Source organism: Lepisosteus oculatus, chromosome 21 (genome assembly GCF_040954835.1).
Source record: "Lepisosteus oculatus isolate fLepOcu1 chromosome 21, fLepOcu1.hap2, whole genome shotgun sequence".
Taxonomy (NCBI): Eukaryota; Metazoa; Chordata; class Actinopteri; order Semionotiformes; family Lepisosteidae; genus Lepisosteus; species Lepisosteus oculatus.
In genome coordinates, this window is record NC_090716.1 from 11,794,225 (window position 1) to 12,048,811 (window position 254,587).

The window sequence follows — 254,587 nt, forward strand, 5'->3', positions numbered from 1 at the left end:
AAGCCAATTCATAGATGGGGATTATTAGGAGGCCTTGATTGGTAAGGGCCAACGGGAAATTTGGCCAGGACGCCGGGGTTACATCCCTACTCTTTTCGAGAAACGCCCTCAGATTTTTTATGACCATAGAGAGTCAGGACCTTGGTTTTACATCTCATCCAAAGGATGGTGCCTGTTTACAGTATAGTGTCCCCGTCACTATACTGGCATTAGGACCCACACAGACTGTGGGGTGAGCGCCCCCTGCTGGCCCCCACTAACACCTCTTCCAGCAGAAACCTTAGTTTTTCCCAGGAGGTCTCCCATCCAGGTACTGACCAGGCTCACACGTGCTGAGCTTCAGTGGGTTGTCAGTTGTAAGTTGCAGAATGAAATGGCTCCTGGCATAAAAAATAGTTATTCCTGCACACTTTCCATCCTTTCTTCTAAATCTGAGTAGTTGTGCCTTTTACCATGAACAAGAACAAACAGTAAAATACAATAAATATTCTTTATATCTTGACTTTAATGTGAAATAGAAACTTAAAACCTTAATGAACATGGGAACTAGAATTAAGAACATCAGGATTATCTGTTTTTTTTTCCATCTTGTCTCGTACACCTGCTTCAGAGCTTTTGACCTAGATATCTCCATCATTTTCCTCCTCCTCTGGCCTGTGTTGGACTGCCTGGAGTCATTGTAGCATGAGTCAAGCTGTTTTCAGGAATAGTTTCTTCTGAAATAACCTGATGGGCATTAAGAGCTGTTTTTAAATATTCCCTGTTGTTTAACGGACCCAGTGTGCATCAGACTTGTTGCGTAAAGTTAGTGGCTTTAGTGCTAAATTTCTATTTAATATAATATGAATAGACTTAATATGAAAAAAAAGCTTGTATTTGTTACTAATTCAGCAAGATCTGTAAGGCATTTTGTCTTTGCAAAATAAAACCACCAATTTCAACTGTGATATGTTACCAAATTGATTCTGCTGGGTTCCAATAATGATAACTGTTAAATTCTATTGTTTTTTTAACTTGAACTTTTACCTTGACAGACAATTAGTCTTTACTCATTATTCACTTCAGTTTGCTTTATAGTAAAATACCATATTCTGTTTTTGGTTTTGCAGCTAGCCACTAAGTTAAAATATTTGATTACTTTAAAATTGAGAACACTTACTGCATTTAGTAATCCTGCCTTATCCATTCTGGATGCTGAAATAGATGTTTAAATGAAAGATACTCAAAATCCCAGTTTATCCAGAATGACAGCTCAGAGTGTAGCTGTCAAAGATCACCAAATTTTTTATAAACAAAACTTGCTAGGAAATGAAGGATAAAATGGTCAACCATATTTTGATCTGTGGACATTCTTAAGAGCATTCAAAAACAATAACCATTAAATGATATTATAGATTTCAAGTTACATATAAAGATAGTTTATACTTTATACTATAGCATAGATTTTATAATCAACTATCGTTTGATTATAAGCAGTTTTATCCAACCTAAAAAAAACCCAACAGGCACACTCTATATACAGGAATAGACATCTGTACTCGACAATTGATGTCTTAATGCTTCTGTGGTATACTAAAAAGAGTTCTGGCTGAACCTAAAGCAGTCTTGAGAGTTGTGGGGTTGCTTCTCCTCCCCCCAACACCTGAAGAATGCTTCACTGCCAAAATGGTTTTCCCTTTTGCTTTTCAGTATGAAATCAAATTCTACTTGTTCTTCTGCAGCTGTAGTGATCTCAGGTGTGCCTCTTACATTAAAGCAAATCACTGTCATTCTAAGAAAATGACATTTTTGGAGACCCTTATTAGGAGTAGTCTAAAACGAGCTTGCCTGGCACTGGGTAGACCGGTATTAGTGATAACTAGGATCTGTGAAACCAAATGTTAAACATTCTGATTCATGCTAGGTCAACAGAAACTGGTCAATTTTACGACAGTTTTCAATACTCTTATTAAAATCAATGCTCCATGTTCCAGATCGTAACCCAAGTAAATATATTAGTAGTGTTTACTGTTCTGTCTATAACCTGTACAGTATTAGAGACTGTTACCCCTCCGCTGTACTGCATGCCTCAAGCATGGAGCAGCGTCCAGCCGCTGAAGGTCTGATCTCGTCTCTTTCACATCGGCATTTGCACTTGGTATAACCAATAGTTTGGTTAAATTAGCTGTTCCTATGACCTTAATTAAAATGAAGAAATGGGTTAAAAATAAAAGTTATTATTTAGCACGCAGTTGTGCATCCATGTTAGAAATGACTAAAAACAGAATAATTAAGAAGCATACATAATGTTTTGACTAGTTAGAACAGACAGAACACATGTTCTGAGAAAACTTTATGAAACTGGTTTTAAGACATATGACTGGTGAATTTTTAAAGCTAATTATTCTTGTATAAATCATACTGTGCTGACTTACAAATGGCGATAGATGGTGCTCACATCAAAAACTTCACTGTATATTCTGATCTATACAAGCAATGTTTTAAAACCTATCATTACAGTACCATGATAGATTCTCACATCTGCATTGTAATGATATCTGAAACCTAAAGCCAGTAAAAGGTATTTCAAAAATACTAAGGTATGTTTTTTGTGGGCTTATCGCCAAATAGGAGTTATTTTTGCACAAGAGGATACTGTTAAGAACTGTAATATAACTGAAAAGAACATTGTGTGATGACTGCAATGCTACCAAGACCTAGATACTCTTATTTCCATAGCCTAATCCAGTAAATGTAAGTGTCTACTTCAATCTAACATTTTTTAAAAAAAATGTATACTTAGGGGATCAGACTTAACCATGAACAATTTTCCTCAAGGATGTATTATTGATTCTGGAATCACACAGTATGGTAAAATGAATTGAATATATAAAACCTTATTTACAGAAGTCAACCAGTGCTCCTACATCTTTTTTTCTGTGAGAGAGCCCATGCACTGAAAGAAAATATTACCTGCTGTGTTGTTCTTGAGATGATAGCAGGAGCACTGTATGACTGTTGCGTGTGGCAGTCATCACAGCTTCCATACACTACAATGACATCCTCCATGCTCCCTTCATATACATCAAGCCTGCTGTTCATTTCAACATCTATTATATATGCACGGGCCAGATGAGTGCAGATCATATGGTATGTCCATCCCTGAAATGTTTTTATATTTAAGCAATATATTGATTATAAAAAATTATAATGCTTTGCATGTATGTTTTTATAAAAATACTATATATATATATCTTTTGAGTATTGATTAAATGTTTTTGCTGTCATATTGAGTTGTTGATCATTCATGACTGACTCAGGGGTGGGGCAGAGATGCAGTTCAGCCCCCTTTGCTCATTGTGTAACCTTTGTTACATAATGTAATAGTAATAGCCTAGTCTTTGTTATTAATGAGAAAGAAAGGAATGTTCGTGTCTTGTAATTACCTGATAGATGATATTTTCCATTAAAGCACTAATGCTGATTTTCACTGCCACTGCATGCCAGATTTTATACTCCAGAGAAGGAAACTCGGAAAACAAATCAAAGGCTTCATACAAGGCGTCGATGGAGATGAAGCACATCTGAAGGGAAGGAAGTGAGAGGGTGTAAGAACTCATAGCTAATAAAAAATGGCTTAACTGAACCAGTGCTGATCAAGCCTATTGACAAATGAATTGGTATGGTTACAAAGACCAATTTTAAGACCTGAGTTCATGGTTCTGTAGGCCAAAGATAAGTATCAAAGGGTATTACTAGTGTAATTTTCACCCTTTGTTGTTAAAAGAATATGGTTTTTCAGAATTATTTTTCATATTAAATCTGAGTGAGTTATGATTCACTAGAATTTCTACCAGCAGGTCTAATTTACACCTCTGGAAAACATTAAAGCATATTGTAGTGTAACAGTCTGCCACCAACTGTCATCTGTTATGTTCTCATTAAAATAAACCGTGCAGCTCTTACAGGCTTTTCATGTGTGTAGTTCCTGTGGCTCGCTCAGATGATCGCATTAAGCCCTGAGCACAGTAAAGATACAGAAAATCGTACTGAATTGTATAGGCACGTACCTGTGTTGCTGTTTCACAGGTTACTGTCATTTCCATTACATTCTGTGTTAAGCAGTTGAGTTCTCCCAGAATGGCACCACAGCTTCTATAATCTGTGGTTCTTGTCTTATCCTTTTCAGAGAGGTCTTGAGACTGAATTTTCTGCTTGCTCCCAAGGTCTGGAGAAGTTCCATGAATCTACAAAGCAAAAAAATCCACAAGACAATGCCCAGTATTATTTTATTAATAGGAAACATTGATTTGGTACAGATAATGGTGTCTTTTATCCTGCTGAATCCTGTTAATATAAAGTCTGGTGAAAGTAAAGAAATAAAACTTTATAGTTTGAATTTTAGAGAATTGAGAGCAGAACTTTAGTGTAAACTTTATGAATTGTATTCTCATGGTATCAGGTTAAAAGAGGCACAGGCTGTCCCTTCTTTGAGCATAATTTGCTCTTCTGACATTAAAATCTGGACATTGAACTGGTGCTGTTTCATCAGTCTTTAGTCTTCATTAAAATGTCTGTTCTAGCCAAGAAGTGCAGAAGAAAATTGGGCATTTTCCAAAACTGACAAGGTGCAGGATATCATAACTAAATTACTAAAAACTATACACAACTAAATTGGATATCATACAATTCAGTGATAAAAACAGTTTTTAAGTGAGTTGTAAAGCTATCATATCAGGAAACAAATCCACTGAGTTTCAACACAATTATTGTATTAGCTTGCATTTTATGAGGGAATAATCATATTCAATACATGCTAACAAAGAGTTTTTACAATCAATGCTGAGTTACTTTGAACAAATAAGGATTATGTGGGGAGATGATATTTAAAAAGAAAGCAGTGTGATTTTGAACAGACATGAAACCCAATAATTATCTGAATTTATAATGATGTTAGTTGCAGATGACTAATCACTGCAAATGATGACTGTTGTCAATTAGCCTTATTATTTTAACTTAGCTGAATACCAAATGGTATTATCTTTATTAATATAACCAGGTTCTTTGCAGAATATGTATGCATCATTTTTAGTTATCTGCACATAAATAAAAGCAATAAATAGCGTAAAGCATTTAAAAAGCATTTTGTGTTCTTATATAGATGAGTCTTACTTGTGTTTGTGTGGAGTTGCCATATATTTCCATTCTAGGATGCCATTTTCCTCCTGCCAACTCATAAACCCACTTCCTCTTATTAAATTAACTTTTTATTTTTTTATAATAAACCAGTGTCCTAGAACATATTACTTTTTTCTTCACTCCATGACCAAGGAGCTATGTAATTTGCAACAGCTATACACCGTTCAGCAATTCTTGACTAATTCAATCAACATTAATAGGCAAACACTTCAATTATTCAGCTGGTAGTAAATTGTTGAATCAACCCTATATAATCCAATGTCTACCCTCCCATATGCCTCATTTATTTCCTTTTGAACAATAAAATATTTCAGCACATGGAGCTGATCCTCCATATACTGCCTTCTTCACAGCATTTATTGACAACTTCAATGCCTGTGCAGTGTTTACTGAGAGTACAGTTATAACACATTGAAATAGTTGTTATATTATATTATGTATAACACTTTCTATTTGCCTTAACATGGACTCTTTCATGACTCAAACTAAAATAAAATAATTTTATCTACAGGTATCAGTTACTGAGGTAATGTTATACTTTCAGTTATAATCTGTAAAATAATGTCCTAATGGTCTTCCCCTGTATAAAATATAAAATGGCAACAATATAATTATCTATGAACAACTAGTTTTACTAAAGAAATCTAAATTAAACAGTACAAGGTATTTTTGTAAATGTATTCAATTAAGGATTTATCTAGTTAAATATATGGTTTGGTTAGTGATTTTACTGGCATCCCTTGATCTGATCAAAATAACCACTTCAACATGGATCAGATCTCAGCTTCATGATGTCTGTGTCTTTGATAATACAGTTTTAAATAGGTTAAAACTGCTTCTGAAAAACATTTCCTGCAAATGCCTTGTCTTCCCTTTTGTAGAGGAAATGTAGTACATTTTCTGAAACTACACAGATTGTTTTTTTTTTAAATAATGATTATGTAAAACACCCAGATATTTAGAGTCATGGTTATGACATCAATGAAGTCAGAATACATAGAGGAATAATATAACTCTGACCTTGTCATACTAAAATAGATTCACAAAGAAAAGAACAACTTAATTTTTGATACAACACATTAACATGCATTCTCTCTGTAATTTCTGTACATGACTCAGTGGTCTGTGTGTCAAATGCTCCTGTGATTAATCTCCCTTAAAAGGACTTTTAAAAATATTGCAAGCTCATTTTTAGCATGGGATATGAGTAATTATAAAGGCACACACAGTGTTTCAGCATCCCATAGCCCAGCACAGTAGCCAAGGAGGATACCCCACCAAGGACACACAAATTGGAAGTGGATCACTTTAGAGATACTGACACCAAGGAACGCTGCCAACAAGTCTTTTGGAAAGTGTGAGGAAAACTATGCAAATCCCTGTGATCAAGAGAGAGCCTTCGGATTCCACAATTATTTAAAATTGGGTTGGAAATTGCACATAAGTAGAAGGAGAATTTTGTCAAACGTGATTCCCCTGCCCAAACTGTCCTTCGTACCTAACTCAAGTTACAATACATCACTTAACAAGTGATCTGTTTTCAATAATAAGGCCTTCTTGACTTAATACATCATTATTTGATCAACTGTGTCAACTTTGGTAAACAGAACACAGCAACTTGAATGGAACCTAGCTAAAAATATGTTTGCACCCAGGTTAGGAAACAATTTTTACAAAGTCAATTATTAGTGTATGGAATAGATTACAGAGGTGCATTTTAGAGGAACAGATGCTAGGATGTTTAGGTACTGATATACAGTATGTTTTTACAATCACTCAGTAAACAGGAAAACGACCAGCATTTCAAAGATAACAATTCAGTCAGGAGCTCTTTGCTACATTCCTAGTTTTGGAATGCAGGCGTTTCTATTTTGTTACAATTTTTCTGAAGGGAAAAACCATCCAACCAGAGCTATAGAAAAATCATTTTAAAAGTGCAAATTTGTAAACTCAATATGATTACTTTTAAATCAAATGGGGAAATATATTTCTACCTTAGTTTAGTACTGTCTTTCAATCTTTTCACTTTGTCAATGCAAACAGATCTTTCTAGCTTTATATTAGCAAATTAATTTTCCTATAAAAGGAACCACCAATGTGCTTTTATTCAATTCTTTAAAAAGACTGCCAAATTCAATCTTCAACTCGCTCAATGCTTGAATTGCAAGAGGCTTCTTGTTGTATTGCACTGTGGGGGGTGTTCCTTATTTATTGTAAAGAGGTACAGGTACAGTTGTTTTATTTTGCATTTTTGTTTTCTTTTTATACTTTTATTCTATGATTTAAACAAACAAACAAACAAACAAACAAACATCAGATGCCCAATTCAGAAGAACATGAAGTCCAGTGGTATTCATGTGGAGAGTTTTATATCTATTTAAATCATATCATTGATATAAACCTTTGGCTTCTTCATATTTCTTGGTACTTTACACTAGCAAAAATATTTTAATAATTAGAGCATATATTATTTGGCTTTATATACAGATATGTTACCTGGGGAAAACCAACTGGGAGAAATGCTGAATTAAAATCTACCCGATGGTAAAAAAACCTCAGGATATAATGTTAATACTCCAGATGCATATTATGCTTTGAAAAATTAGAGTATGTTGTGCTTTTACAGTCAAAGCCAAAACCGCACAGGCACCAAACCAAAAGTGAAGAAAATGTCCTAAATTGTTAATGCTGATATTAAAGTGGCAGATCAAAAAGGTAGTAAAAGTGTCACTACAAAGAGGAGGTTATTATCCCTTACATTTCAAAATAACCCATAATTACAGTGTCACGTTGTAATGTACTAAAATTGCTAATACTGTGTTCCAGCATAAATAGCCCTTTTAAAGTTCCATTATAAGGTGCACCGAAGTGGCTAATCAAAAGTAATTTGTACATAATAATAACGGTGACTAAATATTGTATTATCTCGAGGTAGTCTTGGAGTGCAGACAGGAGATATAATTAACTCTGAATCAAGAGTTTAATAGCTACAGGTGTGTACTTGAGTAAAGTTTAAAGAAGAAGCCTTATTTCAATGGTGATGAAGGAAAGTTCTGCTTTAAAAAAATCCTGCATCTAACATAAATTGCTCAATGGACCTTCAGTGCTTTTGTCTATATAAATAACAATAACATCCTTCCTTAATGTAAAATAAAGTTATTGTGCAAAGGAATGCACAATGCATGGATATCATAGTGCCATACACTACAACATAGTTCTATAAAAATGAAAGATTATGGGAAGTTTATTAAAAGTTTGTTAATTAAAAAATTAACCACCTGATTTTCTGGCAAGGTAGCAGGACAAAACCCTTTATGCCTAACCTTTCAAAAATACATTTATAACACGTTTTCTGATTGAGTGTCCTCATTCATTGTGAATTAAAGTTTAGAATCAGAAACATAAACCTGATTGTGTGAAAAATATTGAAACATTTTGGAGGTATAGGAGACATTACAGAAAAGCAAGCTGATTGTAATCTATTGTAAAAACTTTTCTTTTCAGTTAAGTTTCACAAAACAATCATCATGGAGTAATGGTTGGGGTCTATAACCATATCTGGAACCTGTAATTCAGATCCTGGATGTGGTACTGCTGTTGTCACTTGAGCAAGATACTTCACTCAGCTACTGCATATAAATGCGTACAAATGGGTGTTACTTAGGATAAAAGAAATACAGCATTAAATATAGGCACTGAGAGAGCAACACTACAGAATCATTGGATGCCACCAAGAACTAAATCTGAACTAATAACTTTGATTATAAGCAGAGATACATAATGCACATGAACAGCTTTGCAGAACCAAGCCATTTACACTTGGAATAGTGATGGTATGGGAACCAATGGAAGACATTGTGTGCTAAAGGACACAATTAAAACGTATTTGCATGTTAATTAAAAAGGTGAATGCTCAAGTAAGGGAGACATAATTAGTAGAGTACCAGAAGGCACTGTATTAGGACCGCTACTCTTAATTTGTATAAATGATTTACATATAGTATAAAAAGAGCAGTTGTCAAACTACACAGTACTGGAGCACAGTAATATTAACAGACACTATAGAAGGATATTCCAAAATATTCAGACAAAAAACTGGACCTATCAAACACATTGCAGATGATATCTAATGCAGACAAGTGCAGAAGATAGTGTTGCTAATAAACCTAATAAGACCTTAGTGTTTATATTGACTTGCTTTTTTCCATCTTCTAGACCATTTTGGAAAACAATAAAAAGAAAAAGAAAATGCTAGAATATATGGTTAAAAGTTCTGAATTAAAATTAATTATGTACAGTACATTACACTAGTACAATTTGTTTAGATTGTTGGGTACACATCTTATCACCACATTTCAAAAGTAATATTGCTGCTAAAAATGTCCTACTCTGAAATAAATTGATCTTTAAGTCCTAAATTGAGAAGACTAGAGAGGACCTGTTTCATGATTTTAAAACCCTCCTAGGCATTGACAAATTAAACCCAATGGCATTCTTCAGAATCAACAGTGAATCATGTATTTAAGAAAAGAAATGGAAAACTAGTTTCTGTCCCCTATTTTTCATGAAGGAAGTGCCTTTAAAACAGAGAACAGGAGACATTTTTTACACAAAGAACTGGGAAACTACTCATATAAAATAAAAGTCAAGTCGACTACTCAGTCAAAGCTGATACCCCAGCTTCCTTCAATTCACAGATAGATAGGATCTTTAAATCTATTAACTACTAACAATAAAATATGCTAGATGAGTCAAAAGGCTTCCACTCATTTGTAATCTTTCATATGTTCTAAGGTCCTGTCATGAAAGTCTAACCTGAATAACATTACGTAAGGCTTAACTTTTTAAGGGGCTCTGATTTATTAAATGTGAAGTGATGACTAAAGGACTCTGTGTCAAACCATGACCTTTTTACCTGATAAATACTTTATTTAAAGACCAACCACAGACAGCAAAATAAATAAACAAATGTAATATAATTGTCTGTTCAAAGCAATGTTTTTAAGCACTACCCTGACAAAAAACAGATCACTTACTGAAGGTATTCTTACTTCATTAGCTAAGCAGGCATAACTGGATTTACATGTTATTAAATTAGACATACAATGTCAGTACAGGGCAAGTTAGTTTAGAGACCTAAGTTAAGAATTAGTTTATTTAGGCATAATTATATTTTAAAATATATATATAGTGTTTATCATCTAAAAATATCCAATAGTTATCAGATTTGTCAAAATCTAAAACTACTATGCTAGCAAATTTATAGATAGGTTTGACATATCTTTCAGTAATGGGGATTTCTTATGAAGTACAGTAGTATCCGAGTTAAAAAATGTCAGGTGCTGACACAAGTTTCACAACAAATACTGAATGGCTTAATAACGTGTGTAATTTTCTTTCTTTATTGAGGGTGTTATGAGGACAGCTAAATATTTCTGATAAACAATTATTGTATGTTCATTTTTGTGTACTCTACCTTTTAATATATCCATATTGAATACATAGCTAGAATTCCCATAAACATTTCACATGTGTCCTTTAGGAAAATGTTTTAAAATTAATTACTTCTGTAAAAACGAAAACACAAAGTGCAAATTCCCCAGCATTGTTTGATGTTTCTGTAAATAGTCAAATTTACAGTAAGTAGGAACTCTTCTATTTCAGTGTACAGTTTTAGATTACTCTACAGCACTTGTGAAAGTACAGTAGTTAAAAATGCTACAAGATATTGTAACAGTTATAATACTTATTTACAAACTTGATACCAAGAAGCTTCCTTTTCTTATTTTTTTCCACTGTGCAAGAATATACTACTGATATTCTGATTCATACATACTGAGAGTAATTAAAAATGTAACAAAATGACAGTGGAAACAACAGCATTTGTTGCATTTTTAATGCCACTCAGGTACTGAAAGGAGAAGAATTTACCTTAACCATCCCGGAAACAATCAGGTGTATTCCTTGAGGTACCTCTCCCTCATGAATTATAACATCACCATAGTCAAAATAAAGAAGTTTTGCTTTGCTCTGAAATGATAAAAATAAATTATTTACCAAGAGGTTTAGTATGCTAAACAACATTAAGAAATGTAAAATTATAATACTTAAAACATATCTTACCTATCAAATCCTTTTCTGCAAAAATGCACTGCAATCTTAGGCTCACTAAGAATACAGGTCCTTGGTAGTAACTAAATACCAGTTGTAGTTGTTTAAACTATTATAATGCAGAGCTGTGGTCTAAAACTGGGCTCACTTCCTGCAGTGATTAGGTTCTTCTTTGGTTTTGTTCCATTCAAACTCTCAGTTACATAGCTAGTATAATTATTTAATTATCTGCATAACTGAAGTACTTCTTAGCAGGCACCTAATTTAATAGGTAATTTAACTTTTAATGTACTGAAGGTTATGAATAATCAACTACAAATTTTGTCCAAAAACTATAAAAAAACAACCTTAATAACAACTATACACATTAAAAAATTAATTACAACTTTTATATATTAGGTTGGAAAAAAACAGAAAACACCAGGTCCTCCACAAATTGAGTCTAATACTGTACTTCTGATTTAAAAACACAAATATTGGAAACATACTTATTTGCCTGCAACTCTGCAAATCTGACTAAATAACCACTGGGGTTTTCTACATACATTTGCCAATGCTGTCAATAAACACACCAGATAACAACATGAAATAAGAATTCCCAATACCTTGATAAACTGTATCTGGCTCTTCTCTTGGTCTAACCATGACACATTCAATAGAAGCTCTTCTGCTGTTGGTGGTGGTATAGATGGTGGAAATTTAATAAGTTTTTTCATTTTTAATTCAATCATCTGCTCGAAGGAAAAAAAACATGTTTTAATGAATATTTAAACTGAGCCTTTAAATATATTTGTTAAATACATTCTAAAAATAATTTTGTTGAAACACTTTGTAACACTGATTAACAACATTAACACCAACTTATTTGACACAGGATGACGGTATTATTTCGGTGAACTTGAGTGAAAATTTATGGTACTGTAAGAAGTCAGAATCTCTGTAAAATATGCAATGTTGCAAAAGACTATTATAATTTTACATTAGATCATCTCTGATTTTTGTTTTTGCAATTTCGACATTTCGATGAGTTCTATGTTGAAAATGATATGTACTGTATCTGCTTCTGCATAGTATGTGGCCCTTAAAAGCAGTGCAAGAGTGCAAGAATGTACCTTTTCAAGCTTTGATGCTTCAAGATCATCTAGAAGGCCACCAGACATTAGAGCACGAATTGTATCTCTCTCGCTGTTTAGAACAGTTCTGATTGCTTGTCTGGTTTTCACAGAGATAGCAATCTCTGGATGGTCTCGCTGCAGCAAGCCTGAAAAACAGCAGCTCAACATTCTAGCTTATATATAACATACAGGCTTAGTTTTTAGCCATCTTATCGTTTAACTTAGACAAGCTTTAAGTCATATTTCATTGCAGAGCAAGGCATATTATTACTTTGTGTAGTTCTGTTAAAATTCTATTTGCAAGAGAGCAGAACTTCATTCAGAAGGCAGCAGGAATTATTCTGAATGAGTAGACTTTTCTTGGAATGTGTTCACATTTAAGAAAAACACTGCAATGAGGCATTCATAAATTGTCCATCTTTTATAGAATTCTTCACAAATACTTACACTTTCTATCTTTTATTACATGTAGTTCTCCACATTTTTGATGTTTTATCACATTTCAGCTCACAAGTCACCTTCACCCCTTTATTCTGATACCTTTTGTAGGATCCTGCCAGCCATTTTAGTCACTACAATATGGAAATCTGTCTGCCAGAAAATTGTTATGATTGGTATGATTGTATGCTTTGCCAGTGTAGTTACACAAGGCTGGTGCTCCTACTCTTTCTGACAGTGCCAAATAATGTATGAATACACAGCAAAACCAAGCTATTTGCTTTCCTGTCACATAACACTTCAAATGTATCTTAAAAGGGAATACAAATATATTTGTAAAAGCATACCAAATGTATTTACCATTCTCAATAACAGCTTTTATTTTAAACTACAGTACTTTTAAAACACAAATATGCATTTACAAACAAACTCACTCTTGTTGTAAATTTGAACAATTGAAAATAATAAAAAAATCTTATACATGAGATTAAGCAATTCAGCACATCTTTGATAGTTAGCACCTAATTGATCCAAGGATCTCTTCCAGACATCTCTTGAAAGAAATAAGATATGTTCCAGAATCCCACAAACTTTTGTATAAAAAGTGCTTTAGTTTCTCTTTTCTAAAATCACATCTCCTATTGTTTAACCTGTACCCTCTGGGTCATATTCACTGCTGATTCACTTGAAAGGGTTGTTGTTTTACATATTAAATCCAAATCCCAGAACTCATTTCTCTCCCAGCCATGCAAGCCCCGATTGTTTAGTGGGTTTAAATTCCTATCAATGATGGCTGCAAAGTTATTATTGTCTACAACCTATTTAGTTCATTTATGGGGGGATTATTTGCATTCCAAAGTCCTACATAGAAGCCCTTTTATAGATGGCCTATCTCCAGATATTGACAAGATTGTGTTCTTTATACAGTATTTGTTATAAAAAAGAAACAACAGTTGATAGCTTGCAAAATGTCCATATAGAAAGGGCAAGCTGTAATCTTATCTCAGGTCTTTGAGGGTGTATTTTGTAGGTCAGCAAAGAGCTGCCTTTTAAATGTTAATCAGCAGTGTAATATACTTTCAGAAAAAAAGACATCAATTTTATATGGTTCACACAAAGAATAGTGGCACCTACTGGGAGTTAGAGAAATTGGGTACATTCAGTATGATTACCGTACTGTATCCAACTGTTCTGCTCTTGTATTCAGACGGGAAGAAATTTTATCCCACATGTCGAAATGTAAGCTCACTCCTTAGCCATTTTTCTGACTTTTAACAGTTCACAATGGCCTAATACTTCCATTCCCAGTCTTTTCAGACTTATCTTACCTTACTTTCAGACCTAATTGTTAATATTTTGTAATCAGTGCCCTATTTTCTTTGATGGATGCACACATGATGATTACTTTAAAAGCAGTAAAATGCTGGCTCTTTTTCTTAAATGCTTGGTACAAGATTGAAAAAGCAAGAGAAACCCATTAAATAATAAGGACACCCAAGAGGTTATCATTATGCCTAAGATGACATGACATGGCACAACTGAAGAACTACTGATACTCAGTTCAGAAGAAGTACAGTAGATTCTCTTCTTCAGTAATATACTTCGACACTGTTCCTCTTCACTACACAAGCTCCTTTCAGTATGCTAAAGATGTTACCCCAAGTAAAAAAACATACCTTACAGGAATAAACAACTTTACATGACAGATAATTCATGTATCACATTTTAGGTTTGTAAATGTTTAGCTAGCATCACTGATTTGGTTCACGAGATGAAATGAAAAATTGGTAGAAAGAGGGCAGTCATTTTCCATCAAGCACAGCTAAACTGCAGTTTCTGGATTAAAAGACAAAAGCTAAAACAAAACATTTCAAATTGTACAAAATAAACAAGGAGAACAAACACCAGAAATGAAAACATATGGGTATATTTTCTTCCTTAATTGTTATCTTCTTACCAAGCTCCCTGACGGCTTCTTGTCTGTTCTTCTCAAGTATAGTTTTTAATTTCTGAAAGAGACAATGTATTCAATAAAACACTGAAGCAGTTAACACCTTAAAAACCATTGACTAACACTGCTGTACTTAATTGTTATGCTGCCTTCTATCATTAGCTTTGGTAAAGGTTATGGTAAAAACTGAATGTGGTATAATGTGAAATATATATACAGCATATATTAGTATACATCATACCTAATGATGAGTAATGCTAAAATGGTTATTCAATAGCAAAACATTTAACAAGATTAATTTTAGTCGTTTTTTTCTGACTGATCCAGATTTAAATTCTAATTTGTTTATCCAGTACAGGTTTATGGGGGGAGCCAGAGCCTATCCCGGCAAGCAACAGGCACTGCGCAAGATACACTCTGGACAGGATGCCAATCCATCGCAGGGCACACACACGCACCAGGGCCAATCTTCTGAGAAGCCAATTAACCAGTACGTCTTGTGATTGTGGGAAGCAACCACTGAACCCAGAAGAAATCAGTGCAAATACAGGGAGAACTCCACACAAACAGCTCTCCAGGAATTGAACCCAGGGCTAAGAGGCAGCAATGCTAATCACTGCACCAACCTTCAAATGTAATGTTTACAAAATAATAAGTGCTTCGGTATTTTCTAAAAATTTCCCACCTGTGAAATTATTTTTTCCTCAGAAATATGATCGATAATCTTGCTTATGTCCTCCTCTCCTACCACATATCCTTTTCCAATGTCATAACCAAAACTAAGCTGTTTGTGTATTTGTCTGTTGCACACTTCAATAAGTCTTGGTATCATTATCTGGAAGAGCAGGAAAAAATCATTAGCATTTTAAATGTTTTTTGATAATATGCCCTTCGTTATCGTGCAGGTAAATATATACATCATCTGCTTTTTATTCACCATACATCAATTCATATGCCAATAAGCAAAAACTTTAAACAAATATCTAAAAGAGGAATCAATATTTAAGCATATTCAATGGGTGGTGCAGTGGCTCTGTGGCTAAGGATCTGAACCTGTGGCTGGAAGGCTGCCGGTTTGTACCCCGTGGCTGGCAGAGGATCCTACTCTGTTGGGCCCCTGAGCAAGGCCCTTAACCTCAACTGCTCCAGGCGTGCTGCATAAATGGGTGACCCTGTGCTCTGACCCCAAGCTTCTCTCCCTGTCTGTGTGTCTCATGGAGAGAACGTCGGGGTATGTGCAAAAGACAAATTCCTAATGCAAGAGATTGTATATGGCCCATAAAGTGATCTTATCTTAATAATCAACTGCACAACTAATTAAATTATGAGGAGAATTTAAAGTGTTTACTAGGAAGAAACAATACTTTACAATATATCAATATATACTGTAGTATCTTTTTAAGTAAGAGTAAAGCAGATGTTCTTTTATATCAGGTAAGACCTCCAGGACAGGAATAAAACACAGACCCTGGAACTCCTTGGAAAACTGTTACAATATCAAATTGTCTTATCCAACTGCTGGGACAGATTCACAGGGCCTAACTATTGCAATGGCTTTTGGATATCATAGCTCTATATAATATAGTTTTTGATTAAAAGCTGATTTGTGTATTTTAGTTACTTGTATACTGTGACATTTTTAAGATTTGATCTCAGAATGGCACAAGCTATTTGTGCCTTTCAAATTCAATAACATTCTGAACGCAGACTACCAGTCCTTACCATGACCTTACGGTAGTACAACTCCTGTAACCTGTAACGTACCTTTACCAAGCGGAGAGCTCTGGTGAGGCGAAACATCCTAGACACCCGAACAATTTTGATCATGTGTATGTTTAGATCTACAAATCCAAAAACTTGATCAATAATGATGTCAACTGCTGCCATCAAAATGATAAACAAGTCAAACTGGTTCCAGTGGTTGAACAGGTATGCCCGTCTCATGGCTAATGCCTTGATAAAAGCAAAAAAAGCAGTCAGTTATTTAAGTGGTGAGAGATAATACAAAACGAATGTGATTATTGGTTAATATACAGTACCACATTTAAAAAAACTCAAGTCTAGCTTTGCATGTGTATGTGTAAACATATAAATATCCTATAAAGTATGTACATTGATGACTTACATATGAGGACTATGGAAGACTTTAAAAAACAAACTTCAAACATATTCTCATTAAACTATATTTCTATAACCATTTTTTCTAATTTTGCACTTCTTACTTTTAAAAAGCTCTTCCAGTGCATTTGTCAAATCCTAAGTAGTTCATATAACAGAATAAATTGATCTGCCAAAGATATTTAGGTTCTCAAATGTGAAATTAAATTATATGGTAAACAATCCTTTTAATTGTGAGTTTTTTTATTATTCGTCTATTGGGGAAAAAAGTCGTCAGTACCTTAAATACCGCCTCTATTAGATAGCAAGTGAAGAAAATGTAGTTGGTAATCCTGAGCTCTTTATCATATGCTACCATCGCTGCTGGGATATATTCCAGTATAATGGGGAAAAGATTCAGCAGTATCAGGATGTAGATAAAATAATCAAAGGAGTTACTGAACACAATTTGGTAGCACTTCTTTAAGACAGAATATCTGAAATGACACAAATATTATTTTTTAATGCTCTGAGTCAAATTAACATTTTTCAGAAAACAGTTTTATTCTGTTGTAGATGTAGCATAAGTTTAACAGATATTTTAGAATAATATATGTACAGAATTATACAAACTTTATATAAAAATAAATGTACTTTGAAGGCTTCAGTTTGTCGACCTTGACATTGTACATCCAATCCTCCAACCGCCTTCTAAGGCAGACAAAAAACCCCTTCAATTCCCAAAACTTCTTCACATCTTGCATTGTCATGAACCTGAAGAGAATAAATACAAATAAAGAAACAGTTTCTTTCATAACTGCTTCAACATGACCTGAAAATAAATGTTTGAACAAAATAATTAAATTATTTAAATTTGATTATTTGATGGTTGAATTAGATAATTGAAATTGATTATGTCTATACTGATAAAAGTGGATTACTCCACCTAGATGAAAAAGTTAATTTCTTTTCAAGTGTGAAGATGTCTCAACTCATATCTTTTTTCTTTTAATAGCTGATAACATTTTTTTTATTTATTAATACATTTTGCTAATTTATTTTTACTAGATACTACTTTCAGTATTCCATCCAACTGTAGATTTAGTATTTTCATATATAAAGTATATGTACGGTAGATACAGGAAATCTAACTGTATATAAACATGCAAATTTGCTGTGAAAAAGATAATGACAACTTTAGATTTTAAATTATTTTATGAATTCAAGAGTTATTCAAGCTCAACTGAAAATAATTAACTCATGGAGCTATATTCAGGTTGTTATGTTCACAGCACTTTTCCAAAAGCTTCCAAATGTCTGTGGACTCAGGAATCCTAATTCTTCTGTTACTTACTATTTCCTGATTCCACAGATATTTGTAGTCTGTTGAAAAACTCAAAAATGTTGCAAAACCATCAGCAAATTTAGTACTTCTCAAGTTGCAACACAGAATAGATGTTCTGTTAACCTTTAAACCAAAGTTTACTGATTATAACAGTCTATGTAAAAAACTGAACACTGTTCAATAAACTCAAATCAAAAAGCTAAACAAGAAAAATACAGATTTTACTAGTCCTACAGATATGAAGAGAGCAGCACTCACTTTCCTCTGTGATCAGTGATGCTCTCTGTGGTGCTAATTAGTGTACGGGCAGCTTCTCTGTTCAACATCCCAGAGCTGTACTGCCTCCAATAACTAGTCTGAAAAACAAGTTTTTTTTCAGGTTTAATACTGCATGTTATATATTACAGAGGGCTTGTTTTTTTATGAAACACAATGTCCTTAGAATTTCTACCATTTATTATTGTTTAATTACGTACCAAGTGTACCACTTTTTTATTATGAATGATTAGATTTCTATACTTATCTATTATTATTAGAAGGTAATCATATTACCACTTTAACTGTGTAACTGTATATCTACACAATAATTACAGGAAACAAAATGTTTCTCTCAATACAGTGGTAATATATATTGTATTTCTGTACTACAAGGTTAACACATAATTTTATGTAGTAATATATAATTAGTTTGTTCAAATTAGGGGGAAGTTCTAGCAAATAAGCTATTAACCTTCAAGTAGAATTGTAGACCACTGAGATCCCTTGATCAGTATGGCAGGAGCTGCTTACCACAACCTTTTGCATACCCCATCTCCCCACTTCCTATTTTATGTTTCTATTGGCAAGGCTTCAGTGATGGTAGAGATGCGTTAAGAAGTTGTTCTTCACTCACTATTTCCACAATTAAGCAGCTGAAAGACTAGTTGAAATGGTTTCTCTGCTTGTGTATTCAATGATTGAAGCATAGCTTGTTGGTGTGAAAAGCTCACAGAGTTTTGTGATAAGTGTTGACTTAAATGCCCAAATGTCAACTATTCATTGGTTCATCTTGGTCTTGGATTTGTTCTCAAGTGAACAAAGGGGACAAAAGAAGATACTCAATACTCATGGAGTGAAGCTGTATAGTCTGGAACATAAGACAACAAATCTGGAGGATCACACCAGATCCTCCTAAAAATACTAAAATATTATCTGGACATTCCTTCATTGTAACTGTGTAGGTACAGTAAGTAAGATCAGACCATTTTTTTTCTCTGTGTGGCACATTCCATTAATAACTCTGAATTTTAGGGTATTGTGATTTAATGCACTGGGTAGTGCTAAGTGTTTCTGTGTCAATTTGGCTTCAACAGAACGTACTCACCTTCTGAGCCTTGAGAATCCGCATACGAGCCTCCTCCATCATGTCTTCCATCTCACGAGAAGAGGGATCGCAGGGGATGTTCTTCTCACAGTCTGGACACTTGCTTGTTCTGGCTGTTGGGGAGAACTCTTCAATGCTGACCTTGTTAAACAAACCATCCAGAATGGACATTCAATCAATGTTATGTCGGTAACAATATCATAGAACGGCAACTATACACATTAAACATTAATATATACCTTATGCTCTATATACTGTCATTCAACAGTTTGGAAGCACCACGTACAAAGGGGAAGGGGAGAGAGAAGAATAGTTCATTTTTCTTCCAGTGATAAACCAGTAATATTGTACTGGAGGGACCAGTGACCTAATTGATCTAATTATTAGTTTGAAGGGATAGAAAATTCTTTTCAAAGGTCTTCAGAAATCATAGATTTAAATGATCCTAGAATTGGAGATCAGGTACTGTAATCAGTAGACCTGGGATAAGCAGCAGCACTCATTTAATTTCTTATCCAAATATTTTACTCAAGTAGGTAAATAAGATAGGAAGGCAATAAATGTAAGAGGATTCTGCAACACTCAAAGCCTGGAGTTGCCCTTCTCTTTTATAATATATAATAGACATTGATGTAGAAGTTATAAAAGTGTTATAGGAATCCAATATGTTTTTCTTCAAAAAGAAAAAGTGTACAATTGAAATGTGTGCGTTACCAAGAAATGTTCCTACTACTTTTTCCTGTTTCCAAACGTCTTTAGAATTTGACAATATTTAGAATAATAGAATTCTAAATTTAGAATTTTGAATTTGATAATGATATCTTAATATAGATCTGTCCAATTTGGAATTGTACCGGAGCATCAGGAAGAACGTTGTGCAGGTCAGTTCCATAGACGAGAGCGAACAAATCCGAAGGGGCTAGACGAAGTCGAAGTCGGTGAGGCAAGCAGTGTCACCATCCAGAGCAAGAGAAGGGCTTATTTGCTGACGGGCTCAGGAGGAAGAGCTCAGGAAAACAGCAGTGAAGTGCGGGTTGAATAGGGTTTAAATCGAGAGTCGTGCGCGGAACGCTGATTGGTAATTAACGAGGTCCGGCTTTGCCCGTAACAGGAATTGCCAAATGTGTCTTTTTATCTTATCTCACAGCAATGACTCTGACTCAGACTTCAGCAACCTAGAACCCTTTATCTTACTTGACAGGCTAAAGGCTCTGTAGAAACGTACAGAAGATGCAGTGCTGATTGGAGCACTGAATCCCTCACTGATGTCACTGTGAGCCCATTGGCACTTCAGCTCGCTCTTCTGCTGGCGGCTCATATCTTCTTCAAATGGAATTTCAGAAGTGTATGAGGGGAAGAGGTATTTATAGAAAAAAAATTGTGTAGACTATTATATACTTACTTTTTCATCTGTTGTTTTGTATGGGTCATCAATCTGGACTGCGTCTTCTGCCATTTTCCAATTTGCATCAGCAAGGAACTTGTCCATTTTTAGCATTGCAAAGGTGCAATTTGCACTTTCCTGCACACGCTGCACAGCACTGTACATTGCCATACGTTTTGGTGCAGAGACATCACACAGACCTATGAAATACTGAAATTAAAGCCCCCAGAATACTGATAAGCACTGAAAATTAAATACTGTACCCACTTTTCATTAGGGAATCAGATATTTTTTCTGGGAAATGGTACACATACAAGTTTCACAATTTTATACTCTAATAGTTCAGAGCTAATGTGAATATATATACACCTGTCTCACTGGCCAAAGTTGGATATGCCACAATGATGAACAACAGTAAGTGTGAAACAGCGGTCCAAGACTCCTGACTTTGACTTTATATGAAGCAGAATTTTAAGTCTATTAAGATGATAATGGCTTCTAGCATTGAGAAATCATAGTGATTGTTTTCAGAAGATTCCACAAGCTTGAAAGATGTTAACTGAAAGATACTGTGAATGAACGTTCACTGCAATACAATAAAATCCAGATCAAAGTCCTTACCCAAGAGTCTAAGTAACCATGTCATTGTGGTAGCATTGATTAAAAGAGTAAGAACAACCATTCCAGATGTGAGAAGCAGAATCTAAAATGAGAAAAAATGAAAAGCAGTCTTTCAACTCTATGCGGCACTTTTGGGATCCACTGGACCACAGCCATTTCATGGTTTGATATTAAACCAATATATAAATCATTTTTAAGCTGTTGGATGTTTCTTTCGAATCTAAACGTATTATACTTCAGGGGGACAACTAACCATCAGTGAGGTTTTAGTTGTAATGTTGCAATGCACAACCACCCAATTCTTCAGATGACCAAAGGCTGCCATTGCACATTTCAGGTGATGCAGGATTTCTTTGTCAGTGTATGAAAAATAAAGCTCAAGGCATAGGACGTGCTCTGCAGTCTCCAGACATCTTATGCCCACATTGATGGCACCGAGGTTCATTGAAAACTTGCTGATGAAGGACTTGTGTCTTCTGAATATTAAGTATAGTATATATATAAGTTCTCATATGCCTCAGTAATTGTTGAAAATTGACTGGGAATTCATTTCTGTCAAGGCTCACATTGCAGCTGTACTTTAGTTCAACTCATTTCAGAATGGCTTTAGTTTCGGACCGGAGTCATTGGAGGTTAAATAATTTACTGTATACTTGGTAAGTCAGCTACAATGCAGCAGGAAGATGTCTGTTCTCAAATGGATCATGGCACTCACTGTGGGAGCCTCACAATGACTTAATACTGGACCATTGTCGCACAAAATAGAAATTTTCTCATTGCCTAATGCAGACTCAGACCTCAAGCTGCTGATAAAATTGTTTAAAATAGACTACTGATGGAGACCTTACCTTGTTTTGAACAGTGAATTTATCAAACCCATCTGACTGAAATGCCATGAGAGCCAAGTTCAGGCTGAAGGCTCCTTTGGTTCCACTCCATATACTAACTGCTGCCCATCGCCAGTTATACCCATAGCCCATGCGAGACAGTATGGGAGACAATGCTATTATCATAACAAACCTGCAATCATGAAATTCCATCATGGTCAATATATCTTTTTAAGTTATAGGAATTTCAATTAGAAGTTTGTAAAGAAAAGCACAAGGAATTACTTACCTTATGATATAGAGTGCAAAGTACAGCACAAAAATGTAAAACAAATCATTAATTGATAGGTGCTGAAATGACTTTTCAGCTATCACTACCCCAACAATGATGAATATGAGAGTGTTGGCCAGGTATGTCAGCATCTCCCAGAAGCTGTTGAAATAAAACTTACATTAACAAATGTTCTGACTAAAACCGGTCACATCCTGATGTGTGTTCCATCTTATATGATTTTGGTTATGAAGATTGTTTTTGAATATATGAATAGACTACAGAACTATACTTCAAATACCCATCAGAGTCATCTGAAAGCATTTAAATAGGAATGCAATCAGTTTAAAACACACTTTTAAAAGATGTCATACATAAAATGTTTTTTAAAACAATACTGCTATTGCTATTACCAATACTGACCGTAAGAGAAATACTTCAATTTCTGGACTGAAGTTTACAGTTTCCAAAAGTAGTCCCATTATGAGAACTGCAATAACTCCTGACATTCCAAGCCATTCAGCTAAACAGAATAAAAAGCATTATTCCAAATATGCTGGGTGACTATTAGGTTGGGAATACAAAATAAATGGAAAACTATAAGCATAAAAACAATCCTTAACATTCTGCATATTAAATACAGCTTTATAATTTTCTGCACGCCAGTGCCTTATAAGATGATGATTTCATAACATCAAAGTAATATTTCTAAATCCTTTAAGCATCAAAGCCAAGACGATTGTTTGAAGTCAAGACAGTCTAAAAGATGCATTTGTTGGTTTTCTTTTAAATACAGGATATAAATATACTGTAGAAACAATTCTTACCTACATAAAATGTGATGTATGTCATTGCCAGACTGATCGTTATTTCAATCAATCCATCATTGAAGATATATGAGAGCCATAACATTATGATCTTTGAGACAATGAATCCCAACAGGGGACTTCCGAAAATCTTCAAAACCAGTTTTACAGCAAGGTGGGATTCTAGAGGGAGAAATATTTTTAAAAAATTAAAATTGAATAGCTGATCTGTACCCAGTAACTGTTTTAATGCTTGGAAATCAAAGAATTATATCCTACCATATGCTAAATCGAGAGCAAGATCTCTGAACACTTCAAATATAATGATGGAAGTCCCATCGTTAAATAGTGACTCGCCTTCAATTAGAAGAATAAGAGGTTTTGCGGTACCTAAAAAGAGATAGAAAACCCAACAGAATGTGTTACTGCGTTTCTTTATACAATGTACACTCAAGTCACTGCAGAAATCCCTCTGCTTATCTGCTCTTCTTAAAACTTAAAGGATATTTTTGAAAGGAAGGAAAAGCAAATATGATCTCTTTCCTACTAATGCTTTTTCTTAAAAGGTGCTTTCTTTGTGATGCAGATCTGCAGATTGTTTTTTGTTTTGACAGTTTTGTACATTAAGAAATCACTTACCAATGCTTCTTAACAAAGAAATAGATATAATAGGGTCTGTGTTCCCAACAATGGCTCCAAACATCATTCCAATATACCAGTTCCAGTTGTAGGTGTAGATTTTGACAGCAAGCAATGCAGTCAGAGAGCAAGAAATTAAAAAACCTGGGACAGACAGCAGTAGTACCTGCCATATACATAGTAGGAACATCAAATGATTATAAATGAATTTTAAACAAACTCTAAATTCTTCAAAAATGTCAAGAAAAAAAACTTTCTTGCTTGCTGTAAAGAAATTGAAATAATGCTTTCTAGTTTTTACCTTATCAAGATGTTTATGTCTGCAGCATCAAAAATGTAAAATCTCAGATATGCTGAGAAAGACACAACATTAAGATAATCTAATAATGTTTGAAAAGTGCAAAACACATCAAATTCAATAAAACGTTTCGGGTAGGTATTAAGTTTTAATTTCATTTTCATTTCACTTGTTAAAAGGTACTGTCCAATTTCACTTAGAGGATACAAAGCTTCTTACCTGTAACACGGATTTCCAAAACATGTGAGATTCAATTTCAAAGGCTGTGCTAAATATTAACACTGGCATAAAGGTGTGGATTAATAGCACTGGGCTGATGTCGGCTATTTCATGTGTATATTTTTTAACCTGGTAACAAAAAAATATATAAATATACAAATATAACTCACAACACCAATATACAATAATTATATTCCTTTTACATTTTTAAAATATTTAGTTAGCTTTAGGTTAAAATTTATGAAAAGTGGTTTGGGGAGTTTGTAGGCCAACCTAACAGGTTGAGAAGAGGTGAGTTACAGTATGTTAATGAGGACTAGTATTAACTAGTTCCAAACGAACTTCATCTTAGTAGTATTCTATTCGAAGGTAGATATTTTTAATTTAGCAAAGCGCTAACATACAAACCTCTTTATAATGAAGGCTCAGCACTCCCAGAATGATACCACACATGGCTAAAACCACAGTATAGGGCAGCTTCACCTTCTGCACAAGGGTCCTGATAATTGCTAGGAATGAGTGGAAAAAGCCCTTCTTACAGTTAAGCAGTGTGTAACCTGTATTTCATCAATACCATGTGGTACTATTATATGTAATATGGAATAGTCCAGCATTTCAATGATTGGCAAGATTCATTGCAATCAATAACATCTGTACTCTTTTAACCATCCATTTTCTAACACTAGCTGCCTGTTCGGCAGACAACAGACTCAAGGCAGGATACACCCTGGTGGGACACCAGTCCATTGCAGGGCAGACTCAGACACTAACAAACTCATGCCAGGGCCAGTTTACCCAGCTGCCAATTAACCTACTGCTCTGTCTTTGGACTGTGGGGGCAAACAGGAGCACCTGGAGGAAAGCCATGCAAACGCAGGGAGAACATACACTCCACCCAGATTAGCACCCCAGGTCTCAAACTGATTCCAGAGGCCCAGTGCTGCAAGACAGCAATACTAGCCACCGTCGCCACCTTACAGCCCCTATAATGTTTATGCAAATCTTAATTTGATTATGTAAGGAATAGTTTTCAGAAGTATCAGATGCTGACAGCCCGCTTCCTGTTTAAATGATTATGTGTTCAATGATTCAAAAAGAAAAATACCTCCGCAGATACAGGATCCAAATATAACGAGCAGGATGAAGGGCTGGTCGTGGGAGCCGAACATATCCCAGTGGAAATGGTCAGACATGGCTGAACTCGGCGACGCTAAAGTCGTGTTATTGCTGCCCCCACCAGGAGGCGGCAGGCCTCTTCCGCCCTGACTCGCGTTCGTATACCCCATTCCGCCGCTTCAACCTTGAATACAAATACGGTTTAAGAACCTGACCAGATTTTAGAATTTGCTCATGAAAAAGGAGAACGGGCAAAAGCTCCGCTGGGTGAAAAAAAAAAAATGAACAACATCAAATAAAAGTGACCCGCGGGAGACCACCGACGGGACCCGGGCCGACCCGGGCAGTCGCGCGTTAACTCGGCGTCGTCGGCTGACGGGCTACCGTGCACTACCGTCTCTCCTCCATCGTGAGCACACGTTTGGGGAAAACAAAACGCCTCCCGGGGATGGCGGGCACCTGTCAGAGATGTGCACCAGGTGCCCATTCAAGCGCTTTCGGGAAACGTCACCCGAACCCCGGGTTCAAACGGGCTCAACCGCCCCCCCGCGCGGGCGGGGCGTAAAACGTGACGCAGAGGCTGCTCGCCAAACAGCTGATGTTTTTTTCCTCTCAGGACATTTACAGTACGCGTTTTCCTCACTTTAAATCAGTATGGTCATTGTGGACGCTCGGCGTGTGCCCTCTTGTGATGCCGATGTACCTGTAGGCTACATCGATAGGGTTTTGCTTGAAGCTACAGTACACGATTCCCCCCCGTTTCGTTGAACGTGTAATGCAACAGTCTGCTTAATTTACGCACCCAAATCCGCCGAGTTGTGAAAAGGGGCTGCTCTACTGATTTAATTACGTCATGTGGCTGACAGCGACATTCGACATTTTTGTTATCTTGTAATACACATCAAACACTTGGTTGTTTTGTGATGGAGACGGGACTGCTCTACTCTTACCACGTTTTGTGGATGACGTTTGTGCGTAAAATGCATGTTTTGGGGGGGGTATTATTGCACAAGCAAGTGCATCATCCGCGTACAGCCAGTGCGACGCATATGTCCAGCATTTGTCACTTCTGTTCCTGCAAGACAACCTTTCAACTTTGACCTTGCAGCCAGATTGTCAAGGTTTTTAACATCTTTCCAAATGCCATGCGTTCTTACAGGGAGATGGCACCAAGCGGTGAGACTAGAGTAGCACAGCAGTCTGGGGAAGTCTCGGAGAGTCGAAGTAGTTGCGTCGATCGCACAAGGCAAAACCGGTTTGGGGTTGCAAAAAAATTAAGGGTAAGCTGCAACCTTGCCAGATTTTATAACTGATGAGACGGCGCACCAAACCTTTTGCACCCAGGTACTAGCGAAACACATGTTAAAATTACTAGAAGCTTCGTTTACTCATAAAAGTGTCTGTGTGTTTTCAGGAGCTCAGCAAAGTGCTGTCCACTGTCAGCGTGGATATAGGGGGAGTTAACGAAATGATCGATGATGACGTTGACCATTTGTCCAATTACTTGGCGCACTTAAGAGGACGGCGAGTCAGGATCGCTGGGGACCACCGAATTCGGGCTTTGGCCGCGCCTCTGTCGGGAGACGAACCCTGCGCGCACAAGAATGAAGCACATTTAGGGCGCGACTTTGGGGAAGATGCCCTATGGGTTGCACATGGTGGTGAACACACAGTTATTGTATTCAAGGACAAGACTTGTACAACCAGTAAATATGGTAGTCCCCTAGACTCAAGTGTAACTGACGATTATAGAGGGTGCACAAACCAGGGAACAAAAGTAAAGGATTGCCACAGGTAATTACTTTATCATCATTGTAGTCAGCACTGTTGAGTCAGTGCTGTTTTTTTGGGTTGCTGTAACAACATATTTCGATAGTATCCAGATAATTATCTTTATGTTTTTAATGATAATACGGTATTAGTAGTCTACCAGAATATCTGAAAAAAATTCAGGTGGGTAGCTGCGTCAGCACGCGAAGGCTGCAAAGGAACAAGTAATAGGTTTATTCCATGCTGAAAAAAAGAAGAAAGAAAACAACATTTCGGCCGTGGAGCCTTCTTCAGAGGCTCTGGATTATCTGAAAAAATGTCACTGTTGTTTTCCTTATTCTGTACACCTTCAGGACTGTTTTTTTATTTGGTAACTTTAATTCTGAAAGAAGAAGTCAGTTTGATCTAAGTAATTTCACTTCCCTTACACTTACCTTAAAGATATGAAATGTCATTTAGTAGCCATGCCCTGTGTGTGTTGTACCTGGAACTATGGGATAAAGTGTATAAAATATCATGTTAATGGACCTTTCATTGATTTGGCTGATGCTAATGTGCTGCAGTTCTTTCTAGGAGTGCACCGCCCAGTGACTTGCTTGACAGGTCTCACGAATGTGTTCGCATTAGCCTCAACATCCACATGAAAGCAGGCAGCCAAGGCGCAGCACTGAAAGGGCCCTGTGATGGAGTCGACAGTCTGCCACGCAGCTGGGCAGAGGATGTTCAGAATGCTGCAGTGGTGAGCAGGGACGGCTCTGCCCAGGCGCGTGCAGCAGGGATGCAGGGGGCAGAGAAAGTGAGCCCAAACCCAGTGGATTGTGAGAAAGATCAGGAAGAGGACACTGCGCCAGAGAGCACAGCTTTATCACAAAGATCACACAGTGCGCAGAGCTCTCAGAAGAACATACAACGATTTCCTCACATAATATGCTTCACCACTCTATCTTGTATTTTATTGGTGCTTTCTTTCTACTGTATTTGTTACCGGAGTTACATTTGCTTCGCGACACAGTATTTCACCCCTAAGGGAATGAAACCAACATAAGTGTATGTAGAATAAAAATCAGAGCGTTGAAGTGGGCTTTTGTGATACTTGTGAGTCCTTTATCTGAAAAATGGGTTGGTGAGAGCTTTAATAGGCATTCAACTCTGCTTTTAGCCTACTCTAAAACAATGTTCATTGAACACTTTCCCAGGTATGAAGGCCAGCATGAAATGAAATATCTCAGATCTTATAATATGTGTTTTAGCTTAATAATGTGAGGGAAATGAACACCACCACAAACTTTTTTGCTACAAATGTCAATCTTGAACATACTGTACTAATCACCTGGAGTGTAAAACATCTTTGTGCTGCCTTGTAGAGGAATTGAGTGTCTAAACCAGTGCCTGGGGTATCCTGTCTCGCTCTCTGTCACCCATTTAATTCATTCATTTAACTGCTTTATCCAATTCAGGGTCGCGGGGGAGATGAAACCTATCCCAGCAATCAATTGACACAAGGCAGGATACACCCTGGATGGCACGCCAGTCCAGATATAGACACGTTAACACCAGGGTCAATTTTCCAAGAAGCTAATTTACCAGTATGTTTTTAGACAGTGGGAGGAAACCCACACAAACATGGGGAGAGCATACAAACTCCACACACATAGAACACAAGGGTTTGAACCCAGAGCTGCAGGGCAGCAATACGAACCCCTTCAGCATCGTGCTACGCCTCTCGGATTTGTCAGACAAAGAAAAAAATCTTGAGGCTAAAGATTGGGAGGCAGTAGATGGTACATTAGCTGGAACCCAGCTTTGTTCCAAAAGCAAGTAACTGGTATCAGTTCACAGGGGTTGGCGAGGAAAGTATTGTATCATTAAACCAAAAAGGACAGTCTAGGCACCTAAGTATTACCTTGATATAAACAGTGCAAATTATTACTTCTGAAGACTGCACAGCTGCAGTCGCAACAAGGGTGAAAGAGCCTTTGCATTTTCTCAATAAACATAATGAGGTGACTGACAATAATAATAACGTATTTAATACACTTAGTCTTTTTATGCATGAGTCCACAAAATAATGTTTGTTGTGTGAACAGTGGACATATTTACATTGGACAATGGAAGTGTGTGCAGATGGCTCATAGTGCCATCTATTTCAGTATGGGCAGCACTGGTAGCCCAGGTGCAGCAATTTCATCCAGTCTCCCAAAACCAGGCAGGTTAGGTTAGATTAGATTAGTTACCCTGTAATGTTCCTTTCCTTGGGCTGCTTTTTCACCCCAGTTTAACCGGTACTGGCTGAACTACAGAGAAAGGAACCAGCTGAACACAATGAGTGGATCCTCTCAATCCTCTGTGTCTTTTCTGGTGTTCTGAATAGAACCAGTTAGCCTAGTGTTAGTTATCCCTAATTAATGTGACTCATAATTAAGTCTAATGCTGTCATTTACAGCCCATGATATAATTACCGAGCATTGTATAAGTTACAATCGACAACAACCAATCGTCCTTCAGGGAAATAACCCATAGGTAACTTGTAGACATTTATCTTTTTCTATATACATTTCTCCTTAGGTCCCTGTAGCGTTAAATACAGAACTGGGACACAGCTATAGAAACATTTTAAAGATGTTTTTGTATGAGATATGTCGTTTCATTTTATTAAAAATTCATCAAGTCGTATAGTGTCGTCTGGGCAGTTCATACTCGGACTTTAGGGATAGCCCCACTGGACATCAGCTTTGCCCAAAGCAAACGTTAAAAATACCAAATTTCTGTTCAACAAAATGTCAGTTCCCCAGCTACCAGATAGACTTAATAGTCTTCGAGGTAATCATTTTCTCAATTTATTGCATTTGTAAATGGCAGGTTTGAGTCTCATCATATACTTAATTCGTATTACGTATTATATTCTCTTTTAAAAGTTTAATAATGTATTTAATCGGAGCAGGATCATTTAATAATCAAATGATTAATTAAGTTGTTAGCATTATAGACAGTAAATTGTTCTGCTGTACAGATCAACTTCTTAGATCTTGTGAGCGTCTGTAACTGTGCTCAGCACCATTGAGAAGGGCTTTTCACAAGCATTTTATTGCTGCTTGTTATTCCAGAATACACTATTCTCTAAAAACCGGTTCATGTCTCCATGTCACGATGTTTCATCACGTGGGATTTGATGCACAAACTTTTTAATGAAGCCAGTGACGATCAGAAGACCCCTACGCATCCTGCCATAAGTCCAAATTTAGCCAGAGTAATTAAGGTGAATGTAGACCTTGCTGTTTTCCCGTACTCTTTTGTGTTGCCGTTGAACACGGGGAAAGTTACGTGTTATGTGTCATGCATCCCGCGAGTTACTTTTCCTTCTCTATTGTAATACGTGACGTAATCAGGTACCGTAGCTCGCGTAAGCGTTACCCCCAAGGTAAGCTCTATACAGCCAAATGCTAACCCAATGCAATTATCCGGCTGTTATCCATCTTCGGCTCTTAAATCACTTCCATGAGAACATAATTGCATTGCAGCAATTTTTTCTTATCCACATGTACTGATGGGAGGGGAACGGGAGGAAATTAGGGGTGACGTCTAACCCGAGAAGCTGGGGGGACATCAGTTTATTTTTCTTGGCGGGGGTAGGGGAGAGGTAAATAAAAGCCACCGATAGACCTTACCCATTCCATCCGAAATTCCCGGCACCGAGAGCAGAATGGAAGAAAATATATTGTAATACTCGCATTTCTCTCTCTATTAACTGTCTGCTGAAATTCCACAAACCAACTCTTCACCTGATTTCTGGAAAGAGGCACTTACAAGTAGCAAACTTTTCAAGGTAAGATTTTAAATCTTGTACTGGTTCAGGGAATTAACAATAAATTCGCAGCCAAGCGAGCATCGAGCGAGATTTTGGAGAAACATCTGCCTTTGCCAAATAACATCGTAATGTACTTCGCTACAGTAATATTACTGAGAACAAATATTTATTTTGTTTTTGTACTTAATTCACGATGAAGTGGGCAAAGTCCTGAAAGTGACATTTATATTACAACGAATAATCCTAGCTGCCGCACTGCAGGCTGAAGATACTGTGTAAAATAATTAAATACTGTTTAAAACTACACCAGGCCAGAGAGAAAGTTTTTAGCTTAAAAGCGTATTGATGTGTGAGTCTTAAACTCTTCCACCCCTGTTTCTCTACAGATGCAGAAGTGTTTTGGTGTTCTTTGCGTATCACTTGTACTGTGTGCCACCCTGTCAGAGACGTTTGGATTGGTTCTTTCGGTATTTCTTCCAGATTTTCTTTTGTTATAATTATTTATGCAGTATGCTGTCTAAAATGTGCTCCCGATTTATCGTTTTACCGAGGAGCTTATCCTGTGCAAGTAGAAGGTTTTCTTTTCATTAACTTGACTGATACTGGTTTGTCATCCTGCGTGCTTCCTTGCATCCTGGTTGTCTATGTGACTTGCCGAGGGATATAAACTAAGAGAAATATTCATTTTGTCTATATTATCTAAAATTACACTGTCTTGCAAAAATGTAACTTAAATTCATTAAACCCTTAAAACCATACCTCACAACTTCATTGTTCTAGACCTCGATGAAGCAGTCAAACATTATTTTTATTTTGGCACTATATTTCAATACAGTATTTTAGTTATACTGTAGTAGTATGTGAATAGGGAGCTTTTAAAAAATCCTCTTAAAACGCAATAATTGCCCATGATTGCAACTAATCTGTAGGAAATTTAGACACCTGAGAAATATTATCCTGTTATTGTAATTGTTCTGAAGCGTATGCAGCTCATAATAGCAAGTCCATTAGACTTTTATTAGAACAATTATATCTTACAGAGAAGAAATATTTGAATGCTAATTAACTGCAATGTTACCTGCGTCTTGAAACTTCCTGCAGCAATTATGTAGTTGCTTTGCAATGGACAAAATACAACTGTACGAGATAATAAGATGCTTATTGCCTTTAATTTTAATAGAGAGTGTTAGGACTCGTATATTAAATTTGTTACATGCAGCAGTATATGGCCCAATCTTGATTTTCCACTATATTATTACTCCCTAGAGTGACACAACAGAAACTGTTATGAAATAGTCACGTTAATATGTCAGCGATCTTTTGCTTGAAATGTGCTGGATTATATTTAAATATCAGTGGCTCCGTCAATGCACTCAGAAGTAGGCAAATATCTGGATAACTTAATTATGAGTTCCTGAAGATATGTCATTTCAGTAATAATTTGTCACATAATTAAAGTAATTTTTAAAATGAATGCATTACCTCCAGCAGGTAAAATCATCTTTCTGAGGAGCTAACACTGAGGGATCTGCAATGAACAAGATCAATTAATTTTTTGTCTAGCATTTATAGAGACTTGGCAAGTAATTATAGAGCCAAGTTTAGAAAACAAATTGAATTATATATACTGTAAGTGGGGAACTTTTCCCTGTGCAATACTACGATCTGCTTTTGCATCACAAGGATGAGATCAGCAGTCCAGGTCTTCGAGACTGATGCTTAAATCTGACACAGAATAAGAATGATGAATCAGGATGGTCAGGTTTAATGAAAAGCTTTTGTGTTCAGTTCTCTTATGTCATGTGAATAGCCAGGCTAAAGCCTGGTAACTTTTTGTTGAAGAGGTGGACAGAAACTGTAGGTTACCTTCTTCCACAAAGCATTACACTTCAGCGGATAATAACCATTAATACAACCAGACGCCTGTTGATTTACTCAACCACATTTACATTTCTTACACAGACCACTTGCTGCTGCAAATCCTCATATCAAAGAGCATTTGATCACATTCATTTCCTTGGTGTACAGATTTACTTGACACCAAGGTCATTTCCAGCCAGTCCTTCTCTGGCTGCTCCACAGTTGAGTGGAATTAATTCTTATTCAAAAGGAAAACATTTTGACACAAACAATGTTATCGGATTTATGTGCCAATCTGTCCATTTCTCTTTTAGAAGAACGTGTTTAGTATATTGTTAGATAAGCAGATAAGTAATGTTTAATGTTTAATACAGTCAGTAGAATCATGTGCATGTATGGCAGTATTGTGGTATGGTGTATAGCACTGCTGCATCATGATCCTGGATTTCATTTCTGTGCTTAAATAATATCCAGGCATTCTGTGCTAAAGAGGCGCATTTACACGACATCTGTTAAATTGTCTGCAGACTCTGTAATGTTTTATTACTCTTTTATTGCACTTATGTTTCTGTTCATGATGCTACGCAGCAACTGGCTCTTGCTGCATTATCTCCATTTGTGACAAAAATGACTTTTTGTTTCTCCCTCTTGAAGGCGAAGGAAAAGAGAGGCTGGACTCTGAACAGCGCCGGGTATTTACTGGGGCCTCGTGAGTAAAAGCTATTTTTGTGATCACACTTTGGGTTAGAGGTTGTAAAATTACACTTTATAAATGGATAGTAAGTCAGCTGTTGGTATTATAGATGAAAGAAACTACTTTCTGCAAATAACCATGGGATTAGGTTTTGTGCTGTTAGTCAGGCTTGAATCAGAGTTTAGTTACTGTTATGCAAGTAAGCTACAAAAAAGGTTGGTTATTATTACATTTATATCTCTCTTTTGATACATTATTAATATATTCCATGTCTAAAACATTTATAAATTGCATTTGCAGCCCCTAATCTAATGTGTTTCCATTTTCACAAATCAAACCATCTTCAGATAGAAATTAATTCAAACAGGGATTAGTTGAGTAATAAAAACACTCACTTTGTTTGGCCAGCAATTAAAATGATCTAGATCAGTTAAACTAAACAATCGGCAGATCAAAATTTCCTTTTAATTGTTTCTCCTTTTCAAAGTTGTTGTCTTAGGAAGCCATACCAAATTAAATTATACATACAGACTTTCTGTTTTAATTGTTATGTTTATGTATCACTCATTTGAAATGCAGGGTAAAAATGAAGTGTGAATTTACCCAACAAAAGGATTTCTTTGCTGTATTAAAATAAATAGAAAGCATTACTGAGTTTTTATCTTCAATTCAGTTATTAGCGAGCAAGCAAGTTAATAATGAGTGTGTTTATTAAACTTAGTGTCCAACTCCTCTACCTTATGATTTTAAACTTACAGCTCTCCTATTTCATTATGTTCAAAATGTGACCCAATCATATAATTTGGAAATCATGTAATTTGCTAGTTATAAATATTGTTTAATTTTACCTATATTTTCCAATGAAGCATGTAATGTCCAGTCAAGGTCATCCACAGAGCCAAATAATAATAGTATCCAGTATCCATCAGCCACATTAAAAATCTCACAGTTAAATAAGAATTTAATTCGGCATCATAAAAGTGATGCAGCTAAATTAATTTTGAAAAATTAAATTCAGAAGAAATTTCAGGATTGATGAAGACAATGTTATATCTTATATCTGTATACTGGTTTACTCCCCATCTCTAACCTTTTGTTAAACATGGATAACCAGTCACTGTTTGAAAATCACTTCAGTGAAAACTCCATTATTTGTCACAGACACAAATATTTCAATATAGCATCCTTCCCCCTAGGAGCTGCTACGTAATGAAAAACCTGGAGCCACCTGCGAGCATGGTTTTATTTGTCCTTTTAATAGCTATGATTTTTTTCTTTACCATTTCAGCGGCAAGTATCTTATCCTGAATATAATCCTTCAGATTTCTTTCATTCTTTTCTTTTTTCGATATTCTGGAAATTACACATGAATAAATGACCTATTCTTCCATGCCGCTGTTGAAAAGCTGTCCCTGCCAAAAAAATAGATAACCTCAAGCATGATTACTAAGCCAGACCTGGCCTCCCACATACAGTATAAACGCTGGTCTTCCGCATTTTGAAAAGAAGAATGCAACTAAAATGCCCGTGATTCTTTTTTCCCCATTTAAAGGGTAAACCTATTTTAACAACTTCCATGAAATGAAAGTGTCATCCACATTCCGCTCTGCTTTGAAATGCAACACACATCTGTACTTGTGCATTCCCAGTCTCTGCACAGAGTGAATGTCAGTGTGCTGTAGTTGCATCGAAACCCTTCCTAGGAACCTACATGATGGAAGGTCAGGTTCCAGTTTGTGTAAGACTGGGTAAAATGCCATCATCCCTTTGTTTCAGGTCGTATTGAACACCTTATACAGATAAAGGATTCTCCCAGTGCAAGGGGGAGAGAAGAGCCGCTTGGTGAATGTAAGATAGTTTCTGCAGGTTACTAAAGTCGATTGAGGCATCACGTTTTGAAATGTCGTCTGTCGTGTTTTTTAATGTTACCTGTTAATATTCACAAGGAATAAACACTAAAAAAAGTATTAGGGTGGCATGGTGGCACAGTGGTTAGCCTTGTCGCCTCACAGCGCTGGGGCCCTGGGTTCAGTTCTGGACCTGGGGTGCTGTGTGTGTGTGTGGAGTTTGTGTGTCCCCCCTGTGGGGTTCTCCCCATGTGGGTGTCCGCCGGCTGCTCCCGTTTCCCCCCCACAGTCCAAAAACATACTGGTGGGTTAATTGGTTTCTGGGAAAATTGTCCCTCATCCTGTGTGCGTGTCGGTGTGTCTGGCCTGCAGTGGGCTGGTGTCCCGTCTATAGTGTACCCTGCCTTGTGCCTGTTGCTTGCTGGGATAGGCTCTGGCTCCTGTGTGACGCTGATTTGGATGAAGCGGTTAGAAAATGGATGGGTGAAACAGGTATAACACATTCATGTATAAAGACTAAATAGGAATAGAATTATCTGATATTATACTAAACAAGGCCTTTTTCATAGAAATTCATCAGTCTTTTCTTGGTGTTTATGCATGTGAATAAGACCTCTAATTTTTCAAAGACATCAGGAAATTATTTCAAAATGCTTCATTACAATTTATTTTTATTGGTCATGTTATTTTTTTAAACATGTAAAATATTAGCTCTGGTTTACTTTTTGTTAACCTAAAAGCTAATAGAGTAATGAACATGCCAACAGTCTTTAAGCAGTAGTGCCTATATGTGCTTTAATTCCTTGGTTATAGTTTTTTTCTGTGTTGCCTATTATGTGTTCTGTGTTCTCCTCTGTTGTTATTTTTGTCTATATTTGAAACAACAAATGACCGATTTCAGCACAAAGTGACCTCTGGAAAGACCTCTCACGCCCTAAGGACTAGAAGTATACAGGGTATCCATTTTGAGAGTTCCGTGTTTTACAAAGTAGTTAAGTGGCAGTTGTAAGTGCATTGAATGTCAGCCAGTGAAATACTAGTTGATTTCTCCCCAATCCTTGCTCAAATTGGGCTTTTAACAGAAATTCGGGAGGAGGTCAGATTCTAATCTCTCCTGCGTCTGCTGTCCTCTGTGTATTTATCTCACCTCTCTGGATCCTCTCCCTACAAATCCCTCTCCCATCCCTCCCTTCACCCCATCTTCACCCTTGAGCAGCGTCCAGGCTCATTCTTTATGGAAGTGGGGGTGAGGGCTCGGTCAGCCTCATCCTCAGCGAGGCTGTCATTCCTTCAGCTAGGCGTGGTGAACTGACTGAGCGCCTGCATCAGTCTGTGAGAGATCTTTCCAGTAGCCTTTGCAGGCCATCCTGAGCTGAAAGAAGTCAGTATGTACTGTTGTTGTTAACTCTGTCCTTCTTCATTCTTTAGAAAGACTGACTGTTTCTGGTTTGGCAGGCAAACTAAATAAAACATTGAACTGGATGTAGTGATCACAATGAAAAGCATGATATGCTGGCATTGGATTCAGATAACGGACTGTAACCGGTGGGGAGTTATAAACTGAAGGATAGAATTTAGCTTATGCAAGAACTGATTTATAAAATAACAAACTTTGGCATGCATGCTTGGCCTTTCTGTACATTTCATTCTGCTGTCTAATAAGGCTCACTCAAGGGTCAACGCTGTGTTTCATTTTTACAACTTAAAACAGACCTACCAAGAAAATCTCCTTGACTAACACTAGGTGGCCATGCAGTCAAAAACATGACTAATTGCATAATAACGTGCTTATACTGTAAGTAAACCCTGGTGAGAAGCTTCATTCTTCTTTCAGTTCCCCCTTTCCAAGCCTACGACAATACAAAAGATTTCTTGCATTTTTCATGTCTGTGCTTGTGTTTCCATTTATCACTAGTAAACTAAAATACAAAATGATTATGTAAGGAGCTAGAGCACCAAGAGATCAGAATTTGCTTCTTCATGTATATTACACTACTTAACCTTTTGAGAGCCTTCTCTTTTTTAAAGTGACTGTAATTTTCCATCCTGGTCGTGGATGGCTGGTGTTTCTGTAGGCTTTCAATGTCTCTTTAAAGCAGTAGCGACTAAAGAGTGGAGAGAAATAGTTAAGTTGGTCTAATTACGCCATTAATGAGATGATTAAAGTCATTAAGTGCTGAGCTGGAACATAAACCAGCAGAAGCACACTAGCCCTCCAGGACTGTGATAGGACTGGTTTATAACAACTGTATATACTTGTGAGCATTGCACATAAAATAACACTGACTTACATCCATATGATAAGGAGTGTTAACTTCAAGAACCTTAATTTGGATTGTCTAAACACGTGGAATGAATTAGTCCATTAAACATATTCCTTAAACTAGCACTGGCATGTGCATATAAGGAGGTTTGTTTGGAGCTCTATGGTTTTAAACTCCAAAGTATACACAGTACGTAAATCTTGTGTGTCTTTTCTTCTGTTTTCATAGATGCAGTGGACAATCACCGTTCTCTCAGCGATAAGCATGGCCTTGCCGGCAAACGTGAGCTGCAGCTGGAGGATGACATCAAATCAGGTAAGAGGCAGTTCAGATACGAGAAAATGTCCGAGAGTTAAAAAAGAAATATGTTCGGTAACTATTTGTTCTTGGCCACAGTTTTAACGTGCATGAACTACAAACATATTGTTATAGCTATAGGTGGCTATGGAAGTGTCTCTGAGAATCTCCATACAACGGGTAACATCTGGTGTCAACATTTCCAACTTCAAGGCAAGGGGATGTTTGATTGTGTTTTAAGGGGTCCAGATTCTGTGATCAAAGAAATCGTAAGATTTACCTTAGTTAAGTTCTGGGTAAATCAACAGGGAGACACCATATAGGAGGTTGGTGAAGCAGTGAAAGGCATCAAAAGGAAGAAGAGAGAGGTGGGGGGAGTGTTCTGTGTTCCAGATCAGACCCTTAAAAACCAGATTGGAGCTAAGTGTTCAGAACTTAAGAGAGCTTGCTGAACTCCGATTTCCTGTGTGAGGAATCCGTAGGTTAAAAACAGCCTCTCCTGGTTTGTGGGTGAATTTTAGAATAGAGAAATAGGTTCCCATTCATTTGGTGGCATCTGGGGATTACAGAGTGAGGGTTTAACTGCAGGTTGTATTCCATATAGATGAGAAGGCAGCTTATCTCTTATTTTGTCTTTTGTAGGTGTTACATAAGAGTTTGAATAATTGGTAACAGTCTGGGTGGTTAAGACATTAGGCCTCTGGATACCTTATTTGAAAGTTTGTACATAGTGTGACATAGTGTTGTATGTTTATGTTCTGTGTTGGTTAGAGTGTTTACTGTCATTGCTAATATATATTTAACTAGGTGTGCCTGAATTATTACTCTTTTTACCTAAGCTGTGCCAAAGAACAAAGAATTCTGACCCTAACTATACCAACCACATGGGTATCATCCTGACAAAATAATTTACAAGTGGGGGGTTATGATTATTTAATTTACTTATTGATTAATCCGATCAGTCACTTCGTGAAATTTATTTGGTTTCGTAGCCCCTTATGTGTAACAACATGTTGGTACATTAGGCTGTTTTTTCCAATGCACAATCCAATGTAGTTTTACTAAAAAGCCTGTAATTCCTCTGTTGTGGAACAGGCATATTCGGAATGTGGAGGACTCCATTCAGTTGAAGCATCACCAGTTAGTGTATACCATTGCAGTTAGCGGGAGCAAAACACGATATACTGACAGGGCATTTTCAGTTTTCTGCTCAGCAGTTTTTTTTTCAATTCACACAACAAGTTTATCCAATTTTGCAGGTTCACTAAGAATAAGCGATGAGAATGTAATACGTACTGTGATTGACTTCCTGACTTACCTGAGGCTGAAAGGTAAGCCCATTATTATCACTTGTAATTAGGACTTCACTGTTCTAGACTAGCTGCAACCAGAAGTGAATTATAGTGTTAAGGTCAGCCACATGACCTGTGCAGAGCATATTGAGTGAGTGTGCAAATTTCCCAAAAGCAATGACTTGCATAATTTGGGGCAAAACCGATGAACAATAATAATTAAGCAGCATTAGGACAATTATTATTACATAATTTTATCCAAAGCAGCTTACATTTGTACTCTTTTATAGAGCTGGGTATATAAATGAATAAAACATTCACAACACATTTAACTGGAAAAATGAAATCATAACAACCTGTTTGTTTGTATGAATGTTTCCACATTGTGACAGTTTATAATAGTAAAGGTTATAGCTGTGGGTGAAACACTTGACAAGTTTTGCCATGTTTTTGGTGTTTTGTTGGCATTTCTCGTCCTCATTCTTTCAGAAATGGGAGCTCTTGACAACTTGCACCCTTCGCTCACGTCAGAAGAGGTCGCTCAGCCATAGCCTGCATGTTGCCCTGTGTAAAGCTGCTGTTCTGGGAGTCCAGACCCTTTGAAATGCTTTTGAGTGAACTCAGATACTCTTGGTGGTCCAGCTGATTTTTGTTTACACTACTCTTATAATGCCATCTGGTGGTGACTCTTTCATGGTATCTGCTTACTGCTTTCTGTAAGAATATAAATTAACAAGACAAAGATTTTTTTGTTATAAAACAATGTCTTGTTGAATAAACTAGGTAACTGCATTGGTCCTATTTGTCGACAGTATTTCTTTCTATTTAACATGAACTAAAATGTCTTTTGAACCCTCAAAAGTGTCAGCTGTCACTTTTCTCTCGTTTTAAATGTGGGCAATGTCAGATGATTAAAAACTGCTGGTTGACCCTGAGGCTGTAACTGGGCTTCCACACATCACATGCTTACGCTCAAGGACGATTACAAAATAACACATTTCTTTTTCTGCTTCCTCGAACTTATTTTCAGACGGGGAAACACAGAATCCTGAATTAGCAGTTTTTAAGGTTACAAAAGAGGGAGAGTGACTCAGCATCTGCTCCTTTGGTTGTTAGTAACCTGAGGACCTTGTATCCATCTTATTTCGTGAAATATCCTAGGCAGCCTGCTTGAAGGTGTGGATTGTTACAAACTCCCACAATCCTTTGTCTAAGCCCCTCCCCTTCTTTTAGACCTGATTCCCCTTGTCTGTGTTTCATTGTTGATCCTGAGGAAGTTCCTTGGTTTAATTTTGCCTTTCAGGATTTTGAATACTTTCATTACGTCTTCTCATAATCTTTCCTGTTTCATGGCTGAAGAGTTCCTTAACTTAGATGAATTAGCAGGTCTCAACATAAAACAATGTAGTGCCCAGTATGTATTTCTGCTGAGATACGACTTACGTTCTCTTCATTTTCATACTTTTCTACTAAGAAAAACAAACTACAGAATTGATCAGAATTGATGGACCTGTCACAGAGGTTAAAATGAGCATTTTGGGATAATATCTACAACTTGGGCTAGTACCAGTATCTAAACTTTTATAATTAACAAAGTCAGCACATGAAGTCCTGTGAAGCAAAATCTGAAAAGAATACTGCAGGGTGTAATCTCTCCTCCGCCCTAATGCCCAGATGTTATGCTGTACAGTGAATTACTAAGCATTTGACACTTCAGATCACCACATATCTCAGGAATGCCTTGAAGCAATGAGGTGAGTGACATGTCTCAGGTATGGGACAGCTTGATTTGAAGTAGTGAAATGTGCTGTTGAGGAGGACTTATACTCAACATAGAAGTTAATTGGTGTACATATTATGTGACATCCTTCACTTTTCTCATCTAACATGCACGGCTCTTGTAGAATACAAAAACATGGATTCTTTCCAAACACCCCCTTGCACTTTTATCCGGTTGTATTTTAACATGAATGGACTAACTCGCTTAGAGCAAAAAGAACAAAGTACATTTTCATGTCAAACATTGGCCAGTAGGTTATTTACATTGATATAATAATTAAATGATATACTGTGAGTGCCTGTAACTCTTAATTTGCACAAATGTTTTGAGGCTAGATCATGTGCATTTATGTCAAAGAACACTACAGACCATTTTTTTCACTACAGACCCACAATATGTAATTTAAGTCCATATTTATATATCTACCAATTTTCTAATAAATACCAGACTATTGCAGGGAAAACACAGACACATGCACTCACACCAGGGCCAATTTTCCCAGATGCCAATAAACCTACAGTACCAATATGTTTGACCTGTAGGAGGAAACCAGAACACCTGGCAAAAGCCCAGCAGAACACAGGGAGAACATGCAAGCTCCACACAGACAGCACCCCAGGTCCTGAATTGAATCCAGATCCCAGTGCTGTGAGGCAGCAATGCTGACCCCTGTGTCACTGTGCTGTCCCGTAATCTAAATCATTTTTACCAACAAAATTCGAGGTTAAAACATTTCTAAAACCAAATATTCCTGACATAATAATCCCATTTCCCTTATGAAAATGAAGAAATGTATTTGGATATTTTGCTGGTGTGCTGCTATCGGCTGTGACAAAGGTTAATATTGCATTTCAGCATACTCGCACACAATAGTGCACAACCCAGCAATGGAACAGACAATTAAAAAACAGTTCATCCTTTTCATTTGGATTTGTCTTGCGTTTTTACATTTCTACTCTTTCTGAGAAGGCTGCATGAATAAGTATGAAATTTCTACACAAAAATTGTGGAACCTCAAAACTACAGACTTGCTGAATTTCAGATCGTGAACCAGCTCATCCAAGGTATTAAAAGAACAGACTTCAGAAGCACAGTTTTCCAATACAACCTTTAATCTTGGCAAGATTCAGTTATGATATTTTTACCAAGGAAGGGGCTTTCCATCATAGCTCAAAAATCCACCATTTTCCTTCTCGGATAAGCTGGCAATCACTTTGAGAACTGAAGAAATGCTGTCTTCTTTACTCAAAGGAGCCTGTAAAAACATGCACAAAAACATACTATTTAGTAACCCAGAGTATCATTAATTAACCATAACTTTTACTTTGATTCACTGACACAGCTACAGTATATGTGTACAACGAATTGATTATGATGATTTCTAGATTCTACATTTAAGAATGGATTGTTGTTTTACTTGATTATAAAACAACATACAACAGATGTCATAACTACCAATAAAAGTTTGTCATGAAAAAGTATGGATTGTGAAAGACAAAAGCCAGCATTTTCCCTTTCTGACTTTATATAACATAAGAGGGAAGGTCAAAAGGTACTATTGTTTTGAGAATTGTCCACGAGGCGTGCAGTACAAAGGGAGAAGACATAAGTTCAAACACATCCATACTCTTCTGCCCCCACTTCACAAAGCTATGCAAGCCTTCATCTTGAAGTGATAGTGGATGAACTTTGAGCCTTTCACAGGGTACAGCCCGGACCTCGTTACGATCACTGACGTTCGCAGCTTGCTTCCTCAGCCTGAGCAGATGAAAGAAAGTCTTAAAATGTCTTCACCAATATCTAAAAGGTCCAAATCATTTCCAAGTGTACTGCTCATGGACGGGGGGTGCGGGGTTCGTATGTTCTCCCTGGGTTTCTAGGGGTCTCCTCCAGCTGCTCTGGTTTCCCCTGCCAGTCCAAAGCCATACTGGTAGGCTAACTGGCGTCTGGGGAGATCAGCCCGGGAGCGAGTGCGTGCGTGCGTGTGTGCGTGCGTGCGTGCGTGCGTGCGTGCGTGCGTGCGTGCCTGCCCTGCGATGGGCTGGCCTCCTGTGCAGGGTGCGCTCTGCTGTGTGCCCTTTCGCTTGCTCCTGCTCCTCCACAACCCTGAACTGGAGGAAACGGTTAGAAAACGGGAGGGTGGATGTTCATGGACATGAACGGCTTTTTTGTCACCCACTTTGACGTGGACCAAGGAAACTGGCACGGTAGCCAGTAACTCTCCTGCAAATGCAGCTGAGGCCGCAATCATGCAAGGAGCAGTGTGACTCATGGTGAGGGCAACAGTCCTCTGAGTCCCCCTGCAGTCCAGGCTTTCCAAAAAAATAAAACGTGTCTTCCCCACGTGCAACACAGACCTTCTTTATTTGATTCACTTTCATCATTTATGAAGTAACTGAGATCTGACTGTTGCCTCCAATATTCACTGGCTGTGTTTCCATAGGTCTCTCTTAGGTAATGCATTACAGTTATTTCAGACAAAAACAAAGATTCCAGTTTTAAGATATACAAGTCCAGTCATGCAACAACACTTGCCTCTGCCCCCCCCATATCAGTGCGGACCCAGCCTGGGTGGATGGCTGTGCACAGGATACCGTCTGCCTCTAAATCAACAGCCAGACAGCGAGTCACCATGTTCAGAGCCGCCTGAAGGACGAAAGAAAACTTGCTGAGAAAGTGATGGAAACGGCAAGTAAGTATGGCTGTGCAAAAGAATTAGAGGCAATTTCACTGGGGTTTTGAAACATAAAACTCACACTTTCAGGTTTCTTCAGTTCCTACAGTAAATAATCTGGGAAGCAGAAAAAGCCCAAGAATATATAATGAGAAAATACTTGAGCTATATGTGAGTTTCTCACAAATTAATTTAGAGGTGGAGTATCAAAGTACAATATTCACAGTAACATAAAATATACTATTCTAGGACCATCTAGAAGCACAGACTCCTTCTACCTTTGATGTTCTGTAAGGGCAACACTTCAACCCTGCCACAGGCTGGCAGTGCAGTTCAATTGATCCCAGCATGGAGGAGATGTTGATGATGGCTGCTCTGTGGATGCCCATTCCTGTGCTCTTTGCTGCAGCTTTTCTCAACAGGGGCAAAAATGCCTACAGGAGAAAAGAACAAGGAAACGTAAAAAAATAAAAGGGAATTTCTGACCGCCCGTTTTTCTAATTCATATGTTAAAACCACAACCAAGTGGGTCTGTCTCTCTTTTTGATGTGCAGTTTCCAGTCCTACACTTACAACTGTCGAAACGAGAGTGAAACTGGCCAATTCTAAGATATTACAGTGTGAGAGCTTACTGCAAAACCGTTTAGCTAATTCACTAGAGGTTGAAAGTTAATACACAATTATTCAAGCATCCCTGAAAAATATGACCTCCAATATTTTTTTAAATGGTTGGATATAAATAAGACCTTTATCCTTTAGTCAAACTCTACTTGAATGTATGAGTGCTTTGTAAGACCTAAACAAGCATGCAGCACTTTGAAGCACATTTCTTCACACGCATTTACCTTGGTGATCATGAGAGGAGACACAGTATTAGTTTCGAAGTTTTTCATCATGCCTTCAGCCGTCACCGTCTCAATGTCTCCAGAGATCATAATCCCAGCATTGTTAATCAAGCAGTTCAGCCCTTCGTCTCCAACCAGAGACCCCACCTCTTGCAAGGCTTTCTCTATGCTCCCTTGGCTGACAACATCTGCCACAGAGAAGAAAAGAAAATTTTGCAAATTACTGGAGAGTATTGTAGAACTGGTGGAACTGGTTGCATTCATGAACACCACATTTCCTATTCCTCCTGAGAAAGTTGCTATTATCAACCATGTAGTCACACCCTAAGGGATTGTAGACACGTGGAACTATGTGACTGCACCATTCTAGCTACCAGAGAAGCAGTTCTTGTGATTCTCTCAGGAAATTATGTTTACTTACCAAGAGGTACCACATGTAGACCTTTGTATTTTTCAGACAGTTCCTTTAGCTCCTGTTTCAGACAAGACATAGAATTAGTCAGTTTCACCAGCTGAAAAATTAACTTTAAAAATGTAACTCTACAACGTTAAGTAACTCGACCTGCACTGCAACTTCTGCTAATTAATCTCAGTATTCAGTACACTTGCAGCACAAGTGTTACTCATTTTAAGCTTTTGCCCAGTTATTAATGTTTTATTCGGTTGTGCAGTAGGAGTTCTATTGTTCTTATTTTATGCAGTTTAATGCACGTTTAAGTTACAGTACGGTATATCGACTTCTCTGCTTCAGTTTGTAGACGGGTTTACTTTAATAAATACACATTTCCTTGTGTTCCGATCGGTCATACTGGGTCATGTGAGAAGGAAAGAGAGAGAGAAGGAATGAAGTGAGGTGGAAATGTGACAGTGAAAAATAACATGCGTGGAAATAATATCCGTCTCCATGCAGGTCCCACCCTCACATGCGGAGTGCTCAACCGCCAACACACGGCCTCTACAGGTCTACAATAACCCACACTTACGAAATCCGGACACTTACGAAATACATTACGTTTACGTCTGCTGTACCTTGGCTGCTGCCGGCTCCCGGGCAGTTGCGATTATTTTCAGCGGTCTGTGGTTCCCTGTTACCAGCTGTTTCACCATCTGCAAGCCGAGGCCGCGACCGGCTCCGGTAATGAGCACCGTGCGGCAGCTCTGAAACTCTGCGCCCATGGCTGGACCGTCCGCGGACAACCACTGCTTTCTTCACTACTTCAGATGCAGTCCCGCAGCTCTGTATTTCAGTATTTTGCACCACCCCCCTCCCCCCCCGATGGTACGTCAGACTGAAAGGGGAGTCGCTGTAATTTTAATTTCGTAACACAGCGTCTTCGTTTGCTATGCGCTTAGGCGCTTGTGCCGGTGCGAGTAACACATGCAGACCAGCTTATTCAAATCCAGGGAACTGAAATTTCACCCACCCCCCGTCCATTCAGGACGGAACACACCGATGGACTTAATAAATGAACAGTATGATCATATATTAGTGACCTGCGAAGCTCAAAATTTAAAACTAGAACCGTTTGGTTTTCAAGAATCACAGAAGTTTTTACCACTAGAGAGAAATTAATTTTGCATGAAAGTCTCGAACTGGTAGAAGAGAAACGTCAGTAACGTTTGAGCACTTCTTTTCTTATGAGCGCCTAAAATGAAAAACAGATGGAAATATACATTTCTAATCACAGATTTCCATAGTGAAAAAACTTGGAAGATGTGTTTTTATAAATAGAAATAACTGGTGCTTCAACATATACAGTACATCTCTTACAGTTTCTTAATTAGATCTTTAGATGAAAAGATTTTCTAGCTTTTCAGTGAGTCCACTTAAATCAGACTTCTTGAACTCAGATTCTGAGGCAGACAAAAACTAATAATTTGGTGTGACTGGAACCACAGGGGCACTGTGCAGCCATATGACCTTGGAGTGTTATCTAAAGATGACTAGGCGTCTACATGGGGTGGGTTTTGCCTGAACATCCACAGAAACAAGCAGTTGCTTGTGTGTCTCATACCCGTGTTGAAGTACACAATCCCACAGCTTTGGCCCCATAGTTGGGGTAGACAGCCCGCAGAAACAAGGTCTTTTAAATAGAAGCATGAAACAGAATTCACAGAAGTGCAAATACCGTGTTCCCCTGTCCAGCACAAAGTACGGCACCGGGACTGGCGGTGATTCTAATGGGCTGTAATGTCGTGTAATGGCACAGAATGGCTGCAATTCTTCAAACCTCCCAGCAGGTGGCAGCACCTGAGGTCCGTGTGAGTGATTTCAGCTTGGCTAAGAACTGAATCTATCAATCTTATTGACTGGTTGTATTTTAACATGAACTGAATAACTCACTTAGAGCAAATAGAACAAAAGTACATTTTCATGTCAAACAGTGCCCAGTAGGCATTTACATTGATATAATAATTAAATGATATATTGTGAGTGCCTCTAACTCTTCATTTCCACAAATGTTTTGAGGGTAGATCAAATGCATTTATGTCAAACAACACTTCAAAACCATTTTCTTCCACACAGTATGTAATTTAATTCCATCTATGCATCTATTTTCTAACCGCTTAATCCAGTTCAGAGTTGCAGGGGAGCCAGGGCCTATCCCAGCAAGCAAGAGGCACAAAGTGGGGTATATGTTGGAATGGACACCAAGTCAATCCAGAGCAGACTTCAGAACAGTTTCCCAATACAATCTTTAAAGCTGGGAAGCAACGACTGCAACATTTTACCAAGGCAAGGGTTTTCCATCATAATTCAGAAGATCACCATTTTCCTTCTCAGATAAGTTAGCAATCACTTTGAACAGTGAAGAAATGCTCTCTTCTTTAGTCAAAGGAGCCTGTAAAAACATGCACAGAAACATACTATTTAGTAACCCAGAGTATCTCAAAATAACCACACCTGTTGATTTTATTCACTAACACAAAAACAAAAGCTCTTTGTGAACTATAATTTCGTTATGATGATATTTACAGTCGGATTAAAAAATATTTTTTGTTTTACTTTATTTCTAAATACTGAAAATTCAATTTCCAGCCTACATGAGCAAAATATTTCTTTCAGCAACCAGACTCACTCCTGCTATGAAAGAACTCTCAAACTCTGATGTAGGAATTTGATCCAGATTTTAAAAACCCAACAATTTATACACAATGTTAAACCAGGGGATAAGACTGAGATCAACAATGATAGAAGGTCCTGAGAAAATTAAGACAACAAACATTCAGGATAGAAAGTAGAAGACATTTCTTTAAACTATAGTCATAAAGAGTCCAAAATAAACGTCTTAGCTATATTGTTGAATTTAATTCTGGTGGATCCTTTAATAAACTGTTTGAAATTTAGGCTACAGGCAAAACAAGATGGGTGGAAGAGCCTCCTCTCATTTGTTAACAATGTTCCACGATGAAGTGTTTTTGAAGGAATCTAATGAAAAGAAAAACATCTATATTTACACATTAAAGACACTTCACTTACAATTATTTATGAAAAAGTATGGATCATATAACTATAAACCATTTATCCTTTCCGTCTTCATAAAGGATAAGAGATAACGGGGAAGACATGTTTCAACACTGCTTTGGCTTCTAGCAAAACTGGCCCTGGTGTGAACGTTGGATTGGCATCCCATCCAGGGTGTAGCCTGCCTTATGCCCTTTGCTTACCACAATAAGCTCTGGCAGTTAGAAAATGGATGGATTTAGGTTCCGACCCGGTTCTAGTTTTTATCTTGTCTGTTTTTGGATGGACCTCCCAGTTTTGGATTCCCCCTTTGGATTTCTACTGGATTGTTTGCCCCGGACTCACCCCCCTGAACACCAGCGCACCAAGGGTACACCCCCCCGTTTTGATCCCCGTTTCCTGCATGAGATTTATAAGTTAATTAACGATAACCTGGGGTTTCACGCAGACACAGACACGAACCCTTACATTCACCGTTACAAAGCCCCATGGACAACCCTGTACTGTTGTCCTGAAAAAGGTGGGCAGATCTTATGATGCATAGTAGCGGCAGTTCTTTACAAACTACGTTAATTGCCGAGTGTTTCACCACGAAACAAAGACAGGAATTCAGAAACAAAAAAGTTCTAAAAGCCCTCATTTAAAAAAAAAAAGAAACGTCTTAAATGCTGTTAAGGCACTGCACTTGCTACACCAATGAATAATAAAAATATTAACACAGATGACACTACCCGTTTGTAACTCCATCGACTATTGAACATTCCCACACCTGCAGAAGGCTCCACGGCCGAAACGTTGTGTTTTCTTTCTTCTCTTCTCAGCAGGGAATAATACACCTATTACCTGTTCCTTATTACACGTTATTACGTCCGACACTCCAAAGGGTTGGTAAGAGACTGAATAAACGCGCTTATGGTCCCTTCTCTTGTTATTATCTTTATTATTTCACAAGCGCACGTGTGAACTGCGACAGGAAGTTGGAATCGCGAGATCGCCGTTTGGCGTTTAAAGGGTTTGACTGTGAACAGAAATACCGGTAAGACGTCAAAGTAGAAATGTACAGGTTTGATGGTGTTTGATTGAACTAAAAAAAAAAAATCACAAAAGAGTCCCAACTCACTTTTATTCGATAGATAAGTCATGATAAGTTCTCGATTTTTTTAAAACGAAAAAATAAATCATATCTACGGAAAACGTCGAGGAAGAACCAGCTTCTTATTTCATGTTTAGGTTGTTGTATTTCTCAATCGGCAGCGTAGGATTGTGATCGTTATATGTGCAAAGTGATCCCTTTTTCATGACCGACGTAATGATTGCGAAGTTGAAGTCACTTTTGATTCATTTTATCTACGCTTTAGTGGTGGTGCCACAACATACAGTAGAGGTGAGGTGAGCGTAGATCGTACATTGCTTCTAGGTTTCCAGTTGGAGATTTATTAAATGTTAAGTTGCTAATTATTAGTACATGAAGCAGTTTAACACAATTCGCTGAGGTAATGTGCCGCATTTCCACTACAGTTATATTTACTGTTAATTTTTGTTTTTATTTAAAACCATAGTATACCTGTTGTTGAACTTATTATATTGTAGATTACAGTGCAACCACCGAGCTGTATCGCTGTACGGTAAATACCTGCAGGACTAAACTAATCTAGGTATCTCTTCAGGCAGCCAAACATGGAAGAACAGACTAACTTTGTGCAACTTGTGAGTCAGAATAAATTGACTGCCAACCCAGACGTGGACTGTTCTCAAACAAACCAATGTCAGAAAAATCAGGAAATCGTTTTCAAAGAAGGGACGTACTCCATTGCAAAGCAGGCGTCCTCAGATATCTATGTTGACAGCACATCGTCCAAGCAGTCTGCATCACTGTCATCTTGTGGAGCGGGTGCCAGCGTTTGTGCCAGGCTGGGCAGTGGCCGTGAGACGGAGGCAGTGGGTGTCAGTTATGGGTTTCACAGTGCACGTCAACCTGACTGCCAGCCTGCATCCTCGCTGCTGCGTCTTCCTCCTTACTCTCAGACCACGTCTTCGCAGTGCCATCCCACAGTGGTGTCTCGACTGGGCACCGGCACTAACCCCCGCTCCAGGGGAACATGGTCTGCAGATGAGGCCAGTCAGTTTGGAGCGATGTCGGTAAGTATTACTGAAAGGAACCCAACACTGGACCTTGAGTGTCCCCCAGCTTGCAGCTTTCCTGGGTCCGTTTTTAAATGTATTTAAAACTAGGCCATCAGGAATGGACGTTGGATGAGCAAATGTATTTGAAAGTTTTGAAAATTCAGTTTAAAATAATCCCAGTAATACAATGCCTCTAATAGATGTTCTTAAAGAGAATTTGCTGAAAATTATTTTACTTGTGGAAATGTAAGAGCAGTGCCAGAAGCAAAGGGTAAACGATATGTTCAGGTGTGCTTTGCCGAATGTGTCTTGCGTTTTCACTGTTCCACTGTGTTGTTTAAATCAAGGCAGAAGTGATGGAGGCTGTTGCCAGTATTACATCTGACAGCACAGAGGAGGCTTCTTATGATGTGCAGCTATATGAGAAGTTTTTTCCTCAACAAGAAATGACAGCAGTACAAAGATCCCTAGGTATTGTGGACAATCAACCGGTAGGTCCTATGTTTTAAACAGACTTTAAAGAAATGAAAACAAACAAATATCTCAATATAATGAGTTTATGTGGTGGGATCCTCTTCTAATATATTGCGTTCTGCAGGATAATTTTAAATGGTTTATACAGTAAATGCGGTCAGATAAATTGTAACCATAATGAAACAATCCATTCAGCTCTTGAGAACATGTTACAACATTGTTCTTTACACTTACAGAGTAACCTACTGTATGTTGAGTGGATTGGAGAAAATATTGCAATACGGGGACTAATAAAAACATTCCCTTAACTTTGTAACATAAAGGGTTGTTGCATTTTCATTATTGTTAATATTGTTGTTTAAAACTGCTATACGCATACTGTATTGTAAACATACTGCTTGCTTAACATTACACTGTAATGTAAACAAGTTCTCAGAGAGATTATTTCTGTCATCTGCATTGTGAAGATGCTCACCCAGCCAGTGCCATCTATTCTCAAACCATTTGACCACCCAAGAGAGCAGGGGCACAGTCTGTGCCAGGTGAGTTTCTGACACCTTTAAAGTCAACATGCTTCTCTTACAGAAGTTTATGAAGAGCTGCTTTAGCCAGATCTGGCATAATCTGATTTCTCAGCTGTGCTTTTTTACAATGAATATCACTGAAGTGCTCATATATTCAACTTTAGTCTGTGTTGTTTTAAAAGCCATTAAGAATGTCAAAAAAAAAATATAATTAATAACTGAAAGTGTTGCTAATCGTAAAAATCCTGGAGTGGAGTTGAGTTGTATACAAAATATGGGATTCATTTAGACCCAATAAGGTTCACATCCTTAATTGTTAAATAAGAAAAAATAAAATAAGCACAATATTTAGATATTGCTTAATAATATAGCGTGGCTTTGAATATAAACAGTACTAAGGTAACATACAGGAAGGTCATTTCATTAACTGGTTTTGATCATTAGCAGCAATAGTTGCACTTCAGTGGTAATGTCTTCCGTGAATGAGTGTCAAAATTGATTGTAGGTGTGGCTTTTATTTTTTGGATCAGAAAGGTCTTTGAAATTGTAGGAGACAGTGTAGTGGCTAATGATGTAGAAGTTAATTCTTAAGACCTACAGCTGTGACGTTGCTAGATTTTTAGGCTGGTCACAAAAGATCGCAAGCATTAGATAAACAAGGCTTTACAAAGTATATGAATGGAACAGAATAAATATAAAATCTGCACTTTCATGACATTTATTTATTTATTAAGAATAGAGTAACTTATAATACAGGATGTCATAGCCATTGAATCGCTAAGTTATTTCTTAAAATGGTAGTGCTGTAGTTTTTGTGTAACCCAAAGGGAGGACCGCAGCTGGTGGTTGTAAACAGCTGTAACCAGGGGCAGATGAACTCCTTCCATGGTGTGGAGCACTCTCACACCATACCCTACCCAGAACCTCAGGCGCACACTCCCTTCCTGACCGACACAGCTGGGAAAGGTCATCACCTCTCAACACCCTTTTGTTGTTCCCCAAACTGATACCACTTTCAAAACCCTAATAGGCAAATTATGAATTACGAATGAAACATGATTATATTTATTACCTTCATCTACTTTATCTTTAGCTATATTTTATATGTATTCTGTGTACCTGCATGTGCAGAAATATATGCAGCTTATGTTGACACAAATATATAATGTATAAAAGTACAAATTATTTAAATGCATCATACAAATATTTTACGATTGTGTTAGGAGCTCACCTTTAGTTTTCTAATGTACAGCCCCTAAAGATTCAGGCAACAGCAAGTGCCCACTTCTTCTCTGTGATAGAAAATAAAATCATCCTTTAGCTTTACTTTTGTTCTTTTTTGCTCATCCAGCAGTTTCAGCACCTTTGGGAAGGGTGGCTACCAATGCTGTACAGACGCCATGCCTGAACATACCACAGGTAGGCCCAAAAGCCAACACGCACATTTATCTGAAGACCTGTGTGAAACTGTGTATATAAAACAAATGTATGGATCTGAAGATTTTGTAATGAATTATTGAAGTAATTGACCTCCATAGCAATAGGAGGATCTGGCTTCAAATTACAGGAGAGCTCTGTTGGCAGCAGGCTTGTTTCTCTTTATGTTTCAGAAGCATTCCAGTGATGTTCCTCTTGTGAGGATGGGTCCTCCCTTCACTCAGCCACTCTTGTTTGGGGCTGGGCATCCTGTCCCCAGACCACCGCAAGAATTCCTGCATCCCAGCTGCATGGTGCCTCCACCTGTAAACAGTGGCTTTGGATACAATTTTCTGCCAACCTCCTACTTCCCACAGGTACTGCAAATAAGGTCCACGCAACGGCTCTTGCTTGGGTGCAGTGTGAAGTACTGTAAATAAACAGATGCATCTTGTACAGTATACAGTATGTGGTATTAAATTTTATCTGTCATTTTTAGCAACTTGATTGTGTAATGAATTGGGAAATTTGATTTTCACTGTATCCTAATCATTTTCAGATGTATTTTATATGGTCTGTTCCCCTACAGAAAAAGGTTCAAACGTTGCATCAAATGATTCCAAGTATTTTAACTCCAGATAAAACTGTGATACAGTATATGGACATAGTTTGAATGTCACCCTCTATAAATAAATTCATATATTTGTATTTCAAAGGAATTATACCTGAATTGAAAACACAGCTACTGTAGAATTATATCACTGTCTTCACAGCACATCAGTTATGGTGAATCTTTTAAAAGATCATCTGTATGTAGAGCTTGAGTTGACATTAAAAAAATATGCCAACACTGGAATAGTTTCTAGACAGCATTGACTTCTCACTCTTCACATGCAGTATGGCTCCTACTACTGACACGACTGAGTAATGAAGTACAGGATTTTGATGAAGACAGTCCTTGAAAACACAATCTATGATGGCAGTACACAAAGCCAGAAAAGGTGCAGTGTGTGAGAGAGATCTTTTGGACAGATCTTTGAACAGACTTTAATTAGCAGAGCAGAGACCATTCAAACATTATGTTTATGTTTATGAGTTATGCTGTTAGGCTTAACTAACTTTGTATTGTTTGGATTATTTTACTTTATTGTTATTTTTTTTATACTTGTTGTACATTCTAAAATAAGTTTCAGATCAGGTTGCCAGTGGTTCAGCAAAAGTCTGAGCTAATCCATGGAAATTGATTCTATGATTTCATTACCATGCCACACCTGACTGAGGTGCATTTTCAGAAGGGTCTTTCATCTCCCAGCCATCAGATGAATTTTGTACAGAATTGTGAATTAGTTGGACACATTTCCCAAGCACTTGTTTGGTAGAGACATTATTAATTGTTACTTTTCATCAAAAGGCCTGTCCTTTTTTCTCGAACACTGTTGGCTTCCTGGCGGACACTTGCACACAAGGCCAGTCTGAAAGATCTCTTATTGGGTAAGAATTAGGCTGAATTATTCCAATATTACCAATAACAACAACAATGATAGAATTTTAAATAATATTAATGCTTTTTTTCTGTTTAATCAGGTTTGCAGGGGCTTCCTGGGATTCTAAATCCAAGAAACCCTGTAACTGTACTAAGTCCCAGTGTCTTAAAATGTAAGCAGCTATTTAAGATTTATAATAAATTATTAAGTCAAAACATATTAAAGAATAATTGCCAGAAAGGACATATTGTACATTTTCATCCACATATGGACATTGTAGAATCATAACCCTACCACCGATGGCCAAACGTCTCTTTGGGTCTGAAAAAAAATAAGGTCATATTTAATATACCAAAATTAATCATAAATAATAAATCTCCAGCTTTCCAGATTGCTGTGCTGGACCGAAAAGGGACTTTGTCTCATTTCAAACCCATAGTAATAAATAGAAGGAAGTAAAAATGTCAGAGAACCCAGTAGAGTGCAAGTATACTAAGATGAAGACAACATACAGTGCATTACACACCCCCTCTAGTCGCACAAGCGTCCTAGTAATTGGAGGATGTTACCCTACTATCTCACTAAGATGCTTTCTTCTACAATGCTTGCAACTTCTAATGAAGGAGAAGAATGATGTTAGTAAATCTAGATATTACAGTTAATAATACATATTGGTTCTGTCTTCCACAGCTTCTTTGTATATGATACTTCTAAACCCTTGAATGCTACTGTATATGTATTATCTACAATAGAAAACATCCTATTTCCTTGTTTGTTGCAAGAATACATAGATACATTTTATATAAATGACAGAATTACATTAAAGAATATTCATCATCATTAGTAACTAAATGTTTTGGTGTCGATTTATTACAGGTACTGTGACTGCTTTGCTAATGGAGAAATTTGTAGTAACTGCAACTGCATTAACTGCTACAACAATGTAGAACATGAGTCAGAAAGATACAAGGCCATTAAGGTATTTTGTGTGCAGCAAGGAAATGCAGTTTTAACAGCAATGTGCATCTAATTAAAGAAAATAAGGACAAACTAGGAATAAAGAAATGGCATATAACAGGCAGAATATTTCATTTTTATACCTAAATTGCTGATGTTTCAGTCTTGCCCTGTGATGATGTGGTGTCCCATCCAGGGTGTACCCTGCCTTACACCCATTTCTTGCTCGGTTAGTTCCACCTGCCCTGTAACCCTGAATTGGAAGAAGCAATTAGAAAATGGATGGATGGATGTTTGAATCTGAATAGAATTTCTTTGTGCTATGCTGTTCTCCGATTCTTCCATGGCATAAAGTCATAAATATTTAATACAGAGATCTCCAACCCTTGTCCTGGGAGTTCCAATCCAACAGGTCTCAATTAAATCACAATTTTCCAAAGATATGGAATAATTCCATATCTTTATTCCAATATACAGACAAATTATATTGTGATCAATTGTGATTAAACAGCTAATTTGTTAAATTAAGTAATTTAGAGGTCATTTTGGACTAATATCCTCTTCAGTTTTCAGTAACCAGAGATTCCTTATTTGAACAGACCACTTGGTTCATTCATCAAGCTTACAAGTGTTGCCTATCTTTAAAAACAGGTTGTCTATAAATTGTATTGGGGCTCTGCATGATCTCCTTGCTCATTATTGTTTTCTCAAGACTTGTCTGGACAGAAATCCTGAAGCGTTTAGGCCAAAGATTGGAAATGGAAAACATGGGGAGATCAAAGGCCGACACAACAAAGGCTGTAACTGCAAGCGCTCTGGGTGCCTTAAGAACTACTGTGAGTGCTATGAGGTGAGAGAGAGATGAAGAATTCAGCTGAGGGTTATTTCTTAATTCGTCTGAAAATTACACATGCTTACTAGATCAGAAAAAGGCCATCTTATGTTAAGTTCTGCTCCAGAGGTATACAGCCAGGTTCACTGCAAAGCCAGTGGTACATTTATAACCTCTTTTTTTGTACATCGTTATTCTGGGTCCTCTTGTGTAGGTTTTTCTTTTGCACGCTGTTTTGTCGAAGTGCTCTGGTTTTCACTTCTGGGAGAGGGGTGGCAATGGAGTAGTTTTTGTTTTTTTCGGAGGGATTTCTCACTCTTGAGATTTCCTCTACAGAAGATACATATAATGTCACATGTCTTTTGTAGCCTCGTGACAGAAAAACACAGTGCACCTGAATTCAGGAACTGCACATCTCTGATGGAACAGTTAGCATCTTTCAACACTGTTGACACTGTTAACACTGTTAATGCAGTAAACCTAACAAACCACGGCCAACTGAAGCTCATCCAGCACCTCTGCTTGGGGATTTACAGTTCCAATCGGCTAAGAATTGCCTGGGCATCTTCTACTAGAAGATGTAACCTGTCATCTGTGCCAGCATCTTCTTGAATTTTCTTGTATTTTTACAGCATGTACTGAATTGACAAAGTTCCTGAACAGAGGTTAACCAACATGCATTAATACATCAGCTATTTTCTTGGTACTGTATATGCACACATGCTGTGCCTGTTAACTAGCCTTTCTCTTTATGTGTAAAAAAATATCATTGTCTAATTACTTTTTTGAAAATGACTTCACTGTACATGTCTTTGTTGCAAATCCTTTAGGCCAAGATCATGTGCTCAACTACCTGTAAGTGTGTTGGATGCAAAAACTATAAAGATTGTCCTGAACAAAAGATGATGGGGTCAACAGACTTTGGGGAGAAGATAAATACAAGACCCTACAAAATATCGACAGACATAATAAAGAGGTAGTGTCACCATTCAATAGAATCTTTAAAGGAATTTAAGTCTATAATTTAGTTGTATACATTTATATGGTAATACACTTACTAATCAGAATATTAAAAAGACATACAACATTAAATGTTGGGTCTCCATGAAAAGGAAACACAGTCTGAACATACTGTGTCATGTACAGCACAAGGTTGATCACCTTCATTTGACATTGTGATATGAGGGTAATGGGTTGATTCCAGTAATTTCCAGTGGGGCTGAGATATGGAGAACTCATATAGGGAAGGTGCTGAAAGTCTTTCTTGTTCTCCTCAAGACAGACACATGGTTAACCGAGGGTTCTAAATAACTGCTTTCCAATTCTCTGCTTTTTCAAAAATAATGTTACTGTACATGTCTTTGTTGTAAATCATTTAAGATCAAGATACATTCAAGATAATGAATGTACTGTAACAATAAGATTGAATAAATCATCAAAAGAAATGCTGTTTTTGTAAAACCAGGAATTGCTTTTTTTGGAAAGTGTAAAAATAATACCAAATGTCTTTTTTGGTTACTGCTTATATCTTTGTTAGGTGTCCACTTTCATGTGTCACACTTGATGTTGTCCAAGCAACTTGCCGATGTCTCCTTGTTCGAGCTGAGGAAGCAGAAAAGGCCGTTTATTCTTTGTATCAAGCTGAGAAAATGATTTTAGAAGAGTTTGGTCAGTGTTTAACGCAAATCATTCAGTCAATGCTAAAATCTGGTAACTTCAATCCCTAGGGCTACCATAAAATATCCTTACAACCAAGAACTTTGTTCTTTGTTGTTTGCTCTTAGTTCATCTGATGCAGGAGTATGTATTTTAGATTTATATTATACAACTATTGATGTATTTTATTTTATTGAAAGAACATTCCTTGTTCTTTATTTTAAATATTTTGTTCACAATTGAATTTTTTGCACAAATCTTTTTACCACTTTTAGCACGTCTTTATTAAAAACAAATCAGCACACTTTATCTTACATTACCTTAGGCATATTTTATAATTTACTTTATAGTTCAGTGACCATCTTAGCATAAGATAATGTTGTGATTGTTAAAAACACTGTGGTGTTTTGTAATATGTAATATGTGTGAAACTGCTGTCTAATAAAACATGTGGCGATGGAAAAGTATGACTGTACTGTCAGCTAACTCACATCCAGAGGAAAACTGTACACAGAACCTTTCTCATCATTAGGTATGACAAATAGTTGTAAATATTTGTAAATGTTGTGCTAATTGTTATTGCTTTGGCAATTCTGTAATTCATTGCTCATGTCAAAAAAAGCCCTTTGAATATGAATTTGATCAATGGTTGGTGCAGTAGGAAACTGCATTCTCATTCGAATGCAACTGCAAAGCACTGATAATGCTCATGCATATCTGTTATAAACCAATAAGGTGCTTGATATTCACATAAAAGGTAAGGAAATTGCTTTGTTTTTCTCCCACGTGAGCACATTAGGTTATGTTTAAGGATTCTGAAAGACTTGAGGTTAAGATTAACTCTACCATGTCCGTTTCAAACGGGGCTATTCATTTCACGAGCCTCTTATACTGTAGGTGGCCCGCTTCTCAAGATCAAGGTAAGAATTCAACTTGTCCAAATAGTTCCAGCTACAGTAGGGTGGAAGGAAACCGGAACTTTCTGAAGCCCCAGGACCAGAGTTGTGCACCTCTGATACAAAGCGCGCAACTGCTTTTAAACAAAAAGGTAGAACTGTTAGGTAATCTATTTTCTAGCTCTATTTATTCCAGACGAACCGTTTTTTTAACTATAAATAAAAGTGATTTGTTATGACCACGCCAGGCTCTGTTTTAAAAGGTTCCTGCATCCCACCGCCTCGACAGCGTCGGCTTGATGGTCAGTTTCAGTGCGAATACGACGCTGCGCCTTTTAAAGTTTTCGTGCTTAAATCGAGATAACTACTTGGGTCATTTTGAAAACTTGAAAACCAAACATCTTTAGCCCCCCTTTACGTATAGCGAAAAACCAGTTACGGGTACGGATACTGAGAGAATCCTTATGTCTGTACGATTGATCTCCTTCCATTCCGCTTGTATGCCGAGTTGTATGCAGTCTTGTACAGTATGTGGGGTCTACTGTAACTAGTGCCGTCTCTTTGGCCTCAATTCCTAGTGAATAAATTAAGTCTTGACTGTCCTTTCTTATGTTATGTTGTTATAACCTTAAAAAGACACGAATGCACATATACCCTGTAAAGTGCCAAGTTTTGTTTTCCACTTGTCAAGTCTGAAATAAGTTTAGTTTAGTTTATCTGTACGTTAAATGGCAATTTTATCTTGTACAACTATTTAATCGTTCATTGAACCTCGATTCTACAATTGTAAGTATAATTTAATGAAAATTAACCATAACACAGACTAGAAGAGAAGAAAAGGGCTTGAATTTTTTGATAGGGCGTAGTCATAGAAATATTCTGTCCGGCTTTATAGCTACACGACTACAGTGGAGTGGATGGAAAATGCTGAAATATTTCTTCTTCTATTGCTTTTATGTTGTGTATAACCGTGGACTTCCATAATTATTTTCAAACTTGTTAGTTCGGAGGTGAATCAGACTATTGAAGCATTAATGTCAAAAGTCAGTAGCGAAATAATATTTGTCCAGTTCATTATACAACTCATTTGGGATGCGTGTTAGTAATGTAGCATTATCTGCTTGTAATTAGATTCACCTTCATTTCAGTAGTAATGTATAAAGGACCAGGAGAAAGCAGATAACGCGAATATGAGTAGTCTTTTCTTTGCATACTGAAGCAGTTATTACTATAATTGCTGCTTACTGCACCAACACACATTCTAAATTAATATAATTACTGAGCCTCCTAAAGCTTTTAGTTCCATCCCGGTAGAAAATCACATGTAAAGAAAGTAGCATTGTGTTTCACTGTCTTCAACAATAAACTGTGTGTTAGGCAATTATTTTATTGACAATCTAAAGGATTAATGGAAGTATAGTAATCCAGATGTAAAATATTATCATAATTGAGTGATACTGTGACCATGTCGATTATGAGACTCTCAACGGACCTAGAGATAACTGCCTTCTACACCGAATTAAGATTATTAATATTAAAATTAAATGTAAAAAAATTTTCAGGTTCAGCGATGATCCTTTTTTTACTTCTGCTGTGTGGCAAACATTTCGTTCACACACTAGGCAGTTTTCGTTCAGCGCAAGTATCTGAAATCCATATAGTTGAAGCCTAAATCCAACTCGAGGGTTTCCCCCGCGGAAACACTACTGTAAATCTTTATTTGTGGCTTTATGCACTTCATCCAGTCCTACTGTATAGAAGATAAGCCTTCGAAGTCATTACTCTAACCACGCATCACTAACTGGAAATTATCTCATCAGAATAACTAACTGCTTTTGAGATGTGACGGTTTTCATTGCGTAATTCACATTTCAGCCAATGTTGTGGAAAACCTTGATTAAACAATTAAATAAACGAAAACGAGGAGCAGAAGACTAAGTCCAAAGCACATCACTGGACTGTTTATCTTAATTACAGATGTTGTGTTGTCCGCGCTTGACGTAAGCTTTTATTGTCAAGTTGATATAAATGCCTTGTGCTCCACGGTAGATCGACCTGCTAGATGCGTCTCTCAGGGAGGGAGAATCGAACCTGAGATCCCGGCGTTTCATTTTCGTGGAGGAAAAAAAAAAGCTGTTGAGCACCACAGTCCAGGCGCAGTAGGGACTTGTACATCTGCAGGCAGGTCTCGCTGTTCCGCTGCAATGGTAAGAAAAGTTATTTTTTCCACTGTATAAACCAGAAAAATGTTCATTAAGAACTGGTTATTTGGAACAAACGCGCCAAACTATTCTTTCCGTCTTAGAAACCCAGGGCAACATTTCTGTGGACTTGTACTTTTGCGATTATCTTTATTGTGATGGAATCTCCTTCAGCTTCAAAGACACCGGTATGCATATGACTTCTTCTTCTTTTTCTTTCCTGCTTCACGACTGTAACTTAACAATTAAACTGTTTATGATCTCAACAGAATAAGATGAATTCTAGAAACTGGGGCCCACAGTCCATGATGTACCTTAAAGGAAAATGTAAGTTTTTTTTATTTTATTGTCAAAACCGGAAAAAAATCACGCATCTGGCTTGCTAAGGATATGTTTGTTTTATCAAAGTATTTTCAGCTGAGAAGAGTAACATAGAACAATGTAGGCACTGCAAATGTACAATAGTTTTAATATAATATTCTTTTCTTTCTCAATAATGCAAAAGTAAAATATGTACTGAATATATGCTCATCGGCGTCTAACATCCAGAAGAATTTCTGTCTCCTCAGATTTATAACCAGCTCTTTTTTTGGGAAAAGTATGGAATTGATCCAGTCAAGGTTTCTGACTTATTTATCCTTTTTCCGTAGCTTTAAACTGTTGATAATTTCAAGAGACAAAAATCTGCTTGATTCTGGTCCCTACGGACTGAAGATGGAAACCACAGTTCATGCAGATGCAACACATTGCGTACTGTATGATAGAGGGTTTTCTTAAGGTGTACTCCTCGTACGGTGCAGTCAAATTAGCAGCTACTGTACTTTATAATAGCACACTCTTCACGCAATAACTGAATGTCTTACAGATGGGAGAAGATACGTTTCCGACTATGATGAAGATCAATTTGAGAAATTTGGGTTGAATAACTGGAACGCGCTTCTAAAAGGTATGTTCTGACGCGTTTGTTTCGGCAGAGTTTGGGTAACTGCCGAACTGGCTTTTGTAACTGACGTACATTATACTGTAAATTTCACACTGAAAAGTAAAAAGAAGTTGATGTGTTTACGCCTTATTCCATTGTACTTTTTTTTAAACCTTGTCCCAGTTATGATAACTAGATGTATTTGGTTTGTGTTAAAACCACGTGTTTCAATTAAAATATATGCCTTTGATTTAGTTTTCAAAAGATTTTTTTCATACTCCTGGAACAGGTATCCTTTCTAATTGAGAGGAACTGATAGATTCTGTCTCCAGCTACTAGCATTCATTCCTATGTCCTGCAGTCATTATTAGTGTACTGTATATGAAACAGTTTATAAAAGCCAACTACAATAAAAATAATTTCAGAATTATCATTCGGAAATTATCATTCAAGTAGCTTATTAAAAGATTTTGCTTAAAAGAAAAAAATATTTTCCATGAAATGACAAGGCTTTTGTTTTATATGAACAGATTAGGTATCGTTAACTTGTACAACCAAGATAATAAATGAGTGGTTTGTATTTTTTGCCATTTCTTTGTTGCTTGTATGATTTTTTTCTTGTTTGAATTTAAATTGCCTCTTTTATAATGCTTCTGAAAATGCTTGAATGGGTAGAGGCAATGCAGGGAAGAGTTTTGGTGCTCTTAGTGTTAGTGTGTGCTCAATGACATTTCTGTTCATACAGATGCAATCAGAAATGGCAAAACCTTGCAGCCACAAAACAAAAAATTCAGCGTATGAAACTAGAAAAAATGTATTGTTTGCACAAATGCCATGCCTTTATAAAAGCACTGTTTGTAAAAGATGACAAAGTAGCTTTCTTCAGCAGTACAAATTAAGGTGTCAGAACAAGATGACCTGCTGCTACACCTGCTGAGCCCAATGAAATGACCTGTGCCCTTGGCTTTTACTGCAGGATACCAAAAATTAAGGCCAGTGGAGTATAAAAACATCAGAAGAATGCTGACAGCTGAAAAAGTAGAGATTCGGTACCTCGAGTAGCATAACAACAATAATGACTGATCTTCTGTCTTGTTGCTCGAAGTCAAGGACATCACCAGTGGACCTGCTGCTGCTCAGGATCCTCACTCTGTGGATAAGCCTTGTCTGTCAGTCAGTCTTGATCAGTTATGTGTTCATGTAAATCCATTTGTGGAATACAAACGGAACATATGTACAGTGTAATTTGCAACACTTTCAATTTGCTTTTTGTGTAATACATCATTTCTTCTATTGACACTGAATGTTGCACTTAAACTTTGTGTTCTTGTCTGTTTAAGAGAACATTAACTGTAATGCTATTAAATAACATCCAAAACTGTGTCAAAAGCAAGAATATATAATGATTTATATACCCTGTTATGAAACAACATTTAAGCACATTTGGCTTGTTGGCACATTTAGCTTATTGAATACCTCATTCCTAGGCATGATGTCTCTCAGGTCCTGTTCAGATATATTCCTGCTTTATAAGTTATGCTATTGTCCTATGGAGACTGTCCTGGCAAGAAAATACTTGATCAATATAAACTAATAAAGAATCCAATGTGATTAAATATATGTGTTTATAGCTTTTCTGCTGTGAACAAATATGATGCGGAATAAAAACAACTGTGCCAAACAAAGAAAGAGGACCTGGTTGCACAAGATACTATCCATCCATTTTCTAACTCTTCTGTCTATTCAGTTGTGTGAGGAGCCAGAGCTGATCTCAGCAAGCAACAGGCACAAGGCAGGGAACACCCTAGAAGGACACCTGTCCATTGCAGGGCAGAAACACACTCGCACCAGGGCCAATTTTCCCAGAAGCTACAGAACTAGCATGTTTTTAAACTGTGGGAGGAAACTGGAGCACCCAGAGGAAACCCACATGGACATACAAACCACACAGATTGCACCCCAAGTCTGGAAGTAAACCTTGTAACAGTATCTTATGTGGTCACAATGTATCTTTCACTTTGAGTATAATGGCCATTTACCTCCCACCTTTCTGTGCAAGAGCAGTATTTTGATTTCATTTATGTCTAAACCTTCCTTAATTGTGGAGTTAGAGTGGAAATTAGAAAGCAAGAGTTAAGCCTCCACTATGCTCATCTACGCACTGTAAAAATATGGCTAATCATCTCTTCATTCCCAGCATTCATCATTTTGCATTCCCCCCTCTGCCTTATCAACACCCTGCAGCAGTGGCTCCTCGGATCATTACGCTAAATCAGGCTGGGGGGGAGTTGAAGACGTCATCCTTAATTATGGTCTGGTTGTTGATTCCTGTGCGGAGGCAGCTAAAGCTCTATCTGCACTTTAACACCATCTGATCTCCAACCTCTTCGGCACACTTTCTTTAGAAATTTGGATTAAATTAAATGTATTTATTCAAGCAGATAAAACTTTGACTACATTGTCTTACATTCAGTGGTGACCTGAAAAAGAAGCTTAATGAAATTAGGGTGCATTCAAAATGAAGGTGCACAGTACTCTTAATGTAGGAATTTGGAGATCAGTTGGAAAATATTGTGCTAAACACATGTACTGTATGACACACCTAGATTCCACCTGTATGCAGAATAACATAAGCAAAAGAGGCCAATTCTTTCAATGGGGCAAAGGCATGCAGTAATGTAAATTTTCATGGGCTTCAAAATGTCCAATTAAACACAGAATACATTCAAAGCGCTTTCAGAGCAGGGCTATGTGCTATTAGCCAGCTGCAGTGTCCTAGCGTAGAGGAAGCTACTGCACATTACAACCATCATGACTTGACTTCCCCATTACAATCATTAACCACTGATAAAGAGCAAGAATGGCTGTTAAGACAAACATTAAAGTTCAACACCAGAAAAACACTGTAGAAACACTTTGATTCACTGTATTGTATACAGTAAGATTCAGCTCTATCAGAATACTAGCCACAAGCAAAGGTTTTGTTCAAGGCCATAAAACAAGTGATCCCCCCCCCCCCCCCAGATGATACAAAGCAAGTACAACAAGTACAAAATGATTAAAACCAGAACAATTCTTGTCTTTCCATTTTGCAAATATATATTGCAAATGAGATTCTTCTTCAATGTAATACATTCAGGAATTACACCATTGCAATGAAACCAATTTTAATGTGAACATATCTTTCTAATAGTCTATATAACTTAAATCAATGACAGCTGTAAAAGTGTTTAGAAGAGGTGTAATTGTAGAGTACAAAAGTGCAAGGGATAAAGCAAGGAGATTATGGGTTTAAAAATTGGAATATCTGAAACAATACTTCTTAACCATTTTAAACCTTGTGTACAACACATCACTTCGAGTTTCTAACAAGATTGCATACTAACACTTGTGTCTTTAAAGAATTAAGCCAATGCGATCTGAGTGTTTACTGTAGCAGCAGTTGTAGAAGTGAAACTGTTTCTTGGTTAACGATTTATCACTGCCTAGGCTGAAGGTGTAACTCAGTTGAAGCCAACCAATTGAAAAGCAGCAAGTCCATATTCGCCTTCGTGGGTCTAAATATGCGCCGCTGATATTACATTTGGCAGAAGAGAAAAACAATTCGAGCAGCTGTTGAAGGTCAATCAAAAACTTTCCGGGCAGCAAATAAGCAACGTTCGCACTCCGGCCCGCAAAGTAAAAACTGTTAAGGAAGTTTAATCTGAAGCCCGAAGGATCCAGTCATGTTGGGGTTAAATCATACCTTCAGACTCCTCGGAAGGACCCTGCGCCAGCAGATCACCCCTAAAGCCAGCATTACTTCTAAGCCTCCGAAGGAGGTTATAACTCCGGGGGTAAGTATCCTGCAGCACATTTTCAAATGGAGAGCAGCAACACTTGGCTTATAAAAGTGAAAATGCGGGTTTCTTAAATAACGTTACTGAATATTTGACTGGACAGGTTGTTAGGAGACCGTACAGGTGCAAAATCACCTACGATTCGTCATATGAACGAAATTAGTGTAGGAAGGTATTTTACCTAGACAATAACTCCGTTATACTTTAATTACATTTTAAACTATACATAAAGAATGCTATATACAGTAAGTGTAGCCCTACATAAATTCGCGTAATTTGTCTTTCCATTAGAGAATAAAGCTTCATCCTTTAATTGGTAATTCTAGGTAATACCAAGTGATAAAGTTGTTTTAACTTTATTGGCCTGTTGTATGGGATCTCTTAATATTTCTCACACTGTTAAGAAGGAAAGTTACTGCACACTTCGTTTCATGCTCTCTTTTGCTGCCTTTCTGGAAAGTCATTTTATTTCAGAAATGAGCAGGAGACGTTGAACTCGGCCGCTGGACGCCATTGTTCACGAAACTCCGTTCACGTACAGTAGATCATAAGTAAAAGGCCATCTGACAGTCACCGCAAACAAAGTTCTCTTTCACTTGATTGCGCTTCAGCACACTGGATCCCTCCCTGCGTGCTTCCAAAAACATCCGCAAGTTTGTAATTGAATGGTTGCCTGTTTTTTGCATTTGCTTTCGGTGCTTCCTGATGCCAAGCAACCTAACTCACGGAGAGTGTGTTCTTGCAGTATTTGTCTGCTAGACCTCTGCCAATTAATGATGATTCAAACATTACCATAATCATCTTCAAACATAATTATATGGGATATTTCAAATTTTAATATATATATACTTATGCTTTCTGTATATTGTCTTAAGCATTAAAAGTTATTGAGTTATTAAGTTTTACACTGGGTAATATGAATATAGGATGATAAAGTATAATAAGTATCATTCCATCTTTTTTAACCCTTGGTGGCCATTCTAACAATATCTTAATTTAGAGAATCTTCATTTTGATGATACCTTACACATTATATTTAATCTCTTCTGTGTTAGATTTGCTGTAATAATTTCATGCTCACTTTCATATATTTTGAAAAACTGCTGTGCGTATTCCAGGATATCTGTATTTGATTTGAGGATTTCTAACCAATCATCTGATTAAAAACATTGCTACTATTATTCGTTTCGTCCCTATGGTACTATTGCTGTAGTATGCTGTTGGTGGACCCAAAGCATGAAGATTTCACGTATTCATCAATTGCAGGAACAAGCTGTTGCGCTGGTTGCTATGTTCATCGCCATCTTGGTGCCCTCCGGTTGGATTCTGTCTCACCTGGACGACTATAAGCGCCGGAAGTGATCCAAGAGGAGACTGATGTCCATGTGATGACCAGCAGGCTTTACTGAGATTCATGCATTCCCCTGTCCGACGCTGAGGTGCCAAAGCACTAAAATGCTGAATTCACCGAGCAGCCTTTAAAATTAAAATCTCTTTAAATGATACTTGTGCCTGTCCTTATTCTAGATTATACAGTATTTCCTGAGCTCTTATAATTCTGAAGCATTGTGATAAACGATAAAAGCTAATGGACTATGGATATTGACATTATTGTGGCTACGGTGAGTCTGGCCGATAAGTAATCTTTGTTAAAACCCATTTTGCAATAGAGATGTTACAGTTTAATGATCTAAGAAATTTTCTCATTAGCTTACAGATTTTAGAGAAATATGTAGCAACACATAAAAAAGTTGTAGGAATAGATTTCTTTTGAATACATTTCTGGTGCTGTAAGGATTATCAATATAACAGTTTCTTCATGTAATGCTTTAAAATGCTAGTCATAAAAAGAAGATTTAATGGATCGGACTGGTCTAAATGTTCAGTTTGCTTTAAAATTTTGATTTTGAAGGTTTTTTTCCCCAATTTGATAGTTTTTTAAAGCCAGTGGCCCTTTTGTAAGTCTAATTTATGAGGATAATTCACACTATGGATTCTTATTTTCCCAGAGTAAAATGATTTACATTCATTTATTTACACCAGCCTTTTTGGAAAGAGTAACAACATCTGTAATTGGCTTGCTTTCATGTTAAGAACACAAAATGGCCTGTGATGAGTTAGAAAGACCCCTGTATTACTGAATGAAGTATACAGCTGCATTGCTTGTTGCTGGTTTTATTCAGATTTATTCTTCAATTAAAAGCAGCTAAGATGTCTGCATTCTCACATTTCCATGAAGATGGTGCAGCTGTACTATATTGTACATTACAAATGTACACATTATTGCATTTGGTCTAACTTGTCCTCAAGCCTGATTTAAATCCGTGATCTAACAAGATGTTTATTTACCCAATGTCCAACCACATAAGGTTCAGTATTCTATCAACAAAATCTGGCATTTTCTTTGGAGTGAAATAACAAAAAGGGGCATTTCCAAAGTGTACCATTTGTTTAGATTCGTGTGATATCGATAGGACTGAGGATTAAGTAACTCAACACATTTTTGCTCACTGGGGTGTTCACAGCCAGCAATTTCTAACAAAGACAGATCATACAGCCGAACACAATTCAATTTGTGAACGACAGGTGCATGTTGTCCCTTGAGTGAACTGTCATTTACACCAGCCTGCCACTAGGGGCCACTAGAGCTCTCAAAGACTTCCTGATAAGTCACTTGGGTGTAATAGCTGTATTTATATAACACACATTTTCCTGTGGGTTTTCATTGTGAATATAATGGCTGGTGTAGGGTGACTAGCAAGATGTGTTTGTGATGTTGTTCTGAGAACTTGTGAGATGTCTGAGGAAGATTTTCTGTGGTTCTTTAGCAAATTGCAAACACGAGCCTGGAGCCAAGACAGGGATTTTTCACAAAGGCCACAAACTGGGAGACCATGAGTCATGACACCTCACAACGATTGAAGGAGTGGTCCAGATCTGATGGGCAGGACATGATGGGTTAGTGCTACAGAGCAGGACACATAGTGATTGATGGCAATCTGGCTGTACGATGCTACATTAATCAAGTCCTTCACCCCTTCCTTGGAAATCATTCTGACATTCCCACATTCTAGCAGGACAGCTGACATCATCACTCTCCTTACACACCAGAGAGATGAGACTGCACACCTACCCACAATACCTGCGTTGACAGACACTGTGAGTTTCAGTGTAGAGAACCCATCCACCCAGCCAAGGCTGGGGTCTGTTACAAGATGTTAATCAGGTTAAGGAGCTTATGTTGAAAACGTATGTACTGTAAGTTGTCAATACGACATCAGTGTTACAAAAAAGAGTACAATTTTCCTGAGAAAAACCTCTGTGGAATTTGTTTCATGTACACTGTTAGTATACACTCAGTATTGTTTGCTTAAGGCAGCTGGTTATTCAGGGACTAAAACTGTGGCACCACGTAAAGGAACAGCAGCTTCTCACAGACAGCTGAGCACCAGCAGGTCATGCACAAAACTAGTCTCTTCATTTTTCCCAGGGCCCTTGCAGTTTTTTTTTCAGCTTCTTAATATGGATTAGTATTACTTTTATTAGCTCTCCCCACACTTCATGCCCTGGGAAGACTTGAAAGTCACGCCCATAGAAAAAGCCTACTAACTCTTAATGTGGACATCTGGCCTGGTGGGACTGCAGAATAATGTCAAAAGACATAAGCCCGCAGAGTTAAGGACACAGTTTCTCTCCAAATGAGCCAGATGTTGATTGTGCACCACTAATAAATGTCACTTTCAAGGTGCATACTCTACAAAGCTTTTTTTCTGTGAATGGAAAATAAAAGCTTTGGAGTTGCATTACAAAGGTTTTCATTTTTGCAAAAAATGTGAGCTATTTTTCTATCGAAGGAAGCATTCTTATAATGCAGTACATGAGCATGACTTACTTTACACAAAAACTAAATTTAATCCACAGGGGTTATATTAAAGCTTAAGGTATAAAACCCATGAAGCAATATAGATCTGAAAGCCAAGTGTTTCAAGTATTTAATGATAGCTTTAATCTTTATCATGTGTTTAAAGTTAACTAGGTAAACAAGAATTCAGGTTGATTAGAAGCCATTAAGGGCTGCAACATCTAGTAAACTCATCTGCTTGTGCTTGATCTCTCTTTCTCTTTTGTGAGCAGGGTGATATGTAGAGTTCTTTGGTATTAAACAGCACAGGTAATCCAATGAGGGTATATTTACAGCTGTCTGGACATTTCACATTACAAAATGTTCAATGAAATGAATACACAAAAAAATAGGTTAAATATGTTCACACAGAAAAGACTAATCTATTACCTAATTACAATTTATATGTTCTTTAATACTAAAGCTTTTTGTTTTACAGAAAATAAATAAAGGGGTTTACTACTGCTCTCTAGATTTTAATATAATCCCACTGCACTCACAAAACCTGAAGTCCAGTAGGTTTTACAGACATATTTGAAGGTGTCTGCTAATTCAATTCTATAAAATATTCAGGCCAAGAATATTTTTCCATATAAGGGTATATGCCCTTCAAAAAAAAGAAATCAGTCATCATACATTCTTGAGGAATGGAGTAAACGTTCACGTTATTTGAAAAGTTATTTGGCTATTAGATGTTTTATTGATTTATTGATATAAAATTCTCATAGCTTCGAGCTAAAAAATGTAGCATCTTCAGGCCAACCATAGTAGTAGTAGTAATAATAATAATAATAATAATAATAATAATAATAATAATAATAATAATTGCTCTTATCGCCCTGGGATTTTTAATGACCACAGAGAGCCAGGACCTTGGTTTTACGTCTCATCCGAAGGACGGCGCCTGTTTACAGTATAGTGTCCCCGTCACTACACTGGGGCATTAGGACCCACATGAGCCGCAGGGTGAGCGCCCACTGCTGGCCCCACTAACACCTCTTCCAGCAGCAACCTTAGTTTTTCCCAGGAGGTCTCCCATCCAGGTACTGACCAGGCTCACACCTGCTTACTCATTCACAGATCTGTACACCTTTCATACAGTATAACACAGACTACTACGACTTTGGAAAACATGCATACATTTTATTTGATTTTGAAAATGTGTTCTAAAACTGACAGACTGTTTTCCAGTGAATAAAAAGCCCGGAGCAGAGAGAGATCGGGCGTGTCCCTCTCTGGGCATGGGCAGGACAATGCAGCCCAGCCTGGCAGGAAAAAAAACACTAATGACTTTGCTCAGAAGACCAGCATCTGACTGTAAAGTTTGTGTCTTATGTTTTAAAACCTTTAAAAAAAGATTAAAATTTCTCCTGCGGCACAGAAGAAAGATCTATTTTAAAAATGTATCTTTCGATCAAAGGTCATTCATTTTTAGTGTGTGAAAAAAGTTTAAAAATGGAGTGCACAAACTCTTTCATTTTTTTCTCCTGCCATGTCATCACTGTGCTGGTAGCTTTCTTCTGTGGCCCCTACTGCGTGGAACAGGAGCTGGGATGACAGACTACCATGCAGAGCCTGAATAACCCATGAGAGAACAAGGTGCTCTTCAACACATGAATGGAAGATGACCATGAAAACCCAGCAAATGATGATGAACCAATCTGCTCAGCACAACTGCCGCAGAACATCTTCCATGACGATTCAGATGTGCCACTCATTTTTTTTTAAAAGTCAAAAAAATTATGAAGATAAAATTAATGGCATGGTTGAATGGGCTTATTTTATTGGGTCTAAACACCAGTAATTCTGAGTATTATCAATTCAGTTACTGTATTAGTTTTTGTCTGTGATACTTTGATCATGTACAGTATAAAAAGCAATAATATTACATGATGTGAATTGACAGTTTATGCAGCTTTTGTTTCTTTCCACAAACCCAAATATGAAACAGGGAAGTGATGATTTACATTGTGCAGTTTGCTGGTTTAGGATATGGCTGTCCTTGGTAAAGTACATGACTACATAAATCTATTGTGGAAATCAATTCTCCTTGAGAATGCAAAACAAAAAAAAATGAGTATGGTCCAGAAGATGGTTTTGTAAGGAACACATTAAAAATTAAAAATAACAAAGCCATATTATGGCACCCAAAGTATTATATAAAACAAACCTTGAATAGGTCCTCTTATTTTATCTGGTACTGAGTGCTGCTGTTCTTTATCACTTAAAGTCACTATTCCAAAACATAAAAACTGTATGAGAGAATTCCCACATCGTTTTTTTTAAAAAAAACACCCCAAGATGCCATGATGCAGGTTATTGACAACACACAATATCTTCCCAGGATGCTTAGCTGCCTTATGTCAAGATGTCATGGGCCTGGCTCTCCACCAGCATGGCCATGTCCTTCACATCTCCACACCACAGGTCCAGCCGATCTTTCATCCCTTTAATCTGAAACACCACAACAGCTCATGAGTCCTCAGTCCCTGGACAGTGGGGACAACTTTACCCTTCTGCATTACTAATTATTTTATTATTAATAATGGTAGCTGTAAAAGATTCATGAAGGTTTGCTGTAACAAGTTGACTACTGCTGTGAATATATTCATCATAATTTATTTTTGCAGGTCAAAGCTTTTGCATACTGATCTAGCAGTGCCAATAAAATCAAAGTACTGCTCACAAAACTGATCTTATTCACAATTCTACATTTTTCAATGAAAGCAGGTAATAACTAAAAAGTTTAAAACTACACATACCGTAATCTTATCGTGTGAGAAGTGGAAGTGATCTCATTGATAGACTGATCTCAGCAGGAACATTTTTAATACCAAGCCTGTTGTTCTTGCGCGTTTGAAACATTGATTTAATAAATAATAACAGCTCAATCATTGTTATAGAACTCACTCCTTGATAAAGGTTTTTATCGTCTTTGATTTCTCGCTGCAATAAGAACGTTGTTTATGACCATTCCTGGTGGTTATCATTCTTTGCTGCTACCTAATTTGTCTCGTGCTTTAATCCAGAGCTTCTTACATTTGCACCCATATATACTGCTGGGGATTGCTTACTGGAAGAATCTGGGTGAAGTACCTTGCTCAACGGTACCTGTCTGTTTCCTGGACTCCTCATGAGGGAAGCACCTGTTGTCTCCTGTTCTTCCGCCTTCTGGTGTCTTTTTAAAATCACTCTGTTCAGACCTACAACCTACGTACTCCTTGTGGAGTTGTTTTGCTGCTGAGATTCCCATTCAATGCGCATTGCGTATATTAGTTCTGTATTTCAGCACACTGTCCTGCAAACCTGCATATTGCACTGTGCAAATAAGGTAACCTAGGGAGGACCTGATCTTTGTTCTATTTATTATAGTATTGCATTTTCTTACTGTAACCTTTGTTAGTTGACGGACAAGAATAACAGGGTGCACACACTAAACTCCACAAACTGCTGAGAGAAAATTACAAAGAGTTCAAGCTCACACCCTCAGAGCCACTGGAGAAGTGAGGCTTTTGCCCTTTCTAACCTGTTGCAGGTCCAGGACTCTTGGTTGCACCCAGGTCATGTGAACTCTCCGATCCACCTCATCTATGTTGCCTTTTATCAGCCCTACGGACAGTGCTTTCATCACAAGGAGCTCCACCTGAGGAAGGAAAAAATACCCAGAGCTGTTAATTTAACAAGTTTAATAACTAAAAACTTGACAAGATGATTTGCATTTTTCTAGGAGCTCAGAATCTATTAATTGCAATTACAATTAAAATCCAATCAAACAGATGTTTTTATTATATCCCACACATGTAAAGCTATCAAAAAGAATGGAAGTATTAAAACCACCCAGCTAATTTGGCAGTTTGACCAATTAAGCTGCTGAATTCTTACTTGGAGCAGAAACAGAGTTCCAAGAAAAAGGAAAACCTATTTTTGAAGAATGACATCTTACATCCTAGATTTCCTGAGACAGACAGGTTCTGTAACTTCTTGTCCACAACATGAACTTAATTTAGCAATTATGATTTAACAGAAATCACTGTGCTCTGAAGAACTGGAGTGGTCCATCTCTGCCTTCTAACTAAATAGTTAAAACTTTATAATGAAAAATAGTCACACAACTCCAGCTGTAACTGGATCACTACAGATCAGCAACGTTGAGCTGGAGAAAAAGGTGGACGAATGTGTTTAAAGTCCCACTGCCAAAGAGTTCTCCAGCATTTAAGATCTACTTCTTTGAAAAGGACAGCAAAGCTGCTTCATGTAGAACCAGACTGTGAGGATTAGTCCATATCCAAAACATCTGTAGGATTTTTAATCAGGTCTACCATTGCCTATAAGTACTACTTACAACTATTAAACAGAACAAACTGTCAACTTTCTTCTCCTGCAGAGTTCAAGAAAAAGCACACCTTGACAGTGACTGAACAATTCATGTTAGCTCTCCTACTGCATATACCCTTACAGAGTATAAACTGCAATGACTCTAAAAGACTGCTGAAAAAAAACGTTTTTTTTAGGTGTTTTCTTTTTGTTTCCTGAATTTTCATGACGTTCAAAAATAGTCCAGGGTGTAAAATAGGCAACCTGCCTCATCAAGAGGAATTTGGGCACTCTTGGCAATTTCGTCAAATGTCAGCTGTCTGTGATTGGCTGGACGGGTAAAAGTCATCTAGAAGAAAAACAAACAACAATCATCATTACAACCACTGCTATACTTCACCACGTGGACAGACCAACTTTAAAATCTTAACTTAGGTCTTAAAAACGTCACTCTTCTCATTTGATATATAGAAAAACAGTCTTTGAATGCTTTTTTTAGTATTAGTATTTTGTTTCCACTGCATTTCTTCAGACTGCTTCTCCACACAACTGATTTCAGGGACCCATGTCATGACAATATCAATTTCTCTTTAGAAATACATGCCAATTGCTTCCAGAAAGCAAAACTAAACGTTTAGTACTCAAATGTAGGCAAAGCGTTCTAAGCCTTAACGAGGTGATCAGAGAAGAGCCGACACAGCTGTCACACACTCTTTCAAAGGTACACAACCAGCCCCATCACAACTTACCTCCATTACACACAGCAGCTGGATCTTCTTCATCAGCCTGGACTCCTGGGCGGCAAGATCAGGCTGTGAACAAGCCACAGTTACATTTCCAACGTGTCAGGGAAGTAGCTATTGTACAGCCCACACAGTCCCAGTTTCTTAATAGGAGAAAGAACTCTCTCATCTCAGTTTCTTACTCTTGCAGTTAGAATACAAAATCTTCCTCAATTTCCCCAGTGGCACTGGTTGGGTCCCAGAAAAGCTTTATGACAAATCAGACAAAGGCTTTCAGATGATCAGTCTGGTGGTTTCATTCCATTAGCGTCATACCCAAGGGAAACGTTATTCTGGGTGGTTGCAATATATATATTTAAGTTGTTTGCTGAAAGCATGCCTGGGGGTTATAGTACAAAGACCCTCACCTGCTGTCCCCACGCTGATTTGAAACCCTGAAACTTCTCAACATTCCCACTGTTGAAAGCGTACAGCGTGTCTATCAACCACTGCTTGTCTGTGCTCCTCAGGGACTCCAGTACTGGATGCATCAGCTGGACAAGACAACACGGTTACCAGCAATTTCAGAGTTTCTCCAGCAAAATAATTTCAGTGAAGATATAAATGTTCTTAAAAAGGCCTGATTTTTAAGATTAGACAACTAATTCATTCCAACAACTAATTTAAATAACAGTTTTTGAAGGCTATTTATTAACTGGCCTTGCGAGCTGCCTGTCTTTCCCAAGCCTAAGTTATATGACCATTAGCTACAAATTCTATGCGTTTCAGGCAGGTTCTAACTTACAAGCTCTCCAAAATTGTACACCCCTTCTCCCAAGAGCCCAGCCAGCCCCAGGGTGAAGGCTCTCTCCTGCTGCTCGGCCTCTGGAAGACCAAAGCAAACACGCAGTTATTTTACTGGAACAGTAAGCAAGATGCTGAGGGATGACATTCTAATTGGAAACAACACAGGAACATGGACAATATGCTATATTAGAAGTTTCATAGTTTGTACTCAAGACCACAATGCATTACACAGCAGAATCATGAAGATAAAGACTTGGACACAAATTTACCTCCAATAAGAGTATACAGTATGTTATGACACCCTCTTTTCCTGTCAACTTCACATTTTCTGAAGGATCCACAATTAAATATTTGAACATTTTAAGATGATCTATAAAACATCCTATTTTAATCGGAGAATATAACCAAAATTAAGACCTTTTGTGATGACAGTTCTTTTGTTATGTCCCAAATTAACCATTCATCCAATTTCTAATTGCTTTATCCAACTCAGGGTCCTGGAGACTATTGTGGAAAGCATGTAATTAATGCTCCAAATTACTGTTAAATGTTCTGGTCTACTGTAGTGTTTATTTTTATAAGTGAAGCTTGTTCAAAATATTACTTCACTGCTTTAACAAAAGAGGGTCTAGATTCTACAGCACTCCACCTCTCAAACAAATGTATTATCTTACAGTTCCCTCATTATATTACCTGCAGGTACTTCTGATGACACACACAATATTACATAGCATGACTGCACCTATATGACAGACTTGCTACTGCCATAAGCTCAGTTTTACATTTTCTGTCAAGAGATGCTAAAAAATGTGCATGGTGCTGTACGTTACCTGGCAAGTCCTTGGCATCTACACAGCCCAGGTAGCGCAGAGCATCTTTGTAGTAGGATGCATGATTCCCTATGATGCGGTAGTATTTACTGGAGAGATCATAAAACCGCCCATGGACTGATGTCACCCCAGGCAAGTTATTCAGCATTTCTTCAACCTCTTCGATTAACTTCTGCACACAAAGCATATATGGATGGTTACACACACAAACACACTGACAGAGTTCAATAACTTAGAAAATCACTTGTCAGAATGAATGAGTAATCAATTCATTTAAAGGTATAACCAACAGGACTCATAAATAGTATTTAATTCACTAAACTAAAGAATAATCTCATACAATGTGCCAGTAATTGTACTCCTACAATTATGATTATTTGCAAAAAATTGACACAGTCAAATAAGAACTGAAATATCATAAATACAGAGAGAAAAACACTGAAATGCTCAGGGAAAGGATATTGTACCTCAGGTTATTTTTCAGTAATGGGAGTGTTGTGTTTTTTTTAATGCATTCAGAATTACTAACTGTATGTAACCATTTTTACCTTTGTCGCTGGAAGGTCATTTATTTCCAGCTTCAGACTTCCGATGGCTGTCTTACAGAGAATTACAGCTTCGTCACTGCTTTTGACCTGAAACAAATATAATGGAGCAAACATTACGAGGTTCTGTTTATGAGGTCCTGGTGTCTATGAATTTATGTTGAAAATCCTACTATGTAAAAGCCCCTGTCTTAGCCCAATTTTGTTGGTATCCATACATAAACCTAGCCTCAGAACTCTGGAAGAACAGGCCACTTTAGTACTTAGCCTATCACAGTGTAGCACTTAGAAAACAGCAGTGCTATTGGCCTCTGAATAAGGAGGACATCACAGAAATGGCACACAGGTCTTTAGTCATGCTTTTATTTGGAATGTAACAGATGCAAATTTGTAAATCACAGCTGGTTCAGAGCTTTGATCTTACCTTCTCCTTTGTCTTCTCTAGGAAACTAATGGCAACATTGGGATCTTAATTGAAAAAAAAAAAAAAGAGTTTAGTGGCAGAATCCTTTCATTTAATTTGCAGCTACGACACCAGAACATCTTCTAGCTTTCAAGAGCACAACTGGGATTCAAAAAAAAAAAAAGCCCCCCAAAATATGAACAGAAATTATGCTGTCTTTTCAGTAGTTCAAGGAGAAGAGGTGCTCGTACAGGATGAGTCTTAGATTCCAGATGTCGCTGGCTCAAAGCAGCTAGGGCGTTAGCTAACTCTAAATCAGGATTCCCCACATACTGATCCACAACTGTACAAGCGCTACTAGGGGTTCTTCAGCTTTCCATGCAACACTGAGTCCTGGGACTGGCTGGGCTTTATGAGCTCGTATGACAGCTGGAGATATACTACCTCTTCTGTATGGCAATGTGCAGCTTGCAGATTGTCAAATGATGAATAACTGCAACAGGTAAACAATTTCTCATCCTTACCATGCAGCGTAGTACATGGGGTTCATAGGTACCAGTTGGAAATAAATAAAATTGGTCAGGTATAAAAAGGAAAATAGGGAAGTATAAACAGAACATTAAAACATTAAAGTCCTGGAATGTTAGTGGAATCCTAATGATCTTGCTTATGTTCTTACCCGTCATTTGTCTTGCCACATGGAGAATAATTTCTACAAGGGATAATGGATTGATTCTGAAAGGAAAATAAACAACATTAACAGTCCCAATAGAAAACAAATCCATTGTATTTCTGTACAGTGTACCATCTGATATTTGTTCCTTTCTAAAGGTTTTGCTTTTTGAGATGCTTGCTTTCTACACACTTTATATCAAAGGGGATAAAACTCTGTATTGAAGAGTGCAGAGACAGCCTGACATTTGGTAACTGCTTCGGAATAGATGAAGCAAGACTTACCTGTGTTCAAAGTCACTGATGAAATTCTCGTACAGCTGTAAGGGAAAGAAGACAGGGGTGGATTAGAACCACACTAAGGACTGTCACAGTCAACAGCACAGAGGCAGAAAATCCAACTTGTGGCTTTGTGAATGAAAGAAAAACTGAGTTATACATCACCTTTCATTAAACTGTTTCAATCCTGTTATTCTTAATAAGAAATGAAAAGTTAAATCACTGAAATACGGAGAGCTATCAATGTCCTTTAAGAACCGACTTGTTTTTAGAAATAAAGATTGCTGGTCCTTGACGTAGCATCTCACCTTGAGTAAGCCATCTCCAGCAGCAAAGCAAGGGTTCTGCACAAACACGGTCAGTTTGAGTGTCAGCTGGTGCCACAGCCTAGACATTTCCAAAGAAACAGAACTGATTAGAACCTCACGTACAGTAATCACCTGCAACACAAACACACCTCTATTAAGGAACAGTGATCAATTAAATCCACATGTCCAGCTTGAAGACATGGGAAGGAAAGCAGATTTCTAAAGCAGCTGAAATAAACCTTTGAAGTCTAAAGTTTGCCATCTCCAGCTTCACCGGATCAGGGTGAAAGTGCAAGTATTGTTTGACTGCCTGCTCCCCTAAAAGCACAGAGGTAACCTGGTTTTCTTATCATCTGTGCTCAGTTTATCAGAACTAATTGTTCAACCAATTGTCTTTACAGTGCCCAGTATCAGTGAAAGTTGTTTCAGTTTCCAGATTTGATGCTGTGCCCTGCTTTGGCAACTAAGTTTGAAGCCGTACCCAAACCTGGCCCTGTCTTAACCCCTTACTGGATACACTATGATCAAACCTTTCCATTTCATTTGTTGTAGCCCGCCTCTACAAGACAGTTCTCTGTCTTATGCCATCCTGGAAACCTTTCTAGCAGCTCTTATTTTTTATTTTTAGAAAACGTTAGCATTAAGCAGAACAACAAAGGAAAGAATAAAATAAATAAGATTAATAAAATGTCAATAAGGGTAGCACAACAAAGCCATCCGCCGCACCACAACACAATATTCTAAGCAGTGGAACTGCAAACAAAGAGCACATTTTGGATATACAGAAAGAATACTGTTTGCTTTTTTATGCCTTCTCTGCATCATCTTGGAAAGGACAGACAACTGCTATACTATCTCTTCCAAACAGCTTTTTCTAGGTCAAAATCTCCCATGCGATATGCCGAGTGTGTTTTTGCCTGCACAAATCTCATTGCCGTTGCGCCTCTAAATGTTAAACTTCACCTTCAAGCTGTCACCAGAACACATCACCTTTGTCTATGTAGTATTAGTCTCTCCCTGCAGTTTTGGTGTCATGTCACTTACTATAATTTTTTGTATCTACAGATATAGTTTGCAGGCTACGCCTGAATCTATATTGTTAATTTATTAATACAGATCTCACTTTGGTGGTATCAAGTATCCTTTTTGCTTGTTTAAAGATTTCTTGCACGTTATCCAACGTACATTTAAAAGAGCTACAGTAGGTCTCTATCTTTTAACCCACCATTGTTTTGCAGCAGAAGACTCACAGTCGACAAAACAAAACAGTTGTTTTGTTCACCATTTTCTAATCAGATGTTGCTGTGAAATATCCTGTCTAGGGGGTCTTTAAAAACCGTCCCACATTTCCTTAAATACAAGTTGGAAAATACCACCAGACACCAATTATTTATGAGACGAGCAGAATGAAAATGAATGGACCTTAACAATTTGTCATCTATTTATTAACGGATTCTGAGATCATAGGGGATATCTTCAGTGTTTAGAGTCCCTTTATTGTTGTAGTAATTAAGAGTGTGGCTCTGCTGCAATATCCTTTATTCTCTTTGCTAATGTTTTTAAAACGTGCGAGCACTATTTCAACAGTTTACTTACTAACAAAACTGTGTAGTTTAATTAACAATTTTAATAAAACACTGTACCTACATTTTAAACAGTCGCTAAGTGAAAAGTGTAGCTATAGAAGATTCATTATCATCGTACTAAAGTCTCAAGGTACAGTCCAAGGAAAACCCTTGTGTATCGCTACACTTTCACCGCGATTCAGATTCATTACTGTGGACTAATAAGAGGTAACACATTATTCAGAATGGATTTTTATTCCATTTTCACACTGCACTCTCAAGCGAAGGGCCTGTCCTGATGAGCTCTTTCGACCGGTTTCTGCTACATGACTCAGCGCATGTCTAACGAAAGACTGGATCAATGCATTTGAATTTTTCTTACTTCTTGTTGTGCAGCTCTTCCAGCGTGTGCCACTCTGTGGCCAGTTCAGGAGTGGAGCTCCTGCTCTGCTGCTGTTTGAGGTACCCGATGACATCCTTCATTGCTACAGTCGAATCGTAACAATGTTACAAACTGTGAAAACGTCCAACAAGAAGAGTCCTGACCCCTCCAAACATACACACTGCTTCTGCAAAGCAAGCCGGGAAGTGACCTGACCGCCATTGTTACCGTAGTCCTTCTAATGGACGGGCACCTGTCCACCTCACTGACTTCAGTCGGTTTATTTAGTGAAGTTAGCAACAAACTACCTAAAACAAACACTGAAACACAAATTCGAAATTGTAATCCTGACTTTCTCATGGATATTTTCTCTATTGTCTGATTTATGGTACGGTATGACGATTCTTTCTTCGTTTCTATCTATATGGCCGTTGTAAATAATATTCCTGTTCTACAAAGGGAGAAAATAACATAAATATATGCATAAAACATATTTTTGGTAATAAAAAAACACGTATCTCTTTTACGTACCTAGTAAAGAATCAATATCAAAAGACTCAAATGTAATGCATAATTCTTAGGTCTATCTAATTCTGAGGTCTATCAGTTTTACGGTAAAGGTTATGATTTCGTCAAGAGGTCATGCAAGCAGTTTTTATTTGCGAAAAGACTTGTATTAGGACGTTTTAATTGACACACTATTTAAAAGAGTATCCGGTTAGCACTTAAACAACGAATCTATCAATGTAAAAGCTCTTAATTTATGCCATTAATTTCTGAGGGTCTGCTAATTTGACTAGAAATGACGTCCACACTGAAGGAGCTATTTAGATTCTTAGTCCGTAACAAAATAGCCCATAGTTTAAGAATATTTGGAATAACTTCGTCTGAAGGTAAAAGTTATTTTATTTCTTAACACTGTTGCATTGTCGGGCGTAAACGTCTTGTGTCGTTGTGTTTGTAATGGTTTTAATTTTCCTGTCGTATTGTTTCGTTGGAAAACACAGTTTGCAGGTACGTACAGTAGCTGAACACATATCAAATGTCCCGAATGTCAATCTAAACTATATTCATGCCACGTCCAAAACAAATAAAATTAAATGCGCAATTTCTCAACGGTACGGCTGCCTTCCACACATACGTCAAATAACAGATCACCCCAAAAGTAATGACACAATAAGGAAATAACAAAAATAACTGCTTTGGTTTTAGCTAGAACAAGACGCGCTCTCTGCCCGCTCGATTCGTGCTACAGTATGTATTCATAAAGTCCGCATATACAGGGACATCTAATACAAATTTATTTGGCCGAACTTTGGGTTATCAAATTAAACTAATTGGATTTCTTGCTTAATGAATGCCTTCAGTGCCTGTCTGCCTCTATGGATGAGTGTGTCTCAGTAGGAAATTCAACCAAATACTTAAACGTTTAAAGGCTATGCCGCCTCCTCGCTTTCTGTTTCAGTGCCTCATGGTCCAAAGTCTAAGAGACTGGCTGATGTCACACCAACTAAGACAGGCAGTTTCTGGCACCGAGACTGTGTCGGCTCTCAGCTCCAGGCAGCATGGTGTAGTCGGTGAGTACGGCGGTATTGGTCTCCACTGCTGCTGTCAACTCTGCCAACCTAACTGTCCCGTAGAAGCAGTATGAATACCACCAGCAGCTCAACTCTAATACCAAAACATTTTATAATACGAAAGCAAAAAGTACTGTATGTAGAATGGGACTAGCTAAGGCTAAATGCATTTTTGCAGTACACCTGGGAAAGTGGTGTGTGTGATTATAAGTATTGAGAATTGAGAAATATTTGCATTGCAGGTTATTATAAAATACAGGCTAGGGATGTTTTGCAAAGGAACAGGTGAAGGTTTATTCCATGCTGAAACAAAAAAGACACACCGTGTTCCAGGTGCTTGTTGTGTCTCTTTTCAGCATGGAGTAAACTTCTACCTGTTCCTTTGCAGCCTGCGCATGCTGACGCAGCGGCCTACTGGGAATGTTTTACTGCTGAAATCCAATCTAAGGCGACTCAAGAAATAAGAACCAAACCAAAAGGCTCAATTGTGTGTATCTGTCTTGATCCGTTTCTCGTGATTTGTCTTTAGATATTGGACTTTGTCCACCTACGGTACAAAACATTTCTTTCTTTACGTTACGCGAGTACCCGGAGTCCTCTGCCTCGGTCCGAGCCCCCTGTCTTGGTTCTCAGGAGATGTTATTCCACCCACTGCCTCACAAGAGGCCTGTCTGGAGGAAGGGGAGGCAGCCAGGAGCAGCAGACACTGCAGGACGTTGCGAGGTTCATCCGAGACCAGGAGTACAAGAGGATCGTGGTCATGGCTGGGGCTGGCATAAGCACGCCGAGCGGAATCCCAGATTTCAGGTAGTCTAACTGGAATCTGCACACTGTAGCCAACCCGCATCTGACTGGGTATCTATTGGTCTGATGCCACAGGAGTGGCTTGGTCAAGGTTAAAGAAGGGTCAGACTGTTGCAATATTGTACATGTATAATTATGTAGTGACTGTTGAGGTTCTTGACCCACAGACACCAAGAAACGCAAACTGAATAAAAAAGATGCTTTCTTTTATTTTTGTATCATGAAAAGATCCATTAAGCTGCAGTTTTTTTAACAATGAATAAATGTCTAATTGGATTGTGATTTATGTCACTGTTAATGTTGAGATGAAGTGTAGAATTGAGCACTTCTTGAGCAGTAGGCAGCTTTGGTATTTATACTGCTCTGTGTGCATATCTTGTGTTATTCAGTGTGTTATTACTTTCGTCACAGATCACCTGGAAGTGGCCTGTATGATAACCTTCAGCAGTATGATCTGCCTTACGCTGAAGCCATATTTGAGATCAACTATTTTCGCCACAACCCAAAGCCATTCTTTGCCCTGGCCAAAGAGCTCTATCCAGGCAATTATCTTCCCAATCTGACTCACTTCTTCATCAGGCTCCTGCATGACAAGGGGCTCCTTCACAGAATGTACACCCAGAACATAGATGGATTAGAGAGAAGTGAGTATTTGCTGATCTCTTGGTTTTCAGCCTGATGAGGGCTGATCACTACAAATGGAGTGTTTCAGACAGCTGTGACAAAGAGGGCAGAGGCTAGTGTCAACCAGTAGTGTTTAAAGAAAGAGAAATAATATGGAAATGCTACAATGCAACACTTTTGTGGGCATCTTATAATCTGTCCTGTAAAACAAGAATGCCCATTTCAGTTTTTCCATCGTCGGTCTGTTGACAGATTGTGATGGGGTCTTGCTCTTGTTCTTTTTCTCCAGTGGCAGGTATTCCTTCCAGCAAACTAGTGGAAGCACACGGGACCTTTGCAACTGCCACCTGCACTGTGTGCCGGACGTCGTACCCGGGGGAGGCTCTCAGAGTGGGTGATGTGCCGCGGTGCAGTCCCTCTGGCATGTGGCTGGCCTGGCAGTGGCAGATTAGATTGAAGGGCTAGTCTTGTCCAGGTCGAAAAGGACTGAAGAGAGGCTCTGTCACAGAGTCGGGGTAACAGTACGCTCAAGGCTGAAAGCATGGGTGACTTTCTCTTAAACCCTGTTTATTGGCAAGATGCATATGACAAAAGTTGAGTCGTGATCCTTCCAGCACAGGCATCTTGCTGGTATAGAAATGTTGGGGGAAGATAGAGGTGAGGTGATGATGCACAGTACCGTGTTTACTGCTTGTGGCTTTACAAGTGATTTCACATGGTTCCGCGAATCTATGAACAGTTCAGCCATTTAGCTTTTGTTCACACTATACTGTAAATAAAATCTCTCCCAAAAGAAATGTTGTTGCTAGCAGTAGTAACCTACACGCCACAAACCTGTCATTGTGGTGTGTGCTTTGCTTCGAAAATCAATCATTTTGACATCCTCTTTAGTTTTGTTATTTGTCTTTCTGCTTTTTTTCTTGTCTTCTCTCTGTCAGGCGGAAATATTGGAGAGTAAAATCCCCAAATGCCCCAGCTGTAAGGGAGTTCTGAAGCCTGACATTGTGTTCTTCGGGGAGGAGCTCCCACAGCAGTTCTTTCTGTACCTTACTGACTTCCCTATGGCCGATCTGCTCATCGTCATGGGAACCTCACTGGAGGTGAGGGGCAGACACAGTCGAGGCTCGGGCCTAGATTAGGTACGGGAACTATTTCATATCTAGGTGAGCAAAAGCAATTTAACCATGTAATTTATAAACCGCATCTATTCAAACGCCGTTTATGTATTGGAGGAATATGTTTTTCAGGGGATAATGTAAAATCCACTCCTTTGTATAAAAAGTAAACTACCTGTTAAGATTGGAAGAGTATTTTCTAAGGTAAAAATCTTTTAATATTTCTAAATAAAATTAATGTTTATAATTACATCTCTTATATTGGGCTTCAAGTATTTCTGCCATGCACTCTGCTGATAGACTAACTGGGCAATGTTCTGGTTCAATATCAGAAGTGTATCCGTGTTGAGAAAATTAAGATGAATATTTAGAAACCGTCTGAAAAGGCAGAGACTGACATCTTTTCTGTTTTATAGTAAAAGTCAATGGATTCAATCTGCATGAAATTAACAAGACACCCTTGTCAGAAAGAGATAACACAACTGAGAGGAAGTTTAGAATAATTACAGGCTGAATGACTAGAGTTTGACCTTTTCTGAATGCTGTTCTCACACTTCCAGTAGTGTGTGGAGAGACCAGATACACTGTATGGGTTGCTGAGAACTGGCTGGTAAAACAGTTTCTGTTCCATCAAACAGCAACACTTGTACAGAATTATTGATGTGATACTGAGCTATCTCTCCATGTTGGAGACTTGACCAGTCAGATAAAAACTTAAAATCCCATCCTTTATTTAAGCCATTATAAGGGTTTCCTCTTTCATCTTAAATTAGTGCCAGCATTCAATTTAATTTAGTCATTAATGTGACTTGCCAAGGATACTAAAATGAATACTGTATACTGTTAAGAAAAATGAAGGACGGGGGGAAATATTAGCATATTTAATTTAATAGCATATTAATAGCAGACATTTAATTTCTATTAATATATAAATAAATATTATTTGTTATTAATATTAATATTTTTATATTCATATTAAATTTTGCTAAAAATATGAAGGAAATTGGTATAATAAGCTTTGTAATGATCAGAAATGCTGGAATATTTGTGGGTGGTTAGCATAGCTGCCTCGCAGTGCTGGGGCCCTGGGTTCAGTTTCAGACCTGAGGTGCTCTCTGTATGGAGTTTGTATGTTTTCACTCTGTTATTGTGGGATTCCTCTGGGTGCCCAGATTTAGTTCTACAGTCCAACGATATGCTGGTAGGTTAATTGGCTTCTGTAAAAATTGGCGCTGGTGTGAGTGCGCGCGTGCCTGTGTTTGTGTCTGTTGTGCCCTGCGATGGAACATTTTCCTGTCTAGGGCGTATCCTGCTGTGCTCCTGTTGCTTCCCGGAATAGGCTCGGGCTGCCTGAATTGGATAAAGCAATTAGAAAATGGATGGAACATTGGCGTTCGTGTTACTGGACAATTTGTTTGAAAAAAATCCAGTTTTTCCTGTTCCCAGCGACTGTATACTGACGTCAGCCTTCCTTCGGTGCCCCTTAGTGTGAATTCTTCCTTGCCTGTGCAGGTGGAGCCCTTTGCCAGTTTGGCGGGTGCGGTGCGGAGCTCTGTGCCTCGAGTTCTCATCAACAGAGACTTGGTGGGGCCCTTCGCCTACCCTTCCCCCAGGCCGAACGATGTGGTGGAGCAGGGAGACGTGATTACAGGGGTGCAGAAGTTCGTGGACACCCTGGGCTGGGGAGAAGAACTGAATGAGCTCATTGCCGTGGAAACCGCAAAGGTATGGCTTTAGTGTAATGAGCTCCTGAATGTGAGGGCCACATTTCACAGTTTAAAGGGAAAATGAAACACTGTATTATCATTGGTAAAATCAATTGTGAAGTGTTGCATTTACAGATCAACTTGGTTAAAACATTTACGATTCTTGTCTTTGTTTTGATATCCTCTCCTTTTTAGTCATCCTGTTGTAGAATTGGATGTGATCTTAAGATCATTGTCCTACTGGAATAGCAATTTGCTGCCAAAGTTCAGCTTCTTAACAGAGGGCTTAGTTCTTAGCAAAATTGTTTGCTGAACTGTAGACTCCATTATTCCTTCAGTTCATCTCAGTCAGTCATTAGAGGAAGAAAGTGGTATAGCAGGTTAACCTCACAAGGAGAGAATGATATTCCTGGTGTATGTTTCTCTTATTTGTGGCACATTTCTAATACAAGGGATCTCTGATGACTTAGTAAGATTTTTACCCAGAACTACTACGTTAGTCTGAGACTGGGCCATGTCAATTTCCAAATTTGACTAGCATGTCCGTTTTGTACTTTACATTTTTTCACATTAATTTAAGCAGTCATGCCTGTATTCACAGTGCATTTCACCTGTTCTGTTTTCTCATATTTTTTGTTTTGAATAGCAGTGACGGCAAACAACCAAACTAAAGGCTAGGGACTAATTTCAAGGCAGCTGGGTGTATATATGTTTAAGTATGAGTTCCAAGCCTTTGAATATACTTCATTTAATATGTAGTGCATTTAATTTCACAATTTATCTTTACATCCAAGAACAGTACATACTGTACATTTAAATATGATATATTGTATCTTATGACAACTCATTAAATACGTTGTGGTAACCTGTCCTTTTCTGTAGTGCATTGCCACCTCTTATGACTCTGTGGCTGAATATATAGGTCCTTAAATAGTTTATAATTTTTTTAGTAATTAATTCCTGTGGGTGAAGCCTTGGGTGAGTTTAGTTTAGCAGCAGGATTAGGAGGAGACATGGAAAGTGTTCAGTATCATACTGGGCTCAGAAAAGGTCTTCATGAATAAATTCTGTTGAAATGCAATGAATATATTGCAAGGATTAATTTATACATAACTGGGTATTACATTAACAGAATTATGCATGAGTGAAGATGTTTTGGAAATACAGAACACACTAGAAATCTCTTGATGACTAAAGAAGTCCATGTTAATCTAGTGGCAGTGCATGTTGTATGTCAGCCTCTACAGGAGAAACAATTATTTGTTATTTCTGTTGTGTTCAGTGGAGTTTAAACATCTTCAGCAGTATGGGTTATGAGGCTTATGAGAAATGAATGATGCAAAGATGCAAGATCCACCAGTAGAAAACCATGGCCTTTCAGACTACCAAACTACAGTTTTAGTAGTTTCCTTTGATTAGAGATACCTGGGATGATGTGTGCTTATCGTGATCTTACTGTATGGTTTAGGACAGCTCACATTGCTGAAGTATAGCAACTAGACAAGCTGGAGACTTATTCATACAGCAAAGCAACCACTGGAGAAATCTGAGCACAGTATTTTTCTCAAGGGTACAACAGCAACATCCCAGCCAGGTTTTGAACTCGTGACCCTCAGGTTTGGCGTCCTGAGCCCTTCAGCGCTGCCTTGACTGGGGGGGTGAGAAAGCTCTCTTTGACCAGCTGCAAGGGTCAAGGGTGTTGTACTGTATCTTAGACATCTCAGAAATCCTGGGGGGCAATTTTGATTGAAATATCAGCCTATTGTATCTTGCTGTCTGAGGAATGCCGTTCACAGATGACTTATGACATCCAAAAGTTGGAGTGGTGATATCGGGACCATAGAGTTTAAGTGTTCAACACAGGAGAAATTTTATTGATTGAGGATGGGAGCTCCCAATCTACCTTTTAACTCCAGAATTAATTTGGGAAAGCAGAGACATGATTTTAATGGGGTCTGTAAGCTCCAGAGATCACTGTTCTGTTTTCTTGTTGCTTAACCTCAGCACAAAGCTCATAGCTGACAATAATTACCAGGAGGGGGTTCAGTGGCACCAGCTGAGCCTGCTGTGTGTGTTTTACAGCTGCAGATGGGTAAGAAGAAGGAGAAATGAAGAAGCTCAAGTTCTTCCCCATGAATGCGCCAGCTGTGGAAGAAAGGAGTTGAAACCGGACTCGGCGTGTTTGTACTTGACATTATTTTTACCCCCTCAATCTGTATGATCATTGAGAAATCATTTCTATAAATGGAGAGAACAAAGTGATTCCTTTGGTGCTGGAGCAAGTCCTTCGGGCTGAAACCATTAGTATCAGGTACTTCGGCACAGGGGGAATTTTGCACATAATTATACTGTATTTGCACAATCATAATCTGGTATAGCTACAGTAAATATAGTTGCGGACATTTTCATTTGTATTACAGACCTATTCTGAAGTTACAAATGGGGACATGTTGATTTCATAGAGCTCCTGTATGTTTTATTTTATATATCAAAATAATAGTTTTAATGTCCAATATGTAGTTCTAATCAGATTTGATCCTGGACAAACCTCATTTTAGATGTGTAACGTCTCACAAGATGGTGTTATCACCTTGTTTCAAGTACTACAATGTTTTTAACATACAATATAGTATGTTAATAGTCGTCATTGGTTTATTATAATGTCCTTCCTATTTCTTTTGTTATAGGTAGCATGATTAGATTAAATGGAAAGGCCTGTGGCTGAATTGTTTTCATTTTGATGCTGGTTGAAAAACCTTAGAAACTAGAAAAAAATAGGAACTGAGCAAAACTGAGCTAATAATTTGTCTTTCAGTGAGCTTTGCCAAAAAAATGAAGTACTAATGCCTTTTACTTAATACTTTTGTATTTTCATTTTTGACCTCATGAAACTACCCCAAAAGAATTGGGAAGTATGGCCAAGCTATAACACAGTCATACGTCTAGAATATCCTTCTTCATTAATAATAATTCCAGAATGTTGCCATATGTTATAATGACTTCCAAAACTACACAGTTTTGTTGAACTAACCCCATTCTGTATATTTTGAGCTGTCCCAGCACCTGGATGAAGACAGTAGCAACTGCTGATTTTTATAGAACTGTTTTCAGGAGCCATTTTGTTTTCTTAAGGCCCATGAAACCTGCTCCCACTGTTTTGGTATGCACCCAAAAACATTCAAAAGGAAAATTAACAGAAAATCTATTTTCTATACAAACTGGTACTCAGTTTTATTCTGATACAAGCCATACAGTACATATTATATAACATGTATAAATGTAAGCATAAGTACAGTAGAGTGTTTAAATGAACCCACTGCTCACTTGTTCTGGGCTCTGAAGTACTTATTGGTGATCTGTACAGATTGGATTTATAACCCCTGCATGGGAAGCAACTCATACTAGTGATTAGCTGACTGATATCCTGGATGTTGCCATGGTACCAGGACAGTGAATTCATGTTGAATGAGTGTCGCAGAATTGCTGGCAGACCTGTCAAGATGTCTTTATTCAAGTTTACTGTGGTTAATTTACTGTAGAACGTCTGCACTTTTACTATGGTTTTACAATAGTCTTGATTTGGATTTAATATACTTTCACTGTGCCATACTCGACCTTGCTGAATGGATTATTATGACCAGAAAGGACAACTCTAAGAAGAGGGTTTCAAAAACATTTATTTCAATATTTCACATTGGACTTTGTTTCAAATTAATAAATTAATGAAGATGTCTATTTTTGCTCTAAATGAAGCCACCAATTCCCATAGTAATTTGGGTACATCAGGAGAAGAGTCATGGCTCGTCACAATGTAGACAGGATTCGGCACCTCCGGTTGTACCAACTGCGTGCAGGTATCTTGGAGATGACAATATTGCAGCTTCAGCGTGCCTGCAAGACCCACTGAAGAGAGAGAGTGTCACAGATTGTGCCAAGTCCTTATAGTGAACAGAAAAGGGCAAGAAAACATCAAGACCATTTAAGCATCGGAACTGCAAAAGATTACAAAACTTTGGTGAAAAGGTTTTAGTGCTACAGGTGAACAGAGCCTGCTGAGGAAGGTTCCTTTGTTTCAGAGATGGGGAAAAAAGCATACTTTGTTGTTGTTTTTTTTGCTCTTTACTTTAAACATCTTAAACATAAATGTTAGACACAGTACAACATAATAGAGTGAAGCCAGAGCACAAGGTAGAATTGTGAAAAGAGATTCTAAAACTACAGTTTTGTTTCTTTTTTCTTCAAAATTGGCGAGAGGGAGTGATCGCTACAAAATAGTTAACGGACATGCAGAAAAAACATTTTTGATTTTACATTACTCTTTCAGCCATATCAGGAACAGCCTAATCTTAAGGAAAGAATTAAGCACCTAAAACACAACTTACTAGGCACAACTGAGAAAGGTTTGAGAAACATTTGCTAGTTCATGGTCTTAACAAAGCTGTATTTTGCAACAAGTCAATGACTAGCCAAAGATTCAAAAGTTTGACATAACCAAAACAGGAGTTTTTAGAGTTATAAAGCGTAGAGGAAAGAGCACAGTTCTTGTTACAGAAATGCAAAGTACCACTCGAGCATTTCAGCACTTCTCAGAATTTTTTTCTGGAAACTCCATGCCATTCCTTACACTTTTAAGGAAACATTCGATGTGAGCTGTATTTAATGAACACCTTGTGTTTATCCTCTTGCCGGAATGGGTTCTGCAATGTACAGCAGACATGACACCAGAAAACAAAGGTAAAATCAATGAACTGGAATCAGGAAGTCTTTTTCCCTTCAGGCTCGTGTTACACAGCACCAGTATCGTATGGAGCAAACTCTGATCAAGTGTGGTTCCAGTTAGTTGTCATCGCTGTCCGAGTCAGACGACAGCCTCTGCTCAGCCACTCTGTGCATGTCTTCTTCTAACGTCACCAGCTTGCCATCCGGTCCCACTCTCATAGGCTGTATCACCTGCTCCCTGAAAGGAGAGATAGCAGCTTTTAACCCAAAGCAAATCAACATGAAATCTGTAGGTTTTAAATTTAATTGACAAGCCCACGATGGCACAGAGGTTAGCGCTGGGGCCCTGGGTTCTGTTCCTGGGGTGCTATGTGTGTGTGGAGTTTGTATGTTCACAGGTGTTCACATGAGTTTCCTCCAAGTTCTGCGGTTTCCTCCCGCAGTCCAAAGACATACCGGCAGGTTAACTGGCTTTTGGGAAAACTGGCCTTAATGTGAGTGTGCATCTGCCTGCCTTGTGATGGACCGGGACGATAACCTTGCACCCACTGCTGGCCCGGAGAGACTCTGGCTCCCTTGTGACCCCATATTGGATAAAGCAGTTAGAAAATGGATGGATGACTACACCAATTGTTTATGTTGCCCATATAAAGGAGGATTTACCTATTTAAAAAAAAACGGTTTCTAACCTGCTCGGTATGTTCATCTACAGTATCGGCTTCAGGGGGCTTTTTTTCTCAGCTGAACGCAGGTTGCTATTGAACTGCATAGTGGCCATTAATGATATATCAGCCCCGAGCAGCGGGTGAGCTGTACCCTGCAGAGTGCTTAAAGGACAGCAGCAGTGCCTCCCACCCTGCCTTCTTAACATGCTGTCAGTCATGCTGGAGTGACAGCTGCCCCTCACTCCAGTTGTCCCTCACGCTGTGAGCCTTTTGCATAAGAGGATCACTTGAAAACATCGGTGCCAAATGTCGGGTTGACACAACCCTGTCTGCCTAGGACAGTGCAGCTGGCAGGATTTACAGCTGTGAGAACTATCGGGATTTCGGCATGAATGGCCCCTAAAATGGGACCTGATCTTCATCTAAGTCAAAATAATAAATCATATTTGACAACGTTAGGAAACATCTCGGTGAATGGAAAATCAATATGTGCTCTGCTGCCTGGATTTGAGTCTAAACTGGGATATTCGGCGTCGTTTTCCCATGAGCTGCTACCCCATATATAGGAAGTTAGCGTGTTAGTTGCATAAGCCGTCAGTGCAGAAAGCTTAGGGAGCAGTCGGAGTGACATTATCCAGACCTGATGATAAGCAGATGCACTGAATGAATAAAAATAGAGTTGGTATATTGATTGTCTAGAGCTTCTTAATGGGTACAGTGTAACAACATCACTGCCTGCAGAGAGGGTCCTATACATCTACAGTCTTATTGCATGCAGGCACTTGTTTATTAGCAAAGGCATGGTGTGCGTATGACATTTAAATCTAAGAGGAGACGACATATCAGTGTGTATGACAGCCTGGGATGTGACAGACTCCACATTACATGAGCTGTCAGGCTAATCAAAGACTTGTACTCCAGAGGTGACACATTATAATTTATTTGCATTATGAATGACATACTTCCATGGTATCCTAGAGGATGCTGAAAGTTTTGAAATATGCAGAAATCCACAGGGAGGGGTATTTATTGGTAACTATGTCTGACTGGCAATGTTACCCAGTGCATATCAGATTAAGAGGCAAACACCTGAGATCAGGATAATACCCTGCAGCCCATCCTGTCTCACACAGAGCTTCATTAGCAACTTCAAACACTGTTTGTTTTCCATCAGAAGTCAACAACGTGCTCCTGGATGTTTATTTTCACGTGACAATGTGAAAGTGAAAGAGAGCATGTTGAAGAGCAGGGTGTTCAGACAAAGGCCAGGGTTAGTATGAACAAAAACAATAGTGAGCATGTTTGAGCTTGGAGAGAAATTAGACCGCAAAAACTGTCAGCAGCACCAGTGGCATGTTGTACGCTTCGTGTTAGACAGCATGGCAGTGTAATCTTCTGTTGTTTCCACCCATTGCAGTGTTGCAACAATGAGTGAACATCAATTGCTGATTACAGGTATGGAACTTAAAAGCTGTACAGTTCATGTATAACTTACTGTAGGTACCTGCAATGCATATTTTCTCTTGCTTTCTGTATTTTCCTTCAGCAAAAAAGATGACAATTTATGTCAGATGCAATGTGCTGTAGTTGATATTCATACGGTGCCTTACGTTTTCTCAACGTGGATTTGAAAATACGCCAACATTGGAGACCTTGACAAATGTGGTATGAAACCCCCTGACATTTCTAAAATTATGCTCATCTGTTTTCAGTTTCTCTATGTAAATCCTCTCAATGTAATTGAGAGTCATCACACACAAGGGCACGAGGAAGGCACCATGGGCCACAGAATTCAAAAAGATTGAAAGATTCTTCTGCTTGACAGCTGTGAAATTGAAAAGCATAAATTCTATACTGTCCACAACATTTGCTAATTTTGAAAATGATTCAAAAGACATCTGTTCTACTGTCTGTCAGTAGTGCAATTTCCTACCTCGAGAGTTTGTCGAACATATTGACTAACTTCATTGCTTCATATTCTTTTTGTTCATCTGTCATTCCCTCCATGGGGTTGGGTAGTTTCTCCTCTACACGGCCTGTCACTGGATTAATGCTGAAAAGGAACAACAAAAAATAATAATTTACCTAAAGGCGATTTATAGACTTTGAAGTTAATACATAATGCGCCATGAAATATTCTAGTGATGTGCTTACTAAGTTCTGAGTTAAAGGCGAAGAAGACAAAGTGTGCTGGAAAAAGCTAGCACAACGCTTGCTCGATCTGATTAAAAGAATGCCATTTGCTATTACAACACATCATCCTGAATTCAGTCAATGGTGAGGGTCCAATCTCACAGAAATGAACTGCTTCTTTCTCGAAAGCAGCTTTTTTCAGCACTGGACTAAGGTTCCGTTTTAAACCTGACTGTACATCATCAATCACACAATCAGATACGGAATTTATACTGAAAGCAGCTTTCTCGGTCACCATCACAAGGCACATGTTTGATGTGAAACCACAAATGATGATCATATATTAATGGTGAAAATTGTTAAACAGTAATACTTCACTGCATTAGATGCAATACAGACCATACAAAGTATGTATTTTTTGTGGTCTGTATTTCAAGCTATCATCTGCCAGGTTGTGGGGGTCGAGTCCCTCATGCAGACACTGCTGTCTTGAGCGAGGTGCTGTACCCCAGTTGCTCCAAGTCTGTGGGGAGCATCATTGCGGTGGTCATCCCTGTGATGGACTAGTGGTCCATCCAGGCTCGGGGGGCAGAATATGTGCTCTCTATTCCTCTTAACGCAGTAGAAACCAGGATATGTTCACGCCAGAACAGCTGTCGTGGCTCTGGTCTGGCTTTTCGCTCGACCTTTTCCCCACTCGTAATGGGTAAAAGGTGCCGCTTACTTGGGTTTTGCTTCCTTGTACTCCTCCGTGTCCGTGTCTTCGTCCTCCGAGTACCTGCCTTGGCTCCTTCCGCCCCCCATCAGGCCCCGGGCGGCCAGCAGGCCGGCGGCGTTGCCATAGCCGGTGTACTTGACGAACCTGGAGACTGAGCGCAGGACACAGGGAGGCCCTGAGGAGCAGCCGGGCCAGTTCTCCACAAACAGCCAACCACAGTTTGACCATGCAAGAGCGGATACTCACTGGGACCACACTGTTTTAAAGTCAATATCAAGTGTCCCAGCGCAAACAAGCACTTACTGAGTGTGCTCTCCAAGCCTGTGGTCGTTAAACCCAACCAGACAGTGTTTCCGAACAAATCGGACCTGTGACTGTTCACAAACACACACTTGAAGCAGAACAGTAGGATGGCTTATAATGCACATACATCAAAATGAGCCTAGATCAAATATCTTTCTCAATGATTAAAAATGCATATGGATGTTAACCGAGAGCTGTATTCACTCAGTTCACTGATAAGAGTACAATTTAAGAAGGGATTATACAAAAAGACAAAAGGGTTCCCATTTAAAAAAACGATGAAAAAGGTTAAACTACTGTACGTAACAAGGTAAATACTAATGATCTAAACCAAACCAAGAAAGTGTTCAGGAAACATTAAATATATATTTTTAAATGCACACCTGGCATCAAGGCTGACTCCAGCCCGGTCATAAGGTCATTCTTGCAGAGCACTGTACAATAACTGAATTTCTTTACGTTTCCAAATAAATAACAGTCTGTGCTCCAGCTGTGGAGCTCCACTCACCACTCTCCTTGCAGAGCACGAAGAGTAACTCCGCAGCGCAGTGCTTGACGTCAGTGTCTATGTGTGTCATCAGACGCACCAGCTTGTTCCGCAGGGCGCTGCCCACCTCTGGGCGGTTCTTCACATCGCGCAGTGGAGGGAGAACCTACCAGGACGCACAGCCAAAAAACAGAAGGCCAAACACGATGGCTTTGAGCTGAAGGAGGCAGTGTGAGAGACCTACAGCTATGAAAGTTAACCACACTGAACAGGGAGTCATTTGTGGCTGCTGCCCCCAGAAACACTGCAAGGTAACAGTGCCTCCACTGGTTAACAAAGTACAAGGCGGCGTAGCAGGAAAGCAGGCCTCACCTTCATCCTCAGGAATTTCCTGGTCTCTCTGTGAACGCGAGCACTCTCTGTCAGGAGATTCAGGGAGGGGGTGAGGGTCTCTTTTAGCTTGTGCCCCTGGCATTTAACAAAAAGAAAAGCATTCGATTTAGAAAAAGTAACAGAGAAAAGGAGAAACAGTTATGCACAGTTGTGTACCTGGCAGTGGTCTGAGCCAGTGTTGTCCATAAGAAGATAGGTGACACCACTACAGACAGAGTTGCTGCTGAGTACAGAATTCTTGAAGCCAAATGTTTCACAAGTTTGTTAGTTTAAAAACTCTATACCATGTCATCTTTAAGATATATATATATAGTATATTAAAAATGTTTACAAGTTTTAAAGCAGATTTTAAAATGAGAATCTCCAGTCAGTTTGAGTAAGGCCCCATGACAAGGGCTTCATATTCTAATTCAAATGGACCATATATACCGAGATGCATTAAAAACGAAAATCTGTGTTCCGTAAAAAAAAGTATTAGAACCAGAAACGTGTACAATAGACAATTATTCACTAACCCAGCTAATACTGAAATTGCTTTTAATGAGAATTCCAGCTCCTGTTTGTTTTCCTGAATACCCAGGGCCCATCTGCAATGCGTCTCTGTTGTAATACCTGCCTTAAAAACACTCGCAAGCAATCAAGCAAATAATCAGCGCAGCTCCTTGCAGACGCTCTCGTGCGAAAAACACGATACTCTCCAAGGCAAAAAAATCTCACTGGTGCCTTTTCCTAAATTCAGAGGGATTCAGTAAGCTGGAAGGCAACCTAGGTTTTCAAGCACAGCCTCCTTAGGTTTGAACACCATCATATGTCATATTTACCTCCTTCAGCTTTCCTCATAAGCTTAAAAGACTGAAAAAACTACAGAGACAAACTGTGAATTTAAATTTAAATTGTATTTAGACCCTTTTATGAAACTCCAAGTTTGAGAAGCAACATTTATATTTCATTTTAAAAAAAAGATAAGCATGATGAGGCCATTCGGCTTACTGTATGTTGTTCGAGTTTCACTGAGAGATGCAAGGAGACGGTAAGATAATAACAGAATCCCACGTAAGAATACGCATTGCAGAGAACAGCAAAAACCATGAACAGCTAATTATACATCCATCCATTTTCTAATCTCTTCTTGCAATTCAGGGTTCTGGGTCCCTGTAGGGGAATAATCTCTAACCCCAGAACGGAGGACTCACCCGATCCAGCCTCTTCTCCATGAAGTCCAGCAGCATGTTGACGGCGTCCATATTAACCCCCATGTACTCAATGGAGCCCTGCTGGACCTTGGGCATAAGCAGCACGTCCAGGCACATCAGGGGCAGGTTCCCCAGCAGATTCACTGTGTGACTGAGACACAGACCCTGCACTCAGATGCTGGAAGTGAAATCCTAGACCGTGAAATTCGGTCTTCATAAACAAGCATCGTGTTCGATCATAGCTGAGCCAAGGTGGGTTTCTGTACATCTGAACTGGATTTCTTTAAGCCTAGATGTGCTTCAGATTGTTGTCTAATCAGAAATGTAGTCTAGAGTCGTTTTCTAGCCCTTAAGAGGCAGGACTCTCTTGTCTGTCTCTTTTGATGTGGGATAAATTAGAGCAAATTAAAGCAAAATTCACTGGACATCTGGAAAAAAGTCAATGGCATTCTTCGCACCAAGTCAAAATTTTGCAAACTTTCACTAATGTGGAATATTGTTCTATTAATTACTAATTCACAGCCTTTTACTTCTCTGCCAAAATCCTCAAAAATGTTTTATGCTGTAAGTGATATTTTTGATGATAGGGCACTGTGCCTATTTTGCCTTTTCGTCTTTCTGTTTTAATTTTGTTGTGACCCCCCTCCTTATCTTCGTTTTGATCTATGCTTGTGGTACTATATGGTAACATTATCTAATGATTTAATAAGAACTTTACCATCTGCCTCTTCTTTAGTTACACGGCCTGGATGAGCAATTGGACTGGAAGTCAGGAAAAGAGAGATGTACAGTGTAGGGGCACAATTCTACAATTTCATTAGACTTAACTCTCACTCTCTGACAAACACACACTATTATATGACCCACAACGTCTCATGTAGAATTACATGATGAAATTATCCTTAGTATGGCATCATATGCAGCAATAAAAACATTCATTGATTTTAATTCCCCGAATAAAGTCACTTGGCACAGGGTATCCTCACGAGGTAAATGTGCTTCTTTAATAAAGCTCCCGCTGTGTGTTGAGAATTAAATGATGCCACAAAATAAGCTGAATTCCCAAAGAAACTGACAAGAAACTCTGCTGAGCTACAATATGTAAGGGTCACAACGTTCTTCAGGAGAAAGGGTGCTGCTTTGCCACATAACCCTGCTCACTCATCCATTTTCGAACTGCTTCACGGGTCAGTCCAGGGTCGCAGGGCAGCCGGAGCCTATCCCAGCAAGCAACGGGCGCAAGGCAGGGTGCACCCTGGGTGGGACACCAGACACTAGACTGTCATGATACCCCAATACAATCTTTCCTTATCTAAGAGACAAGGAAATGTAAATTTTCTGCTAATTACTTTTATAACCGTCACAAAAATTCAATTCCCTACACTAACATCTTATTCTAATATGCAACTTGGTCAGCTATTAAATTACATAAAATGAAAACACAGAAATGTACTAAGACTAGTTATGGGCGTAGTTTAAGTACTCCAGTGCAGAAAAATGCACTAGATTTTTTAGGACAAAAAGATGTTTCCTGCACAGAACCAGTCAAATTCTTTTCAAACTGTATTTCAAATTGTATTTGTAAATGGAGAAGATGATTATTTACCATTTGTTTCCCTTTTTTCTTTTTCTACATAGGCCTTCCATGCAGCAGATTTACAGATTTTTTAAATCAGTGAATTAAAAATCAAACCAACAAAGAAATAATTTACTTAAGTGAAGAATGATTTGCAAGCACAAGATAGTTATTAGTCGAATGTGCCGTACCTGCCTTTCTGTGAAAGTCACTCATTTCAGAACAGCAGGTCTTTAAGCCAACAGATGGCTGCTAGGGTTTAGTCTCTTTAGCAGACAAGCGCCTTACTAGCCTCTGGTAAAGAAGCTGGGGCTGTGCTGTTAGCTGCAACTCCCCTGGTGCTGCTGCTGATGGTGTTTATGGAAAAGTGCTTCCAGGCAGCCTAGCCATTTCAAAGCAAACAGAAACTCTCTCTTAACTGTCAGGACCGCCCATCGTCCTGTCTGTCATTTCATTCATTCATGTTTTTTTTTCCCCAAACTGGTTAAACTTCCCAGAATGCAAGAAATTAAAACAGCCAGTAGAACAGGTAAATTAGAACATTCTCAAAGGGAATGCCATGGTTATTTTAGAATGCTGTTAGTTCTGTTCATGGCTGTTCTGTTTAATCTTTGCTGATTGAAACACATTTAAAACAGTTTAAAACAGCCTTCTGTTAACTGAATCATCCAATGCAAGTATTCATCATATAGCCTATTTTGAATTGAAAAAAGCAGCAACAGGTTTGCTTGTAGCTTTGTGAAAGGGAGTCTGTTACCTGTGGAATTCCTCTGTCCTGTCCTCACCATCTGCTTTGCTCATCAAGCAGTGCCTCAGGATAGCTCCCAGACGTCTGTACAGCGCCGCTTCTTCCTGCAGATCGAGAGATCACGCCCAGGGTGTGAAAGTGAACAAAAGTGTCACGAGACAGCTTTAGAAATTTGTCTTAAGGATTATGTGCGGTCTTTTACGTGTTCGCTTAACTTTCTACATGATTTCCCCGATAATTCTTTCCTACTTCCTGATCAGATCTTTCTTTCTTCAAATCAAGGGCGTCTGTCTTCCAACCGATGAGATGGAGAAAGTGTTTCTGAGGAAGTGAAAGCGCTCGGGCGATCGTCTCGGTACTTGTGCGAAATGGGCAATACGCAACCCCCTCTGTCCGGCCTCACCTCATCCACATCGCGGCGGTTGGCGTCAAAGGTGATGTTGAAGAAGATCTTCAGGATCTCCATGGCGCGCTCCGTCTCCTGGCGCGGGAGGGGGACACCGGGATCGCTCCCATCGGCCCGCGCCACCTCAAAGGTGTCCAACCAGCGCAGGCCCAGGGTGCTCTCCAGCGCGTCGGCCAGCAAGCTGACGCCTCTCAGCTCGTGGGCCAGCTGCCCGCGCACGTCCACCCGCAGCGCCGTGAGCAGGAAGGTGAGCCGCAGGTCGAAGAAGCGCACCTCGTGGGTCCACTGCCGGTCGTGGCAGAGCTTGAGGCGCTCGGTCAGGCCCACGATAAGGCGCAGCTCCGCGCCCACTTCCTGCGCGGTGGGGCTGTTGAACACGATGTTGCACAAACATTTCAGGGCCTCCACAATCACGTCCAGGTCCGGGATCTCGGGGGTCACGCCCTCGCTGTGCTCTATACCTGCGTGCCGGCTCAGCGTCTGGACGGCCTTCCGCGTGGTGAAGGGCCCCAGGCAGTTCTTGTCGCGCGACAGAATCCGAATGGTCTCCAGGCACGCCAGCTGGCAGGAGGGCTGCAGGTCCCGTTCCAGGAACCCCAACACCAGCTCCCCCAGCCTCTGGAGGACCCCCCCAAAAAATCCCAACAAAATCCACGTTAAACCAATAAGCGCGATGAGCTGCACAAAGAGGTCACAGGAACGGGATCTGGACCAGCTATGTAATCCTCAAAGCATTTTCGGAAAAGTAATAAGATTAGTTGTAAAGGGAGAAAAAACACTGAACACTAACAAAAGACATCATTATGATTCATCATTCTGCAGTAAAAAAAAACAAAAACATCTTATTCAGCAAGGTTTAGCCAACAGATGCTTGGCCAGAGTAAAATATACTGTCAAATAAGCACAATTCTAAAACACATTGGTCCACATTCTTGCAAAAGACATGGAATTCCTGGGAGAGGCACTGAGATGTCTATTATTGACACGGTAGTGTGGAGATACTAGCACTGTCCAGTGCAGATGGCAACAGCGAGGGGCTCCAGCGTGGCCCGGCGAGGAAAGGTCACGGCTTATAGCTCAGGGTGGAGGGGCAGGACCTGAGCCTTGTCTTTTGTCGACTGCGACTGGGATTCCGCGGGGGACACAAAGGACTTGACTGTCACTGGGTTTGGCTGTGATGAAAATAAATAATAATAATAATAATAATAATAATAATAATAATAAAGGTTTCATTCAAGAGGGGGCTATTCAGTCTTCCATGTCACTACCCTGTTAGTTTCTTAGTGATCCTAAGATTTTGTCCAGCCAGCTCAAACTGGATTTACCAATTCTAATTGTTTTTCAGGGCCTGAAATAATGCTGATTAAAGGATCTATTGAATGTTAACTCACTAATATGTATATTTGTATCAGTCCCAAATGTATTGAGACAGTAATGCCTAAACTCTCATTTTCACTACGAACTCTATTATTTATGGACTTTCTAAGTATTTTGTTTTAGAAAATCAGTTCAGTTCTTTCAGTTCTACCATCCTCGTCGAATTCAATTGATAGTGATGAACCTCTTTATTTTGAAGGAACTAAACTATGGGGACAAATCTCTCTTGACGGTCAGAGACGTTTGCTGTTGGACAATCCCATCAACATAATGCAATTCAACCGGTGTTTTGGAGAAAGTGAAAGACATGAAAAACCTGACCATATTACGGAACCACAGCACATCACCTGCATGGCAAACATTCTGCATAGCAATAACAACAATTTGGAAACTACTGAAGAAGAAAGAAACCACAGGTATAATTATTCAGACAAGAGTGGGCTGACCAGCTGATGACCCAGAAATAAACAGAGCTGCTAAGGAACCCCCTAAAACAACCATCAGTGAAATCACAAACAAGCTCCAGGGTGCAGGGATGAAAATATGAAGATCGTCAGTCTGCAGAACACAGAGACAGCTAAATGATAAATATTACACCACAAGACGTAAACAACGTAAGCAGCAAAAGTATAAAAATCAAAGCAAAATCTGCCTGCAAGTTCAAAGATGAGCCAGGAGGGACCACATTTTGTTCCTGTGCACCATCTGTTCATACTGGAAAACCAGCACCAACATCAGTGACTTACTGTTTCAAGCAAAGATGAGCACTACTCACTGCCTTCTGCTTCCTTTGTATTTTTGGGGTGCACAAGTAGGTGTTTCTCTCAGTTTTCTATTTATTTTCTGACTTGTAAAAAACACATTTTTACTTATTACAATTAAATCATAGCAATAAATACTCTTTATCTCTTTAAATAATTATTTTATGGCAGTTTAGGTCAAAGAAACACACTGGATTCTGACAGAACAATGGCTACAGCAATGAACAGTTCGCAGTGGAGGGAAGAAGTTACACCATCAGGAGCTTTCACATTTGAGTGCAGATGCATTGAGTTGCTAGCCTCAGGGAGAGCTGTGATTATAATCAGTTCTTCTGCTCTTCATGATTAAAAAGGAATTAAAAATCACTGTGTGGCTGGAACAAAAAACACACCAGTGACAATCTTGGTGACAAGATTATAGTATAGCTGGTGACCAGCTACAGTAATCTTAAACTTTTTACTAAAACCCTAAAACCCGAAATGTTAAAGTTTCAATGAATAGTACATATTTATATAAACATAAATGACAATTAATTAAAAATCTAAAGATGCTAACTTCAAAATGCCTCTCAGTTATAAAGTTTGGCATCCAGGGAAGACTTTAAAATGAAGGTTATACAAACATTATTACAGATCCAGATCAAGCATTCATTAAATGTATAATTTCTTAAACACTCTATTTGTATAACATTAGAATCCTACCGCTGCCACTGAGTGCAGTATATCTTTAAGGGCCTAAGATAGACAGCCAAAACCTGTGCCCTTCTAGGTCAAACCACCTTAACAGATCCATTATACTGTACATAGTAAACCCTCTTACATCTTCAGTGTAAAAGCTTATCAGCAACAGGGAAAGCAATCTGGATATCAGTGGCACAGTGCCAGAGGCCCAGAGAGCACCACTTAGCATACCAGTATTATGACTACTGGGGCAGAGGCACTGACAAGTAAAACTAAACCTGCGTTGTCTGCTACTGTACATTTTCCATTGGAGTGAAGTACTGAAGGCTTGACTGCTTTCCAGTTTTGAACCAGACTTCCACAAGAAAAGCTATGGAAAAGTTGAAAGTTTCTCTTACATGCACCCTTTTCAGCGATGGGGAACCAAGAGTCAAAACAGTAGAACATTTGGGAGCTACCGACCTTGCAAATATGTTTCAGACAAAGATTTAATGCTAACAACTAATGCTTGTTGCCAAATGGCTCTTTTCATTAACATGACCACAGATGGAGGCTCTGTGGTCTGATGGTAACTTTGTGAGCAAGACGTACTGTTGAGACTGCAGTAATGCAGAGGCAAGGAGACCCAGACTTCAAACTCTGCTTCATACCCCTTCATACCCAGAAAGATGAGCTTCTCGGATCAAAAAAAACTAAATTATTATCATATTTTGACAACTTCTAATGTAATGATGATCATGTTTGCTTTGTACTGTTTACGCCACTGGAAAAAGAAGTTTCTTTTTCTTCTTCTGTTCCTATTTCAAAACAAATTATTCAGTTAATGCTATTAAAATGCGGCTTTTTATCTAGGTCACATCAAAGTCCCTTACTAAATGTTGCAACTAATAGGTAACCATTTAAGAAACATTTGCAAGAACTTTCAAACAGTGCAGGGACATCACATAGAGCATTAGGGGTTTTAACACAGCAGGCGTCCAAAAAACAAAATAATTTAAGCGGAATGATCCCCTATCTTCACAGAAGAATTGGCTGTAGAATGCATTGGGTACATTTATGACCAACAAATCCTGACTCATTAAGAGTATCAGCTAATTGGAAATGCTTAATGACTTTCACTCTGCTACCAATGATACAGTCAGGTGGGAAGAACATTCATTAGCTGCAGTGTGGCCTCATCGTAAGCTATCTGCCCGAGTGTCCTAATAAGTCAGGCAACGAACCACACCACTTTCCCATCCTCCAGCCTGCTGTAACAGCTGACCCCTGCTGGCCACATAGGGAATAAGAATGAGGACAAAAACTACAAACCCACATTTGAAATATTTTGGCCTTGGTAGAAGGGTGTGGCAAAGCACAAGTTGCTAATGCAAGTTTTGGTTAAAGACCAGAAGTATTCAGCTAAATGAATTCCTTACAATGCTGCTAATATTGCAGATTAACTTAGATCAATATACAGTAGTAATAACATGGAAAAATGGTGTATAATTGCAGGACTGGAACACCTCAAGTGTTGAGTGTGATGCTTTTTAAAATGCTCTATACACTACATTGCCTCTTTGTGCATCAGCTAAACAACCTTACAGTTTCACATCACACAATCTCAAGTTGCTCCAAGAGTTACATCACACAGTGGACAAGAGAACAGATCCTGCAGATCAATTCGATTAGAAGAAAACAAACCCTCCAGCTGAAGAGACGCTTGTCTGGAGACCTCTGTTGACAAGGTGCAGTACAAACCACAGGGTATCTACAGTATATCATGTACAGTATAAACACCAAGGATCCAGTCTGAGAGAAATATTTATTATACTAAAGACCAGATCAAATCAAAACTTCAAACCAGTCACAAACTACAAAAGAGTACTTCCTGGCAGATTTTTGTTTGTCAGTCTTATGCTTTTACTTAAAGTTACTTAGAGTTAGAAATCTGCAATTTAGTAAAAGTGTCCAGTTTACCCTATTTCATAGCCTGGTTTGTAAGACTGACACTGTTAAACAAAACCAGTTAAACCAACATTTATAAAACAAATGTTGAAATAAAACCAGTACGAATGTCGAAAGACATAAATAGCATCCAAAACAATTATTTAAATGGAATAATCCCCTGGAATCATGGGACGTCAGAGGAGCTGTTGTTAATGCGTTCCTTAGCATGTGTCAATGTAGTTCCACCAGTTGTACAAACCTGTGGTGCTTTGTAAAAAGGAAATGTTACAGGCAAATTTCTCGCATATTAAAAAAAACTTTCAGTGCCAGATGGGGAAAATATTTACAGACATTCAATTAGCTTGTTCGATCCGTGTTTGAGTACACATAACAGAGCAAACCTGCTTGAAAACTTTGAAAGCTAAGGTACAGAGACAGTAAACTGACTATTTCGAAATCTTGAAGTGGAGTGTGGAAACCCAGGCCTTATTTTATTATTACCCAATACAAACTAAACTTGCCACCTCACAATGATAGGTGACCATGTATGTTTTTCTTCCCGTTCGGAAGTTGGTGCTTTCGCTTGTTTCTTTACTCGTATGACCACAACCATATCATTCACTATGCCTTTAAATGTGAAGAGTGGCCTGATGCAGCTTATTTGTCCATATCCATTATAAGTTCATATTGATCCATATTCGATAACTACTTTATACAATTCTCCAACAATATTAAATAAAATAAGCCCTGGGTTCTATAAAAGTTTATCTAAAACTGCTATTTATTCTACAGTTATACCTCTTCCAGGTTCTCTTCCTAACAAACAAGCATGCAAGAAAAGGAAGAAAAATTGAAGGTTAGTAAATATGTCTTCTGATATACAGAACAACAATTTGATAGATATTTTCTAAATGAACTCCTTTAATCATCAGGGGCTTTGCTCTAAATTGAAGACAAAAGCTTTCTGGAAGTCTTGTGTTTTGATTTTTATTATTTAATTCATCTGGTAAACAATTAAAATGATTGGTTTTGTTGTTGTTCAGCAGCATTTCTCTATACAGTACCAATGTGGTTAGTTGACAAAAAGACAAAGAAGCAGAGGTCAGAGACACTGCCTTCATACTTTTCAAGAGTCTGAAAAGTGATGACAGAGCATGCTAATCTATTACTTCTCTGAGCCTGTTAAATAATTGCACTGAATAACAAGAGATAGTAACCATACCTGTCTTTCTTCGCACTCATCTGCTTCAAATGTGAAACACTGGCTTTTCTAAAACAGAGACACAAAAAATATATATAATCAATTCTTGGCAACTCATTTTATATCCAGGTAATGTCATCATTTATGAGAGACACCAAGAAGAAAAAAATAACCACTTTTGTTGGCACATACATAAAGGTGCCATGAATAAAGATAGATATTGATTAACAACTTTGTGTACAAACACCACTAATGGGAGAAATATGTCCTGCTGGGAAAAAAAACAGCTTGTTTGTTTTTTGCCTTCATGCATTATTAGGAGCAATCACTCATAACTGACAAAAAGGTTTTTTTGTTAATTATGCAGAATGTTTTACAAATTAATGCTTTGTCTCAGGAAAGAAAAATAATCATTATTTTTGCAACTCTTACTTTGTTATAATGATTAGTTAGGGATCATGACTACATTTGGGATCATGTTTAAATGGGGGTATCACTTTCTACATATGGCCTGTTACAATCCACAACTTTCTATCTTTGCATTGTTCTTCTTCAAATTGTCTAAAACCAAAAACTTTTTTTTCAGTTTTGTATCGTGGAGACTCGCTTAAAAATGTTATTCTTTCTTTTGGTCTGGGGGTATCTCAGTTTTACCTCCTGGAAGGCCTTATTCTAACCTTTCAAGGAAGATAACCTACATGACACCCATCGTGTAGAACAGGAAAGTTGAGTGGAAGCCGGAAGTATTCTGGGGATGAGTTTTTGTCTTCCGTTCATGTAAACTTAACAACTTTTCACATAATGTCAACAAAAGTAAATGCTTGCTCTTTTACTGTATGTAGTCCCACACTATGTACAGCTAATTAGGGTATATCAACATGCAACAGGAAATGACATTTCTAACCCAATTAGGATATGGCTTTAGGATACTGCTGGTGTTAGTCTGAAAGAACAGCTTGTTCTGTCTGTTGCTGTTTGAGATGTGCTAGGGGCAAAAAGCTACAGTACAGCAGCATCACATTCTGCTGAGCGTTCCTTCCAGAAGAAGAGCAACAGAGATACTGTTCAGGGGTATGTAGTCAACGTGACTTCTGTGAGGCACCAGGTGACTTACTGGTCTATAACAGGACAGTTCAGATGAGCTGAGCTGCACATGGCTCAATGATCTAATCCAATTTTCACAACACGCACCGCAGAACAGACCAGAGACTTCCTGGGCAGGATGAAAGGAGTTCCTTGACATTCACGTCAAAGAAAGGCAGCGTATTGAGGAATTACCTCAATGTTCTGTTGCAGAAGTATCTTTAAGTGTGATTTAAATGAAAAGTACATGAAAAGAAAGAACCATTAGTGATATCAGGGGTTTAAAGGAATATCACATATGCTAATATAGATATAAGCATGCACTATTTTTGCATGTACAAAAATACAGATTACAAGGTGGGGAAAAAAACAAAATCAGATTTTATCATATTGATAGTTGACCTGTTTTCACGCTGTGTTTGATCATTTTCAAAGTTGAATGGTCGAACCTTTTTCAGTAGATACATTCATAAACAAATGCCGACATTGGGCATTTTAAATGCTTTGACAAGAGATGGAAAAAGACAAGGACAAAGCCCAACCCCAATCTTAACTATGGATTTCAAGCTCCTTGCTGATTAAAAGTATCTGATGGTATTGATGTACTCTAAGGCTGTTAATATTCTTTAAAACGTTTATCAGATTTAGGCACTAAAAGTATAAGAGGCTCTTACACCCTCATTATAACAGTGATAACTAGTTGCATTAAATGATCTGTAAGTCATACCATGTAAAATGTAGAGAAACAAAAAATACACACAAAGTATCTTCATTTCCACACCAGATTTCACAACTTCAGAGACCGTTATATACAGTACTTGCATCAAAGCAATTGTATGGAGTACCTACTCTGATAAGTAAAAACAGTTCACAAAAAACATTAAGTAAAAATAATAGTAAAAAGTTGCCTGCTGATGTATTATTCAGCTTGCTAGAAGGAACTTGGAGTGAAGCTTGGGTTCCAGAGCTACATATTAAAATAATAATGACTTCAATTAAGATATTTACTACTACACTTGAAATAACAGCTGCACAGAATAAATCAATAGTTTGCTACACTATCAGAATGGCAACTATGGTGAAGGTGCTTTACACACCTACTATTAACACAGAGCTGTATCTTGCACTCTCAGCCCAAGACCATTGCCCCAGTCTTCCTGTATCTCAAAACCAACAAAGATCTAGATAATTTTAAGTATTACATATACGTTTTGTTCTTCAAGGCTGTGATGGTGATTATTGATATAAAAAATAATGTTACATTTCTGCCTGCATTGCACTATCCAAAAGCATTGGTATCAATGACAAAATAGCCTGGGCAAACTGTATTCCAGCGAGTGGATGTACCATTATGTAAAATTATCATCGTTAAATAATGCTGAGAAATAAATGTAAAAGTTACTACCAAGAATATACGCCTGCGTTTTAGGGCGACACTGTTGTTATGGCTAATTATTTTCATTTAAAATTTAAAAATGCAAACTGTACCATTGTGAATGGCAGTTTGATTCAATAAAATTAAATGCATTCAAGCTGACAACCAGGGCTCCCTAATCCAGATCACATCGAAGCTATTAAATATGTTACACTTAGGATGTTCACATCATGTCAGGATGGTAATGACAGAAAACATGCATTTCTGTAAAAATAGAAGGTAGTCGGCTAAACACACTAACAAATCACAGATACTGTATACCCTGCATTTCGAAGCCCACACATGGAAACACGGTTAACGGATACGAATCGTATATATAAATATACAAGATGTTAACCAAATACGTATAAAAATGAAAAATACTAAATTATACCTCCTTATTGTAAGCCTGCAGTGCCTTCAATGCGGCATCTTGGTCTCCTGTTTGCATCGTTTCTATGATGGCATTGAATTCCATTTTCATTGCTGTATTACAGACGCAGTTATTGTTGTTCAAGTCAAACTGACAACCACATACACGCCTTGCTTTGGGTAATATTCTGATGTGTCTCACTGCGTTACCTTACTCTACCAGCTCTTATCCCTGAAACTCGAAAGTCCTGGAACAAGATTAACGCAGGATTGTAAGCGTGCGTAAGGATTTCTGGGAAATGTAGTTTTACGTTTTTGTTTCTACACGATCAGGTGCAAGTCTCTAGGTGTAATACTGCTACAATATGCTGGGGATGTATTGATACAACGCGAGGTGTTAAGATAGACATATTCACATTGTTTTAAAAAAAGGGTACATTTAGGGTTTGCAAAACCGCACTCTTTTTTGCTCTTTTTCTTGTGTATCTCTTCTCTTTCTCCCTGGTGTTATTCTTACAATTAACTGGTGAACATACCGTCCACAAATCGTCTTATATAAAAGAAAAGTGCTTGGAAAAGTGAGCCTGCGATTCACAAGCCTTATTAACAAACATTTGATGAGCTTTTACATTTGAATTCAACAACACGACTCATTTAATTATCCCCCTTGGAATAAGGAATAACACTTCTATTGCAACAAAACAAAGAGTGAAACTAATCACGATACTAAGCTAAAACTATACTAAAGACAAAGTTGCCAGTCACTTAACCTTCTTACGACTTGTACAAAAATATTTCAATATCAATTCTCAGGTGGGAAAAATTCCTAAAGATTTTCTATGTGTATGATAGTTAAGTGTTGAATCAAAGGACTTGTAGAGACTTTTTAAAATACTTTTTTTATTTAAAAAAAACTGATTTTCCAATCAGTACGTGGTACTAAACATATGATACTTAACAGGTCATATTTTACTCCTCTCCTTAACAAAATTAACAATTGGACTAACCCAGAGGTCTGTATATTTTCTCAGTTGTTATGTGTCCTTCTTTCCTTCTTTTTGGTCAATACAGTGTAGAAAATGGAAAGTATATGCGGAAAGTGTGATCCTTTACTGGTAGCATTAAACTTGTGGGTTTATACAATGTGTAGGATTCTGCTTATTTAAATTTAATTTATGTTCTCTGGTTCATGTTTCAATGTTGAATCTGATGAAGTCAATTGGATTGCCTTTAAGGATTTTGCATTCCCCTTGTAGTATTCCCTGCTCAAGACTAAAAATATTTTGCCTATCAGTATATGACACTCACAGATGTATGGGAATTTATCTGGACACCATTCTCTGGAATGATTCAAGAGCAGTAATGATGTTCTTATAACGTGCTGATAAAAAAAAAAATGTTCACAATATTCTACAAAAACAAAAACTAAAGTGTTTTACTGTTTTGCCCAAACATCACTTTATTTACATTCTAGACATTTAATCATAATTTCTAACTCACTCTCTGCCTTCCCCACATATAAATGATGTACACACCTACAGTAAGTATGTATCATAAATGATCTGTATTTAATTCACAGGTCCAAAACTGAGCACAGCGCTCCAGCAGTCCAAGACAACGATGCTAACCAGGGTGTCACCATGCAGTTAGTTAAGCCTGTCTTGCTTGACTTGTTAGAACAGTTTGAACAAATAACAGCAGCTATGGATGTGACATATGACATGATATATTTAGATTTTCAGAAAGGTTTTTAATAATGGTCCTCATAAAAGATTGAGTCTCAGATTCTAGCCTTGAAATGAAAATTGGTCATAAGGATAAAAAAGAGATATAAATAAGGGATGTATACTCAAGGGATGATACTAAGGGATGACATAATTAATCTGGCACTACAGGGTTAATAGTTACATCTTTCCTTTCCTTAAAACCAATTAGTAGGATGTCATTAGGCCCTGGCTGGCCTATCTGTTAATTTTAGGGGCTTCTAATCCCTGCGACTCCACCACCTCTTCTATGCTAATTGTATTCAATACAGATCTTGGCCTTTGCTCAGCCTGAGGAATGTTGTTGATTTCTATCCTGATGACCACCCCTCTAAAATAAGAAATATATCACTCCTTTCTGTTTCATTTCCTAAAAGCTTCTGATATTTAAATCTGTATCTGTTCTTATGCTGTTGTAACACTGAAAAAAAACTTTTATTATATTTGGTTATTATATCTTTTTAAAATAACTCCCTACTCTTATCGAGAAATGCCCAGGGATCTTTAATGAGCGCTGAGAGTCAGGACCTTGGTTTAATGTCTCATCCGAAGGACAGCACCCACTACAGTATTAGGACCCACACAGACCACAGGGTGGGCACCCCCCACTGGTCCCACTAACACCACTTCCAGCAGCAGCCATAGCTTCCCAGGAGGTCTCCCATCCCAGTACTGACCAGGATTAACCCTGCTGAGCTTTAGTGGGCTGCCAGCTGTGAGCTGTGAGCTGCAGGATGATGTGTCTTCTGGCGTTTGTTCTAACTATTAATAGTTACAAATATATCAAAATTATTGTAAATTAGGCAGTTCTGCTTAATTTCAAAATGAATTTAAATTATAATTGATTTTATAATTTTACTCTGTTTTGTTGTCACAGTAATTTGCAAAAAGATATTTCTTTCTTCCTGATTGGCGAAAATAACAAATATGATGTATTTTTTTTAATTTAGAAACGAAACAATCGGATTAGTTGCGTATATTTTAGGATTATTTTATAGTGCACTTATTTTTTTATTGAAAGACAAGGCCAATGTATGTTCCAATCTATTTATTCCAAAGGGCAACTCTAATAAAATCAGCATTATATATGGACGAGACATTAATAACATTTTTACTTTCAAACATTACCCTATTAATGTAACAGGATGTGACGTATCCGTTACTTTACCTTTAACCCTCTTCCCAGAAGAAGGAAGTCAACAAAGATGGCTGACTGGAATAGAGGTAGGAAGTGGACACGTAGTCAATTCTAAATAATATTTTATTGGTTTAATAGTGTTTTTGTGTGGTTGTATAGTCTGAAAGTTTCTCTTGACAAGTGTGTTAAACGTATATAAAGTTGTGGATACTAGGTGTTGTAAATTGGACTAGAACAAGTGAAATAAATATAATTATGATGCTTCATCAAGCTAATAATTGATCAATGTAACGAGTATAATAGTTGTTACAAACGAGACATCGCTGAATCGAAGTAGAGTCATAAAAATAAAGACAGCATTTAAGCTGATGATGTGCATGCTGTAAGCGTCCTAAACATTATTCAGACGGTTTTTTACTTCGTTTAATCTACTTAAAATTACTCAAGGAACGCTGATCACACAGAGTAGTTTGTATCAAACAGGTTTCTGATCATTAAATTGTGGCATCAACCGGAGTAATCAAGGGTGGGCAGAGCTCTGCTTTCTTTAAGGCTTCGTCTGGCACCCACACTTGGTCATAATTAATTCAAATGGTTTTCCTTTTCCGCGTTATATAATTTGTTTCTAGTGTGTCTGATCGTCTTCAAACATGCTTATATTATCACTGTGAACTGTGTTCGTGCTGCCTTGAGACAGGCTTTGAAACGGGTGCTCACTTACTTTGTGATGCTCTTCTCTCTTGCTGTTTTTCCTCGTGGTAAGGACATGGCTCTGGTGCTGTGGATGAGATGCTGGATGTTGAGAATAAGCTCTTGGCAGACAATCTGGCCACTAAAGTCTCCAGACTAAAATCAGTATGTATTTAAACCTCTTACTACACCTTGTGGCATATGTGTGTTTTTAAAATGATTTTAAAGCGTTTTTTTATTTTCCAAAACATTTATCAGTAACTTGGTAATAGATTTATGATCTCATTGTTTTAATTTGCAAAAGTAGATTGTAAACGGCCCGTTACAGAAGACCGATACAGAGACAAGCCTACTATTCTCTAATAGTATTGAATTCCAATACACTGCTCATGTGTTTGTACAAACCTGGGCTTCACTTTGTTTCACAACATTTTTACTATCAGAACTAAGAATGCAGTTTACCAGTCGTATCATACAGAAACAAAAGATTTACTACAGGACTCTGAGATACTGCTGTTGCGCACTCCTTAATAAGTGTTTCTATGCTTTTATTTAACAGCTGGCCTTTGAAATAGATAAAGAAGCTGAGGACCAAAATTCCTATCTTGATGGCATGGTAAGAGCAATTTGCAGGGCCTAAGATAAGATATGAATTTGAAACATTATTATGCTAATGTGACTGGGAATGCAATTTGTTCATTATAAAGTTTGTGATAGTACTGTTGTTCATCTACAACTTCAGGATTCTGTGGCAGCACCTTATTTGGTTGTTCTGGTGACTGGACAGGACTGAAAAAGTAGCTGCGATAGCCTAAAGGGAAACAAAGGAACAGGATTGACTTTAAGGTCAAGAATGACTTGCAGCTGAATGATGCAAAACTCTTAATATACTCCACCAGAAAAAAAAACTGATGACTTTGATGATAAGTAACATTTTTGGGGGGATTTTTACATTACATACATTTTTGGGGGATTGTTAAACATTATGGAAACAGCTATGTGGGCCCACAACTCTATTGATAGTTCTGTTATAATAATAGGAATAATAGGAGCTGGAGTCATGAAAGTTAAGAGTTTTAAAGCCATGCTCTGGTTTGCAACTATTGCAGGTGTCTTAGTAACAGTTATTTTGGTTTGTCTGTCTGAAATATTCCACTTGTGTCGTGTCAATTCTTATGCCTACAAACTCCATGTTCTCTCCCACTTGTGGGTATACAGGGGTGTGTTATATATTGAGGTGTATTTTGTTACACAGAATCATCTTCTTTGCAGACAAGCAATAAAATATTAATTCCACTTGTTCCTAACTACCTAGAACTTTAGAGTTTTGTGAATCACATGACCCTTAACATGTATTCCTACAAAAGCTAAAACCTGTTTTTAATTGGACTTGTGCTGTATTTACACGTTCTTTTTGTTTTCTCAAGGACTCAAACTTTTTGAGCACCACAGGGCTCTTGACAGGAAGTGTGAAGAGGTTTTCTACAATGGTTCGCTCTGGAAGGGACAACCGGAAGATTTTGTGCTATGTCTCAATTGGACTGGTCTTAGTTTTTTTTATACTTTACTACCTAGTCTCTAGGACACAGACGTAAAGTGGACAAAGGGAAAAAGTTTTGTTCCTTAATTGACAAGGGGTTTGCAATGAGTTTCTCAATTATATGAGAAATTGAAAATATTTCCTAATGATACAGGCCTCATTAAGCTCTGATCGTTGTGGTGAAGCACCCCCAAAAGACTGAAAAACCGCCGTTTCTTCCCAGTAAAACTGAAATTCACAGAACGCAATATAATCTGTACATCGAAACAAAGGTTTCTGGTTTTAACCCTGATTATAGCAACATTTCTCTGTGCATTCTTAAATGTGAAATTTCATCCTGTGAAAGAGAATGAGAAGGTTTGCTGGTATCCTGATTGCAGAATGCTTCTTGGTGGTTTGGTTTGTGGGGAGTGGGTGTTCCTCATGTGCGTTTCTGCTTCTCTGGAATATTCTCGTACCTAGGAGTAATTTTAAGATTATAAGAAATGAAAACGAAGGTTAGAGAGCAGCAGAAAACATACTCCTATGACCTATGAAGTTATCCTAGATGATAAACGGATCAGGAATGGGAAGAACTACTAGTTGTTTTTAGAGTGGTGAAAGAGGGAGGCGGATCGGTTTGTCTTTAAAATATTTAAGACAGGGGGAGTACACAATTTAAAGCTGCTGTAATGTGGCAGGTGAATGAAGGTGTGCTGTAGAAAAAAACAGAAGTCTTTAATTTTTCAGTATTTTGCAGCTACACCTAGGACCTTGTAATATTTCAGCATTGGCACAAGGTTATTATTATACTACAGAATACACTTACATGGAAATATTTATTCTTCTAAGTTAAATTTTAAATTCTAAACTGTGATAATGATATTTTTATTTTGGGTAATCAGGAAGTTCTTTTTTCTTTTGTTAGAATAAAGGTGATTATCAGTTTTGGCTGTTGAAAAATTAAACAAGTCCTTATTTAACTGCAGTTGGTTTAGATCTGAACAGCTGCTTTGAACACGCAGATAGTAAGGCAGCTTTGTTGTTTCTACGCAGAAAGTGACTGGAGAAGTTCAGGATACAGATAATCTATTTACCATTATCAAAGGGATTCATTCTAATTAGTAACAGATCAGTAATTAATTTCCAGATAAAAGGTTTTAAAAGGTCAAACTGCAGCTATATTAAAGGTTTAAACAAATAAATATTGTACTTCTGTATACATCTTTGATGCTGCTAGCTGTGCCATCTACAATCCATGGGGGCTTTTATTCAAAAATAAACTAATACAGACCCAGAACAGTAGTCTCAATCATATGACTTCTAACAAATAATCATAACATAAGATAAAAAATGGAACAAGCTTCATAATCAGCTTTGTTATTTGCTCTTGACGGAACATATATCAAGTTTCTACATTGATACCAACTGTTTTGTCAGTTGTTTTTCAGGTACATCTTACATGATACTTTTTATAATATTTTTAAACCTCAAAGAGAAGTGAAGAAAAGTCTAAAAGAAAAGCTTCAAAGCAATGTTGATTTTTGAATGGTGAAACTAGCGTTCATGTTTGTTGTCTGCTGTGTCATTTGTTTTCCTTTAGCATGACAGATTGCTTAAGAAAAATATTGCCATTAGCAGGCAAATGAAGCATATGGTACTGACTATGCATTTAATTGACTGTACTTTCCTTGTGTTATTTCATTGAAATATTGAAAATGCAGACTAACAATTTGTCAGAATGTCAGTCTTGAAAGAATTTTCAGAGTATAATCATGTTAATGATTATATTCCTTTTAATGTATAGAATGTTTGTAATAAACTTCTTAAAAAATAAAATGAGTATTCAGTGAGGGTAAAATGTCAAGCCCTTAATATGTTCTGTGCTTGCTTAATTCATTATCAAATGTTTGTAATACTGTATGTGAGGTGGAAACAAAAATGTGTAATATTCTGGGTTTTTATGGTGGTGAACATTGCTTGCAATACAAATCATAATGTATTGTGTTTTTATTAAACACTCCTTCTAAAGGAAAGTGTAATTTAAATAAAAGTAGTTTTTTAAAATACAAGTATTTTGTGGTAGCAGAATCACAGAAAACTGAAGACTGTTGCTAAAGGTTCTGAAGCACAATTGTCTAGACTGAACATGTCGAATAAATTCAGTTTCAGGTCAAGAACATTAAGGATTGAATAGTTTATGCCACAGGTGAGGTTTTCTTTAGTCAGGCATTCCTGGTTTCTTTCTGTTTTTATTGTTACAGTTATACCATTGTTAGTGCTTTTTGTGTATGCAGCTTAAAATAGAAATTAACATTACTAGCACAGTTGTCTTGCACATGATGTCCACTGCACCAGATATGGCTAGCTATATTAATAAATGGGTAGTACTTAGCTTCTTTTTAAATTATTAGAATGTGGAAGGTTCTTTACATTTATCTGTGATATTTTACCATTTCTGCATTCACAGAGTTCATAATCTTCCATGGTATGGACATTAATTCTGTAGGGAGTCAGAGATTTGAGCTAAAGGAGATAATTAAAATTAAGCTAATCATGAATAGAATGCATAGGGTAGAGTTTAATTGTAATTTATAAGTTGGGGTATGCCAAAGAGATTTACATTGGAGGTACAAATATTTGTCAGATTTTTTTAAAGACATGAACACAACTGAAGGTACAAATACGTGCAGTAATTCAAGTCACAACCAGGAGGAGGCCATTTAAGCTAGGTTCATCTGGCTTGTTTGGTAGTTTGTAGCTAATTGATCAAAAGTGCTCATCCAGCTGTTTCTTGAGAGAAGGTTATCACCTTCAAAAGCGTGGCTGGACAGCTTGTTCCACACGTCTGCAACCGAGACTCTCTGAATAGCATACCTGTTAAACAACCTGCAGTAAGATTTCAAACTTGTAGCCTCTTCTCATCAGATCTTAGAAGCTACTGGCAGCCGCACTGGGGTACAAAACCTAACAGGAAATCCAGGCAACTGCTGAAAATGATGTTGGTGGACTCTTCCATCTGGACCGAATTTCCAGGACGATGTTCCAGTGCAGCGATTGGGGACTCGGGGCTGTAGGAGGTGTCTACCCTTGTACACTCTTGAACAACCTGGAAATCCTAGTTCCCCCTGAATTCAAGCAGTAGGGTTGCTGGTGCTGAATGACTGTCGCCTACACACAGAGCAGAAGGGTGCTGCACCGAAAGGTTGGTGTAGTGCGTCCCCTTCTGTGTGCAAGCACGTTGGACTTCTTTAGCATGAGCAAATCTACATAAAGGAGTTATGATTATTAATTGGTGTAACGCTTCTAATTTTCCTTGGCTTCAGCGCGTTAACGTATCGATGAATAAAACAACACTTCACTGCTGTGTTTCGTATTGGCTGCGCTCGGAAGCCTCTCTTTCGTGCAAACTCGTTTTCTTTCGGTAATTTCCGCTAGGCCTCCTTCCTGTGTTTTGATCCCGCAAAAAGAAAAAAAAAAAGAAGCCATTTCCTATCGGCTTTGTTTATTCTCGACATACTTTAAAAAAAAAAAAACATCCCGTACTATTGCGAACCAACACGTTGTCGATTTGGGGTTTTATCAAGAAAAAGGGATATCATCCGTTACGCTGTTTGGGAGAGTGGACACTTTACCCTCCCGGATTCGCTCGGACATATTCGGCCTAACTCGGTCGTGGCCGGAGAAATGGATGAATCTGAATTGGCTACGAAGGGGCTCGGGTTAGAGGAGGCGCCCGAAAGCGCTGCTGCTGTGCCCGGCGAGGGGGAGGACTCGGATACTGAATCGGAGGCCGAAGTTACAGCGATGACAGTAATGGGTGAACCGGGGCACATCGAGATCGGAGCCGAGTCCTTGCCGAACCCAGACGAGGCCGAAACGGCGTTTGCAGGAAAGTTTTTTTTTTTTAAATCAGACCTCGTCCTGCAGTGCGCTGCCGCGGAGGTCTCGAGTGATTCAAAGCCTCAGATTTCCGATACGGTTTAGAAAATACTTGGGATTTACTGTTGTCCACACAACGTACGTGATTCAAAATTAAATGCACATCATTTGGCTGTTGGTTTGGGAGTGCGGGGTTTGTATTGTTTGCAAAAGTGCATACAGCATAAAACGCCCAAGATGTACAGTTAAATACGCTTAAACCTGAACCTACCGATTGATCAACATCTTTACGGAAAAAAAATAGTAAACGTATATGAAGAAGTTTCGGAGTGCAGGATATAAAATCAGCTCTACTTGCACGACTACATCTAATATAAACACATGTCATGAGCCATTTTTTGTATTTATTTTTCACAGCAAATCTCCAACAACGCCTTTAATCAATGGCTTTCCTGTAACCTACCAACTTCATCTGACTAAAGCAGCCCTTTCGTCATATACAGATAAAAGATGAAAGAAAACATCAGCGTTTGTTGAAACCAAGGATTAAGGGATTTTTCATTTTTGTGACTGGACCTTTGGACAAAAGTCCTTCCTCTGTGTCGAAAGAAGAGTTGCCGTCTAAAACGTCCTGTAACAATTCCTTGTCGTTTGAAAACGTCTCTTCTCTTTGTCACACTTTTTTGCACACTTCAATTCAGCCGCCTCTGAGACGTAGATGATTCTCTCTTACTGATGTATATATTCACCATTAGATGTGCCTATATATTCTTCTTTCAAAGCGCGAATTGTCTTCCAGAAAATGAAGATTTGTATTAATTACGTTTTTGTTTCGTTTCACAGACGTGACCACTGTGACTGTAGCAGATGTGGCAGGTCCAGGAGATAACGTGTTCACGACTTCAGTTGCAAGCGCAGCCTCCATTTCTGAGCATGTTCTGGTAGGTAGTCCCCTTGGTGCTGCAGCTGTACGCTGCCCTAGCAAAAACAACTAGCATACTGCCTCCAGCTTTCTCCACAGAATAAAAAGTCGGCAAAGAAGAAAAGCAAAGGCTTAAGGGGATGAGTTATGGGGATGGATTTAAGGAATGTGATAATTTGCAGTAAGTTTTCTTGTAAATTTAAATTTTAAAGCAAATGCATAAGACTCATGGGTTAATGCCTGTAGTCCAGGCATCGCTGGTCTGAGCTGACCAAGACCAGGAGTTCCTCTGTGGTGGTGCAGTTTCTCTGGGACAGGCTTGAGATAGCCAGCGGTAAAGCCACGTCGATCAATAATCGGTAATTCCAAACTGGAGGGCTAAGAAAAGGGAAAAAAAAGGCGATTCCCTCTTTGAAAAGACGTGAAGAAGATTGTTTTAAAACTATTACACAAAATTGCACAAGATAAGTTACCAATCTGTACTGTGGAAGTGGAGGTTACAATACTATATTTGCAGTTCTGATTGAATCACTGGAAAAAGGAGAACTCTATTGAGCTGAGTGGCTTGTTTTTGTAATAAAGAGTTGTGAATATTTCCATATTTGCAGTGTAGACCTCACAGCTCACAGCCTAGGTTTACCTGGGCATGTACAGTGGTTAATGTAATGTACAGTACACACACACTGTAAATACGACGTTACAGTATGACCGTGTAAAAAGATTCAAATGCCATAGTTCTTGATCTGCGCAGTTAGAAATTGGAGGTGTTAAAAAGTACTTTGTGGTCTGCACAAGCAGGATGACTGTATTGTTAACAGAAGTACAGGAGTTTCTTGTCAGAGGATACCTAGAGAGACGAATGGAAGCAGAGGCCACAGTTTGCGAAAGAGCGCCTGTTTGTCCCTGAACAGAATACAGCACTGTGGGATGAGTGCTCTGTGGTGCCACCTGAGGATATCCTGGTTCGCAGGACCGCATTTAATTCCTCATATGGAATTTGCGTTTGGACACCCTTGGTAAATGGGTGTACTGTAAGGTGGTTCCTGACCCAGAACTGTGCGGACTACGATGGACTCTCCCTCTCGTTTCACTTAGTGTTGTGTGAGTGGTGTGAGCTGGGGTCGTCCTTCAGTAAATCCGCTGTACTCTTTCGGCATCACTGTAGGCACAGACTGACTGAATCTAGTTTCAGACCGAGATTACTGCTGCAGACCTACAGTGACCCAGACCATCGGGACTGCAGATCAACCTACCCCAGCTCTTTGACTGCTCTTCCAGGGGCTGCAAAGAATTAAGACCATTTGTATTTCATTAGTTTCATGGTTCGAGATGTCTGTTCTTTGCAATGCTTAACAAATGTTTACACCTTTTTTGTTTTACAATTCTCTTGTTTAATCATTCAGCTGAATTTTCATCTGAACACTGGCAGTCTGCTGTAGGAGAAATCGTCAGACTGCGATGCAGCTCCTCACTTACTGTATCATCCTGGTCTTCCCTGTGACCAGTTTCTGGTTATATCCTTTGTGGTTAATGTACTGTTCTGGTCCATGGGAAATGTCCCTCGTGGACCATTTTCTATCTGTACTACAGTCTATTTCACTGCACAGGGGTTTCACAATACAATTAGTTCAATAGAGCTCAATTTCAATTTCACAAACCCTAACCACCCCTCTTAAGGATTCAGAGGTGACCTCAGTGTGCATTATCACAATCCAGGGTTTCTAATTTCAATTTCAGCTTGAGGTCTCATTGTTTTGCTTTGGTATTTTAGACTGGAAGGACTACCTTGCAGATAGGAGACCCTCTAAACACCCAGAAGGCCACTCTGATTGTGGTTCACACCGATGGTAGCATTGTAGATACTTCAGGGCTGAAAGGACCTGCTACACCGATTTCCCCAGGTATGAAGTGTTTTTAAGAACTATAAACCTGATTTTGTTTTGTATTGTTTTAGTATCTGCCTACTCAGTTTGAACAGCCAATCATTTCTTTACAGCAGACACCTCTGTATTGCATGGGGGTTGACAGACCCACTCCTGTCTGTCAGGGCCATTCGTGTTTTGACACAGAGCAGGCTTTAGAGTGCCTTACAGGAGAGATACTGTATCTCCTGTTAGAGAAGGCGCACATCTCTCATTGTTGCCACTGCAAGCTTGCATGCAGCCAGCTAATGACCCAGAAAGAGCTGCGGTATCTCTGGAATCTGAGAGGCTCCTGGCAGTCTGTCCACCCTATCCCACTGGCGCTTGGCCACTTGTGCGTCACAGTTTAAGGACATGATATAACCCAGTTTTGAACCAATCAATACCTGGGCCACAGATAAAGCAGTTTGTTCTCTTTACATTTGACATTTACTCCCTAAACATGAACAAATATTTGATGATTATCTGAAATCTTGGTGGCATGGTGGCGCAGAGGTCTGCATTGGTGCTGTGTCTTGCAGTGGCTGGGGCCCTGGGTTTAATTCAGGACCTGGGGTGCTATCAGCGTGGAGCTTGCTCTTTGTCCCTGTGTTTGCATGGGTTTCCTCTGGGTGCTCCAGTTTCCTCCCACAGTCCAGAGACATACAGTACTGGTGGGTTAATTGGCTTCTGGTGTGAGCGCGTGCATGTTTGTCTGTGTGTTTGCCTGGCGATGCACTGGTGTCCCGGTCTTGGGTACGCTGTTACTTGAAGGATACGATGCGATCCAAAATCTCACCAGAGTGACAATCGTGTTCTCTTGTTGTGAAAGATGTTCTAAACCCTGTGTGAAGTTTTTCAACTTTTTGTTTTCTTCTGAAGGTCCGCAGACCCCATCAACTCCAATAACACCAGGTCCTGAGAAAGATGGGACAAAATATAACTGGGACCCCTCTGTGTATGAGAATGAGCTGCCTGTAAGATGCAGAAACACCAGTGGACTGCTGTATAAGAACAGGCTAGGCTCTGGTAAGTTACTTGAGTTCTAGGACCAGAACTAAAGAGAAGTGGTCTTTGGACACTTGCTTTCTTTTCCTGTTAGTTAAATTAAAGCATGCATACTGTCCTTCAATGCTTATGTCTGTGATGACACTTTCCCTTTTAGAAAAGTAAATTTGTTTCTGCTGTACATTCAGGTTTTCAACACTTGTAGCTTTCAGTTGCCTCATTGCAAGAAACCTGTGTCATTTATGTACATTTGCAACTAACAAAATAAATTCATATTTATTTAAGATTGAAATGGCCTCAAAATATGAATAACATCTCTTATGTTCTTGAATTATTTGTAAAGTGTTTTTCTTGCTAAATTTGATTTTTCAGAACTCTACAGCTTTAATTAAAAATCCCCAAGTCTGCTTATTGAAATGATTTGAAGTTTTTTTAGTGGTAACAGGAACCTGCAAGTTCTGACAGAAATGTTCATTTGTAATGTGAAGATATGGTGCAAGAATAAAAATAAAACAATTACGCTTTCAAGTCCTCTGTCTTAGGCTTCCAAAGTACATATTTATCATCAGTGCTATACAATAGCCTGAATGCATTGCATATAGTGTTAGTTTTTGTTCAATAATTATTTATTGATCGTTTTAGCTACTGGTATGAAATTGCATTAATCTTTATAGGCCAAGTGCAATATTTGTGCAGGAAAAAAGAGTTCTCACTGACATCTGGTGGACGCAAGAGAAACCGAGGACTTTGGAGGACTTTTTTTAGCAAGTTACAGAGCATAGGTAAATTAGGACAGAGCTCACAAGGCTGAATTGAGGCATTTTGTTCTTTTTTTCCCCTCACTTTCACAAATGTCAGTATTTAGAAATGTAATCATGTACCGTTTGACAGACATGGCCCAACAGAGAGAAAGAAGTCTTATTGCAGTGAACCGTACAGTGCGTCCGTGCGGAATCTGTTTTTAGTTGTTTGAAAACAAAGGAGTACATTTTCTAAAGTGTCTGTGTTTTTGGAAAATGTTTGCTAATGGGTAATGTTTGTAATTTCCTGAATGAGGAGTGAATGCCGGTGACAAGGCAGTGCTTCCTGCTTCCTTTCCTCATCACAGGGGGGAAAGGGCGCTGCATCAAGCACAACAATAACTGGTACACCCCGACTGAGTTTGAGGGCATGTCTGGCAGAGCCAGCAGTAAAGACTGGAAGAGGAGCATTCGTTACGCAGGCAGACCTTTGCAGTGTCTGATCCAGGTGAGAGGAGCGAGTCTGACAAAGGTAAAACTGATATGTGACATAGCAGCCCCAGACTGAGGCTTTGAGATTCTTGTGGGCTTTTGCAAGACCAAGAGAATCTAACAGGATGTTTGGGGAAGATGCACTGACTAGCATCTTCTTGTTTGTTACTTTTCTTAGTCTTCATTATAACCTTACAAAAAGGTTTTATTTGCCTAATATTTTTTTATATGTATAAACACAGATTATAAGCAGCAATAAAGTTCTGCATAGATACACAAAATGAATATTTTTGTGTAGACAACCATTCTTAAAATCCGTAGCAACTGTAACTAAATCAATTAGCATCTGTACCGTTAATATGAAGAAATCTCTTCTGCGCACTGGATAATATAAGCAGAAACAATCATTTTTAATCAAACTTAAAAATCGTCATGTTATTATTGTGAGATGTGTTAAGGAACAAATGAAGGATTTATAAGATCAGAATTAGTTCTTCAGTGGGAAGAGTTTCTTTTGTCACTGGTCATAAAGCAAGCTGGGAATAAAGTTGGCCGATTCTGTTTTGCTAGGATGGGATCCTGAATCCTCATGCTGCCTCATGTACCTGTGCTGCCTGCTGCGATGATCTGTCCTTGGTGAGCAATCTTAGTCCACTCTCGCTTTAAAACCCTGCAGTAACGCTGGAGTTGGGATTTCTCAAATTTCAACTACCTTCCAAGAAAGCACTCTTTTTTTGTGTCTCTTTTTGAGCATAACTTGTATTTTTCATGTAAAGCCATTTTAAATAGGTGCACTATCCAACTTGAGAAGTAACGATGCTCAGTATTATTGTCACCACAGTCCTTCCTCAGCTCCTGTTGTGACTTTGGGTATTTGTTGATTTTTCCCTTTTAATTTTCGGCTGTTTTAGGCTTATTCCTGTATGCTTCCCCTCATGAAAAAGACTCGCCGAGATTACGATCTGGAAAATATGGCAGCAGACATCAGCTGTGACCAAAGCATCCTGTATATATATATAAAAAATGAAATCACTGCTCTGTTGTGGGGGCTTTTCTCGCAGCTATTACTTGCAGTGATTCTAACCCCACACCTGTGAGCTCTTGAAATATACTGTGATAAATAAAATGATCCATCTGTTCTAAGACACTGTTTATACACACTTAACATGCTAGCTAAACTTCCATTTCTTTTTGCCACATGGACCTGGATTTTCAGAGCTGTTCTATGGCTCTTTTTGTTTGCTTGTGAGTTTCTAAAGTGAAGTTTTTTGCCTAGACCATAGTAGTTCAAGTATGAATACATAACTGTTTGAAGTTAACCTGTTACTCTGTGGCACATTCATATTTATGAAAATGAAAATGTATGACTTATTTTTTTTCAATCCACTAGATGGTACTGTGGCCTCTGTGGTCCACCTTGAGCACAGTGGTTATCATGGATGTGTTGCTTGATATTTTGTGGTGGTTTCAAAGACAGTGCAGTGTAAATGCTGAGAGTAAAACTATCTCAAAGCTCTCATTCATGTGCTAACAGTGTGTAAATCAGAAATCTCATTCAAAACATGTAGCTTTTCATTGTGGTAGTAATGAGTACGTATTAACATACCCACTGTCAAATCAGTTTTGAATTTGACGTTAGCTCTGAATGTGAAGGTATCAAATATCGAGCTCAGTCTCTCCCCTTATGCGCCTTGTCTAATATTTTTTCAGTGCACCAAGAATGGGGATGGGCCATCTTTGAGAGGGGAGAACATAAATATGGTAATTGGATTTCGTGATTATCTACCCACCCTAAAAATGACACAGAGATCAAAGGAAAAGTAGCAGACCCAAAAGGAAAAGTAGCAGACCCACATGAACATTTATACAGTATATTGAGAGAGAAATAGAAGTTTAAAATTTTTCACAGGGGTTGAACCCACTAGTAGAAGTTCGTGCAGTTTTATTTTGAGCTGCATGTTTTTTTACTACTTTTTTATTATTCGGGAGTTATTTTCCAAGTGACTTTTTTATAGAGCATGTGTAAATTAACACAGGGCTCACAGGGCTGAATCGAAGCATTTGTTTTGTTTTCTCACTTTCATGAATGCCAGCATTTAGAAATTTGATAACGTACTGTGTGACAGACATGGCCCAAAGAGAGAGAAAAATAATTCTTATTGCAGTGAAGGCGAAAATTGTTTGAGAACAAAGCAGTACATTTGGTACGTACATATATTTCAGTGTCAAAATAGAAACGGGAACAATCGAAAAGATACTTCTTTTTTGTAATAAGAATTGGAAAATGTTCGCTAGTAGCGGTAATTATTGTCAATGTAGCTTTCTGGCGTGAAGTATCCTTTGAGCCATAGTAACAATGCGGTACATTGAGAAAACTAATTCTGCTCTGGAGAACATGTCATGTGTGAAACACAAAGGTCACAAGTTTTGTATTTTGCTCTTAGTTCAACTGTAAGTCTCTGCTCAGTGTAACCGACCTGCTTGTGGTGGTGGGGTTATTAATAAGGCAGAATAAGGAGAATGTCTATATGTTCTTTTTTGTGACTAGACTGGTCCTGTAAGGCTGTTTGTCCCATACAAAAGACGGAAGAAAGACAATGAGCAGCCATCTATACCGGAGAAGAAGGAGTCCCAGTCCCCCAAGAACATCACCCTCCTCCCCGCAGCAGCTGGGACGACCTGTGAGTGAATTAATGATTTGCTGCTTATTGTCAAGCAGTAACTACTGCTGGCATTCAAATATTCTGCAATTGAAGTGTGAATACAGTTTTGTTACATCGTATGATGTTGAAATTCAATATTTTATTTAATAAGAATTAAGACTGTTAGCTATGCACTAGGAGGAATAACTAGTTATCCTTGGGGTAACCAGCCATAAACCAGCTGCAGGAAGAACACATACTGTCTAATATATTCGATCTTTTGTGTTTTTCTGCTTTTCACTGGTTTAATATTCTGTCATCCTGTATAATTGTGCTCGTCTGGACATATTAAAAAATGAATCAGTTTAATAATCATCACTTTATATTCTAATGTAACCCATCATACCAGAGAGATTACAAAGGTGTGTGTCACTTTCAGTATGATGAAACATAATTATGCATGTCAGCAGTAGTTACTAGGATTCAAACCATTTAAGAAATAAAAAAAAGATGTAGTTACAATTTATTAAATTAGCAGATAATATCCCCACTCCCTGGATAGAGGGTTAATTTAATTAACATATGTCAGGGTCCGCTTCAATAAAAAAATAACTTTGTTTTCTCAAGGATATTTCTGTGAAACATAAATGTTGGAAAGGAGATAGGCATTTACTGGGTGAGTTCTACTATGATGATAATTCACTAGTTAACAGTGAAAATCTGCAAGGAATATTTCTAACTGTAAAGATTGGCTTTTTTGTGTTTTTTTTTGGGGTTGTATTGAGAAACATTTTGACCCAGGAGCTTCTGAAAGCCTGGGGTAGAGGTGTCTTGACTGTGGTTATTATCTTGGAGAAAGAAGAACTTTGTCATCTATTGCTAATGTGTTTCCGATTGCCATTAAATATGGCTTTCACATCAGCTACATTTCTATTAAAAGCGAATCAATATTCTGAGAAGAAGCTCATGTTTCTTTCGAGCCATCCCATTGAATGTGCTAAAGATTTGAAATCGTCTTTTATTTCTTTCCTGTTCTGCCTTTTTTATCCGCTTGATATTACTTCTTGGTTTTTAATATGCGGTCTGGCATTGCGTAGAGTCACTGAACTGAGCTTCCAGTTCAATTTCCTCGATTCTCTACTTCAAACTATCTCTAACAGGGAGTTCTTTCAATTGTGGCTTGTCCGAACAGAGTGAGCAATTCAAATGGAAGGTCTTTTGGCTCCTTGAGAAGTTTGGATTGTGTCTGGCACAGGTCCTATGCTGGGGGCTAAGATTAAAACCCATTAGCTACAAGAGAAATGGAGCAATACTTCTTTATGAGTTGTATTCTGGTTTCCTGAACCAGTTTCCAGTTCAGAACAAGTTCAGGTTAACAGAGTAAGTAAGTGCCAGTCTCCCTTGATGAGTTAATTATTAAACCTTATCTTTTTTTCTTGAACCTGACAGCTAATTTCATTTTGAAATGTGCACGCTGCACCTGGCATCAAAACACAAAATTTAGTTCATTTGGACCGGCTGCACATTGTTTAAAGCTTTTGTCTCATTTTTCTGCATCACAAGTTTTAATTTCAAATTAGGGGCTGGAGATAACACAGCTATATCATGAACAGCAGTTTTTTTCTTCATTAAATTTAAAATGACTTTTTATCGCACGTGTTCCTTGTGTGATTGCCAAACCAAAGACCACTCTCTGAAAAATGTGTGTTGATACAGAAGGTACTTTACGATATAGTATGCAGGATGTGCAGACTAAAGTTGCAGCGATAGTCTTTTTTTGTTTTCTCTTAGTTACAGTTTCACCCTCTGGGCAGATCACGACCTCAGGCACGTTGACCTTTGACAGAGCGTCCACAGGTGACACCACAACCATCATTTCCGAGAGCCCAGCACAAGCAGATGTGTTCACTGGGACAACAGGTGAGGCTGTGGTTTCTCAAGCTGTCAGTCCTTGGACAGCTGTTTGTTGTCTATGATAGAGATTTATATGTTAGATGGAGACGAATGCACAGCTCGATAGTTTTGGTCATGCCACAAGGGAGTCAGTTGCGTTTGTAAGTGTATGTGCCCATCACCTTGTGAATCTACATCGACACAAGATCTCTTCAGCTCATGCCTGAAAAACTTTTCCAAGAGCAACGGAGGAAATATATTATGCATTCTGCTTAAAGCATTTTTTACTGCTAACCCAAGGACACGTGACAGAAAGGATCATTTTTGCCTGTTCACATTTTTAATAGGGATTCCAATGAGCAGACTACCAAAACATCAAGAAATATGGAAAAACAGTGATTTAATTGCGTTGTTTTGTGTCTTAAGGTCATTAATAATGTTTTTAAAGACAGACATATAAAATATAAGAGACATAAACCTTAGCAATTTAACATTCCAAGTCAGAATGTTGTATCAGTCTTTAGGTATGTATTATAACCTCCCATAAATCAGTTATAAACACACAATTAGTGATGTGAGAAACAATTACAGAACATAAAACCCTTAACACTTGGGTTACGGTTAGTGGTGGTGTTTAGCTTATGGTAAGGATTGGGGGTTTCTACTACTGTAATATTCAATTAATTTACAGTGAAGGTTGGTTATAATATTTTTTACTCTGTTAATACTTTGTATATATTGTATAAATCTAAATGTTGTATTTAATTTATAAAAGGGCTGTAAATACCATTTCCAGACCGAATCTAAACGGATATCTTATCTTTTGTTTATCTGTTATGCTTACCTTTTCTGGAAAGGTCAGTAAAAAGACTGACAGACCCTCAGTCCCATAGCTCTTCAACACTGCCATCGTTCAAGTGACGTAGAAGTAGCAGAACCTCCAGCAGCGTCTTCTGATGCGCTGAGCTGGGAACGCGTCATAATAGGAGCACTATTATGACAAAGTTCTTTTACAACTTCCTGTCAACAGCTAGGTACTGTACCCTCCTGCTTCGCCTTTTGTCCCAAAATTTGACTACATCTAACCAGTCCTCCTGGTGTCCGTCTGTGGCCTCAAGGTCGTAGTCCCCATCTGAGGTCCGAGACAGCCAAACCGAACATCCTGGCTCTCGAGACAGTTTTTCTGCTGTCATGTCTGCTCGATGAGTGAGCTACATGTACAGGCGGCCTGGGAATTTCACTTCAGGAATTAATCTATTACTGGGCGAGAATGTGGAGGAGAGATGTGGTTGTGTACTTTATCGCAATCCTGTATAATCTCGTTACATTTCCCCCTGAAGTAATAAAAGAGCCTGTTAAGCAATTTAACAACATTAAGTCATTTCTAATGTGGCTATTATCATAATTTTCCTGAATTTTAATTGCACTGGTCTGACTTAATGGATTGCATTTAGAATTCAATTCAGTTCGTTTTTATATAGCACCTTTCACAAGTTGCCCCAAGGCACTTAACAATGCAATTGACGAAAGATTTTGTCAATAGAACTGCAGAACTGAAGTACTGGACTACCAAAAAGCTGTAAATAGTGTTAGATGTTTGTTCTGGTTCTTCAAATGTTCTGATCGGCTCTAAAATTATGATAACTGTGAACTGTTACTCTGTTCCGTAATGGTGATAGTTATTTTAGTATTTTATGCATATGAGTAATTTATCAGTTTTGTATCCAAAGATAAAATAACTTAAAAACATGTCTGTAACAATTTTTTTTTGTGTGTAATGACTTTTACCACCTCATTAAGAGATTCAGATACTGTAATACTATATTTAAAAATGCAGTGGTAACTGCATTATTTGGAAAACATAGTTAACTTTTTGAACAGTTCCAAAGGCCTTGTATGTAACAACTGACTATAGCCATCAGCCTTGTTTAACATACATAAAGACAATATTTTCCTTCCTTAGTTTCTTCAGACTGTGATTCTGTTATACTATATGACTTTTGTGACACTAGCATTTTTCACAAGATGAAAAGACTGAATATCGGAGTTCTAATAAATTAGCAGGTGTTAAAACTTTGTTCACGGGAGTGAGAATCCTTTGATTGCAAGCCTTTGTTAACATCTGACAGAAAAAAACTTTACCATTTTTACTCTGTCCTACTGTATGTAGCACGAAGCAGTGCTTCTAATTGAAGAATGAAAGATTTGATACTGCTCTCCATTTCTCAGGAGACTGTAATTCAGTGCTCTAGCTAATAATTTTCAGTGAAGTCCAGTTGTATTATCTTGAAGAAGACCCAATTAAATAATCTTAATTGAAGTAATCTGTCCCCCAAAATAAATGTTAAGATAGTTGTCTGGACAGGTTTTAAGTAATGTGTATTGCACTGTCTACTATGAAGAAAACTCTTCACTCAGGTTAGGTGTGTCTTTTATTCATGCACATGGAGAGGATACAATCATACAGATCTGAGAGCAGCCTCTCAATGATGATGGCAAAGGTAAGGGGTTTTATACAGCAAATTCAGGGTCACTTAGCTCATTCCAAATTTCCATAATAGGAGTTGTTTTTCTCTCTACAAACACTTCTTTGTAATTGACCACTTTATGCTTAAGAAGCAATTTTACCTTTTCTATAGACAAAAGGAAGTATCTAAATAGAAGGCGTAAAATTGAGCTAGACATTCTGTGGATATAGCATTAACATCAAAAGGTCAGGTAATGTGCTTGCAATTATTCTTTCATACTGTTGCTAGGTAAAAAAGGCATGTTAGCAAGGACAAATAGTTACTATCTTATACACTTATAATAAAGGTAAATGCTAAAATTCTTCCTCACTACATAAACAGCAGTATACTGGAAGTGTAAAAGGCTGTTGGATGTACTCCATTATTTTGCCTCCCAGCTTCAGGTTTGTTTTGAGGGGTCTGAGGAATTAGGGGCGTGCTGTAGCCCTCAGGAACGGTGGCACTTTGGGTCTAAAATGGATTTTCCACTCACACGTGAGATCTTTGTAGAATTGGCATTTATCTCACAGACTCCTCAAAGTCCTAGCAGTTTGACAAAGGCAATCTGTTCGTGGCAGTACAGTGCAGTTTGCTTGCCTGATCTAATGGCCTCCTGTGAGGCTTCACATATTTCTCTGTCAGAGGTTTAAATGGCATGGGTTTGTAACTGTTCTAGGGGCTTCATACAGTATCTTGAAATAAAAAATGAAGAATACTTATTGTTTTGTCTATAAACCTTTCTCCCACAACAAACGGCAAACAGGTAGTAGGTCAGGGTTAAGCAAGGTCACATGCTGCTAGGTTTCTAAACTACCTGATTTCCCCCATCACTTAAACTCTCTGGAGTTCTGGACTAGAATCTCTTTTCAATGGCTGGTCCTTCTTATGCATTAGATATTAGATAGAATAATGACGTTGTTTAGTTATGTACTTCAACTAAGGAACTAAGTTCACCATTCTTAAGCTATTATTATACAGAGGTACACATGTGTAGCAAATGAGAACTGGAACCAGTAGCATTTGTTGTGTTTTTAATGCCTGTCAGAGTGCTTTTCACCAAAATGAAATCCAGAACAGTAATGCAGCCCAAGACCAGTCACTTTGTTGCTGTTTTTATTGATGTGTTACAGTGGGGTACCTGAGCAATCATGCTCTCAGCTTCATATCTTTAACTTTTAATTTCTTGTGTGCTCACAAGAAGTTGCTTTACACCGTTTTTTCCATAATCATTTTTTTTCTTTAGTGGAAGAAAAGTGTGATGGGGTGGTCATGTATTTGCAGATTTTTTGTGACTCTTCTGTATAACTCCCCGTTCACACACACGCCCAGTTTGGAACGTGCTGTTGTAAATCGCCTGGGCTCACTCTCCAATCCTGGGCTCAATGACTCTTGCACCAGCATGGAAGGGATGAGGACTGTGCATGTGTTGCTCTGAAATGTGCACTGGTGCGCTGTCTGCTATTTGTCACACTGTCAGCCCCACAGAGTCTACAGGAGAGTTGGATTCAGCTGGAAAGAGTGAGGCAGCTCTTATGGGCAACATTACTAGCTCAGAGGCATCTGGTAGATCCCAGGGTTCTGATACTCTGGCCACTCCAAGCCTACCAAACCTCAGTGGTGCTTAGCCCACCTATTGGGAAATCCCAGCCACAGCTGGCTAATGACTGTCCACATCTGAACTTGTAATATCTGTGTGGTGGGGCTCAATCTGTGATCTGAGCTACTCGGGGCCCTTGATGACAGAATTTGTGTCTGTTTTTAATGAGATATCTAGGGAAGTGCATTGAAGAATAGGTTCTGGACATGCTATTAGTTTCATCATCATCTTTAAAGGATAAACTCAGCATGCTATGTAGATAAATTGTTTTTAATATCTCTGTTTGGCAGCGTGGGTCTACAATGAGGCTGATTTAGTTTTTTTTCCAATTATTTGCTTTAAATTTACTCTGTACCATTTATGATTTTTTTTTTCCTCCGGTGTGGAAAAATGTTCAGTTAGAGGTTTGTAAGGATTTTGAACAATGTTGTGCTATCACTGCTACAAATGTGCTATACATCCTGCTACAGAAGTGAGACTAAGCCATGAAGCTGGAGATGTGTACAATAAAAGTGAAAATAAGACCAAATATGAATGTTAAGAAGGACATGGCTGACTAAACAGGGGTATAAGTGGCATTGAATAGATGCGACGATGGTAAAGATTAATGACCAAGCCCTTTTGAGGATATCTGACTTAGACAGGAAGGGACGACAGCAAATCAGGCTGCAGGAGTAAGCGGTAGTTCATTGGGGTCAAATGACCCCATAAATACATCAGGAAGTGGGGGTGCTGTAATTTATCAACAGACAGGAAAAACATAGCAAATAGTTGAAAGCAGGAATGCACATTTTTGATTGTTAAAAACAATTATTTATTACAGTTTTGTACTGCAACTAGGCAGCTTTCTGTAAAACTAGGACAGAATTAACAGTGCTGAGCTTAATGGCACCCCTGACCAGCACTTTTCAGCATTAAGAAATCTGTTTTCAAAGAACCCAGAGTTACAAAAATTCAGCCTGTCTGATATAGACTGGACTCAAATATTAGCACATGATCAACTGAAAATTACTTGGGAATACTTGTTCAGAATGCAAGACAAGCACGTTCCCAAAAGTCATACCGGACACATGATTAAAAAAATCCCCACAGAAAATGAATGTTTCTGTTGGAGAGCAGCTGATCAAAAGAGGTATGTCAGGTTTATAGTTAAGAAAGTTGTTCATCGGGAAACCTGCCAATCATATCTCCTTTGAAAAAAGAAATATCAACTTCCAAGGATGAGCTTCAATTAGAAAAACAGATTCCAGGGACTAAAGGCATTAAGAATTCTAAAGTATAGAAGGTGCATAATGACAAAGAGTGTAGTAGCTTTAAATAATTCACTGAAGTATTCACACGTTAAGAATCCAGTGCTCTGCATGATATCTTGGTAAGATTAGACAGTGCTGAAATATAGGCAATCTTGAATTAAGTGATGACACTTGACATTTACCAATATATGATGGTGTGTATGCTAAATAAGGTTTTAAATAGCATGGAAAGACTCAAGCACAAGGCTTTTGTTCATTTACGGTTGTCCTTTAGATCTCCTTTAGTTAGGGCTTTCCAAGATCATCTTGTGTACAGCCTTCAGCTCAAGATGTGGTCTCTGTCATTGCCACAGCAAATGTTAATCTTCCCCCCTGCGGTGTTAGAATATTGCACTTGAGTTCTGATCACAAGCTTTTCATCTGACAATCCGCAAGGTGCATGCTATCACTTTTTCTACCACTTCTAAACTCGTTACTTCGTTTACAACTCCGCTGTGAAAAACGAGTCTGAACTTTCCCTGTGGTAACAGCAGGGCCCAGCCACGTGTTTCTCTGTAATTTGCAAGTTTTTGAACCTGGTTTAAATGTTCGCACAAGTACAACAGGAGACAGACACTTTATTTTAGGGTGTGTGAGAAGGCTAGTTGATTTGCTGTACATACGACACCAGTATAGTAATGATTTCTAATTATTTAAAGGTCTAAGAAAAGGATTTCTGAACCATCTGAAGCAAAAATGTTAGTTCATTCCAGAGATGTATTCATTCTTTTCTGTTTTAATGTAATTGCACTTAAGGCATAAATTATTTTATTTGTTCATTAGTTTATGTGGTGTGTAATGAATATTTAAGGTATTTTAGAAATATTAACGTCAAGCATTACATATATGCTGATTACTGGTAATTCACCTCAGGATTATTTCAATGCTGGAATTGTAGAATATCAGGAGAAAATCATACTTAAGGAACATGATTTCAATTTCAGTTTTATGCTGCAGTAAATAGCATTCCCCTCACCACCTTTTGTTTCCATTGAGCCGAAGAACATTAAGAATAGGCATCAGTATTAGTATGTTTGTGTCTTATTTTCTATTTGTCTTTCAAGTATTAAATATTAATGGCAGTCTGTCCCAGCCTCATCAGTTGATAATCATCTGTATTTCTTATTTATTTCTTAAGCAGGAACTGGCTCAGAAATGTCAGTGTCTGCTTTAGAAATCCATCACTGGCAGTGCCCTAACAGCTATTAATGTACTTCAGGCAGCGTGTACCCCAAGGGTGCATTGTGTTTGGTTTCAGAGTGTCTAATGAATCATTGTTGCCTGATTCCACATAACAAAGTAATTTGTCCACCCTTTGGTTCTGTCTTGCTGCTTGATGAGGTGATGAATCTTTCCCATGACCTGTTATTTTGGAGCTGAGGAAATACAGGTCGTTTTGGCATTTTACACTTACACTGCAGCACAAATTCAGTTTCTAGCTCTGTCTTAGATTACCTGATATTCAGAGTACAACAGCACTCAAAGCCTTTTGACCATAAGGGCAAAGTAATATCTCACTGGATTTGTACATATGGCTATTCCTGTGGAAAAATGCAAGGTAAATGTTATTTAGTCATTATTATTATTATTGCTGCTAATATCATTAGTACTATTATTATAATACTATTATTATTTAGCTTTTTAAATACAAAATTATTATTATAATATATAATAACTTATTATAAGAACTGACAATCTTTATGCAAGCTGATGTAATCAGAATTACACAGAGCCTGGTATTTTAATAGTAGTTTCTAGTTTTATTGTAAGGCTTTTTAATTAAGTGTAATCTGCATCCATTAAAGTTGAAAAAAAAACAGGAGTTTCTCCTGTATCCTTCTCACTTCACAGTAAGGAGATCTTAAAATAGACATCTTTTCTAAACTTCTTTAGTTAACCTGTGTTTAATAATTAGTATGGTCTTTTTGTCTTTAGGTTGTAATTACTTGAAGGAATCTGAGACTTTAAAACTATAGCATGAGGCATAGGAAAGGCACATTTGATTTGCTACTCTTAAAAACCTAACTTCTGCCTGTTATCATATTTTCTCTAGTTTGTTACCGAGTATCCCTTTGAACTCTGAGAGGAACATCTGCTTGCTTTGATGGTCATTTATTATTTCAGAAAAGGGAATTAACCGGTCTCAAAATAGCTGTTTCAATCACAGGAAGATGACAGGCCCCCGGGTGTCTAACCTGGGTATTGCTGTAAAATGATTCATAGATCAAGATGAGGTTGAGAAGACTTCATGGGTTGTGTCATCTGAATCTGTCTCGTTTCTAAATCACGTCTGATTATGATGGTAACTTCTCTGACATCTCTGCTCGGACTGGGAATTTCCTTCTTTCAAGTACGATTCTTCTCTTTTTTTTAATTAACTTAATTCCCTAAATGAATTAACTTCAAGCCTCAAATCTCCAAAGAATGAAAATGTAGCTCCTACTGTTTTGACTGTGCTCAATGTTTAATTTTATACACTCTTCGTGGAAGAGCTCTGGTTTTTTGGAAACCTGAAATAGGGAAGCTTGATCCAGATTGTGCCACTCATTAACAGCAACTGACTGGTCTAATGTTACACTGAGTCGGTAATGTTAACGTCTCTTAAAGTCTGGTCCTTTGTCTTGCAAGACTAACCTCTTCATCACTGAAGAGCTACATCTAGAGCTACAATGTGTGCACAAGTGGCAGTTTTTTAACCAGAGCCCCACTAGGGTTTTCTATTATTATAACAATGCTGAGTGTTACTAACACTGCTTATTTCTGGTGAGAAGAAGCCAAGCCTGGAACCAAGAATGCCAAGCCAAGAATGAAGTACTAGTTTGACATAAAATGGTTGCAGATCACCACTGAATTGTTTTTGCAGAGTGAAAGCAGTGTGGAAAGAGAAGAATAATGCAAATATATTTGGAACAATTAATCAGTAATGGTGTGTGTGCTAAAGTTAACATTTGCATTGATGCTTTTGCTGAAAATGGGGCTTTCAGTTATTTTTTGTTTTGATTTTACTTTCATCTTTTAGCAAGGCTACATTTTGCTTTGAATATAATACTGCTATTGTTATTTTGCTACTGATCTTATCATCCTGTAGTTCTGAAATAAACTTCATCTGCAAAATCATTATGGACTCTGTTCAACTGCAGATAAAAACACTTTTCACAAAAGCAAGGTGCCATTTTACTTCATCACTGAATTTTTTCCCCTCTTGTCATTTTAGCAAATAAAAGGTTTAAAAATAGAAGAAAAACTACAATTTTTTAAATTCACTTGGATGTAAAAAACTTCAGCTTTTCCAGTAGCTGGTCATATATTTTTGACTGTTTTCGTAAGGAGATGTAGAAACTGCTGATGAACATGGTAGCTGAAAAACCCTCTGAAGTCTAATACAAATTAAAAAAAGTTTTTTACTGTGCAACACTGCAATATAAAACCTGGTTTCTCAGTAGTCGTGGAACTGATATTTGACTTTTCAAATTGAACAAAAGCTAAAGGTGGTGATTTGTAGAATAAATATTGAGTGAAAATGTGACAGAAGACGTCAATTCCATTGTGGTCTTTCTGTAATGAAACTTTACTGTATGTAGTTCGTTTCTACTCCCTACTTTCATCTTACTTGTTAAAGAAGTTAGTGAATCTATCCCAGATACATTGAATATTTCATCAAAAATAGAAGACAGCTTCAAGTACCTAAAATGCAAAAAGGCATTGATGAACCCAAAGTACAGAATCGGCAGGGAGGCACAAACCAGGGGGTGCCAATAGAATCTAAGACGTGTAATGTAAGACATACATTTAAAACTGACAACAGCAGCACTTGGTAGGGGTTTGGGGAGTCTGGAACTAGCTACCACTAGCTACCATGCTGTTGAAACTGATGGCTTCTTCCATGAATTGGCTGGATGTGAACCTTGGATCAGTTACTTGCTAGCAACTTAAATGACCTGAAAAGGACCATATGACCTTCTTTTTTTATAGCCTTTCTTATGTTTTGTATGGTTTTGTCTTACAGAGATTTCTAGCGGTAACAGTGTCAAAGACAAAATATGGTTTAAGCTCAGTCCTTTCAGATCTTGAATTGAATTACACTTTATTTTATATTTATTACCTTAACTATCAAGAACCTCTTTGCAGTATCTGTGATCTTTGAAGCATTTAGTAAGACTGTGATGTTCTTTGATAAATCTCTCATACTGGGTGTGGGGGGGAATTCCTAGAACTTAATTCCAGTTCTTTCTTCTTTTTTATTTTCATTTAAAAGCTCTTTTATCTATAAAGTTTCCATCTTGATGGAACACAGACCCTGCAGTCAAATGTTCTACTTGGTTAATATAAAACAAAGCAGTGACGGTTTAAGGCCGGTGTCTGAAGTCTTTTTTGGTCATGGTCCGCTGGAATATCTTTTGAAGCGCAGGTCTCATCATAACTGCACCGTCTGTCCTGCCGGTGCCGATGTTCCGGGTTGAAGATGGGTTTGAGTAACAGGTGTTCTGGTGCAATTTCAAAATCGACGTGGTCGGTTTTTTTTTCCCCCCTCATCCAGTCCTGACATCCCTTCCTGCTCTGGCCGTGAATCAGTCCATCCCGGCCAAAGCCGTGTCGCCCAGCTTGGTCAACGGCCTGGATGTGAGTGAGCAGAGGAACTGGCTGTACCTGGAGGAGATGGCCAACTCGCTGATCAGCACGGCGCAGCAGCTGAAGGTCCTCATTGAGCAGGCCAAGCAGGCCAGCCTGGCCAGCCGAGAGGTGACCCTCACGCAAGCCAAGGGGCCGCAGGAGAGGAAAGACGTGAGTAAGACCCCCTGGACTCCGGTCTCCAGCGCAGGCTTTTTGTCCTCATGTTAAGCTGGTATCTGGTACCTGCGCGTCATCTGTGCGTCTTGATGGTGACGTACTGTTCAACAAGTGGTCAAAAGTCTTCCATAGACATCTTTTTTATTCTTCGCCTTTATGGGGCAAAGGCGCATGGTTCACAGTGCCCAGACCTTATCAAAATGAGTGCACGTGTATATCGTTAAGGTGTAATTTACCTGGAAAGTCAAATCTTCAGTAAAGATCAACATTGTTTTAAGTCACTAACATTAAAATTTCATCCCAAAATAATACAAAAATGGGAGCTAAAAGGAGACTAATTGAAAGGTTTAATCATCATTCTAAACTAAAAATGATTTTTTTTATCACGTGTACAGTAGAGTATATCCATCCATTTTCTTACCGCTTTATCCAATACAGGGGAGCCAGAGCCTATTCCTACATTCAAAGGACACAAGGCAAGATAGGACGCCAGTCCACCACAGGGCACACACTCACAGAAGGGCCAGTTTTCCCAGAAGCCATTAACATACCAGTATGTCTTTGGACTGTGGGAGGAAATTGGAGCACCTAAAGGAAACCCACCCAAACATGGGGGAGAACATACAAACTCTACACAGAAACCACCCCAGGAATTGAATCCAGGGCCCCAGTATTACGAGGCAGCAATGCTAACCACTGCATTACCATTCCACCCTCATATATATATGTGCGTGTGTGCTTAAAACATTCAAGTGTTCCCATTGGGTACATTTGGGTCCATCCCATTGGTATTCCAAGGCGTACCATGTCACGCCTGTGCAAATATTGTAGAATACACAGCTGGAACATAAGAAAAAAACAACGTTACTACTGAGAAGAGGTCATTCATTCTGGCTCATTTGATTTATTGTAGCTGTAGTCATATCCTAAAGGATCCTCTGCCCCAAATTCTCCTCAGTGTGATTCCTGCTCGTGCCCTCAGGTCCTGCCTTGCTTGGGAAGGCCCGCTGTTGCATGTTCACTGAATAAAATACAGTAAATGGGTGCTGCAGGTTTGCTGGTAGTAACCTCCAAATAGCAATACATCTCCTGGGATCCTGTGGGATTTACAGAACCTCCGAGAGTCACTTGAAATATGGCCATGTATAAAGGTGGCAAAAGTCTGCTGAAAGTGTAAGATTTGCATTAACATTTCACCTTAAACCATCTTCCCTCTGTTTTGCGAGGTTTATTTGTAACTATTTTCCTTTCTCTTAAAAGCTTCTTCTGTGACACTAGTAGACTTGCTGTTAAGGTCTGTCTGTCACAGTAACACTCGTTGAAAATCTTTGTACAGTACAGTAATGTACAGTATGGCCTGGAAATGCATGAGGTGTGAAGAACCATTGTGAATAGCCATATTCTTTCATAACTATGTCCGTCTTATATTGTCACATAATGTACTACAGCATATCTTATGTGTGGTTAAAAGTTATAAATAACACTCCCTTATATGATACTAAAGTACTAATGCATTGGCTTTAAGTTAATTAATATTGTTAAAATACAACAAACAACAGTAATCATATACTGTAGCAGTCAGCTAAAACCATATGAATCCTTCCTAAGAGGATGCCTGCATAGCTACTGCTCTGTCCTGTGGTTAGCACAGCCCACTGTAATGCAAAAGGCAATACAACTGTCAGCGAGCCTGTAAAGTCGTCTCCAGTCTGTCACTCCTCACGCCGCCTGTACAGAACCAGGAGAGTTCATTCCAGTATAAAAACAAGACCCCACTGAGATGTGTGTATGTGGACAGGAAGCAGGGAGAGGCTTGCTAGCTGGATTCCTCTCACGATCCTAGTCTGTTGTGTGGCTAATTTGAAAATTGTACTTGACAGTCTTCGGCTTGGTTTCATCCCGCTCTGCTTTTCTTGCATTCAAGACCCTGTCAGCCAGACCGAATCACGACTAAGCGAATTTGCAGATGTTGAGATCCTAATGTAGTAATCTACAGTTCCTTCTTTTTTTTTGACTGAAATGATTGTCACTGGTTTTGATAAAACACATTTTAGAGTTTTTAGAGTGAATTTCACAGTGGTCTGCTGTGGTCCATTGAGTCTTCAAACCAAAGGAAGATTCATTGACCTAAAATGAGTGAAATTCGTTTGTGGATTGAGCTCCAGTTATAAACAGAAAGTGAAAGCACTAACAGAAAAAAACAAGGATAAATATTGTACATTTCTTAGTAAATATCTAACGTGCAGTTTCTCCATTTTCAATATTCCAAAAAATAGGAGAGAAATGACTGAATATTTACTAGAAGTCACACTGGCAAAAAGTTTTTTAGTGTATTTGTTCATTTTAGTGTTGACATACTGTAGCTCTGTTATAGGTTTCAAAGAAAAAACTACAAAAAAGCTCCACAGTTGATCTTACAGTATGTGTATAGTGGTATTTTTATAGTGGAGTTTTGCTACGTTTACAGGAATTTTTCATAACATTGTCAGCTAACCTAGTATTTAAGCTGCATGCTAGAAAAGTGTCTGGCTTCAGATCAAGATTTAGAAAAAAACTGAGAAGTAAAGTTTACTTTTTTATTTTTGCTTGTATAATCTTGGAAAATCAAGTATAAAAAATCTTGCACATTAAATTGGTGCCTCATCTCCAAAAACGACTTATGAGGCTGATAAATGGATAGTTAAATGCTAGACTCGTATTTCCTGACATGACTATATAAATATTATAGTTAGAAGTAAGGCCTAATAAAACAGCCAGGGCTTGACTCCATAAAAGCTTAGAAACTCTAAATGAGAATGCCACATCATATTTATCAGGATTAGGATATAAATCAGTTTAAATAACAGATCTTCTCCAGCACAGATGAACTGATTATGGAGTACAGAAAATCAAAGAAGTTTTTACCAGAAACCTTGTTTGTGATTTATTTATCACAGATATTTTCACATTTTCTTTTAATGCACATTGTTTTGTAACAGCTTGTCAACATCTATTTGTACATTTACCATAACTAAACATGCTAGCCTTTTCTTCATTTGCTGTCCTCTGTATTTGCTGAGTTTATGCCACTAGCTAAACAGACCTTTTGTTTTGCAGAGAAGTTAAGTGTACATCATGAATATAGATTTATTAGTTCAGAGACTACTGTTAAGTCCATCATTTGTGCTCACAGGGATCTCTCTTCTGAACCAGATGGGTGAGTGAAGTTGTAGGAGGTCAGGTTTTGTACCCTGATTAAAATAGGTCTGTAGTGTATAAAGAGGGTTCAGTGGGGCTGTTATATTTGCCAAGAGTTTGTAGTCTTGTCTTATTGAGCAGGAGGATTACACAACTTAGCTTAGCACCGGGGTCCTGTGAAGGCGTTAAAGCCTTTTAATGCAGTGGGCCTAAAGAGAAAAATAAAGGCATTACTGCTTTTTACTACATAATAATGCCGGGCATTTCAATCACGATTGGGAGCTAGCTGTCTGCCTCAAATTGGATTTTTTTATATTCTTCCAGAGAACAGATAAACCCTCTTCACTTTCTTCAGAAATAGCTACTACTCTCTAATTGGCTTCTCTAGTTGGTTGTGTCCCTCTTCAGATGCTGAAAATAGCTGGATTTATCCCCTTACCCACTCTTTCACCTTGATTTTTTTCCCTTTCTCATTGCAGGCCTTCCAGAATCAAATATCATTTCAGCCTACAGAGGACACAGATGTAAAAACTGAGATCATCATTAAGGCAAGCAGACAACAGGCTAATAATAACCTACTGGCTTTTTATCTCCCATGTGGTGTTTTTTGTAAATCTACCTTTAAATAAGTTACAATGTGGGCTAAAAAATAAAATTCACTATTATTTGTCATTGGTGCATAACGTTTTCACTGTTTTAGCACCTTATTTGAACGTCTTCTTATGTGCAGGAAAAACAGCAGAAAAAATATTTGCCTGGCCTGAACAACTACCAAACCTTTGTGTTTGAATGCTTCTGAATGGTATTTATAACACAGGGATGCAACTAGGTAATCTGATGTATTTGAATAATGAAATTGTTGTGGCAAATAACTAATAACCAGGTGTGCAGAAGAGTACAAAAGCTACAGATTTATTTCCTCAAGAATCCCTCATCCATTTGAATCCAGCATGGGAAGATTGTTCCCTATTATAGGTTACTAAAATTGCTGTAGTGCACAGTGGCTGGGTTTTGGCCTTGTGACTGGGTAAACTTTGAGGAAGCTTTATAATCCTGCTCCACAGCTGACCATTACAACGGTATCTGAGCTGATAACTGCATTATCTAATTGTCTCTTAATAGATTATAAAATTCATAATAAGTACCGATCAGACTGAGCAATTGATGGATAATTGTGCTGTAATTAGGGCAATCATTCAAGAAGAATGGTATGTGAAAACAGATACTTAATCAATAAGCTTATGTGCTAATAAATTTAGTTTTCTAGTATACTGTAAAACTGACTTGTGTCAATGTATTTTAGCTCAAATTAAATGTGTAAATTAGTCCAATTGTGGGGCAATTTTCAGAAACAAGTTCAAACGTGATGGGACATTGCTACACTACAGTGACTTCACAGCTTTAGAGATAGTCTTTTCTCTGTCTGCTGTGGGACAGCCTTCAGTATGCTGCATCTTTTTTTAAAAACACCAAACCAACCGTTTCAGATACATACACATTTTAAGCTGGAGAATAAGAAGTCTATGCTAACCCCATAAGTGTGACACTTAGTTTATCTTGTTGTTTCCTTTTAGGTAAAACCAGTTCATGGTGGAAGATGGTACTTGAATTAATGTCCTTTTTTATAGCTCTACTGACATCAGTATTGCTCGTAATGAGCTGTGTGTGAGTCGTGCAGGACCTTACTTCTTTGGCCAATTGGCGCTTGTTGGATGTCAACAGATTTCCCTGCTCTAGTCACCTTTGGTTTGAGGGGTTGTTCTGTATATAAAGTTTCCAGGCTAGGTAATGCCTTTCACGTGCGTGCAGTGTGCCCTAATCAAATCCAAGAAAGAAAATATCCAGGTGTATCCCGCCTCAATGCCCGTTGCTCTGGCTCCCTGGAAAAAGAGGTTAGAAAGTGGATGGATGGATGGGAAGAAAATGATCAGTATCTGCGGTTCATGAAGTCCTGATCATGTACTGTATGTTTCTCCCACACTACGTTTGTTTTCTTTTCCACAAATGCTGTCCATTTGTAAAGTTATAATATTCTACATTATTTAGGGTTCTGGAAATAGGAAAAAAAATAGAAAGCTAAAATGTAACGTGTTAAGCCAACACGTGTGTGTATGGGGGCTGAGGCGATTCTGAAGTCTGAGCCTTAGTGGGTGAGCTGATGTTCGATTGAAATGTAGGGTATTTAAATTCTCTTTTGTTCTGCTTGTTTCTACAGCAAATGTGTGTGAACTGTGGGCGAGAGGCCATGAATGAATGCACTGGCTGCCACAAGGTCAATTACTGTTCCATTTTCTGCCAAAGAAAGGTAAAGGAAGCTTTTTACTGTGTCTCATTTCCCTCCGTTCCAAGAACCTCTTCACTCCCGTCTAAAAGCTGACAGCAACTCTGTAGAAGAAACTAACTACATAAACGTGCATCTTTGCTCTTTTCTGAAGAAACTTCTTTCCATTATCAAATTGAAGAAAATAAGGGGTGCATGATACTCCTAGAAATTGCAAGTATGTAATTGCGCAAAACTTTGTAATATTGTAGACATTTGTTTGTTTTAAAAAGCATTTAGTGGGATAGAGGATCAGAATAATATTTTAGCATTTCTTTACAAAAATAAGACTCCACAGCTTTGTGCTTTCAGTCCCTGCGGAGCAAGTATGAAGTCTGCTCAGGCGGTGGAGCTCTCTTGCTGTCTGATGATGCCGGATTGTTGACCTTGAGCCTTTCCTTCTTGCTTTCTCCAGGACTGGAAGGAGCATCAGCACATCTGTGGCCAGCATACCACCACAGTATCTGTTCAGGACGAGGATGTTCAGATTACAGACCTGGACATTGAGAAAGTAAAAGTCTAGCAGCTGGTCAATCTACAAGCCTTTGAAGAAGAGAAGTGTTGGTTTTGTGCTCTAGAAAAATGAGCATTATCTGTCATCTTGAGAACATTGAACATTTAGACTGAAGTGTTAGCAGTGAGTCATTCATTGCCTGTTTTTTTTTTACTTCCCCTTACCTCATGGGTTACCTTATTAGGACTGATCTCATGATGCATTTTTTACTGCTTTCATTTAAACTTATGTTTTTTTTATTTAAAAAAAAGTAAAGTTACTAAGCACAGGAGTATTTTTCACTTGAAACGACCAAGTCTTGAAATATCAGTTTGTCACTCTTGAAAGATCCTGTCAGAAGTACATTTTTTTTTGTTTTATTCCCCAATTCCACTTATTATATATACACCTGATCAGGAATTGCCAGTTGTGAGGCAGTTTGACTCACGGCTGCAAAACGTGTCATGCACAAGGAGAAGGAGGACTTGAGTACTGACTCCTCTGATGCATCCTGCAAGCTCTCCAGTGCCTTGAAGTCGAGAGGGCATGGACTGGAGAAGTGTCTGTCACTGGTGCAGTGCAAGCATGCAGGGCTAACGGGGATCTGTCAGGACATTCTGTTGTGTTGCAAATCAAGGGAACTCTGACTGACTCAAACCCAGCCAGCTTTGGTGGTGCTGCTCCCGATGTCTGCCATACTGATTACCCAGATTCAAACCTGCAACTTCTGATCTGTCTGGCTCAACCTGTGATCCAATCATCTTTACTGGCAGAACCACTCAGGATCCCCTCTGTGTTTGAACTATGAACACATGAAGAACCCTTATTCCTGCTTACAGGACCCTGTTCCCTAATGACCTGTGAGGACCTTCACGTTGCCCAGACATGACTTACTGTAAACGTGCTTTGCCTGAAATGTGAAGTTCTTAAGTATTCAGTCATGTGAAATGTTCAGGTGCTGTTTTGTGTTAGGTGCTGAAAGATGTGTGAGAGAGTCACCTCATGAAACATCTAGAATCATCAGTTATTTTAGTATGCTGTGTGCTTTGTATAAAATATTATTTTAAAATTATTTTTATATCAATATTCCATCTATAGCTGTAGTAGGAAAAAAGATTGAATACACAAATTTTGACACATAGCAAGTACAATGTGTGTGCCTTTAATATGCACAAATGCACAAGTTCCTGACTATTCACTTACATAGCTTTTTTTTCCCTAAACTACATGTTTTCCAGTTAAAAAAAAATACTCATTGTTTCAACAGAACTTACTATTACAGAAACAGGGAAAACCTGAACTGGAAAAAGCTTTGAAATAAAAATGGTCTGTTTCATCATTATTTGACAGTGATGCTTTGTAACATTTTTAGTTTGGATTGTACAATTATAAATGAAACATACAGTTATACTATGAAATCACCAGTTGCTAATCAGCCTTGGCTCAGCAGCCTGAGCCTGCTCAAACAGTGGCAGAATGAGAAGTTGTATGCACTGTCCTCCAGCAATGTGCCCTATTAGTCATTTGACAAGATACTGTATCAGCTCCACAGTGCTTTACAGGAGAGTTGGCACTGATTGGTGAAGTGACAAGTCTCTGATGTCATAGCAAGCTCTCATGCACTGTGCAAGTCACAGCATCTGTATCCTGAGTGACAAGTCAAGGATATCCTCCTCAGTGTTTCCTAACCCCATTTTTCACCAGGGACCAGATCATGGGAGCACTGCTTAAGATACAAAGAACTCCATACCAAAAATACAGTTGAATCGGTATGTTACTTAGAGTTACGGCTAGGACCAGTCAGCATTGCTCCCGGGATGGGGTGCAGTCTGTCTCACGAAAGGTAAATGTTCCTGAAGAACAGCTGTTTTTCTCCCTGGGTTACAGCCTGGTCAGTTGTGAACCTTGGAGTGATCTCTGTCTACATAAGCTCAAGAGTGACTGAGACTCCTTCTGCAGTAACAGTAACTGCAAACTGATGTATTCATGAGTTTCATGGCTTATTGTTATATTAATTTTAACATCTCCCCTTTATTACTTTGAGAACAGCACTCAATGCTTTACATTTTACCATCACATGGGCCTCATCTCTTATTTCAGTTCTTCTGAATTATTTTAATTTAGAAAAAACAGCATCTATTCAGATAGACTGCAGGTGAAATAAAGCATAATAAGTAAAACGTTTCCTCAGAAAAAATCCAAACTTTCTTTTCATGTTTAAGGCTTTGTACATTCTGAAGTATTTCTTTAATCTCCTGCCAATCAGTTCTGTAGCAGTGTCTCCAGGGTACACAATGAAATTGGACAAGTAAATTAATCGATGCTAGTTTAAGAATGCAGACCTATATTCATAAAATCAGCTGTCTCCTATGTCGGGCAAGTAATGGTTTTTCAAAGTGACAGTACTCCGTTCAGAAAAGCCATTTACTGTCAAAGAACCTAACTACGCATGATAATACACTGGCAAACTTCACCTGATTCATAAAACTGCCCAGTGCCTCAAGTTTGAATTTAGGACTGCAAGCATTGTAGGTACCATGGGCCTTGGATCAGGCATAAAGTACGAATATAGTACAGAAAATGTCTTTCATTGATTTTCTCTCTGAAATGTATGCATTTGTAAACACTATTTTAATTACCATACCTTGCTGATTCATCTTCAAAGGATGGATTTACTGGGTGACTTCTACTTAGCCTAGTACTTGATCTGCATAGCAGAATTTTGTTTCTAGAGGGCAACATTCAGAGTTAGGGTATCAAAAAAAAGGTGCCATGAATTATGGGAGATTAAATCACTGTTACCATTTCATGTTAGAAATAGAACCACCCAAAAAAAACTTAATTCTGTTTCTCTATGTTTCGTCAAGAAAAACATCGAACAAAATATGAGTTAAAGAAGATGATGGGGATGTGGAAAGTTTGGATGGAAGGAGAACGTAGGAGCTGCAAAAAATAAAACTTTCTGGAAGAACACTTGAAGAACATGGTCAGGGAGTTTTTTTATACTTCGTGTTCTAGAACAAAAGCCCGAAATAAACTCAGCCAAAAATGTTTTATATTGGTTTCTCCAGGGCAGTAATTCAACTTCAATGCAAATATATGTTGTTCTCGCATCAATGAACTGAGCATTATGTCTCAGGGAATTATTTTAGAAAGGAAAGATGAAAGGTCTCTTATGAGAATTTTTGGAGAAAAGACATTCATGAAATAGTTTGTAAGAAAGGGTGACTAAGGAGAGAGAACGGCCTACTGAAAGCAAAGGAGATTAAAGAGAATGGTGTTTAGCTTTGCCAGTCATCAGGGCTTGAGCTATATCAATGTTTTAGTTAAACAAAATCCTTTTTTATAAGTGCACAAATCAATTAATGGGATTAGCGTTTCTGTAAATTTCCCTTAACTGAATTGCGTGTGGATAATCACCGATTTCCACACAGATGCTCTCAGGACTGTTGATTAATCCTGATCTGCTGATATCACTGGTGACCTCACTGGGCTGTCGTGTCTCATGCTTCCCATGGTATCACAGTGTTTTACGGTTTTTCCATGAGGTGGTGGTGCCTGTTCTTAATGTGCAATTTACAGTAATATTTTTCTCAGTGCATTTCTTTTACCAAGTCTGTTGACTTTCCTAATTAAGCAGTTGCATAATACATTTTTAAACCATCTGACAATTTTTCTCCCACTAAACTCCAGCTACTTTCTCAAATTGTATTGAGGTTAAACACCTCTCATTTCTGCACATTCCTTTTTGTTACGAATTATTTTCGGGACCCTATGCAGACAGCAGAACCCGGAAGGGAGGGAGGAAACGAGGATCTGGGCTGGTAGACAATTAGGGGGGCATGGCAAAGGTGCAAAGGTGCTCGGGGGGGGTGTGGTCCAGGCAAACAGTCCAAGGGGGAGTCCAAAAACTCCAGAGAAACTCCAGGGAAATCCAGAGCAGGCAAAAGTCCAGAACTGGGTGATCCAATCCAAGACAGACACAACAAAGTTAAAAACCAGAGTGGGAGCCGGTGAAGGGTCAGGGAGATAAACAGGGTAACGGGACCAGGCGCTCTAAGTCCTGGACTCAGCTGGTCATAACACCGATAGGAGGTCAATGCCCTCAAGCCACAGACATAGGGCAACTTGGTGGTAGGCAGGTGTCCACGTTCCACTACAGAGCCCAGACCAGCGTGAGCGTCTGGCTTTTGTAGGGAGGCTGGAACAGGGAGCAGGTGCACAAAATTAACTAAAATGTGTGAGAGCCTGAGCGCCCTTTAGGGGGAGGGATTATAAACGTGACACTTTTTTAGATTTCCTTTGAAGTTTTGGGACTTTAAACAATCACAGGTAATTTAAAAAAGGAATTTATTTTGCTTTTGAGCATATAAAAACCCTCATGTGAGTCTTTAGTCAATACAGTGATAGAATTGTGGACTTTATATCTCTCATCACTTTTTTTCATGCAGTTAGTATGAAATATAATTGGCAGAGTTTAAGATACTTGAATTAAAAGTGCAATCTAAATCACTAAGAAACTTAATCCTTGTAGTACAATTACTTGTAATTTTGCTTAGCTGTCAAAGTTAACGTTGATACATGCAGCTACAAGTACTTTATTGCACATGAGCCCATTATTGTCCTTTGTTCTAACCTCAGTCCTCCTGTTAACCACCAATACTCTGCTAACCTGACAAGTGGCAATTAGTTGGACTATTTTTCACTTACCATGGTCTCGCCCACTCTGCTCCAACACAGAACATAAGAAAGGTTACAAATGAAAGGAGGTTGTTCAGCTCATTTATCTCATTCCATTGCTAGAAGATAATTGATCTGAGATAATGCATCTGGTTGTTTAATTAGAGAACCCTGGCTCAATAATATGGCTGTGTAACTTCAAAACTCTGACAGCTTTTGTGTGTTCTCTGTTTGAAGAGCATTTCCCCATACTTTTCATTGGTGTTCCTTTTTCTTTCACTGTTGCATCTTAAAAACTTAATTGAGTTGATTTTATCAGTGTGTTTGAGGTCCACTCATAGTCTTCGATTGAGCAAAGGTTTTGGCCTTTCAGACAAAGCCAAGGTGGAAGAAGAGATGTTTCAAGGTAAGGTTACAATTTCTTACTTGATGTTCATTGCATGCTCTTTATTAATCATAAAATGAACAGTAAGTACCATTAAATTGTGTACATGTTGTGGAAATCAAATATTGCTAATATAATTGATAGAGTTGTATGATGTGATTTTGAGTTGTACCAAAATAACTGCCAAGTTGAGTTGAGTATAACTGCCAAGCTGTAGACCTGAGAATTTTGATTGATAATTAATATCCTCTTAAGGGTTTAAGTTGGCATTAATGTGCTGGTATTTGAAGTAAATGATTAGTGTAACCTGGAACACCTGTCTGGTTAAGAGAGATCGATGGTACAGCTGTTTTAAAAGGGTGTGCTCTGTGTTCTCAGCTGGGTGCAATCAACAAGGGGAGTCAAGTTGTTAGCAGGGGCCTAAAGAAATCTGCTGGGATGCTCTGTGATGTGTTTCTGTAAATGAAGTGTTTAATATGTCTACATATTTGGGGAAAAAATGCTTCATTATTCATTGTTACTCTGAATTACTCTCCACCAAGACCCAAACCTAGAAACATTTACCACTTTACCTTGTTTTCTCATTATCGCTCAGGTAGCATCACCCAAGGCATTAGACTGGGCTGATTGTAAAGTTCATGCTGAATTATTTTGCTTTCCATAAAGTTTAATTCGTTCTCCAAAGCAAACATACAGTAACTTTTATACAGGTTTTCAATAAGAAAGGATGTGTAATCTTTCCTGATTTTTCCATCCATCCATTTTGTAATTTTAATTAACTTTTTAAATTATTGAGTATTTCATTAATTCTTTGGTCTGAAACTTGAGGTAAAACAAAATTACTTTTTTGGTGTGTTTAATTTCCTTTGTGAGGAAAACTGCAAAGTGCTGTTGTTGTTGTACTGTGTATACAGGTATCTGTTTTACCTCCAATTCAGGTTGTTCTTTGCTCAAGGCAGCCTTTTATGATCCACTGTATTCCTTTCTTTCCCCAAAGTGTCTGCGCGACTCATAATTCTATCCCACTCCTAAGCAGAGTATATCACTCAGTTAAAGTCTCACCTCAAGCCTGATCTCTTTGATCTGCTAATAAGCATGCTCCCACACCAGACTAGATATTATGCAGCTATTGCAATTGACAAAAAGGCACTCTAATCAGATCACTGAAGACAGGAGAGATCTGATGTCCTATTAATGTCAGCAAAAACTTTAACATTGAAAAGCAATTTCTCACTTTTACAGCAAGATTGAAGAAGGTATGAAAAAAGATTTTCTAACAAAGTATTTTAGCAACCACTGCATCTGTTGAGTGTTTTCAGATTTGTTTCAGTGTTAATAGTGCACAGTATGTTCACACTTTTGTATGGTTCATTGCATTGATTGAGAAGAAATTATGCTGAAACCCATGAAGCCTGAATATAAGCAGAAAGGTGTAATGCTAGCTTACTACCTCTGTAAAACTTCCTTGCAAGCATTTGACACCTCTTGTCAGATTATATTTTTAGCCACACAACTAATGAGCTTGGTTGTTCATAGCTTAGGCAGAAAGCACATTGAAAAACCTTGCAGTACACACAATAGCATTCAAATAAATAACATACAGTAAGACACTAAATGCTTTTTGGGGGTCAATGTTTGGTTTTTCAACCTACAATAAATACAAATAAACAGCATTTACAATGTGGAATTTCAGAAAAGAAGGAATATGGGACTTTTTAAACATTTTAAGATGAAAAGCTTCTCTCCATTTTGTCACAGTTCTTGTGCAGTTGTACTCTCATCCAAGTGTTCTTTTTTCAGAAAGAACAATATGAATTAATATAAGCAGGAGTGAATAGAGGGTACGTAGGTCTCCGTGAAGTCTTACTGAGTAGCAGCCAGACCTGTCAGTAAAAGTTGTCAAGATTGATAGTAACCTGTGAGTCCGTTCGAAGGAGCAGGTGGAGGCCCAATGGAATTATATTATGATTAATTGCTTTAAAGACTAATTTAACTCTTAGTGTCATTTTACGTTTTTTCACAACCATTGGTGAAAAAAATAAAATCAGATTATATTGAAAATGTATTAATGACCAGTAGAGTGTCTTTTGGAGACCTAGTCTTTGCCTTTGGACCCATCTGTCATTTTACTAAGCTTCTTCCCAAACCTTTGGATTCAGTGCCTGCCTGAATATAATACTCTTCCCTCTGTTTCATCACAATCAGCCCTAGGACAAAGCAAATGTTTCATTAAGCCTACTGTGGGTTGACTTGCTCACATACAATTTCAATCAGTGCCATGATAAGCATTTCATGCTCAGTTTGATCCACTGATTTCTACTCTAATCAATCGTCGCCTACTGCTGCTGTCTCTGACCTTGGTTGGAGTCCTTCTTTTAGCTTGTATCTGTCCTCTTTTCTGTTAAACTCTGAAATCAAATATTCCTTTTTTTAAGATGAGTAAATGGGCAACAAAGCTGTGTTAGGTCAATGAGAAATCCCAGTGAAGTTTTTGGTAGTTTTGTGTTAATCTGCAATAGTACAAGAAATTAATTGTGAGTGCAGTATCAGACTAAGCATGCAGTTTGGCCATATCAGTAAGATTATTCAGAATAATGTAGAGATGTCAACGCTTGCTTCTGATGAATTGATTAATAGAGGTGTCATCTTCAGAGTTCACAGCATGCTTAATAACCTGAACAGTTTTGTTTTTTGATGCAGTTCACAACTCTCTCTATCCATACTGGAGTAAAAGATAGTTCAAGTAGGTACTGTAGCATGCGTAGGCAGCAAAGGAACAGGTAGCGGGTTTATTCCATGCTGAAAAGGAGAAGAAAGGAAACGCAACGTTTCGGCTGTGGAGCCTTCTTCAGGTGTGTCATGAGCCCGAACAAGGCTCCACAGTCGAAACGTTGCGTTTTCCTTCTTTTCTTTTCAGCATGGAATAAACCTATTTCTTGTTCTGATGTAAAAGATGTCTTGTAGCGGAAAGACATATTGTCCTTGTATTGTGTGTGAAATAACAGTTGCACTGTATGTGTCTTATTAATTTTGTCTTTTGGGGGGGTATTATTTTATATTTTATATTATTACATCAAAGTGTTATGGTCTGAAAACAAACATTTAAAAAGCCCTGTAAAATATGAGCTGCTTCATGAACCTCTTGCTCAAGGGATTTATAGTTCTAATGCGTGTTCAATATTTTGAATAATTTAGATAATAAATGCAAAAGACAACAACTGTCTTAATGGAATACTTAAAGAACAAGCATAGCAAGATGGAAACCAAACATTTTTTAACGATTTGGAATGATTTAATTGAACTTTCATTAACTGTTATATCAAGCTTTTTGTAACGCCAAGATTTTCCTGGATACTGTTAATTAAAACTCTTGCTTTGGAATTAGCAAAAGGAAAATTCCATTGTGTCTAATCTCTATGTTTGATGTACAAACAGTATTAAAAATGCAACAGTTTATATAGGAGGAGTATTTATATATAATCCCAAGCCCTTGAAAGTAACTGCAAATCTTAGACTTTTTTAAAATAACTTTTCTACTACTCTTTTTATTAATATAGTTGCCCCTAAATACCTTGTATTTAACCAGTTTTACTTCTTGATCAGTTTTTCACACTCATGTCCATCCTCTTTGTGACAATGTCGCCTTCGATTGCTAATTATGCAGTCTCTGGTAGTGATTGCTAATATAAATGACTTACTGACTTCTTGTTTTATCTAGGAGAGACTGTAGTTGGGTATGGTATCAAATTTATATATTTTTTCTATTTAGATTTGATTTTCAATTAGAATCTGGGATGTGTTTTATCATTTCAATGGTACAGCGATAGCATTTAATAAAAGGGGAAAGTTTTGCATTACAGGACTATGCAAAAGCTTTCAAAAAGGATTAATAATTCATGTTGGTTATAGAAGCAATGACAAACTTTCATTTAAAGGTCTCATTAGAAAGGGGGGTCGTTTTCAGGTTCATGAGTGGTTTCTTGCAACAGTCATACACTGTACACAAAATAGTGCACTGTCCTCAAACCTGCCCTCCTGTTTCTCTGAATCAGAATAATTAAAGACCCAACAGGCACTGCTGACTAACTGCTCCTGAATTTCATAGTCACGACCCCTCGGAAGTAAGTCATGTCACCATCATTCCCCTCTTGTCACACAAAATGAATTAAATGGATGCTGCTGATGTAGTTTTCCCATCCCATCAGAACAAAAGCAGGTACAGTGAGTCTGAAATCACAGTGTGGAGACAACACACCTTTTGTCCATTACAGGGAGACTGGTAAGTGCAAATCTGACTTAGGATCTTACTGAAAAATGTTTCTGAGTTGGAAATTACATTCTATACCCAAGACTGGTGTGTGAGAGAGGCTCTTGACACTGCCCGTTTTCTTCCCCTAAAATGTATGATGGCACTTTAGAGTCAGCAGACTGATCTCAAAATGATCCTGTCATCCATCCATTTTCAGAAACTGCTTTATCCTTAGGGAATACATGTTCGATTCACAAAAGTAAAGCACGGATAGATGCTCTGCTCACTCACATATATAAAATTTACACACACATATATATATATATATCTGTAAAATATGCATCCATTTATTACTGACACCTCTTCACTGACCATAAGGTGAAAGAATAAAGCCTTACTGAGCCACCAAATATCTGTCACCTCTGTCATGTGGTCAGCCCCAAATGCATTACTTTTGTCATCTATAGCTGAATAAATCTGCACCCGTCTCTTGTGGTGTAACAGTGTCTTGAAATTGAGGCCTTTTGATGTGAGATCTAGCATTTGCTGCCAGAAGATGTGAAAGCTATGCTTTTTTTAGATATGGAAACCAGACCAATCTGTATTGGAACCTCTATGCACGTCACTGGTAATGCAATATTAGGTTTACATGACTTCATTTATTAGATTGATCCATTTTTGTGTCCTTGCACATGTCTGAGTTTGAATTTGAATTTCCATCGGGAACTTTATCGTGAAATCTTTTTATGTCTAGCCTTTTATTTTTGCATTATGATCTTGGATCATAAATTTAGAATTGAACGCAATCTTTTGTCCATTTGCATGTTAACTCATTTTGTGAAGGAGTTGTACAAGCCATGGCAGTGACAGAATACTGTACGTGCTTTTTAAGAAGCTCTTCTCTGAATTCCTCAGACATGGCTCTCCTAGTGAAGGTGCTCAGTGATGTGGTTGGGGAAAAAAGGCAGGAGACAGCTTGTGCTTTTTTGGCAGGTGGTCAAATCAGACACTTGAGTTTATTTTGATTGTAATGAAAGATGACACTCCCATATCTGGGTAATAGACTTTTGAGAATTGGGGTTGGCAAATTACTTTACAGTTTGAGCTGGCTAAAACTAGGAACAGCAACTAAGCAAACCTAGTGCTTTCAAAAGAGGCTCAGGCAGTGAAAAAGTGTTCAAGAATACAGATTAATCCCATGTCCTGACATCACTAGTGCAAGTCTGCACTACTTCACTCGTCATCTAAGACTGGGATTGCTCAAATGATGGTGCACACTTGAGTTATGCTGTGTATTCTGGTCTCGTTGCGCAACAGCGGCCTCAATGACTTGATGGGTGTCTGTAAATACCAACTATGGCATTGTGCATTGTGGGGAAAAATGGCAAACGTCTCTGTGTAGTACATGTTGCCAGCAATGTACTTGTGTCCTGTCCTCAGTGTACTCCTGCCTTGTGCTCTGTGATTCCAGGATAGGATCTGGGTTACCCTTCAGAGGAATAAGCAGCTTTCTAACAATGGATCAATGGAAATTACTCATTGGTTAGAGGAGTTCACTGTCCTCATTTCCCCTGTGCTCATATGAAGATTATATCTGGTCAAGCCAAATAAGTCTGAATCACTGGTAATCGTACAGCACCTGTGAAATCTGGAGAAAGAGTAGCCGGCAATGTCGTTGGAAACACTCCAGCTGCTATTTATTTCCAATGTACTGTAAATGAACCATTTTTCCATTTTGAAAAATGATCTCAGTTGGTCTGTAGAGGCACATGGTTATGAATGCCACATCTTAGGCCGGTACTAAATGACGTGCTTTAGTTTGCTTCTAATTCACATTTTTCTTGCTTTGTTTTTCCAGGGAGATAACTGGTTTTGTGGAGTCCAAGGCCATTAAAGCTTCAACAACATAAGTGAGTTTAAAGTGGGATCTTATTTAGGACCCTTAGTGTTTTGTAGCGTAGTGCATGTGATTCACAGGCTGAAAACAGGCAATGATTCCCTGTTACTATCTTGCAAATAGTAAACAATTATTTTAGCTTACGATAATAATAATAAAAATAATAATAATTGCTTACACTTATATAGCGCTTTTCTGGACACTCCACTCAAAGCCCTTTACAGGTAATGGGGTCTCCCCTCCACCACCACCAATGTGCAGCAACCACTTGGATGATGCGACGGCAGCCATAGTGCGCCAGAACGCTCACCACACATCAGCTATTAGTGGGGAGAAGAGCAGAGAGTAATGAAGCCAATTCATAGATGGGGATTATTAGGAGGCCATGATTGGTTATGGCCAATGGGAAATTTGGCCAGGACGTCGGGGTTCTGTACATAATTCTGTAATACCAGATTAACCTTGAGAATATTAGCAAAAAAATAATTGGTTTTCCAGGTGACGTTTGCAATTGCCTAGTTGTATCTCATCTTCTTTTGGCTGTTTTGAATGCAGCACCACCATCTAAGTTCTTGTTTTTTATGTCGCTTAGCGACATTGTAACAACTTCCTTTTTGCACTGGGCAATATTCGTAGTTGATATTTATCACCACTTATGGTTTGATATGTTATTTCTTTTCTTTTACTTGGACATAACGATTGACAAGACCTAGCTTAGCTTTTTATTATATCTGATAAGCCCAAATTTGTGTAGAGCTTATATTGTCTTGTGGTTTAAAAAGCCAGGTGTTGCTCAGGAAGCATCTCTCAAGTCATTCACTGACTCATTTGAAGTGAAAACCCATTGAAAATATTACAGAATATAGCAGTACACTTATGAAACACACAAAACACCAACTGAGTCATCTTAGTATTTAATTTCTGAGCGGTTCTTCTTGAATTGGGACACGTTGTCCTAAATTGAATTTAGAAATTGTTTTGTGCCTCGCTTTGCACTGTTATAATGGATAATAATGTGATTTTCAGCTGCCTTGCCTTGCATGTATTCAGAATAGTATTTTTGACTGCCTTGTGTTTGTTTGAGGGTCATGTATTCTAGGATACAGTTCTGCTGTTTTGCTCCTTCCAATTACAATCCTCCATATTGTTAACAACATTTAATCTTTCTTTTTAAGTTTTAACACACAAACACCGACACACACATATCCTTAAAACAACTGCTTACATGGAAGACTTCACTACTCTACACTGCTCCTCTGGGGAAAAGACAAATGAGAGCACTTAAGGGGCACTCCTAAGGACTTCTGCACACATCTAAAGTTGTTGATGACGACACCTTGAATGTGCTTGCAATGGGTCAAGCTCTTGATTTCAAAAGGAAGGTTTTTGAAGGTTACTGTACAGATGGGTTTTCTCACTCTTTGTTTCCTGAAGGAGTTAGAAGGGTGAAATCTTCATCACTAAGGAATGTTCATTGTCCATTATGATTGAGCAGCTGTTAGAAAGTTCTGTGGAACTACGCCTATCAATATAAAATCTTATTTATATAAAAATCTCTTAGTGCCACCAGAATGTACAGCTAGTTGACTCAAACTAATTAGTGTAATATGTTGTAAATAAAGCTTTCTCAGGCAGGTCACTGACTGTAGATATTTTTAGTTTTTCACTTTGTTGTTTTATTATAAATTGGCCCATTTTAAAATTAAAACTGCAAATGTGGAAGAACAGAAGACTGCAAGAAAAAACTCAAGAGACGGTATTATGACAAGAAATATATTTTATTACACTATACAAAAATGTTGTGCTTTTCTGTACAATCATGTTGAGAATGTTTTGTTAACAGCAGCTGTGCAAGAATTTGTGGAAAAAGTTCCTAAACTCTGTGTTGAAGACAGTGTAGATAATGGGATTTAAAGCGCTGTTGACATAGCCTAGCCAAGTGACGATGCTCATTAACTGAGGGGAGATGTCACAAGCGTCGCACAGTGCTCTGGTGATGTGCACCACAAAAAATGGTGTCCAGCAAAAAAGAAATGCACCTGAAACAAAGAGAGAGAACAGAAATGTGAGGGGATTCAGTGCTGGCCAGCATCATAGAACATTAAAGATGACCATCCTGAGAATCAGTTCCTATATGAACCATCTTACCATTTTGGAAACAGCAATTTTTGTCACTTAATAAAAGTTACATTACAGCTTTTTCACTGATGAAACATATAACCTAAAAACTAGACACACAGCCAAGTTCCGATATCTGATTACTTAGGAGTCCAATTCACATTTGGTGTTTTACAAAACCTTGGGATTACGTCAGCTCCTTTATCAAAATTGTAGTACTGTAGTTGTAAACTTATTAAAGCAGCTGAGCAGCCTGTGTTTTACCTGCATGCTGATTGAGGGAGTTTTCTTTTAGCTTTTCCTAGATGCAATCAATTAGCTGACACTGCAAATCCCTTGGGATGTGTCTGTGTCTGTAAGAAGGTTTCTATGACATGACCACAGGTTATATACTCCATAGCTCATCCTCACTGTTGCTTGAATCATCTGTAGGGTCAAAGACTACGGTATGCATGAAAACTGTTGAAGATCTAAAGGCTTGTCTCCTGCTTTGCTTTATTCAGTTGGATTCTAAGAATAATGAACTGTCCTGAAGGTTTGATAACTACAGTACATCACAGTTTTCACTGATTTTACAGCAGTACTGAGGAGGTGTTGTATTTAGCTCCCCAGGTCTGGAATTGAGCAGCAATGCTAGTCAATGCTGCGCATACATCATTATGGAAAGTTCGTTTCAGAGGACAAAATCAAGGAGATCTTCATTTTGAAAAATACAGTCCATATTTTTTCAATTTGAAAAACCGGTCCTGAAGCAGAAAGATAAATGAATCATCAGGGTCATAAATGAAGTTGTAGATTATAAATATAACTTTCTCTTGCTAGGGTTCGCTTTTGCTTAATAATTCAAAGAGTGCCAATGGGTTTTCTATTTATACCTGCAAGAAGAGGTTTAGATGAGATACAGATTAGGAAAAAAAGCCTTTCTTTGTCTAGTGTTGTGAGACCGAAGAAAAATTGTAATCCGAAAGTATAACATCTTAGAATAAAAACAATTTCAGCCCTATCAGATCAATTTATTCAGTCATGCTTCAGTAGTAATAGGCTCATATTTTCCTAATTAATGCAGTGCTAGAAAGATTGTTTAATTCATTCTCAAGGTATCCAAGTATACTGGGGCATAATCATTTCAGCCTTCACGAGAATCAGAGTACATTCTGAAATTGGTGCGAGGCAAAATGTTGGATTATTATTTCCAGCAAAGTAAATAATTCAAATCAGGGAAGCAATTTTGATATTTTTAGTTGAATTAAAATAAAATAAAAATACTTAGGAACTTGCGTACGGAAAAACAACTTTTGCATTTCTTGCTCGTTCAGTAAAAAAGGCATCAGTAGCAATAAAAACACAAACACCGACATTACGGTTGAGCTTTCGTGGTAGGTCTTTCACCAGTGCACAAAGGTAATTTTTGAAAATTATTTTTGTTTTCCAAGTTCCCTACTGTGTTGCTTTATTTATTTTCTGTTATTATCATACATTGAAAACTGCAGGATGTTTATTATATTCAGAATTTAGGAGAAATGAAGGCCCAGAACATCCCAGAATACTTTAGAGCCCTGCAGTCACACAAGGCTCCTCAGGCACAGCTTGCCAAGGCATGACTTCTGATTCTCTGTAGCGGTACAGTAGTTCAGCCTGTGGGTGTCTTCATTAATAAAAAATCTATTTTAGTCTTGATTTTCTAAGACAAGGCTCAACAAAAACCATTTAACCAATCCAATTAATTGAGCTAGCCAGTTTCCAGTAAAACATTAATCACTGTCCTGTTCGATATTTTTCTTTTAGTTACAAACTTTAGAAAAACTTGGCCTTACAAGCTACCAGATTCTTGTTTAAATAGCTTAATCAAGATCTCATATCAAGATGTCATAATCCAAGATTAAAGTAATTAATGTAATTTTTCTCTGCAAAACAAGTGTGATTACACCTCCAAACAATTGAATTGTCTCCATTCTTATAATACATTAATATGCTGTTAATATCATAGAATGGCAATTATTAAAACACTGTTAAATACATATGGATCTTGCCTAATGTTTGATCTTGAGCTACCTGGGATTCCTGTCTAAGAATAAGTCAACAAGGAATTTGTATTGTGTTTCAATAATTTTTGACATAGCATTTATATATCTGTTGAAAAGGGAAATAATCTAACTTTTATTGTGTAGGTGTTTTTGTAGTTGCATATAGTTTTAGCTTCTTTCAGATGACATTACAAGTAGCAAGATTCTAATCTAGCTCTTTGAATCTCTGAAGGTTGTGCTCTGTTTGACTTATCTAGGCCAGCTCTTTAATTTACAATGGTATCTGTCAAAGGGCAGCATGTAATAATTATCTACAATCACTACTTCTCAGGGTTCTCTATTGTTTCTTAGGCACCAGGTAGAGTTTTTAAAAAGACAGAAATTGAACACCCTGATATAACAGAATCAGCAGAACGGGACCTTTGAGAAGTGTGTTAGCACTCTCATAGCACCACGCCCTCGAATTGACTATTGTTTTGTTTTCTGTACTTCAGCCTTTATCTGTAAAATTGCGTTTGTCAGCGACAGAGATCCCAGCTTTTACTTGACAGGGTTATCAAAGGGTTTCTGCCATCTTGCATGTCTGTCCCACTTCCTAACACATGGCTTGCAGGCTGACGGAAGGTTGCTTAACAGGCTTAGCTCAATGGCAATGCTCTTGTACTGGTCTTTTCAAGGTTACCAGTAAGCCCCACTTAGAGGATCTTATTGGATGGAATATTGTGGTTGTACCACACTACAGAACATCTGACACAGATACACCCCAGACCTCTGAGAATATAAATCATACTCTAAGATAGAAGATGACTCATAACATAACTCATAAGATGACTTTTTATATGTTATATAAATATAAAAAAGAAATATCATATTAGTTTGAATACTAGTAAAAAAACGAACCTCGATGTATGAAAATGTTGTTTGGTGCCACAATATTCATATTCAAACATATTGAGATTGACTATGTTCTCCTCCTATAAGTTACAATCTGTGTTTGATTTGGGTCTTGGAACCACTTGAACAAAATATGACATAATGTGTTCTATTACACTGGATAACGCAGTGAAATTGCCTGATACTCTGGCACCTCATGCACTTATTCCTGCCAACATCCACCCATCAGTCTGCTGTGGGTGGCATGGCTTCAGGTTTGATTTTATGGTAGGAACAGCTTGAAAGAGTAGAGTGACCAATCTGTAAGATTGACATGGGGCCCATGTCTTCCTCTTCACACCCTTGCCTCACAAGAATTTGTAACAGATAGCTCCATTTATACATTTAGCTTGACAATTACAGGTTATTTTTAATATAGCTGCTATTGTAACTCATCGATGGGCATGACATTTTCTTCTGAACGTATAAAATGCTTTTGACAGTAGCTGAATAGTTTACCTGTTAGACCACCTGAGACCACACAAGAACAAAACCCACATGGTATTTTAGGTAGTTTTAGGCAGGCTGGAGGTATAACTCAAAAGTGAAAAGGGGCAGGAAATCTCTAGGAACTCTAAGGTTTTTGCTTAAACTAAATTCTGTAAAAAAATATTTTTAAAGTATAATCTTTCTCCAGTACACTTAGGATTGAACTGGGATAGTGTCAGCCAAGAAGAGATGAAATGACAAATGAAATAGAGAAACGGGAGATCGAATGGCCAGTTCTACATACTTGCTTGACCTTTTCTGCCAGGTTTTCTTTCCCCACATTGCTCTGGGAATGTCCAGTGGAATCCTCATCATTTATGCACCTTTTGTTCCATAATGATACTATCCCACTTAAAGAACTACAGTACAGTTCCAGCTTTAATACATAATAAGACTTTCTTGAAAACAACGAACCACACTGTAGACACCGAAGACAACTTGAAATAAACATCGATATTGAATTCCAAATGCCGTTTCCAGTATTTTCAAGAAGGGTTAAAGAAAAGGTGAAGTGCACCATAGTTGTAAGGTGTGAATAATATAAAATAACAGAGACAGCTGATACTTTAAATATCTATTTAATTTATGTCTTCACTACTGAAGGTGATGCAACTGTGCCTTCTATGTTAGTTGAAAAGAATGAACCACTTTGAAATACTGTAGCTTAATGCTCTAATCAAAGACACTAAATGTAAGTCAACAAGTCTGGATGTGTACTGTATGCTTTTCGATTCTTACAGAGATCAATAAGACCATTAATAGCTGCTAACAGTTGTTTTAGATCAATCATTAAGGAGTTGATTACACTTAACTAGAGTTTTGCTTTGATCAAATTATATCATATACAAAACCAGGGTTGTACAAAAGCAGGTTAGATGATATACAGTATATACAGCATATAGATCTGGGATCCTTGATGATTCTAAGGGGATGAAAATTCCTGGGATACAATGCAGCCATGCAAAATATTCATATACGGTGAAATTAAATTGAATGGAAATATATATTTGTGTCTGAAAGAAATAAGGATAAGTACCATAGGTGACAATTAATTGGTGCATGAAGGAAAAAAGATTTAGGTGAGAGTAGAGTTCGTAAACTCATAATTGACAACATACAGGTATTGTTGAGAGTTAATGTTCAAACCTGTGCAATGTGTTGTTAAACTACATCTGAACAATGTGTACAATTATCATCATAAAAAAGATACAGAAAAGTTGGAGAAAGTCCAAAGAAAAGAAAGTTAATCTGAGACATAAGGGGGTGAATTATGAGGACAGATTATTTTTATTTTGGTCACGGTAAAAGTCATTTGATCAAAGTTTTCAGAATTTCAAAGAGAATAAATGTGATAGACCCTAATAAATATTTCAAATTAAACTCAGGAAGAATGTAAGTGGAAAATAACTAAATTTTGCACTGAAAATAGAAAAACCCTTTCCGCACAAGAAAGCAACGTGCTGGAAAATGTTTCCTTTATCTAATATATGTAAGTAAAGACATGACTCCCTTTCTGTATTGCTCTACATTTATACAACAGATATACTTGTGAATATAGATACAAGGAAAACAAGGAACTATTTCTATGAGGGAACTGATTTTTACAGGTTTTCTCTCCTGAGTCGCATGACAACTCAAACCTAAAAAACCAAGATGGGCTACATGGCTTCCACTTGCTTGCAACCTTATGAGTGGCAGCCCTTATGTTCTCATTTCCAAGCCTTCTTTCTTTCAGAGGAACAAGTAAAGGTTTATTCCACGCTGAAAAGACAAGAAAAGAAACGCAACGTTTCGGCTGTGGTGCCTTCTTCGGGTGAAGAAACCTTTACTTGTTCCTTTGCTGCCTACGCATGCTGACCTAATTGAACTCCTTCTTTCTTTCAGTCCTACTTTCATTAAAGCAGTATTCTGAACTTCAGCCATTTGAAGAGAATGGGAAAACCTCCATTCCCAGGTACCGGCATCAAGAAAATGATTAAATCTTCTCAGAGCACTTACCTACGACAATAGGCAACACCTTCATGGCTTTTCTCTCCCGGCCATTAATCTTGGCTCTTTTCTTCTTGGGAGCAGCCTGGCAGTACTTCCCATCTGGGAAAGCCACTGTCTGAATGGAGTCTCTCTTGTACTCCTTGGGGAAGGGGCAGTCAGGGTGAGAGTAACGGCTCAGCTCCTCCAGCTTGACATCCGCCAGGTCACGCTCGATGATGGGCGGGGGGAGGGGTGGCAGGGGAGGCAGGCTGTGCCCGCTGTGGTATTTCCGGCAGGCCTGCATGCTGCTCTTCAGTTTGGCCTTGCGCGCCTCCTCCCACTTTTTCAAGCCCCGGAACATCCCAAAGTACAGAACCACCATGATGGGGCAGGGGATGAAGAAGGAGCAGACGGACGAGTAGATGATGTAATTGTTGTCCTCCAGCTTGCATAGAGTGGGATCTCGGTTGTGGACTTTGTTTATCCCAAAAATCACCGGTGAGGCCACTGCCAAAGCAAAGATCCAAGTGGCGGAGAGCAGGATAATTTGTCTCTGGTCAACATGCCTCCTGTTGTAGTTTAGGGGAATGGAAACAGCTATAAACCTGTGAAGAAGAGGGGGTGTTAGTGTACAATTTAAAGTGAGATTTTGTGTCTTTTGGTTATTACTACTCTGATTTGAGATTTAGAGATTTGATTTGAACTGATTTGAGATTTACCAGTGCAGTGCATTCTTGGGGAAATTCAGGAGGAAATCTCTCTTTTGGGCTGAATTAAAACCAACAAAAAAATAAAAAATAGTGAAAAAAATTATAAAAACACAGTAAGTCTTTATTGTAAGCATCACGTTTTAAATAATCTATTTGTGACATACAATACTAAGAGACAAAGACCATCCTGGTGGCTAGGCATGGTTTAGTTCTATCTTAATAAGCGCAGAATAAAGGTCTAGAGCTGTGGTTCCCAGCTCTGGGCATGAAGGAACACTTGTGGTTCATTGCATCTTCTGGTTTGTGCCCCAAACTTGTTCTTAATCACAGGCTAGTTGATTTCAGTTTTCCATGTGTGGTATTCGTAAATTTCAGTTTTCAGTTTTTATAGATCAAATGGAATTGGTAACTGGTATCAAGAGTTAAAGACCTGCCCCCCTTCAGGAGTGACCCATTAAAAATTCACAGACGGGGGAAAAAAAACACTCAAGTAAAATAAAGGTCTAACATCACATCACATCACTTTATTAGCCCTACACAATTTCTTGCATTAGGAATTTGTCTTTTTGCGTACCCCAGCTTGCTCTCCATGAGACAGACAGGGAGAGAAGCTTGGGGTCAGAGCGCAGGGTCAGCCATTGTACAGCACCCCTGGAGCAGTTGGGGTTAAGGCCCTTCCTCAGGGGCCCAACGGAGTAGGATTCCTCTGCCAGCTGTGGGATTTGAAACGGCAACCTTCCAGCCACAGGGGGAAGATCCTGAGCCACAGAGCCACCGCTCACAAGCTGCACAGCCATGTTGCCATTTTAATAGATCCACTTGCCTCTTTAGATAAGTTATCAATGAATACCAGTGATTTAGAACCCAGCTGGAATAAAAAAACCAACAGACAGCATGTTCTTCCAAGGACCTGGGATGGAAATCTATTATCTCTTTGTATGCCTAGTGGGTTTTTACCCTAACGAAATGCAATAATTTTGAATTATTTAGATTGCCTAGTTTGAGCCTCTTGTGGAAAACTGTAGAACATCTTTAGGTTACCACAAAAGATGTCATCAGCTGAGCTGGGATTGGTACAGGTACACATTTATCTCAAACTTACTGCTGCAGTAAGTCACGATGTCACCTGGAGACAGAGAGTGACGACAAAGCAGGGCAATACAGGCTTAAACGCCAACGACTCCTGCATGATAATGGCTTGCTTTTTATTTTGATGGATTCATCATTTTGTCTGATTTTGTATGCTGTTGTGTATTCCAGTAAGGCTTTCTTAAGGAATTTTGAAAAGGGTCACCTTTGTTTAAAAGCAAAGTCATTTTCCATCATCATTTCAGACTGTGCAATCACAGTGACCTGCCCTGAAAACTAAGTGACAGCTGACATGAATAGTTTCCTATGTGAATATCCTTTGCCAGATCAGACATATCTTTCAGACATAGAGGCTCTGAGAGTGAATTTTTGACTCATGGGATAGGATGAGTACCAATGTGATTGAAAGTATTTTTTCATTACTGAAGACAACAAATGCTCTGTGCATCACAAAGTTTACTTACAGGAGTACATTTTTGGAACTGTGACACTGCCTAAAAGCTTAGGAAACTGGCAGATAAATTATGTTGGAAAAGTATTATAGGTTTAATGAAGTCAAGAGAGATTATCTCTCAAGAGTGCTAAAAACTCTCTAAGACAAAGGACTAGACTTTTGGTTTGAAACTAATAATATTTTGTCAAACAGTGTTTAACTAAAGAACACGACTCAAGAGATTTAAAGACCATAAGACAGGTTACAGTCAAAAGGAAGTCATTTGGCCCAATGAGCCTATTTGGTTGCTACTGTAGTAGCTAACTGATGTATTCCATCCATTTATTGCAAGAGGCCAGGGTTCTGGCAATAACAACATGACAAGGTTGCTTGTTCTAAAACACTACAACATTTAAATAATTAAAATGGCAATATTTATTTGCGAAGGCCAGGCAATATTTAAGTCATAACTTATTTATAATAAGTATGAAGTGATCAAATTATATTTATAGCTTATGACAGATATCCATCTCCTGTTTCTCCTGGCCAAAATAAATGTTTCAATAAAAAGAGTTCTCACAGGGACTCTTTTCTGGCCATTGTTTCTTATGCTTTCACTTTAAAAATAGTTCTTGCAAACAGATAACCATAAAAATTGAACAAATTCATAAAATATAAATGTTAGCAATGTAAAATAAAATGAGGTGATTTTATTTGTATAGGATAAGCATGCTTTTTAAATTCAAAATAACAACTGGCTTGTTAAAGGATGCTGTAGGAGGTGTGTCTGGCCAGAGCTCCACCAGAATGATTTGTGAAAATAATGCAGATGAAGGGAGAACACAAACCTGTCCACGCTGATGGCGCAGAGGTTAAAAATGGAAGCGGTACACAGCATCACATCCAAAGTCATCAGTGCGTCACAGAGCACTGCGTTTAAAGACCACACTCCACCCTGAAACTGGACAGAAAGCAAAGGCATTGCCATTAAAACTGACGTGTAAAAACATTTTTTAAATATAATGCTCTATTGTAAAGTAATGTTTGCTATGTGACGCATTTTAGACGGTAAAATCACACAATAATAGACTGAAGAAAAAGGTGCTGGTCTGATGGACATTTCCCTGTGCATTCCAGCGCACTGGCAAGCCATTGTGCAATTGCTACTCAGCCCATCTCATCAGTATCACCGCTCTGTTCCTACTGGGGACAGGTGAACACATGTGCAGTTCCTCTGGAATACTGCCTATGCCTCATACTCCTGTGTGATTGTGGAAGTCAAGCACAGCGGACTGCTTGTAACTCTGATCATGTTCAGTCCTACAGGTATCATTATTATGTAGTAAATCAAGACAATTAATAATTTTCAGTATCTTCAGAAACTAGATTCAATATAATTAACTTGACTGATGACCACAAGCAATGAAAAGTAATGTGAGGGGAGGCTAAAGGTCCTTTTTTTTTCTCTTTACAGGCCTGCTCAGTCAAGCAGGAGACTGCTTTGTCACATTCAAACATTACATTAGAAGTCATTCTCATGTATTTTCTCATGTTTTTACATTTGGTTTTGCAAGCATATCTTTGAAAGACCCTGCAAAAGGGCATGTCTTAGGCAAATAATAAGAATAATCCACCCATTCACAGAAAGCCACATACCCCTGACAAGGATCATGGCCATCAGAAGTATAAAGCATAAGGTACAGTATCTCTACTTCTTCGACAGAATACCTGTCCAGCACAGGGCACATTAACACAGGCAGGCCTTTAGAGATGTAGGTTAAATGCCACTGGAAGGTGGACAAACACAGGCGAAACCCCACATGAACAGAGGAGAACATGTGATCTCCATGCAAACGGTGTTCCAGTCCAGCACTGAACTCTGGATCTGAGTGCTGTGAGACAGCAGGACTAACTGCCTCAACAAATATGATAGTGATCATCTCCATCTGGAAGCCCTGAAACATATCTACTGTATTAACAACTAGTTTTACAGCTTTTTTTTTTGGACATGTCATTCTGTGTTATTTTCTCTTTCATCAAAATATGTCCCATTTATAGTGCATTATTTTTCAATTAACCAAATTATACATTCCAAAGAAAAAAAAGTGAATTAGACCTTTTAAATAGAACACCTTGTGTTTTGCACTGCAGTGAGTGAAAAAGAAAATCTGATTTTCCAGACATAGCTGGTTTCTGGGACCTAGGTGTGAACTGTAATGCCAATCTGTGCAGCCTGGTGCTTTTCACTTCATATTCAGTAACTAGACCAAATACAAACATTGAGTTAATTAGTGCTGAAATTGCCACCATATGTATCATAAGAAATTGTTCTGGATAATTAGCATTGCATTAGTACATTACAGAATCTAGTATCCAGATATATAGCACCTAAAACATTAGAAAAAAAGAAATGTTATGTACATTTTTATAAGAAACATTATAAAAAAAGACTTAATGGTTACATATTTTATCATCATCACCTCATTGATAGAAGCAGTTATATGTTAATTTGTAACTTGTGTATCATAGTCCTCAATATCAGGCTTGTATCACTACTAAATTTGCAATCAAATTAATGTTGCCATATTGTCAGATGAAAGTGAAGGCACCTGAAATAACTGTTTTACAGTCCAGAATAATCATTTGAAATACCAGTTTTTCTCCATACTGGTTCATTACTAAATGGAAAAAAAATATGTGATGAATGTGGGGCTTTGTTTAATATCGTGGGGTATTTAAAGAACATGGCTAGCATAACCTTCTGTAGCTCTTTCTACATTTGGATTATAGGACTAAAATGATCTTCTGCCTAATGAGATAATGGTGTCTACTGATTAGAACAGCTAATTCCGTGTAGGACATGCAAGTTAAATAAGCAATGTGCTTTTTAAACCTCTGATCTAAGGAACTTTCCAATTGTTCATTAAAATTATGCATCTCCAACCCTGCACAGAAAGCTCATTTCCAATGATCCTTAAAGCAAATCTAACCTTGCAACACATCATCTCTTCTGGCTCAGTTTTGCTTTCAGAAATCACTTGCATTCTTTGAAACCACTAGTGTGTGGTAACTTTTAAGGAAGATTGTAATAAATGAGAATAACTTGATTTTTCATTTATAGTGTTAAAAGAATTGTTTCAGCTTCACAGGTAGAGGTCTATACATTGATATTATTTAGTAAATAACGTTATTTTCTAAAGATATGAACAATGCATTTTCTTCAATATTTTTTGAATACAGACGGTTTATTAATATGCATTACTGGAAGAAAAATACATATGGTCTGTAGATCTAATTTAATTTTAGGTGAATTAAAAATATTTTTTGTTGCAACCAACCAAGTCAGCCAAGTGGTTGACAAGTGAATTGAAAATGAAATGAAATGAAATTGGTATTTTACAACATAAAGCTTTTTTATCTTGAAGTTTGTATCTATTTTATTTTTGTTTCTAGTTTCAATGTATTACTCATGGCCTTGACTGTAAAAAGGGAATTACGAAAATTGAAAAGCGCTGTTTTGTGAAAGGCGGGCGCTTCTTTTTTTTTGGAATCGCCGAACAACCCCCAAGAGTTTAATTAAATTAGTTTAATGGTTGGCAAGTATAGCTAAAACAATGTCACAGTCTACACATACAGTATGTTTAGCCTCCTGTGTTTATTTTTACAGCACAGGAAAATAATCGTCACACTCACAGCAGTGTGCTTAGTCTTAAATGACCCTCACTCTGAACGGAATGTTCTTCTTCGTCTTTTGTGCCATTTCGTTGCTAAGTGCTATTTTTTTTTTTTATCAAAGCGACAGGGATTGGATAGCAGATTCGTCGATAAGCTCGGAGTTTAATTACTTACAGTACTGTACGTGCAATGTCCTTACTGTATTAGCTGGCGATACTTGGTAATTATGTAGATGTATTTTAAAAAATAGTAAAACGTATGCATTATTTACTTGAAACATCTTTATCACAATTTTTTACACGATATTTCCCCCTCTAATGTATATTTTGTAGTTTTTAAAATAAATATATAATATTATAATTTATATAATATAAATAAAAAGATAACAGCGAGAAGATTATTTTAGGAATATATTGCTGCACGTTAACGTATTTTTTCTTGATAAACCACTCTTAAAATGCTCTTGGATTTAGACGAAGCAGCTAAAATAATTGCCGCCTATTAAAACTTAAAGAAACTTAGCGCGTACTCACCTCTGCGTACACAAACAGCGGCAACACCAGTACTGCTAAAAGCAGGTCCGCCACAGCCAAGCTGACTATGAAGTAGTTCGTTGTAGTTTTTAAAGCTTTTTCCGTCCACACACTAAGGCACACCAGCAGATTGCCACAGATTATGATAACTATTAGCAATATTCCGAAGATCAGAGCAGGGAAGTTGTAGTGCGAGTTCGGCGACGGGTCGGTTTCGTTAGAAGCCGTGAGGTTAGGTGGCATGTCTGCAGGCAGCTTCTGTAGCTGTCTTGGAGCGACAGGAGATCCACAGGCTCCTGCGACACCTCCTGCTCTTGAGGAGGGCACCGTCTTTGTGATTGACTCTCATCTAGGCATCGTGTCTTTCCGTTTGGCGGAATGTATTGATTTTTTTTTTTTTTTTTTAGCTTTGGCTCCTGTTGAAAGGTGACCGTGATCACCGTAGTTCCTAGCGCGGTGCTGTCCTTCGCCTGCTTTGTTTTCTTGGTCTTGATCTTCAGCACCACCGCCCGTGGACAGAGCTCAGGCGCATCAAAATACAGCGTGAAAATTTGGGGGATCGCGCTGGGCTTTGGATTCTGATTGCTGCGCTCGCAGATGAAGAACAAAATCAAAGCCTCTCCTTCGGTCACAATGAAGCATCTTTGGCCCAATATATTCAACAATGAAAACAACCATTAGAAGTTTTGAGACTATGTTGTTAGAGTGAATCAACAACGATCCTCTCGATCAACTGCGGAAGACTTGCTCTCTGTGCCGTGGGAAAATGTTTTTAGAAGACAGGTACAGCCCTAAACCCAACAGACGGGAAACGATTCAGTTTGCGGGATTGAGTCGTCTTTCTTTGAGAGCGAAGCGGAGCTGCTGGAGACCGTCCTGTGCGCTGAAGAGTGTCCTGTGTGTCTTGTGTCTTCACCCGGGGCTCTGACAGGGGGTAGGGCTTCCACGTCTGGTTGAAACAGCAAACTTCAGCGCTGCATTTACGCAATGTGTAGGGGATCATCCAGGGCTAAGCGTTAGGCGAAATTCCTTGTGATCGCCTGACGTTAATCTCTTCTATGCTGCCAACCAATGAAAAAAATGACGTCCTTGTCGTTTCCATTGATTATTGCTAAAAACGAGGAGAAGTATAAACTTTAAAAATCTTTAGACAACATTTTCTAAATTTTCGAATTTTTGTTTAGATTTGGCTGTCCTCTGTAACACTTGGCGTGTCGCACACTTCAGCAATACTGACGTTGACAACATTCCTCTGCAGTAGATATCTCATTGCCCGAATGCGACATTTTGATGAAAATAACATTTGGTCTTTTAAGCAGACATACTTAACGCCTAGACAACACTGTGAGTTTTAGTTATTGTCAAATAAAAATAATTATATTAATACAATGCAATCTTTGTTAATAAAATTAAAATAACATTTTGGAGAAAGATGGTTTAATTAAAAGATATACTGTAAATAAGATCGCTTATGGATTCATTGATAGATCTGATTAGTCTCATCCAGTTGTTTGCTGAAGAAAGCCAGGGTATGGACTTCATCAACACGGCTCAATTCAACACCCGAGGTCCTGAATTGAACCCAGGGAACAACTGCTATGAGGCAGCAAGGCTAACTACTGTATGAACATGCCACCCCTCAGTATACAGCACGACTGAATGTGAAACTCATGAAGTTCACTTTTATGGATGCACAAGAATATCTTCACCAATAAATGTTGAAAAGTGATTTGACGGTATTCTCCTTTACTTATTCTGGTCTTATTCTTATTCTTAGCCGAATCCTTCTAGCTCTGTCAAAGGGGGAAATTGAGAGTGCTTCAAAATACAGTTGCACTGATAAATTACTGTATATTGGGTTGTAATTTCTAGGTTAGATTTTACTTCAAGCTACACTTCCCTAAGACATTGGGGACATACAGTATACTTGAGTATAGTTTGACTAGACTCATTTTGAATCAGACATGGCAATGAATATGAATATGAATCATAATGCAAGTCTTCTTTGTCGAAAATGGCATATTGATGGTAATGTTCCCACCCTATATTGTGGTTTATTGATAGTAATGTTACCACACTGTAAAAGTTTTATTTAGAATCAGAAGGACATTAGCAGTAATGAAGCTCTATAAATTTAGCCATCATATCTGTATGGTGGTCTTGTTAAAACACCAAGACAGGCCTTTTCCTTGTGTTTTCTTGTTCTTCTATTGCTTGATGGAACTGAATCTTGCTCCTTTGCTCCAGCTGCTTGTTTTCACTTGGTTAGTCATTTTAATAGCTGAGTGCATCTGGTCAAACAAAGATGTACCCAATCGCCTGCTGGATATTTTGCCAATGAAACAAAAACATGTCTACTAAACCATGTGGCTGTTATCAGTGTGCAATACTTAAACTTGACTTTCTCAGCTAATTTGGCACAGACTAAGTGATGCCTACTGTTAGGATTTCTTAGGCTTTTCTTAATGGGGATGTCTTGAATTATATATGCTTTCTTTTTGTGTACTGTACATATGCAAATGTAGTATTAAGATGTGTTTTTCTGAAATATTACAAATAGGTGACTGTTTAAACTTGCATTGTGTTTTCTTTTCTTTGTGTTTTTCTAGAGTGAATTACTATTTAGATGGAAAATACATTTGAAAATTTAAAAAAAAATAGATTTTATATTTAATGGATTTTCAGTGATTTTTACTCAAATTAATTGGTTCACTTATCTCTATGTATAATACTGTACATTGCTTGTAGTGCTCAGTGATAATGGTATTTAACATAGTCACCATTCGGGGATCTGGAGCAAAGAAGCATGCCTGCCTTTTGATGTTAATTAATTTAGCTCATACCTTTATCCAAACTGACTTGTGTATTTTACTGGAGTGATAGGAGCAAAGTGCAGGGTACATCAGTACTACTTTCTCAAAGGATTTGAACCTAAAATATATCAGTTGTGCATCCATAATGACAATCACTGCTCCACATACTTCCTCCTGACTACAGAAAGTCTCAAAAGCTCTTGGCTGGAGGTCCCAATTTTCAAATATATTTCTCGATACACCAGTCCCCCAAACTAAACGAGCTTTAAACTGACTGTAGTGCATCCTAACAACATTAAACAAGACATGAGTTCATCTCTATTGATGAGTGAAAAACTGATTATGATGTGAGAATTCAATTTCACATGATACTGTAGATGAACGCTGGGCTATCACTCTGGGTTCCACATACTGTATCACTGCACACCATTGTGATAAGTATTGTGTTGGAAAATGAGTAAATTTCTGTGAACCCCTGAAAATATCAAACTTCCTTGCCTGTGACATTTGTAGTGTGAAATAACAGCCTGAATTTCCCTTGCCTGAATTTTAGTGATGCTTGACAATCAGAATTAACGCAGAGGAGCAAAATGCATGTATTCTTTGCAGTGCTGTATTAATATAGAATTACAAAACTCTGTCAGATTTGATGAATGCAAAAAAGTAATTTCTTGCAAATTGTTCAGTTCAGGAAGACATTCAGACACATTTTATTTGCAGTTAAACTATGTGGTGCTTCTTAGAATAACAATACTTATCATGTAAAAGGGTTCTTTTTAAAATGTATTTTCTGTAAAATTTAAATATATTATCTGACAAAAATGCATTGGTCAATCTAGGTCAATGACCTGTGATGTACAGGAATTGTTCTCTTCCAATACTGTCTATGTAAATAGACATAAGCACGATAAAGATATCGGCAATACTAAAACATAAGAACTACAGGTTCCTTTTGAAGTAATAGGATAAGAAAACATTGGAAATATGTTTTTAGCTATTAAATGAGAATGAAAACATAGTCAGTCTGTTACTATGTAATTCTAGTTAGAAAAGTTGTAAAATATGCAATAATTTCTATATAATGTATCATGTTATATAATTGTACCTGATGCATTAAGCATATGATTGCCCAGAAGAGGTTCTTCACTTTCGTTCCTTTTCAAAAAAATATTCTCAGAGCTTGCAAGACGGTCTAAATTCCAAGAATACTTTGGATCTCATACACTACACTCTTTGAATATAAATTGAACATAGTAAAAAAGATCACCACATCCTATATACGTAGGGCCACACAATGTACCTGATAAACTTTAAATATAGAAAAAGTTTAAGATTAATGAATAAGATTTGCAGAATAGCAGGGGCCAAGAGCCAAGGAGAAAATGTTTTGAACTTGGCAAGTTTTTGCTTATCTTCTTGTTTACCTACTCTGAATATATGCTAAGCTTGTTGACTGTGACCTTCAGATACCTCACCCTCTTCTGCTGTAACACTGACAGATGTAGCTGTTGCTGTTGGGGTCTCAACAGATTCATCTGTGCCTTATGTCATGCGGTACTGTCTCAGTATTACACCTTAGGTCACTCCACTGAGCCTGCTTAGACTATTGAGAGAGAACTTTATCTGCTGTGTTCCATCATCCTGCATGTTGAATAATTCCCACTGCACAGCATGTGAATTTTTATATTGGCCAAGTAAAAGAGTCATTGATATTGTGCATGTCCTGGATGAACTGAAACTAATAACCTTTCAGGCTAGAAGAGTGCCAGACTGAATGAAATTAGCATATGACTTCAACTGGATTTTTTACACTTCTTCCTCCATATTTACAGCTTTGACTTCACTTTAGTCACTTAGTCAAATTCCACATGTATGCGTAGCTGAGGACTACTACGTGTGGAAAGCAACAGACCTGTCATCAATATCAAAATAATTTGATAGGTTTGAGCTGTCTTTTGAAATCTAGCATTTTAAAACCCTTCGGGAACAAAGAGGGCAAAGAGGTGGGCATTTTGTTTTGGTTATTGATTTGTTTGTGATGTGGTGCCGTATTTGTTGGTAGTATTTCTCTCCATCTGCTGACTTTGTTCAGGTGATTCTATTTGTTATTCTCGCAGCTAAAATGTTTAAGGTGTCTGGGCTTTGCTGGCTCTTTATAGTTTCATTACTGATAACTGTCAGCCTGCAAAATGTAAAGTAACATGAGCATGACAGGTGCGTAGCAAAAGCTGCTGTTTTCACTTAACAAGACAGCATTCACTGGAAAATAACATTTTCTATCAAACTAGAAATGTCCACTAAATTAGCTATATTTTGCTATATTTATATTTTTAGCATTTTTATATTTGTATTTTATTTGTATTTATTATTTTACGACAAAATAATATTCTGTGGTTATCATGATATCTGTATCCTGCCTGGTGTCAGGAACTCTATAATGTGGAGTTACAATTGTACCAGAAGCCATAGAAAGCACATATTCTTCAACAGCATCAGAATGCCCATGAAATGGCCATAATGTGAAGAAAGTGAGGCTGTGAGTAAATGGTATTGATTGTCAGACTTGGCTTGTCAAATCCTTGGTATTTCAGAAAATAATAATGTCAGAAAATTTTTCGTTGAGGACAGATCATTTAGCCCGTAAGAGCTCACCATTTTTCTGCACTGTAAATGATTTTTCTTTGCTCCTTTGTTGCTAAGGGACATGGATCTAATGCAAGTCCTGCAATGAAGTTTCTGATGTTTTCTTTGCTTCTTTGTAATTCTCTGTTCTGAAAGAAGCAATCTGTCATTTATTTTCTGACTACCTGTTCTGCTCTCTAGTTTTCCGTCCCTTGATCTGGAAATAAGACACGGAGAGAGGGTTGAAGCAAATGTAGAAGAAAAATGAACTATACTTTAAATAAGCAGTCGCAGTGGCTAATTAGTCATGCTTCATCTATCAAGCAGCCATGTGTGTTCTGTGTGGAATTAATTTTTAAAGCGAGCAAAAATGAGTATTACTTGGTACAAATGAGAAACACAGATCTCCTGTCATCCACTGGTCTGCATGACCTGGTCAGCATTCACAAGAGGAAAATGGAAAATCATCGAGAGAACGATTTCATCATTCACATTTTTGCTGTTGGTCATATTTTTCTACAGTAGTGTTAAGAAAGTCAGTTTTAAACTGGACTGACTATGGTCTCTACACTGTAGATATGTATTTATAAAAGCTAGAAAACAGTCTGCCAATAACACATTTAGTTAAATGTTTATCTAGGGGATGGTTAAAATTGTATTATATGTAGTTTAAAAAAGGTAAGAAAAATGTTCTAGGAAAAGGAGTTTTGAAAACAAAAATGGAAAAATAAAGTGCCTTTAGGAAAACAAATAAAAGAAACTTAACAAAAATTATTTTTTCTTCACTCCACCTAATTAGTGAGAGATTAAAAAATTCTTGCCTGAACCTATTTCTTTCAGAGAAATGAAGAAATGATTTCTCTCCCTAGATACAGATACTGACAGATCTAACAGTGTTATGGGTTTAACAAAAGCCACTAATCTTTGAATAGAGACATCATCAGATGACAATGGTGACAGTGTTCTGGAGGAGATGTCACATACTGGTTCCTGTATTTCATGTATAATTGGAATCAATAAAGTTTATTGAAATAATGAATAGGAATACCCAATAACTGTTCTTTGGAAATAAGCTTATTCTATTGAGGTCTTTCCAAAATTGCCGTATGTTTCAGATTACCACACAACATTTAATCAAATATATTAAGCTGAGAACTTTCAGCTTTTAAGTTGTTTTGGGTGAGATCGGCATATTGTGAGCAGTGAGCTGAGTGAGCCTGGATTTCTGCTTTAAATGTTGTCTGTCTTGTTACTCTCTTCATGTTTTTCAATTCAATTCACTTCACATTAATTGTTTAGTATTTTTGAGCATTTTGTTTCTCAGCACTTCCTCCTTAAACATCTGTGCTGATTTTTACTCTGAATTTATCCTCAAGTTCCTTCAGGAACGAACAGATGCTTCCTTCCAACCCTTTTACAGCTGATCCTGCCTATGGGTGTCAAGATGTATGTAGTAGCTGATAATTGGTGCCAATTTTATTTTAATCAGATACGGTATGTGCTTATCTCACATGTGCACAATTGTCTGACTTAATATTGTTATTTTCTGCTTTAACTATTTAAATGATTACACTGATTGAAAACATTGATCTTATGGTATCAAAAGACATGCAATTTATCATAGATACAAAAGCTTTTCAGACATGCAGTAATAACATTGTAAAGGCACTGCTTTTATCTTTCATTTATCTATGCTAATATATAACTCTCCTTTTACACCTGACAGCAATATTGTTCGTCCGATGAAGGAATCGGTTCGGTTCATTAATTAACCAGATGTTCCAGGTGTTCTGCCAGGTTTGTTCACTGCTGGTTCCTCACTAGCATGAACGCAGCACAGTCCCCAGGCAGGCTTTTGTAGAGTAGGATAGTGTGGAAGTATGTTAACTGTGGTAAAATTACCAATACAGATAAGAACAACAGATAGGTTGCAAACTACGAGTCTCTCTGCTCATTTAGCTTGATTGGTTGTGAATAGGTTGTGGATCTAAGGACGTCATCCAGCTGTTTCCTGAAGGAGGCCAGGGTATCTGCTTCAGCAATATGGCTGCGTTGTTTGCTCCAGACTCTCACAATGATCTGTGTGAAAATCTTTCCGTAGTTTTATGTGTACATTTATTGAGTTACCACTTGTGTATTATGGTTCATGTTTCACTGTGGATACGAAAGAAAACCTACAACATGTCTTTGAGAATATTGAATGCTTAAATCTCTTGATATCTAACCTTGTTGCTCCTGATAATTCCTTATCATGATTACCTTTCTACTGTGGTTTACCTGAACAGTGAAGGCATGTTAAGACCATAGCAGACCATTGAGCAATAAGGTAAAAACATGCTAAAAGCACAAAAATATTACAATCGATTAAGCATGAAAAACTGCCACAAGACAATGTTTTCTACAAAGAAAAAGGTTTGGTTTTGCTACTTTACAATGATAAATAAACAAACTTTAATCACGTCAAACCATCCATCCATTTTGTTTATTTTAACTGCTTACTGTTAGTTTGTAATTAATGTTGTTTATTTTAGTTCATCAATGTTTTTTAATTAACTTAAAGCCAATGCATTAGTACTGTAGTCATCATATAAGGGTGGGTTACTTACAGTATGTCTTTTAACAATACATGGTATATACTGTAATTCATTATGTAATGGGATAGGGGTGGATTTAGTTATATGTGAATTTGGCCTTTTGTAATTGTTCTTTGCACTGTATATATAGTTTATCTTTAAAAATATTTTTGTGCAAAGTGATTTAGTAAAATGTTGCTACTGTAAAAAGTCCTGTAACAGTGAAGTTATCTATAAATGTGATACATGCATAGAGGCTATGAGAGGTTGTTAATAGCAGAAAACCTGCTGAGAGATTATTTTCGGTTTAATGTCACAGAGACCTTAAATGCAACCCTTCAAAAAATGTCAGCTCTGGTTAATCACGTGAGGATAGCCCTGACAGAAAAAGCTAGCTTGAATGATTGCTGAAAGAGGAGAAAAGAAACATATTAGTTATTGTCCATCTCCTAACCGCTTTCTCCAGTACAGGGTCTCGGGCAAGCCGGAGCCTGTCCCACAAGGCAAGATACACCCTGGACGGGACTCCAGTCCATTCCAGGGCACACATGCTCAGACACACAGAAACACACCTATATCAGAACCAATTTTCCCAGAAGCCAGTTAACCAGTATGGCTTTGGACTGTAGGAGGAACCCGGAACACCTGGAGGAAACCCATAAGAACTTGCGGAGAACATGCGAAAACCACGCAGATACTGAAGCACCCCATGTCCGGTATTGAATCTGGGGCTCCAGGGCAGTAAGGCAGCAATGCTAAGCACTGTGCAACCATGCTGCCAATTATTAGAATTTATCATGTGTATATATATATTATATTTATTCCTTGCAGTGCCTAATCGGGAATGCATCAAGACTTTCAGTGCAAGTCCTCAAAATCAGATTCTATCTCTGAAAAGGCTAAAGAAACTTTTATGTCCTATAGTCATTTCTGCAAAGAATGGACATATCCGGCTTTGAAACTATAATTTCTTTCTATGAAATGGAATCTGAATGCAATTGCTTGGATTGGGCCATAGTGACATGATAGCATTATGGATAACTAATGAGAAGAGAAGAGAGAAAGCACAATGTTTCGGCTGAGAAGCCTTCTTCAGGTGTGAGGTCTTCTTCACACCTGAAGAGGGCTTCACAGCTGTAGTGTTGTGTTTTCTCTCTTCTCAGCATGGGATAAACCCTATAACTTGTTCCTTTGCAGACTATGCATGTCGACGCAGCTACCCACCTGAACTACTATTTTATCTTGATTAGTGTTCTTATTTTAATTGATAAGAATGTTATTAATAAAAACATTTAATAATCCTGATTCTGAACAGCAATGCTTTCTGAGTGGAGTTTTCTCATTCTCCTCATGCATACAGAGTTTTTTTACCAGGTGTAAACAACTTTCTAAAAGAGGACTGATTAATTTTTAATTGCTAGTATGGAAAATTAGTGTAAATCAAACAGTGATTTATAGTCTGTATTTAATAGGTAGCATTCATGTGCTGTACAATACATGGATAATAGTAAGGAATGCGATTGACATTATCTTATTTGATTAGACTAGTGATTAGAAAGTGCCATGTGTGGTAATGCAGCTTCCCTTGCAATAAATCCATGGCTGTATGTTGTAAACCTGAAGGTGAAACATAGTCAATTACTGTCATTTAAAAAGATGCATTTATTAGTCCTTTCTCCTACTCTAATCTTCAGTTCTAGTCTATTCAGCTTATTTTGTGGAAGGAATTTATAGGAACATGCATTAAGCTTGGAAGGATAATGTATCCCAGATAAAGTTGAGCATTGATCATATACAGTAAACACTGTGTGTTGAATTCATTTTGTTGCAGATCCCCCACAACAATGTAATCATTATAAAATATTGAAGTGTTTGTAATTACGAGAAGTGCACTTGCAGAAAAGTTGCAGTGTTTGCTCAATTACTTTTAAGTACCGCCTGAAATTGTCATCATGTATTGAAGCTGAAGAGGCAGCAAAATCATAAAAATCTGAAACCTGTTGATTTATGTCGGTAAAAGCTCAGAGAAGCTAGATTCCCATGCAGTGGCGAGCTGTGGCGTGTATTTTCAAACTGATTTATACAGCTCCTTTTTTTCTTTTTTTTTCCCCATTTCAGCAGGTCAGAAAAAGCAGAAAATGCCACCAAACGCAAGCATGTTCGTTTCTTTTATGCTGGGTCAGTCACAGTTCATCCCATTTTGCTCTCCTAATTGATTGCTCAAGCTGAGTAAGAGGATTGCACTTGTCAAAAACATTTAAGCATTATGAAAGGGCGGCTTCTGAGGCTGCCAGTACCCCCTTGCACTGTGGGGTGTAAGTTTTGTTAAGGCTTTTCTTTTCCCCATCATAGTAAGCTTGGGATCCTCTATAATAGGATGGTAGGAAAAAGTTTAAACCCAAACAAAATCAAACTGAGCAGATCAAAGCTCTTATAAGGTGTTTTATACACTGAAAAATATGCCCTCCCAGAGCGTTGGCCTCCTCTGCCAAGAAACTATTGTAACTGTGTGCCACTCTTTTTCAGCACAGCATTCTTTCTCTGCTCAAGCATCTGATTATTTCTATTCAAATCTAAGGCTTGGCTATTTTTGACCAATTGGGTACAAAATGCTGTAGTGGACGTCAGGCACACACTTACTCGGTCTAGCCTCATTACCTTAAACCTCTCACTAATTGCATATTTGTTTTAGTCACCTATAAAGTATCAGCTTACTGGGAAAGCTGATGACCTTATTTTTGACTGACCCAGAATCTGATACCGGACTGGAAGCTGTGGGGAAAAATATGGAAGCCGTTGTCTGTCGTCAACAGTGTGAAATACAAATACTGTGCAGTCCTCAAAATAGGAATGAATAGATGAACTGGCTAGCCACTTTTATTTTTAGTTACTCCACTGGGTCAAGTTAATAATTACCATGTTCTAAAATAAGGGGCATTCATAACGGGAATACTTCATAATGTTGCTGGTACCATACTCTATACCTAGTACACTAATGTCCTTAGTGGCCAGGGAAGATGGACGTTTGTCTCATGCTTATCAAACTAACCAGGAACAGTATTTTACTGAATTACTTGTGCTTACCTAGGATCCTGACCAGTGATTATAGTCCAAGCAACGTACTAGGTTTTGCCCAGTTTGTAGCACTTGCTCAAACTACTGTAGCGTTGCAGTGTCTCTATCTGCCACCCGTGTAAACACAATTTATGTAAAACATTGAAGACAAAGAATTGCCCATAGGATTTCCCACAGCTGCCCAGGTGGTTAACTGTTTAACAGCTCAGTGGAAGACATACACAACATTTACACCACTGTGGTGTAAATGGTTTCATTTACAACACAACCATGGTGAAAGTATCAGAGCCTGAGATCATAGAGAAGAATTTCTTCACTGTTCTCATTGCTCCCCTTCCCCGTCTGTCACCTCGCTTTCTGTTCAACACAGTATTTAATTTAATAACACCTGGAGCTGTGATCACAGCCTTGGGCCTGTTTCACACTAGGCACTGGTCTACGAAATCCTCTCAGACTACAGCACATCACTACTGCTTGGTTAAAAGTCTAATTTTGCTGCACTCAATCTTTAAATTTAAAGTGAGGAAAATCATTCATGAAAAATTCAAAAATCCTGGAAGCAGACAGAAATGAAGGGGGTACATTTTAGTTACGTCTGACAAACTCTAATGAGTTTTATCTGCATGAATGAGTATTTTTCCGCAAGTCGTGTCAGTCAGAAGGTAACTCGGGACATTACAAAAGCATTGTGCTCTTTGAAATGGAATTTTTCTCAACTTCATGTCTGAGTTATTTAGAATGTGTTTTCTTTGAAAATTCAAGATAATGCACTGCTTTCATCAAAGTTTAAGAGACTGGGATATTCCACAGGAACGGCTCAATCAGTGAAGGTATTTGCTTAGAACTCAAGCTGGCATGAGTCATGACATGGCTGTGACTTGGGCAACCTCATGTGTCAGAGCAGAACAGGTCAAAAACCACCTATTGGGTCACCTGGACATGATGGGTATCTGCAAGCTTTCAATGTTACCAGTGAGAAAAACCATCGCCCCCTCAGTCCCCACTAACCCTGCCTCTACTGTAAGACATGTGAAGCTTGCAGAGTATCCTGTATTGAAGAGATCCCACAGGTGTGTGTGCCAGAAAACTTCAAACACCAGTACTTGTGGTTGAATTCGGCGGTTGAGAGGATTTACACTTGGAATGTTTTTTATCTGCTATTGTTACTTAAATTACTTTTGTATCAAATTCAGATCCAGAGTCTAATACTTTTGAAGTATACAGTATGTATCACAAATACACTCAAAATATTGGAATTATTTGATATGTAAAAAATACCAGAATAATACATGGCTTCAGTCAATATTTTTGTTCAAGATAAATGAATTCATTAATATATATTTATAATACTGTATTATTGAAAGAATTATTTAAAGTGGTTGGTCAGTAATTTGCATTTTCTGAGTTTCCAAAGCATCTGCAGGTTTGGGAAGTTAATTAGAAAATGAATTTTTACTTTAGTAAATGTTTTTTTTTTTAAACTCAATTCTTGAATTCAGCTTGTGAATGAAATAACTGGCACAGACCTTTTTAAAACAAACAACAAAGCATGCCAAAAAAAGAGCTGGCATTCAGATTAGTCTGATTCAAAATAATTTATTGTTTCTATCCAAACACAAATTAAAAAAGGTTAAATGGTCCTCTAATCTGTTGTGCTCTGAACAGATGATTGTTTCACAGTTGCTCAAATGAGCTAGCAAAACCATTTTTCCTTTCCTGGGAATTAATTGGGCCAGAAGGGTCATCACCAACTGCAGTTAGCCTCCCTCGAATTTAATTTTGCATTAGTGAAGGGATGGGGATTTAAATCACCATATGGAGAAAAGCTATGGATGTCAGCTCTCCTCATTCACATTCCAGAAGTACCAGTATGAAATCCAACCATCCTGCTGCCTCCTCACTGTGTCTGAGGTTATGGTGCTAATGTTTTAGAATACTAATTGATTGTTCCTTAAGATTAAAGAGGTACCTAATTCTGTACTTTTTATAGCTAGTAGTTTAAGTAAGCAGATTGAGTCTAATGACAATTTATTGCAATGGGCACTACAGTAGCAAATGGATCTAGATCAATGTGCAATGTTATGATGTGATGGAATGTGAGTGTGTAATCTCATGCACATCTGTCCTTGGTTTAACTGAATATGACAGCTGTGCGGTCCTGCCAAACAAAGCCACTGATACAGTGACACAAACTCTTATCAGAAAGACTGCCATTGGAACATAGGTAAAGGAAAGGAGTGTAGTATAATGGTGCAAAGGAACAGGTAAAGGTTTATTCCATGCTGAAAAGGAAAGTAAAGAGACATAACATTTTGGCTGTGGAGTCTTATTCTGGTGTGTCAGGTATATTGTCCATGTATAGTATAGTATAGTATAATAGGGTACTTTTGCCAATGGTGTGCAGTTTATCTTGCTGATCAAGCAAGTGCCTTTAAATGTATATCATTTTTACTTACAAAAGCTCCCCTTTAACTGTTGCTAATAAAATGGGACAATATGATAAGAAAGTAATTTCTTTCTCGATATTTGTTTTTATACAAATGTTTCTTTCAGTTGACCATGAATGAGGTTGTGTTTTTTGTGTTCATTCCCATGATAAAAACAAAACACAAAACGTAATTCAATATATTTAACACTGTTTCACTTTTAGCCATCTTGAGCTGATTTCTGTTTTCTGAAGTCCTCAGTGACGTAAGCTTAGAGTTTTCACATGTTAATTTGTGCTGTTGTGTTTTAGCAAATCTTATCTTTAAGAGAGAAAAGTATAAATAGACTTTGAAATAGAATTGTTTTATTAGCTGGATCCTTTGCATGCTTCTGTTTACATTCACTATTTTCTGTTTTACACAATAACACCTTTTTTACTTATGTATCACATATGTCTCTCTCTATACATGTACCTGACCTTCAGTCTCTAAGAGTCTTCTTTAAATATATTTTTCTCTTAACAGTTATCTTGCCTGGTCAAAAAAAATTGAAAAAAAAAGTGGATAATTTAAAATTGCACCGAGTAGAATATGAAACCAAATTCAAATAATAGAAAATACAGATTCTATTATAATTCTATAATTACAGCTCTGCAATTTATAAATGACACATCATTATAACTTCCTTTTATCAGCACACTTTTGACTTAAACATACCATACAATCCAATGTGTGAAAAAAAAAATCAGTTTCAACTAGTCAGTATGATTGCTGGAAAAGGGAGAGTCCTTTACAAGAAAATCCTATTATGCTCTTTTCTGTACCAATTGATATCAAGAGTGAAACTTCAAGTACCAAGATATTCAGTCAGATAGTTTGTCCTGCAAATCCTGCAAAACAGTGCAAGACTCAGAGTAATGAATCTTAGCAGTTAAAAAAGAACAACTACTGGTGATAAGCTTCTTTTGAAAAATTAAGTGACCTCTGTCTGTATTTTTGTTAGTTATAAAAGAAAGTAGTGTTCTGCAAAAGACCTACTGTATACTGCTACTGTAAGCTTTTCTAAGAAGTAATGTAAAGAGTTACATGGCTAAACATTTTAAAGGGCTTGTTACATAATGTTCATTCTAGTTTCATAAATTGATTTTTTTTCCCACTTCAATTATATTTCTAGATTTGAGTTTAAAGAATTTAATGCTCTTTGAAGAGGTCTGAAAATGCAAGGAGTGTAAGGTGACATCTGGGTTAGGATGTTAAGGCATAAAATGGGTATTGTCTCCCACGCAAAATGTAATTTTTGTTTACTGTATGTTCGATTCCGGACTACGGTACCTTCTGTGCTGAGATCCTGTGTTTGTGTTGACTTTCTCCAAATGTTCCAGTTTCATCCACGTTTCCAGTGCGATGCTACTGTAGCTACATGTAGTTTAATTGATGTCTCTAGGCTACATTCAAACCCAGAACCTTTGTTTGACCTGTGAAGCAGAAGGAGTAACTGAGTCTGCCAGTCATACCACCTCTTTATCTTACAGTAAACGAGCATAGAAAAGTCTCTTTAACTTTTGTCTTTAATATTTAAAAAAAACATTGTGATAGTGATATGTTTAATAGTTTACAATCCCACTGTCATCCCATTGTATATTTTTATAATAATGCTCCTACAGGTAATAATAATGCTACAGGTACAGTAATAATCATCACAGAACAGTGCATTAAGAACAAATTCTCATTTGCACTGATGATTTGGCCAAAAGTTTTACACCGTTGTCACACAGAAGAGAAAGCAGTGAAAATAAAGCAGAAGAGTCAACACACTGGAAATAACAGGGCAGCATTAACAAGTGCAAGTATCGGGCAGGAAGAATTAAAATAGATATTTTCAGCATACTCATTAGTCATTAGATCCACAGCTGCTCTTGGGAGTCAATAGTTATTCTTGGGAGTGATGCTACACTCAACAATACAGGTACATCAAGCGACCCATAATTAAACATTTCACATTACAATTGCCTGCTGAATTCTAGTATACTTGCTATTTTATGGAGTTTTCTTTGTGCTGGAAATTCAGAGCATTGTTGACTTTCAGACATCATATAACAAAACCCAATTAAGCAACTGTCTACACTCCAAAGTTCTTGCTAAAATTGCTAACAACCTACAAAATAAAATGAAAATGTCATCAATGGTTTTAATAGACCTTTGGAGAACTGATCTCTATTAAGTTTTATATTTTTTCTCACTTTAAGGACAATTGCTATGCTATGGATTAAAATAGGAAAAACGAGTTCTGTTATCATCTAACTATTCCAGATGTTGGTACGCTTCCCAGTAAGTCTGACATTTAAAAAAAAAAAATATTTGGGGAAAAAAAACACTTGGTAGTAAATGTGTAAAGACTTTTTTCTTCTGAAAAATGTCACTTAAGGTCACGTGAATTCCCAGACCACAAAAGGGTTTATTGTGTAATCTCAGGTGGCACTGCGAGGATTAAAATCAGCTTTTAAGATACTGTAATTAAACTGCTACACCTCTGTTTGAATGTACAGTAGTAATCTACACAAATACCATATGACATGGATTAGGAACAGAAGTACCAGAATGGTCTGTATCAAGACAAAGTTCTTGTTCGGTGAAAAGGGTTCTCTGATGTTTGAAATACAAGATAATGAGGGAAACACATTATGAGCAGAAGTATAATATCGCATGCATTGGGGGTTACTTCCAAGTTTAACTGTGCTTCACCTTATTGTACTGTAGCTTGACACAGTGCAAAGAAATTAGAGGTGGTTGCTTGGCAGAAACTATACGATTAAAGATAATACATTTTATGATTTGGTTATGTATTGTTTTAAAGGAATTATTGAATTATTATGATACCTATAGACTAAAAGGACTGCACTAAAGACGTTGATACAGTACATGAAGTATGAACAGAATATTTGTTGTTTAGCCACCCTTAACATGTATAGTGTTAGGATGGGATGGGTTTTTTCTTTTAGTCCAGGATTGTGTTTTGGAGACTGTTGTTCTAAAAACCTCAATGCAGTATTAACTGATTTAAACAATTAAGGCGACAAATGTGTTATTTAAGAAAATCCCAATGTCTTCAACAGTCTAATCTTCAGTCCAGAGTACTCCAGTTTTTTTCATTATGATGGTTTATCCTCTAAGGTTTGTTTTCTCTGGATCATTGAACATGATCTATGTTGAAGTTCCTCACTTACAGAGGATGTGCTGGCTGTCTATTCTGAATGAAACTCTACTCCATTGCAGTTTTATGATATAATGGAGAAAATGTAATATTCAGTAATGCTCCACTATCAGCTCCTCACACAATAATTTTATTTATTTTTAATTTAGAAGTTTTCATATAGCACTGTAACTCATTGGAACTAATAAGAATTAGAAATTGAGAAGGGCATCGATATGTTTTTTTATATGTAAACTTCTAAAGCAATCATAAATATTCTAAAAGAGGGATAGCGAACAGCAGTATTCTTTTTCAAAACAATTGTATCACTGAAATGTAATAAAGTATTTTTTCTAGTCACCAGATAATTCATAAATGCAAAGTACATCCTTCACTGGTGATTTAGGTGTGGATTATAATTGTTTGTAAAAAATAATGCAAACAAAGAAGTAGTTAACAGCTATTTAGTGCTTTAATTTCGTATGTGTGGCATCTTACTGCGTTATCTCTCCTGATAATTGTCACAGAGATCACACTAATCTGTTAGTATTCTTTCACAGGAATTCAAAAACATCTGTACTAAAAAAGCATCAGAAGCCAGAGTTATTGTTAGACTGGGTTCACACACTGCATCACCATTCAACTACCAACATTCGACCACTTTAACTAGATTTGAGAAGAGGAGCCTATAAGGTAGTGACCTGCTGTTTAATTGAACCTCTGCTTGTTAAAAAACATTGTTTCTAAAATAAACAACCTCACTGATTTGTTTTCAGTACCTCAACGGTTCAGTTGTGCAGGAGAATTAAAAATTCTTCAGAAATAATCGTTTGATTAGGAAATCACCTTCAAAGCTGTGAAAATGTCACGACTACTTTAAAGGAATTAACTGTTCACATAAAAAAAAAAGAAAACAACTTATCCTCTAAAGCAACGACAACAAATAAAGAATGTATTAATGAATAGTAGTGCACACAATGTTAGGTTTTCTTGTTTCTTAATTCAACTTGAGTATTGTAACCCTTCTCAAGCTGCTTAGGGACTTTACCGTGTCCTTCACTGTGCTTGCCCTGAAAGACCCCTTATATAAAATAACTGTTCCTGGCAACATACACCTCATAATAGACTGAAATACTTAACTATTCCTCTTGTACCTTGCTTCATTGGGATCAACTTCAGGGTATCTGAAACGGCAGCAAGAGACATTTAATAACTAACCAAAATCACAGCCTGTCAATCCAGCATGTTATGTTAGGAACAAAATCATTCATGTCACACTCCTGTCACACATACTAACACACATGCTTAGCTAAGGTAACACATTGTCATGGTCTGTAGAAACAAATGTGAATTTAGCATCTTGGGGGGGAAAACAAAAACATCCAGTGTTGTCAGTTTGGTTTATTTTAAAAGTAGTTTTCTCAGTTTGCACGTTTTCTAACTTTAATGTTAAAGTGAGATGACGAAGACGAGATGGGCAGTTCAATAACAACTTTTTGGACCATTACGCCACTGTGCCACCCCTTATATTTTCCTGTTTAAATTCAATTGTATGTTTAAGTAGGATCCATTCACATTTGACATAAAGCCCCCTTTGTTGATTCATTTGTCAGTAATTGTCAGGCTTTTTGCAATATTTATTATGACATCAGGGGCGATGTAGCACACTGAAAACCTCTGTCTCTTAAGTGAAATGTGCGCAAGGTTCGGAATATTGTACATTAATGTTAAAATGTTTAATGCGGATGATTTGAGAGCTCCATTTGAATTACTCCAGACATTATGGTCCTGAGATTTCAAATTTCTGTTAGTTACTGAATATTCAAAACTTTCACTACTCTATATTCCATGCCAAGTAGTATGGAGGATGTGCTCTTATCCGTAAGGTTTATAATGTATTGTATGTCACAACTGAAGAATGCTCCACGGCCGAAACGTTGTGTTTTCTTTCTTCTCTTTTTTTTCAGCATGGAATAAACCTTATTATTTGTTCCATCATAATCTACATTTCTCTTTAAATGCAAAATAAAAGTAATTGACAAGAAGAGTTTGTGTTCTACTACTTGAGTTTTGGCTTTTATTTTTGTTTGAGTTGCAGTTTAAACATTTATTTTATACTTTTGAGCCTATAAAGCTAAATCACTGAAAAAAATCTTATGCCTGTTTAATGCTATTAGGAATGCAATCTGCAGCAACCATAAACAGCAAGCTGATTGTTCTTATTTGCAAGACTGTGACAAGTCAGATAAGGTTAAGGTGATTTCTAAAACGTAATTGTGAGACTTTAAACTGAAAGAATACCTTTTAAGTTGGCACTGAGCGCATTAGAACTTCACAACATTTTCGTGAATGTGAGATTAGGGTCTTTATACAGCAAGGTACCAATGCCATGTAATATGTTTTGACTTCAGCATAAAATGCAGCGAGTGCTACCCAAGCAGTCAGTCTTTCATTTGTCTACACCATTTCATGAAGTACTGTATACTTGTTTCAAACCTCATTTTGCTTGTGGATGATATTTTGGAATACAGCATTAATATTTCAGTACCTGGGTCACTGTTAACTTATTCAGCATTCATACCACATCCAATATAATCCCAACATCATTGCTGTATTTAAAAGAGATAATGGTGATGATTATTGCTATCTCAGATGTCATTATTATGTCAGAGAAAAAGGTCACCCAAAGCTGTATTTTTATTCCAAGTTGCCTCTTCACAGTGTTTTCTACTGAAATGAGTTAAGTTGCTGTGGTTCAAATTGACAACAGTATGCAAAGTAAAAGTACTTTCAAAATGCTGTTATTTCTTATTAAAATAGAAGAATAGATCTACATTTATTTTATCATAATGGATGATGTCTTATGTTGCACCTTTTATTTCTGCAGTAGGTGTCTCTCTCCTGGGTGAGTCATCCTTTTCATGTGCAGTGCAGGGTGACTGACATTTCCAGCTGCAAGTTGTTAATTTCATTTACAATAATAACATTTTTCAGTGGTTAGCAGCTCAAGTTAAAATGAGCATTCTCTAATGCATGTGCTGTGAAGAAACCTCTCTTTCTCAGTTTATCTGCTAGTAATGTGGATGGCCTCATTTCATACAGAGATTCAAAGAGTGCTGGTGTTTTTTTTTATTTTATGATCCAAAATAGTGATCCTAGAACACTCTGACTTTCACATCGACATGTCTGTCTCCAATACATTATGCTTGGCTTGGGTCTCTTGTGACAAATGGATGCATGCTCTTGTCCTCTTGTGTAAGCAAAGCAAACACATAGAATATGGTGTCTTAATTATACAGAAGAAGAATTTAAAATAATAATTACTTACACTTATATAGCGCTTTTCTGGACACTCCACTCAAAGCGCTTTACAGGTAATGGGGATCCCCTCCACCACCACCAATGTGCAGCCCCACCTGGATGATGTGACAGCAGCCATAGTGCGCCAGAACGCTCACCACACACCAGCTCTCAGTGGGGAGGAGAGCAGAGTGATGAAGCCACTTCAGGATTATTAGGAGGCCGTGATTGGTAAAGACCAATGGGAAATTTGGCCAGGACTCTGGGATTACACCCCTACACTTTTAGAGAGACGCCCTGGGATTTTTAATGACCACAGAGAGTCAGGACCTCAGTTTTATGTCTTATCTGAAGGATGGTGACTTTTTTTTTTTTTTACAGTATAGTGTCCCCATCAATATACTGGGGCATTAGGACCCACAAAGGGTGTAGGGTGAGCGCCCCCTTCTGGCCCCACTAACACCTCCGGCAGCAACCTTAGTTTTTCCCAGGAGGTCTCCCATCCAGGTACTGACCAGGCTGACCTGCTGAGCTTCGGTGGGTTGCCAGTTGTGAGTTGCAGGATGTTATTGCTGCTGGCAGAATAAGCTGTCTTACTCCCAGAAGTGAATCTATGGCTCTGAGCAGACTGATGAAACAGTCCTGCGCTGTTTTAGTATGCAAATGAGCTTTTCTTCAATACTATGCCCCAGAAGCAGATTTTGTTCTCAATGGTAGTTCTCTCTGTGTCATATAATATTATTCAGGATATTGCGATCAGGAAGAAGTGAGTAGTAAAGAGTAAGGTTAGTGAGATTGTTTCAGAATAAGGATTTACTGTTAGATCACGGGATGTTCTGGATAAAGGATCTTTTATTTCTGTTGGGTCTCCGCTAGCCGAGAAGCCTGCGTTCCCTGTGTAATGAGACTCAAGCCCAGCTCGTCGGTAGCAGAAGAAATGAAAAAAGGTCGAACTGAAGAGGCACTGAAACACTGGTCTTGTTCTGTTAACTTTTTGTCTCATTTGTTACATGACATATGTATTTTCAAAGCAGGTCATGTTTAAAAAAAAATATATTCAGCTACAGCTTCGGTAGGATTAAACTCTTCACATTTAAAAAATATATATAAATCAGCAACTTTCTTTTATTCTGTAGCTGCATTCATAAGCATCTAACATGGAGAGCACACTCATCAGTTTTTAAGCTCCTACAAAAATAAATTGAATGAAACTGTCTGGACCGAAATGCAGTTGTTCAGGTCTGGAGACAGAAATTGCAAATCTTGTGAAACTCTCAGTGCAGTTCTTTATAAAAATATCACTGAGTTTGGTTGACATTTTAGAACAAGGAACATTTTATAAACTTCAAGGGTTTTGAAAATTGTGTAAGTGATTAATGTTTTCTTTAACTAAATACATCCAGAGATAATTTATATACAGTAAATACCAAATCTGCATTTTTAAGTGGAATATTCTAAAAAACTCTAAACTCTAAAACACATTTTTTCAAATAGCTGTGGTTGCAGTAGTTATCTTTTTGGACTGAAATCCAATGTTTTCCTGATGTCATTATCATTGAAACATTACAGGACAAAGCACTTCTAAATCATTCTGACAAACACTCGGCTCAGAATATGATAATTAGCAATACATTTTCAGACATCAATCTAGATTGAAGATTCCTTTAGCCTGAAAAAGGATGCGATTCTTGTATGGGAGTGCACATTTTCCTTCGCTCCAAATAGGATCTGTAATACTCCAAATGTTTTCATTGAGTGTTTTGGTAGGCTAATAAATGTGGGACCTGTATGTTGACCTTTCCACCCTATTTAGACTACGAGAAATCAAACAGGCAACGAGAAATGTGTTTATAATGGAAGAAGCCACCTGTATACAACAGGCTGTTAAAGGAGAACTGTGACAGCAGCCATTATTATTCATTGTAGAGTCGTGAATTAACAACTTTCACATCCCAAGAGGGGCCGCTCTGTTTTTAATAGCCTGCAAAACTCAATTAAGTTTTCTGCTAGAGGAAGTTTTTTAGATTTGATTCATGCATCACGCCATTGGAATGGTCGCTTTCTTCCAGTGTTATATTCTTCATTTAGAAAAATTCTTCCTCCGGCTACAATATTAATTACATTCTTAGCTGGGCTCTGTGTAAAGGTTGCAGCAAAACAGCTGCTTCAATTTCTTCATGTGTGTCATTATTTAATTTATATATATGCATGACATTTGCCTTATCCTTTTCTTTTTATTGTAGGTTTTATAATTCCCCATTATGACTTTTTTTAATACTATTATTAGCCATTGGTAGCTGTTGCAGAGTTAATTTCAGGTAATATGTAAGGATTCGTTATAGCGAATTGTGTGTTCTTTTACCATTATTATTGGTCATTATTTTTATATACTCCGTGATCTAAGCAGAGCGTTGATTATTGTGTCCTATACTGGACAGTATATGAGTTCTGGGCAAAGTTCTTCTGCAATATTTTGTATATTACAGTTCCAGACAAAAGAATTGTTAACTTTGACAAGTAATATTACTCCTTAAACTATATTAATCAATTTTATCTTTGCGAAGTTTATGCAACATGGGTTTATCCTTGTGAGCAGTACGTAAGAAGGCCATACTGTAGGTTCAGGCAAGATGGGGATTCTTGTCTGGAAGACATCCCCCCAGAGAGCAGTGGGGAATGACCAGCTGTCCTCAGACACCCTCGGTCAAGTCAGATGGCGTTTGAAAACCCAGAAGCAGAAGTGTTCGGGGGTCCGTTGACCTCTGCTGTCCAGAAGGAGGGCAGGGCTTCTGCGGATGCACTGCGTCAGAGGAAAAGGGAGAAAACAAGGGAAATCCTTCCGGCTTTTGTAGCTGGTTAGCAATTTTGTTGCCTGGCTGTTCATAGAACAGGGACACCATGAGAAGCAAAGTCAGAAGGGCATAGGGGAACACGGCTGTATTCATGGCCTCTGGCTGAGCTCAGAATTGAAAAGAACCCAGTAACTGAGTTGCCTCTGGAAAAACGAGGAAAAAAAAGGAAATTCAGGGCAACGAGAGGTCCAACTTGTCCCTCATACTGTGATTCTGGTGATTGTGTAAAGTAAGGTAACTGACTGTGAGTAAAGTGGACATCTTGACTTACGGGTATGTTACCATTTCCATGGTAAATAACGTGTGGAGTCTGATACTGCAGATCGTAATTCTCTGGAATGCTATGTTGATAAAACAACAAACTTCTGATTTAAGGTTTGGTTTTTCTAGTCCCTGAATAAATTCAATTTTCCCCATCCAAAGACTTAGAAAATATATTTTTATGAAAACTGCAACATTATCTGGTAAAAATCTAAAAGTTAGGTCATACAGTATTTTAATAGACTATCAGCAACCGCACTGAGAGACTAGACCATGGTCCTATACTGCTCTCTGTTGTTCACTTTACTTGTTGCAGACCAGTCAAGACTGAATTTATTGAGTTTAAGCTTCAGCTGTGGACTATGAGGACATCGCCTGAATGCTCTGTAAAGTGTATTTTGTTATAAGAAATAATCTAGGCATATGTTTTCAAATAATTAGGTGCTAAATTTTATCAGAGAGTAGGTGTAGAACAAATGACAATATTTTTTCAGTAGACAAAGAAACTGTCCTAGAAAATCCAGCCCTCACAAACTTGAAACATTGAAAGGTATTCTGATAATAAGCCACTACTAGACAAGGACAGGATTGGAGGACGGGCCTGAGGAGCAATAAATTAACTTTAGTGGATTATAATCCTCAGAAACCCTTGAGGGAATTGGATTGAATAAGAACCTACAAATTGGGGTGCTACACTCTCCCCTTTTACTACCTGTAGGCTGATAAATTCAAATGTGCTGGATTGCAGTGCACTGAATTAAATGGGACTCCCTAACTAGTTCAATTACAAAAAAAGCTATAGAACAACATTACTGATTGTACTGATCTGTTTAACATGATTTGTCTTCAATATCGTTTTGCTTTGTAATACACTATTATGTAAGGTGGACAGAAACTAAGATGTCCTACAAAGCCAGATGGAATTGTTATGTCAGTGTCATGTTAGAAACAGTATAAAATGACTCATTCAAATATTTAACGGCTGTGACAGTTGTACAGTAGCTGAAATTGCATTTCTTAATTTGTTTGTTTTATTGTTACTCTGTTGTACTCTTAGCAACCGTGGCCTCCTTCATTTGCCAAGCGCGACCTTTGACACTAGTGTACCAATGTCCTGTATTCAGCTTTTTCTTATACTTGCTGAGGTAATTTACCCATAACAATCTTTTCCTCTATTCATAGATCATAATAAGAGAAGATGTCCGGATGAAATTTAGAAATTATTACCCTTGTGTAACATTTATACAAGGTTAGTATTCGAGAAGAGTCAGTAACTGACGTTGGGTCTAATGTTGATGAAGAATGGCGTAGAAAATAGAGTATAAAGTCTAATAATAATTGAAGAATGTAAATCATGGGGGACGCTTGGGGTATATCTCATTTTTGAATGTTGTGCTCAGTTTTGGCCTCCATGATGCAAAAGTGATATTGTGTTTTTTTTTTAATGAGAGCAATCAGTCAAATTCCTAGTCTGAATGAAACATCAGATGTAAAGATTAAGACTGAGTACTTTTTGACTGTACTTTTTTTCACTACATTTTTGGGGAAAAAAATGCAATTTACGATGTGAGTCTATTGTGAATTAAAATATTGCACAAGGATTCTATCTCCTGAAGACTGTAATGGATAATATGCTATATAGTAAAAATTAAAACAATATTGTGAAATATATACAGTATATATGAATTTACTGGAGCCTGTTATGTCAGATCTGTAACTGCATATTGAAAGCAATTAGCTTGTGTATATGTATGGCATGACATTTTATACACAATAGATATTCCGGTTGTTAAAAACTCCTTATATTTGCAATTTAACAAGAATAACCTTTTAAGCTATATATGATGCTATACTGTATATTTAATTTCTTATATAGTGTATGTGTCTACAACATTATGTTTACTGGACAAGATTTTTACACTGCAGACTTTTTTCATGAAATCCGTATCTTTTTTGCATGCTATTAATGCATGCCATTGCCATGACTTCATAATGAATTTATTGTCATTCATTGCAAATGTCAAACGATATGTCATTTTTGCATTGATTTTTCTTTATTTGACTTGAAGAAATGCGTCCAAAAAAATTAATATTGACAGCAGGTTCTGTGATCTGCAGCAATTAGCATCAGACCGGAAAGTGTGTATTGCTTTGTGATGCAGCTTAATGAGAATATATACATAAAAACTCAATTCTTTTAGCCTGGAAATCAATAGCAAATAACAATAATGACATAGCCAAATATGCTTTGCCATAAAAGTATATTTCTGACAGCTGGAAAGTATTTTATGATTAAAGCTGTCTTGTTTTATTTATATTTTTTTGGGGGGGGGCTCAACATTGTATTTAAGGCACTACCCTCACCAACTCACCCTGTACAGTACTTTAAATAGTCTGCTTGTTCGCTAAGGACTTAAAGACGGTGAGTAGCCTCATTTGTTTTTCAGACTATTACTACTTTGACTGAGTAGAGCAAGAGATTCATCAACTAAATTTAATGTAACTGTATCAATGTTCCACTAGATGTGCTACAATGATTTTCTGACCTATGTGGATCTTACAATTGATTTTTAGACTTAGTTATAGTTAATTATAAGCTTCAGATCAGTCTGGATTTTAGAGCACCAGTAATGACAACTGTACATGCAGTGGGTACATAACTTATTATATCTGATTGCTAAAGGTGTCTGGACCATGACTGTTTTATGACTTTAGATGGGACCTGAGGCCACTTTTATTATGAATCAGACTCCTACATGTAATATTTTTATATGTTTTATATTTTGCAGGAAGACATCATGGCATTTCTAATTAGCTTTGTGCAGGTACTTGTACTGGCAACAGTTCTCTTCCAAGAAATGACATCACTTCCAGTTCCTGAGAGGTAAAACTGCCTGAATCTCATGCTTTTAGCTAAAACTTCATTTAGTTCTGTGAAACTATGAGAACTCTGAGATAAAGAATTTTCTTTGGAATATAGAAATTGGGTTTCAAACCCTTCGTCTTTAGCAGCCGTCATAGACGCTTATGCCCGTCTTTGGTTTTACAGTATCTTAATTCATTAGTTCACAATACTTCTGTTCTTCAGGTATTTTAGCTTATATAAATATTTTATAATTACATCATATTTTTTTAAGGGGCATAAACAGGAAATAGATTGTGTGAGTTCGTTTACATGTAAAACCAGTAATATAAATACTTTTACGTAAACTGCCTTTTGGGAGCCAAGGTAAGTAAGTGCAGAACTGGAGTTTACATACTGACTCTAAGGGAAGTGCTCTTCTCATTAATGATGAGTTATGTTAATCATGTTAATAATGTATCAAAGAACACTCATGAGTAATTGAAAGATATAGCAGCATGGAGCCTATTCCAGAAGCATAGGGAACAAAGCAGGACTACACTCTGGCTAGGATGCTGGTCAGTCACCGGGCACATTCAGACACACAATTAAACCAGATAGCATGGCTTTGGTGGAAGCACACCCAACACAAATCCATGCACCCATATCAGAACTGAATCCAAGACCAGCGCTATTGCAACCACAATGCAACCTCTTTCTGATCATCATCTTGATTTTTTTAGCAGATTCCTCACTAGTGGTGTAGAATGTTCTTATATTTATATGGTATTGCTTTTATGGTTTAGTTGAGTCCATTTCTTGTTTTAGCTGGTTCATCAGATGCTTTTAGCACTGTCATGGGTTGCCCTTTTCTGCGCGGTTCAAAACAATGTGTGCATTTCAGCAAAATTGTTCCACGAAAAGACTGTCAGAAAAGTATTGATCACTTTTTCATTGTATTAATAATGATAAAGAATGCATCAATTTCCCTACGGGATTAATAAAGTATTATCTATCTATCTAATGGAGCTGCTTTAAGCCTTCTCTTCAAGATCCAGATATTAAATGAAATGTGCCTTAATACTTTTGCAGTCTGTCGGTGGTGTCTGGATTAAGCACAAGACAGCTTGGAGACATAGAATTCTCCAATAGATACGCAGAATTCCTGAGATCCAAGGCCAAGATGAGTACAATCTGCTCCTTTCTACGCCGCATGCAGAGTTCTAAAATAAGGTATTTTATTACATGTTACTGTTATTGCTATTGTGTTACGGTCTATTGTCTTATCTTCTGTCCTATTTATATACTGCACCTGAGTGACTAATGAGAAACACTTTTCGTTATACTATGCACCTGTGTAAGTTTAATGACAATAAAGTTGAATTGAATTTAAATGCGCTCTTTCATAGGAATCAAATTTAATTGTTAGAAATGTGGACATTTCTTGCAAACAAAATTACTTGCAGTTTTTCAAGATATTATTATTATTATTATTATTATTATTATTATTATTATTATTATTATTATTATTATTATTACTACAAGACATACAAGGTGAAATCCTTATGCTTGCACATATAAGTATTATTGCATATTGTATATATAGCTTGTTTACTTTTATCAGAAAGTGTGAAAATGAACTGTACTGTGTTAATAGTTGTATATACTGTACATAAATGAATGTATAGACCGTATTTAATATTACTAAAGCTGTAAACATTAGAAGATATGTCTAGGATGTAAATGTGCTCCTTATTTTCTGCAACAATGTTTTCCAACCCTTATCCAGCTGGACTACTGTTGAAGAAGAGAAGGTGAACCAGCTCATGAGGCAGTATATGTGCCCAATAGCGAACCAGTGGGCATCAGATTTGTAAAAAGAAATTTCTTGGTGACCAACCAAGAAGAGAAAGAAAAACACAAAATTGCAAGACTCTCTCAGTTCTGTGCCTTTGCATGTGTTTGTCTGAATTTGTCCATTCATACAAGGCATATGCAATAAAAATGCAGTTTTCACCTAATTATTTTATTGCAAGCCTTGATTATTTGTTCATGCTCTATGTCTGAAAGACAATGTGGAACCAATGCTTACTTTGTGAATTAACAGATTTGTATAGATCTATATATTGTTGCAAACATTATTTTCTCTGTATAATGTAATGGCTTTACGTAAATCAAACCACGGATAGCAAAACTGCCGATGTATCATGGACTTGTATCAGACTATCAGTTAACCATTTAGATTACTCATAAAGATTTAATAAAGGTGATTCCACAAAAAAACGTGAAAGATGTGTGTCTGAGACTGAGGAAAGAGAAACCTGATTTGCTTCTTTTTATATTGGTATCATTCTATCAACAATCAGTGTGAATTCACTTGAATTTTACAGAAAACCTTTTGACTGGTAAAGGATGTGTGTTCTCATAAAAAAATAGTTTAAAAAGCTAATAGCCTGTGAAATGTTAAACATTTTTATATATTCCTAATTATTATGTATTCCACTGATAGTACATCAGTTGCAATCAGCAATTGACATCAACCTCTCTGATATGTGAGCCCATTTTGTGATATTACACATGTAATAGTGACACACAGGCACATGTGAAAACCACAATATCTGGTACACCACATAAAAAACAGAGCAGAAAGAATGTGTTAATAAAAACTAATGCTTGCAACACAGAAAAAAATATTGCTCATTTATAACAAAGAACATTTATTATTTTGCTATTTGCTGACTTCTTTACAGTTATAAAAATTGATGTGAATATTAATTCACATTCACATGTGGTCTCATTTTACAGAGAGTAACTGCATTTTTCCTGAGACCATGCACACACTTTTCAGACCCTTTTCAGTTGTGTAAGACCTCAGCTTTAAAGTGTATTCTCTGTCAGTACATGAGGAAAGATAATTAGCAGAGTCCTACCAAGTAAAGACGTAAGCAAGCAATACAACAACAAAACGTACTTGCTTTACTAAAGAATACAACACAATAGCCTTAAGTCTATTCATTTACCTTAAGTTAATCAGCAAAAACAATTCACAAATTGATAGGGTTCAAGGTTAATTAAATAAACATGTAAACTGTTTACTTCCTTCCAGATAGCTTACATACTTTTTCCTTTATTTCTCAAATAACACGAGTTTTATACAGTAAGTGTGTGTTTTATAAATTATGACTGATTTGATACATTTGTCAGTATATATCCCAGTGACTATTTTCCTGCCTTTTTCATCCAAACAGGAGGCTGGTAAAGCATTAGGTTTCTACCTCCTATTTTCAGAAACACATTCTGAACTTTAATGCTGAAAATGCGGAAGTGAATTTAAGTGTAAAAGACGTTTTCTTATGTGGTAACACTCTTCCTTTTGTCTTATGAACTTGAAATATTCATATAGTCCAATCCCACGCTTTGATCAGGATTGTCTTCATCAGAGGTTGTGATGAGGACGGTGGTGTTTAGCGGGTGGCTTCAGTAGTTTTCGAAGACGGCCCTGGGGGCTGTTTTCCTTCGTGGAAGGAAAGTAAGATGATGGATGCGTCTTGCTCCTCGAGCCACTCCCCCAATACCTTCCATTGTGATGACTCATTCACTTTGCTGGGAATTCATAACATTTTGTCCAGTAAGTGTACAAGTGTTCCAAAACGCTTTTTTAAAATCACACACATACAGTATGTATTGATGAAGAACTCGAATATTTAAGGGAATGACTACCAAATTCATATTTAAATTGTTTTAGATGATTCTAATACACCAATAACTAGTAATTCAGACTTGCTGCATTCTGTATTGCACACATTATGCTATTAATATGAGATACATTTTGTTGCCTTTGCTCTGATGACAGTTTTATACTATAGAGGTTTTTTTTTTATTAGACTCTAGGCTTCTACAACACAACATGGTATTTCTTTTGTACATGGAGCACATAGGAAGAAAAGAGAAATGGTTCCCTAGTGTTTACCATAAAGCAGGCAGTTTTATAGCTCACACACAAGGGAAAAGTCCACAACATGTGAAGTCCTGAAGCCATAAATGCGATAAGTCCAAGTGACGAAGGCTGGAGAGGCTACACCTCATCAGGAAGTTAGGTTTTATCTATCCAGAAGAAACGGCTTGTGCCAGGGGCTCTGTGCTTCTCTTCTCAGAGGATTCAGGATGGATTTAAAATATAAAAGATTTTCCGTCAACGGGATCCTCTTTCTCCTACTCCTGTTCTTCCTCCACAGAGAATGTGACTGTCAAAGTAAGCTTGTTCTTCAGTATATTTATATTTTCTCTTTTTTAAGATCAGTTTTAATTAGAATACTATATTTCCTGGGCTTAAATGTATAGTAACAGTACAACAATATTATTGTAAAACCACTCTTTACTGCTCCTTCCCTGCTGATTTCTGTACTCTTTATGACAGGAATATCATCTGTGTTTTAATATAGTGTTTTTTTTCAGAATTGGATGTGTTTTTCCCTCCTAATTTGTGTTATAAATCTTAATTGTCCGGGGAAGAAGTTTTATGGTCTTTTCCATTTTTTAAAACCTGTTATATACAGTACATTTTACATAGAACACTTGTATAGATCTTAAACCTGTATTTACAATGTTAAATAACAATAATAAGAGGTTGCAAATAGACCATACTTTTTAAAAGCGCTTATGTAGGCTTTATATCAAAGGAGAGTACTTTAGACTTCCTTTCTAATTCTGTTGTCTCCCCCGAACAGAATAAAGTCTGATTTCTTATATGAAGAATTTCTTCGTGCTGGTGCACTGGAGCTGAATTACTGATCCTGAGGGTGGAATTCCATCTGTCAGTCCTATAACATCACTTCTTGCAAAATACTTTTCCTTATAGCTCTCTAACCTTAGTATTGTCCAGGCTAAGAAACAAGTTTACAGGCATTCATTACTCCATAGTGGTGTAGAGTAGACTATGTGAATGTTTTTTCTGAGCAGCCGTGATATACAGTATAAAGTTGTTTCTGATTAACAGCAATAGTTATTGTGCAGTATGTAATTCATGTAAATGTTCTTTCTTTATGGTTCTTTTCTCATTTGTGTCTAGTTTGTTCTCTGCCTGTTCCTGTACCCATACAAATCGAGGAGAACAACGCCATTGATCAGGAAGTTGTAAATATCACCACATCAGCTGGTGTAAAGCTTACCATATCTGAAGATAAAAGTCAAGCATTTGCTTTGCATGATAAAACACTAGTTCTGACAAAACAAATGGATTATGAGGTATCTGTCTGTCTTTTGGTATAACTGTTGAATCATTTAAGTGACATTACCTAACATGAAAGTCTTTCAGATGATTCATATTTATTTGGAAAATTTTCAAGTACAATATAAGGTAAATTAAAAAAAAATGTTTGTGTTTGTTTTTCAGAATATGGCAGAGAAAGTGATCATAGCCTCTATTCGATGTGAAAAAGAAGCAGAAACAGTGGTATTATTGTTCTTGTTGTTGTTCATGTTGTTATTATTATTATTTATATGATATAATTTCTATATGATTATAGATGGCATTTGTACCCAACGTGATAGGCTAATGGGTGGTGTTGTACATATATTCAATGCTAAAGCATTACCTGCTTTTTCCAATGGGAGTCATACAAAGGATACAATAATGGTATGTAATACAGTAGAAGCATCCCTAGAATACATCCTTTTTCAAGTGTTTCTTAACACTTTCTCCTCCCCAGCTGTTGGGGAGGAGATGAGAAGGTTGTACTAGTTTTATCTTCCTGACCAGGAAAAAAGGCTAAAATAGTGTATCAACCTGTATACCACCAGATCCCTTAATACTGTCAGTTAGTCTGAAGTCCTTATAAGTTGCAATATGCCTAAAACTCTGCAGTTGTTGCCTAAAAAGTAATATATTCAATCTGAGATCTTGTTACGAGTTTTTTGTCTCTGAATAATCCGGCTCTGTCATACATCACTGAACTTCTTCATGTATAGTATACACTTTCTCCATAGTCGTTCAGGTGGGGAGCTGCGTCAGCATGAGTAGGCTGCAAAGGAACAAGTAATAGGTTTATTCCTGCTGAAAAGAGAAGAAAGAAAATGCAACGTTTCAGCCATGGAGCCTTCTTCAGCTGTGCCTTCTTCATACCTGAAGAAGGCTCCACGGCCGAAACGTTGCATTTTCTTTCTTCTCTTTTCAGCATGGAATAAACCTATTGCTTGTTACTTTCTCTGTAGGCTCTGTTCAGTTGAGGTTGGTTTTTTAGTCATCTCAGACTGCTGGGGACCATACTTTTTCTCTCGCTTCTCAATTATTATGGAATACCCTTCCTCCAACCTTTCAAGAGACAAATTCTTTGGCTCTTTTAAAGACTAAACTTAAAACTCATATTTTTACTAGGGCATTTACTGTATGTATTTTTAACTTGTATTTACTTTTATCATACTTTATTTGTGAGCACTGCGTTTAAATTGATGCTTGTTTTCTATCCTTTTTTTTAGGTTTTTTTACATATTTTTGTTGAAATAACAAATGTTAATGAATATCCTCCATATTTTCAAGAACTAAGCTATACTCTGTCTGTAGATGAGGTAAGTGTTTTAGGTTTGGACTACATTCAGAGTCCTAAGACATGATAAATTCGGAGGCTTATTGGGCACCTGTAACCAAAAATGCCTTCAGAAAGCTACTATAGTTAATTCTGCAGGTTCTAGAAGCAATGTTTTAATATTACTGTACTGTCTATGATACCCCAGTTAAAATTAAATCCTAGTTTTATCTTTTTAATTTGCCTGTTACCAATGTTTTTTGAGATGCAATGAAGTATGACCCCCAATTTACTTAGTAAAATTAAGGGCATAATTCGAATAAGTTAAATAACAAGTCAGAAGTGACATCACAATTAAAATAGATTTCAAAGGACCTAGAAAAAAATATAGTTGGTGCTTACCATTCTGGAGAGAGTTGCAAACCCATTTCTAAATATCTGGGGCTCCGTCTGTCTGCTAACAGACAGACAATCTACAGTTGGAGAAAATTCAAGACAATGGAGACTGTACCTAGGACCAGTCGTCCTGCCAAAGTCTCCTTAAGAGCAACCTGATAACCATCCAGGAAGTCTAGAAGAAATCCGGAGTAAGGTTTATCGATTTGGAGACCTGTCTCACCGTGGCTCATGCCTCAGCCTTCAAGAAAAGACTGAACGAGAAACGTTTTCATGGATAGATAGCCAGGAAGAAACCATTATCCTAAAAAAAGAACATTATTGCCTTTCCAAATTCACCAAAAAACAATTTTGTCCTCCAGACAGTTGAATCTGAAGTTGAGCTTTTTTGCTATAATGGAAAACATTCTAAATCTCTGACTTCTAACAGAAGAACCTCATTCCAGCTGTCTAGCATGATGGTGGGGGTGTCGTGGTCTGGGGCTGTGTTGCTGCCTCAGGATCTGGATCCTGATCTTGGCATTGTATTGGCAAATTCTGAAGGAAAATATCAGGCCATCCATTTCTAATCCCGTACTCATGCTTATCTCTGTTGGTCGTCTGTCACCAACATGTGTAGAAGGAACCCGCGTGATATTCCTTTCTAAAAGTTTATTTTCTAAAAAAAATTAGAAAACAAGTCGGGGGTCCTGCAACTGGTAGTGGGGATGTAACTACTTGCCTGCCCCAGCATGCTATTCCTGACTCCCATGTCCCCACCTCATCACCTGGGTACACATCCATTAGCTACAGCTGGAGCAGTGTCATGTATAGTAGCAAAACCAATGGCCCTAAACATACAATCAGATCTACAACTCAGTGGCTGAAGAAGACATTTTGAATTTCAGGATGGCCAAGGTAAAGCCCATACCGAAGTCCCACTGAAAAGTTATGTCAGCACCTGAAGAGAGCCGTTCATGCGAGGAAACACTTAAGTGTCTCTGACCTGAAGCAGTTCTGTATGTATGAACAGGCCAAAATTAATAAAAGCCAAGAGACTGATAAACAGTTGCAGGAAATGTTTACTTGAAGTCCTTGTTGTTCAATGACTACTTGTTACTGATTTTAATATTCAGATTTAAACATTTTGAAGGGGTGCTGGAGATATATTTCAATATTACACGGCATTCACCAGTGTCGCTAAATTTGTTTTTTTCAACGAACGTTCTCCTTAGTGTATTTGAGAACTCCTTTTAGAGATTTGTAGTCAGAAATTATAACCCACATTTTCCCAAAAGAAGGAAAAGCTTTATTAAAGTGTATTTTTTAAATATAGTTCCAACCAGTGAACACTAACATCGGCAGAGTAAATGCTGAAGATCGCGATGGGGATAGACTTTATTACCACTTGGACAACAGCACCGTAAGTCTCAGGCTTTTCCTTTCTCCATACAGGTATATCTGTGAAATCTAATGTGAATCAAGCCACTTTAATTAGCTTTATTTTTTTATGTAAAGTAGATGGACCTATAGTATACAGCCTTAATTGCTGTTTTCCTGCTGAATTTTTGACATTTTATTAATTCATTTACAAATCTGTTTAGACAGTATTTGTCCCTACATACTTTGATTTAAGTCTAGCAGGCCCTGGCTCTATTGTAAAATAAAACATTTGATCCAAGAGGTGTTGTTGTAGAATTGTTAACCAATTCTATCACTTTATCCATGACCCCAGCTATTTTCCAGCTCTTTTTAATGTTTTACTCTTTGTTTGCCTTCTTAGAATTTCACGATGCTCTGAGAATTTGTTGAAGTTTACATTTTTGACAATGTGCTCACTGTCCTTAATTAGAACATGAAGTTACTAATACTCTACATACAGGACTTTAAACAGAAATACTGTTTAAATATGCTTACCCATGCACATTAATTTCTTTTACAGAGTGGGGCTCAATATTTCCATTTGGCAAGTGTAACAGCCCCAGACATCTTAGTGAGTAAAATCTTGGACTACGATTCAACCCCCAAGTTGGATCTTATCTTATTTGTACGGGTAAGTTTCACAGGTTGCTGTGTGTTTTCCTAATATAGGTTCACTCAGAACTCTAATGGCACTCAGATCATGACTCTCATTCTCTCTATAGGATACTGAAAATGCTGGGGCTGCAAATTCCCACACAGCTTCCACAAACATAGCCATCGATGTTAAAGATATTGATAACCGCCCGCCATGGTTTCTGCCATGCAAGGAAATTTCATTTGATGATACCCGTACCAAAATATGTCTCAACATGGGCTATAAAGGAAGTGTCAATTTAACTGTTAAAGAGGTAGGAAAAAACACACTGTTTTATTTCTCAAACATGCGAAGGATGTGATCATTGAGTTCTGTCTTAAAAACTGGTGCAAGTAAAGGTACACAGAGCATTCAAACTTAAAAATGTACAGTACAAATCTCCATGTACTTTGACAGGAGTTTGTGTCTGAGACGCATGCAGTAGAAACCTGATCATATTGATCTGTTAATTTGGAATGTCAGACCATGCCAGTGTATTGCTTTTCTTTTTCCATGTTCTGCATTCAGGAATACTGAATACATTTCCTATTCTAAAGATATTTAGATTTGAGTGTTTAAACTTGGTTGTTTGTCAGAAATTTCAACAGGAAAACCTACCATTTTTTTTGCAACTGTTGTAGGTGTAAGGACTGTTGTACTTGTTTTACAAGCTTAGTATAACTTCACTCAAATCAGCTTGATTTGGCCATAATGTATTTGGTGGTTTGTGTTATAGGAAGGGGTATTGCCTTTGAAACCTGAACCCCTGTATGCTATTGATGGAGACAAGGGAATTAATGAACCGATAGAGTATTACATTTTGAGTGGTAAGTAGGGAAACACTGTTCAAAGTTTTGATTTTTAGAAAAGTAATTCCTTTATTTGTTTTGGGGAAGCTAGTTATGTTTATATTACAGTGCACTTTTAAACTTTTACACCTATAAATGAAGACTTTATCTGAGACTTTATCTGTCAATAGATTTATATGCTTTTTGTGCTGTTTTACATCTAACAGGGAATGAAGCAGGTCTGTTTGACATGAATAGTAATACTGGAAATATCACAATGTTAAAAGCTGTGGATATAGCAGGGCCAATACTCTTGACAGTTATGGTAAGTGCATTTATCCAGTGAAGGAAATCATTGTGTTTATGAGCAGTTTTTAAGAAACTTTAAAGCACTAAAATATACTTGGAAAACTCTGGGCTGCCATCGGAAATACCTTTCATATATTGTATAGAATCTGTATATGCTTCTCCATGCTTTTGCTAATTTTTAGATTTCTAATGGTGAATCTTTGAAGAAACAGATTCATTGATTATTCTTCCATCTTTCAGGCTTTCCAGACTAAGAACCCCAACCAGTTTTCTACGACGTCTGTTGTTATAGATGTTGTGATGAAGACCCTCAACCCTCCTGAGTTTGAAAAGCCCAGATATAACGGGTTTATATCCAGTGACTCAGATGTGGGGAGTATGGTCCTGGAAGAGGGGTTTTCTGCTAGGCCCTTGAAGGTCCTTGCTACGGACGCCGATTTCGCAGATGTGAGTAAAGCATCTTCTTCATTGTGATCTTTTTTTAGCCCATTCCCTTGCTCATTGTCCTCTGCAACCCCTTTAATTGCTGTTGCAATTATTTAATTGGCTTAAAGTCATGTGGCCTAGATGGACGGTGTACACAGAACAGGCACACAAAATAAGGAGGATAACGGCGTGTAAGCAAAACACTTCAGCAGGCACTGAAATGTTCCAGTACCGCTTAATGCTTTTAAGAAGATTTTTTCTGAAATTAGGCTTTCAGTGCAGGAAAAATTAATAGCTCTTTCCTGTTTCTTAATATTTACTGTTACAGTCTCATTGCAACACCATCTCCTTTGTTCTTATTTTACCATGAAGTATGTTAAGATTGTTTGACAATCCAAATTATTTACTGCTATTAGTAACTATTTATTACAATCAAAATAAAAAAGAACTGGTATGAAAATATACACATTATAAAAAGTATATAAACAGTATATATTATAAACCATATAAACGTATAAAAACAATAGTAAGACAATACCTCTACCCCACAGCAATAACCACAACACAAAATAAATGAAAAAACTAAAATAAAGCACTCAATAAAGAACAGGCTAAGGAATGTGTTTTTAATCGAGATGCAATTTCTTGTTTTGATAAATATTCACTGTCTTTTCTATGACATTCCAAATTGAGCTCAGGTACATCTAATTTCCTTGTGAGATCACTCTAAAACTTGAATGAAATACACTTGAGGTCAATTTAATTGCTTAACTTGATTTCAGAAGTAACACACCTGTCTATAAAAACCAAATACAAGCAAATCCTTTGGAAAAATATGTTTAGCAATAAAAAACATGTTGCACTGCATTCAATGACTTGGCATATTAAATAATTACAAGAGACTGTTCTAAAGTGGACACGAAAACAATGCATGGACATCAGCATAGGGGTGCTATAATTGAATCTGTTCAACCAGTTCAGAATTCAGTACCAACCACAGAACATAAAAAAAACAAACGCTAGGAGGTAAAAACAGACCTATAAAAATGGCAGAAGATGCTTCTTATAGCATGTGCTTAAGTTTTCCTGAAACAATTCCTGTTCTTATTTTAGGGTGTAAACCCTAATGTTGAATATAAAGTCCAAGACAACAATGACCTTACAGTGACTAAAGAAGGTTTTATTCTTACGAAGAAGATCTTACAACCTAACACAATTATTGCACAAGTAAGTAATCAGTATATTTTTATTTTGTTCTCTCTGGGAGAACTAAAGTGAGGGCATGTGTTAGTTTTAAGGAAGCATGTAAATATGTATCGTGTATAATGTAAGACAATGAAAGTACTCAGATTACAGTATATACCACTTTTGGGTAACAAGACATTTAGGATTTTCAAGTCAATGTATTACTCAACGGGGTTTAATACAACACAACATATTCAGTATTAAATTTCAGCTTATTTATGTGTCATGACACAGTTTACTTGACATGTTTGATATATCGGCTTATTTTGTCTGTGGTTCAAAAGTAAAAACAAAGAAAAAAAGGTCTCTTCGCTTGCAGATGTCAACAAGATTTTTGGTCTTTTGTCTCAATTGTATTTCCTCCAGATAATTGCTGAGGATATGTCAAATGGAGAATCTGCCTCAACTATAGTCACAGTTGAGGTGCTAATGGGTGAGCAGAATTTTAGTGAAATTGTGATGTAAAAATATGTTAGTGTATTTGCTAAACAAAACTTTGAGAAAAGGTTAAAAATATATCTGTATTCTAGCGTGTATTATTGTAGTATATTAAGTATAAAAATATGCCTAGATTATGTATGTTTATTATAGAGGTGAATTGTATCTATATTTTGTATTGTATCTCCATTTTTGTCAAGCTGCAGGATATCACAAGTATGATATTAAAGAACAGTAACTGGAAATTAAGATTTTGAAAACTGCTAACATTGGTACAGTACATCATTTTGAGCACATTATTTGCTAATCCTTTGATAATTGTTTTTCTTAAAATATAAAAAGTAGGGGTCAAAATGTTATAAAGATCATGGTGCTTTTTCATTAATTTTCTCCTCATTATGGGTTTCCATGAATATTTGTGTGTATCAAATTATTTTCCGCATTTAAAAATCTGCTTTGATTCACTTACTGGCTAAAAAATTAGGAAGACTCTGTAAAACGACTTGAATCTCTCTGTGACAAGTTATTTGTTTGCTAGATTGAGGAGAAGAAAACAGACTTTTATCCACATCCCTGAGTGAACAATCTCCAGGTCTCAAGCCTAATGAGCTCAAACTGCTGGAGCCACTGGCTTGTGCTGTTCAACCTAACTCACCTTTACTCTCTTCATCACTTCAGATGGCAGCTCTGCTGGAGAAGGGTGTGAAACTGGCCTGATAATATTTCTGAGCCTCATTGACTGCAGGTTGAGCTCACCCGGCTGCTTGTGATGATCCAATAAGTCAATCAGAGGGGATTCTTTAATGTTTTGGCCACTGAGTTCATAATGCAAATGTTATGAAGTGTTATTTGCTGTATCATACTGTACCTGGGGTTTCTTCCTCAGAAGGAAAGTTAGCTCAGCAGCTTTGCAGCTGCCTGTCATTGGGCTCAGCCTTGAGTTCTGAACACATGATTGTCCTCCAGAAGGGACACCTTCTCTCCTGAAGGTAGTCTCTGCTCAGACCTGGCGTAACTGCTGTTCTTCCAGGTGCTACCACTGCCATGCCTACCACAAACGCCACAACAGATCTGTTCAACAGCACCACTGCCCTCCCTACATCAGAGCCCACCCAGACCCCTGATGCCACCTATGGAAGCTCACCCTGGTCACCCTCCCCCTCATCTCTTCTCCCCACTTCAGGTCCTCACACAGGTAGACCAGCACTGCTCCGGAGCCCAGCTGGTGCAAAACATGTACTTTTGCTATTAAGACAATTAAGTACTGTCTTAATAGCACTGTAAGTATTATTACAGTGCACTAACCATGAAATGAAGCCAGTTGCCTAGCTAAAAATTATAATATGAGATGAAATGTATCTATTATATAGTCTGTTTCTCCAGTTTGACCTTTTCATCTAACATTACTACTGTATGTTACAACTAGAATTAATTACAGAAACTCAACGGTGGCATTTTGAGATTTGCTGTCATTGCTGCATAGTTGTGGACAAAACATTTTCTGAGCTTTCATGGAACTTTATTGTCCTCAAAATAAGCAAATGTTTGTAACGACGAAGATTATTTATTATTCTTGTCCAATCTATCGCACCATTTTCTTTAATATTTTTTGTCTGGCTCAAATCATTTGTCAGACTTAATAACTTACTTTCTGGCCAAAATATTAGGAAAACTATCAAATGACTTGACTCTCTCTGTGACAAGTTATTTGTTTGCTAGATTGAGGAGAAGAAAACAGACTTTTATCCACATCCCTGAGTGAACAATCTCCAGGTCTCAAGCCTAATGAGCTCAAACTGCTGGAGCCACTGGCTTGTGCTGTTCAACCTAACTCACCTTTACTCTCTTCATCACGTCAGATGGCAGCTCTGCTGGAGAAGGGTGTGAAACTGGCCTGATAATATTTCTGAGCCTCATTGACTGCAGGTTGAGCTCACCCGGCTGCTTGTGATGATCCAATAAGTCAATCAGAGGGGATTCTTTAATGTTTTGGCCACTGAGTTCATAATGCAAATGTTATGAAGTGTTATTTGCTGTATCATACTGTACCTGGGGTTTCTTCCTCAGAAGGAAAGTTAGCTCAGCAGCTTTGCAGCTGCCTGTCATTGGGCTCAGCCTTGAGTTCTGAACACATGATTGTCCCCCAGAAGGGACACCTTCTCTCCTGAAGGTAGTCTCTGCTCAGACCTGGCGTAACTGCTGTTCTTCCAGGTGCTACCACTGCCATGCCTACCACAAACACCACAACAGATCTGTTCAACAGCACCACTGCCCTCCCTACATCAGAGCCCACCCAGACCCCTGATGCCACCTATGGAAGCTCACCCTGGTCACCCTCCCCCTCATCTCTTCTCCCCACTTCAGGTCCTCACACAGGTAGACCAGCACTGCTCTGGGCCCAGCTGGTGCAAAAAACATTGACTATTTGCTTCTCAACAAGCATTTTGTTTCTCAGGGATACATAATGAGTGAAGAACCTTTGTTCTTCGTTTGCAGGACCTTTACTCATCTGTATTTTAACACTGCATGTTACGTAGCACCTGGTTTAGTTATATTAAAAGTGCTTAATTTGAAATGAAACTGCATGTATTGCGCATAGCACACTTTCTCGCTTAAATGTTGAATATTTAGAATATATTCAGCTCCTTGTCAAATTATATTTCAGCAGAGCTTTTTCTCCAAAAGTAATCTGCTACTTTACTTTTCCTATAGCGATCATCTGCCTCTTTTGTCCCAAATGACTCTAAGAGGCTAAAAGTGTAGTGCCATATTATTACACTGCGTGCAGTAGAATATTCACACATTTTGCATTATTTTGGATAAAATAATGATGCTGTCTTTTGATATAAGTTTATACTGGTGCAATGAACTCTGATGTATTTGTTTTATCTAACATTAGATGTGAACTGTTCAACATTGAGTCAGACGGATCCTGGCCTAATCAGTGTTGCTATGCACTGCTGATTTCCAATCAGTCATTCTGGTGTTATATTGATTGTCTCTTGTTTCACCTGGCTGCGCTAATGCTAGCACAATTCTAACAAGCATTTAGAGGCACTTTATCTTCTTTTTACCTCGTGCTTTTGATAACATCAGGCATGTGTTATTGTCAATTAACTGTAATCACATTGTCTGTCTTTAGAATTCACACAGACATCTTGTGTTTTGTTGTTTGCATATTAGTCAGTGACCAATGAGTACCTATCTTGAATTGTCTTATTTTTGTCATTTCTTATGTTTATAAGTGAACAAAACTGAATAATAGAAACATATTTACTGAAAACCTATTTATAATTTAAAAAATAAAAACCCTTTCATGGCAACTCTTCACCCAGCTACCCCACAGGGGGAACCCAAAACAGGTCCATCAGTGTCGAGTTCAGTAGTGCTTCTATTTCATTAACCACTATCTTACAAGGTTGTTGGGTTTCATACAAGGCACCATGGACCCAAGCAGCAGCTATCTTGATAAGAGGCATGTAAAGTATGGTCAGTTGGCACTAGGAGAAAGAGTGCAGTAGGTGCCAACAACAGAGAAATGACCCTTGTGGTAACAGTAAAGTCAGCCAGCCACACTCTTTTCTGCAGCTTGGTTTAAACATAACGAGAGACATCATTTCAGTATTAGAATTTTTATCTTCATCCTTCTAAAAATACATTAATTAATTCACTTAGATTGGAGGAAATTGATAAATAATTAAAAAGAAGGCAGTATCTTACTGATTATGTACATCCCCATCCATGTTTTGTTCTGTGTCATTAGGATAAACTGCACTCTTTTATCTCCTATTATCTATGAAACTTCTTTTTTCTCCAGCGTTTCTCATCTTCTCTGCTTTTGTAGGTGGCGATGCAGTGCTAACTGGTGCATACAGTCCAGAAGACATGGCTGCCCTGGGAGCTACTCTTGCTGTCCTGCTCATTCTTTCGATGGTGATAATTGGCCTGCTGGTATTTAAAATCTACAAAACAAAAACAGACTGGAAAAAGCTATCTGAAGCCAGTATCTTCCGGAGTTCTGTAAGCATAACATCGACATAATTGGTGAAATAATTCCTAATACAAAAGTAGTGTGCGATGCACAATATGCACAGGATATCTCTCGGCAGACAATCAATATACTCTATTTGAAGCTGTTTTTTCAGTGCACTGCAAAACTTTGGCATACTTGTTGAAGTTATATTTAGGATTCTTTTGTATTTTAACATTTTTTTTTAGGTAATTAATTATAAATGCAATTTCAAACACAAGGCCTGAAGATTTTTCCCTGGCAAAATGTAGGATTTTTGTAGTACACTCACTCAATAAATGATCTGAATATATTACTAAAGCATTCTCCTGTGACATGTGATCCATCTTTATTCTTTTTCTCCCCGACAGATTGGCCGCGGTTCCTCTGCAAATGACGGGATGCAGTTTGTAAATGATGGTTACAAGAATGGTGATGATGCAAGCAGTGTTGATTCCAAATGCCCAGACGAGGTTGACCACAATATATACGTAAATCTACAATCAAAAACCCAAGAGCTTCCCGAGCCTGTGAGCTTCTCGGCAGCTCCTGCTCTGGCCTCTGATCTGCTGGGAGATTCAAGCAGCCTGGCTGGGTCCGACAAAACAGAAAGTGAGAAAGAGGTCAAGCCCATCCTCACCAAGGAAAGAAGGAATGAAGAGGGGTATAAGTCCGTCTGGTTCAAAGAGGACATTGATCCCAATGCTAAAGAGGAAGTAGTCATTATTCCAGACAACCCAGAGACCGAAGCTGTGGAAGATTATGAATCCTTAGCTGGGGATGACAGTGACAAGGATCCTGAGTCTCCAACACCCCAAAGAAAAGCGTCCTTGGAAGATGCAGAGATTAAGTTTACCAAGACCTCCGCCGTCCGCTTCCAAGACCCCAAACCTCACAGTGGAGACAAATATAAATTGGACACTGACAACGAGGAAGACAACATATCTCTGTAAAAGAGAAACTCTTCTTGTTGCATGAGAAACACACCTGCATTGCCATGATCTGTTATGAACTCTCAGGATTTCACTGCAATCAGCAGAAGTGTGATTAGAAATTCCGTTGCTCGTGAATGCTGCCTTCCATTTAATTTTTCTGAAAGTGATTTTAGAACTTTTCTCTTTGAAAGATTATTAACCATTTCAAAAAATTTGAAATGTGAATGTGAGATTGATTTGTCAAAACGCCAGCAATGAGCTTTAAATTAGGTGAGTTTTTCCTTTTCACTTTTTTTTCCTTCCTTTTCCTACATGAGTGAAAGGAAATGAATACACAGTACAATGAGAACTCAAGTTGTTATAAATCGAGACATTTCTAAATCAAGTGCCAAACGCACAGACTTAGACTGTCTTAGTTGTCTTTAAGCTAAAAACTTCAAGCTTGCTCTCTCTAACATAGGAGTTGTAAGTAAATCTCAAGAGCTTCTTTTCATGATTTACTGAATGTGCGGAAATATTATTATTAATATATAATATTATTTATATTACTGTATTAGATGATCTTCTAGTAGGTAATTTATCACCCACAAGTTTTTGAAAGATTCATAATTGTCAATAGCAATGTAAAAATTAATGAACATTGGTGCACTTTAACTACTGTATATAAATGATATAATAGGGTAGTTAATTATACTCTACCCACTGTTTGTATTACAGTTTCTCATTAAACTTTGAATGCTTTGAAATAAGAAGACAAATACATATTGTCATAGCATATTATCAGCCCTAAACAAAATTGCTTACAGCAGTTTAAAAGAAATATAGAAGAATTTGATTGAAAAAAAAAGGTGTCTGTAGTGTGGTTGTCTATCCTGAGTTTCAGCTGCTGATCATGGTCTTGATCTCAACATGAGCACTGTAATAACAGCAACTGCAGTGCTACTTGTCACGTGCTATTTGCTTTTCATAAAAATAAACCTCATTAACTATAGCTGTGTGCTAAAAACAGCAGCAGAGTGACACATATCAGTGTACCTTGACCACAATGGCAGAAGCTGTGTGCAATATAGTTATGAATCAGTAGCCCTTCTATAGCTATGTCAGGATCAGTGCAGTGTGTCAAATGCAGTGTGATCTGTCATATTGTAACTCACTAAAACCAAACGGGCAGAGTGTGAGGTCTGTCTCGGGATCTGCTAGTTAACACTAGAGATGGGATTCAAATCTACACTTTGTTGCTGTAAGATGACTATAAAAAGATTTAAAAAAAAACAATAGTGAGGCACTCTGTGCCACTACTCAGTTATGGAAAACAAAGCTCTGTGTGTTTCACATTTTGTTTTATAACCAACCACATTTGCTTTAGGATTACAGTTAAAGAAGAAGCCGCATGGGAACTGGTGCAGGGTTTACCACATAAGGTTAATAGTTAATTCACACATTTCTTTTCATTATATTTGTGAAAGGACCTCTTTAAAAAGGTCTCTGATAAGGAGAGGAGTTAAGACTTTTATTGTACTGTGGAAATGTCATGTATTGCAAATTAAACACCACTCTGTGCAATAAAATATCAATTTTCAATAACTGCTTAGTATAAAATGGGGATGTTGATGTTGTGAGCTTGAGTCGAACATGGCAGACAATCTTACTTTATTGATTAAATCACTGTTGCAATGGTTGCTAGATACTATTAAATGGGGGCAAAAGCAAGTCACACACACAGAGGAAAACTTAGACTCCAATTAATCTAGACAACATGGCCTATGTGGCCATGGGGAGAAAAAGTAAGCTGCTGGGCAGACGTGTGCTGTGGTTCAGTTTAAAGAAAGCTGATATGAGCCGTTAGGGACAGACTAATGTTGCTAGTCATTGCAACAGAGTACATTTCTCTTTGGCATGAGACAGATTAAGGAGAGAGCTTCCAACTGGCTGCTGTGTCAGGGGCAAAGGTTCTTATTAAGAATCAGTGTCCTGTCCCTGGCTCCACAGGATAAGACAGATCATTTTCTTACTCTGTAATAATCTTAGGGGGGGAATAAATGAGTGAACATGAATGCTTCAATACAGGCTGTTACATGTGAGTAGGGCTAAGTGACGGGCAGGTAAAAAGGAGGACTGAAGCAATTTTCCCTGAAGCTGATTGATAGATCTAGGATCCTAGAGGGGGTGTGAAAGATAAGCATAGACCACACAAAATGTAAAAAAGTAAGACAACATCCTGGCAGCATTGTGATTAATGATGTGTGTAAGTGTCCCAGATAAAGCCTGAATGACAAGCCCAATAGGAAACACCTCGATACGTATTTTCCTTCTTGTTTTCTTCTAGTGATGCTATAGACGTTAACCAAAAAAAGTGATTAAATTGAGAGCACCTTCAGTTCTTTTCTGAAAAGTTTAAAACGTAAACTGAGCTGTTGGGCTACAGGGAGAAGTGAAAAATTATCACTGTAAAGAGAAGATATCATTCAGTTTTGCCGTTCTTGGAATAAGTTCTGTTTCACTATAGTATCATAGCCCCAGGTATTAATTCCCCTTGACCCCTTCCTCCTGCTAGTAGAAACTTCAGAGCAGTTGATCAAACATAAGCTGTATGTCTTTGGGAGTGAACCAGAGCACCTGGTGAAAACCCACATGGGCAAGTGGAGAACATGCAGGTTCCACAGGAAGTCAGAAGAGGGTCCTGGGTTAGTGAGGCAGTAGTGTTGACTACTACTTCATTATGCCTCCCTATCCAGCACTGAACCAGTTATCCTGATTCTGCTCTAGTGTTAAAACCAGAGAAAAGGGATTGTTTAAATTGTTCTTAAGCTAAATAAATTAGATTGTGCTCTAGATGTTCACTTGAGCTCTACATTAGGCAAATCTAAACTTCACTATATTTTGTCTTCAAAGGTTTTCTTGAGGGAACAGAAAGGATTGAGGTTTGTTTCAGAAAATAATCTTCTAATTGAGACTTGGCACTAAGGCAAACTAAGTTAGGTCTTTTGCCTAAGATGGACATGATCTAGATCTTCACTTCAGTAGTGTTTCTTAGAACAAGAGAAGGGTATTGCTTTGTTGTGCCAATTCTCAAGTCGGATGGGGACATTTTCAGCTACAGGAAATGTACACACTTTCCAACAGCAAAAAAAACTTATCAGCAGCTAGTGGTTTTTATTTTAGTTATGTTTACAAATGGTCTAACTGGTACCCTGCACTTTTTAGTTTCCATATTTCAAAAATATCACGTGAACAAAGCCGACACACACTAAGTTCATTTTCAATTTATGGAAACAAATTCTCACATAAAAAGGCTGTGGTTCTGAGACATATTTAAAAAAATGTAACAAAAAGCAAGTGAACTGGCAGTTACTAAAAAGTACCTTTTTTAAAAAAATACACACATTAAAACAAAATTGTTCATGTCGTCACATCAGATTAAATATTCTGCCAGATACCACAAAGCATGTAGTCTTAATTTTTCAACTTAAAATTTGATCATTTGTTATTTACTGAAAAATATCAGCTGATGAGTAATTAGGCTCTAAGCCCTTAAATCTAAATAAATGCATTGCTACCTGATACAACGGAACCCATATTTGTGCAATAACCTTAGTACGTTTCTCCTTTCCCTAGAGATTGTCAAATTTAACTACTTCTATAACTATTTAGCTTTTGCAAAGCCAACTCTGTTGTTCTCCCTATCAAATTCTGTGTAGTACTGCCCAATAAAGACATCTCCCAGAATCCACAGGGGCCCAGCTGGAGGAGGGATGTCAAGTCCCATGAATCCACTCAGGCAAATTGTCCTCCCTGCCTGGCTTTCCTAAAGAAAAAGAACAAATCGGAGAGAAGAAAATGTAATAGATTTTGCCAAACAAAATATTCTTATATTTTGCTCAGCTCTGTCTTATATACAACTAACAAACATGAATTCATGTAAGTGATAGAACTTGTTTAATACAAATTTAATGATGGTTAATGCTGCGGTTTTAAAGCTGTTTTTCCTAGAATCTATTTTAATGGTGTTTTCTTAAAGATCAGTCAGCTTTGGCTACGATTAACTTGAATCAGCCAGGCCATTCTGTGCTTGAGAACTACAGGAGTAGCACCACCTTTTAAGATTTCTGTGAATCTTCTCCGATGTTTCATTTCAGGTCTGTTTTTCTTCTATCTGCTTCACTGCATGTTGGAATTGTGGCTTTATGTTCTCATTAGAAGTTCTACCCGCTATCGGAAAGCTTATCCTGGCTGAAGGCGGCATCCAGCCAGAGCTTTTATCGCAAGCACAGGCTAGAATCAAGCCCAGAACCCTGGTAGAGCAAGGCAACAGAATTAGCACTGCGTTGCCCCTTACAGAATTTTCTATTGAGAGCTGGTTAACATGGACATATTTTATAAATAAATGTCAAGATGGAATGAGACAAATGCCTCAGTTTTGATCACCTTAAAAAATAACATGTACCTGAATGAAGTAGGTCAATGTTGTCATGTTACATACAGGTAGTATTGCAGTGAAAGTGGAAATGGTGTTTTGGGGCACTGTTATTTTTAGGTATAGTATCTTCAGAAAACTATATTCATTTCTTAATCAAAGAGCTCACCTTCAGGACATACTGATCTCCAGTCAGCTTATATGTCTGCCCACCCATTGTGAACGAAATGACAGGAAGAGAAGGAACTTTCTTGCAGTCAATCATGTACTGAAATAGACCAAAAGAAAATATCATTATCTGTTAGACCTTTCTAAATGATAAAATTAGCAGCTGTTTAACTCACACCTTACTAACATTTATACTATACTTATGCCTGAACGTACACACAAGGCCTGAGTCGCTCAAACCAGTCTTATATCTTTTTCCATACTGAGCCACTCCTGGTTTCTAGACCTTGAACTCAAGATCCCTCATCTGCTAATAAAAGTAAGCTTCTAACTATGATTCTACCCTGATAACACTGTTAAACTTTAACAGAGGAAAGTCAGTCAGGAGTGTTCTGCCCTGCTCTGTTGGCACAATAAAGTTTCATAAACACAACAATCTTGCGATGTGGGGGGACCTAGGGTCCTTTGTGCGTACCTCCCCCTGGATGAGTGGGATGGCTCCAATGGCTTTCTGGAGCGCCTTCACTTCTTCAGCGGGTCCAGTAATGAGGGAAGTACCAGTGTCAACAATGGCCTCACAGCCACCCTTGCACAGAGTCAGCTGGCTACCAACACTCATCCTGTGAAGACCCAAATGTAGTAGTGGTGGTATTAGCTATGGACCTGTCCCACACTTCCACATTCTATAAAGAAGCACCTCTAAATATTAACTTATTTAATATATAATTTCTAAGTAAAACAGCAAAGTAGTAAAAAAAAAAGTATAATACAACATTACATGCTGTTTGACACTCATCAGTTGTTTTTCTAACATTAAAACAACATTTTTTTTTTAATCTCGCTGCCATAATATTTATTATTTCACACCTTCACACCAGCCCTTTTGTGAGTGGCTTTTCTGAAAACAAATTGACCACAGAAAATGTTCACCCATCTGTCTCTCTTCTAATCTCTTGATCCGATTCAGGGCGAAGGGGGAGCCAGAGCCTATCCCAGCAAGCAACGGGGGCAGGGCGGGATACACCCTGGATGGGAAACTAGTCCATCGCAGGGCTCACACAGACACACTCACTCCAGGGCTAATTTTCCCTGAAGCCCATTAAACTACCAATGTGTTCTTATGGCTGTGGGGGGAAACTGGAGCACCCTGAGGAAACCCACGTGAACACTGGGAGAACACACAAACTCCAAGCAGAAATCACCACAAGGCCAGCATCAAACCCTGGGCCCCAGTGTTGCAGAGCAGGAATCCTAACCAATGCGCCACTGTGCTAGTAAAAAATGTTCATGAGGTCTTTCAATAAATATTCTGATAATTTAACTCATTATGGAGCTGTTTTAACTAAAAAACTGAGGACATATGCTCATTTTCTAGTGCTCTGACTACCCTTGAATTCGAATGTTTTATTGGTCTAAAAGACGTTAGTTTTCTGACTCTGTTCTACCTCTATGGCTGACTAGCACTGAGCTGCTCATCCACTTTTGCCTAATTCAATGTAAATGTCAGCCAAGAGCTCAATGTCACTGAAGCATTCCACTTTACCCTTGGAAAACTGTAACTCTATTTAGAAACCCATCTCCAAGAACTTTATTAGGCTAACAACCATAGATTTAGCTACACTTCATTGTCTGATCAAAGTAGTAATGTATACTATTCTGTAGTTATACTGTATACTCAAAATATAGTATAGTTTAGAAATATTTGTCAGAGTTCTTGTCAAACTCCATGTTATAGCAATTTGATATGTACAATTTATTGTTACTTATTTTATAGACTGTAGACTGTGTTGTAGCAATAGAACACACAATATTCGACAACGTTACTTCTTTTCAAAGTTTAAGATGTATTCTAGATGTGACTTTTCTGTCATGATATCAAAACCAGACACTAACCGTAACTCCTTGCAGACAATGAAAAATGTCGAAGACAGGATTTGAAACATTATCAGCAAGTACACTTCTGTTTTCCCAGAAAAGTGGTGAAGGTAAAACCTGAACTTACCCATCCAAGTGGATCTGCCAGTAGGCCTGCCTGGTAACGTTCAGGTACTGAAAGTCCCCAGTGTAATATTTAGGGTCTGTCCCACCGAGCAGCAATTCCCCGCCTGGCTGTGTTTCAGGGTTCCTGTGACAGAATGAGGGATCAATATTATCAGGCAGTGGCACCACTACCAAAGCTATACAAATGTTCACAAAATGTCTCCATGCCTAATTTTTGGCAGGGTGAATAAGGATACTGACTGGCACTCCACCTCACTTTTTCCTTATTCTTTTGACGATAAAAACTAAGAATTTAAAATTTTCTTTGCTTTGCCTCTTACAAAATTTTATCTCATATTATGGTTTTAAATGGTGCAGACAGGCATTATTTCAATCTTACACCTTCACACAACATTAGGTACCACAACCACCATATGTAAATGTTTTAAATTATTTTTAATGAACACTTCTGCTTTCTTTGAGAATTAGATGGACAGAAGGCCAGTACTAAACATCGTAATCTCCACTTATTGCAAAAAAAACAAGAAAATATTACATTAGCTCGCTGTAGGCATAAGTTCAAATGAAGGAACAAAAAAATTAATGTAATTTAGCCATAACTCTGCGGGCTGGCACATTCCTCACCTGTTCAGGTAAAAGGAGAACACATTCTTTTCCAGCTTTTTCTGACTCATCATGTTATCAAAGACAGGAGCTACTCCATCTACTGAAATCCTGGGATAAGCCATTCCTAGAATGCCATCAAACTTGGCAGCAATGAATGCCACTCCAGGCTGCTTTAAAGCTTCACCGAAAAGTTGGCGGTCCACAGATAAATCGCCAATCTGAGGAAGAAATGAAGACATGACCACTTCCGCCTGCTCGAACCTCCATGTCTCATTCACAAAGCATTCTGGAAGGAGCAACTATACAGTAAGTACACATATAGGCACTATAAAGAACAAGACGTGCTCTAGCACTATACAGTAGGTATCTATAATTCTAGATGAAAGATAGGAAAAATAAAAAACATAAATACTCTACCTTGCAGGTGTCTTGGCTGAGATATCCAGATAGACTGCCAGACCCATACTGAATAGCAAAGGCTGTTCCATTCTTTACGTATGTGCTTGATTTGGCAGAATTGTACTTGTGGTGAAGCACTTAGGGAAAGCAATGACACACGGTTAAAAAAACTGATAGAGTTATTTGATTTTTAAGCCAAATAAAGCGTACCACGATCTTTTCTATTTAGACATTGCCAACGAAGTAGTAACCTGTGGACTATACAGTATGTATTTTGCAGTATTACTGTATGATTGCAAACATTATCTTTTACGTTAATAATATTAATAAACTTTATTTTATATAGCGCCTTTAAAGGTGGCTTCCCAAAGCGCTTTTGTTACTTTACCTATTACAAGTTTTCTATAAAATATATGCAAACAATACTATTTAGAAGCTGCCCTCTAAAAATGAGGTTGTGGACATCAAACCAAAAGAGAGAACTTTCCTTTTAACAGCAATGTGGCTACCTTTATTTTCAGCTGAAATGGCATGAGTTCATGAGATTCTTTCTACAATACTGACAACCCCCCCTTGGCATTTTCACAAAGGAAAATATGAAAACACGAACAGAAACACTGCGGCTATATACTTCATATTATTAAGCATTCGTTATTTACTGAGGTCTGGTTGTGTCTTTTTCTGCTTATATTATCGTCTCAAAATAAAGTGAAGCAACTGTCTGTTGGGGTGGCACAGTGGCGCAGTGGTTAGCACTGCTAGTAGGTTTCCTCCAGGTGCTCCGGTTTCCTCGCAGAGTCCAAAGACAGGCTAACTGACACTGGGGGAAATGCCCTGGGGTGAGTGTGTGTGCCTACGTCTGTCTGCCCTGTTAAGGACTGGCGTCCCACCCAGAGTGTATCCTGCCTTGTGCCCACTGCTTGCCAGAAGGGGCTCTGGCTCCCCCACAACCCTGCACTGGACAAAGCAGTTAGGAAATGGATGGATGGAATTTCCTGTCACATTAGAGTTCAAATGAGAGGGGCCTACAAAGTGGGAGCAAAGCAATTTTACAAGTCGGACGTACAGCATGCGATGTCGGTGAAGGAGCAGTGGATGGAAGGCACCCAGAGGTTGGACGATCCTGTGTCAAACACCACGGTGAAGAGCTGTGGCGGGGTTCCGATTCCAATTTCCCCGTAGTACTGAGCCTGTCAACACACACACAGGTGAGAACAGGGGTCAACAGCGTCATCTTCTGCAAAGAGCAAAGAGACTGCCCTGATTCTCAGAGCCACAAGCAAACAGCTGGGGTGGACTTTGCATAGTTCAGTCTTGTTATTTCTTACAGTGTCGGGAATATATATTTGCCAATTTTTCATTGAGCACATATATTGCACGATATATATTTATAGACTCAGATGCTCATTCATATCACAGAATCTTCTTTATAAACCTGACACACACTGTTTATTTTTCAACAGTTTTAAGCTGTTTAAAGCTGGAATCTGTATGCTTACAGCTAAGATTTCAAATTTTGCCTTACACACTACATTAGAAAAGGCAGCCCAATTAAAAAAAACTCCTTTTGATGGACAGGAGAAAAATCTAAAGCATGTATTCTTTTGATTCAACTTTGATGTGCATAAGCTGCAACTGTTAACAACCTGCGTAGTTATTTCAGTGGTAAAAAAAAACCCTAGCTCCATGACAACTGGCTGTGGTGCCTGAAGCCCTTATCACAGCTCATGTGATTATGAGTCAGTGTGTGAGCCAATCACAACTTTTCTTTAGCAGTTTTTAGTATCAGCTGTCTGAGCAGGTTTAAGTGACTTAGAATTCATTTTGAAGTTTTACACAATGCAAAAGTAACTGGGCCTAGTCCAAGCTTTTGATTTTAAAACCAACATTTTAGTCAAAGCATGCAGTATCGGGTTACTTGCCAAAGTATAAATACGTTATAGGGAATGATGCTTATACAGTAAAAAAATACAGGAAATAAAAGAGGTTTTAAAATTTGTGGGCAACATTTGATGTCAAACACAACTTAATTTCAACCTCCTCTAAAATCTATAAATATTTGAGATGTGTCTGTTAATGCTCATTGGATCAGATTTGATCAAAAACATTAAATGTTGAAAAACATTCAACAAGAATACAACCTTCAATCATTTTCATGATAAGAACTTCCTTAATATACCACCCCTCATCTCACATTGATAGACGAGCAGCTTTTTGCTTCCAGTCATTTCTAAACCTCATGGAGCAACTGATTAAATACCATCTGACATATTTTCTTCAACAGCAGTTAGTTGCTTTATCTAAGCACAAGTCGTCCAGCAACTAAGTAGTTTTGGTTTGCAAATCCAAGATACCTTTTTTAAAAGATAAGCCACTCTGCACAAAGAAAAATGTAAAGAAAATGTCGAAAACAGACTTTAGCTTGCGACAAAAACAAATAAAACCAGTGGAGAAGTTTTGAATTATGCATGGTACAGTAGAACACAATGTACTCAAGACGTTATTAGTTTTTCTAAAAATATTAACACTAAATTGTGCAATGCTTCAGTCTGCAGGCCTATTTAAACAGACCGATGCCTTTTAAGTAACCCGGAGCTGAGCCCTGCATGCCCCAAGTCAGGTGGTTGGAATAAAGTAGCTTACAGTACAGTAACACAGTGGCTCATCTGTCATATAACAAACTCTTGTTTCCTTGTGCTCCTGATCAACAGATTCCTAAATCCTACGATATTCTAACCAGTTGGAGTTTCATAGGAAGGGTGTTCCTGGTAACAACCAGCTGAGACACTAATTAAACAGCCTTTTAACAAACCTTGTTGCTGCCCCTGCACGCAGATTACAGGCAGTTTCTTTGGCATCAAGAGAGGAAATATAAATACCGCTGTAGAATTCATGTCACATCTAATCATGGTGCTGTCTGGGCAGAGTTTTACGTGATAGAAGATCAAATCATTTTCCTAATATTGCTTCATTCTAAATGTTTGCCGCATTGAGCAAGCCCTTTATCAGGTTGGCCAATCAAGTTGCTCAATGACAAGTCTTCTCCAACCCTTATACTAACTTTGCGTGCATGTGTAATCTGACACAAAATGTCTAGCACAACTGTAGGAAATCATAAACATGTTTCCACTTGCGTTTCGATTAAACAGGTCAAACCTGTTAAAGTGTACATTTGCAGATTATGAGTGCATATCGTACATTTTATACTTAAGAATTCCACAAAAGGTAATTTGTCATTTTCATTGGTTGGGTCTACTGGTGTGTATTTTAAATCAGGATTCAGGCTTCACTCATACTTAATTAAACAGATTTAAGGTCAGATTTAAAATGGAAAATATCTGATATTTGTATCACACTATTTCTTTATTAGAACATAAAAAAGTTAAAAATGAGGGGAGGCTGTTCAGATTCTTGTGCTTATGAGTATAGTAAAGACACCTGAGAATCGAAAATAAAGATATTACTCAGGTTCTACAACTGTAAAACAAAAGGAATTTTTACAAGGGCAAAGGGATTCTCACATCAAGGTAGTTTTTCAGGGTCTCTGGAGTAGGCCCAGTGCTTGCAGGGAAACCCAGGTTGTACTTCAAGGACTCCTTGTCAGCCACCAGCTCTTCGACGCTTTTACCCACATCGGACAGAGACCGTCTGATAGAGCGAAACTTCTTAAGAGGAATCCTGGGAAAAGACAAATCCCGTTAAAGCACTGAATCACCTCAGTGCTATCAAAACACTGGATGTAAAATGTGAACAACCAAAGCACTGCTTGGAAATATTCTTTCACAATCCTGCTGTGCTCTTTTATATTCATGTGTCTTCTGCTTCCCTCTTTTAAGAAACCTCCGCTGCCGTGCACAAAGCACCTTTCTAGTACAGCTGACTCACCAAACCCCATCTGAGTGCCCAGTGTTTACCATTTGCCAGATCCTCTTTGTTTAGAAGGAAAGCCCAGAGTCTTACAGGTACATAACCTCATCCAGAACATGCACCACTTAAATACTTCAACGCCCCCGTATTTAGAATGCAGTTTGTTCTTCCTTCCTTCTTGAAGGCACAGAAAAATGCACTTTTCAGCTAACATGAGGTGTTGCAGCTTTCTGTCACCCTCCTCAATGGCGGTTAGTGGTCGACCTGAATTCTCTGAAGCGAGATCAACAGCAGGAAGTCAGTTGCAACACTAATATTGAATGCACTTGAATGCATACACTTGACCAAAAGTTTTCTATAGAAGCAAAAGCTTCCTAAAAATTTTCAATGTACTTTACAGGTGCTCATTTTCACTTCTGTCAGATCTTTTCTCCAGAAACAAGGACTGCCACCTTCATTCACAGAAAAGCAGCACGTACTGTATACAGGAACGAACTGTTAAAAAATAGCATATTCAAAAGCTCTTCCTGAACATTTAAAAGCACTGCACACCACACCAAGATCTTTTCTAATGAGTATTTTCCTTCAGTGCTTATTGATTTGAAACACTGTTCAGCTAATAGATCTTTAATTAGAAAGATACAACGACATACTTTGACATATTCCTTATCATAAGATATCACCGTGGATTTGTATATAATTTAGTTATATTCATTTAACTGCATTGACAGCATCATTTTCAAAGAGTTTACAATAATGGTTAACTGTTGAGCAGTTTGAACTGATTCACTGCAATGAATACCAATTTCGACCCTTAGAAAACAGTTGATAACTTCTGCTGCTACTAACAGAAATTGTCACGGGAGATCAACAGAATTTAACTGGGGATAAACACTAGGAAGTGTTGTCTGCTGTGGAGGGATTGGGGGAGCGCAGACACCATGATCAGGTGAGTCAGGGCTTGGCTATGTCAGTCAGGTGAGAAGTGGTTGTGACAACAGTTGAAGTATGTTATTAGTAGAAATACGTACAAACAGAGGGGTAAAGATGAAAAGCACAAAAAAACCAATGCCAGGCTTACAAATTAGTGACGGTACTACAGCATAATAAAGCTCCTGTTTTCTTACCCAGCGCAACGCAAAATTCAATACAGCGACAAAGACACTACCAACAACAGAGCACATGCAGTACTCACCGAGAACAATAATAACAGTCACAGAAAGTACTGCGGTATCCGATATTTTGCAGCAATACGCAACTAAAAAGAAGTAGCCAACTTTTCAAATTAGATGCATAGCCTACGGCAGCTCCTAAAAACGCCCTCAGCTCTATTTTTTAAAGACTAACAAAGCTGTGAAATGATTTTGCTGTGCGCTTCCCGGCCAACCGTTACTTAATTTGCATCCGTTGAAAAGCGCGACAGCCCAATCCATAACAAAGGTACCGATCTATTTCTGAAGACACGGTTATCAGCAATGTGAGGATTACAGTCAATTTGAAATCAACCCGGTCACCCTCGGCAGTCCGTGATCTCATTTGGGTATGACTAGTATTATGCAACAAGAAGTGTAAAAAAAATTACCTGATGATAGCATCGGTGGTCCAGACAAAAGCAGCCAACAGGAACAAGTACGAAAGCTTCATTTTATTGTTGCAGCGATCAGGACATGCAGCGTATCGTTAGGCTCCCTATTATGGATATGAACAATGACCAAGCAGTTCACCCGAGTTTTTATTAACACAGCACCTCCGTCAGCTGACTCCAGTGCAGAATGATCATGTGACGAAACAGCGCCCTCATACACAACACAACCACAGCGGAACAGACAGACAAGGCACATACTGTACTGTATGCCAGCTGAAAGGCTGGCCTGCATCAGTCGCTTACTTAGTCAAAATAGGGTTTTCCCTTCACAATTTATGAAGTATAAAGCTATTTATAGATGAACTATTGGGTATTCAATTGCATTTGTCTCGTTAGCGGTCAGAAAATATACAAATATCGATTAAAGGAGAAAATATGTGCCACTAAAACTGTCATGTTTGCAACGTTATCAAGCCAAGGAGATTAGTTAAGAAGAATGACCCACTTTTGTATTAAGAGTTTCTAGTTTATTCGAAAAATCCTGTAATTCAAAAGCATACCTGATCTAAATATTTTAATCGGTGAAATAAGGTTTTTTGTAATCGTCCAGAACTGCAAGTCATGTTTCTCAACAATGATTCTGATGACAAAGCCAAATGAACACATGACAGTTTAAGTACAAAACCAATTTTGCTAAGTTGTTTCTTTTTAAGTTCACTCTGCAGTTCCCACACTTTTTTACTGTTCAAAAGTAGATTTTCAATTTAACCTGAATTTGTACTTTTACTACATCCTTTGAAATTGAGGCTATAACCCTAAACGGTCCTACCCCCACCCCTGACACACACATGCATTATTAACCACGGGAAATTTCCATCTCATTTCATGAGTGCTTGTTTAAACCTAGGATAAATGGTCATACTTTAGTGTTGAAGCTGCAAAATTACACATCATAAAAAGATAACATAAAAATATATGAAACTTTTAATTGTTTTCAATGTGTATCAGTATATTCGGACATGACTGGATTTGTACTATATTAGAAATGAACTTTATATAATATAATTCCACCACCCAGATGATGCAAATGCAGGCATAGTGCGCCAGTACACTCACTGCACATTAGCGAACAGTGAGGAGGAGAACACAGTGATGGAGGCCATTAGTAGCAAGGCCAGTGGGAAATGGATAATACCTCTCCGCTTTATCTGTGTTCAAGAAATTCCCTGGGATTTTTAATGACAACAGAGATTTAGGTTTTACATCTCATCCAGAGGACAGTGCCTTTTTACAGTATGGTGTCCCCATCACTACACTGGGGCATTAAGACCCACACAGACTGCAGGTTGAGTGCCCCCTACTGGCCCCACTAACACCTCTGCCAGCAGCCATCTTAACTTTCCCAGGAGGTCTCCCATAGGTTTGCATAAACAAGGTTAACCATATTTAGTGCGTTGAGTTTTGTTACATTGTTTGCATCAATGGATGCCAATACATATGGCTGTTTTTGGTAAAAGAAGTGTACTACTGAGCCTAAATTATTTAGGTTTTTGTCTAAATACAGTCTTATCATGTCTTAAGAACTGCATGGACAGTTTTTAGGGGAGATATTCAGGAAGGAAGACCTTCTCCAAAGTCACCTGCTGCCTCTTCTATATAAATAACAGATATCAGACTCTCCTTCCCAGAATTCCCTGCTCAGCCACCCTCTACCAACTAAATGTTCATCAACAATCTTGCTCTGTAGGGATACCTAGCCTCCTCATTCACAGAACTGTTTTCATCCCTGTATCGAAGGGAATTAAAGCTAAAGTAAGCTGTAGTATTCACAATGCATAACTCCACAGGGTCTGTATATCTCTCCTGAAATATCAGTTAAATAAAAGCCATTTCCCTAAATACTTAATCACATGTAAAAAACACAGAAGTGTGACTCCAGACCTTTCAGTCCTCATCTGACTGTTTTATTAGTTTTTTTTCAGCAGAACTAAATCATATGATTGTTTAGAAATGCAATTTTGCAATTTGTTTTAGCTGTGTCATACTCTGTTGAATCTACAAATTTGCATGGATTATGTAACTTATCATTATGAACAAAAATAGGAAGAAAAATGTAACATTTCAAGTAATATTTCTATTGACATTGACAAGCTTGAGGACCATTTTTTCATGTGTATATTTATGAATATATTTATTATATAAATGAATGTATTTATTCACTGAAATAAGAATGACTTATATTATGCACATTTCAGCACTCCAACTAAAAACCATCGAACATAGTAATAATGTCAATAGTATTTCATTTTTTGTACGTTTGTGAAAACTGAACTGGACAAAGTATTTTTATTGAAACCGTAAAAGTAGTGATTATTGTGGAGGTGGAAGAGATTCAAAATTGAGAATGAAACAAAAAGCAGTAAGCTTGGAAACACTAACATCGCAGGATGGTAATCCTGGTAACAGTTTTTCGTAACAGGCACCAGATAATAATAAAAAATAAAATTACACCTCTAGTGTGAAAGCAAATCTGTAAAAACAATGCAAGGAAATATCAGCATAAAAACCTTTTTACAAGTCTTCTATGATCAGGCTATAGTAAGGTGTCATTTTCTGGAATATGTACAAATAATATAAAACCACAGAAAATACCAATATACATAATTAATGACAAACTGTGTTCTCCATTGGCAGCTAACTGCAACCAGGATTCTAAGCCATAGTAAGGAATGAAACTGATAAAACATTATATTGTTTTCATCTGCAGGTGTGAGTGAGATGCTGGACCCAGAAGCAATAATATGAAAAAAAAAATTCACAATAGTTTAAATCACTATTTATATACAGAATTGGGATAATTTAATCCCTGTTCAATGTCTTCAATCTGAAAGGCTTTGGCTTTATGTATTATGGATTGTGCACTTGCAGTCGGAGGCATCTCAGAAAATTCCAAAACATCTTATATAATATTTCTCCTTTGCTTTGGCTCCAGTTAGAATGAAAGACTGTACAAAACCCAGTAAAATGACACTCCACATTGGCACTTTGTTGTGAGGTAACATGCAAATTGTTTAACAATGAGTTCTTTGTGTAGATAACATCTTCCAAAGTTAAGGAATTACAGTGTGTTAACATGAATAACTTACAAAAACACAATATTTACCTTCAAAAAGCAGTCTGCAGTATTCAGAGTTTTCAAGGCATGACATTTATAATATGGACTTAATGATAATAAGATCTTGGAAACTTGGGAGAAATTTAGTACTTCTAAAGAAATACTTTGAAATTCACTTTGTGAATAGATTTTAAAAACAAACAGCAGCTACAGTTTTTTTTTATCAAAACAAGCTGAATATATTTCAGTTCATCCCATGCCATAATCATATTATCCGTGATCATATAATCATTTAAGCATGCACAGCTCCAAGAGAAGCAAGTGTGTTATATTTTAACCCTTAGTCCCATTTGGTGCTCATTGTTAGGAAGCTGGTGCCCGTGTTTCTGACTCTAGAAAGGATGCGAATGAGAGGCTGCAGTCAGGTGTTCAACCTACTCATCTGTAGCTTAATAATACAAGAAAACCATCAGAAATCTTCTTGGTCTTTCTGCAAGCTCTGCAGACCAGGAGAATAAAGTATGTGAGGCTGAATTTGGGCCAGAATAGGTCCTTCTGGGGCTCCAACCAGGAAAAAAGCTTCATCCACCTCCAGTCCCCAGCCGCGAAGTGACTGTATTACCTTGGAGCTCACTTCCTTATTGCTCCGGGCTGTCATCAAATAGGTACATAAGGGGCTGCTGTCTCGGCCAAACTTCCTTCTCATCTCCCCAATTAGTCCTGCAAACTCTTTCATTGCCCCCTGAAAAAAATAACAGTATAAAACGGTATAAAAATAACAGTGTTTCATCTCCAGCAGCAATAACAATTCAATGTTATCGATAATACTGTCAAATCTGCTGTACCCTGCATTAGGACTTCTTCTCCCTTATCCTGATTTATCAAGACAGTTATAAACCACTTATCAGAAAAAAAATCAATTAGGGAAACTTTTAAAGTATGACTACTCCTGAAAAATTAAAAGAAGCATTGCTGGGCGAAAATCCGATTGTAGAAAAGCTACAAAACCCTTGATAATATAACATAACGCCTTTAAGTCGATCTTACATATTATAATGAGTACTTCTGTACCTTTGCTGCAGTTGCATTCTGAAGCTCCTTCTTGGAGTCCACAGGTTCAGCGAGCTCTCCTCCCCTCAGCCCGAGCTCTGCGCTGTTTGAGAGCACATCGTCCCCAGTGAAGAGGATCCTCAGCTGGTCTGTGGGTGCCTGGGCATCCTGCCTGAACAGGAGAGCTGCTGGAATTCCTGAAGTATACACGACAATGCAGAAAAGTGGAACTTCTGTTTTGTCTACAATTATGATATACAGTACAAGCATTCTGTAGAGTTAAAGAGTGCTAACATTCTTTTATCCATGACAAACATGTATTTTCTATATCTGGAATCAGTTTAGAAGGCAGTTAGGTCGAATGTTGCTCTCTTACCTTTCTTTAGTTCTCATATCTCTATTAACTTAAGACTTGCTGCCCACAATCTCGATGTTGTAGGAAGTGTTTCCACATGTTATAATAGCAGAAAACAAGTGAAATATTTGATTAAATTGTTGATTCTTATAAAATTGTGTTGTATTTCCTGATTGTCAATGATGTTGAAGATGTTTCACCATAGTTTATTCACACACTCTTTTTAAATCACATGGTAATTGAATATAACTCAACTAAATACCGTGAATCAAACAAGACATTAATGATGTTAAAATGTATCCACAACATTTTACTTTAAACATAACTGACCATGAAACAGTCATTCCATGAATGATATAGCTGGATAAAATATTATCAGTGGCTATTTCACACAAAGAATGTGAAGGAAAATAATTAGAACCCAAGTATAGTAAAGCAGTTGTGCAAAATTGCAATAAAGGAACTGGGTACATTGGGTAATGAAACATTTTATAGAGAGTCTGTATTCCTTTACATTATAACATTATAATTTATAAAGATTGACACTTTTTATCATAACACTTTCCATATGAAGATGGATGGAGAGATAGAAACATCATGTGCTTGATTTCACGTGATATAAGACAGCATTTTTCGTCACAAGATACACAACTTTGGTATATGCTTTTTTTTTGCATTAGGTACAGCTACCCGTCACCCTGAGCAGGTGGACATACCTTTCTTCAGAGTCTTGCAAACATTGGTCTTATCTGTTGACAGGAACAACTTCACATTGTTTGACTGCAGGTGGTCTACAAAATCATCATTACGGAAAAAGCAAAATCTGCTGATGTCCAAACCTGGAAGAGAATAATCACATATCAGCCTTTAACAGGCAGAAAGAACAGACCTGGAATCTATACCTAAATTAGGTAATGGCTGTGGCTGGCTTAAAAAAAGCTACAGTAATAAGTTCTTTTTCTTCCACATTCTAAAGACATGCCATCTATGTTAATCAGTGTCATTAAATCATCTCTGTGTACTTGTGTGTGTATCATACACAAAGCAGGTTTCTTGTTCAGGGTGTTGGTCATCCTGTCTGGTACCATGTTCTTCCGAGATCGTCCCAGTAAGGATCGTGTGAACTCTAAGTGGCTTTCTGATAATGGACAGATGATAAATCTCAGTCAATTTATTTATCTGACAGTTTTGTCCAAGAGGACACTGCAAGGTATGTATCTCTCTACAGAGCCTGAATGTGCAGAATTCAAATGTAGTGCTGTGAAGTCATGCTAAACCAGCTGCTGAATCTTCCCAGAAATGGGCCTGCGAAATTGATATTCTTGTCTTTAACTAGGTGACCAAGTGAGTATATGTCTCACTTACCATAATGCTTTGCACTGTTGACTAGCTGCGTGCGGATTTGGGGTCTGTTATCAGATACAAGGATCACATCAAATAAATGTGTTTCATCAGGATTTTTCTCCAGCAGTTTCCTGTTAACCATCTCAGCTGCCTTCACAAGACAGATGAGTCAGAGTCAAGACACACTGCCTCACGGACCATTTGTACTGTATATTCCTGAGACTGATTCAACCACTGGATTTCTTTTCTTAATTTAAGCTTTTAGCATTTCTTAATTTATTTGCATCTATTTTAGTTTCAGTTAGCAGTTATCAAAATCCTGGGCAACATTTACAAAGATTAAATTTATTCTATCTTGGGTATCACATCATATAACAAAGCAAAGCAGTCCAATAGATCAGCAAATTAGATTTATTGAAAGTGCATTTTTTTCTATACACTTTCCATTTATTTTTCGTAGTACATCTTACCAGATAATAATATTTTATATCTAAATTACACTTGAGGAAATCAATGCAAACTATTTTACCATCCTTAAAATGAAGCTAAAGTGCCTGAATGCAGTATTAATTTATTTGTCCTAAAAGGTACATGTACATTTAGCATAACAATACTGGTATTACTGTAAATAGGACCACACTGACTTCCAGTACTGATTTTGAGCAAGTTCTATTCTAAAAAGCAGGACAATAACAAAATAATTTCAAATATTAATATTTCATTATGATGATTGACAAGTTTCTACTGTGTTTCCTGTAGAAATTGTCATGACACACAAAAATTTTCACTTCCTACAGCTGAAGATTTTCTGCTTTAGACGACAAGAGAGACAAACACAGTGCTCTACCTTGATAAAGGGGAAGGCAGTGCCTGGCTTCAGCAGTTCAGTCCCGAGCTGCTTTTCAGTCTCTCTCTTGCTCTCCTCTGCACTGAGCTTTTGTTCCTCTTCCAGGTTAAAGATCGCGTCTGATGAGACTGCAATCACGATTGCTCGATTGTAGTCTTTCTGCAGGTAGACAAAATCTTCAAAATATGACTGCACATCAAGAAGCCAGATCAATCTGTGGCTTTGAATATTTTAATACCCATAGCAAATACAGAGTGGTATCTCAATAGAGCCTAATCCCACTCTCCACGGTGATACAGCTTTTTGTATTTCAGAGATACCCTGGGAGTAGGTTATTTCTTCACACATGACTGAAAGAAAAGAGATACTGACACATCTAGTCTATTTTATCCTCAGCCCCCATGCACAACATCTAAATTAAAATTAATTCCCTCCTTTAAAAACCTACTCCTTTTTTTTGCCTAAAAATGCAACACTATATACACTATGTAAGTGTATATATCTGTGTAAACACAAATCAAATCTGAATCCAGTTTCAAGACTGCTAAAAGTCTACTTTGTATCACTCTTTAAGAAACTGGTTAATTCAGTGTCACCACTGCTGTGATTCTAGTATAAACTACAGTACCTCTGAATTAAGACTCATTACGACCTGAAATAATGTTTATTATTAAAATTAGTATAACTGCTAAAATTAAGAGGCTTATGAAATTAATTATTTTTAAATATTTGGAAGAAAGTACAAACTTAGTTTTTAAGCTCTACATTCCAGTTACTTATGGATGTGGTAATGGTCTAAGATCATTTTTTTTGTGTATATCACTTTGTACTGTCATAAACATTAGTCTCTATTGGTTACAACCATTAATGCGTTACATAAACTGATTAAACAATCTTACCTGTTTTACATTAATGTTCACAATGGTATTCTCACTCTGTTCCATCTTTCAGCTTTTCCCCACTGAAAACAAATTATATTAATGTAAAGATTAGTTTAAACTGTTTTATTGTATTATTTGTGTGTACTTTAATTTACAATACTTACTGTACATTTCTGGTGTTAAAATGCAAAACACTGAAAATACAGTATTTGGTTGGTGAGGTTACACCCTTAACATATTCAACATTAGAAAACGTTTCTTAATAGGGGCTTTAACACAGTTTATCCGTTTCTAGACCAGATGAACAGTTGAGAGCAATCACATTTTAAGACCAAATAACGGATATAAAAATGATATTTTATTATTCAAAACGAAGTTGTTATAATTCATGTCCAAATTACCTTAAAGCCGGAAGCACCCTTTTAAGAACCAATGCGCCGATGCACGCTTTCAAACTGTCAACAACTGAAATAAAAGAAATTAGTTTTTAAAGCGCTGCAACACATCACTGTGAAGAATAGTTGTTCTCTTTCATTTGGCTTTTTCTTACGTTTGTGCGCATCTTGTATTTCCTTCTGTACCAAGACATAACACACACCTGATTAACATCAAAAACCACATTCACATACGACACTTTGTAGTTTCTGGGTCAGAAAACAAGGGCATGAGATTATCTGAACAGCTCACTGCAAGTCAGCATCTTGAGCGAAAAGTCATATCAGAATACACCATAAATGATATTCGGGAATATAAAGCACTGCCGATAGTGATCGGTATTTGGAACAGAAGTTGTATTTTTGAATGAGGTTTTCGCACATGCAACACTCGAATACGCATGCGCGGAAGTCTGCAGGCTCTGTTGTCTTTTTTGACCCCTCTACACGTGCATTGTATTAAGATGAATATTTAGATTCGCCAATCTTGTGAAATTTTAAGAATGATATGCATCTCCTAATTTGAAGGTTACGGATATCTTCAGCTTGTTTACACTGGATAAAATCGACAAGAACAAAACAGATTAACCTTCGTGCGGTAACTGCCGTTGGTGTCTGCGTCCGCTGACATTAATTCTTTGTGTGGGACGGCTGACTTGCACAGCAATGGCTGTGCTTAAACCTTGTTATGTGCTGCCACCGAGGGGCCATGAGTCGCAATCGTTCTTTTTTCACTGATTTTCTTCGGTAAAATACTTCCAAGTAATGTTGCTACACGATTTCATTTTCTGCTCTAATTATGAAAGGAAATACTTCTGTTTCTCATCCCAGTGCGCTCTTAAATTATGCTTTCATTTGTACATGCAGTATGTGGAAGATGCTTCTGTGCAGGGTTACATTGTGCATTAAATGTTTTTAACGTCTTTGACACGTTATTCTATGAGTGAGCTGTGAATAAAGATTGCAGACACATTAAGATGTTACCCCCTTAATGTCCTCTGGATTTCTTTAACATTTATTCTGTTGAAGTCCATTGGGTTGACTTTATCAATGCCCTTGAGGACTTTAAAAGATTTGAAATAAGTCCCCTTGTAGTCAAAACGAAAACCCACAAAATTCAGGTCATTTACTGTACAATGCAAAAGGTTGTTTCAAAGTTTGTTTTCCCTGTGTCACAGGCCGAGTTATAGAGTGTAAGTTTCTTCCTGTCAAAATGTCAGTGGGGTTTAGCTTGTAACTATATTATAAAAAGCAGCATGCCCTCTAACCTTGCGGGATGTTGTGTGATAAGACAAATGATTCATGCACTTCAGCACTGAGGCTTGTGAAAGGAGTAGTTTTCTTTGTAGTCTGACTTTGTGTACCTTCATGTTTGATTAGTGACCACACCCCATGACAATGAGGTTGTAAGTTCTACATGGGTGCAGAAATGTTGATATTGAATTATTCAAGAATGTGTGGAAAAACATGAAGGTGGGCCTCATGTAGTAAACTTTTATTTTTCAAGCATGATTATACTTTGTTGTTATAGCATTAAAGTTAGCAGAACACCAGGGCAGATCTTCCTGGCACAAAAAATAAGTGCAGAAGAAATGTAGTATCCCTCAAACCTTCATTCGGTATATAGGCACTATAGAGTTGTGTAACATCTGTAAGATACAGTCATGTCTAGGTCTGTGCAGCTCTGGTTGTGAAGATTTGCTTTGACACTGTACTCAAAGCAATGTGTAAGCAGACCATTCCTGCCAGACCAGTCGAGTGAGGTGGAGCTCCCTCCTAACATTCCGATGGAGGCTGGTCGTGTACGGGATGTTTGCTGATGAATATTTAAGGTGAGGTGTGGCTAGGACTGTTCTGTTACACTTGTGCAATATAAGGGTTTCTTGAGTTGACAACCTTGTTTGGTGCCCGTTAAGCCTTGGTAACAATTCACAATGTTTATTGTGAAGGAGACAAGAGAAGCTTTGAAGCACAGAGAGATAGCCTGAAACCATCATTCATGAGCTAATTTGTTTCAGGGAGGCATCTTGGCCTCAGTCTGCAACACTTGTGTTATTCTTCAGAAGCTAGGTAAGAAACTTAAGTGATCTTTTTTAATTAATTCACTTTGTTTTAAGAGCCAAGAGCTCCCACCTTTTGTCTTGTTGCCAAAGGGTTGTGGGCATGTGAAGCAATCTACTCAGCCACGTTGCTGAAGCTGATACCCTGGCTACTTTCAAGAAAAGTATGGATGAGATTCTTGGAGCCATTAACTGCTAAGGACCAAACAGACTAGATGGGTTGAATTGCTTCTTCTTGTTTGTAAAGTGTCTCATGTTCTTTCTACAGCACCTCTCCCTAGGCTAAGTAGCCAAGAAAGCTGTCTCTGTTTATTGGTTTTTGAGTTTATGGTGTTGGCTTTCACTATTAGATCATTTGAAATATTTGTAGTTGTGAGCACTTAGGAAATGTATTATCTGGTTCTTGAAAATGTATAATTAGACTGGTTTAACATCACTTGTTTGAAAAAAGAAAACTGCAGTATGTGGGATAGCTGATGTACTAAAGTGTGTATTCAGAGGCATTTAAATCAGAGAACAAACAAGTAATTTTGTTTGCATTTAAAGTCTTTGTTTTCCACACATTTTTTCCAAGCCACAGTAGTACAATTCTAAAACAAATACCGCCAAACACTATTTGAACATTGTATGCAAACAAATAAACAAACATTTTAATTTAGTACTTCTAATAACTAAATGCAGTTGGAATATTTCAACATAATATCTCATCATTATTATGATTTATGATGTCTGTGAAGATGTAATTTCATACACTGTCTGTACAGTAGCTTTAATTTTTCTGACTTCATAGAACCAAAGTTTGGCATTTAATGCTTTAAAAACGGTATAAATAACATTAATGACTCAAGAAAGAAAAAAAGAAATATATTTTACAGTCAAGATAATTTTTACTAAAAAAGGTGCTTTAACTTACATCTTTGAAAACAGCTCACATCATGTCAAGACCATGGATGTATAAGTCACAAGGTCTCATGACAGCACATCCTCTGGTTTTCTGAATGAGATATTAAAATGTAATTATAATAAAGTACATTTGTACACGAATCCATATCTTTTAAAATGACATAGTTTTCCACCTGTTGTCACCTTGATTGTGTCTGTATCTGATGTTAATAAAAGAACAAGCAAATGTTTCACAGCAGAAAGTTTTGCAGGGGCTGCTGCTATTTAAAATGAAATCTGAAACGTATGTCAGGTTATTATTATCCGAATGCTTTGTTTCCTCGGCCTCCAAAGAATAAGTGTGTGTTCATAACTGAGAATGGTTGTACAGTTGCCAAACAGAGACAATAGAATGTAACTTAACTCTTCTTAATTTTTCTTATAATTGTTCTCTGTGTGGCTGAATTGTTAAGAGTATATAGTCAAGCATTTGAGATGAATGTCTAAAATGGGTGAACATTTAATAAAAATAACTTCTGCTGTCAATTCAGAAAACGTTGGGCATTTAAGTTTGGGGAAACTTGAGATATTCTTTTTCTAACAATACAAGTGGTAAATAACTGAATGTGTTTCTGGAATTAGTTTTCTTCCTATTTGTGGCAAAACTGGCTTCTGCTGCCCCTGTAATAAAGGGAAATATTTACATACAGGAGGTGAAATGCAGTCCACTTCATGTTTTGAGACAAGTCAGTTTTTTTGGAGTAGGTGGTCGGGTATGTATACATTTTGCATTTAAAATTTGAAAGCTAATTTGGTTTATGTTTGTCTTGGTAATGAGAATCAGGTTTTTAAAAATGGCTTCTGGTCATGTCTGCAGAGCTGTGGCAGAAGAGTTGTGTGTGCTCAAGGTGTCTGAAGTGAATTTAAGATCAGGTTCGGAAATGCTTACAATATGCAATGACTTATTATACATTTGACTACAGATTCCAAAATAGGATGTAATATAACACCAAACATATGTGGGTGTGTTTTTAAATATCTCTAAAATGGTAATTTGTACTATATGCTCAGAAAACTACTTCCCCTGCTAAAATGATTGACTTTATGGAGATAACGACAGCCTGGCTAATCTGTTTTGGTAAGGACAACTTCCTTTCAATGCAATAAATTCGACTCGGACCTCAAAACAACTTTGCAGGATTTTTTTTTTATTCTCTATAGATCGGATATACTCGACGGCTGAATTTTGGGGGTTTCATGGTTGAGCGGGCCTCTAGTGGTCAAGATTGTAAGCACAGAATGATGTTGTGCGGAATTACAGTGCTACAAGATGCGCTTGAAGTGAACGCAGACTTGCTCAGAATGCAATGTGGACTCGTGCTTTAGGTCAGAGCAAGACTGTGTTCCGCCAGAAATATTCAGTATTTGCGGTGGAGTCCGAGGTCAGTCTGAATACAGTGTTACCACTAAGGTCTCTTGACCGTATTTAATTTATTTGTAATAACGTACAGAAGTACACAAGGTTGAAAAAGATTTGTTCTCGTTATTAGGGATGCTGTAGAACATAAATCAAAGATTACTGTATTTTAGAGGCTTTGTCTGGTAGATCTGACTTAGTTATTCTGCAGGCAATCGTCAGAAACGCTCCTCTGGTTCTGGAGCACAGGAATTAGAAATCTAATGTGAAAACTAATTTAGAAACCAAATATGTAAAATGTGACGTGAAATGTCTATCCTTCAGTTACAGAATGGCAATTAATTCCTTTTTATTTATTTGCGCATCTGGGATGTGGTTGATTTCTAAACTAAACTGTGAACCCCAAAACTGTGAAAACACAAAATAAATTAAGAACAAATTAGACTATAAAAACATATCTGCTGCTTGTACTGTTGACCCCTAAGAGTGAAGGTGTGTAGGACTTGCATTATGCTTATGAAGGTGCTTTAATGTGAAATCTGGCAGGGATATTACACTGTTTACACTGTTTTCAAGTGTGTCCACCCAAGAACTCCAGATGAAACAACTAGAAGGCATTTACACTTGTCATTGCAATAAAAACCTAAAGTAGGCCCTCCTTCTTTCTCATTATAGTGAAACAGACTACACCTTACATTATACTATTATGGAAAACTTTATCAACTGTAGGAATTACTGAGCAAACTAAAGGTACTCTAGGTTTATCATTTTAAACACAACAGCACTGCCTCTCTTTCATGTCCTCAATGCAGGGCACTAGAAGACTGTGGAAAAAAAAACAGATTTGGTGATTTTGCAGTTTGTTTTATATACAGTATGTAGCTTTATATTTGTAGCATTTCTGGTTCTCTGCTGAAGTTACTTATTTGACAGTTTCTGTACTGTGCAGTCACCAGTGTGACGATATCTAGGACTCATTATCTGTAACTAGAAAATATCTATAACTAAGAAATTATGCCTTAGAACCAATGAAAAGTACAGTTAATTGCAGGAACCTTCCTCCATGTTCTTGTAAAGTTCCTATTCCCTTTGTGAAGCATTTAGAATGATGTGTTCCTGCCCCTTGTTGTCATTTTTTACTTTAAACACTTAAAAATTAAACCTTTAGTACTATTTGGGGTTCAGCATACCTGTGTTGGAAGACTCACTTAATCTGTTTCATATCTCCTTCACACATATTTCTCTCACAATACTGGCCAGGAGCATTTGTCTCCTCTGCCTAGTGGCCACATTTGTCTAATATGTTGTGACCTCTTGCCTACAAGTGACACTTCTTGTGTTCAGAGAACACAGGTATATTACACATACATGTAAAACACAATTGTCTGTGGGCTAGATGACTCACAGCAGTGAGTGCAATAATAGGTGCAATCTGCATGTTTTATTTAAACAAGGAATAGTAGAAATAGAATTCAAATATGAAAGGTAGACTGAGAGCCTCTTGTAGCACTTAGCATTTTAATATTGTTTTTCCAGTTACCTCATTTTGGAGATGGTACAAACAGCTATGTAGTTGCCATAAAACCTGTTTGTTAGACTAGCTCTTTTGACCTGCAGGTGTTGTTATCTTCAAAATATAAATATAAGACCAGAATTTCAATGGGTAAAAACATTGTCGTGAAACATAAATGCAAACTGTACAACTGTACAAAGCTGTCATTATATTTGACTTAACCTTGCCTAGTTAGTGAAGCTGTTGGTTAAAGGACTGCCCTTTGTGGTTTCTGAAGTGGGGCAAAGGTGGTCACTGAATGAAGTTTCATACAGAAGTTTGGGAGGAGGTCAAAATCTAATCTCACCCAATACCGTTTATATACTGTATGTATAAATATTGTATAATAAATATGTATAAAGGCAAGTTATCCCAATGAAGTTCATTTTTTCAATCACTACTCTTCTCCTCCTTAAGTAGGCAACATTAACTAGATCTGTACCACACTGGGGGGATATTTCTTTTTAACTGTTTTTAAAAGGTCTTAAGAAAACTAACTAATATCAAATGCATCCTAGAGAAAATGAAGTTAATAAACCAGAGGAAACCATTTTCCCCAGCTTTGTCATTGCCTCAGTGAATTCTATCACCACAGAAATGGACGTCTGAATAAAACTAACTGCAAAGATGGTCTGGTATTGTTTTGGAAGATTGTGTGATTCTAAAGACACAAATACATTTGTACCTAAGTGGGGAAATAGAGAACCTAACAGAACAGAGTGTGTGCTGCGTCAATCAAGTTATGTTTAAATAATTTAATTTAAATTTAAAAAAAAAGAAAAAAAAGATAAATGTTGTACCAAGGAAATATTGGTGTATGTTTCAATGGATCAAAATGGCCAGGATAAGGATTACCTGTAAAGCAACCAGAAGAAATCAAGCAGTAAGTGAAGCTAAGCTAGATGAGGACAGTTCTGAAAAGTTCTGAAAAGAATTGTGGGATAGTCTGAAAATGGACGTTACGAGTGGAGAATGTGTCTATACTCTGTATATGTAAAACATTACATAAACAATTCAAAAACTAAAGACATTCTGTCCTTTTCAATGGAACATACTCTCCCCCAGATTTGCTAAATCAAAGAATGACATAAGAATGTAAATTTAATGAAGGGGTGTGTGGTGCATGTTTTATCAGTCTTTTTTTTAAATGGGTGGGTTTCTGTGCTTCATTGTCTTGTGAGTCTATGATGAGAGTGACAGGTTTATACTCAAGAAAAAAATAATTGTCCGAGGGACAAAGGTAGGGCTGTGATATACATGCTCATGATAGACCATATGGACACAGTGGGCTCTATAGTCAAGAAATCAAGTAGTATTTGTGGCAAAAACATCTCAAAGTTGAGAGCAATTTTCCTATTGGATTAAAAAAGATGTAATAGGGCTGCTTCAGATCTCTAGAAGTTGTTGCTTCTTTCTAAATCGCAGACAATGCCTACAATATTGTGCTGCTCATACAGTAACTGGAAGTTGTGTGTATGTGATGAAATAAATTGCAGGTTTTACACGTTACTGTTTACGTTTTTCTTTCATTGTGGTTTGAAATGCACTCATCAATGTCGATTCTTTCTAACCCCAGGATATAAAAATAATGTTGCAGTTCCCCTGTAAATTATTTAAAATCCTATTTTCTCAGAACAGAATTTCTCAGTGTTTGTTTTTCTCCCATGTCTGCCTGGCCTTCCTGGCTTTTTATTCTCTTTATTTTTTCTTCTGTGTAATGTGCTTTTATGTGTAATATGTATATTACTTTGAGCTAATTGCTTATAAAAAGATTTTAGTGTGGATTGCATCCTCCTTCTCACAAGAGCTAGATGTCATTGCTATTCTGGTGATTCAGTATAGATGTACAGTACAGTGTGCATATCTCAGATAAGGGAGTCATGACATGACAGGGGTTATAAAAAGCAACAATAGTAATTATTTTAGAAGCATATCAGCTTTACACGACTGAAAAGAGATTTAAGTCACTACTGTGAAGCCACTGTGTGCAGTTGTAAAGTCCCATTAGCACAGTGCAGTTTGTTTTCCACAGATTTCAAGAAGTTTCATTGTGCTGAAGTATGGGCTGCATTGCCAGCCACTTACCAGCTCCTCACAAGAGGAAATCACTTCCTTCCTTGTTGCCTGATCCCTGTGATGTAGAAGTCCGCCGAACAATATAGAGGCCAGCTGGGTCCCGAGACCCAGTAAGATATACTGCCGGCCTTCTGCGCTCCTCTACATTAGTCTGTTTTTGAACAAGTAAGTGAATGTTTCAAATTATTAGGATTAATCAGTGGCCAGATGTAAATGTGTGGGGAAATGAATATAGTTTTATTAATTTTGTATACAGTAGATGTGGTATGACCTGTCATTACTGTACAATTGGTGGACTTGATGAACTTCTTAATTTCATTGAATGTTTTAGTTTTGCCAGACCTGCACATTCGTCTACTGAACTGACCTCTATAGAGTTTCATTTTTCTCTTTCGAGCCACATGGTGATACCAGCGTATTTTTACAAATTACTTTTATTTTCGTACCACTGAAGATGGAAACTTTTTGTTCCTGTGTCTCAAGTATAATGTGTTGTAAGGTCCTATATATTGTTTCACATACCTGTAGGTACAGTAGTGGATAAATGTATGAAGTATGAATTATTTTGTTTGGTTGGATGGTGGTTTTGTCAGGTAAATCTGAATTTAATTTCAGCTAAGCTTTTATATAGTGTGTGTGCATAAAGATTTGAATCAATTGGTACATACAGTATTTTATATGATGCCAGTTCCCGTCTTGTCCTGAAACACTGAAGTCCTGGATGACTGGGGCTTGACTAGAATTGCTAGAAGTGTAAAGGACATTTTGAAAAGCAATGACTAATCTGGATTTCCAATATCATGGATAAATACAGTACAGAAGCAGTACACACAATAAATAGGGTTTTGGAATGCCCATTTTGCTACTTAATTATAGTAAAAGTGGAAGGACATTTTGCATTCATTTGTATGTAGCAGTGAGAGAAGGAAAAGTATTGAAGTTTGACACACACCCTGTTTAAACAGCCAACAAGCACAGCTGGCAGCTCTCCATGTTGTTGTTTATCCTTGGAGGGGACAAAGCTTCCTGTCAGTGTCAATTCTCTTTGACGGCAACAGTGTTTGAAAGTAAATACTGCAAATAAAATCCCACTACAGGAGCTGTTGCTGTGAAAGTGGGGAGTTTAAGCGCATTTTTGCTTCTGGGCTCTTGCCGAGAATTCAGCTGTGCCACATTTCTTTACCACAGTTGTAAAAAGTAGTTCTAGTTGTATTGTTGTATTTAGCATTCTTTACATTTGGGAGAAAAGGTTTTATCAGCATGTACTGTATCGGTTTCAGAAATTTCAGCAAGAGTTAGAGAACACCTACAGGTATATTGATAAGAGGTTAAAATGTGCTTTGATTAATAATCACTATAACTAGAAAGCATTTATTATCCAAAGGAATTCCAAACAGCATCGTACACATGAGGGAACACACTTCAGAAGTGGTAGTTTGTGTCACAACAAGACATGGCTATAGAAATCTTAATCCACGAGAATTTATTTATTACATTCATAGCTAAGCAGTGAATTGATTCTAACCATTAGAGTGTTAGTGGACTGTAATTGAATTTACTGTAGTATAATTAGAAACACCCATTAGAGATCAATGAAATTGTTTCTGGTAGAACTTATCTGATATTTTTGTCTTGTTTGTTATTTTTACAATATTTTGTATTGTTAACTGATTCAGTTCCCACTGGATTTTGCTTTACTTTTTCTGACTGAATCTTGCTGTTCCAATACTCTCAGCCTTTTACGGCTTTGTGACTGTTTTTAAGGAGGCCACATTCATAATGTAAGTTATAAAATGTATTGTACTGGTGAGATTATACCCCTGTTAGAATATTAAAAATCAACAGATCCACCATAAATGCTTACAGAACAAGCATTGATGAAAACTTTCCATTTCTTTTCCAGGGATTCTCAGTCTCAGTGGGCACTCTCAGGCCTTAAGGACCTCTAAAATCTCAAAATAATTTTGACTGGGATGGAGCTCAAAATAACTGTAACTGTAAAGGTTTAATCCCAGCGTTGTTTTCTTTCAGGTGTTGTCGTTAAGAGCAGAAATCATGGTTCCGGAAACTGCCTTGTCTAAAAACCAAACTAACACTCATACCACTGTAACACCCTCCATAGCTTTTAACACAACCACTACTGCTGCCCCTGACATCATTACCCAGTGGCTCAACAAGATCCCATGTAAGTAGTGCACTGCCTCTGCCCGTCCTGCCATCTGTGCCTCCCCTAGTCCTGCAGGATCCCTCTGTGTTCCAGTACAGTCTCGAGTTATTTCTGTCATCCCATTGGATTCTTTTGAAAAGGGGCAGAGAAAAGAAAACATATGGAAAGTGGGTCTTTTATAATGTTTTCACTTACCCCTATGTTTATATTTTTATATGTTTTTTTTTTACAGTGCCGAGATGGGCCATTTATGCAATAGCAGCACTGATTGCTCTCGTCTTTGTGATCTGCCTCCTGTGCATTTGCGTAAAGTGCTGCTGCAGAGGGAAGAGGAGGAAGAGGAAGAAGGAGAAGGACGAGCAGATCAGCTTGAAGAGTGTCAGCGGAGCCACCACAGCCGCACTGGTGAGATCAGTGCAGCGCTTCAGCCCCCGCCCTCGGGCCTGTCAAGAACCGGCTGAGGGAGATCCCTGGTTGAGAAATGACTGGCTAGTTGTGTTAGATGTGCTGAATGGCCTCCTCTTTCTTGCGTTCTGACCAGGGCTGTGTGCTGTTGAACAGAGTGTGGTGTCTCTCCACTCTTTCAGTGTGACCTTTACTACTGCTCTGCTCTAACTGCACAGCTTTACTGTGGGTCAAGCCCCTGCTGCCTCCTTGGCTTTTAAGCAGCGATGACAGGTTCCTTTTTGTCTCCCTATGCATTGATGTCAGCGTATTGATGGAAGATGCGATGTTTGGGGTAGCTCTCTCGGGCTGAGCAGCAGTCTGAATAAATACGGCTACCATTTGTTTCCCAGTTGTGTTTTGGAAACATCCCACTTTTTGGAATATTCACAATGTGATTATACTGTAGATGCAAATATCTTATGATGCCAGTGTAAGAACCAAAAAAATATCTGCACTACAGTACATTTAATGTACTGACCCTTAATATATAGAGCGTTTTTAAGAACTGTTGGGACAGAATGTTTAAATGATGCCCTTTACACATACAGATTGCAGTGATGTTGATCTCTATGTATCTTTTTGGAGTCCTTCAGGCTGTTGGGAAAAGGTGTGGGAGCCTTCATCAGGGACTTTGTTTCTATGGTGCTATGTTAAAGTGTCTGTTGGAATGGGCAGCTGATATAGACTATGGTTTTCAGTGTCTTGAGAAAATACATTGCTGCTTACTAGCTGTTGCAAAGATGTTAAATTCCTGCAGTTACTTCCCAGATTTTAAATGACAAATTGTGTGACTTGCAGGTGCAGCCGGATGTGGATGATATAGACTACGGTTCAGCAGAAAAACCAAAGGGAAGACTGCTGTATTCTCTGGAATACAATACACAGAGCACAGAGGTAGCTTTCCCTTTTAAAACTACATACTGTATATCACTGTAATTATTATATTGTTACTATTAATTACCACCTACATTTTAATTTTTATTCATATAGTAGTATATTTGACAATTCCTCAGTATTGATGCTGAAAATTCACATACCAACACCTCATAACCCATAACGGTCTACACAAATATTTGAAATGCCAAAGGTCCAAAATGAAAAATAAAAAAAATCAAACCGATTGCCACGAATTTACAGTTTAGTGGCAGGAAAGGCTATCTGGACTCATACAGGCTTACAGCTATGCTTGATGTGTGCATCTCTCTTGGTGCTCAGCTCACTGTAGGTGTGAAGGAGGCAGCAGAGCTAAAAGCCATGGACCTTGGTGGTACGTCTGACCCCTATGTCAAACTCTACCTGCTTCCCAATAAGTCAAAGGTATACGAGACCAAAGTGTTCAGGAAAACTCTCAACCCGGTCTTCAACGAGCAGTTCAAATTCCAGGTAAGAGCCACGTAGTGTTCTCACAGGTATTCATGCCCCAGATAAGGAAATCGTCATTTTTTCACAAAACGATTTGATCTAAATCCACTGCATTATTTTTCCGAACGGTTGGCCCGGCGGTGCAGTGGTTAGCAGGGTTTCCTCGCAACGCTGGGGTCCTGGGTTAAATTCCTGGGGTGCTGTCCGCGTGACATTTTACTTTCAGGTCAGGTTTCCTCCCACAGTCCAGGGACACACAGTAATAGAAGGTGAACTGGCTCCTGGGGGCGCTGGCCCTGGTGTGAGCGTGTTCATGTCTGTGTATGAGTGCCCTGTGACAGGCTGGCGTCACGTCCAAGGAGTATCCTGCCATGTGGCTGTTGCTTGCCTGGCTTGTTTCAGTTCCCTTGCGACCCTGTACCCTGTACCTGTACCAGATTAGAAAATGGGTGGGTGTTTGAAAAACAGGAGTCTGCTTCCCCAACAAAAGGAGAGAAATAATTAACTTGCTTACAGGGAGTCTTAAATTCAAATTCTGAAAGACTTATTTAAATATTAATTTAATTACTTATTTAGTGAATCATAATTTGGCTCTGTTGCCATATTAAAAATGTTTTTATTTTAATTTTTAAAATCTTATTTAAAACAGAAAATAGAAGCATGTATCACGTTTAATGAAAGGCTTTATTTATGTAAAACCTGTAAGGTGGAGCCCAGAAATGATCAAATTCAGGTGAAAAGGATTAATCAAAAGAGAAGAATTTCATGAAGAATCTGAGCAAATCACAAGTGTAGCTGAAACCAAGAAAATGTACTTAAAAGAAAATATATATTTTTTCCCGTAAATGATTACGCTGTATTGTTATGATAAATACGATGCCACTAACAATACTTATATTTTTTGTTTACTAGAGTACTAATAGATAAAACTGATATGAGATTTTTCACTCCATGTATCCTGCTCAATTACAATCCTGTTAGCTGATCTTGTCTATGTAAAGTATTTACCATAATGTCAAACAATTTTTTTTTGGAAATGGCTTTACATTTTATTTTCTATTACACTAGATAGTCTTTATAAAATAAAAGTAATTAATCTATCCCTATTTCTGTTGGTGGAATTCAGGTACCTCATTCTGAGCTCAATGAATCGACGCTGGTAATGCAAGTTTACGACTTCAACAGATTTTCGAAACATGACATCATTGGGGAGCTGAGACTGCAACTCAGCACTGTTGACTGGAATCATGTGATTGAAGAATGGAAAGACTTAAATGAGGCATCCAAATTTGAGGTAGAAACATTCAGTCCTTGAAACATTTATTTCTTTGTACTTCGGTATAATAAAATAAAAATAATTATTTTTTTTCCTCCCATAAGTGTTTAATAACAGTAACAACCAAGGTTATGCACTGCAGTAATAATTGTCAGCGCCTGAGCTGGAGGATATGAATAAGAAGTGAAATGTTCTTTGCTTGTTTGCAGCTGTGGGACTTGGTGATAAGGGACCTCTTGTTTACACAAGTAGCCCCTAGTTAACACAGTATTCTACAATTCTGGAGTTTTCTTGTAAACTGCAAATGTAAGAAAGTATGCAGGAAAATAATAAATTTCATTAAAAAGTTCCTTGACTTATCTTGCTAAAAATGGATGAGATACTTCCTGAAAAAAACCTTACAATTTTCTGCATGTATTTTATAATACTGTACAGAGAACGTTGTGCACCTAATCATTTCTTTGAATTGTATTACAGCAAGAAAACCTTGGCGATATCTGCTTCTCTTTGCGCTATGTTCCTACTTCCAGCAAACTGACCGTTATCATTCTGGAGGCTAAGAACCTGAAAAAAATGGACACAGGAGGTTTATCAGGTGAATCTAATCAAACTATTGGAAGAGCAGTTTAAGATACACTTGGACATTACTTAACTCTAAGAACATACAGTAAATTACTGGTTGATACGTTAACAGTTATAGATAAATAAGAACGTACACCCCTTTCTTTGGAATTAATTTATCTTAGAGCTCATTTGAAAATCAAGGTGTCAAGTTTGTTTAAGGTAGAACAATTCTGAAACACTTCTTTAAGCTGTCAAGCCTTCTGTACCTTTGTCTTCACGTACTGTAGATATCTACGCATCTAGAAAGATCAAGCTAATCTTAGAAAACGGACTTTTTGGAAAACGGCATGTTGTCTAACTTTTTGTTTCCTTTTAAGATCCCTATGTTAAGGTGCAGTTAATTTTGGACAAGAAGAAGTGGAAGAAAAAGAAAACAACACTGAAAAAGCAAACATTAAACCCATACTTCAATGAATCTTTCACCTTTGAAGTGTCATTTAATCAAATACAAGTAAGATTCACAGCAGTCTGTCTTTACGCTGTATTTAATACTTCATCAATGGTACAAACCCATGTGCTGCAATTACTATACTTGTGCTGTACGTGTTGGTAATACTGAGATGCTTAAAATGCATTTTTTAAAAACATTCCAGTGAAAGAATCATATTTCTTTTCCAGAAAGTTCAGTTGGTGATCTCTGTGTGGGACCATGACAAGATGACTAAAAATGAAGCAATTGGCAAGATTTTCCTAGGCTGCGATGCCACAGGAAACCAGCTTCGCCACTGGGCAGACATGCTGTCTAACCCTCGGAGACCAGTAGCCCAGTGGCACTCCTTGCAGTCCGCAGAGCAAGTTGATTCTACCTTGGCATTGAAGCACACCTTGAAAATACCATTTGCAAACAAAAACTTTTAAAGACGGTAGTAGTTCAGGTGGGGAGCTGCGTCAGCATGCGTAGGCTGCAAAGGAACAAGTAATAGGTTTATTCCATGCTGAAAAAAAGAAGAAAGAGAACACACTTTTAAAGACTTGTAGTATATTCAATGGTTTAAGCACATTGTGCCATAACAGATGTCTGTAGGTTTCACTTATATTATTGCTGTCAACATTACGGCAAAGAAGCACATGTTACAAACAAAATAATATACAGTCTGTCTGTCAGCAAGGTGCACAACTGATTCAAGAGAGCACTTGTCCTGTAATGTGCTCTTAATTTATCTTAACTTTACCAAAGGTGACTGACAGAAGGATTCCTATGTTGCTATCATAAATGAACACTTTTAATCTTAAGTTCCTTATTAGTTTTTTAGTTCCGTTCATAATATACTTTTTAATTTAAATTCAAACTGTAGTTTGTGTTATGTGTACACACCCTTAACTTTCTTCAGTATAGAACATTTCAAGGTGAGATAAAACCCAGTACTTGACTAAACAGAGGTATAGAGAATCTTTAAAAATATTCACTTTGTTGGATGGTAATTTCTGTTTGCAATGTCAATAGTACACATACTGTATGGAAAGGCACTTGCACTATTACACTAAGAGGGTGTCAGGGGTAATTATGTTGAATGCAAAGGTTAATATATTTCATATTCATTTGCCATCGATTGTAGATTCTCACAACAGAGCCTGTTAATAAAATCTATGCAACAAAATTCTAAAGTCTGAGAAGAATAACTAGAAACACAAATGATAGTGCGAGACAGCTATAAAATGCAGTAAGAGATACAATTATTTTTATTAAAAAATACAGATAGAGCACATCAATACTGGTTTCCTGAACTCCTGAATTCTTTATGACAGAGTTTCTGCTAATCAAAGCAACATATTTTATAGACTTTATTTTCAGTTTTTATGAAGCATCAGAGCACATCAGAGAGGTAGAGAGTTCAATGGTGCTTTTTCTCCCATTAGCGCAGGGCAGAATTCCTTCATCCTTGGTTTTGTGAATCGCGGCTCACGCCTTGAGAATGCCCGAGGGAGGAGGAAGTGGCATCTTGCTGATTAGAGTGCTTTGAAGAGGTTTTCGTGTAAGAGGTGGATGGTCACGAAGTGATGATTGAGGTCACAAAAGGTGAAAGAGAAGACAACATTTCTACAAATGCGAAGTTGGCTCTGTAAAGGATCAGAAATTCATTTCAGCCCATCTGAATTGTTGTTTTTTTTAGAAGGCAAGTGATCCAAACATTCCAGTTGTTCCATTCCATCAAAATATACCGGATATGGGGGACAGATCCAGCACTGCTGGGGGAAATACTTGTAACCTCCACAAAAAAGGAGGAAAAGTGTTGAGTCCTTAACAGATCCATAGCAGAACCTTTAAAATACTTTAAATCAGCGACATTAAGTGTTTTGAATGTTCCAGACTAATTTGGAGTCAATTGTGTAACTGCTTGAAGACAAGGTTATTGAAATAGTGCCGAGGCAGTGTTAGGAAAAGTCTTCTCGTGCTGTGTCCTCAACATCGAAAATTGGACCAATTTTGTCGTTTTCCCTTGCCTAATACGGTTATCTATCAAAAAGGCAAAAATTAAAAGTTTCAAAAATCACTTTCTACATGCTAATCTGTCCCATTGTTGACATTTAAATCCATACAAATTGATAGGTCATGTCCAATTGATAACTTTAGCCATACTTCAATGATCAGAGTAGTCCTAACCTGTAAGCACCATATTACACATAAAAAAATCATACTGAAATATTAACACAAATCCTCAGCAGATACCTTTAAAACTTTTTAAAACTGCTGTGTTATATGCTTTGAAGATTTTTGACTATTTTGGTGTTATTAATGTAACAATGCAGTAAACTTTTTGTTTTGTTGTTTTCCTGACAATGAACAGTTCCCAAATTTTTTTTGTTTTTATGTTTTTAAAACAAACTTTATATATGTTAATATCTCTCATTTTTTTCTTTTGAAACCAAACAACATGCTAATTTTGAACACCATTTTAGTAGAAATTAATCATTAAAGAGGAAAAAAATAATGAATTTAGGCATAGAAGTCACAATGTTGAAACAACCGGCCAAACCTAACACTTGGATTTTTAATGGTAGTGTGCAATGATAATCTGAACCATGAGCTTTCATCCACTACCTCAGAGAGAAAATCCATCACTCAGTCAGGCTTCTGTGACTGCAAAGATGCAACCTTTATGAAGTGAGTCATCCTGTCAGGCCTGCAGCTGCTCTGATCTTCAGAACACTCTGTTCACCCACACTGACCTGGAAAATGACAAGGAACCTGCTGCTTGTCCTTGTCAGAAACATCTGTCTGCCCAGCAGCAGCCTGCTGAATTCCAGTGGAGTGGGAGAGGAGTAGCCTTAGGATCAGGAGGCCACAGCGGAGTTGCATATTTTAAATGTAATGGTTGATAAATTTGCATTTGATATACAACACCTTTTAAAATATAAACATTTGAGTCCAGGCTCCAGGCTATAACTGCTCAAAGACGTTTTGAAGAAAAATAGGAGCAGTCATGAAATATGTTAGGGAAAAGAATAAGACAGCACGGGGTGTTGGAGTAATCCTGGAATTTGTTTTCAAGTCCTTATTTTCAGGTCTCAAGATCCACATGGGCCCATACCACAGTGTCGAGCAGAGACCAGTCTAGACATCACACTCGCTTCGTTTACAAATCCATCCATTCGATAACCACTCCTCCCATTCAGTCCTAGTGGGAGCCAGAGCCTGACAAGCAATGGGCAGGATACACCCTGGACAGGACATCAGTCCATCGCAGGGCACACACAGACACAGGCACACTCACTCCGGGGCCAGTGAGCCCATCAGCACGTTTTTACTCTGTGGGAGTTAACTGGAGAAGAAGGGTAATATTTTCACAGTTACAAAAGATGGGAATAAACATTTGGAGTGGATACAATAAGTCCAAGCAGGGAGACTTTTTAAATTAGTGAATAATTTCAATGCAAATAAAAAAAGAACACTACACGGCTATCTCTTTTGTTTTCTAGTTTAAAATATAGATGGGCTGAAGTCTTCATGTTTAGGAGGTCACTAGGTACTGGCTTAGTTGTATGTCGGTGATTCCAGAATGCAGTTCACCTACTGCAGATGGTAATAAAAAATACTCCTTTCTTCATTTGTGAGAGGAGATCGGTTTTCTGACATTCTCTTCACATGTAGGTCTCTATACTCAAGCATGGACACACAATTTCTATGTTCTGAGGTCCTAGATCTATGAATGAGCAGCAAATGCTCACACAGTATCATCCTTTAACCGTATTAGGAAATAATTCTCACTCAACCTGAATTTCTCTCAGCAAATCTGTGAAGTGCCATCTAACTCGTTTCCCCCTGGAACCTTTCCTTTCACGACTCGCGTCTCAAGTGTCTGTTTTCTCAGCTTTAGGATCTTGGAGACGAATGCTCTTCAAAAGGAGCCAGACAATGCCCCGATGAAAAGGTACTCTGCTGATGTCTTGGCAACATCTACTGTGCGCCGTTTCCCTCTGAGGATGTGTAGTGGCTTGGCCAGACCTCAGACAGGACCTGACAAATGAAAGGATCCTGCGGTTCTCGCTGTCTTTTAAAATGCAAATGAAGGTGGCAGGCCCACCCACCTGCTTTGTGTAGAAGCTTGCTCCCTCCAGATTTGGACATTAGAGAGCAGCCTCGATTTTCATCAATCAGATGCCTCACATTTTTCATCAGGCCTTTTGTTCATAATTATGTCACGCTCTGATGTCTTGTTGCTGCATAGCAAATAGGTGTCTTTTTTTTTTCTTTAAATTATTTATCTGACACCCTCTCATTTCTACATTCACCATAAAACAGTGGTATCGTCATCACTAAAAATGTATAAATACAGCATAATTCTGCATAAATGAGTATCATTTTACATGATTTTGCACATTACCGTATGTGAAGGCAGAATTTCCACACCTTACAAAAAAATTGAGACTTTTCTATATTCTGTATTATTTGTAGCTTTGTATTAATATAGCTCACGCAAGTATATTGTGTTAATCTTTTATTTTTATTACACTAATATTGCAGAACAATTTAAAATAAAAAGTATTGATTCATCTCTGGAAAAGTAATGACAACCTAACATTCACAACCTGATTTATTTCATGCATTTTTGTGTGTTTGAGGTTATTATCTAAATACAGTGAAAACATTCTGTAACATGTCTGTTTTACAATTCACTATGAAGGAAACAGACCAGCAGAAACTGGTCTTAACAATAGTAATTGTACTGGACATTCTGATTTGAAGACATTCAGTGATAATCCATAGATGACAGCTTCGCTCCACTGGCTCCTCAGCCAAACATAGATGCCAAATGTCTGAATCTGCAGTTCCTCCCTTACTGAGCAGAATTACTGTTGCAACTACTTCATATGAATAAAATTAAAGAGATATGAATGACATTATGCAATAAATATTTTGTGATTGGATCATTGGATATGATCACCACACTCCCCTCTTAATAGATATTTCCTCACTACCTGGCCATAGAGATGAGGAAGACACTACAATGTACCTCTTTGTACAATGGGCGATGGAGCTATTATTTACTTATTTACTCTGACACAAAGGTTGTTTGCAGTGTCTCACTATAAAGTAAAAAAATCCAAGCATAATATCAGAATGCCAAATGTTTTTATAATGTGGCTCATAATACATAAGACATTAAAGGATTCTTACTTTCATGGAACACAATAACATGTTTCAAATTAATTGTTCAGAATTATTATATTAAGGACAAAAAGGACAATATTCAACATTAGCAGTGCTGGTGGGTCTAAAAAGACAATGCCTTGTGCAAATGAGTTTTAAGTAAGTGTGCTACCATGCAAGATATAGTAAATTTAAAGAGTGGCAACATGTTACAGTACTCTTTAACATCCATCAGTGCTATACTGTAGTTAACACAATCAGTTTGACTTGCTTTGCTTATTAAGTCTTCCTTCTAGGGAAAGTATACCATATGCTACCTAAGCACACTAGAATTAAACAGTGACATCACCCTTGGCTTCTGTAACCAGGATACCTTGAAAGGGCTAAAGCTGTCCAATTACAGTGTGCCATAGAGAGGATAGATAAGTAATTGCACTCAATCGTTTCTTCATTAATCTGGTCATACAGAGCAGTCTCACTGCAGTGCTGATAACTGAGAGCTCTATGGTGTGAATGAACCATATGGACATTATCCTACTCAACTGAGCATACCAAGGTGAGGCCATTTTTTATTTTTTTGGTTCAATAATTAAGAAAGTTAAGATGTTTTTTCTGTAGTATTGGTGTACATACTGTAATTGTTGATTAAAGCATGCATTCTAGTTAATGTCGCTTTAGGAAATGCAATCACAAAAATGTCTTGCTACTGACCATTTTAACACAAATTTGAGACTACAGAATTAATTAATCGGCAAAAGCTAATTTGCCAGTATATACAGTATATTGACAATTAATCTACTTGTGTGCTTATATTCTAAATGCATGTATAACTTTACTAGATATGTATTATATTTTATATATATATACTGTATGAGTATGGAACTTTGTAGAAAACAAAATGTGCAGTATTAGAGTATCCCATTTGTTCTAGAATTTTAAAACTGTTATTATAAACATACATTACTATAGGAAGCTTACGGCTATTATTTAAGAAAAAAGTTATTTTTTGTAATTAAAAGTTTTTGTTGTAAATTAATTTGACTAACATCAAATACATTGTTTTTCCTCTGATGGAAAATTCATGTAACAATATAATTAATAGAAAAAATGCACATTTAAAGCTTTACACAAGGCAGTCTTTAACAATAATAACAAGGCTCAGATAAAAGAATTAGATGTAAAAAAACAAATGATAAAGATATTCTTTTCAAATAAAAGGTTTTATTAAAAAAATCATCATAGTCGAAACTGGCTAAATATAATTGGCCTTCTATAAATCACTTTATTCTGTTTCTATGTTTTCATTCTTGATTCTACTGCTACTGCAACTCTTGTGTGCTGCGGCACATCATTAAGATATCCCCCCAAAACAATCACAAAATGTGTGCATTTCTTAATAAGGTGAACTGTGCCTTTATGTTCTTCAAATGTTCTTCAAAATCAACGTTGATAATGACAGTAGAATCTCAGTAGCAGGGAAGGATGAGAAATTCCATGAAAACCTGAGTATAACTCAAGGCATTTTTCATTCTTCTGCACACAATCCTGTTCTAGATACAGCCCACACGAGGTACTGTTCGCTCAGTGTCTGTAAAACCCATTTCAATGTTTGTTTCTTACTCACAGCCTTGAAAAAATGAATAAGTGCTAAACCCCCTTTCTATTTACAGCTTGGCATAAAAACAAAACCCTTTTCAACTCAAAATATTTGACATTTGAAATTCTTTTATATACTGGTATTTTGTAAAGTTCTGGTTACACACTGTTTCCTAACCAATAAAATAAAAAGCAAGGCTCTGTAAACTGTCCTTGAGGTACAGTATATGTTGAATGATTTCCTATAACCAATATTATTACTATTGTGTATATTATTGTACCTATTGCATATATTAAATATGGTATATATTTATAGCAGGTTCACTGACATTGAACAGACATGGCACAGATATGCTAATTATTCTGATGAAAATGTCTAATCAACAGGGTACGGTTAAACAAGAGGTGGTCAACTGTCACAATCACAAGCTGTAAGTGTGAATGACTGGAAAGGATGAAACTGTAAATCTGCAACACATGCTTTGCACTTGGTTACAGATGATGTCTGCTGGCATTCCGTCCCCCTCCTCTCATAAAGCCTCTCTTGCTGACCGGTCTCTGAATCCTAGATGCCACATGCCCTGCCAGTTCAGTGGCCTTCACATCTGGAGAGTAGTTGCAACCTCTCATTTTGTGGCTCTGTGGTTGAGGATCTGCGCCTGTGGCTGGAAGGTTGCCGGTTTATATCCCGTGGCTGGCAGAGGAATCCTACTCCACTGGGGCCCTGAGCAAGGCCCTTAACCCCAACTGCTCCAGGGGCGCCGTATCAATGGCTGACCCTGCGCTCTGAGCCCCAGCTTCTCTCCCTGTCTGTGTGTCTCATGGAGAGCAGGTTGGGGTATGCGAAAAGACAAATTCCTAATACAAGAAATTGTATATGGCCAATAAAGTGATCTCTTGTCTCTCTCTTATTTTGTGAGAAAGTTGTGGTCACACAAGCAACATAAGGACACGTGTTTCCAGCTGGAATGTTGTCACATCAGCACAAGCCTGCAGCAAGAGCAGCAAGTAAGGTGCCAGCGTGTAATATACAGTGTGTAGAGCCATGCAGTCAA

General features: G+C 37.7%; 17 protein-coding genes and 1 long non-coding RNA gene across 35 annotated transcripts; 11 read left to right on the top strand and 7 right to left on the bottom strand.

Annotated features, from left to right (window-relative positions):
* Positions 1-487: 487 nt before the first annotated feature.
* On the bottom strand, positions 488-26,669 carry LOC107075766 (sperm-specific sodium:proton exchanger-like). 2 transcript variants are annotated; one of them, XM_015338066.2, is made up of 28 exons: positions 26,582-26,669; positions 25,769-25,963; positions 25,072-25,172; positions 24,664-24,792; positions 24,147-24,312; positions 23,787-23,897; positions 23,529-23,690; positions 23,125-23,224; positions 22,720-22,863; positions 22,452-22,623; positions 21,604-21,685; positions 21,001-21,182; positions 19,599-19,739; positions 18,494-18,591; positions 17,545-17,664; positions 17,192-17,387; positions 16,558-16,746; positions 15,479-15,628; positions 14,800-14,851; positions 12,402-12,550; positions 11,895-12,020; positions 11,110-11,208; positions 4,050-4,226; positions 3,426-3,563; positions 2,953-3,141; positions 2,048-2,177; positions 1,160-1,194; positions 488-726 (listed from the first exon to the last, which is right to left on the bottom strand). In XM_015338066.2, exons 2-28 carry the CDS (start codon positions 25,947-25,949, stop codon positions 634-636), a joined length of 3,612 nt encoding a protein of 1,203 aa, XP_015193552.1. In that variant the 5' UTR covers positions 25,950-25,963; positions 26,582-26,669; the 3' UTR covers positions 488-633. The 2 variants fall into 2 exon arrangements, with proteins under 2 accessions (XP_015193552.1, XP_015193551.1); XM_015338065.2 differs by lacking the exon at positions 26,582-26,669 and adding an exon at positions 26,239-26,414.
* Positions 26,670-26,785: 116 nt separating this feature from the next.
* Positions 26,786-28,630, top strand: LOC107075777 (uncharacterized). Its single transcript, XM_015338106.2, has 3 exons — positions 26,786-27,059; positions 27,194-27,573; positions 28,123-28,630. Exons 1-3 carry the CDS (start codon positions 26,925-26,927, stop codon positions 28,592-28,594), a joined length of 987 nt encoding a protein of 328 aa, XP_015193592.2. The 5' UTR covers positions 26,786-26,924; the 3' UTR covers positions 28,595-28,630.
* Positions 28,631-31,176: 2,546 nt separating this feature from the next.
* Positions 31,177-40,405, top strand: gal (galanin/GMAP prepropeptide). Of its 2 annotated transcripts, XM_015338090.2 has the most exons (7): positions 31,177-31,372; positions 31,741-31,821; positions 33,869-33,923; positions 35,685-35,756; positions 38,248-38,334; positions 39,576-39,647; positions 40,098-40,405. In XM_015338090.2, exons 2-7 carry the CDS (start codon positions 31,741-31,743, stop codon positions 40,157-40,159), a joined length of 429 nt encoding a protein of 142 aa, XP_015193576.1. In that variant the 5' UTR covers positions 31,177-31,372; the 3' UTR covers positions 40,160-40,405. The 2 variants fall into 2 exon arrangements, with proteins under 2 accessions (XP_015193576.1, XP_006642531.1); XM_006642468.3 differs by lacking the exon at positions 35,685-35,756 and having other exon boundaries at positions 31,180-31,372.
* A 2,077-nt stretch (positions 40,406-42,482) lies between these two features.
* On the bottom strand, positions 42,483-46,246 carry LOC102686711 (C-signal-like). Its single transcript, XM_006642467.3, has 6 exons — positions 45,937-46,246; positions 45,329-45,380; positions 44,908-45,095; positions 44,341-44,496; positions 43,924-44,034; positions 42,483-42,643 (listed from the first exon to the last, which is right to left on the bottom strand). The coding sequence occupies exons 1-6, from the start codon at positions 46,081-46,083 to the stop codon at positions 42,530-42,532; spliced, it is 768 nt and encodes a 255-aa protein (XP_006642530.2). The 5' UTR covers positions 46,084-46,246; the 3' UTR covers positions 42,483-42,529.
* Positions 46,247-49,364: 3,118 nt separating this feature from the next.
* On the top strand, positions 49,365-58,232 carry tesmin (testis expressed metallothionein like protein). Its single transcript, XM_015338105.2, has 13 exons — positions 49,365-49,409; positions 50,041-50,512; positions 50,845-50,988; positions 51,439-51,513; positions 52,323-52,461; positions 52,847-52,914; positions 53,106-53,288; positions 54,323-54,402; positions 54,496-54,567; positions 55,272-55,374; positions 56,065-56,202; positions 57,015-57,160; positions 57,722-58,232. Exons 2-13 carry the CDS (start codon positions 50,051-50,053, stop codon positions 57,909-57,911), a joined length of 1,800 nt encoding a protein of 599 aa, XP_015193591.2. The 5' UTR covers positions 49,365-49,409; positions 50,041-50,050; the 3' UTR covers positions 57,912-58,232.
* Positions 58,233-60,797: 2,565 nt separating this feature from the next.
* On the top strand, positions 60,798-63,444 carry LOC107075778 (spexin prohormone 2-like). The gene is made up of 5 exons (XM_015338108.2): positions 60,798-60,943; positions 61,042-61,125; positions 61,207-61,264; positions 61,803-61,883; positions 62,836-63,444. The coding sequence occupies exons 1-5, from the start codon at positions 60,941-60,943 to the stop codon at positions 62,919-62,921; spliced, it is 312 nt and encodes a 103-aa protein (XP_015193594.1). The 5' UTR covers positions 60,798-60,940; the 3' UTR covers positions 62,922-63,444.
* Positions 63,445-65,427: 1,983 nt separating this feature from the next.
* On the top strand, positions 65,428-67,201 carry cox8b (cytochrome c oxidase subunit 8B). Its single transcript, XM_015338076.2, has 2 exons — positions 65,428-65,695; positions 66,965-67,201. Exons 1-2 carry the CDS (start codon positions 65,585-65,587, stop codon positions 67,058-67,060), a joined length of 207 nt encoding a protein of 68 aa, XP_015193562.1. The 5' UTR covers positions 65,428-65,584; the 3' UTR covers positions 67,061-67,201.
* A 4,159-nt stretch (positions 67,202-71,360) lies between these two features.
* Positions 71,361-80,628, bottom strand: psmd13 (proteasome 26S subunit, non-ATPase 13). The gene is made up of 13 exons (XM_006642466.3): positions 80,427-80,628; positions 78,480-78,558; positions 78,178-78,212; positions 77,900-77,955; positions 77,242-77,285; positions 76,821-76,907; positions 76,273-76,444; positions 75,441-75,520; positions 75,064-75,189; positions 74,663-74,725; positions 74,182-74,262; positions 73,126-73,242; positions 71,361-72,053 (listed from the first exon to the last, which is right to left on the bottom strand). The coding sequence occupies exons 1-13, from the start codon at positions 80,525-80,527 to the stop codon at positions 71,958-71,960; spliced, it is 1,137 nt and encodes a 378-aa protein (XP_006642529.1). The 5' UTR covers positions 80,528-80,628; the 3' UTR covers positions 71,361-71,957.
* Positions 80,629-81,027: 399 nt separating this feature from the next.
* Positions 81,028-88,972, top strand: sirt3 (sirtuin 3). 4 transcript variants are annotated; one of them, XM_015338297.2, is made up of 8 exons: positions 81,031-81,319; positions 81,892-82,003; positions 82,637-82,810; positions 83,219-83,451; positions 83,721-83,821; positions 84,370-84,531; positions 86,059-86,271; positions 88,335-88,972. In XM_015338297.2, the coding sequence occupies exons 1-8, from the start codon at positions 81,229-81,231 to the stop codon at positions 88,362-88,364; spliced, it is 1,116 nt and encodes a 371-aa protein (XP_015193783.1). In that variant the 5' UTR covers positions 81,031-81,228; the 3' UTR covers positions 88,365-88,972. The 4 variants fall into 4 exon arrangements, with proteins under 4 accessions (XP_015193784.1, XP_015193785.1, XP_015193786.1 ...); XM_015338298.2 differs by lacking the exon at positions 88,335-88,972 and having other exon boundaries at positions 81,028-81,319; positions 84,370-84,594; positions 86,059-86,147; XM_015338299.2 differs by lacking the exon at positions 88,335-88,972 and having other exon boundaries at positions 81,028-81,319; positions 84,370-84,570; positions 86,059-86,144.
* Positions 88,973-89,911: 939 nt separating this feature from the next.
* On the bottom strand, positions 89,912-108,685 carry ric8a (RIC8 guanine nucleotide exchange factor A). Of its 2 annotated transcripts, XM_015338296.2 has the most exons (11): positions 108,434-108,685; positions 105,564-105,611; positions 105,140-105,157; positions 99,591-100,211; positions 99,197-99,291; positions 96,864-97,014; positions 95,650-95,745; positions 95,299-95,443; positions 94,494-94,638; positions 93,570-93,689; positions 89,912-91,209 (listed from the first exon to the last, which is right to left on the bottom strand). In XM_015338296.2, exons 1-11 carry the CDS (start codon positions 108,521-108,523, stop codon positions 91,089-91,091), a joined length of 1,650 nt encoding a protein of 549 aa, XP_015193782.1. In that variant the 5' UTR covers positions 108,524-108,685; the 3' UTR covers positions 89,912-91,088. The 2 variants fall into 2 exon arrangements, with proteins under 2 accessions (XP_015193782.1, XP_006642644.1); XM_006642581.3 differs by lacking the exon at positions 105,140-105,157.
* Positions 108,686-111,315: 2,630 nt separating this feature from the next.
* Positions 111,316-115,593, top strand: bet1l (Bet1 golgi vesicular membrane trafficking protein-like). The gene is made up of 4 exons (XM_006642465.3): positions 111,316-111,398; positions 112,076-112,167; positions 112,562-112,618; positions 113,430-115,593. Exons 1-4 carry the CDS (start codon positions 111,380-111,382, stop codon positions 113,595-113,597), a joined length of 336 nt encoding a protein of 111 aa, XP_006642528.1. The 5' UTR covers positions 111,316-111,379; the 3' UTR covers positions 113,598-115,593.
* Positions 115,594-116,963: 1,370 nt separating this feature from the next.
* On the top strand, positions 116,964-144,517 carry deaf1 (DEAF1 transcription factor). Of its 3 annotated transcripts, XM_069181630.1 has the most exons (13): positions 116,965-117,410; positions 118,244-118,344; positions 120,097-120,226; positions 121,109-121,255; positions 122,343-122,482; positions 123,037-123,102; positions 124,177-124,227; positions 125,015-125,147; positions 126,900-127,028; positions 136,935-137,179; positions 140,842-140,910; positions 142,578-142,667; positions 143,098-144,517. In XM_069181630.1, exons 1-13 carry the CDS (start codon positions 117,209-117,211, stop codon positions 143,203-143,205), a joined length of 1,611 nt encoding a protein of 536 aa, XP_069037731.1. In that variant the 5' UTR covers positions 116,965-117,208; the 3' UTR covers positions 143,206-144,517. The 3 variants fall into 3 exon arrangements, with proteins under 3 accessions (XP_069037733.1, XP_069037731.1, XP_069037732.1); XM_069181631.1 differs by lacking the exon at positions 140,842-140,910; XM_069181632.1 differs by lacking the exons at positions 124,177-124,227; positions 140,842-140,910 and having other exon boundaries at positions 116,964-117,410.
* A 3,455-nt stretch (positions 144,518-147,972) lies between these two features.
* On the top strand, positions 147,973-196,605 carry LOC107075768 (uncharacterized). 4 transcript variants are annotated; one of them, XR_011182917.1, is made up of 6 exons: positions 147,973-148,261; positions 154,348-154,399; positions 192,656-192,722; positions 194,263-194,357; positions 195,408-195,548; positions 196,105-196,605. It is a non-coding gene; the product is annotated as an uncharacterized lncRNA (long non-coding RNA). The 4 variants fall into 4 exon arrangements; XR_011182918.1 differs by lacking the exon at positions 154,348-154,399 and adding an exon at positions 193,825-193,895; XR_011182916.1 differs by lacking the exon at positions 154,348-154,399.
* On the bottom strand, positions 156,159-169,332 carry drd4b (dopamine receptor D4b). Its single transcript, XM_006642464.3, has 4 exons — positions 168,362-169,332; positions 165,002-165,114; positions 161,949-162,526; positions 156,159-156,425 (listed from the first exon to the last, which is right to left on the bottom strand). Exons 1-4 carry the CDS (start codon positions 168,602-168,604, stop codon positions 156,223-156,225), a joined length of 1,137 nt encoding a protein of 378 aa, XP_006642527.1. The 5' UTR covers positions 168,605-169,332; the 3' UTR covers positions 156,159-156,222.
* A 1,813-nt stretch (positions 196,606-198,418) lies between the features above and the next one.
* Positions 198,419-212,839, top strand: cdhr5b (cadherin-related family member 5b). The gene is made up of 16 exons (XM_069181868.1): positions 198,419-198,567; positions 199,384-199,559; positions 199,708-199,767; positions 200,790-200,879; positions 202,548-202,634; positions 203,154-203,264; positions 203,356-203,541; positions 204,004-204,094; positions 204,283-204,380; positions 204,605-204,811; positions 205,904-206,017; positions 206,402-206,468; positions 207,504-207,668; positions 208,685-208,849; positions 210,318-210,493; positions 210,854-212,839. The coding sequence occupies exons 1-16, from the start codon at positions 198,480-198,482 to the stop codon at positions 211,433-211,435; spliced, it is 2,463 nt and encodes an 820-aa protein (XP_069037969.1). The 5' UTR covers positions 198,419-198,479; the 3' UTR covers positions 211,436-212,839.
* Positions 212,840-214,550: 1,711 nt separating this feature from the next.
* Positions 214,551-224,634, bottom strand: ctsd (cathepsin D). Its single transcript, XM_015338434.2, has 9 exons — positions 224,455-224,634; positions 222,527-222,683; positions 220,072-220,195; positions 219,024-219,142; positions 218,625-218,824; positions 218,002-218,124; positions 216,475-216,619; positions 216,001-216,099; positions 214,551-215,222 (listed from the first exon to the last, which is right to left on the bottom strand). Exons 1-9 carry the CDS (start codon positions 224,514-224,516, stop codon positions 215,061-215,063), a joined length of 1,191 nt encoding a protein of 396 aa, XP_015193920.1. The 5' UTR covers positions 224,517-224,634; the 3' UTR covers positions 214,551-215,060.
* Positions 224,635-226,399: 1,765 nt separating this feature from the next.
* On the bottom strand, positions 226,400-233,154 carry LOC102691251 (cytosolic 5'-nucleotidase 1A). 4 transcript variants are annotated; one of them, XM_015338035.2, is made up of 8 exons: positions 233,073-233,154; positions 232,451-232,514; positions 232,068-232,129; positions 231,169-231,327; positions 230,343-230,472; positions 229,694-229,816; positions 228,644-228,819; positions 226,400-228,314 (listed from the first exon to the last, which is right to left on the bottom strand). In XM_015338035.2, the coding sequence occupies exons 3-8, from the start codon at positions 232,110-232,112 to the stop codon at positions 228,042-228,044; spliced, it is 906 nt and encodes a 301-aa protein (XP_015193521.1). In that variant the 5' UTR covers positions 232,113-232,129; positions 232,451-232,514; positions 233,073-233,154; the 3' UTR covers positions 226,400-228,041. The 4 variants fall into 4 exon arrangements, with proteins under 4 accessions (XP_015193521.1, XP_015193522.1, XP_015193519.1 ...); XM_015338036.2 differs by lacking the exon at positions 233,073-233,154 and adding an exon at positions 232,648-233,026; XM_015338033.2 differs by lacking the exon at positions 233,073-233,154 and adding an exon at positions 232,600-233,026.
* Positions 233,155-234,345: 1,191 nt separating this feature from the next.
* syt8 (synaptotagmin VIII) lies at positions 234,346-247,944 on the top strand. Of its 4 annotated transcripts, XM_015338058.2 has the most exons (10): positions 234,347-234,553; positions 240,427-240,635; positions 242,502-242,655; positions 242,870-243,042; positions 243,883-243,978; positions 244,300-244,467; positions 245,573-245,740; positions 246,200-246,317; positions 246,664-246,797; positions 246,965-247,944. In XM_015338058.2, exons 3-10 carry the CDS (start codon positions 242,526-242,528, stop codon positions 247,202-247,204), a joined length of 1,227 nt encoding a protein of 408 aa, XP_015193544.1. In that variant the 5' UTR covers positions 234,347-234,553; positions 240,427-240,635; positions 242,502-242,525; the 3' UTR covers positions 247,205-247,944. The 4 variants fall into 4 exon arrangements, with proteins under 4 accessions (XP_069037819.1, XP_015193544.1, XP_069037820.1 ...); XM_069181718.1 differs by lacking the exon at positions 240,427-240,635 and having other exon boundaries at positions 234,346-234,553; XM_069181719.1 differs by lacking the exon at positions 242,502-242,655.
* Positions 247,945-254,587: the final 6,643 nt, after the last annotated feature.

Coding starts and splice junctions, on each gene's coding strand:
- LOC107075766 (XM_015338066.2), bottom strand. CDS start 25,949: ATGGGGTATACGAACGCGAGTCAGGGCGGAAGAGGCCTGCCGCCTCCT. Junction 24,793..25,071: donor TGAGCCTTCATTATAAAGAG/GTTTGTATGTTA, acceptor TTTTGTTACCAG/GTTAAAAAATATACACATGA. Junction 19,740..21,000: donor ACAAAACAACAGATGAAAAA/GTAAGTATATAA, acceptor TTGTTTAACAAG/GTCAGCATTGAAGAGTTCTC.
- LOC107075777 (XM_015338106.2), top strand. CDS start 26,925: ATGCGTTCTTACAGGGAGATGGCACCAAGCGGTGAGACTAGAGTAGCA. Junction 27,060..27,193: donor GGGTTGCAAAAAAATTAAGG/GTAAGCTGCAAC, acceptor GTGTGTTTTCAG/GAGCTCAGCAAAGTGCTGTC. Junction 27,574..28,122: donor AAAGTAAAGGATTGCCACAG/GTAATTACTTTA, acceptor AGTTCTTTCTAG/GAGTGCACCGCCCAGTGACT.
- gal (XM_015338090.2), top strand. CDS start 31,741: ATGCAGAAGTGTTTTGGTGTTCTTTGCGTATCACTTGTACTGTGTGCC. Junction 35,757..38,247: donor AGAAGAGCCGCTTGGTGAAT/GTAAGATAGTTT, acceptor CTGTTTTCATAG/ATGCAGTGGACAATCACCGT. Junction 39,648..40,097: donor GACTTACCTGAGGCTGAAAG/GTAAGCCCATTA, acceptor TCATTCTTTCAG/AAATGGGAGCTCTTGACAAC.
- LOC102686711 (XM_006642467.3), bottom strand. CDS start 46,083: ATGGGCGCAGAGTTTCAGAGCTGCCGCACGGTGCTCATTACCGGAGCC. Junction 45,096..45,328: donor TCTACATGTGGTACCTCTTG/GTAAGTAAACAT, acceptor TCTCTGTGGCAG/ATGTTGTCAGCCAAGGGAGC. Junction 42,644..43,923: donor CTGATATGGGGGGGGCAGAG/GCAAGTGTTGTT, acceptor ATGTTTTTACAG/GCTCCTTTGAGTAAAGAAGA.
- tesmin (XM_015338105.2), top strand. CDS start 50,051: ATGGAAGAACAGACTAACTTTGTGCAACTTGTGAGTCAGAATAAATTG. Junction 50,513..50,844: donor GTCAGTTTGGAGCGATGTCG/GTAAGTATTACT, acceptor GTTTAAATCAAG/GCAGAAGTGATGGAGGCTGT. Junction 52,915..53,105: donor CATGCCTGAACATACCACAG/GTAGGCCCAAAA, acceptor TTTATGTTTCAG/AAGCATTCCAGTGATGTTCC.
- LOC107075778 (XM_015338108.2), top strand. Junction 61,126..61,206: donor CTTCAGCTTCAAAGACACCG/GTATGCATATGA, acceptor TGATCTCAACAG/AATAAGATGAATTCTAGAAA. Junction 61,265..61,802: donor GATGTACCTTAAAGGAAAAT/GTAAGTTTTTTT, acceptor AATGTCTTACAG/ATGGGAGAAGATACGTTTCC.
- cox8b (XM_015338076.2), top strand. CDS start 65,585: ATGTTGGGGTTAAATCATACCTTCAGACTCCTCGGAAGGACCCTGCGC. Junction 65,696..66,964: donor AGGAGGTTATAACTCCGGGG/GTAAGTATCCTG, acceptor CATCAATTGCAG/GAACAAGCTGTTGCGCTGGT.
- psmd13 (XM_006642466.3), bottom strand. CDS start 80,527: ATGAAGGATGTCATCGGGTACCTCAAACAGCAGCAGAGCAGGAGCTCC. Junction 76,908..77,241: donor TAGAGAAGACAAAGGAGAAG/GTAAGATCAAAG, acceptor TATTTGTTTCAG/GTCAAAAGCAGTGACGAAGC. Junction 73,243..74,181: donor CCCAAATTCCTCTTGATGAG/GCAGGTTGCCTA, acceptor TTCCTTCCTCAG/GTGGAGCTCCTTGTGATGAA.
- sirt3 (XM_015338297.2), top strand. CDS start 81,229: ATGACGTCCACACTGAAGGAGCTATTTAGATTCTTAGTCCGTAACAAA. Junction 82,004..82,636: donor CAGGCAGCATGGTGTAGTCG/GTGAGTACGGCG, acceptor CTTGGTTCTCAG/GAGATGTTATTCCACCCACT. Junction 84,532..86,058: donor TCATGGGAACCTCACTGGAG/GTGAGGGGCAGA, acceptor TTGCCTGTGCAG/GTGGAGCCCTTTGCCAGTTT.
- ric8a (XM_015338296.2), bottom strand. CDS start 108,523: ATGAAAATGGAATTCAATGCCATCATAGAAACGATGCAAACAGGAGAC. Junction 95,746..96,863: donor TGGAGAAGAGGCTGGATCGG/GTGAGTCCTCCG, acceptor GTTAAATGCCAG/GGGCACAAGCTAAAAGAGAC. Junction 95,444..95,649: donor GGAAATTCCTGAGGATGAAG/GTGAGGCCTGCT, acceptor GCGTCCTGGTAG/GTTCTCCCTCCACTGCGCGA.
- bet1l (XM_006642465.3), top strand. Junction 112,168..112,561: donor AAGTCTCCAGACTAAAATCA/GTATGTATTTAA, acceptor TTTATTTAACAG/CTGGCCTTTGAAATAGATAA. Junction 112,619..113,429: donor ATTCCTATCTTGATGGCATG/GTAAGAGCAATT, acceptor TGTTTTCTCAAG/GACTCAAACTTTTTGAGCAC.
- deaf1 (XM_069181630.1), top strand. CDS start 117,209: ATGGATGAATCTGAATTGGCTACGAAGGGGCTCGGGTTAGAGGAGGCG. Junction 124,228..125,014: donor GAGGGGAGAACATAAATATG/GTAATTGGATTT, acceptor TTTTGTGACTAG/ACTGGTCCTGTAAGGCTGTT. Junction 140,911..142,577: donor AAACTGAGATCATCATTAAG/GCAAGCAGACAA, acceptor TTGTTTCTACAG/CAAATGTGTGTGAACTGTGG.
- drd4b (XM_006642464.3), bottom strand. CDS start 168,604: ATGCCACCTAACCTCACGGCTTCTAACGAAACCGACCCGTCGCCGAAC. Junction 162,527..165,001: donor TGCGCCATCAGCGTGGACAG/GTTTGTGTTCTC, acceptor TCTTCTTCACAG/GTTTATAGCTGTTTCCATTC. Junction 156,426..161,948: donor GGTGTTGCCTATTGTCGTAG/GTAAGTGCTCTG, acceptor TCTTTGTTTCAG/GTGCATTTCTTTTTTGCTGG.
- cdhr5b (XM_069181868.1), top strand. CDS start 198,480: ATGGATTTAAAATATAAAAGATTTTCCGTCAACGGGATCCTCTTTCTC. Junction 199,768..200,789: donor AAAAAGAAGCAGAAACAGTG/GTATTATTGTTC, acceptor CCTTTTTTTTAG/GTTTTTTTACATATTTTTGT. Junction 204,381..204,604: donor CAATACTCTTGACAGTTATG/GTAAGTGCATTT, acceptor TCCATCTTTCAG/GCTTTCCAGACTAAGAACCC.
- ctsd (XM_015338434.2), bottom strand. CDS start 224,516: ATGAAGCTTTCGTACTTGTTCCTGTTGGCTGCTTTTGTCTGGACCACC. Junction 222,684..224,454: donor ACCACCGATGCTATCATCAG/GTAATTTTTTTT, acceptor GTCTTTTCCCAG/GATTCCTCTTAAGAAGTTTC. Junction 218,825..219,023: donor TCAGCCAAGACACCTGCAAG/GTAGAGTATTTA, acceptor TTTCTTCCTCAG/ATTGGCGATTTATCTGTGGA.
- LOC102691251 (XM_015338035.2), bottom strand. CDS start 232,112: ATGGAACAGAGTGAGAATACCATTGTGAACATTAATGTAAAACAG. Junction 231,328..232,067: donor TGAACATTAATGTAAAACAG/GTAAGATTGTTT, acceptor GTCTACCTGCAG/AAAGACTACAATCGAGCAAT. Junction 228,315..228,643: donor AGAATGCAACTGCAGCAAAG/GTACAGAAGTAC, acceptor TATTTTTTTCAG/GGGGCAATGAAAGAGTTTGC.
- syt8 (XM_069181718.1), top strand. CDS start 242,526: ATGGTTCCGGAAACTGCCTTGTCTAAAAACCAAACTAACACTCATACC. Junction 242,656..242,869: donor GTGGCTCAACAAGATCCCAT/GTAAGTAGTGCA, acceptor TTTTTTTTACAG/TGCCGAGATGGGCCATTTAT. Junction 245,741..246,199: donor ATGAGGCATCCAAATTTGAG/GTAGAAACATTC, acceptor ATTGTATTACAG/CAAGAAAACCTTGGCGATAT.